The sequence below is a fragment of the Trichosurus vulpecula genome, chromosome 1 (assembly GCF_011100635.1).
Source record: "Trichosurus vulpecula isolate mTriVul1 chromosome 1, mTriVul1.pri, whole genome shotgun sequence".
In the NCBI taxonomy this organism is placed as follows: Eukaryota; Metazoa; Chordata; class Mammalia; order Diprotodontia; family Phalangeridae; genus Trichosurus; species Trichosurus vulpecula.
Window position 1 is genome coordinate 37,841,566 of NC_050573.1, and position 247,372 is coordinate 38,088,937.

The 247,372-nt window shown below is 44.4% G+C and overlaps 6 protein-coding genes and 1 pseudogene across 15 annotated transcripts; 3 read left to right on the forward strand and 4 right to left on the reverse strand.

Annotated features, from left to right (window-relative positions):
• Window positions 1–25,772: 25,772 nt before the first annotated feature.
• SBNO1 (strawberry notch homolog 1) lies at window positions 25,773–96,409 on the reverse strand. 4 transcript variants are annotated; one of them, XM_036742296.1, is made up of 32 exons: window positions 96,163–96,404; window positions 58,225–58,356; window positions 57,381–57,485; window positions 56,021–56,333; window positions 51,679–51,779; window positions 49,961–50,057; window positions 49,024–49,184; window positions 48,700–48,833; window positions 48,454–48,544; window positions 46,758–46,919; window positions 45,889–46,024; window positions 45,691–45,796; window positions 45,425–45,578; window positions 44,726–44,908; window positions 44,280–44,377; window positions 42,552–42,703; window positions 40,800–40,997; window positions 40,389–40,553; window positions 40,119–40,291; window positions 39,429–39,560; window positions 38,140–38,275; window positions 37,576–37,688; window positions 37,389–37,460; window positions 36,815–36,914; window positions 33,375–33,449; window positions 32,721–32,867; window positions 32,541–32,635; window positions 32,296–32,388; window positions 30,026–30,163; window positions 29,641–29,717; window positions 27,803–27,996; window positions 25,773–27,258 (listed from the first exon to the last, which is right to left on the reverse strand). In XM_036742296.1, the coding sequence occupies exons 2-32, from the start codon at window positions 58,354–58,356 to the stop codon at window positions 27,116–27,118; spliced, it is 4,176 nt and encodes a 1,391-aa protein (XP_036598191.1). In that variant the 5' UTR covers window positions 96,163–96,404; the 3' UTR covers window positions 25,773–27,115. The 4 variants fall into 4 exon arrangements, with proteins under 4 accessions (XP_036598191.1, XP_036598190.1, XP_036598192.1 ...); XM_036742295.1 differs by lacking the exon at window positions 96,163–96,404 and adding an exon at window positions 68,062–68,321; XM_036742297.1 differs by lacking the exon at window positions 57,381–57,485 and having other exon boundaries at window positions 96,163–96,409.
• LOC118854827 (translation initiation factor IF-2-like) lies at window positions 63,893–68,741 on the forward strand. Its single transcript, XM_036765063.1, has 4 exons — window positions 63,893–63,897; window positions 67,165–68,272; window positions 68,423–68,524; window positions 68,661–68,741. The coding sequence occupies exons 1-4, from the start codon at window positions 63,893–63,895 to the stop codon at window positions 68,739–68,741; spliced, it is 1,296 nt and encodes a 431-aa protein (XP_036620958.1).
• Window positions 96,410–96,724: 315 nt separating the features above from the next.
• KMT5A (lysine methyltransferase 5A) lies at window positions 96,725–121,357 on the forward strand. 4 transcript variants are annotated; one of them, XM_036760874.1, is made up of 8 exons: window positions 96,725–96,826; window positions 102,844–102,971; window positions 105,077–105,233; window positions 108,487–108,706; window positions 112,236–112,323; window positions 115,217–115,276; window positions 118,882–119,072; window positions 119,546–121,357. In XM_036760874.1, the coding sequence occupies exons 1-8, from the start codon at window positions 96,817–96,819 to the stop codon at window positions 119,754–119,756; spliced, it is 1,065 nt and encodes a 354-aa protein (XP_036616769.1). In that variant the 5' UTR covers window positions 96,725–96,816; the 3' UTR covers window positions 119,757–121,357. The 4 variants fall into 4 exon arrangements, with proteins under 4 accessions (XP_036616769.1, XP_036616776.1, XP_036616793.1 ...); XM_036760881.1 differs by lacking the exon at window positions 96,725–96,826 and adding an exon at window positions 102,217–102,318; XM_036760898.1 differs by lacking the exons at window positions 96,725–96,826; window positions 102,844–102,971 and adding an exon at window positions 103,176–103,482.
• Window positions 121,358–128,339: 6,982 nt separating this feature from the next.
• On the reverse strand, window positions 128,340–143,118 carry RILPL2 (Rab interacting lysosomal protein like 2). Its single transcript, XM_036742194.1, has 4 exons — window positions 142,270–143,118; window positions 136,613–136,764; window positions 131,219–131,332; window positions 128,340–129,642 (listed from the first exon to the last, which is right to left on the reverse strand). Exons 1-4 carry the CDS (start codon window positions 142,624–142,626, stop codon window positions 129,612–129,614), a joined length of 654 nt encoding a protein of 217 aa, XP_036598089.1. The 5' UTR covers window positions 142,627–143,118; the 3' UTR covers window positions 128,340–129,611.
• Window positions 143,119–160,048: 16,930 nt separating this feature from the next.
• Window positions 160,049–165,067, forward strand: SNRNP35 (small nuclear ribonucleoprotein U11/U12 subunit 35). Its single transcript, XM_036736755.1, has 2 exons — window positions 160,049–160,160; window positions 163,927–165,067. Exon 2 carries the CDS (start codon window positions 163,930–163,932, stop codon window positions 164,713–164,715), a length of 786 nt encoding a protein of 261 aa, XP_036592650.1. The 5' UTR covers window positions 160,049–160,160; window positions 163,927–163,929; the 3' UTR covers window positions 164,716–165,067.
• A 2,441-nt stretch (window positions 165,068–167,508) lies between these two features.
• RILPL1 (Rab interacting lysosomal protein like 1) lies at window positions 167,509–220,967 on the reverse strand. 4 transcript variants are annotated; one of them, XM_036742336.1, is made up of 9 exons: window positions 220,010–220,382; window positions 214,855–215,005; window positions 195,436–195,554; window positions 193,912–194,133; window positions 177,570–177,739; window positions 175,778–175,870; window positions 172,999–173,097; window positions 171,490–171,577; window positions 168,370–168,458 (listed from the first exon to the last, which is right to left on the reverse strand). In XM_036742336.1, the coding sequence occupies exons 1-9, from the start codon at window positions 220,313–220,315 to the stop codon at window positions 168,453–168,455; spliced, it is 1,254 nt and encodes a 417-aa protein (XP_036598231.1). In that variant the 5' UTR covers window positions 220,316–220,382; the 3' UTR covers window positions 168,370–168,452. The 4 variants fall into 4 exon arrangements, with proteins under 4 accessions (XP_036598233.1, XP_036598232.1, XP_036598231.1 ...); XM_036742337.1 differs by lacking the exons at window positions 171,490–171,577; window positions 172,999–173,097 and adding an exon at window positions 171,227–171,250 and having other exon boundaries at window positions 167,519–168,458; window positions 220,010–220,967; XM_036742339.1 differs by lacking the exon at window positions 172,999–173,097.
• Window positions 220,968–230,671: 9,704 nt separating this feature from the next.
• Window positions 230,672–230,965, reverse strand: LOC118843916 (annotated as a pseudogene).
• Between the last annotated feature and the right edge of the window lie 16,407 nt (window positions 230,966–247,372).

A 247,372-nucleotide genomic window follows, 5' to 3' on the forward strand; every position in this document is an offset into this window, starting at 1 on the left:
CCCCGTTCTCCCACTTTATTCTTCTACTGTGTTTTTCCAAGGGATGGGGACAGGAAGTAGAGAACTGTGGAGGCAGATGAGAAATGACTGAGTGAAATTTACAATTAAATTTTGTAAGCAGCCCCCTCCCCCCCTTCAAATCAACCTAATCACTCCCACCGAGTGCTTTTTCCCCTACTTAGGAACAGTGATTGGCACTGGCCCTTTGATTATGATCAAGGCAGGGAACTCCCAGTTGAAGAAACTCCCTCCACCACAGCAGGTGGGCACCTTCTCTATAACTTGCAGTCTTGGGTCCCTATAGCAATGAGAGGTTAAGGGACTTGCCCAGTAGGTGTCAGAGGTGGCCCTCCAACTGAGATCTTGATTCCAAGGCCGGCTCTCAATCCATTAGACCATATTGCCTAGTAATTAAAATGCCAAAACCATTGAAATCAATTTTAAGTGACTAATTTTCAGGCAACCTGCTCTAGTGGAAACAGCCACGACCTTGGAATAGAAAGACCCGGATTCAAATCCTGCTTCTGACGCTTACTAGCTCCCTTCATTTCTCTGAACCTCAGTCTCTTCTTCAGTAAGATTGGGATAATCGTCTTTGTAGCGCCTACTTCACAGAGTGGTTTTGTAGCTCAAATGAGACGATGCCAGTAACACTTGACAAACCTTAAACCACTGTATGAATGCCAGTTATTGTCCTATTCTTCTTCTTCTAGCTTCTCTGAGACAGAATTCCAGATACCACTTTGATCAATTTCATCTATACTCATTTGATCGATTTGGGCACTTGTTTCATCCCCTAGCCTCAACTAGACTATACGTTCTTTGACGAATACAGAAACTATCACATTTGTACCCACAATGCCTAGTACACATAGTAAGGGGTTAATAAATGTTGATTGAATTAAACACAACTACTTCCTTGGTTCTTCCTTGGTTCCCTTGGGCCTCAGCCTAAAGACCAGCTCTTACAAAAAAATAAAGCAATTTTAATTTTAAAATAGTCAAACCTTTCTCCTTCCTCTTCCAATGAATAAAACAAAGACACAAATCTCTAGGGGCTGGTCCTCAGGTGGCCTAAGGGCAGACTAACCCGGTGGATGCCTCTGGATTCCAGGCCTTACTTTCTCTACCCCTCTTTTCACTTTAAAAAAGAACAAAGTAGAATGGGAAAATACCGGTTTCCGGAGATTTCACCAAATCTGCCCATTTTCCCACCCAGGAACTTCAGGTACTGACCAATCTCTCCCTCGGAGTGAAGTTAGTTGAATACCCTCAATGCTAATGCTTTCTCTCTGTTGAGCAGCTCCACTTTATTTTGTCTCCATCTTGTTCGTCAGTAGCTGTTTGCACGTTCTCTCCCATCATGCTGTAAGTTTCTGGAGAGTAAGGATCGTCCTTGCCCCTCTTTGTAAGCCCACCACTTAACACAGTCCCTGGTACATTGTTGTGTTCAATCCTTTCTAATGCTTCCTGATCCTGTGGATCATTGCAAGCCGGTGCTGTCTGTGGGATTTTCTCAGCAAAGATAGCGATAGTGGTTTGCCATTTCCTTCTCTGGTGACTTGCCCAGGATCTTAAGGGTACATTCGAACTCGGGTCTTCCTGTCTCCAGGCACAGCACTCTATCCACTGACCCACCTAGCTGCTTCTCCCTGGTATATAGTATATACTTGAAACATGCTAGTTGACTCACTAATGCCAGGGATAGCCTCGTTTTTGAAAGGAGACTGGAGAGGGCAATGCTAAACCCAAACCCATAACTCTCTAATGGTGGGATTTCAAGCACTTTGGCACCAGAGTGGCTATTTTAGGGTAAGGAGCTTCCCAGTGAATTCTAATACAATCCGTAATTCAATAGCAGCCCTGAAGAACTGCCCTGATCATTTAATTGTTTATGTGAACCTGGGCAAATAATCTTTTAAATGACTTTCCTCTCAGTTTCCTTAACTGTCAAATGGGAATAATTCTTTTTTTTTCTGAGGGGGGGAGCGGAATACTTCTTTTGTTGTTGCTTTTGGAGGGGGGAAGGCAGGGCAATTGGGGTTAAGCGATTTGCCTAAGGTCACACAGCTAATAAATATCTCAAGTATCTGAGGTCGCACTTGAACTCAGGTCCTCCTGAATCCAGGGCCGGTGGTCTACTCACTGCGCCATCTAGCTGCCCAGGTGGAATAATTCAGAGGCAGCTGGGTGGTACAGTGGATAGTCTTAGTCATGTAGTCAAGAAGAGACCTGAGTTTTATTTTGGCTTTAGATCCCCTATAAACTGTGTGAGCCTGGACAAGTTGATTAACTTCTGACTCAGTTTTCTCCCAGCAAAATGAGGATGCTATAGCACTGATCTCCCGGGATTGCTGGGAGTATAAAATGAAAAGATATTTGTAAAGCACTTAGCACTTAGAGTTGTTTGTCCTTCATTCTCAGAGGACCATGACATCAGCAAGGTGATGTCCTGACTTGCAAGTGAACTGGATTTAAGTGAGGCAGGGCTGTGCAAAGTCACCAGCCTCACTCTCTCCTCCAGAGCCATTTGGATCTAGTGACAAGATATAGATCAGGATGACTAGAGATGATTCAGGATGCAATGGGAGACCTTGGACTTTTTTTTCCTGGCATATAGTAGGTGCTTAATAAATGCTCATTTCCTTCCTCCCCGGGTTGTAGTCAGAAAAGTGCCTTTTAAACCCAGAAGTATCAGAGATTTGTGTTATTACCTTCTCTCTCAATGGAACCAACGCTGGTTCTCTTCATTTGGAGGGTTTTGGATTTGTGAAAGCCAGAGAGTGGAATTGAGGGGGAGAAACTTGGGAAATTTCTGGGGAAGGTGGAAGAAGAGTTCAATCTGAAAGATGAAAGTGTTTGAGAATGACCTGAGAAAGAAATGAAGGAATGAATGAATGGAGGAGATGAAGGAAGGAAGGAAATGAATGAATGAATAAACATCTATTGCTTACCGAGTGCCAGGCACTTTGCTAAGAGCTGAGCATAGAAATAGAAGAAATGATACAGTCCCTGCCTTCAAAAAGCCTAATGCAACACATATTGAGGAGTGATTGCCATGGAGCATTTTGGACAGGGGAGTCCCAGGGCTGATGAGTTGATTCAATCAATCTATTCACCTGCCCTTTCCAGAAGCAATGGTTTTATTGGGTGACTATGCCCAAAAGGGAGAAGGAATGCTGGGCAGAGCAGATAACCACAGTAGGACATTTGAAAGGAATGTGGAAAAGGGAGAAGAGAAGAAAAAAGGGTATCAGGAAATCAAAGGTCAGGGGTTATGAGGAATGGGCAGGGGAGCTCAGGATGAGACTGCCAAAGGTTTAACAGGTGAGAAGGGGTTAGAGGATGACAGGAAAGGCTATGAAGATGCTCACAAATTGTAAACACCCACTCTGGAAGACAGGGACTGAGGCATGGAGTCCTGGGAGTATGGAGAACACGGTCAATTTTGTCCTGCTTTGGATGGCAGGCTGGATGTTTCCATATCTGCCACACCCAAGTGACTGATACCTAGGTTCCAAATTCAGACGGGTGTCTAACTCCCAGAAAAGACAGGGGAGCAACCCGTCTCCATAGCCTACCTCATTGGGGATTATAAAGGGATAATGTATGGATTGTTTTTTTTTTTTTTGGTTTGGTTTTTAAAAGTTAGACAAGGAAAAGAAGGGCTTTAACAAACATGGGAGAAAGTAAAAAAAAGAGTCTAAAAAGAGAGGAGAGAATCCTGACCTGGGTCAGGAGGTTGGAGGACGGAAGAGTGCCCCAGAGAAGAAGGGGAAACCAGAAACTACTGTACATTTGAAGCCAGAGATAAATGTTGAAGCTCTCCTTTTAAAAATTTTTGAAATTTTATTTACTTCCAATTACATGTAAAAACAATTTTTAACATCCATTTTTTGTTTAAATTTTGAGTTTCAAATTCTCTCCCTCCCTCTTCTCCCCTCTCCTCAAAAAGGCAAGCAATTTGATACAGGTTATACATGTGCATTCATGCAAAATGTATATCCATATTAGCTATGTTAAAAATAAAGATGCAGACCAAGAAAAAAAAAAACACAAGAAAAATAAAGAGGTTTTTTTTTTTTTTAAGTATGCCTCAATCTGCCCTCAGACTTCATCAGTTCTTTCTCTGGAGATGGATGGCATTTTTCATCATAAGTCCTTTAGAATTGTTCTTTATCATTGTATTGCTGAGAATAGCTAAGTCATTCACAGTTGCTCACACAACTGTATACAATGATCTCCTGGGGTTCTGCTCACTTCACTTTGCATCAGTTCATATAAGTCTTCCCAGGTTTTCCTGAAAACATCTTGCTCACCATTTCTTATAACACAATAATACTCCATTCCAATCATATACCACAACTTGTTCAGCCGTTCCCCAATTGATGGGCATCCCCTCAATTTCCAATTCTTTATCACCGCCAAAAGAGCTGCTGTCAATATTTTTGTACATACGGGTCCTTTTCCTTTTTTAATTATTATTCTTGCTACCCTTATTATTGTGGTTATTGTCTCTTTGGGATACAGACCTAATAGTGCTATTGTTGGGTCAGAGGGTATGATAGCCTTTTGGCATAGTTCTGAAGTGCTCTCCAGAATGGCTGGATCAGGAGAAATCCTTCTTGCAGAGCAGAGAGAGGGATGTTCTGTGGAAAGAGATGCTTATCCTCCCAGATATGGTAAAGGAACTGCGCAGGTGCTGTCAGGTGGGACATTAGAGAGGAAGAAAGACACAGTATTTGGTGACAGTTGGTGACTCCTTGCTTAGGGCTGTTGAGACTACTATTTGTCACCGTGATATCAGACCTCTCTATGAAGCTAGTCTGACTTTCTCCTCCTAACTTTCCTAAAGTTAGGAAAACTCATTTTCCTGAGTTCAAATCTGGTCTCAGACACTCACTAGCTGGGGGAGAGAGAGAGAGACAGAGACAGAGACAGAGACAGACAGAGACAGAGACAGAGAGAGGGACAGAGAGACAGAGACAGAGAGACAGAGAGAGACAGAGAGAGAGGAGAGAGACAGGAGGAGAGAGAGACGGAGAGAGAGGAGAAAGGAGGAGAGACAGAGACAGCAGGAGAGAGAGAGGAGAGAGGGACACAGAAAGACAGAGAGAGAGACTTCCAAGACTAGTTTTAAAGAATGATTCTTATATCCGCTTCTGATGATTCATTCATGTGGGTACAAATGATATTGCCAGAAGAAATTGCCAAATTTTATGAAATCTTAACCAAGAAATCGAGGATCATGGGGGCACAGAATGGTTTCTCTGTGACTTTCTATTGAAAGCAAGGGACACAGAAAGAGAAAAACAGACCTAGGAAGTAAATAGCTGGTTAAAATGAAATCTGAGCAGGGGATGTGTATTTCTGAAGCACATCTTAAAATATAGCAATGATAAACTCTTAGCCAGCAACGCAGTAAACCTACCAAAGATTAGTAAGAATGTATTTGCCCATTATCTTGCAAGAGATTATTACACAAGTCTAATCAAAAGGGCTTTAACCTAGAAAAGGGGAGGAAGAATACTTCCTATGTATATCTACCAAGCTGGACGCTGTAGAGAGTAGCTACAATGTAAGATTTGCCTTCAAAAGGGTTCATCAAGGAAGGATTTCTGTTCTGTATCTGATTCTCAAATATAGAGAATGGTTTGCTGGGGGTAGAAATGGTGGGAACCTTGGGATGAAAGGGACTCATCCTTTCTAGAGTTTGTAACAGAGAAGTACATGAAGGTCAGTATTGTCTGATACATATCCTAAATTTTGGTAGAGAAGATTTCAGTGGTTCAGAAGAACGGTAGGTAGGCTCTCAAAGTGCTCAAGATTGAAATTTGCAAAATGTAAAGAGACGCTCATCATTTCTTTTGCTTGTTTGTTTGTTTTTGAAAGGGGAAGGCAGGGCAATTGGGGTTAAGTGACTTGCCCAAGGTCACACAGCTAGTGTGTCAAATGTCTGAGGTTGGATTTGAATTCAGGTCCTCCTGACTCCAGAGCCAGTGCTGTACTCGCTGCGCCACCTAGCTGCCCAAAGCTAACCATTTCTTACCAGGCTACACTCAGGAATTCTCTGTCATGCCCCTTTGCTGGCTACCCTCCTCCACCGCCACCAGACTCCCACCTTTGCAGCTCCCTCTTACATGTTGTCTCCCCCATTAGACTGGAAACTCCTTGAGGGTGGGGACTATCCTTTTGCTTGCATTTTTATCACCAGCACTTAGCACAGTGCCTGGCACTGTTCAGTTTTGGATGCCAATGAAACATCCATTTCAAGATGCCTAATAGGCAGTTGACAATGTGAGAAGTTGGGATTGTGTAAGTAGATTTGAGAATCATCAATATAATTAAATCCATGAAAACTGATGAGATCATCAGAGACCAGTATTTGGCACAGTGGGGAGAGTACTGGACCCGGAGTCAGGAAGACCTAAGTTCAAATCCAGCCTCAGACACATATTAGCTGTATGGCCCTAGGCAAGTCACTTTACCTCTATCTGCCTCAGTTTCCTTACCTGTAAAGTGTGGACAATAATAGCGCCTACCACCTAGGGTTGTTGTGAGAATCAAATCAAAAAAATGCTTTGCAAACCTTATGGGTCAGTTTATTTATTATTCATCATTTATTTATTTATTTATAGTTTATATATATATAATTAATTATTATTTGTTAATATGTGCACATATTTATTAATGCGGGCAGCTAGGTGATACAGTGGATAGAGTGCCCTGCCTAAAGTTAGGAGTTCTTGACTTCAAATCTGGCCTCAGACGCTCACTAACTGGGCGCTCTTGGGCATGTCACTTCACCCAGTTTGCCTCAGTTTCCTCATCTGTAAAATAAGTTGGAGAAAGAAATGGCAAACCACCCCAGTATCTTTGCCAAAAAAACAAAACCAAACCCCAAACGGGGGTCACCGAGAGTCGCACATGACTGGAACGACTGAACAACAAGCACAGATAATCAAGTACAAAACCAATCAGCAAACATTTATTAAAGTGTTACAACAAAAGACACAAGATTGTCCCTGCCCTCGAGGAGCTTACAATCTATGCACAGGAAGTAGATAGGAAGTACTCGGACTAGGGACTGAAGGGAGCAGGACTGTCTTCCTGTAGGAGGCGGTGTTTGTTGTTGTTATCCTTTGTCCGTCATTCTCGAAGAGGACCATGGCTTCAGGACGGTGATGCCATAACTTGCAAGCTTTTAAGGAAGTTTGGGATTCTTAGAGCCAGGGGTAAAGAGGGAGAGTAATCTCAGAATGGGGGACAGCCAGGGCAAAGGCACAGAGACTGAGTGACCCTAGAGTGCATGGGCTGGAACAGTGCTCGCATACAGGAGAGTAGCATCTGATCATCACGGACCTAGAGTGGGAGTTGAATGTAAAGAAGGGGATGGATGCAGGAGAGAGTTATCACATAGCTATAGAGCTGGAAAGGACCAAAAAAGCCATCAACTCCCTCATGTTACAGATGATGAAACTGAGGCTCAGAGAAAGGTGGAGAGAGGTGCCCCGGGTCACACATCAACTAAGTGTTGCAGAAAGAAATTCAATTCAGGTCTCTCTGAGGGAAGAATCATGGAGGGTGATGCTGAGTTTGCAAACCTAGTGTACGATACCTTCAAAGATAGGGGAGCTTGGAGGAAGAGTGGGTTCAGATGTAAAAATGTAAAGTTCTCGGAGATGTTAAGTTTGGGATATACATAGCAAATCTAGTCAGCAGTGTTCAATAGGCAGCTGGTAATGATAACCTTATAGATTTAGAGTTAGAAGGAAGCTGTAATTTGAACCCAGTTCTTCCTGACTCCAAGGCCATCTACTCTAACCACTAGGCCGTTCTTTCTCAGAGTTCTGGAGGAAGACTTGGGCCACTCTTTCAAACAGTTCTAGAAAACACACCAGAACAAAACCTGATGGATAAATCCAAGAATAAAATCGCAGAGAGTCATTTTTCAAGCCCAGGTCAGCACTGAAAGATAGAGAGGTCTGCAGACATTGAGGGAACAGGGTCTGGCCAGGACAGAGCATTCCAATGCAAAGAGAGTCTATGCACCAAGGCAAGAAGAGGTCCGAGATCCAGTGCAGAGAGACCCAGACTTGTGTAGGATGTGAGAAAAGGTGACACCTGGCAACTCTTGTCCCTAACAAGGTTAGAGTTCTGGGTCACAGATCTGGAGTGAACCAAAGAGGGGACCTGTGCCTATAAGTGATGTTCTAGAGTAAGGAGAGTCAGGGGTCGTAACCTGGGCACCGAAAAAGAACCATGTTCAAAAGCAATGAGCAGGTGAGTGGGGTCTCGGTTCCAGCTTCTAGCCCAGTCTGAAGGCTGCAGAGGAATAATAACCAGGGCAGAAATCTCAGGGTCAGGTCATAGAGGGAGTCTAATTATATTAGAAAGCCTGGGAATTGTTCTATTAAGCCTTGATGATCTTAAAAGAAGAAAGATGAGAGGGAGGAAGGGAAAGGAAGGGGATAAGCATTTACTTAGCACCTACAATGTGCTAAGCGCTTTATAGACATTATCTCACTTGATCATCATAACAACCACACTGTGAGCTGCTACTGTTTATTGTCTCCATTTCACAACTTGTGTCTGAGGCCTGAGTTGAACCCAGGTCTTCCTGTTTTCAGATCATCTGGTTAATATCTGTAGCACATTCCTCAGTGGATCAACTGGTCAATCAGCATTTATTCAGCACTCATTTACTATGTGCCAGGCACTATAGTGTGTTATGGGGATAGAAACAAAGATGCGCAACAGGACCTGCCCTCAAGGAGCTTACATTCCGGGGGGGGGGGAGATATTATGTGTGTATATGTATGTATGCATGCATGCATGCATGTATGTATACACATGTGTATATATACATATATGTGTGTGCATGTGTGTGTGCATATACATGTGTGTATATATTATATATGTGTGTGTGTGTGTGTACTTATACACACACACACACACATGCACGGAATATGTGCAAAATGAATAGTCTTGTAGAAATCCTCTAGGCCTTCCCATTTGCCCTGCCTCTATGCCCTCCAGACCCCACTCTGTTATCTGATTGCACCCCAAGGACCCCTTCGCATTGCTATCACCCCCACCCCCGCACTCTTAGAACTGCTGGGTTTTTCCATCCATCCCATAGCCCATCTTTTTTTTCTATGTTGTCTCTCCAAATTAGTCTGAGCTCTAAGAACTCAGAGGCAGCTGGCTGGTGTCAGGAAGACCTGAGTTCAGGTTCAGTCTCAGATACTCACTAGTTGTGTGATCCTTGGCAAGTCATTTCACTTGTATTTGCCTCAGTTTTCTCAGCTTTAAAATGGGCACAATAATGGTATCTACCCCCGCCCAGGTTGTTGTAAGGATCAGATCAGCTATTTGTAAGAGCCGCTTACCACATAGTAGGTGCTTAATAAACGATTATTCCCTTTCCCTTATCCCCCCCACCCCCCTCCCTCCTGGTGAGCAGGCACGGCTCACTTTTTTTCTATTTAAATCTTCCACTTTAGTACAGTGCTTGGCACAAAGTGAGTACTTCATAAATGCCTCTTCATTCACTGATTCATTCATTCACTGATTCATTCATTCATTCATTCATTCATACATGTGAATGCAAAGCACTCAGTCATCCTTAAGGTGTTATGTAGGTGACGGCTATGAAAAATAGAATAACTGGGATATAAAGGAAAATATAAGAAAAGCATACTAGTAGCTGGTTTGTATCTAGCACCCTAAGGTTTGCAAAAACACTTATCTTACTTGATAACCAGTCTCTGGAGGCTCTAGGGAGTACGTGACTATTCCCACAGGGAGGAGGAGGAGGGAGAGAGGGGGCGGTGGGAATGGCTCAGGGGGAGCAAGGAGGGAAGGTCATGCCAGGCAGAGAGAACAGCAAGGCCAGAACAAAAGCTGTGGAGGTGTGTGGGGGCAAGGAACAGAAAGTGCCCTGCTCCCTCGGACTAGTACATGGAGGGGAGTGCCTGCAGATAATGGAGCCAAGACTTGCTCCTTCTGGGCAGGCGTAACTCAGGGTTGATACATGGAGGGATGAGGCTATTCCACCATCCCCACCCAAGTGGAAAGAAGAGACTCCAGGTTGCCCGGGGGGAAAGAAACGTGTTAAATAAGCATGTAGGACAAACAGTCAGCCTGTTAGTAAATGTTTATTTATCTCCTACTATGTGCCAGGCACTATTCTAAGCATTTGGGATACCAAGAAAAGCCAAATCGACCCTGGTTCTCCAGGATCTAACAATCCAATGGGGGAGAAAACATGCAAATAACTAGGCCCAGACCAGCTATTTACAGGATAATCGAAAAACCTGTTGGTATTTTAAAGACTATTTCCAGGGACCGCATAGCTTTGTCACTAAGGAAGGAGTACAAGAGAGGCACATGTTCCATTGAAGGCAGGATGATGGGTTCGAATTTCCTTTCGGCTGGCCTGGCCACTAGAGGTATGACCTTGGGTCACTCACCTAACTTCTCAGCACCCTCAGGAAACTCTCTAAGATCCTGCATCACTGACCAGTCTCCCTGGGCAGGGATTTCCATACCATACCAATGAAATCACAAGTCCAAACCACAATAAATCATGACTAATTTAGCGTTATTAGCAGCTGTGCTATAAATTACACAGATATGAGGTATCTATACTGTTTGAAAGTTTACAAACTGCTTCCCTATGAGGTTGTGGAAGTATTCTTATCCACATTTCACAGAGGAGGAAATTGGGGCTTTGTTGCAGTTAAGGTACTTGCCCACTGTCAAAGGATTTGAGATTTAGAACTCAAAAGCATCTTAGAGATCAACTGAGTCTAACCCCATCATTTTATAGATAAGGAATCTGAAGCCCAGAAAGGTTAGATGATTCACCTCCCTAGGTCACACATAGTGCTATTGAGTCCACCCTGGTAACTTGTGTTCCATATGTAGTGAGACCATCCCCCACATGTTGCATGAGGGTGTTGTGTGGCCCGAAGGGAGGCAGAATAGACACCTCTAGCCTCTTCTCTCTGCACCTTTTTCCAAGCGAGACTTTAATTCCTGCCAGGAGGAGAAGCAGGAGATTGGGGCTGGAAGCCTGGCCACCCTGCTCTCTTCAGAGAGAGGAGGTATCAGACCAGAATTATATCTATCTGCTCCTTTAAATACTGTTAAGTCTAGAGCATGTGATTCTCAGGTTCAAGCTGAACTTCTGATGGCTAATCATTCATGGACAGGGAAGGAAGGGTGGAGTCAAACTTTACACCCAATGCTTGGTTTCCCTCCCTCCAAACACCAGCTATACAATAAACACACATAGCAAGGAGCAAAGAAACAGGTTCCGCACACGATTAAATCTCCAAGCAGGAGGGGGGGCGGGACAAGGTGGGAAGTCATAGACCATAGAATTTCAGAGTTGGAAACCACTTCAGTAGGTGTCTGGTCTGACCTGTCACTGAACAATGATCCCCTTTGTTACAGGCATGACTAGTGGTCACCTAGTCTCTTCTTGAAGAACGACTTCAGTGAGGGGGAGGGGGCCCACTTCCTCCTGAGGCCGCCCAGGCCACGTGGGTCGGCCTCTCTCATTATGGGGAGGCTTTTCCTTATATCAAGTCTAAACCTTCCTCCATGCTACTCCTACCCAGTGCTCCTGGTGCTGACCTATGGGACCAAGCAGAACAAGATTAATCTGTCTTCCAAAGCCTTTCAGTTACTTGAATGGGACTCAATGTTGTTGGGGCTTAGTTGTTTCGTTGTGTGCAACTCTTCGTGACCCCATTTGGGGTTTTCTTGGCGGAGATGCTGGAATGGTCTGCCATTTCCTTCTCCAGCTCATTTTACAGATGAGGAAACTGAGATAAACTGGGTGAAATGAATTGCCCAGGGTCACACAGCTAGTAAGTGTCTGAGGCCAGATCTGAACGCCAAGCCATGGCACTCTGTTTACTTCTGTTTAGCTGTCCTCCCTAAGTTTTCTCCAGCTTAAAAATTCTTGGTTCTTGGTATGGGGAGGAGGACCTTTGCCATTCTGGTGTTGCCTGGACAGCATCCTTGTGGGGTATAGGAAAGAGAATGAGGATTTACATAGTGCACACGTGCCAGGCACTGTACTAAATGCTTTTTGCAAATATTATCTCATTTGATCCTCACAACAGTCTTTCAAGGTAGGTGCTATAATCATCCTCATTTAACAGTTGAGGAAACTGAGGCAGAGGTGAAGTGACTTGCCAAAAATCACACAGCTAGTAAGTGTCTAAAGCCAGATTTTAACTTAGGTCTTCCTGACTCCAGGCCCAGTCCTCTATCCACTGAGCCATGACAGATGACACAAAGCTTAACAATGTCCTTACTAAACTATGGCGTCTAGAACTGAACAAAATACCTCTGATGTGGTCCAACCAAGGTAGAATCTGGTGGGACCATCACTGCTTTATTCTTGGATCCTCTTAAAGAAGCCTAAGGCTGTGTTAATTTTCTTAATTCCCATATAGCCAACTTGTAGTTTGCTAAAGCCTTCTAAACCCCCCAGCTCTTTTTTAGGCTAAACTCAAGCTTTGCCATGTCTCCCTCCTTGATTATTTAATCCATGTGTAAGACGTCTATTAAATATTGTCTTATTAGATTTGACCCAGAGTTCTAGCTCTGTCACCCAATGTGTTAGCTATCCAATCCAATCCAAATCCAATCAATGTTTATTGAGTGCCTACTATGTGCCAGGCACTGAGCTAAGCATTATCTCTCTCCCACCAGCCTAGCATATTCTGATAATCTGCTAAGGATGCTGTCCATGCCTTCATTCAAGTTATCCCTAAAAATATGGAACAAACTGCACAGAGCCAAGTACAGATTCTTCAGGATCTGAAGAATTCCATCCAAATGGCCATGGAACCATTAATATGCTCTTTGGGCCAATTTTGAAAAAAGAGAAAATAAGATCGGCCTGTTCTTGATGATGCCATACTTTTCTATTCGTGATTCTTCCCTATATGTTCACTAATTATCTCCTTAATAATATATAGTGACCCTAAGAAATGATGACCAGGTTGACTTTGGAAAGACACAGAAAGACTTGCATGAAATAACGAAGAGTGAAATGAGCGGAATCGAGAGAACGTTGTGTACAATGACAGCAATATTATTTGGAGAAGAACTGTGAGTGACTGAGTTATTCTGAGTATTATATTCAAATCGACTACAAAGGACCTATGAAGAAAGGTGCTATTCACCTCCAGAAAAAGAAATGGTAAATAGAAGTACGCATAGCATGGCTTTAAACACACACACATGTGTATATGTATATCTGTGTCAAATGGTGGCTTTCTCTAGTGAAGGATAGGGAGGGAGGGAGATAGTTCAGAACTTAAAGTGTAATATAAAATAAAATAAAATAATAAATATCGTGTATATGCATATATAATATATACATACATATATACAGGGAGAGAGAGAGAGAGAGAGAGAGACAGAGAGAGAGAGAGAGAGAGAGAGAGAGAGAGAGAGAGAGAGAGAGAGAGAGAGAGAATATGCTTTGGTTTACTCTCTCAGAGCCAAGTCTGCAATATCTGCCCTCCAGAGTTCTAGGGTACTCTTTGAATGTGTCAGATCCCATTGGAAACATGTTCTAGAATTTTTCCAGGAATTGAGATCAAGCTCCTTTCCCTATAGATCCCAGATTGTATTTTCTTTCCTCTTTTAAAAATAAAGATATCTACTCTTTTGTCCAGTGCCACCTTCTATAGTTCTCCACATCTTATATCAACAGTCACTCAACAATCATGTCTGCCAGTTTTTTTCAGTACCCAAGGACTTGGTTGAATTCATTGAATGCAGCAAAATGGTCTATTATCCTTTTCTATATCTTGGTTTTCAATTCCTATTAGCTATTTTTTCCAGTCTTTTCCAGTCCAAAAGTCATTCCTCTTGGCAGAAAAGAATTTAATAGTCATCTTTTGTAGTACGTTACCATGGTCCTATTCCTTCTTTGAACTTCCCTTTTCTTCAATATAGGGGAAAACCCTTTTTTGGACTTGCTTTAGTTCGTTAGGAACTTAGCACTCCTGACATTATTCTTGTAAAACCAAGCAATGCTTTTCTTTCCATCCTGTTACTTTCTCTCATTACTGTCATCTGAGTGTGTGTATAAAATGTCTCTGATATGTCACCCCCCACCCCCAAAGCAAGTGCTATATGGCCAGGAGTAAGCACTTAATGCTTAATGAACATACTGGGCTACTTTATTTTAATTATCCTTTTATTTACTTTTAAACATGTTTTACTGATGTTTTGTTTTTATATCGGTCATCTCAATACGTATCTTCTCCCTTCTCTCAAAAAGACTCCAACAAAAAGTAATTTGAGCAAAACCAACAAACATAATGACCTTGTCTGATAATACGTATGTTCCACACACTTAGTTTCCCACCTCTCTACCAAAAGGGGGGAAGTGCTTCCTCATTTTTTTGGTAGGGGTGTGTGTAGGGGGAGGGGTCGACTGACCATCACAATTATTCAGTCTCCAGCTTCATTTTAATGTCCTTTTCATTTGAATTATTCTAGCCAATGTGTATGTTTTCTTGATGGTTTACTTCACTCAGTTCATAGAAGTCTTAAGTGCCTTAATTTTTCATAGTGACTCTTTCAAGTATTGGAATAATATTTCATTATTTCATACACTACACTTTTTTTCAGCCAACCACCAATCTATGGGTACTCATTTTAATATTCAGTTTTGAAGTACTGATATGAATATTTTAGTGAATGTGAATTCTCTCTTTGATAGATTGGGGTATATGCCCAGTAGGAGAATCAATGGGTAAAAAAAATTGAGGCACTTTTCTCCCATGACCTTCAATTATTTTCCAGAATGGTTGGACCACTTCATAGCTCCTTCAGTATATGTGTGCCTACTCTTCCATGCCCACAAAAGCATTGGGTATTTCATCTTTTGCCATCTTTGCAATTTGCTAAGTGACAGATGAAAGATATTTGAAGTTTTTCTTATTAGCGATTTGGAGCAATTATCTAAATGGTTGTTCATAGTTCTTTCAAGAACTATTTTTTCATATTCTTTGACCCTCGTTTAGTGAGGAGTCATTCCTGGTCTTGCATTTTTGCATTAATTCTTTGTAACCAGAATGGCCTTTGTTTTCTTTGAATGACTCAGCTTACCTCACTGAGCCTCTGGATGCTGTGGCTTGCTCTTCCCAGGGCAGGAAGCCCAGAGAGCATGCCAGGAAGCAGACAACTTCCTGTGTGATCAGTCATGGGGCTGGCTGAGGGGAGGTGTTAACGTCTGCCCTAGGGGGAGGGGCCAACTCAAGAACCAATCGGCCCTGGTCATTCAGGCGGCACTTGATGATGTCAAAAACCCTATAAGAGGGGAGAGGACAGCTTGAAGATCTCTCTTTCCTTTTCCGGTTGGTATGGGAGCAGCGGCAGGGAAGCGTGACTCTGGGCCAGCCCTTGCTCTCAGGCTGAGCCCAGATGTTGGTAACTATGAATTGTATTGGGTCTGTCTGTTATTTGTAATTTGTTTGTATTTTGGTTTTGAGGTACTGGTTTTTCCCCGAACTAAACGAATGTTTTGAACCTCAGGGTGCTGGTTTTTTCCCCTGAAGTAAGTCAATGAATCTGTATTTGGTCTGTTGATGCTTGTCTGTATGCTCCCCTGAACTAACTGAATGCTAACTGAATGCTGGCGTTTTCCCCTGAACTCAATGATTGTTGTCTGTATGCTAACTGAATGCTGGATTAAAGTAAGCTGGTCAACCCCTTCACCGTGCTTTCCTTGTTTAAGCAGATAAAAAGAACCTGTGCTTTCCCAGCAGCCCCCTGGGTCCCGGCAGCCCGGGAGGGATCTTATGCCCCCATCGAAGCTGCTAGCTGGGTTGTTAAAACATATGGCATAGTCTTGGTCAGGATCTGGCTTTAACAAGAGAGCATGGCGTTTTGGGGTGCTGGGTTGGTTGAATGTTTCCCTGTTTTTGGACTGCTCTTTGTACTCGAGGTGGCTATGATTCTGTGGAGCCTCAGGAGCAAGGAAAACAGGCGGGTACTTTGGAGCCTTAGGAGCAAGGAAGGCCTGAAGGAAAACAGGCGAGTGGAAGTGCTGGGCGAGGTTTCCCAGGGGCCCAGAGCAGGAGATAATCCCTTCCTCCCAGGGCTTAAGCTGATAAGCCTGGCCCTGGAGGACTGTGCTGAAAGGGCCAATGTCCTGAGATTGTATTGTACATGGAGTTTTGAAACAGGAGCAAAAGGGTCTTGCTCCATTGATAGAATAAAGTTGGGAGCTAAGGTATGGGTAAAACAGAAGCCAGATGAAGTCATACTGGGAGGGAAGGTGGCCTCGTGTGATAAACGGAGGAAAGCTTGTACATCTGGGGAAAGGCTGGGAGGACAATCCTAGTCTCCATCTAGGGTGGGATCCTCTTGGCTTAGTTTCCTCATTGTGTTCCGTTTAAAAAGAAACATTTCCCACCTGAGTTTGGCTTCTGATATTGGATGATTTTATTTGAAGGATAATAGCCCATACTTGCCTACTCTTTTTGTTCTTTGTTTTGGTTAACTTTGTTGCTAGTTCTGTCTCCTTTAGGCTTAAGTACCCTGCACTTTCTGGTGACTGCCTAAGCATGTAGCTTCTTGGAATTCCTGCCAGCTCGCTGAAAGAACTGACCTCTGGAATGGGACTCTTTGGGGCAGGCACAACTCTACGTCCAATTTCAGCATGAAGAAGCTATGGAAAATGAGACCTTCACCCCTTACCCCAAGATTTTGAGCCCCAGTTGTTTGAGGTGGGGGGGAATGATTGTAGTGTTCTGAGTACTTATTTTGTGTTATCCTTGCTACATTCTTTTATTGTTATATTATTGATCCTATGTAATGGATACAAAGATCTAGGGGTGGACATTTGAATTATTAATAATTATTTTGGGGATGATTGATTGAAGAGATTATATTGCTGTGATCCAGGGATGGATCGCATTTGAATCATAAACCAATGTTTGGGAATGTCACTGAATGATATGTTTTGCTTTATTGTGAATGATGTGTTTTAGTTTCCTGTGTAATTGGATCACAATGTTCTAGGATATATAATTTAATTTAAATTGTGATTGGATTGTGCATCCTAGAACATTGTGAGGGGTGGAGTGTAGCCAGAATGGCCTTTGTTTTCTTTGAATGACTCAGCTTACCTCACTGAGCCTCTGGATGCTGTGGCTTGCTCTTCCCAGGGCAGGAAGCCCAGAGAGCATGCCAGGAAGCAGACAACTTCCTGTGTGATCAGTCATGGGGCTGGCTGAGGGGAGGTGTTAACGTCTGCCCTAGGGGGAGGGGCCAACTCAAGAACCAATCGGCCCTGGTCATTCAGGCGGCACTTGATGATGTCAAAAACCCTATAAGAGGGGAGAGGACAGCTTGAAGATCTCTCTTTCCTTTTCCGGTTGGTATGGGAGCAGCGGCAGGGAAGCGTGACTCTGGGCCAGCCCTTGCTCTCAGGCTGAGCCCAGATGTTGGTAACTATGAATTGTATTGGGTCTGTCTGTTATTTGTAATTTGTTTGTATTTTGGTTTTGAGGTACTGGTTTTTCCCCGAACTAAACGAATGTTTTGAACCTCAGGGTGCTGGTTTTTTCCCCTGAAGTAAGTCAATGAATCTGTATTTGGTCTGTTGATGCTTGTCTGTATGCTCCCCTGAACTAACTGAATGCTAACTGAATGCTGGCGTTTTCCCCTGAACTCAATGATTGTTGTCTGTATGCTAACTGAATGCTGGATTAAAGTAAGCTGGTCAACCCCTTCACCGTGCTTTCCTTGTTTAAGCAGATAAAAAGAACCTGTGCTTTCCCAGCAGCCCCCTGGGTCCCGGCAGCCCGGGAGGGATCTTATGCCCCCATCGAAGCTGCTAGCTGGGTTGTTAAAACATTCTTTTTCTTGCATATTAATAAAAATAGTGCTTTACGTAGTGCTATGTGCCAGGCACTGTGCTAAGTGCTTTTACAATTATCTCATTTGTTCTCACACAACCCTGAAAGGTAGGTGCTATTACTACCCCCATTATACAGATGGGGAATCTGAGGCAGGCAGAGGTTAAGTGACTTGCCAAGAGTCACACAGCAGGTATCTGAGGCCAGATCTGAACTCAGGTCTTGCTGACTCTAGGCCCTCACTTAAATACATATCTTTCTCTGCACCTTGTCCCCCTTATCTCTGTCAGGAGGTAGGTAACATGCTTCATCCTAAGTCCTCTGAAGACATTGTTGGACATTGCATTTATCAGTTCTTTAGTCTTTCCAAATCAATTTTCTTCACAATATTGCTATACTTATAGAAATTATTGTTCCCCTGCTCACTTCACACAACCGTGACCACCTAAAATTATCACTTTGGTCATTTCTTATGGAGCAATAATATGCCATTATGTTCACGTGGCACAATTTGTCCAGCCATTCCCCAGTTGTCTAGGAGGCACCCCTTAGACTCCAATACTTTTTCTTTCTCCCCCTAGATCCTCCCTTCAGGGTCAGGAAGCTGGTTTGCTTGCATCTATCCCTTTCAGGTATCCTTCACACCCTTAACTACCCTCTCCCCATCCTTGCTTCCTTCCCTGTTGAGTATGATGATGCCCTCATTTGTTTGTTTCAGGTAGGAGTGAGGTTCATCTGATGCCCACTTGTCCCCTTCCTCCACGTTTGTATTCTTTTCACGTACCCCTATCATAAGAAATAGCAAGTTCCACTCCCTTCTTCCACCTTTCTACACTAAGGTATTCCTTTATTCAGCACAAGTATTGATCAATCGATTGCTTCCAATTTTTTTTTTGGGGGGGGGGAGTCCCATCTTTCAGGTAAAGTTTACCATTTTCTTTCCTAAGCTTATTTATTCTCCTTCAAATTCTTTCCTCCAAAGCTTCTACTTCATTTTATATCTTACATTATTTCTTCCAGGTTATTATAGCTTTATTTCTCATATAACCAAATTGAGGCTGAGACCTTCCCCATGGTTACATAGCTAGTAAACACCAATGTAAGACCTCTCTCTTTTCATATTGGTCTAACCAGTCTTCCAAACCTGCCTTCATTTTTATAAATCTGCACCAGGCAGTACTGGCCTGGCATATTAAGCATAATCAACATCTTATGCATTTCTGGCTACACTTTTGTGCACATCCTTCCCCCTACCTGAAACTGTTGTCTGTCCTCTCTACCAGATTCTTTTGAAGGCCCAAATCAGCTTCTAAGAAGTTTTTACTCCACACCCCAAGCTTTAGTCATCTCTGCCAATGATTTCATATCACTATGCCTGTTAAGAATTAGCTTTTTGTCTCCCCCATGAAAAGATAACCTATGGTGCCCTTAGGTAGATCTCTCTCATCTCCCCCACTGGACTGTTTGCTTGGTGGCTTGGAGCACTGAACCCATAAAGCATTCAGTTAATGTTTGTTGATTAGCCAAGTGTAGCCATGGCATTGACACTTCCTGGTTTGAGTCTCTAGGCAAGGTAGGCTGTCCCAGGCCTGCCTCGTCCTACCACGTAGGATACTGTCTTCAGTATGATTCAGTTGAACTGAGGACAACTCACAACCGCTCAGTAAAACCTCTGTAAAATGAGGAGTCACATCTAAGTTGCCTTCCCAAGCTACATCATTAACTTTGCCATCTATGATGAAGTCTCTTGCAGTTCCACAACTCTGCAAGGATGAAAGCAATGCAGTGTATTGAAATAGGCACATTTCAAGTCACGTACTATGGTCTTCCCCATCAGAACCCAGTGAGGCCAATGAACATTGACTTGCTTTTGCTTTTTATGCCCAGAACTTAATACCTAGCACATGGTAAGCAAGCTCTTAATAATATTTGATTATCAGGAGACAAAAGCAATTTCCCAATTCTAGTAAGTTTTTCCTATGGTTTTCTATTTCCAAGACTCATTTGGAAAAATATGGAATAAATTTTAGCGAATTGAATCAATAGTGTTACATGGCTGCCGAAACAAAGGCTAGGCTAAACTGCATTAAGAATGTAACATCTACTAGGGTGGTGAAAATATTCCCACCATACTTTATCCTGGTCAGATTCCACTCTGGAGTATTCTGTCCAGTTATAAGAACATTTGTGGGAATGCCTATTTTTATATATTAACAAGCCCTAAAATGGCCTTTCAAGCCATTTCAAGCTCCATCGTGGAAATGGAATTCCTGTTCTTTCACCAAGGCTGTACCATTAGCTAATTGCCACCTGTAGGCTCTCCTGCTCTAAGCTGATTTCTCAGGTTAGGTTTTCCTGAATTTTTGGAAATTCTGGAGCCAATCCTAGAATTCTCAAGTGTGACATTCATTGCAATCTTGAATTCAACTTTCCCGAATCTGAAGCAAATTGTCGTCATTACAACGAACTCATAGAACACCTTACATTTGCAAGGTTTTTGACAATAATTCCTAGTTAATTTTTCAAGTTATTTAATTATTGCTCTTAAGTCCCAAGAATGCATCTAACAAGAGCAGGCAGCTTTCAGAATTAGTTGCCACCTTGAGATCTGGAATCACTAGAATCACCACGATTCCTTCCAACACCGAAGGGCCTATGATTCCATGAACTTCCCTACAGTTCATCAAGCTTGGGCAGATACAAACTATAGCTGAGACAGCTGACCCCTTCCTAAGAAATGCTACGGATACTTTCAAATCTAAAAACAGGTTTCCTGCTGTATTATTCTCTCATAAAAGACACCAAAGACTCCAGAGTATTAGCCAGTTTAATTTAATAATTTTACAAAAAAAACCCAAAACAAAAAAAGCCCCCAACAAAAAACTAAATACAGATTTCCATAATGTCCCACTGTTGATCTTTTTCATTTTACAAGTAAAAACCCTGCTAAATGCATCCAGTACATTTTTTTTATTGCATGAGATTCCAATGTAGTCAAGTTAAAAATCAAAATGGTGCAAACAGCAGATTCTGGACACTCAGAGAACTGTTTCACCATGAGAAAGTTGCATGGAGCAGTGCAGCATCACCAAGACAGTGAGAATCTTTACATGACAGATTCCAAAAACAGAGTAGAAATATAAAAAGGGTGATTAAAAAAAAAAAAACCCAGTAACAACAAACCACCAAAACAACAAGTCAGCAAAATTTACAATCTGCCTCAGTTGGAAAGTCATCTTTGGAATCCATCCCGCCGTCTCAAGATGCACCACTTCGGAATCATAACGAGGCTCTGTGCCTACATGAAAAGGATCCTTTGCTCGGAGGTAGAACCACAGCAAGTCTTATTGCAGAGATACCATGTATCTCTTCCCACCTCTCGTGGCTGATGGTAGATCATTGGTCATTGACAAGCATCAGTAGTTTAGCCATTTTATTATGAACCAGTAAGATGGATGGTTTTTCTCACAACAGTTAGACTGTGACGTACGTACCTCATGAAAAGTTCTTTCAGCCCAGAAAAGCCAAGGTCAGAAAGACAAATTATAGATAGTTCAAGCTTCTTTATCTTCTTCAGTGCCAGAATACTATTGAAAGAAGTGCTGCCCAGCTCCTGCCTAGGGTGCATTTGGCTAGAAAGGCTGCCTCAGGGCACTTCACATCGGCACCAGAAGTTTAGGAGTGAAAAGCTCCCTAGGCTGCAGACACCCCTGAACTTGGGGGACCACCAGGAGTTTGGTTTCCTGCCCTTACCACTTTCCTCTATGACAACTCAAATGACGATGTCTTTTCTCACTCTCAAGTCTCCTCTTTGCTTGATTCTGCAATGAAGGCAGAGAGTGTGCTGTAGGTTGTGGTATCAGACATTGCCACAAATGTGATTTGTGATGCTACAAACACAAGATTTCAACCGTACTGTGAGTGGAAGGAAGCAGGAAGATGGGTTCAAACAAGGTCAGGCACTGGAGGTATTTGTAAAAGAATTTTAACAAAGAAAAGGAATAGCCCAAACTTGTTAAAACAGGTAGCTTTCCTAAATACCACAAAAATCAGGAAGTACTTGCAATATTTAGAAAAGCTACCTGTGATTCCAAGCTGTACTTCAAATCCAGCCATGAATGAAAGCCCTTGCTAGCTACACATCAACAATGGCTAAACTTATTTTCTTTCCAGGAAAAAATGTTGTGTAGGTAACTACGCTTGTTTCGCTTCCAAGGTGGTGATTTCTTTTGATCTCCTCCCAATTACCCCAGCACAAGATCTAGGTTAGCAGTTACACCAAGAGGGTTTCCTATTCCACACTGCCTGAAACCTCTGTTCAGCGGGAGACTTTGCTATGGAAGACCAAACAATACATTGCATTGCTTTTCTCTCTCTCTCTCCCTCTCTCTCCTCCTCTCCTCTCTCTCTCTCTCTCTCTCCTCTCTCTCTCTCTCTCTCTCGTGTGTGTGTGTGTGTGTGTGTGTGTGTGTGTGTGTGTGTGTGTGTGTGGACAAACTCTTAAGGATTCCAAAATGTCAAAAAACAAACACCCAATTTCAGATTTTTTTTTTGGTTGGTGATGCCAAATGCCTCCATTTCCGTTCTAAATAAAGTTATAAATTTGTTCCTAGGTCCATTAGGTGAAATGCCTAACACAGCCTCAAATGGCTTACTACTCCATTCATTACACCAATCCACTTAAAATCATGAATTTAAGGCTTGTCTCTAGTATATACAGCTGTACAGCACAATAATATGCTACTACATACAATAGGCCATGACCCTTGGCCTCTCAAAAAACTCAAACTTTATTGTCAGCTCAATTCTTTAAAAATTAACACATATGCCTACATACACAAGCAGATGAAAGGTGACCACAAATTTCTGCCCACTACTCACAGGGTTTAAAGTGTCGATTCTGGAGATTTCCTAAAGAAATAGAAGAGGATGGTGATGACAAAAGGACCATGCGTGGTTTTAGAATCAGCAACCTTTTCCTTCAATTGCTGCATACTGGGGATATAAAAACTGAATCAAGAGGCTGAAGTGGAAGGGCTGGAGGAATAAGCCTAATTTGCTTAGGAGTGAAATCTGAACACTCCAAAATGCACCAAAGAAGGTAGAGGAGCTTAAAATGAAGTCTGTGACAGAGTGAATCAAAGCTCATAATGGCGTCAAAAGATCAACATAAAGGAGCATAAATAGTCATACGATGACGGTTTCAGAAATTGCACGAGTCCACCCCCCCCACCCCCAATGCATTGCACAGTATAAATTTTGAAACAAAAAATGCAAAACAGGCATGTTTAAAAATATTAAGACACGAAAACAGCTGAAGTTCTATAGTAAGGATGCAGAACAGAAATCTTAAAGTATATGGAGTTCAGCTAAGACTATCTCACATTTTTCTAGATTAAAAAAAACTCCCATGCCCGGTAGTACAGCAAGTGAATAAATAGGACGAAAGGGGAAAGGAAAGAGGGAAATCAAAACTAGAAGGGAAAAAAGTCTCCATTTACAAAAAATATTTACATTCCTCAACTCAGTAACTTTCAACATGTCTATATACAGAGTTCTGTACACATCTAGTAGAGGGTAGGACTGAAGGGTGGGTACTCAGGAAAGGCATCGCTAACTTGAGCTGCATGTTTATAGATACAAGTTTCCTTCATTTATGTGCCCTTAAAAAACACTGTATTCTGACCAGAGGACTGGTAGCTTTTTCAAGTTTTAGCTATTATAGCAGTTGGCCTTGAGGGTCTCAGGTGACCATAGGGGAGAGGATCAAGACAGATATTTAACACTCCAGTAGCATAACAGCAATTGCTTTTCTACCGTGGGAACGCACAATCCCTTAATTCACAGAATCCCCCACTTTTTGCTCATATTTATACGATCTCTATCTTCCTAGCAAGACAGAAGAGAAGCAGAAACAAGGGGTTTATCTGTGAGGCCCTAGGGTTTCTGGGCTGTCTCCCTCCCAGGCTCTTTGCCTGGACTGTTCGCCTCTATAAGAATGGGCTCTGCCTCATACTAGGGTGGCAGCTCCCCAGCCTGCCTGCCCAAAGACCAAAGTAACAATCAAGGCTAGAGAACACTTGTCCTCTCACTGCCCCGAGCAGTGATATGTGCTCTGTCTGTTCTGGACCGGACCAGAGGATGGTTGGGGTGGGAAGCCTGTTTCTGTCTACTGGCAACTGCTTTCCAATCACCCCCTACTGTACAGTTTAAAGGCAGTGGCCTTCATTTGTCCTGAAGTTACTAGCCTCTAACAGTAGCTGGGAAGTAATGTTGAGTTTTGAGAGCTTATCCCTGGAGTTGGATAACTAGAAATTATTTGGAAAATTAAACAATTTATGATGGCTAAGGTTGTAAAGGGGAAAATGAAGCTGTGTTTTTGTTAGAGATATTTTCCTAATATCCTTTTAAATATGAATCAATGGTTGGCATATTTTGATATTCTAACTACTAAATTACAAAGAAGCCTCTAAAAATTATTTTTGCGCAGGACTATAGTCTGGAAGTCAAAAATGACTTTCCAACATATCCTGAACCATAATTCTTTTTTCTTTCTTTTAAAAAAACCCCACAAACACTTCAAAACTCAGTATTATGCTGGTAAAAAGGCCAATGAGATTAAACATCAAGTCTTTAGTTAAAAAATGTGAGACTAAAATGACTGATCTTAGGCTGAGCTTTTTTGGCTAAGGCCTCAAACAGATTAACTTCATGAGTTTGGAAATCAAATCTTCTTACCAAGGGGGCTTTTTTAACTCTAGGATCCTACCTCCTCACCTCTTAGAGGTTGACCTCCCTGAATAGGTTATCATTACAGTATAACAGAAAGGTTATCAGGTGCCCAAATCAAGGTTTTCTGTCTTGCATGCTTCCACACTGAGAAGGGTTCCCATACAGAACCTCCAGCATCACTCACTAATTGTCAGGCTATCTTTTACCTACTACTGTGACATTTTCAGGAACAATTTTGGTCATTTAAAATATGTGTGTGTATACACACATAAAGACACTATAAATACATATACACACATACATGTATATGTATATACATATGCCCCATTTTACAGAGAAATCAAAACACTATCACAAATCACGTCCCCTTTCAGCAACTAAGTACTCCAAGATCAAACTTAAAGACATCAATAATAGAGTCATTTAACTGCAGACTGAAGGACTTCTAGTGCTGCTTTAGAAGAAAGCACCATCTACTTACAAACCACCATCACAGAGCAAGCAAGTTGGGGAATTTGGCCAGAAGCCAGCAGAGACCTATTTTCTCACGTCTTTCCACAGGAAGGGGCTGTTTATTTCAGAATCTCTATCTCCAATCACCCTTTGGCGCTGTACTCACACCCTGTGGGGTGATCTTTCTCTCTGCTAACTGGAGGCAGAAGCACGTTCCTTGTGCTCTAAGAGAAGAACACTTGAGTGCAAAGACTCCTTCTATCAGATAAGTGAGCAAAAAAAGAGAGGGCAGATTCTTCTTCTCAATTTAATACCATTAGGAGGCATGTTAAGCAAACTCAAATGAAATGTCCAGGTAACCAAGTATGTGCTTAAAGAAAATACACCAGGCACCATAAGAGATGGCTGCACTCAGTTTCCACCAGGAAGCACCTAACTATAATGAGACAGAAATTCTCCACCTCCAGGTCAATGCCAGAAGACTAAAAGAAACAATGTGGAAACTGACCTTGTCAAAGCACGGGTCAGCGCTACCACCTATCACTGCCTTATGGCAGGAAGAGCTTACTTACAATGGAACAGAAAGTCATACGGAGTGCTGAGGCAACCCATTTCTGTAGGATGCCCAAAGTGAAACTGTTGCTAAAGGGGATGACTGCCTAAGCAAGAGTCCACTTCTTGTTAGTACAATAACTTTTATTTGACATCTACAAGATTTTGGTGTCTTGCAGCTTTCTGGACAGGTTTATACAATCTCGAAAGTTTTCAATAGTGCAACCTGTGCAAGCAAAAAAAAAAAAAATAGACAAACATTGTCCCTCACTTGTTATAAACATTTACTATTATAGGCAAAACAAAACTTACCCATATTATAGATAAGTGACTATTCACATTTGTACATTACCATTTTAAACAGCTCCAGATAAACTCTACAAATGTCTTACAACATATTAAACAGTATTCAAGTTACTGGGTAACAAAGAGCACATACAGCAGAAGCCTCAAGTGTTTTCCCCACTGCCTAGTTTACAGATCAAGTAAGGTTTCATCTTACAAGTGACAAATTAAATTACATTAATGAAGTAAAAAATAAGAGGATTGTTTTGCAAGGTAGAGGTCAATTTGCACTTAGTTTCCATAACCATCTCCAATTAAGGAAAAATGCCTTCTTGAGAGAAACAGGCTTTGAGCCGTTTTTTGCAGCACATTAGGAGTATTATTAATACATTAAAATGAACTAATTTTTAATTTAAGAATTTTATCACAAAGAAGGGCATACGTGTGGTGGACTCACTGCCTCAGAGAAGAGGGGAGAAAAGCAACAATTGGGTATAAACCCTATAAAAATGCATTGAGCAGAGCTGTCTGTACAGTTGTGTTCCTCTCCGCCCTCTGACTTTGGTGGGATCTTACTCACGGCGTGCTTTCAAAGACATGCACTGTCCGAACAAAAACTGGGAAAGAACCCGAACGCATGATGTGCAACCATTTCCATTTCATGCTTAGTTCTAAACCTGTTTTACATGTTGAAAAGAAAAATCAATATAGATTTTCTCTATTTATAGACTCAAAGACATGCATCCTGGGAGGTCTTGCCCAGCCATGGCATGGATGTCCTGCGTAAACCCTGAGTGCTGAAGGGCAAAATCAAGGTAAAGCCAGTTTGGGAAATTCCACACATTTTTGCACAAATTGTGGTCTTAGTTTAAGAAATAAAAACAAACAAAAAAAGCTCATGAATTTAAAAAAAAAAAAAAGACACCCCTGCTTGCCCAAAGTCAAAGCAAATGGGAAGTTAAGTACTAGAGGAAAAGCCTATGTAGGGAAGGACATTTGCACCACCATCAGCATCGCTGAGTCTCAGTTTGGCCATCTTTTCCAGGTACCTCCTCATTCCCAAAATATTACCAGAGAGAGCGCAACTGAAAAAATTCTTTGGAATCTGTCCCTGATTTTTATGCAAATGATATGCTTGGATAGCTTTTCCAGAAACACCCATGTCAAAACCTGCAGTCTGTCCTTTACAAGTTGTTCAAATTGGTGATGCTCTGTGGGTGATGCTGCTGCCATATTTGCTTTTGCTGGACAGCCAGTTGCTGGGACTGGTCGGATGTTGACAGAAGATTTACAAGGGGAGAGACACAATTTGCAGGAATGATCAAACCTGTAATTAGAAATAAACCAGAGGTTGGCTTTGAAAAATTCTTAGGGTTTGTCTAGTCATGCAAAAGCCATACTTTGGAACTGAAACAAGTTAGTGACTGAGATCAGATTTGAACTCAGCTTTTTGTGATTTCAAGTCCGTTGTTTCAAAACCTAGTTGGAAATAAAAAGTACATTTTGGGGGCCTTTTTTTTTTTTATAGTGGCTTGGATCTACAACTACACTGCTGTGAGAACTTGTTAACAGGGAATTCCTTCCACAACTCCTAGCAGTGAACAGGGGAGTGGGGAAAAAGACCAGGGAGAGGGGACTAGATGCAGAGAGAGGCTAGGTGACTTGCCCAGGGTCTTTGCTCAATCAGTATGTGTCAGAGTTGAGAAATGAAAGGAGACCTTTCTGACTCAGAGGCAAGTGCGCTCTCCAGTACCCCATGCTGACTCTAGAGAATAGAATTTATCTTTAGAAACAAAAGCCAGAAAGCAATGGGTTCTGTCTTATACCTTCTAGACTAGCACTGGTTACTAAGCAATATAAACAAAACGTACCCACAATCCGCTGCCCATCCTCTGTTCGTAGCCGAACTATCTGCATCTTCACATTTGTGCCACTGACAGATGCTAGAACTCCCTCAACTTTTGTCCAAACACTCAGTACCGAACCACATAAAACATAATAGGTGCGGCATCGAAGACCTATTTCACAAACTAATCCCAAGCTTGCTTTTTTGCAATTGCCTCTCCTGGGGGGAGGGGAAGAAGAAAGAGGGAAACAGATTAATACAATGTTCTGATTCTTCAATGTCAAAGACACATTCACAATCTCTACTTACCCCACAATCAGTTGGCTCCATTCTCCCTTTCTTATACTTCATACATATAACTTTATCTCAGGATCAGTAAATCTTTTTCTCATTAATATGTCTTTGTAATTTTAGATTCTCTATCCAAACTCAGCAAATAACCACTATTTTGTTTGTCTTGGTCCCTTGAAAAGGGGCTAACAAGTTTTTAGTTAACTACTTTAGTCATCTAGTCACTTCAATTTTACATTCATTACTCCAAATGTTAACACTGTCAGGAAATGCTGCTTCCCAATTTCAACTATTACTATAATAAGCCAGTGATATATTATTTAAAACATCAGTTATTGACAAGACTAAATCAGAAAGGCACAAGACAATTTCAGTCTCCAGTGGAAGATGACATATATTCCATCAAATTATCAAAGACAGAAACAGCAACAAGTTTAGAATTGAGTGCTTCTATGGCAAAACATTAATATGTCTTTAGAGGATCACATCAAGATGCTAAGATTGAAAGACTAATAAGGCATAATAAGCTTACGGATAGAAAGGGCATTCTTCTTAGAAAGTTCAACACTAGGGCTCTGAATATCATTTTAACAGCAAATAGTAGATTAAGAGGTTAGGCTTGTTCAAAGACCAGTATCTTCTAGCCCAAGGCACCAGAGATTAGAAAATGTTGATGTTTTATATTCACAATGACAAAGTTTCAGATCGCTAAAAGCACTGAAGTCAAACTACATATAGCATTCAGTTTATTCACAAATGCAGAAGTTATTACCAGAAGGCCTATTTTTAGGTTAGCTTCTTTAAATGTAAAATCTGGAGGCTTTTCCTAACACCCAACACAGTACCATTTTCCCAAAGAAATGTACTGCTCACTGCAAGTCAATGTTACCCATCTGCCCAGTAATGAGTAGATAAAAAAATTAGGCCTATTTTTTTCTATCACTTTTCACAAAATGGGCCACCTTCTACCAAGTGAGCAAGTAATCTTAGGGCATACAAGATGCCTAGATAGAAAAGGTATGCTAAGACAATTGGAATATTAGAAGCCACTGAATATTCATTCCAAATCATACATAGTAGCCAAGGAGTTACTAGGAGGAACTAGTAGTTCCTCACCTACGTTAGAAAACGCAACTCATCTAGCAGAATATAATCTAATATATAGTAGTTTAGGAACTTCTGGTGCTTTATTCCTATTGTAATTCAATTTGCTTACTCAAGCACTAAATAATAAAATTCAGATCTGGGAGGGTTGTATCTGAGAAGTTTTGGTTTAAATCCTAAGAGTGATCTAAACAAAAAGGAAATTTGGAAAATAGGATGATACGTTTACTCCCCATGAACAGAATAAGCTGAAATTTGAGCACTGGGTACAAAAATCCATGAGGACCACAGAGAATGTACAAACAGAAAAAAGTAAAAGTCTGCCTTTGTAAAAATCAATATTTAATACTTTAAACTATTTAACAAAACAAAGACACCAGTATTTGTTTTAAAAAAAAAATAAACGCAGCCACATTACTAAATTTTCATTACATGGTCAAATATTCTGCAAATCAAATAAATACTAACCAATATGCATGAGTACACGTATCTGCAGATGAATTATACTGATCTAGCCAGTGAGCCAGGGCATCATCAGAAGTGACCTGTAAAAATAAGGCAAAATCCTAGTTATGAGGTAATAGTACCATACTCTATTTTCCTTTAAAACAGCTCAAACACCTTCTACATGAAGCCTTTCCTAATTTCCCCATGTATTTGTGCCTTTTTCTCTCCCACCCAAAAATGAACATTCTTGGAGGGATTGGGTTGTCTATAACTCTAAAATCTCAATCATTTTGTGATAATCATCTTTTGCATTTTTAATAAAATCAGAATTGCCATTTAAAAAATAAATTACATAGGAAAGTTTACAAAGTCTATAAACACATGGACATACACATAAGAAAAGTACCTTCTTATACTTCTTTTTCAGATCAGCCAAAGTCTCTAATTTAAGCTGTTTCCCAGTATTTGGTCTATAAACTAAGAAAAGCTTCTTTTTGGGATTCACTTCTTTCACCAAGATGGAAGTTTTCTTATTATTTCTTATCTATAAAAAAGTCAAGAGATATCATTCTAATAAAATATTTTAATGAGATAACACAATTACTTGGGTCTACTATCATTGATCCTTGAAGGCAGCTTAAGCATGTGCAGCCAAATCTGAAGAGCCACTGTATTTAAACTTCATTGATATAAAACATGTGCATCTGCACATAACTTTCAAAAGAAATGTTACTTGTGCCTTTAGTTTCTTATACTGTAATCACCCCCAACTACCCAGATGCTCCAACACCCTGAGTAGATAAGTTAGTCCAAACCCAACTGTGCTGGATTGCACACTGGACCTGGGCCTCCTCTCCACTAAAAGGGAGTGGTGCTCCATCTGCTTTCTTTTCTAGGATCAGGACTGTTACTGTCATTAATCTAGAACAGGAAGCAGTTAATACTAAGGTATTGACTGTGCTTATGTATATTCCAGGCAACAAGTAGCAGACTATAGTCACAAAACATCCTCACACTGTGTTCTTCACAAGAGTCGCTGGGACATATGCAACAATGATCCTCTTGGTGATCTTTCTGCAAATACTCATCATTAGCATAGCATGAAGGGGTGACCTAACGGTCCATTTGATAATATTTCTGGAAGCTTTTGGACATACGATAAAACCAACTCCTTTCTTTACTTCTCCAAGGGAAACCTGTGAATCACCTTCCACCAAACTACAACTTCCCTCATTCTTCTGGTTTCACTTCTTTCAAGAATTACAAGGTTAATAGGATTTAGCTCCTCTAGCATTATGGCCACCAGGCTAGTCAACGGACAAAGAGGATCAAAAGCCCAATGAAATTCTTGTAGCCTAAAAATGGATTATGAACATTCACTGTCCCTATCCTGCAACTGTGACTACAAAAGTAAGTGGGCACAGACTAAGGTCAATTTCTTATATTTGTTTCAGGGGTTGCCACGGTCCCGAAGTTTCATCACCAGGTAGCCAGGCTCCTGGTGTCAACAAGTTCACGATATCTAACCTCAGTCTGTTCAGGTCTTAGCTTGGAGCAAAGACCATAGCTTTTGAGAACACAAGAACACTATACAGAGTATATACATAAAATGTTCTACTCTTTACATGTTAGCTGAGAACCTGAGATGGGAGCCTCTTGAAAGCAGGGACTGTTTTTGTCCTTTTTTGTATTTCCTGTACTTAGCACAGTGCTTGTCACATAAACTCTTACATAAATTCTTTCTGACTGACTAGATAAAGAGTTATACGCAAAATTAAAAGTATCAACTTGACTCCCTTTCATCATCATTTCTGGAAAGGGTCAAGACTGGATCCTTCCTCAGGCCCTCATCTCTGCCCTGGGGGGGGGGTGGGGGGGAGGGGAAGAGGAGGGGGAGGTTTCCTCACAGGTGTAATTAACCAGCCCTAGAATAATAAGCTCCCTTCTTAGCCTAGGGGCAATGGCCCCCCCCCCTCTGTTCTTTTAGAGGTGAAGCTCCAACCAATCAGCTTCCAGCCCTGTCACTGTCATCATTTTTATACCTCTTCAGCTTCTACAGAATAAAATCTTTTTTATAAGTTACTTTCAAGATGAAGAGAAAACAGAGGCATCTACAAAATGATGGGATCTTGTTTTCCATCTGATGATTCTGATGTGGTTAAGAGTACAGTGACCTTCTCTTCTGGGCCTCTTATCTGACATCCTTCTGCTCTACTGATCTCTTTTCCCATGGATGACACAGACTCTCTCTAGAGGAGCCCAGGGCTGCCAAAACCCTCTGCCTCCCCCCCTCTTCACCCCACAGCAGAGCTTCTTAGCTTCTAGACTTTGACACTCAAACCCAGGCACTGGGTCCTAACCCCACCCCCCAGGCCCTTCCAGCTCCTTTTTGTGTACTATCTTCCCCATTAGATTGGAAGTTCCTTGAGGGTAGAGACTCTCGTCTTGTTTGTATCCCTAGTACTCACTCAGTAAAGTGCTTACACAGTCATCACTTAATAAATATTTTGCCTTGTCACAGAATGTTAGCTAAATAAAGGAGTTAGAAGTTTCATAAAAGTATCGTACAATGTGTTTTAAAAAACATTAAAGAAACCAATAAAAACTACATTGCTGGAAAATAAATTGGTCCCATCTCAAATCTCAAAGTCGTTCACATTTATTAGAGGTTCCTACTTGCAACGATAAATAAAAGCCATCATCTGGTCCTGTCTGTTCGGCCCAAATCTTAGTTGCTTCTTCCCAAGACATTCCTCTCTCTACACTGATCTGTAAGAGAAACAAGGTAAAAACTAATGAAGGTATCACTGTGAGATACCTGACTTAATGTTTTAAATAAATTTAAAATAAATGGAATCTTCAATGGATATTCATCTAAGTATCATATTTGACCTTAACATGAACATGTATATTAAACTTACTGTATACAGTTCGACGTGGCCTGAGGTTGAATATCCTGGTGTTAGAAATTTCTTAGCATCTGTTTTCCTCACCTTCTCATCCCCAGAACCAAGATCTTTAAAGAATCACAAAATTAATGTAAGAAAAGATTAATAATAAATGACTATATTTAATTACTTCATTCTGAATTTACTACTTACCTAAAATACCCATATCATATCTACCATTCTTTTTGGCATTTTGTATGACTGCATTAAGTGTGTCTGAAAAATACTGAAACAAGGCATTCTGCTGGTGGACTTCCATACCCAAAATACGATTTAGGAATTTTCCTATGTTATTGTAATCTGAAAGGGAAGTCACAATAAATCCCCGATTAATTGAAGTGATAAGGAACAAAAATATACATTTAATCATCTTCTTTCAATGACCATCCCAAGCCTTGCTCCGTTCTCATATATAGTTTCCTGACTTCCACGATCTTTTTCTCATCTGAAATTGCCCAAATGAAAAGGACCATACAATTTCACACTTCAGCATTTTTTCCTGCTACTACTTCATATATACACATGCACTGTCTTCTTATGCTCCAATATATGGAGCATGCCAACCTTTGTTCACAGCCCATAGAAAAACAATGAATGAAATAATCCCCATTCACCAGAAAACTTACATTTTAACTAGGGATATGAGAACACCCCTAAGTGTATAGAGAATACAAAGAGAAGAGTTTGTTTTTGGATTCTCCCACAGCATTTGCCAAATGCACATTTTTCATTCCCAGAGATATTCATTAACTTAAAATACTGAATTCTAATTTACGAGTTAAATATAAACAAAGTCAAGAGGAATACCTTTATCAAGAGTCAAAATTCCAGAGCGGTCTTCCACATTTATAAGGCCCACACCTATTAATCCTTGTCGGACATCTACAATAAAATATATAAACATCTGTTGAGTGACCTTCTTGATAAGCCATTACCTAACCACCACAGTCATCCGTATTTACCACTGCTCTATTGTGTGCTTCAATTTCATGCAAGGAGCAAAGTGGTAGTGGTGGTGGGAAAAGGGTGAGAGGGGGGGGGGGGGGAAGAGCTGGCTTAATACACTTGATATTAAAGGCTAGATACCTAAGAGAAAAAATGATCACAGAATTTACAAAGGTCTGTTCTTCTGTACTCTGGTAGCTCTAGGGTAAACTCAGGATACAGAATGTCATCCACACAGGATCCTGTTTAAGTCTGTTAATATTTTAGTTTGAAAACATTAAAGCCACTGAAAGCAAGTATTCCTACATGCCAAAATCTTTATTGCAGCACTCACTGTTTGTGATAGTAAAGAACTGGAAACAAAGCAGATGACCACTGATTGGGGAATGGCTAAAGATACTGTGGTACAAGAATACAATGGAATATTAATTACTGTTTTGTAAGAAATAATGAATACAGAGAAGCATGAAAAGGGCTACATGAAATGATGCAGAGCTAAGAAAATATACACAGTGACTACAATAATGTAAAGTTATCAGAACATTCATAAAAAGTGAACGCTAAAAAATTCTGATCATGTATATTCCACATCTTTTCAGTTTTGCTGATTTTTTGGGACTTTTTTATTTAAAAATATTTTTTGCTACATGAGAATAAAAGATGGCTCTGTGGGAGAAGAAAGAATGGAGAAAATTTAAATGATTAACAAAAGTTTAACAAAAAAATCATCCGAAGAAACCTACACTTAACATCTGTGTTTTAAAACTGTCATTGATATTTTCTCAACATAATCTTCTATTCTCCACCTACTTGTTTGGTCAAAGCTTTACACTTCTGAAGTTATAATCTGATATGTTTGAGCAAAAATACTAAGATTCTTAATTGAGAAATATAATCACATTAGCTCCTATTTGGCCTCCTCCTGAAACTTGGGTTTTAATGTTGGTTCTCCAGCCTGGCATATACCCAGTTGTTCAGGAGTCTTTCCATGGGGTTTCTTCATTTGCAAATCATGGGATAGACTACAACTCCATTTACTCTGGGGATTAAAATGTGCCCATGTACTTAAGGAGGGGCAGTCTAGTGGGTACCCAGAGAATAGAGAATGGCTGAAAAAGAGGGTGGCACGAACCTAAGCAATTACTGTACCCTAAGAAAAGAACAATACGAGAAATTCAATGAAACTCATAAAGCTGAGTCTAAGTGATGCAGAGTAAGCAGAGACAGGAGTTCATTTTATATGAAGACCATGATAATGTAATGGCCACCGAAAGGCTTATTGTGGTCAATGCAGGGACCAGCAGTGGTGACTTCAGAGAGCTGGCAGCGAAGTAGGTTTCTTACCTTTCAGGAAGAAAGGATATTTGTGCAAAATGAGAAGATTTGCAGACAGAGCAATGTGTTGGTTTTGTTTTGATTATTCACTGGGATATCAGTGAAGTGGGAAAAAAAAACTACCAATGGCATCCAACAAAGTTTATTTAGGGAATTTCAAATATGCCTGCTTAGAAGAAGCAGCTTATAATAAAACAGTAAAATGAACTGAGAGGTGTTACAATTATTTGATTCATAACTGTACTATTTCAGAGTAAAAACATCATTGATTTTTTTTATTTTCATAATTATGTCAAAATAAAAGCATAATTTGGGCAAAGATCAACTAGCACTAACATTTGACAATTGCTAGGTATTCTGTAAAACACACAGAATCATAAATATACCTATTTAGAAAAGAGGTAATTCAGAAAAAATTCTTTTATAGAAAATATAAAATGTTACTAGGGTTGACCTTCACAAGTAGTGTTTATAGTACTGATGTCTAGCTTAAAATATGAGGCCCAGGATGGACTGTACGTAACAGAGGGCAGGAAGAAGTCAAAACGGCAGGTTTCAAAATGAAGAGAAAGGGGAAGAAAGAAAACCATTTTTGTATACTTACCCATCACCTGATATAAGAGGGGACACAATGAATATTAACAATGGACACCCAGTGGTTCAAAAGAGAAAAAATGTGCAAGAAAAGAGCTAATAAGAAAATCTATGGCCTCATATAACCATGCTTTCTACATCTGTATATGAAAAATAATCAAGAAGCCAGTGAAATGGAGGTAAACTTGACCTTACAGAGATCACTCAAAATTCATGGAATGAGACCTAATGACTGAAATTTTAAACACACACATACACACACACACACACAGTAGAGCAATGTTATAGATTAAAAAAACTATTTATGTATGGAAATTCAGGAATCAGAGGGAGATAACAGATACATGGGTGAAGATCAAGTAATGCAATGCTGACACCTTAGAGGCTTTTCCAATAAGAAAAGGGACAAAGCAGATGACCTTGTTAACTCTATTTTATCTGATATAAATCCTAGAATTGCCTGCTATACCAATGAGACAATAAAAAGTAATGGAGAAAATAAGCATTGTTAATCAAGGAAGAAAAGATTATTGTCTTTTACAAATGATGATGATTTAGAGAATCCTGGAAATTCAAGTAAAGATTAACTGAACTTAACTTCAGTAAGATACAAAATAAACCCACAAAAATCAAGGTTTCTGTATGTTACCGAAGAAACTTAGTGGAAGGATACAAAAATACATTCCTTTCATAATGGACGATATACAAAATATGAGAGACTTACCATTAAATATATAGGAATTATATTAATACAAGAATAAAACAGGCTTTCTATAGAGGAAGAGATATGTGCTGCTTGTGATTGGGCAGTGCTAATCTAATAAAAATTATGAATATCTAAATCAATTCATAAATTCAACAAGTGTCATACCAATATGCCAAAATTACTTTACCTGACAACAAAAGTGACTCAAGATAACAAGGAGAGTTCTTGAACAAGTATGATAGAGAAATGACCATAAAAGATCAAATGGACAATTCTGATTACAGACACTTGAAAGGTTTTTGTACAAACAAAATTGTTTCAGTTAGAATTCAAAGAGAACGGACTAACTAGGGAAAAATTTTTATTTGTTTTAATTTATTTGTTATTTTCACTTAAATAGTTTTCTTTATTTTGGGGAGAAGACAATTGGGGATACGTAACTTGCCCAGGGTCACACAGATGGCAAGTGTCTGAGGTCTGATCTGAACGAGTTTTCTTCATTTTAAGGCAGGGTAACGCTTTTTATTCAGGTATAATTTGAATGACATAGTATCAGAGAGCCTTTAACCTGGAATTTCTGTGCTAATACTTTAAAGAAATTTTATTCATTTGAACTTGAATAAAGTTATATTTTTGTATCTATATTTTGCTCTATCTAAAATTTTACCTTTGAAGAATTCTCCTGGATAGTCAGGAGGTGGTGAGACCATTGGGGAATCTAGGTTCACAATGGATTTCATAACAATTTCCAAAGCATTTCTACCATACTGGAGAGAAAAGAAATAAAGGAAAAACAACCTGTAAGTATTGACATCCTGTATAAAAAAATAGCATTTTGCTGTCTGACATACTGAGTCTCTCAATCAGATATATAGCATGTACAAACTGACTAATTTCCAAATGATTTTGAAAACAATGTTACTGTGGGCTCTCAATCAGAAATATTTGAGAATTTCAAGTCTATATGGCATAAATAAAGGACGGTTTTAATATATTTAGATTCTTACATTGCCCCAAGAACTACAACTGAATGAACACAAAATTCTTACCACTTATACTAGTTAAAATGTATGTTTATCAATGTGTTTTCTTAGTATACTTACTTTAAGAATTAAATATTCTTCTCACACTAAGTAGGCTTCACTAATTTTCTGTGAGAGGAAACTTTTGGGATTCACAACAATACTATTTCAAATTAGGGGCAAAAATATTTAAATACTGAGACTACGGGCAAGACATACCTTGTTATCAAAATTGAACCTGCTCAAATCTCGAGATTCCGTTGCTCTTCGGTCACCATGTGTGAGCGCCCCCTACCAAAAACACACAATTTCAAAATCATAGCACAGTAACTCCTAGTACTGAAGTCAGCCATATAGAAACCATATTCTTTAAATTACACCAAAAAGGAACTTCACAGCAACTTACCAAACTCTCCAGTCTTTTAGCAACTATAGATGCAAATCTTTGCTCTCCAGCCAATTCAGAAATTAGAAACACATATTCTGGAGCAGTAACTTGGTTCGATCTATGAGTTCTTCCTGCATTAAAAAAAAAAGTGATCTTGCTCACTAGGTAAGACGATTAGGTCTATTCTTAGCTTCTAGTAGAATTAGTATTCAGTAGGATATGTACTTGTTTCTGACCTAATCAGCACAGTGACGCGGGCCGGGCAACGGGGGTGTGCACTCTCCCAGTGTAACATAGGAACAGTACCAAACAGGAACCCATTACTCGAATAAATAAAAATGCAGCCTTTGGTTGCATCCCCTTTCTCACTGGGAATCTGAAATGAGCTGAAGAGGTAGGGATATGGTGGTGGTAGCAATCTGCTGGGAGACTGAGGGTCCAAAAGAAGATTCAGTCTACTGAATTATCGATCTACTAGGTAACCATAAACTAAAATTACATTCTTTCAAAATTAAGGGAACCAAGTTAATTGTGCAATTATTACCTTATTATGCTATCTGAAAGTAAACGACAGTAACTCACCAAACTGTTGAATTGCTCTATCGGCACTCCAAGGCAATTCCAAAGTCATATGTACTCTCCGCCTCTGATTTTTAGCTCGACGATCTGCTTGTAATGAAATACCTGAGCTGGCAGCTTCTGAGATAATGGCAATATTCTAGATCAAATGAACACAAAATATAAACAATCTGCAAATAAAAGGAGCATGGCAGCAATCTGAATACCTAATAAGGAAATACAAAATTCAAAATCTCCAAAAGAATTTTGGTTGTATTTATAAAACCTTTGCTTGAAATTACATTTAGCGACATACATCAGTCCCATATTCAGAAAAAGAATATTAAAATAACTGATAACTGCCATATCTACTTTAAACTAAAAATTAATATGTTTTAAAAGTAACAGCAAAGGAGTAGTTTTTCTTATCCAGGTTATACAAAAATATACAAATGTACCTCCCTGCCCCTGCAAAAAACCAAGTTATTATCATCTTTGTCCATATTATACATGTTACATAAACTCCTCTAATTTGGTGTGAGAAAGAGGAACTTTGGTATCACATTTTCTTGTAAGCAACCACGTCTAACAATTACAGGAGCAATCCACTGGAGAAGAAATCAGTTCTGAACGATCTTAAACCTTTAAAAAAGTCACCATGATTGAAGATCTTTCTAGGAACAGTCTAGTAGCCACCCAGTTACAACACTGTGAAAAGCACTTCATAGCAAATGGCATTTGGATATGATAATGTACCTATGTAAATAAATCAAACCAAAAAACCCGGTGCCATAAGGTTTGCAAAGCACTCCATATATTGTATGCCAAGTGACCTAAACAAAGTCTGTTTTAAAAAACCTTACTTTATATATAAAGAAACTGATTAAAGTGGCTTGCTTAGGATCATGGAGCTAGCACACATCTGAAGCAGGATCCAAACCCAAGTCCTTTTGATACGGACTCTAGCAGGCAGTTAAATCAGATCACCAATTTTAAGTGACAAAGGTGAACAGGGTTATATGTAACCTGCTTTTAGGTGGCTTGGGAGAAGTCAGTCCTGGATTCCATTTGGCTTAAAGGGCAAGTTCTAAGTTTTTAGTATAACAATGAAAATAGGCCAAAGGACATAAAAATGATTTTAAGGGATTATGTGAAAAATGTTCCATCACAGTATTATCTGAAAAACAAGTAACTACCAATGCTACTCAAGCCATATTTACAATGGCAAAATTTGTCCAGTTAAAATTATTCCGAGATTTAAAAGTAATTTGTTTTGTGCACACCAAGTACTTTAAACGTTCCTTGAAACTTGCCTTATTCCCATCCATGAATCTCTGCTTTTCGGTGATGTTTAGAATTTCCACAGGCACGTCAGCTTCAGACCTAGACTCATAAGAAATGCTTCCGTCATCGTTGCTCACTACTCTTCCCTTTCGGCCAGTCATCTGGAGAAGTACAAAGTGGTTACTTCTCAATTGAGGCATAGAACAAAGCAAAAGTTTCTTAACCACAGGGGAGAATACATTTAATTATCAACTTAGAGGGAGCTCATGGTGTATTTATCATATGACCAAGAGGTAAGATGGAAAGGAATTAGAGGTCACCCAGCTTATTTAAAAAAAGACAAGGGGGGGGGGAGGCAGCTAGGTGGCACAGTGAGTAGAGCACCAGCCTGGAATCAGGAGGACCTGAATTCAAATCCGACCTCAGACACTTGACACACTTTCTAGCTGTGTGACCTTGGGCAAGTCACTTAATCCCAATTGCCCTGCCTTCCCCCTGCAAAAAAAAAAAAAAAAAAAGAGGGGGAGAGAGGGGTCCTCAGATGATAGAAATCACCACTCGCCCAACATCACAGAAGCAGGAATCCTACCCACTTCACTCTAGACTCAGTGCTCTTGCTGCTACCCTACCAAAGGAGGGACAAAAATCTCCAAGTCTTTCAAAGCGAAAATTGTAACAGACAAAACAACAGAGGCTTCATTTGAGAGCGGTGTAATTACCTCAGCCACATTCTCCGGGCCACCCAGCTCATCAATAAGTTCATCCAGTGTATTAGGAGGAAGATCTTCAGCTAATTTTTCCAATTTGTCTAACAAATCTTTCTTCATCTGCTGGGCTCTTTCGACGGCATCCTGACTTGTTACAAGGCTGTTGCTGTTACTATTACTATTAGCTATATGAGAAAGTTAACAAAATCAGTGTTAAGCTTTTTAAAAAATTGTACTTAAAATACTATATATACTTCTTCTGTAGAGAAATCATAATCTTACCTTGTGTATTATTAGGAGTAGTGACAAGAGACGTAGAAGAAAAACTTGGTCGTTTTGATCCCAGTCCTGACGCTAATAAGGCACTTTGAATAGAATCTGGATCAATACTTTTTTTCTTTTTTTTCTCTTTGCTTTTCTTGTGGTCTTTTCTTATTAACCAAGGATCTGAATATAAGTGAAGAAATCAATTCAACATTAAATGAAATTAAATCTGTCTCCATCACATAAGCTATGCTGGGTGGTAAAGGGTTTACTTACACATTGCCACAGGTAAAAGCTCTATTTTTTTAGAGTCAACTTTTACTCCCTATTTCATCAATGTCTTGCACAAAGGAAATTATGTTTTAAAAAAAAGTTCAAACAACATGATTATTTTTAAATGTATTAAGGATTTAAGAAAACAAAACTTGCCATCTTCATCATCTTCACTAGATTCATCCCGAAATGGGTTGAAATCATCATCATCTCCAGAACTCATGTTTTTTGAGCTCTCATAGTCAGTTTCTTCATTATCAGAGGCATCGGATTCGCTTCCACTATCATCAGAACTGCTTCCAGTAAGGCCACCGACTTTCCGTGCTTTTTTGGCCTCTCTGCTAATTTCTTCCCCTGTATTACATAAAACAAAACGAGTTGGCAAAAATATTTCTTAAGTTCCCCAACACCAGATTCAGTATTTAATGCTAAGAAACTATTATTTTAAATATTTTTTCCATAACAAATAAAACGTTTGGGAGATTTACCCCAAATGAAGTCAGAATATAATAACCCACATTAAATATCTCCCATGTGCCTAGCTCTGCGTTGGGGACACAAAGACTGAAACAGGACAGCCTCTACCCTCACACAACTCCTATGTATTCCTGTACAGAAATGGAATCTTGATAATTTGCCTTACTGAAGTATTTTTTCAAAGAAGCCTCTAAAGTCAGCTACATTCAAATTTATGTGCCAACCAAACCACCTAGGTATATGGAAATTTCTCTCTGAAAAGCCCACTTAAGAGGCCAAGCACTTACTCATCTTAAGGGGAGGAACAGTAAATTCTAAATAATAACCTACGAGTGATTTTGAGAAGGACTAAACATCATTATCAATTGTCCAACAAACTAGACTGGTTTAAAATGATGAAAATTTAGAACTATATTTCAACAAAAGCAAGTTCTATAAAATAAAGTCATTTTCATTTCCCAGTGAACATGCAGAGGAATACAATGTTTGCTAACGCAGGTGGCAACAAGATCTGTTAGGAAAAATCTTGCATATCACCTGAGACCAATAATCAAGTACCTGTTAATGCAGGTAGGGAAGCGGGGAATAAAGAGCTATGTCATTTTACAGGTACAATAAACTCCCTCAAGGGATGGAGATTACATTATCTATAACCTAAAGAGTTGCTGGAAACAGTGAGGGGTTGTGATTTGTGTAAAGTCACATAAACTAGTACTCAGCAGAGAGAAAACCTGAACTCATATGTTCACGACTGCAAGGCTAGTAACACTCAGCAGTCACTACTGCCATGCTGCCTTACTAAAAGGAATAATGGTGGGTACGTGCGACTCAGAAATTGAGCACTTTGGGAGGACTTCCCATTGCTTTGGTGCTTGGTAAAGTTTGCTTCCTGGCTGTCTGGTGACTAGACTATCAGGATCTATCTATCAGGATCTATCTAGCATTATAGAAGCCCTGCCAAAAGTGATGCAATACAAGACAACAGAAAACAGTGGGGCACATGAATTCACTCCCCCCCACCCCCCCATGCGCTTCAGTTAGTTTGATCATTTAACCTCTGAAGGCTCTACCAGGACAGGGCAGGACTGTCAGGTTGTAGAGTTCCCACCAGCTTCTCTACCAAACAAATCAGAAAGCAAGGTTGGTCTCCTGGAATCTTGGAAAATGTCTTCAATAATCAATGTACAAAAAATCAGTAAGTAAATCTGGATTTTTTACTGGAAGGTGGATGACACTGGTTCAGGTCCAGTTTTAGCTAAGTTTTAAGAAGATGTAGTTGGTACATTATTAAGAGGTTTAGGAAGGATGTGAAAGATTGTGAAGGATGCTTTATGAATAGCTCCAATTTTAAGGACTATCTTGTTCTAAAGTTTATTTATTACTTCCCAATGCTCAAATTGCTATAAACATTAGAGAAGAGCACAAACCTACCTTTCCGTTTTTTTATTTTATTCTCCTTACAAGGACTATCTCTGGGTGAGCTGTTGTTACTCTGAGCAGTCAAATCAATTCCAAGCAAACTAAAGAGTTTCTTTCTGTCTGGAGCTGGAAAGTGTTTTTCAATGAGTGACTGTAATACCCCCCTGTTTAAAGAACAGAAAAAAAAAATTAAAAAACTGCACTCTACTCAGTATATCCTTTTTTTGGGGGGAAGGGGGGGAAGAAGGGCAATTGGGGTTAAGTGACTTGCCCACAGTCACACAGTGTGTCAAGTGTCTGAGACGGCATTTGAACTCAGGTCCTCCTGACTCCAGGGCTGGTGCTCTACTCACTGCACCATCTAGCTGCCCCCTCTACTTAGTATATCCTAATAACATGTCACTTACCAAGTAGGAAAAAACATGCCATTTAGGATTTTCTTATAAACTAAGAGTAAACCAATTATTCTGATCCTTTGTATTCAAATAGTTTAAACAAAGCTAAAGCGAAATATACCATGATAACCATTGAAAATAGGTAAAAATACAGCAGGGAAATTGTATTCTCTCCCAAAGGGATATTTCATGCATCAAGTAATGTTTTCCATTCAAAAAGCACACTAGTTTTAATAAATAAAATCAGTATCACCAAAAATACTTTTATGACATTTATCCAAGGTAAGAGAGGCTATGTACGGAAACCAGAAACGACTATTTTATTAATTTTGCTACTGGAGTTGCCAACCAGAAAAGACTATTTCATTAATTTTGATACCAGAACTGCTACCAGGAGAAATAAGAGTTGTGGTCAGTAAGTTTTTTTGTACTGAATTGTAAGGTTGAAAAAAATATTACTCTCAAGAGAAACAACAAGCATAGACTCAGCGTTAATACACCATTCCAATGAAATGAAACAGCATTCAAATGGCTATTTGTGTATTATACTATGGCGCTTTGTAGACTCTACCAGGACAGGGCAGGATTGTCAGGTTGTAGCGTTCCCACCAGCTTCTCTACCAAACAAATTAGAAAGCAAGGTTGGTCTCCTGGAATCTTGGAAAATGTCTTTGATAACCAATTTACAAAAAATCAGTAAGTAAAACTGGATAAAACTGGAAAACTGAGGCTATGCCGCAAACACTGTGTGTTTGCCCAGTGAGAGAGAGCACCTCTGTCCCTATAATCTTTCAGTATCCATACAGACTCTAACTACATGCAGCCTACTTGTTTTGTTAAGGATGGCTGTCCTGCAGCTCCAGAATCATTAGGCTGTGAACACTGCTGATACAATAATCTCAGACTGCAGGAAAACAAAGCAACTTATTTAATGGTCTCTACAGTGTAGAAGTCTAACATACTAAATCACAAAATAATACTAATATCTTGAGTTATGCTATCAAAAAGTCTGTAAGATTTCACATTTGAACATTATTATTGATCATTTGAACAAATATTAAATTAGAGAAAACCAATTTAATTACTGAAAAACTTCTATATTCTAGAGTAAAATATACAAGTATAGATTAAAAAGAAAAAAAAAATAAAAACAAAGGGGCAGCTAGGTGGTGCAGTGAGTAGAGCACTGGCCCTGGAGTCAGGAGGACCTGAGTTCAAATCTGCCCTCAGACACGTGACACACTTATTAGCTGTGTGACCTTGGGAAAGTCACTTAACCCCAATTGCCCTGCACCCCCCCTCCCAAAACACTCCCCCCCAAGTCCCCCAAAACCAAAAACATTACTTGGCTGTTGACACAAAGTCATTTAATTCTCCTCCACCCTCTTCCAAGGCTTCTAAAGTTCGAGCTTCTCCTGTTGACTGCAGACCAATGACAACACACTAGAAAGAGGAAGAAACAAGATTAAGTAAAACATAAAAAGCTAAAAAAGGTAGAAAATGCATGGTTAAACTTTTGATATAGACACGTTTTCTTACAAAAAACTATTATACAATAACAAGAAACTTATTTATAGTTTTAAAGAAAATTCCCAGAGCACAAATGAATCAAGTCCTACTATATGAAAAATCTCAGCACCACCCAGACACCCACAATCTTAGGAAACAAAAGGAATCCTTCCAGACTGTTCGGTCCTGGCCCTTCATTTCACAGATGATGAAAATGAAGCTTCACTACAAACTCTGCCATACAAATCAAGGTCTTTTAGTTGAAGTCTTTCAATAACTTACTTTTCCATTCTTGATTTCTTCTCGAGCTAGCTGCACGACTCTCTTGACTTTGGAAGCTATACACAGGTATTTGAAAAACCTCTGATGAGCAGACCAGAACTGCCCCCACATAGATTTCTTCATTCGTTGCTCTGCATCTATAAGATCAGCGGCTTGCTGAAATCTCTCTCTCGCACTGACCCACTAAATAAGAAGAAATGTCAACAGCTTACACACTGCACAGGAAAACAGAAATGGCTTTTCAAATAAAGATCCTTGAAGATTTCCAGGTTACATTTGAATGCATAACCAAAGAATCAATGACAAAGCAGAGTCAACTTTTCCTCTATAGTGTCCTTGTTTACATAGACTCTAAGCACATTTTATTTTATATAACATTTTGTCAGATGCATGTATTTCTGGCTGGGAAAAATACTCTAAACTGTGGACAATTATGGGGCTGAAGGGTGCGAATAGGTTTTTAAAATGTTAACTGAATAAGTGGAAACTTAAAAGCTTCTTTAAAAAAAAAAATCAGCTACTGGTTCAGTAACCAGTTATCCAACAAGCACTTTTCTTTATTTCATGTTTTTAAAAAAAGAAAAAAAAATCTACTTAATTTTAGGGATCATGTGGGCGAATAGACTTTTATCACACTAAGCAATATGACTAAAACAGCAAACATGAATTTTAAAAAATACTAGGAAAAGCCAAGCTTACCAGTTTTACTGCTTTATTATACATTCTAACGTAGCTCTGGGAAAGAAGAACTTCTTCAATTTTGAAGGTCACACCAGTAAAGCTCAACTGCCTGGCGATGTACATGCCTCTCAGCTTCATATCCATAGCAACTATTTCCATGGCACCGACACCTCTGAAAAACACCAATACAAAGTAACTCAGTAACATCATTAAAAGAGTACAAACTTAATAGAAAATGGTTTTCATTTCTAAAAGTGACAAAGTAGAACCTCTGTACTGTTTACCTTCGCTCTACAGCTTGAATGAAATCGCTGAATTCTCTAAACGGGGTTCCTTCACCCCATATTCCAAGCCGGTTCATATAGGCCATGTTCCTCGGTTCAGAAGCACCTTTAGGAAGGAGAAAAAACGAATGCCCAACCGTTAGTGTGCGGGCAAGAAGAAAGAACAGGCATACTGGGGGTAAGTTAATGCACCCATACCTGTAGCACTGGCGTAAACCACTCTGGCTCGTGGCAGCTTGTTCTGCAGTTCTAGTACAGCTAAGCCTGTCTTGGTTGGCTTGGAAGAACCAACAGGACATAAGTTCTTAGCTTTGTGGCATTCATCAAATACTATCTATAAGGAATGAGTCAAGAAGTGCACCTCATGAACATCGGATCCACAAGCTTGGCGGGGGAGGAGCTATACTTTCCAAACCTCTGAAACCTCTACGTTCTTGCCTAGGGAAGGAACATAAAGGCTGGGGAGGGACTTAAATGAAGGTTCTCTACTTGCCTTGGGGGCCTGGGCAAGAGTGACAATGGGGATTGTGTAGATGTCTTGGCAACATACCAAACCAATTAACTCTTCAAAATCTCAGAAGGTCTACAAGTACAAGTTGAAGACCTCTGAAATACAGCTTAGCAAATCTCATTTTACTTGTAGCATATACATGGGAGTCAAATTAATGACTTTTTTTTTTGGAAAAAGGGCCAGACAATTGGGGTTAAGTGACTTGCCCAAGGGTCACGTAGCTAGTAAGTGCGTCAAGTGTCTGAGGCCACATTTGAACTCAGATCCTCTCGACTCCAGGGCCGGTGCTCTATTCACTGCGCCACCTAGCTGTCCCTTAACTACTTTTCTTCACATGATCAGACTGTCCTAAAGATATGCTCATATTTACAGAATGCACACTTATATTTTCAGAGAATAATATGCCATTTCTTCAATTCTACAACCAATGGAAACTCTCCTTATATACACTCTCCTTTCCATCATTTTACTTGGGAATACTATTTTAAAGATTCCTCTTACATAAATAACCTCTCCATTTACACCACCCCTTTTTTCCCCAACATGTAAAGGATACCACTCCATCAAAGTCATCACTGCACCAATGCAGAAGCTGCTTTAATCTTGTTTTGTATTTGCCACCAGACTGACTTTCGCCAATGAGAGAAGAATAGGTGGCAAAAATAACACCCTTTTTTACACTCCCATTATGTTTGGAAGAAATTTTTCCATATTTAAACTAGAAGAGAAAGGATAATAATTATTCACAATTAGCTTTACAAACCAAGAAATCCTTTAACATTCAGCATCTCACTGGATTCTCAAAGCCAACTCAGAGATGAAGGTAGTGTAGATAATCAAGCCCCTTTTACACATCTTGCCTAAAGGCATACTGAGTGACTGGAGTAGAACTAGAACAGGGGCCTTGTGACTTTCAGCCTAGGCAACAGTTCACTTTATCTGAACCAGCACTTCACTACTTTTGTCTAGGAGGGGAATTTTCTTCAAATTTTATCTAAGTTCTGCAGGGTATAAGAGAACAAGAAGTACAAATAGTGTCTTCTTTTCTAATTATATGAGTTAAGCAGTCAAACAATACTTTTAGATGGTAGCTACACATTTGGGGCTTTTAAGAGATTTGTCTTCAAAGCTTTTGTTGACACTCACTGACCCTTTCAATATACCAACTAATCTAAAAGTATGTGAAAACACTGAAGTAAACGTTGCCAGAACTAGATTAAGATAATTATAGAATAAAAGTCTATTATTGTACTCTTTTCAAAATGTGCTTTCCCTTTGTAAAATTAATTTTTAAAATTAAGCTTAAAAATAAAAGTTACATGTTCAAAGGTCAATCACAACCAAATTTGCAAGACATCTTAATTGCTCATTATGGGAATTTCAGTATACTAGGGTTGATGCTATGAAGTCCAGTCCTGATAGTAAGAAAGTAAAACAATTTTAGTGTAACCCAATAGTGGGGCAAATGAGAGCCAGAACACATATTACAGCCCCAGCACTGCCATTTGATGCCGGATAAGGTACTTAACCTTAATGTGTCATAAGTTTCCTCACCTCTAAAAAGATAACACCTGTTTACTGGGTATGAAAATGGGAAAGGAGGGTAAAAGGTTCAAGCTTTATGTATAATGCATGTTTCTCCCCTCAAAGCAGCAGGATATTTATGTGGCTGTTTGGTCTGGGCTGTGGATATAGAGGGTTTTCTTGTGGTGACAGCGCGGTCAGAATAAGGAGAAGGGCTCAGCTGCAAAGAGCTCCCCTCATGTGATGCAGTTTTCATCTGCCACCTGCTAACCACTGCCTTAGCACAGACAGACTTTTAGGTACTTTTATCAGCGTAACTGTTACGGTATAGGGCAACAAGCAGCATGTGGGGCCAAGATGAAGAATTAATAGTCATCAGTTGCTTTGGGCTATATCGAGACATGAAAATTCTTCTGCTGTATGCAGTATGCAGTCACTACCATGAGATTAGACCTATAAGTAAAAGCTATTCTGTGGATACTGAAAATACACAATTTCTATCAAGACAAATCCACTGATCTTTGAGGCAAACAATAGTCAAAATTATACAAGTACTCTAAAGCAGTTAGTCTGTTTGAAATTTGAAATATTAAAATATTTTACAATAAATGAATTACTAATACTTGGTCAATAACAACACAAATATACACAGAGCATGCATTTTAGTCTCCTCACACAAGCATACCTAAAGTTTTGCCTCAATCGTACATAGTAAAAAGTTTCCACACCTTGTTTAATGAATGAACCGAAATGTTTTTTGCTCCAATGTCCCTCAAATCTCTTTCAGCATCATATTTTAAATCATTTGAGACGCTAAACCTGTCAAAGGGGGAGAAAAACACCAAGTTAAATAGAGATCACATTATTCTAAAAGAATTTTGAATGAAACACACCACACTTGAACTCCCCAACTCAAGCAAAGCCCATAGCTCAAACATTTCCTAATTACACATTTGCACAATCATTAAACTTACCATAATGCTCTTTTTCTACTCAACAGGTAATTCTCATAAATTATTCCAGCTATAGTTCTCCCTTTTCCTACACCTGCACCATCACCTATCAAGAATCCAGCTCGATCTCCATTAGGTAGAAATGTTTCATGTTGCTGAAAGAGAATAGGCATTTAATGGACCATTTCATTATTTAAAATGATACAAAAGTGAATATATCTTAAGACAACATGAGATCCACAATGATTTCCCTAAAGAAGTATCAATTATTTTTAGTTCAAAAAACCATGTTGTATAAAGTCTTATAAAAAGAAGACTTTAATTAGTACTAGTACTACACCATACCTGGGCTGCATATGTAATAGCTTCAAGTTGTAATGCTGATAACCAGCCATTATCAATACTTTCTTCAGATATAGATGTTTTATACCAAACATCAGGGGGTGTGACACTGGATAAAGAGCTGGTTTCCACTACTGCATCAGGATGCCTGAGGCCAATTTTTACTGTTAAAAAAAATAGTATTAACTTTAAGTACAACTGCAACCAATTCTATCAAAGGGCATTTCAGCTTATTAGCTGTTAAGAAACCTCTTCAGAAACAGAGCATAATCCATAAATGTTTGCTTCTTCTACTATGGAATGACATTTAAATATGACAAATCTCCTAAGATTAATGCAATAATAGAAAATTGTTGAAAAGACATCTTAGTTAATAAGGGGGATAAACTGGCAACAATCTACTAAACTGCTACAATGACATCAGTCGTGTCATGGACCAAGGACAAACAACAAGCTATTTTCCTCTTTCTGTTATAAACTAACTTAAGAAAGCTCTGGAAAATAAAGACCAGAATACTATTTGCTGTACAATGTTCTATTAGCCACGTAACTATCAGTTCCATGGCAAAACAAGGCAAAATTATCATCCAAACTGTATTAGCCTTAATTTTAAAAACTTCTAAGAGCCAAGCTTTAAAAACACTTACAATATACTTATCTTCAATTTAAAGTTTGACATAGTAAATATATGCGTAGATGCACAGGAATGATCTAAAACTTTCTGATATTTTATGGACTCATGCTTTAACCAATCTAGGTATTGATTTGATTTTAGCAAAAAGCTAAAAACAAAAACAAAGAAACCCCGCCCCCACCCCCCAAACCAAAAATATCAAGTGGCCAAGTTGAAATTTGATAGTTGATCACTGAAAAAAAAATTCAAACTAATTCTAATTCATTTGGTGAAAAACCAATTCTTTGGCAAACCAGAAAGACATACATTTTATTGGCATGTACTCTGCATAGGTTTCTGCATGGCCCATTTCTTCTTCATCTTCTTCTTCTGGTTCTTCTTCATCTTTAACCACTGGTACCTTCTACAATATAAAAAGTTTGCTAATCAAAGAGTGGTTTTCATTTCCTCGACCACTGATAATGTTCAAGGAATACAGGTTCTCATTCTTGGAGACATCAAGTCCCAACTTCAACAACACCAGAATCTTACCAGCATGATGAAACCTCTCATATCCTGTCCATTCTCCTCTTTCTCTCTGACAATCTAATTCATATCCCTGAACCTCATACTCTTTATATGGAGATTCCTTGCTGAATGATTCCAGGTATTCCTTACCTCCTCCCGTACTCCCTCCCATCACTTAACCCATTTAGTCCAGCAAGTTGACTTTCTCAAAGGTAGCAAAGAGAGGATTTCTCCACAATATCCAGCTGCCTCTTCTCTGCAATAGAGGGCTTTTGCCTGGGACCCCACCTACATTCCAGGTCCTTCACACTCACTCTCAGAGCAGGCCCAAGCCCACTCTTCCTCCACTTGGACCAGCTCACAGGCAATTCCTTCCATCCCACACAGACGAATGTTCCTACTCTTAGAAAACCGCTGTTATATGGGGTGATAAAATGACATTATGCTTTAGATACATCTTGAATTGAAATCCACAATAGGCTTTTTCCTGGCATCCTAATCATTTATCTGTTTTGAGAGGAAACTGCTTTACAAATTCTCAACCAGTTTACAAAATCAAATAGCTCCCCTTAAAAGATGATTGCTTTTGATAAACTAAAGAAGGGCAGCTAGGTGGCACAGTAAATAGAATACCAGGGCTAGAGTCAAGAAAACCCAAGTTCAAATCCAGCCTCAGACATTTTCTAGCTGCGTGACCCTAGTCTTCATTTGTAAAATGAGCTGGAGAAATAATTGGTAAACCATTCCAGTATTATGAACCAAGTGGGCTAACAAAGAGTCGAACATGACTGAAATGACTCAACAACAAAATAAAAGAAGTTGCTCCAATCCCTTTTTTCTCCTAATGTTTCCTTATCAAAACAACAGTTCTGGCCCATTACACATTATGTCTACATTACTGCAATAACCAAACCTCGTCCCTGTCTACGTCCACTAGTCTTTTCCCCCTTCAATTCCCTACACATACTACCAGTCTTATTTCACTAACATTCACAGTGGAGCCTTTGTCTTTGGTTAAGAGAGGCAGCAGCGCAATGAACAAAGCTCAGGCTTTAGGCAGCACATGCACTGGCTCTGTAAGACCTGGGCAAGTCATTGCTCCTTTCAGGCCCCCTTAGGGGGCTTTCTGTGACTAACAGTTGTAGAAATGCTCCTCTGCATTGGGAGGAGGTTCCTTATTGAAAGAGATGAAATCACAATCACAGGTTTGGTCAAAAACAGAAATTCCAATCATGTTCTCTTGCTCAAAATATGCCCAAGGTTCTCTACTCCTCAAAGCATCAAGTCCAAGCTCCCCCCAGCCTGCCAATCAAGATATTGAACAAACTGCTCACCTCCCTTTTCTCAATATCTGTCTATTCTAGTGAACCTTACCCGCCGCCCCCCCCCCATTAAATGGCTAAACAGCTCAAAATAATTTACTCTGTTCATTTTTGAAGTCTGCTGGGAACAAACGATGACTAAATATAGTTTCTTATCCCCAAGGAAATATAGCCAGACATTCCCTGAAAACTCACCATAGTGGGTGAAAAACTTCTCATTTTGATATCATTTATCCATATTCGTGCAACTTCTTTGTTAGAAGGTTCTTTCTTGACTGTTCCATTGCTGACATCAGCTTTAGAAAAAAAAAAGCCACTGCATGTTATAAAGAGCAATTTTTAATACCTGTCTCCTCCATGGTTTTACTCTAAAGTTTATTCACCCCTCCAAAGGCTTAAAATCGCATTACAACTACCAGTTTCTCAATCTTTATTTCTTAGAGAAATTACACCCTAGAATTTTAATACCATGACATACTGGACCAAGGAACACTTTGATGACAATTTTAACCTCAATTAATCAAAAGAAAAATGTGGACACAAGAGTTTATGAACCAAGGGGTAAAAAAACTACACAAAATCCTGTATTTAATACACATATAAAAAGCATTTTATTTTGAGACACCTAAGTGGTTGAAGAGAAACCCACAAACCCAGTGTTATCACCAAAGTGGAATCATTCTTACCTGAACTGATGGTACTTACTACCTTTGGAGGCAAAACAATTATTTCTGGAAGAAAAAAATAAATTTGGGAACTTTTTTCTTCCTCCTCTACTTCTCAGAGGTAAGACTCAAACAATTCTATCTGATGCTGAAGGGTGCTCTTTTTGCCCTTTTACTCTATAGTAAGAGTACCCTGACATAAATAGATGGGATGCAGAAATCAGATACAAACAATCATCAGTCTAAGGCAGAATGGCAGCATGGATACAGAGGTGGCCTTGAAGCCAGGAAGACCTGAAAACACACACACACACACACACACACACACACACACACACACACACACACACACACAAAATGTGTGTGACCCTGGGCAAGTCATTCAACTTGTCAGTATTCTACACCAGTAGTATCAAACTCAAGTAGAAACAGGGACCATACAGAATATAGAAGGAACCCTATGGGCTAAATGTTGACTTAATTTTACAATGTGTTACCTATGTTTTACTGTATTTTTAAAAATTCTGTCAAGTATTTCCCAATTATGTTTTAATCTGGTTTGGGTCGGTACTCCAGAGTGGCACAGGCATCATGTGGCCTGTGGGCAGCATGTTAGATACCTCTGTTCTACAAAGCCCTCTAAAATTCTCAGTCAGAGGTGACCTTCATTGGTAAAGGGAGTTGACATACAAAAAGTGCTTTGCAAACCTGAAAGCACAATGTAAATGCTAGCCGCTGTTATTACTATTCCTGTAACAATGAAACCACAGGTCTAACCCCTATCACTAGGCCAAAAGAAATATTAAGTTAGAACTAATGAGGATCGGGAGAACTGATTCTCCTCCCCTCCTCTCACAATTCCCCATGGAAACACCTGGGACCCCATTGAGGCCTAGAGACTCTGGCAGCAAGGAAGCCTTATTTATCCTTTGTACCAAGTCTCCAGGTCACTGTTCATAGAGTTTCTTTTACCAACCCCAGATCTTGAAATCAGTAGACCCATCAAAGGACAGTGTGGTTGTTTAGTTGTTGTTCAGTCATGTCTGACTCTTCATGACCCCATTTGGGGTTTTCTTGGCAGAGATAATGGAATGGTTTGTCATTTCCTCCTCCAGCTCATTTTATAGATGAGGTAACTGAGGAAAACAGGGTGAAGTGACTTGCCCAGGATCACACAGCTAGAAATGGTCTGAGGACAGATTTGCACTCAGGAAGATAAGTCTTCCTGACCTCAGGCCGAGCACACTATCCACCCCACCAAAGGGCAGTGTCATGACTTGTTTAACTGCTAAGAAAAAACAAAGGGAAAATGTTTAAACATCTCAAAGGCACATAAATTAATGCTGTTTGGGGTGGCTGATGGGGGTGCTGCTTAACATTCCAGTCATTTGCAAAGTGGATAGAAAATGAAGGGATACATAGCTTAGGGATGTTTTATTCAGTTAGAATTTATATTGGCTCTACTGGAAAGTTTGGAGCTGGTAACAACGTCCTATTAAAAGGATTACCTTCTTTATCTCTAATTTGATGTTAAAGTACATTATTTACCAATTAATCCAAACCAACAATTATACCAACATTCTACCCCTACTTTGGATTCTCACTATGCTAAGCACTTGGTGTTGGGAAGTAGGTATACAAAACATGGTTTCTGGCCCTATAGGGGCTTGCTATTGAGGACAAAAGAGACAAGTAGGAAACCTTTGATGCAGTTTCAAAAATGAGTCTTAAGCAATGTGATGGTAAATGTTAAACTTGAATTTAGAAGGCAGATACATCCATAGTCTCTGATATATCTATGGAAGGAAAAGGTAAAAACTGAACTATGTCCTGAAGAACAGGCAGAAGAACAGATGGAAAGGACAGAAGGGTACAGGGCATTCCTGGCCTAAAGAACAACTGAGACAGGGATAATAGACAAATATTGGGCAGAACAGCCTGACTGAAACTGAGGTTTTATGTCAGAGTAGTGACAGAGGCTGACACGTGAATCCTAGGTCTGTTACTTCTAACCTGTGTGTAACCTAGGACAAGTGCTGGAGTTACCCTGGGGCCTGCTTCATCATCTGTAAAACAAGGATATTGGACTAGATGGTCTCTAAATTCTCTCTGATCCTACGAACAAGCCTTGCTGAATGACAAAATATATAGAGTTGAGTAAGGGGCAGTCAAACATAACACCAAAGTTTTGAGCCTCAATGACTGAATGGTGGTATCTTAACAGAAAGTGAAAATTTGGAAGCTTTAATCTAGTTCTGTACATACTGACTTTGAGATGATATACATCTAAGTGGAGATGTCCTATCAGAAACTGACAGTATTACCAGCATAGAAAAGACAGGTGAAGTCATAGAACAGAAAAGCACTTCACTGAAAGAATATAGTGAGAAAAAGAAAAGAATCTGAGAATGCCCAGGTAGGAGTCAGCAGAATCACTGCTTTGTTCAATTTTTAACTTGTGATTCAGTGTTTTCCCACTTTTGTAAAAATAAGAACTCTTAGTACCTATGTGATTATACCACTTCCAATTTCTTCTTCTAGTCTTATTGCACTCCAATGGCTTTCTAGGCCCCTTTCTTACCAGTCTCTTCTCTTCCAAAACTGCTTCAGTGAGCCGGTAGCCAGTGACTTTTAGCATTCTATACTAGCACTCCAAAATTCAATGCCTTCAATCTGTGCTCTACTCTTCTCAACAGAGTCCAACAAGCAGAAAGCCTCTACTATCATTTTTAAATGAAAGAGTCTGCACACAGAGCCCCCTCCCACCCCCACCCCAGAATAGTTACAATCAATGCTGATTATCCACATACTTGAGGAACCATTCTCCCCTGCCTTGCTTCCTAGATCAGTCAGGCCCATGACCCTATCTCCATGGAAGAGAAGTTTACTACATAGTCAGCGGCAGTGACAGTCAGCATCCACTACAATGATTCCCAATGAAGTGTTCTAATTCTAAAAGGCAAGTGTCCCTAGCACAGAAGAGTTTCATTAGCGAGTTTCTGTAGAGCTTTTAAGATGAAATTAATGATTGGTGCTGTCCAAATAGGGAATGGATTACTTTGGAAGGTAACAAGTTCCTTCACAATAGGTCTTCAAGAAAAGGTGATATAGTGACCACTTGTTCTCAAGAGACTGGATTTAAGTAAATGATCTCGTGGTCCTTTTCAACTCAGGTTCCAGAAAACACTATCTTCCCCATGAACAGCAACTACTCACACTGACTTAGGAAACCATGTTTCAAGTAGTATTAGCTCCACTTGGCAGATAAGGAAACTGAGGTCCAAAAAAGTCAAGGGAGTTAAAAAAAGCTGGTCAGTTGCAGAGCTGGTATTAGAACATGGGTTCCTTGACTCCGAATGTTTGCTCTCCTTCCTGTTCCCATGCTGCTTCTCAAATGAAATGTTCCCCAATTTTCCCAGGCATGACTACTCTCTCCCTCCTGTGAATGATACTTTGTAGCTTTCTTACTGCATTTTTCATATTTTACCTTTTATCAGTTAAACATGTACCTCTCTCTCCACCAAAGAGTAAGCTCTCTGAGGACAGAGACCAGGTTGTTGGGATGTGGTTTTTGGTTTTTGAAATTCCTCAAAGCAAGTGTATACAGAGCCTCAATAAATGGCTGCTGAATGAATTTCCTGGTGATAAGTGAGGTATTTTAGAGCAAAACTTTAATCTTTCAATTATATATTCTGTATACAACATACCAATTTACATAGATAATACTTTCCCCACACCCAATTCTCTTAATATCTGGCCATAAAACAAAAAAAAAAAAAAAACCCAAAAAACCCCCCAAAACAAAAAGACATTCTTAATTTCTCTTTCTCCCGAGGTATCAGAAAGGAATTAGTGAACATGAGAAAACTTACTGGCTGCTGTTGCCACTGGCTGAGCAATGTTAGCAGGTGGCTTCAGTTTCATGAGTTCATTAAGACTATTATTTTTCAGCAGATCTTTCAGCTGGATCTGGTCCTTTGAAGGCGTGGTAGTCAAGGCATTACGGACTGCTGGTGCTGAAACCGAAGGCCGGGTATTTGTGCTAGTCTGGATAATTTTTGTTAAAGTTATGGTTTGCCTTGTAGTTGTTACTGGTGTAGTTTTAGTCATCACAATTGTGGTTCCCAAAGTCGGAAGCTGATTTATTTGATTTAGAACAAAAGTTGTAGTAGATGGCGGTTGTGGCTACGAAAAAACAATAACAACGTCAGGGACTACGGACGGCACAACTTAGTTCAATGTGTCGCTAAGATAAATGCCATGAAATGATTTGAAATTCTGCAGACTGTTTTAGCTGCCAGGTCCCCGACATCATCTGTTTTGTTTTCCTTAATTTCTCTAGATCCCAATTTGCTTTATAAAGTAATTTGCCTACAAAGTGAATTGAGACCAGACAACTCCCCACACCACCCACTTCCCCCAGCACCATCGGGGTCCCTTAAAGCGCTACAATTCTATTCCAACACTCAATTTGCTTCTATATACAACTGCTTGGTGTGCAGAACCCAGGAAACTGAAAACTACACACCCCAAGAATACGAAGTATTCTGGCAAGTAAATATACCTGATTAACAATTAAATTACTACTAACTACATCTGAGTTTTATTATGAAACCATGTGATTCTGGGGTTTGGAAAACAGAGTGAACAAAGAGTGGAGTTACAGATAAGGGTTAAGATTTTCCAACCTATCTCTCAAGTTTCTAGGATTCAATGAGCACTTTCATGCAAGTAATGGCAGCAACAACTTTTCTCCATTACCGTGTCTTTTACAACAAAATGACAGGAAGGTTCCTCAATGATTTACCAAGACAAATGACAATTCTGTATTTTCATTTGCCAGAACACCCGCCCCCCCAGTCCAATGAACATATACCTCTCACCTTTGGTTAATGCACACTCCAAGAGGTGTCAGAGGAAATGTAAAGCAAACTCCGGAGTGCTTCAAGTTTAACTAATGTAAGCAGTTTCTCTTTGTACATTGTCTTGACGTGGGCACTGCCCCAAGAAATGGAATTTCTGAATGGAACCACAGATGTGACATACACTGCTAAGCAGAGCTGCGGGGATCTCACCGTGGCTTTAGACAAAAACTGTGTTTCTGTGAGGGGATATGTATGACACTCGAAAAATGAGAGGGTATCTAAACCAACTGAATTTACCATTGGGCCCCCTTTCTTTCCGGAACCCTACACCCTGGTGCTACCACACACAATTCTAGATCGTTCTTACCCTAACATTTAACAGTGCTGGAGTAGACACAGTCTCTGGTTCTTGCTTAACAGGAACTGTTGCCTCAGTGTCCAAGCCTAGTTCTAACGCACTAAGTGGCACTGACTGGAGAGACAGAAAGAGAGAGAAGAGAGAGGAGAAAGCATGTGTGCAGCGGACAAAAGAGAGAGAAAGAATGAATGCAAGCAAGTTTTGGTATTTTTGAGGTTGCTTATAATTTTCCAAAATTAAAATACCTTATATTTAGGGGTTTGTTTTTTTGGGGGGCAGGGCAATTGGGGTTAAGTGACTTGCCCAAGGTCACACAGCTAGTACACGTGTCAACGTCTGAGGCCGTATTTGAACTCAGGTCCTCCTGACTCCAGGGCCGGTGCTCTACTCACTGAGCCACCTAGCTGCCCCAAAATACCTTATATTTAAACTGAAAACAAAGTCCTTCAATATATAGACATCATGAAGGAAATTCCAATTAGTTCCTTTGAATATCAATTTTGTAGTCTTGTTTTGCTTATAGAGAAGATGCACACATGAATCATAAATCTAATTTCTTAAAGAAGAGTACACATACAAAGATATTGTAGGGATCAACTATCCATTAGGTGGATATTACTAAAGTCTAAACAATTTCTCTTACTCATAAATATGCAGTAAAATAATCAACAGAAATATTAGGAGAATTCTAGAAAGAATGAGGATACTTAGAAATAAATTTCTACGCAGCTTTAAACTTTGATGTTCTAAATCTATGCATTCCTTCTGCATATAAATCTCCAAAATCATGTCTTAAACTAAGGAAAGGAAGTATTAACAACAAAATTTGTGAGGTTCTGGAGAATTTTCTTACCTGCTGAACAGGTGGAGTGGGTGTCGGAGTTGCAAGGCCTGGGTCTCCACTATCAATATCAAAAAGATCATTTGGACTAATTCCACTTTCACTCAAAGCAGCTAGCAACAAGTCTTGTCCTGGCTCCACCATCTTTAGAATGAAACAATGAAAACCATTAAAATGTCATTAACACTTCACTTTGATGTTATACTTTCCAATTCTCTTTAGCATAACAGATTTGTTTGAAGATGAATTTCTACAGGAATCATCAAAGTTGATGACCTTTACAATGTACTACAGAATATTGCACATGCTGGGGAGACAAGAAGGAACAGACCTGTTTGTGGTACTGAGTGGTCAGATAAAGATGTCTGTGGACCCAGGAGGGAGAAAGGACAAATAGGTCTAAGGGTTCCCTATCATTAGCAATAAGGGTCCCTAAAACACAAACAACAAACAAAACCACACACAATTTGGGGGGGAGGGTGAGAGAAGCCAAGAGTGAGGACCTCACTCTACTGCCCAAATTTTATTGAGAACCATCGGAACTCAATGTCCTCCCTCCACCCCAGTCTCTCTGCCTTCTCAGACCCAGCAGTGGCCACTGGGCTTCCTGACTCACATACCCCACTGGTGGGCCCAGAACCACCCAGTCATATTGGCATAGGTAATCATACTGAAATATCTGTCAGGGAGAAGAATTAGACTTGATACGCTTGGCCCCAGAGGGCAGAACCAGAACAACAGGAAGACAATGCGAAGAGGAAAATTTAGGCTAACTATAAAGAAAATTTCCAAAAATTAGAGCTGTTTAATAAAAGTAGACTGGGGTTTCCCTCTCAGTAGAGGTCATCAGGCCAACACTAAATGACCCATTGGTCAGTTCTGTCAATCAAACAAGCCTTCTTGCTATTCTTCACATATATCACTGACTATCCCAACTCATCTCCCCTACCTTTGTATAGGTGGTACTCTATGCCTGGGATAGGTTGCAATCTAAGCAGTAACTGGAAAATAACAGGCTTACTGTATGGGGGCCAAGGATTATGCAGTTTAACTTTAGGTTACAGCAAGCATATTCCTTAGGACAGAAGTACAGAGATCAAGAAATGGTAGTAAAGTCATTAAAGAAGATGGGGGAATATAAATTGTGAGAATTACCCGAGTTTCAAAGATCGAACTATGCACTGGCCTCTAAAGAAAAGGGCAGGAAGGATCCAAAAGAAAAGTATAGATACGCAGAAGGAAAAAAGAATGCACTCCACTTCTGAGAATCCTTGGACTCCTTCAAAACTTAACGCGATCACCTATAGGAGGGAGGCCTCCCCTGATCCAACCCAGCTGCTTGTGTCTTTTGTGCTCCCCCAATCTTATATTTTAAAAATCTTTAAGTACACTGCCTCCCCTGAAGACCAAGAAGCAAGGTTTGGTGTCCCTAAAGCCCAGCACAGTGCCTAACACATATAAAAGTCATGGCACGGAGGGGCTTTTTGTTCTGATGCATGTTGTCTGGATCGAGAATGTTAACCTGGGGCATAAATACATCTTTCACTAACCTCCAATGGAAATTTTAGCATTTCCTTTAATTCTAGGCTCCTAGCCTTTGGGAAGCTTGCCCATGCTCTTCCTTACATTAACCCAGGGAGTTCCCCCAATGAGGCAGAAAGACAACTCTCCTTTCTCCAAAACTTGCTTTCAATATGTAACCAGCCTACTACTTCTCCCACCAGTCACAGGTTTCTTGGAAGTCATTATTGGTAATAAGCTTCATCCTGTTTATATCTTCTTTTCCACTACTTAATAATTATCTAAATTCATGGGGGCAGCTAGGTGGCACAGGGAATAAAATGCCAGTCCTGGAGTCAAGAAGACTCATCTTCCTGAGTTCAAATATAGCCTCAGACACTTACCCAGCTAGGTGACCCTGGGCAAGTCATTTAACCCTTTTGGCCTCAGCTTCCTCATCTGTAAAAATGAGCTGGCAAAGGAAATGGCAAACCACTCCAGTATCTTTGGCAAAAAATCCCGAATGGGGTCACAAAGAGTCCAACACAACTGAAAAAACGACTGAACAACAACGCCTAAATTCACTACCTTTTACCTAATAATAATGCCTCAGAGACAATGGTATTCCGGTTTGTAGCCAATAGAGTGTGACCAGAAGAATGTAGGTCTCAAAAACCCATGGTCCCTTTCACTCTCAGATGTAAACTCATCAGCCAAGAAAAAAGTCCTTTGCCTTGACCCTCTTTTACCTTTGTAGACTTGTTTTCATTCCACAAATCTATTTCATTGCAATATATCTCTTCTCCTTGCCAATGTCCCCATGGAACACAAGCTTTCTACTTAGGTCATCCCCACCTTGAATCTTTCCTTCATCTTCTACCAACCTATGCTCATTATTTTAAGAAACAGCTTAATTTACCATTCCTTCAAGAAGTATTTCTATGACCTAAGATTATTTTTCTCATCTACATCCTCCTAGTAATTTTGTTTCCAAATATTATAGGTTGTGGGTAGGTCACGCAGGTCAAAAGCTCACAACTTATCAGGAAGGGACTTTAGAGACTTAATCCAATCCTCTTATTTACAGAAGAGGAAACTGATCTGGAGAAGGTGACTTGCCCATGGCTTCACAGCTGACAAGTGACAGCACCAGGTCTTCTGAATCATGTGGTTTTTCCATTGCATCAGAATGACACTCAGTAAATACTTATTGAGTGAAAGGAGATGCAGAGAGAGGCAGCTTGCTGTGTGTCCTAAACTTGTAATGTAAAGGGATCTGGCTCTGAATCCTGCTTTTGTCAATGACTAGTTCTGTGACCCTGGGCTAATCTCTAAACCTCAGTTTACTCATCCGTAAAACAGATGTACTTACCTCAGAGAGCTATTTTGGGAGGCTTGAATGAGAAATTTGCGTATAGAGCTAAACAGGCACTACTGTTACAAGGTAGTCAGCAGTATTTAGTAGTCTTTCTTTTAAGAATGTTTCACATATTGGTTACAGCTAGCTTGATGGAGGTGCTTTGTAAAATGTTCAAACCTGGGAAATACTTGATTATCAAAGTGAGGAAGGAGTGATGTGACAGGCAGCACAAGAGTGTCAATCTGACCAAAGAAAAGGCAAGAACATTGTGGTGTCTGTCTCTGGAATTCCAAGAGAACTGGAACAGTTTCAAAGGACATTTCTCATATGTCATTTTCTTGGTTGAGGGCAAAGCACACGAGTTGTTCATTTATGTTTTCACCTACGACAACATATTGTAATTCAAAGGCAAGCTGTATAGTGTGAATCTACATGTTTTTATATGTTGAATATGCACATATGCACCACTCTTTTTGGACCACACATCTTACAATTCTACATACATGCAGAAATAATCTGCAAGGTCTCCATTTATACAATCTCCATTTGTAATTCCCCTTTGAGATGGAAGTGGCAGCTTTCTTTGACAAATATAGGTCTGGGGGGTGGGGAGAAAAGATGTAAAGAATAGTCATACCTTATCGGAAGTGTAGGTGACTGACAGGAAAAAGAAAGACTGGAAAAAAGGGACTGAGTCGGAAATGCCAGTAGCTTGCTAACTATTCACTCTGGAATAGATGGATAAATCTGTACAGGAAGATCACATGTCTTAATTAAAATTGTCATGCACAGATATTAACTGCTCCTACAGAACTGAAAATGTGACAAGTACATTATGTTTGGCTTAATGGAATGTGTATATAATTCAAAGGAACAAATTTGTTTGTGTTATATTGTACCTCACGGAATCATTATCTGAGTTCGCAAAGAGATCACTTAGTTCAGAGGCTCTTATCCTTTTTTCATGTCATGGACACTGCAGCCCCACCCCCCTTTAGCAGTCTTGTGAAACTTGCGGACTCCTCCTCAGAATGTTTGTTTTAAAAATTATAACTGAAGGTGGAAAGGAAGAAAATCAGAATCTGCCCATGAGATGTTAGAAACCATTGGGATGGTTTCATTGGAGTGATGAGAAAATACAAAACTGAAGGGAGTGGGGGTAAGGAAATATGCTATAGAAAAGAGACCACCTATTTTGACTTTCTTAAAAAAGTGGGAGAAAAATATTATGGTTGTTGTAAAGCACACATCCAAGTGCTTTTATTTCCCTCAAGTACAAAGAAAATTTAATTATAATTGACAGATCCCCACATTCAGGTTTCCTGGCGATTTAAGTCAGAGGTTATTAGTCCAAAGAATTTGTTCAATACACAAACTACTTCATCAAGGCCAAGGACCACCATGGACCACAAACTACTCATTATGCCACCTCCATCCCAAAAACCTCACCAAAATTAATAGAAAAACATTGATGGCATTATAGCTGTTTTTTAAATTAGGTATTAGAAATTAAGAGATTTGGCAGAAACAAAAGTATAGACATTGTATTTTATACTTATTACTATACTAAGAGAGACACAGGCATGGATGGGGTTACAATTATCACTGGAGGAGTACCCACATTAATTAGATCCTAGATCCATTCATCTTGAAAGATGAGCTCAAAAACTACAGATGATTCTCAGACCCTACTCTCTGACAGCCACTGAGTTCATTCAGATCTTCAAATGTCAAGAAATATGCGAATTCTTCATTATATATATGATGAAATCTAGGCATTCTCTCCCTTCTAAAAATTCTTTTCAACTATGCTTTCTGCTTAAGCTATCTGTTCATACATTTGATACCAAATAATCAAGTGAAAAAAACCTGTATGAACAGTGTATAATACAAGTTATGCTAAGTGCATAAGAATACAAACTGTTAGGTCAGATGAGGCAGGAGCCCTCAGTCCAGCTCCTTGGTAGGAAGCTGCCAGTACTATGCCATAAAATTAAATCCTTGACGCTGAACTGATAGAAATATATTCCTACCTACTCAGAAACCATTTCAAAATCTATGGTTCAAAGTGGACCTTATTAAAGACGCAACCCCAATACTTTAAAGATCCAGCAAGTGAGGTTTTCCTAAGATGACATTAATATTTAATGAAACAAAAAAAAAATTGTTTCTTAGTCAAAGGTCCAGTCTTTTTTCAGTTATTATTTCTTATTCTTTTACAAATAAACCTATCAGAATAGGATACAGTTAAGAGAAGGCTGGGGAAAAAAAGGCTAGCAATTAAGTTTACAATTCAAATACTAGTCATTCACCTCTCCCTACTTATCCTCATGTGTAAAACAGGTAAAACTTAGAATCTATTTCTTCCAAATTGTGAATAAAACAAGTTTATGAATAGAAGCCACACAACACATCATTCAACATATATGCAATATGTGTGCTAAATAATGGCAAGCGAGAGAACTGTCCTAGTGTGTATGCAAAGGGAGATGTGGATTTTTATATTTCACGATTACGAGTGCTCTATAAAAAGGTGACCAAAACCATTCAGCTTTTAGTGCTATTTCCAACTCCTAACCCCAACCCTGAAAACTTACATTGTCTTTAGAACTAATTATATAATCTTATGTGTAGCAAACCAATACAATATAGTCACTTAAGATCCTGACTATTGATAATCTTGAAAAACCTAAAAAGTACACAGCCAGAAGGTAGACAATTTCACAGGTCCCTATTATTTTGCTACAAAACACAGTATTTATAAATTCTGGGTCTGACTGAGGTTCAGGCAGGGATATATGACAATGGGAAAGAGGCAAAATGACGTTAGTACACCTCTTTATGTCGATGTGCTAAGTTCAGAGCATTCCAACTGAATGAAGGCATTTTGATGCCCTCAAGTCTGTTTTAATTACAAAAGAATTTTTTTTTAATTTACAAAGTTGTTATTGCTTTGTTCACCACGGATATACCAAAACAGGAAACTTAATGTGTATAAGTGGTCTTAATTTACAAGCGAAATACCAAATATCTTAGATATCACTAACAATTTTTCACGAGAAAAGTTGTTAAATAATTTGATGATTACTGACCAAATTTGACCAACTGACCAATCAATGACCAATTTTCAATTCTCTATGGTTAGCAGGGCACAGGCAATGATTCACTATCCACAACGAATACAGCCACCTCACTCATATCAGTCACTAATTTCAGTCTCTTCCCTGTATCTACTACCAGAGTGAACATGTAGAAGAAACTGAGCAGCTTTTAGTTTTGCCTCCTCTCTTCACTGTCTTTATTTCCTTCAGTAAAGATGTTATAAAGCAGTAAAAGGAGCCTGAAAAAGACAAATAAAAGACTGATGGCCCACCACCTCTCTGTAACAAGTACTAAAGCCTTTCATTAGAAACAAACTAACAATGCTGCTCTGAAACAGCACAGAGGGACTGAAGGTGAGAGGAGGGAAGGAGGGAAAAGCTTAGGAACCACCCTCTGTAGGGAGCATCCAGCTAATCACCATGACTGAGAATGGAAAACCATCATTATACAAGAAGTGAAACATAATTCCTACTCTTAAAAAATGAGAAAACATAGGTAAAGTGCTTTGAAAACTTAGTTACATAAATATTAGCTATTACTATCATCTACACTGAAATGTGTTGAAAGAACAAGGTTAAGGTTCTCTTCTGTTTCTGGATAGCCTGTTATCTGTCTTATGATGATTGAAAATATCATGAGACCAAAAATTAAGATTTTTAATCTTCTCTCTTCTATATTACTGATGAAATTTAATCTCGCAGACTACAAATTGCAATGCATACCATCTGCTGGTAACCCAAAATAAACTTTAATCTACATTCTATACAATGTAGTCATTCACTTAATGTCTAAAAAGATTAATCAAGTGAGTTTCAAAGAAGTATCCTGTTTGTCATTAATCAATCATTAGGGCCCAAGGAAAATTGATGCAGAAATTCTTAAATATGCAGGAATCTTGTCACTTAATCAAGCACCAAGCAAAAACTTTTATAAGCAACAAAACCACACACTTAAAAACTTTAAAAGAACAATCATGTTTTCTTACACTGTACTGCTTTATAATCTTGCTCTGCACAGATACAGCATGGTTAAGAATCCCATGAAGGACTCATCAGGGTATATAATTTTATATGCTCATAATTTAGTTAATTAACCAAGTTATTAAACACCTACTGTGTACCAGGCAGCTCTTTAGAGGCAGAAGAAACTGAACAGATAAAAGTACTTATCTGTTCCTTTCCTAAAATGACACTCCGAGCAATCCTGTTAGTCTCTCAAGTTTTAACCACCTCAATGGAGTAGATATACTTATAAATTGTTCTCACACTTGAAATATGTGTCCTCGGCAAAAATTTATATGAAAAAGTGAACCCACGTTATATAGTTCCAGAATTTTAAGGATTATAATTACTAATGGAAAAAAACTTACCAATAGTGCAAACACCAATTACCCTAAAAAACGTAACAGGAATTAAACAAGGTTTAAGATATGCTTAAATATTGGGAACCTATGTCACTGATCTTTCTTTATCACACATTCAAATTCCATTGGCTCACTAAGCAAGACATTATACTGATAAGGACACGCAAGAACACTCTAATAAATGTTCACATTCTTTCAGCAGTATTGCCTCCCCACCCCCTTTTTCTCTTCCTACATAAAAACCAATGTATTAGTCAAAAAATGCACTCCAGGAACCAAATTAGCAGAGATGTTTAGAGAATTTTAATTGCAATCAACCAACATCTAAATAAAGGTTTTTTAAAGGGATCTAACTTAAGTTGCATATGTATATAATCATTACTTTTTAAGTTATTTTAAGTACAAGTAGTAGCAAAGAAATCAAACTTTTTAAAAGTGTTAAGTAGTAACAAAGCAACTCCCCTTGAAAAATCTGTGCTCATTTAGGGCTCCCCGCCCCCCCCCCCGCAAATTAATCCAGAGAGCCTTGGTTTAGAAACTCATGTAGGTTGATTTAATCATTTTCTTTCTTCACAAAGAACTACCGAGTAACAATTTTTGCATTAGTAAGAAAACCATAATAGAGTATAGCGATTAAGAGGAAAGGAATCCTAACTGCAGTTTACCAATTTCTATACAGTTCTTTCGGTTTAAAAAAAAAATCAGCATCAAGTCCTTAAACAGGGAGATAGCCTCTGTTTAAAGTCCCTCTGAACTCGGTCCCTTTCTACCTTTTCAGTCGACCTTACCTTATCTACCTTATTTAGTGACACTGGCCTTCTCATTGTTCCCTCGAATTAAAATAACTTTCTTCTCCACTCTAGGCATTTCCACTTATTTCCCACCTGGAACTTTCTCCCTCTCTGCTGGCTTCCTTCAAGTCCCAGATAAAATCCTACCTTCTTGGATGAGAAACCTCTTGATCCCCCTTAATTCTTCCCTTTGTTGATGATTTCCAATTCATGAGGTTTAAGCATCTTGTTTGTACATTGTCTAACCTATCAGATGCTGAGTTCCTCGAGATCAAGGACTTTTGTTTTTGACTTTCTCTGTATCCCTAGGGTTTTATATAGTTCCTGGTACACAGCAAGCCTTTAATACTTGTTGACATGACACGGCCTACAAGTATAGCTTCCAATTTAACTTCTGGTCACATACTTAAATAACTAAACCAGTGGGAATTTTCTTTGACAACCGAAGAAAAGCATCCATCAGCCCTTCTGCTCAGGTCCACGGCTAAAGGGTGTTGAGACACCGAGCTTTCTGGACCCCCCAGGCTCACTCTCCTGGGAACTCCATCTTCAACGCTAAATCGAGAATTTTTAAACACTTAGCTACTGAAAAAAGTTGCTAATAATCAACTTTTAAAGGTCAATGGGGCTAGGCTTCTAACCTTCCCCCATCAACACGTGTTCAGCACAAACTTCCGGGTGCAGTTACAATTGGCTGCAGAATTCAACGGCCAAAAACCTGGCTTCCTTTGACCCCGTTTTCTTTCCCTTTCATTCTACCGAGTTTTGTTTTTCTTAACAAGCACACCCCAAAATGAAAGGCTCCCCCCATTACAACAAGGTTCCTCCCCTCACAGGGACTTGGCAGAGGAGGACCTGCCTGGGCGCCCGCACAAAGCGGCGGTGCAAGGGGGAGGAGCCGCACGCCGGGGTCAGGAGAGAAACAATCGACAGGCTTCAGACACCCCGGGTCCGGGCCGTTCGGACGCGCCCAGGGCCACTCCCCCGGCCCGAAGGGCCCAGCATTTGGGGAAGTTTCGGGGTTCGGGAGAGCGGCATGTTCCCGTCCGCATGCCCCCGGCGGCCCGGTCTAGGCGGCCGGCGCAGCTGTTCCCCACACCTGGACCCTCGGGGTTGGGCAGAGGGGAGAAGAAAGAAGGGATGCCCCCGACCTGGCAAGCCCCTAGCCGGCGGGAGAGAGCCCCCCACGTGTCGAGGCTCCCCCTTTCTGACAGTCACGACAAGGAGGCAGAAAGGAGGCTCCGGCTCCAGGAGAGCCGTACAAACCTCCCTCCCGATCCCTCCGGGCCTTTCCCCGAGGCAAGAGGGAGTCTCCGACGACCCCCCCCCCCACCTTTCCCCCCACGCCCGGGCAGGGACAAGAAAACCGCAAAAGCCAGGGGTGAGCAGGAGGTCAAGCCCGTACCCTTCCTGCAGGCGTCAGGCCGGGGGCGCAGCGCGGGGGACCGGGGCCTGTGCTCCCCCGGGCTGTGCCTCAGTTTCCTCTTCTGCACGGCCGCTCCCTCGAGCCGCAGACCAGGCGCCTCTCGGCGTGGCCGGAAGGGGAACGGGGCCGCCGAGGGTCCTGGAAGGAGGAGGGGCGAGCGGCCGAAGTCGGGCCGTGCCTCGCCTCTCGGATCTCGGCGTCAGGCCCGGGGGCCCCCTCAAGAACCGCAGCCGCCGTCGAGGGCTGGGGGAGGGGAAGGCAGGGGAGGCTGCCTCAGGCAGGGAGCCGGAGCCTGTAAGGCACTCACCTTCTCCTCAGGACGGGGCGAGCCGGCGGCGTCGCGGAGGCTGCGAGGGCTTGGGGGCGGCGAGGCTGCAGGAGCGGAGGCGGCGGCGTCGGCGGCTGCGTCCGGGTCTGCCTACCTCCCCGCCGCCATCTTGACGCCCCTCCTCCTCCTCCTCCCCCTCCCCCCCGGCACCACCAGCCCCCCCCTTCCCGTCCCGCCCGCCCCGCGAGGGGTGGGGAGGTGCAGGAAGGGGGAGCGCGCGCGCCGACGCCGTTCCACGTGACTTCCGACTGGGCCTCCGCCCACCCTCCTCGCCCCGCCTTTCGCCGCTGGGAAAGGGGAAGATGCCCCCCCCACCTCCGAGAACCCTCACCCCCCCCAGTCCCCCAACCCCCAAATCCCACCGGCCTGGAACCAGTGGCTGGATCCGAGCGAACTCCGGAACCAGATGGGTCCATCTCTTCGGCCTAAGGGTGGGCGAACGGTAAGGGGGGGGCGCGTTTTTGAGAAGGGGGAGGGGGGGCAAGCGAAGGCCGCCTCGGATAGTCACGTGGCTTCCACTTCCGATGATGCAGCAGGAGATCTCGCGAGGATTCCCTACACCCACCTCGCCTTCCTAGTTTCACCACGTTCTTACCACCCACCGGCTCTCTCGAAAGTGTTGCCGGGAAGAAGGTCTCAAACAGCTCGTGGCGCCATGAGAAGGTCTGTCGGTGCGCAGGCGCACTCCTGCCTCAAGCTCCCGAATCAGCTGTTCTAGATCTATTCCACTTAAAAAACCGAGGAACTCGTCGTTCCGTTCCCACGCTTCCCGGGCCTATTGGCGGGAACTTGTGCCCTGCTGGGAGCAGACCCGTGGGCTGTGCTTCAGACGGGGCAGTTTATTTGGGGACCTATGCTTTGAGGTACCCCACCCCTCCTAGGCAGAAGAGACCGGGGTAAGGGGGTCGGATCCCACCACGACCGCCGGCTAGAATGAACGGAAGCTTCCCAAGGGCTGTGACCGTCCAGCCTTTGTGGCTAGCTAATGTCAAAAGTGGCACGGGACATGCCAACCCTAAGCTGGTGTTGGAAGATCTGCGTTTGAATCCTGGCTTTGCTACATCTTACCTGGGACACGGCTCCCCTTCATAGTTTCGGTTTCTTTATTCCAAAAATGAAACCAGACTAGAATCAAGTTGTTATGAGACCTCATCCAACTAGTGCCTAAAGAAAAATTTCCTCTACAACAGTCCGTGACCTTTAAAAATATATAGTATTCAATTTACAGTAATGCACCATAATTGATGTACTTTGTCATCCTATGTATTTTATGCATTTAAAATCATTCTGAGAAAAGGTCCCTGGCTTCCCGTGCAAGACATTATATAAATTCTAGCTTGCTATTATTAAATCGAATATTGCCTGTAAACAGATTGTGGCTTGGAGTGACCGGTGGAGAAAAGAGAGGCTCACCAGCCTATATAGCTGGGAGCCTTTTGAACAGCTGTGACTGTTGATCGAGCCCCTTTATCTAAAGGTGACTATTATAGGTTTATGAAGAGCAGAATGATAAAATTGGGTTCCGGAGGCAGACCTTCCAATTTGAGCAACAAGGGAGAGAGGAGAAGCTGGGAGGTGAAGGAAATGGGGACAGTTCTGTGCTGGGGAGAACAAAATGGAGAGGTGCTGAGGAAAAAAAAAAAGGAAAAGGATGGAGTCTCCCAACTAAATAGGCTGGTGAGTATAACCAATATTTGGAAAGAATTCTGTACTCTATTATCAAATGGATGCTTTGTGATTGTATAGAAAAAGTAACTGAACACCAAGAGCTACCATGATTTCAGAGTCATTTGATGGAGTTGGTGGTGGATCAGTAGAATGCTATCAGAATAACCAAGGGTATCAAGTCTTTTCATGAAGTCCACATATTATCTTTGAGGATGAGGTGGAGAGCTATACCTTGGATGAAGGCAAAAGGAATGCTTAGCAAATCTACAAAACAAACAAAGCTGGCAGAGGTGAAAGACAATAAAGATCCTAAGAGAGTTCAATACAGGGAATACAAGGACCCAGCCTAGTAGGATGAGATAACATAAGCTAGAAAACAGTTTATGTGAAAAAGATCTGGGGGGCTTTAGTGTACTGCAAGCTGAATGAGGCAATATTGTGGCATGCTAATCAAAACCTAAACGACTGTAAATCTTAGGGCTGCTTTTAGTCAAATAGTTTACAGAACAAGGGAGTCAGTCCCTACCCTAGGTCGGACATGTGGAGTACTGTATTTTCAGTTCTGGGTGCCCCATGTTGTGAAAGACATGGACAACACAGGGCCTCCGGAAGGGAGCAGCCAGAAGGAGGAAGACCAAGACTGTGAGAGAGCTGGAGACTTATATACAGGGGTTAGTTGGAAGAACTGGAGGTGTTCAGCCTGGGGAGGAAAAACTTGGGGGCAGGGGGCATAGAAAGCTTCTAGTCTTGAAAGTGGTAAGCTTGGCATTATCCTGTACTGCTGTAGAGGGAGCTGGTGGCACAGGGGCCTGGAGTCCGGAAGACCTGAGTTCCTATCTGACCTTGGACATTTACTAGCTGTGTGATCCTCGGCAAATCCCTTAACCTCTGTCTGCCTTGGTTTCTTCATCTGCAGAATGGAATTAATAATAGCATTTTACCTCCTAGAGTTGTGAGGATCAAGTAAGACATTTGTAAAGAGTTTAGCACATAGTAGGTGCTATACAAAATGTGTATTCCCCCACTCACTCTTCCTCACTCCGTATTTCCAAATCAGCCATCAAATCCTGGCGTTTCTACCACAGCATCTCTCCTATCCACAGTACCTTTGTCACTCTCAGTGCAGGCCCTCCTCTCTTGCCAGGACCTTTGTTATGGCCTCCTGATCCGTCTCTACACCTCTCTCATCTACTGTCCACATGGCTGCCCAAGATCTTCCTTAGGCACAAACTTCTGTGGCTTCCCGTTTCCCATATAGAAGGAATATATAAACTCTTCTCTTAGGTATTTTAAGCCTTTCCCAACCATCACCTCATCCACCTTGTAAGATGAAGCCAGCCCCACCCTTCTCACACCCAACACTTCGGCCAAACTGGCTTCTTCTCTTGCTCACCCACCCATGGAGGTGCTCGGTCTCCTGTCCCTGCCCCTTGGCACACTTGTCCCCCACGCTCGGCATGTACTTCTTCCTCACCTCTGCCTCCCAGCATCCCTCTCTTCCTTCAGAACTCAGCTTAAGCACCATCTTCTACAGAAAGCCTTTCTAGGTCCCATCTACTGCTAGCGTTCTTCCTCCTGCCTGGTATTTATTTTGTATGTGTGCTTTCTGTACCTCTTTTGAATAGACACACACTTTCACTCTCTCCTCTCTTTTTCCTCTTTCTCAATGGAATGAAAGTCTCGGCCCTCAAGGAGCTTACATTTTTGGCTTTGTATCTCTCAAATCTAGCATACAGTAGGCATTTAATAAATGCTTGCTAAAACTTTGAAAGACTTAAGAACACTGATCAACACAATGACCAGCCCACAATTTCTGAAGACTCATGATGAAACATGCTACCCACCTCCTGATAGAGAGAATGAGACATTTTTTGGATGTCGCCAAAAGTGGGAATTTGTTTGCTTGACTGTACTGGTTTGTAATAGGATTGGGTTTCTTCCCTTGCTTTCTCAGTGGAGGGAGGGAGAGGGTTATCATTTGGGAGAGTGAGAGAAGGCATCTCATCATGAAAATAAAATTTAATTGTAACAAATGTGTATTGATTAGTATCTGTGAGGCTCCCTTAGTTTTGTTCTATGTGGTATGAGGGCAAAACTGGGAACAATGAGAAATTTGCAAAACAACCAAAAACAAATCCAAGCTTGATGTCAGGAAAAGCCTTCCAATAGTTGGAGCCATCCAAACAAACATGGAAATGGACTGTCCCTGGAGGTCCCTTTGCTAGGGTTCAAGAAGAGGGAGGTGAGGTTGCCATTGGTCTGGCACATCATAGAGAGAACTCCTGCTCGGCTCCAGTTTGGATTGGATGGTATCGAGGATGGTATCCTTCTATCTTGGAATCTACAATAGTAAACTAAGTTGTGTTGGGGTTTTTTTTTGGGGGGGTGAACTTTACAATGTCATAGTTAATAAACATTTATTAAGCACCTACTACATGCCAGGCACTGTGCTAAGTGTTAGAGATACAAATAGGAAAAAAGATAGTTCTTTCCCCCAAGAAGCTTACAATAGAATGGGAGAAGACGAACAAAAGAAATCAAAAAAAGGAAGGGGAAGACACATATTATGAAGAAGCCAGAGAACTCCAAAATCAGTGCAGCCAGGTAGGAAATGAGATGTCTGTTCTGCCCCTCATCTTAAAGGGAAGTTGAGAAATACCACCCCACCAGTTAGAGGGGAAGAGAGCCCTGATGAGTAATCAGTACCAAGGCAGAATAAATCTTGCAAACTGATGAGCTTTCCTGATGATGGGTATACTGGGAGGCTTGGTAGAGAAAGAAGTCAAAGACGACCAAAATGAGTGGGAAAGAAGATTTCCTGTTGTTCCATAAACTCACCTCTGTAGCTGACTTGGGACCACAGCCCAACATCCTGCCCTATATGTGCCTCCTTCCTACTTCTGGGAAAGGGTAGGGTCCATTACTCCCTCCCCACACACTACTCCCAAATCTCACTGGCATTGAACTGGCACTAAGGAGGAATTCCCATTTACATAGCCTCTGCAAGGGCCTTTCCTCACCTTACTTGATCTGGGTCTCTTTGCTCCTCATCATTAATTGTGTGTTTTCACTTTACACAGCTAGGCTCAAGACTCCCCCAAAGGAGCAGAGTCATCTTTGTCTTTGAGTGAGAAGCATATTTGTATAGACTCAGCAGGTTCTCCTCTTGGAGTCTTGCTCTCAGAGAATGCCAAGTTTCCAAAGGTATGAGTAAATCAATGGTATATAATATAGGTGTGTGTATACATATTTTACCAAAAAGTTTGTTCCTGGGATTCTAAGCATAGTTGGCTTGAATTGTGGGCCTTGAGTCAGGCTTCAGAAGAAGCCCGGCTGAATGTTCCCACTGCCACCATCCCTCACACTTCTCCTTTGGTTGCCATTCTCTATAGCTCCTTTTCGCTTTGGCCGACGGTTTATTCAGAGCAGTCTGAGCCCAGTGTGATGGACTTCCACAGAAAGTCAAGACAATAGAGAATTCAGAATCATATAGCATCGAGCCTGTAAACTCCAAAAGTATCTGCAGAGACAGCAGCAGCACACAATGAGACAGCCAAAAGAATGCGCTTTCACTTAGGCTTGCCTTAAGGCTCCCTTAGCCTTTGGTAAGGAAGACTGAGAAGCAAGGGCATAAATAATATAATGAGACCCGTGATGATCAGTGGAAGCAGCGAGTCATGGAGCAAGGAGAAGGGCTAAAAGATGGGCAGGGCATAGCCTTGTAATGCCAACAGATCCAGAGAAAGCGCCCTGGCGCATTTATCCTGTCTACCTCACTGGTTGTCTCCACACTCTTCCGTTAGACTGTGAGTTCCTTGAGGGCAGGGATCCTGATTTTGCTTTTGCCTGCCACACAGTAGGCATCTAATAAATGCTTGTGGCCTTGATGAGTCCATCCCATCCCCCACCAGCCCACAAACTCTTCTGCAGTGAGAGCTGCACATTAGAAGAGATGGCTACAGCAAGGAAAGAGCTGGATGAGCAGGGTCTTAGTCCCACTTCCGTGCAAAGCTCATCGTGAATGAATGTCTTCAGTGTTCATCAATCAGCAAAAGAACTTTTCCCCCCTATGTTGGCTTAAATTTCTTGTCTACCTTTTAAGAAATAAAGTTCAATTACTCTTCTAATTCCATGAGGTTTTAATTAAATACTCTCTAGACATAAGTTCCCAAAAGTGGGCGATACCACCTCCTGGGAGGCACCGGAATGATGGGGGTGGGGTGGGGTAGTAGTTTGAAATGACAAAAATTTCCAGGGGGAAAAAAAACATTAAAGGGTTAAAGAAAGTAGATTTCTAGGGGGGGGGGGGTTAAACAGTTTTTTTTTTAAAGGGGGCTATAGGCCAAATAAATTTGGGAACCTCTGTTAGAAGCTTTCCTTCACATGATAATTAAGGCATAGAATCTTAAACTAGCCCATGGTAGTCTTTCACACAAGACTTGAAAATAATGAGTTGTTTTTCCTTAATGCTAACAGCCATAATAAGAATGGCTAACATTTGAAGTTACCAGAGTGCTTTACATATATTATGTCATTTGATCCTGATAAAAACCAAGTGAAGTAGGTGCTGTAATCATCCCTATTTTACAGATGAGTAAACTGAGGCTGTTAAGTGACTTGCTCACACTGATAGGAGTGGAGACAGGCTGGGACCCTGAGACCAAGAACCCTAAGAATAACAGTGAACCCCAGACTCCTGTTCCTGGATTCCAGCCTGGCCCTGGGAGTCAGCATCTCCTTGTGGAGATGTTACCTGGCAACCCTGCTGAGAACAGGAGAAGAAAGTTCTCAAAGTCCTCAGTACTGGCAAATGGCTCAACATCGTCAGTAATGAAGATGTTTTTATTAATGGAAATGATGGTAAAGAAGATGCATTACCATCTGCCTTGCCAATGCCCCCAAGACTAAGGGGCCCATCCATCAAGCGGGTACCTGAAACGGCCCATATGTGTCCTTCCTAATTAGGATGGGAGCTCTGGCTGCCTTGGCTTTTCTTTGTATTCCCAGGGCTCTGCACAGAGGAAGTACTTAATGTTCTTCCTTCTACCCATCCTTTCTTCCTCCTCTCCTTTCATCTGTCCATCCTTCCTTCTTTCCTTTCAAACCAGCACTCAATCCACTAGTCCAAGCTGCTCTGCTACTAACTGGTGCTTGAGATTATACATATAAAGGTACAGTTAAGTTTTTGGCACAATCTGTCACTTCTTCATAGCCCTCTGTCTTCCTGTGTCACCCCCAGACAGTGCTGGCCATTTATATTATTCATTCATTCATCTGGTAAACATGTATTTTGTGCCTACTGTGTGCCAGGCTGTGCTAAATGCTGGGGATACAAAAGGAGACAGTCCCTGTCCTCAAGGAGGGCATGCTAATTCTGGTTATATTCAAATATTCTTCTCTAGGGCTTTACAAGTATTTTACTGATACTAACTAACTCTTCCTCATGTCCCACAAAGCTGAGTCGATGGTTTCTAAAGGGACACTCTTCATTTAAAATCACACTGCTGCACTCAACATTTTCCATCAGATAACCTCTGCAAATAATGCTTGGTTTGGATTTTACTCAAATACCACTTTTACAATACTACAACAAAATAAAATTATCATACGGATGTTTGTGAAGATAATGATGCTGATTGTTGGTGGAGCTGTGAACTGATCCAACCATTCTGGAGAGCAGTTTCGAACTGTGCCCAAAGGGCTATAAAACTGTACCCTTTGACCCAGCAATACCACTTCTAGGTCTATATCCCAAAGAGATCATAAAAACAGGAAAAGGACCCATGTGTACAAAAATATTTATAGCAGCTCTTTTTGTGGGGCTGAAAATTGGAAATTGAGGGGATGTCCATTAATTGGGGAATAGCTGAACAAGTTGTGGTATATGAATATAATAGAATACTATTGTGCTGTAAGAAATGATGAGCAGGGAACTTCAGACTTATACAAACTGATGCTGAGTGAGGAGAGCAGAACCAGGAGAACATTGTACACAGTAACAACCACATTGTACAATGACTAACTTTGATAGACTTGGCTCTTCTCAGCAATGCAAGGACCTTAAGACAATCCCAAAAGACTCATGATGGAAAATGCCATCCACACCCAGAGGAAGAACTCTGAAGTCTGAACACAGATTGAAGCAGACAATTTTCTCTCCTTTTCTTTTGTTGTTTTGTTTCTTCTTCCTCATGGTTCTTCCCATTACATCTAATTCTTCTTTACATCATGACTGATATGAAAATGTTCAACATGAATGTATACGTAGAGCCCACATCAGATTGCACGCCGTCTTGGGGAGGAGGGGGAGAAAATTTAAAACTCAAAATCTTATGGAAGTGAATACTGAAAACTAAAAATAAATTATAAAAAAAGAAAAAAAAGAAAATGACGCTGAACAATTTCAGAGTGAGCCAGTTTTAAACAAAGGTTATGAATAGAAGTAAAACTCATGTTCCCTAGAGAGCTCTTTATTTATTCGTGTCCCAAACCCAACGCTTATTTTGATGTACTGTCACTAGACAAATCTATGAAACTAATCTCATTCCAATTCAGCCAGAACAAATGGATCACCCGTCTGGTTCCATAGCCATTCATATTTTAGAAGTAGCTGGTCTTTAAAATAAAAGCTTTCCATAACCTAGCCTCAAGTGCTTTATAACAAGCTCTTTACTTGTGTAAGGCAAGTGTCTTTTTTGGGGGGGGCAGGGCAATTGGGGTTAAGAGACTTGCCCAAGGTCACACAGCTAGTACATGTGTCAAGTGTCTGAGGCTGGATTTGAACTCAGGTCCTTCTTACTCCAGGGCCGGTGCTCTACACACTGTGCCACCTAGCTGCGCCACAAGTGTCTTTTAAAATCGGAAAATACTAAGTTGAAGACTCTGAATTAAGATCAATCAGATTTCCAAAATTATCCAATTAAAAAGGCAAGTTTCAGAAGGAAATTTATTATAAATTAATTTACTTCACCTTTGTTATCAATGAAAGGCAACATGGAATGAGGGCTGATCTTCAAGCCAAAAAGCCCGGGTCCCAGTCCCATCACACACACACACACACACACCCCTTTTTAACTAGTGCTTGAGGACCAGTATTTCATTCTGAAATCAATTTATCTCTGTCAGTTCAGAGTACAACATATTCCTCCCACACTATCACTTTTCGTTAATTTGTCAGCTATGTGACTATGAATATCTTCAACTGTATCTATGTTTTCATCTACTTATAAATACTCAGAGATCTTGGATTTTCTTTAGTTGTACCAATGTTAATCATATCAAGTTAGATTAAAAAATACTTCACAATTCTACAAAGCAAGCTTGTAAAAGAAACAATCCTTTTGACATCAGAGACCTGAGTTGTTTTTTTTTTTAAAGAAGTTTGTTTTTGCTTATTGAAATCATCTAATTTTCTCTAGAAATGTTCTGTCTTTCTACATGTATACTTTCAAGGTGTTTCCAGGTGACCCATTCAAATGCACTGAGTAGTGCTATGGTCAGCCACCTGTGCCATGAGCCCAGGGTGACTGATGGTGGTGGTGGCTGGGAATCACCATGGGCCATCATAGGTTGCTTCCAATTTGATCTTTCACATGACCTGTGTCAAACAAACTCTGGGCTGCATTTGCTGTCAAGTAGAGCAAACTTGTTGTGTTAGGCTCCTTTCTATTGACTTTGATTCGAAACTGTTTTATTTGAAAACAACAGATGTACTTATATAGGAGTTGTACTCAAAAATAGCCAATAACTTTGACCACTGCTTTGTGTTCTGCGTCCTTCTCTAATACCCTTCTCCCCTCACTGGGCAAGTCCCAATTTGGAAAGCAATGAACAAGATCAATGAGTTTAGTTGTCCGCAGGTGTTTATGGTTAAAACTGCAAACATTATCAGCCTTGAAGGGCAGGTAGAAAGCTACTGCTCTCCCAAACCCCAAGATCTGGGATCCAAGATCATCTACTCTTAATCTTTCTGGTGTCCTGGATCCCTTGGGCAGCCTGATGAATCCTATGGACCCCTTCTCAGAATTATCTTTAAATGCATAAAATAAAATACATAGTATTACAAAGGAAACCAATTATACTGAAAGACAGCTATCAAAAATATCCTCCTAAATATTTTTATAGCAAGTTTTTCTGATAAAGGTCTCATTTCTCAAATATATAGGGAACTGAGCCAAATTTATAAAAAAAAAAACACAAGAGCCATTCCCCAACTGATAAATGGTCAAAGGATATGAACAGGCAGTTTTCAGAAGAAATGAAAGCTATCAATAGTCATACGAAAAAAGGGCTCTAAATCAATGATAATTAGAGAAATGCAAATTAAACCAACTCTGAGGTATCACCGCATACCCATCAGATTGGCTAAGATGACAGAAAAGTCATAAATGACAAATGCTCGAAGGCATATGGAAATACAGGTACACTAACGTACTGCTGCTGGAGTTATGAACTAGTGCAACCATTCTGGAGAAAGTCTGGAATTATGCATACCATTTCAACTAGCAATACCACTAGGTTTGTATCCCAAGGAGATGAAAGAAAAAGAAAAAGGATCCACGTGCACAAACAAACAAACAAACAAACAAATAAATAAATAAATGGTGGCTCTTTTTGTGGTGGCAAAAAATTGGAAATGGAGGGAATGCCCATCAATTGGGTATGGCTGAACAAATTGTGATGGAATACTGTTGTGCTGTAAGAAATGACACAGGAGGGGCAGCTAGGTGGCACAGTGAATAGAGCACCAGCCCTAGAGTCAGGAGGACCTGAGTTCAAATCTGGCCTCAGACACTTGACATACTTACTAGCTGTGTGACCTTGGGCAAGTCACTTAACCTCAATTGCCCTGCCTTCCCCCCTCCAAAAAAAAAAAAAAAGACACCGGAGATGGTTTCAGAAGAATTTGGGGAAGGCTTATATGACCTGATGCAAAGTGAAGTGAGCAGAACCAGGAGAACGTTGTACACAGTAACAGCAACACTGCATGATGAGAGACCTAGGTACTTTGATCAATACAATGATCCACAATTCCAAAGGACTCAGGAGGAAAAATGCTGTCTACATCCAAAGAGAGAACTGATGAACTGAGTGTAGATTGAACTAGATTTTTTCCTCTTTATTTTTTTTTTTTCCGCAACATGGCTAATGTAGAAATATGTTCAGCATGACTTCATATGCATAACAGATATTGTATTTCTTGCCTTCCCTGTAAGGGAGGGAGAGCTTAGAACTCAAAATAAACATTTAAATGTTTTTTAGAAGTGTGGTGGAACCAGCTCCCAAGATAAGTGCACAACTTTCACTGGGAGTATTTACTCCTCAGAGATCAGCAAACGCTCCACATTAAGGCTTGATATTCTTGTTCTGTGGATTGTTTACACTAGACATTACACAAAAGGGAAAAATGTTAATAATACAGATTAAACTTAAAAGTGGGAAAAAGTGCTTTTTCTAAACCAAGTTCTAGATGCCAGGTTAAGGATCTCTGTTCGTCCAACCTGGTCTTTACACATTTTTGTATCTGTACAGATAAGGAAACAATTTGTCCAGGTGAAAAAAGCAGCCCTTCAGCCAAATGAATGAATCTTTTCCTTATTCTGCCCCCAAGGCTCCTCAGTTCCAGATCTCAGCTTTTTATTGGGTTTGTTTTCAGCCAAGCTAGAGCCAATGTTGGCTTCTGCTGCTTAGCCTGATGGGGTAGCCTGATCCTCTCCAAATGGACGAAGAATGACAGAGGCTGTTCTATTAGAAAAGCAATACCACAACATGATGAAAGAATGAGATGGACTGTAGGCAATTATATAGATTGAACACGTATCTTCTATCTGGGGTGGCAAAGGGATTATTTTAGTATTAGAGGCATCAAATAGGTAGCCCTGGATTTGAAATCACCCCTGGGTTCAAATTCAGCCTCAGATACTTATTAGCTGTGTGACCCTGGTCCAGTCACTTAACCTCTCTCAGGCTCAGGTTCCAAATCTATAAAATGTGGATCAATTAATAAGCTCCAAATACATGCCAGAAACCACACTAAGCTCTGGAAACACAAAAACAAAGATCAGTCTCTGCCCTTATATTTTTTTGAGTTCACAAAGAGAGACATACAACCTGTAAATAAATAAGTCTCCGTAGACTATTTACAAATAAATATTGGATAATTTGGGAAATAATAGTACCTCTAACGCGTACTTCAAAGGCAGGTGAGGTCAAGCTCAAATGAGAAAATGTATGCAAAGTAATTGTCAGTTACAGTAAGAATGCGTGTTATTATCATCATCATTATTCTGGCCTCCCAAAGCATTATAGATCTCACCTGTAGACTAGAGACAAGAAACATTAGGGGCCATTGTTTGAAAATTGGCATTGGTGGCAAACAATTCAAAGTTAGTAATTTACTTAACTGCTATCTGCCTCAGTTGAAGAAACTGTAAATTAGGGACAATAATACCACCTACCTCTCAGCATTGTTGTGAGACTCAAATGAGAAAGTATTTAACAAGCTGTCTGGCGCACAATAGGCAATTAATAAAGGCTCGTTCCCTTTCCTTTTTCCCCAACAAGAAATAACCATACCATCATAGTTCTACAGCTCTAGGACCACAGTGGTAATCTAGTTTGTCAAGGCCATACAAGTAGTAACTGATGGAGGTAGGATTTGAATTCTGCTTTTTCTGTTATACCACGATAGCTCCCAAGTGAGCATGGTATAGTAAGGAAAACACAGGATGACCTGTAACTACTGATGTTAAGTCAGTCAAGGAGAACCAGGTCGTTTACCCACTTTGCAAGACTTCCACACTCTGAAATGCAGTAACCATGCAGCACTCCAGAAGACTCAGGATGAATCCCACACACTTCCTAAGCCAAGAAGAGGGTCTGATGATGCAGAATGAGACCAGCCAACCGGGGGTATTGTTTTGCTTGGCTAAACTTATTGGTTACAAAGGAGGGCATGCTAGTGGTTAATAAAAGTAATATTTTTTAAAAAAGAAAAAGATGAAACATGAACTGGTCCCAGGCCATGGAAGAACTCAAAAAGGAGTTGGAAAAGCAAGTTAGAGAAGTAGAGGAAAAATTGGGAAGAGAAATGAGAAGGATGCAAGAAAACCATGAAAAACAAGTCAATGACTTGCTAAAGGAGACCCAAAAAAATACTGAAAAATACACTGAAGAAAACAACACCTTAAAAAACAGACTAACTCAAATGGCAAAAGAGCTCCAAAAAGCCAATGAGGAGAAGAATGCCTTGAAAGGCAGAATTAGCCAAATGGAAAAGGAGGTCCAAAAGACCACTGAAGAAAATAGTACCTTAAAAATTAGATTGGAGCAAGTGGAAGCTAGTGACTTTATGAGAAATCAAGATATTATAAAACAGAACCAAAGGAATGAAAAAATGGAAGACAATGTGAAATATCTCATTGGAAAAACCACTGACCTGGAAAATAGATCCAGGAGAGAGAATTTAAAAATTATTGGACTACCTGAAAACCATGATCAAAAAAAGAGCTTAGATATCATCTTTCAAGAAATTATCAAGGAGAACTGCCCTGATATTCTAGAGCCACAGGGCAAAACAGAAATTGAAAGAATCCATTGATCGCCTCCTCAAATAGATCCCCAAAAGAAATCTCCCAGGAATATTGTCGCCAAATTCCAGAGCTCCCAGATCAAGGAGAAAATACTGCAAGCAGCCAGAAAGAAACAATTTGAGTATTGTGGAAACACAATCAGAATAATCCAAGATCTGGCAGCCTCTACATTAAGAGATCGAAGGGCTTGGAATACGATATTCCGGAGGTCAATGGAGCTAGGATTAAAACCTAGAATCACCTACCCAGCAAAACTGAGTATCATGCTCCAAGGCAAAATATGGATTTTCAATAAAATAGAGGACTTTCAAGCTTTCTCACTGAAAAGACCAGAACTGAATAGAAAATTTGACTTTCAAACACAAGAATCAAGAGAAGCATGAAAAGGTAATCAAGAAAAAGAACAAGAAAAAGAAATTGCAAGGAACTTACTAAAGGTGAACTGTTTTGTTGACATTCCTACATGGAACGATGACGAGTATGATTCATGAGACCTCAGTATTAGGGTAGGTGAAGGGAATATGCATACATATATGTTTATGTATATATATGGGTGAATGTGTATGTATGTATGTGTCTATGTATGTATATATATATATATATATATATATATATAGCGAGAGAGAGAGAGAGAGAGAGAGAGAGAGAGAGAGAGAGAGAACACAGGGTGAGTTGAAGACGAAGGGAAGATATCTAAAAGAAATAAAATCAAATTAAGGGATGAGAGAGGAACATACTGAGAGAGGGAGATAAGGAAAGATAGAATGGGGTGGATTATCTCGCATAAAGGAGGCAAGAGCAAGCAGTTCTGTGGGAGGAGGGGAGAGGGTGGATGAGGGGGGAATGAGTGAACATTGCTCTCATCAGATTTGGCCTAAGGAGGGAATACCATACATACCCAATGGGGAATCGTACCCCACAGGAAAGAAGAGGGAAGAAGATAAAAATTAAGGGGGGGGATGATGGAGGGGAGGGCAGATGGGGGTGGAGGTAATCAAAACCAAACACTTTGGAAAGGGGACAGGGTCAAGGGAGAAAATTCAATAAAGGGGGATGGGTTGGGAAGGAGCAAAATATAGCTAGTATTTCACAACATGAGTATTGTGGAAGGGTTATACATAATGATACACATGTGGCCTATGTTGAATTGCTTGACTTCTTAGGGAGGGTGGGTGGGAAGGGAAGAGGGGAGAGAATTTAGAACTCAAAGTTTTAAAAACAGATGTTGAAAAACAAAAAAAAAGTTTTTGCATGCAACTAAAAAATAAGATACACAGGCAATGGGGCGTAAAAATTTATCTTGCCCTACGCCGTCTTGGAGTGGGGGGGAGGGTAGAAATGGGGAGAAAATTTGTAATTCAAACTCTCGTGAAAATCAATGCTGAAAACTAAAAATATTAAATAAATTACAAAAAAAAAGATGAAACATCAACAGCAACATTAAAAAAGAAAAGTTCAGAAGGGATACAAGTTGGATATTTTTGTTCCTACTTTGCTAAACTTAACGTAAAGGTTAAAAAACTAACAAGTTCACAGTCTCATAAAATTCTCTTTTCTGTTCTTATATGCATATTCATAGGGTTACAGATCTAAAGCTAGACCAGAGGCCCCAGGGGAAACTGAGGCTCACAGAGGTTATGTGACTTGCCTAAGGTCACACAGCTAGCATAATAAATGGCAGGGTTGGGATTTGAACTCCAAATATATTGCACCATATTGAAATGTTGGATGTCTTGCTAAGGGTTAAGTTCTGATAAAGAAGAAAATTAAAAATAATAATTTAGAATATAGCAGGAACAAAGCACTGTGCTCCTCAAAGTCCTTTCCCAAAAGAGGCATTCCCTAAATACTTGAGGATGATAAAGAAACTGAAAGCCCATGTTAACTCCAATCGTTTAGAAGTGATCCAGACACAAATCCCTGGCTGCCAGCTGTTTTTCGGATGGTCTGTGTGCTCTAGGGAAGGAAAAGCAGCACTCAAGGAGGAGCAGCCCAAGGTTCTGAGCTAGAATGCCAATTTTGGTGCTTGTTACCACTGTGACCTTGACCATTCATTCAGTGAGCATTTCAGTGACTGTGCTGTGCTAGGTACTAGGAAGTCAGAGAAAAAAAGGCAACAGTCCCTTTCCCTCAAAGAGATTACATTGTATAGAGAAAAGCAGTATGTGCCCTAGTACAAATACAAAATATACAAAGTAAATACAAAACAATGGGGAGAGGGCCCTATCAAATGTGAGGATGGCTCAAATCATTTGTTATTGAGCTGAGCTTTGAAGAAAGCAAGGGATTCTACTGGGTGGAGGTTGAGAAGGAAGGCGTACTTTACAGGTATGGGGATCAGACTATGTGAAGTCATGGAGATGGAAGATGTAATGTCATGGATGGGAAACTGGAGTGAGAAGGTCCTAACAGGTGGGAACATAAGAATGGTGAAATGAAGTCATGTGGAGAGAGGTAAGACCAAAGATGTGAATGGGAAAGTAGGGGGAGCCTTAAACACCAGACAAAGGAACTTGTCTTTTATCCACCTAGAGGAAAGTGGGAACCAACCACTGGTGCCATTTCAACAAGGAAGTCAGATCTGAGGCTGGAGGAAGGTTCCTTTGGCAGCCACTGAGAGGATGGACTGGAGAGGGGAAGAGAGAGACCAGAGGCACGACCACAGATTAACTAATTAGGAGAGCCCCAAACTAGGGTGGCCACTGGATGAGTGGAAAGACACAGATGCAAGAGTTAATGCAGAAGGAGTTTTACCGGGACTTGGCAACTGCCCAGTTTTAGTCGAGGGAGAAAAGGAAGCCAGACCTCCGTGACTGGAAAGATGGTGGTGCCCTGGCCAAAAACAATGAAGTTCAGAAGCAGGGTGGGCTTGGTGGGCAGATGACAATTTCTGCTTTGGACATGATGAGCCTGAAATGTCTATAGGGCACACAACTGAAAGTGTTCAATAGGAGAAAAGACTAAATATATAGATCTTGGAGTCATCTGGATAAAGAAGATTCGAGGAGATGAAGTTGCCATGGGAATTGTGAGAGAAGAGACAAGAGCCCTGTAGGACTGAGCCTTAGAACCTGTCATTGGACCTCCCTAGGCCTTGGCTTCTTCATCTGGAAAATGATAGAGGCCCCTAGTCCTAAAATTTTAGCTCTAGAGTTAGAGTCCAAGATGCTAGGCATATCAACGAAGCTATAGCTCCCTCAATTAGGAAGTACATTAGAGCTTTCCATGTGCCCAGTACCTTGCAAGGGCGGGGGTAGGGGAGGGGAGATAAGAAAAAACAAAAGGTATACAGAGTCTCTGAGCAATCAGCATTTATTAAGCTCCTGCAATGTGCTAGACGCTGTGCTAAGTTTAGTTGGGAAGACAAAAGTATGATTCTTAAAAAGTATTAAGTAATACACTATGAGTACAGTATTTCACCACTACACTCTCCCCTTTTTTTAAGGCTACACATGTATGATCATATTAAACATATTTCCACATTAGTCATGTTGTGAAAGAAGAATCAGAACAAAAGGGAAAAACCACGAGAAAGAAAAAATTAAAAACAACAAAAGAGAAAAAATAGTCTGCTTCAATCTGCATTCAGGCTCCATAGTTCTTTCTCTGGATGTGGCTAGGATTTTCCATCATGAGTCTTTTGAAACTGTCTTAGATCACTGCATTGCTCAGAAGAGCTAAGTCTAACAAAATCAGTCATCGCGCAATGTAGCTGTTACACTCTCTTTTCTAAGGCAGTAAAAAATAGTGGTGGGTCCTTAAACTGAGAAGTGGAGCATGGCAGAAACTTGGAGAATTAGAAGAATCACTGATTTAGAGCTGCAGCAAATATAGTTAAGAGGCCACTCTTTCATTTTACAGATAAGGAAGCTAAGGTGCAAAAACATTAAAATTTGCCCAGAGTCACACAGCTGGTAGTGTAGGGAGGCAGAATTCAATCAATCAACATTTATTAAGCACCTAAAATGGGGGCAATATGCTAAGTACTGTAGATACAAAAAGGGGCCCGTTTCTGCCCTCACGGGGCTTACAGTCTACAACAGGCAGACAAAGCTATAGGAAGCAAGCTATATACAGGATAAAGAGGAAATAATTAAAAGAAGGAAGGCACTGGAATTAGGAGGGAATGGAGAAGGCTCTCTGTATTAGGTAGGATTTTAGTTGGGACCTAAAGGAAGCTGGGGAATTTAGGTCAGTAGTCCAAGCAGGGGACGGAGAGCACTGCAGGCATGGGGGACACTCAGAATGCCTGGAGTTGAGAGATGGAATATCTTGTTCAGGGAGCAGCCAGGAAGCCAGTGTCACAGTGTTGCTGAGGGCAATGGTAGAGAAACTATACTAAGAACTTAAAAAGACTCATCTCCCACTTCTCACGCCTGTCCCAAATATCATTCTACACTCCAATACTTAGTGACTTCAATCCAAAGGTGGGGAAGGCGATGATGGGGAGAAATATATGCGACAGCAGAGTTTAGGGGAAAGGGATGAAAGAGATCAAAGACTTGTAGATTATAGAAAAGCCTCATATCTCCATATGGTAAACACTGTCCTCCAAAGAAGACATGGTAGGTGCTACACACAGCAAATACCAAATTACAAAGACTGACCGTCTACATTTGAATATAGGAAAATATTTATTACAGATATGCTCCCAAGTCTGTCAACTTGTCGGAGTTAAGATTTCAACTTATGAAGAAGAAGAGAAAATAGTAATGAGAAAAAGAGATGGTGTGTATTTAAGAAGATTTATCAGAAATGGGAAATGGACAACTGAAGTGACATCTATACCAACCATATTAATTTCGTCCAGAAGTCAAACCAATGCAGATTAATTACTACAACAAGGAGACCAAAAGGGGGCCAGAAAGCACCTTAGTCAATAAGTATCTGACTCAACTCGCTGAATGCATGCTACATGACACTTTCTAGCAGTCACCTGACCTTTTAGGAGACCAAGAGAATCACCTGCCACTAATACTGGAAGAGCAGCCCCCAACAGCCTGCTGGGCCCTCCCTGCTCCTTAGCCAACAGGTGGCTCAGCTAAATGCTGAATGCCCAAGGCAACACTGGGTTAAACTATAAACTACTCTGTAAAATCTTACAAAGGATGAAGAATTATGAGCAATATGGGCTCAAAACAGGGAGAAGCACTGGAGGGTAAAATCAGTCCAAAGAAAGCTTTGCTAAGATCTCTAAGCAAAGTCACCCCAAGTTCATTCAAAAATGAAAACAGAAAAAGCACTCCAAACAGAAGAAAAATGCAAAAGACTTGCAAAAAACAATTATCACAAATTATTTTTTCCATCAAGTTTCGTGGACCCTAACATCACAGCCTCTGGGATGCTGCTAGATGAGGTAGAAATGCCACCAAAGAAAGTTGGGAAAAGCAGCCAAACTGGATCAAGCATCTATAGAGGAGACATGGGAGAGGTAAGACAACTGAGAAGGCATGGAGAGAATAAACTACAAGGCGTCTGAAGGAAAGGAAGCTCCCAAAGGGCAGAAAATAGTGTAAGCCTTGATTAAAAAAAGGCAACCATGCAAATAGAACCAACCACCTATAATCCTTCACTCTCTTCTGGACTGTTCCACAAACAAGACAGTCTATCTCCCAGCTCCAGACATTTTCTCTGGCCATCCACCATGCTGGAATGCTCTCCCCCTGCTTGGGACTACTGACAGCTCTGACTTAAGTTCCAACTAAAATCCCACCTTCTACAGGAAGCCTTCCCCAGCCCCTCTTAATTCTAGAGCTTTCCCTCTGTTAATTATCTCCAGTTTATCCAGTATATAGTTTGTTTGTGCATATTTGTTTGCTTATGGTCTGACACATTAGATTGTGAACTCCTTGAGGGCAAGGGCTGTTTTTTGCCTTTTTTTATATCCCCATAGCTTAGCACAGTGCCTAGCACATAGCAGATGCATAATAAGTATTTATTAACTATTAACAATCATTTAAGATTAGCTATACACAAATTGAAGGCGTGTTCATTGAGGGTATTAGCAGGAAACAAGCAGGTTTTTCCAGGTGATAACACAATGGACCATATCTTTACCATCTCACAACTGCCTAAAGATGTAGAGAATAGAGGTTCGCATTTGTTAATTGTTTATTGATTTTTTTTTTACAACCAGTGTCTCTTGTCCTATTTCAAGTTCATTCAAGATTTCTTAGAAGGTCTAACAACTAAAAACAACCATGTTCAATGACCATTGGATAACAGTCGTCGGATAACAGTCGGGTAAGGCATGCAACAGAGAAATGCATGGTCACCAAGTGTTGGCCTCTGGGCCAGAGTCCAACTTGAGGAGAGATCCCCTGCGGATGGAGAGGTCTTTCAGACGCTCAATCCCTCCAAGACACTCCTAGAAGGGAGCCATAAGCATTCAAACCAGTGGTGGCAAACGCAAGTAGAAACAGATCCCTGGGGCACATGTTGCTTGTTATCTACATTGAACACATTTCTTTTGTAAAACTTTTCCCAATTACATTTTAATCAGGTTCCTCAGTACTCAGGAGTTTTGCAGGCCAAGGCTGGGGGATGAGATTGACACCTCTGATTCTAAGTAAAGACCAAAAGGACTTCACCCTGATCTGCAGGTACCCCCACAGAGATTGTCCAACAGCATATCCATCCAGTACACATTATACAAATGGACCTAGAGTTGAAAAGTAAGAGAAGAGCAAGATGAACGGCCTTTGGGAAATTTTAAAGCACTTTTTACCAACCCTGAGGTTCCTAAAACAGCAAAAGCCCATCTTTTAACTCCCAACATTTTGTGGGCATAACTATATAATAGCAAGATCTGGAATACCAGAACTAAGAACTAAAGATGAAGGTCGGTGTGAAGGATGTCATTAAAGACAGAAAAAGAAGATGGGCTGGGCATGGGACAAGAGCCAGGGTGCTCCCCTGGTGTCCTGGGTGTGGGGAGTCTGGAGATTCCCTGGGATGACCTCTGGGGAGGGCTTGACCAAGAGTCACAGAGGATAGGCAGACAGGGCTTGATGACTTCCTGAGGGGAGCTGAGAGTTCCGCCATGAGCAGTACTGGGCAAACCAATGCAAGGGTGTGCGGGGATCTGCCAGTGCCTGGCTCACCTTTGCTTGGCATCCATTCCTAGCACTTGGCACAAGAAAGTGCTTGCTAAATGCTAACTGACGAACTGCTTGCTCTGTAACTTGTTGCAACCTATGGTATTGACCAGGGCCAAGGACTTGCCCAGGGTCACACTTACAGCATGTTTCAAAAAAAGAAGTTGACCCCTGGTCCTCCAGACCGAGGGGCTGGTACCTGAAATTTACCTAGCACGTCAGTGTTTTATAAAGCACTTTACAGGAGTTTGTGGTGGTTGTTTTTCACTGGAAGAGATAAAAATACTTATAGGACTTCATTTTATAGAGTTATAAGTGAAGTAAGACTTGTTCAGGGGTGGAATTACAACCCCAGTCTTACTGAGTGCAAAATGAAAACTCTTTTCTCCTGGACCAAACCAATACTCAACATTCGGGACAGAAGACAGAGTTTAATGTGTATACCATCTAGTAATAAGTAAGGTATCCATAGTCTGTGTCTTGGGCCACAGTAGGAGCTTGATAAATATTTGGTGACCTGAATCCTTTAAAGGCAAAGGATAAGGAGGCTGCATGGGAGGGTGGCCAGAATGCAGGTTTGGGGCTTTGAAGAAGACCTGGATTTAAGTCAGACCTCTGACACTAGCAGTGTGACCATGGGTAAGTCTCTTAACACCTCTGGGCCTCAGGCAACTCCCCACTATGGGCTGTGATCAGTAAGTTCAACCAAAAAAACCAGAAATTGATGAAAGGGTAAACTGACCCCAGGCATCTTTCACATTCATTTTTCCTTACTGGAGGGTGGCCAACTCCCTCCACTGGTTATCCTTATCCTTCACACCTGCCTAAGGCTCTAGAAACCTCCCTAACCTTGCTTTTGGTATAACAGCTGAGATCAAGTATTTATTCCTGGACAGGGCCAAGCTTCCTGTTGGCTCAGGAGCAGCGCCGCCTGGCTGTGGGGGTGGCTCTCATGACAGCTGCCTGGGTGGAAAGGTGCTCCTGTTAGCCCCTGAGGTCGGGTGACCTTCCTTTGCAGTTCAGTAGGCTATAGCTGAGAAAAGGCCTGGCCTTGGCTCCGAAAGCGCTGAGTTCAAATCTAATCTTCACCCCAAAGCTCCTCAGTTAACTTACCTGTAAAATGGGGACAACAACATGCACAGTGCTCATGGCACAGCGTTGTCGTGACGCTCAGATGAAATGCTACGATCACAAATCTGAGCCAAAAGGGATCGTAAGAAGCCAATACGTTCATTTTATAAATGTGGAAACTGAGGCTGAGGGATGTGGAGTGACTTGGCCTGGTCACGCAGTGAAATCTGAACCTGGGTCCTCTCACTCCACAGCTCTTTCTGTTGTGCCCGGGCTGTTCCAAAACTCTTTAAGCCTTTAGTTAGCACTAATGTTGTCATAAAAGGACCTAGATGATAACATGTAGTTTTTCTTAGGAGGCCAAGAAGTACCAAGCAGAGTCAAAGATCTGGTTTAGACCAGATGATGTTGCCGTGTATTTCTGTAATAATAGTTTGCTTTTTACAGAAGGCTTTAAGGCTTGCAAAGGGTTTCACATTATTTGATTCTTCTTAAAAAAGTTAGTTTTTTTTTTTAGTTTACAGCACTCAGTTCCACAAGTTTTTGAGTTCCAAGTTTTCTATCCCCTCTTGTCTCTCCCACTCCTCATTATTTGATTCTTTTAAAAAAAAAAAAGCCTAGGAAATAGGTGCTATTATGATCCCCATTTTACAGATGAGAAAATCAAGGCAGCCAAAGGTAAAGTGACTTGCCCAGGATCCCACAGCTAGCAGGTCTTCTGACTCCAGGCCCAGGGGTCTAAGACACCAACACCTGACTGCCTCATATACCTTTTGGGCAGCCAAACGTGGCCTGCCTCAGGAAAGCTGACCTGGGAATTCCTTTAGGTGTCTCCCTACCACTGCTTACTGGCCAGCAGGCTTCCTACCTTGTCTAATCTTACTATGGGATCCCTTACCAGACATTACATTTGCTAGAGTTCTAGAAGTACTAGCTTGGGCAATGACAGAAAGAAAATCGAGGGAATGAGTGAAGGCAGAGAGAGGAGAGAAATGGTCGCTTTCTGCAGAGGTGATCATCTACTTCAAGAATTCTAGAGAGTCAACTAAAAATGAATTCAAATAATCGGTAACTTCTGCAGAGCTGCAGAATATTAAATAAATCCACCTATATCTTCGGCATGTCTGCGTATGATTAACAGTGAGTGTCCAGCAGGAGGAGAGACAGAGAGGGGAGAAGGGGGGTCCGTTACCTTCCGGGTTATCTGTGACTCCAGACTGTAATTCAAACAGAATTTGTCAAGGGTGAGGCAGAGAAATGTAGTAGTTTATTTGTAAGCAACAAATGATAAAATGTTCTCTTTTTTTGGCTGGGGTGGGGCTCAACCTGTAACTTTGTTGGTACAGAGAATGCCCAGGGAGGAAGCTCCCAAAGGCAAAGAAAATCAGCAACTTTTAATCTTAGCCCGGGGAGGAGGTACCGAAACGTTGGGTCCCTTTCCCAGGGTCCCAGGGCCAAGATGGAGCAGAGGCAGGTGGGGAGTGGAACCATAGAAAAAATGACTGCTAATGCACAGTCTGAACTGTCAGCTGTTCCCAGAGTTAGGGGAAGGGACAGGACCAAGCAGTCATTAAGCTCCTACTGCATGCCAGGCACCACTAATCAATTTATAAACATGACCTTGTTTGACGATGGAAGGGTGAGAGGCAGCAGAGTGGATGTAGCACAGGAAGGCACTGAGAATCCTGCCTCAGATACTTACCAGCTGCGTAAATCTGCTTCCTCAGCTGTACGATGGGCATAATACTGGCATCTACCTGCCCATGGAGAAAGCCCTTGGCCAACCTTAAAGCACTGTAGAAATGCCAGCTACCACTACCATTATTATTATAGTTGTTCCATAGGTGGCAGCAGAGGTGTGGTGGGCCCCTTCCATCAGAGCCCAGGGTCACATCTCAAGGACTCCGAACCCAGAGCGAGGTGAAGGCTGCAGAGTAGGCCTTCAGGGCTCCATTAACCAAGGCCTCAGTTGGCATTTCAAGGCCCTCTGACCCTATCCAGCTCAGCCTTTACACCCTTATCTCGAATTAGTTCTCTTTATGCACTCCCTGTTCTAGTCCAACCCAACCACCCAACCACTGGCCGGCACCCAAACTGGCCATTCCATTCCTCATCTCAGCACATGCTGTCTCCCCCTCAGATCTCCATGTTCTCCCTCCTCACCTCACCCCAGAGACTCTTAAGAGTCCCGGCTCCCTTCCAGGGCCTCCCCCTCCAACTTAAAGTCTTCCAAAGGGCTTCCTCCCCTCCTCCTAGATGTCTCTTTCTTTTCTCTCCCCCAAATTCTGCTTTTATTTGTGCATCATTCCATCTCCCCCAAGGGCAGAGAAGGTTCTTATTTTAGGGCCTGTTGTGCCACACAGCACACAGTAGGTGTGCAGAATCTTTTTTCAGCTCTTTAACATCAGGAAAGAATTTTTTAGACTGATCTTTTTTAGGTTACTTCAAAGTTAAGCTTCTACCTACACAAGGCCTCTCTGATGAAGCTAGTGCCTCCCCCTACCCAACTCTAACTACTAAGCCATGTTGCTTCTCCCAAGAGATTTGAAGAGCAGGATCCGTTTAAAGAACAAACAATTTTCCATGCTCAACAGACTGATTTGTTCCCCGAAATGGTAAACAACAGCAGTCTTCTCAAAACTTGTCTGTACCCTGCGATGTGGCAAGAACAGCAGCAACCAAAACCCTCTCTAGGTTTCCATGTTTAGAAGGATGGAGACCTGTTTTTCAGCTCAACACAAGCCAGACTGAGCAAGGGAGTTCCTCAGAAGAGCAGTCTGAATCACAAAAAAGTTTACAATAAGAATTTTCTAAGAAGTAACATTTTTATTAACAGAATCACCCTGTCATATTTCAGAAACCTGACTTCATAGGACTGAGAACTATCTTGGAGGAAAGTGAAGTTTTCCCCAAGAGGCACCTTCTTCTCAAGTCACCTAGGTAGCTTATCTGGTCCTTCCAAAATTCTTACTGCTTTAGCCTATAAAGTGATTAACTGCCCTCTGATTCTAGGGCTAGGGCATCAAGGTCAGAGATTCTGAACACTGCGTTTGCTTTTCTTCTGTCACTGAAATAAATGGATGGCTCAAGCTCCCTGCAAGGCTCAAGTGGCACGTCCAACTCTGGAATACTACCGGTGTAACCTGTAGTAATTTACACCCTCCCCTGACTTTGGTTTCCTCACCTGTCAAATTCGGAGAGGTGGGCCAGATGACCTCTAAACCCCTTCCAGCTCCAGAGCTAGGTTCATGACACAAGAGGCCTTTCTCGATTCCCTCTAGCGTCACACATTCTTACACAGACACACACACACACACACACACTCACACACTCTCTCTCTCCCACCCCCACCCCACCCCCTGCACCTGTAATGGGCCTTAGAGGTCCTTGGGTCTGACACTCTCATTTTACAGATGAGGAGAGGAAGGCCCATAGAAGTGACTTGCCCAGGGTCACATGGCTGTTCATGGTCTGAGGCTGAAAGGAACCTAGCTCTGCTCCATTCACTCCAAGGAGGTTTAGTCCTATTTGTTTATGTATCCCTAGGGCCTGACACATAGTAGGTTTAAACTCGGTTTGGTTTAAATTATTTCCCTGCCTTGAGGGCAGACAATCATGGCCAACACCTACTCAAAAAGTATAGCTGCGTGAGCTAAGCCAGGCCCACAAGTCCTTGTGGTCATTCAGCACGGACAGTGTCTCCCCCCGGGGAATGCCGGCCCAGACCTCGTTCTGGTGATGTGTCTCAGGGAGATCTTTTCTTCTGTGCTCCCCGCTTTGAGGGCACCAAAGAGAGAAAGGGAAAGGAGTAAGCAATTATCGATTCTAGCCCTAAGTCAGGAAGTAGCTTTGAGAACTAGGATATATGGTTCCTGGTAAGACAGTCATTTTCCTCCAAAGGAGAACTAAGCCATATGTCTTTCAAGAGAGGCAGTGCACTTGTTAGGACTCTACATGCAGAGTGCACTCCCTACTCTCCCTGGGATGGTGGACCTGGACTCCAGCCTGGTAAGGTCCAGGTACCTGAAATGCTCCCATTCAGGACTCAGTCTATTAGCATTTATTAAGCTCCGACTGTGTACCAGGCACTGTGCCAGGCATTGGGGATACTAAAAAAGAAATACTCCTTGCCCTCCCCTCAAGGAGCTTACATGTCAATGGCTGATTAGCATTTATTAAGCTCCTACTGTGTGCCAGGCATATAAAGAAAGAGAAGCTCTGCCCTCAAGGAGCTCACTGTCTGAAGGGGGAGACGACATGCAAACGATTATGTACAAACAAGATAGAGACAAGGGAAATTGGAAGTAATGAATAGAAGGAACCGGAGCATCCAAGGGCCTGATGCAGTTTCTTCCCAGCTCCTTCCCAGCCCTCAAAGGTGGGGGTAGAATTTTACCCAGTGGTATTTCTGAGCTGAGATTACTAGCGTGCCAATGAGCAGACACTCCCCTCCTCTAGCACAGAGAAGGGAGGCTCGGTAGAGTGCCATGGACATGGCTGTGACGCTGTATTTTGAGGGTGGGACAGACCAGTCTTCCCACTCCTATGATACACTGGTCACAGATCCCACAGATCCCTGGGTGTTGGCCCTCCCTTCCAAGACCAAGGCTACAGGTAATGAAGGGTTAACTGAGACAACAAATAAGCGCCTTCTGTGAGCAGATACCACCTATAACAAGAGGAAAGGCTGTCATTGCCCTGGGGAACAGAGAGCCTAGGAATAGATGGGGTCATAGGCAGATAGCATGACAGCAGGGTGTGGAATGAACCTGGAGGGATTCAGCAGATGAAAGCTTTGGACTTGTCAACAGAGGGTTCTGTGATTAAGGACAAACCATTTCACCACTCTGAGCCTCGCTTTTCTCATCTGTAAGATGGGAATAATAATGCCAAGAGACATTAACTCACAAGGCCGTATGAGCATCAAACATGGGAGGGAACATACTGTATGTGAGTTTTGCAAACCTCTCCCTGCCAATTTTCTGTCATTATTTGGGGGGGAAAGAAACTCAAGATAGGGAGATGACTTTGGCAGCTATTTCTATAGTTCACAGGACAGGAAAGGAAAGAAGGCTTGAACTTTAGATGGGTATGACAGAAGCCCTCAAGTCCAAGCCTCTCGTTTTACAGAAGAAACAGATTTCTCTCTGGTCTTCCTTCACCTCCTTCTTCCCCCCAGCAGTGGAAAGTGAGCAGAGTCTACAGACACACTGTAACACCTCCTGAGTGCAGAGCACAGATCCTGGGAAACTGACAAGTTTCGACTGAAAACACCATCCCAGGGAAGACAACCCCAGGACAGGGGCATCAGGATGGCTACTTATTCCACTGTACCAGCAAGGGGGCACCACAGTGCACAGAGTGCCAGGCCTGGAGTTCAAATCCAGCCTCAGACAGTTCCAAGCTGTGTGACCAGGAACACTTGGTTTGCCTCAGTTTCCTCAAATGTAAAATGGGGGTCCTAATAGCACCTACTCTGCAGGGTTGTTGTGAGGCTCATATGAGATAACATTTATACAGCACTTAGTGTTTGGCATACAGAAGATGCTTAATAAGTGCTTGTTCCTTTCCTTCCTACCAATGCCAAACCAGACCAGCTGGGCATTGGGCTGGAGACACAAAGAAAACTGAGACAGTCCCTGGCCTCAAGGACTTTACACTCTAAAGAGAAACACCCTCTACCAATGCAGACCAGCACTGGCATGAGCCAAAGACAGGCTTAGTTGCCTAGAGCAGAGAGAAGGTGAGGGACTTGGCCAAAGTGACATGGCCAGTCTATATGTCACAGGTTACCAGACATATATAGACATAAGGTGTCCCGAATATTTAAGTTTAAAACTACACCCAGACTTTTGGGACACCCTGTGTGTACCAAATAAAGATAGTTTGAGGAGCTGGTAGTATGTGGGGTGGAAGAGAAATCAGGTAGTTATGAGAAGGTTAAGGTTGTTGAGCGGAGTGCCGAAGAAAACCAGGAGAGTCCAAGGAGAGGTAAGAAAGGAGAGCATTTGGGGGCTTGGGAGGCAGCCACGGGAGACTTCCTCGGCACCTGGGCAAGACTGGGTAAAAGGGACTAACGTATAAGATCAGAAAGTTAGGAATGGGGGGAAAGGGATTTAAATGTCTGAGGAGTATGTAATTTTTTTCTGGAATTAATAAGGAGCCTTTGGAGTTTCTGGAAGGTACCTAATGGGTGGCAGAAACCAAATCACACACGAAAAGGAATCCTCTCTCCAACACATTAAGAAAAAAAGCACCGAGTGTTCCAGAGTCGGAAAACGTGGGTTCAAATCCCACTATAGGCATTATCTGGCTTGGTAGAACTTGGACAAGTCACATGACCATCCTTTGCCTCTTCCAGCTCTAGATCTCTGACCCTCTCAGTATGATTAGGGGCAGTCCAGAGGCAATCCCCTATCCACTTTCGGGGCAAGCCCAATAACTTTTTCTCCTTACACGTACCCCAAATCCACCTCGATGCAACTTCTACGTTTCGCTCTGGGTGATTCCCTCTAGACCTACTCATACGGTCCAGTTTTCAATTGAAGTCTCTAGTGAGAGGAGGGCGGGGGGAGAGGAACTGCCCCAAACACTCCCCACATCAGACGCTCCATCCAGTGGTGCTTAGGAATTGCTAATTAATGCGTGCTTACCTTGCACAAGACCCCGGAGGAACAACAAAAAACGAACCAGGCTTCAGGTCGCGAAGATAGACCGGCCAAGAGTCAAGGGATCAAAGGGCAGCCTCCGGCCAGAAGTGCAAAGACCCTGCAGGAGCTCCCACGTTCATTCGCTAGCCCCGCGGCGGAGGCGGGGGCGGGGGCGGGGGCGGAGGCGGAGGCGGAGACGACCCCGCGCTCACGAGCTCCTAACTGCACTCACTCCAGCGCCGTCTGGGTCGGCTGCTGCTGCAGCAGAGCTTCTATAAACATCCCCACAGCGAGCAACTTGTCACGGGGATGGGCGGAGCCTAAGTTCTTCCAATCGTAGCTCGCGCTTCCCTCCTCCCAAGCCAATCAGCGCGCGGGGAAGGTAAATTTAAACCCCCCTCCCCCCCCCCTCAACTGGGATAGGAAGCGATTGTAAGAAAGTGCCGTCCCTCCGGGAGGCTGGGGGCGGGATCTTACTCCAGCTGCAGCCTATCATAGTGCAGCCTCTCCAGAGAGACAGCCACAGGCTCCAATTAGGAGCAACTTATGTTTCGCTTTCGGGGAGCAGTTGGCTACAGCGTTGTTGCAAACTTTTTTTTTTTCCCGAAAGCTTCGGTTTCCCGGGAGATCCCAGGCGGTGCCGTCGAGTCTCGGGCCATGGCCAGAGGTAGTTTCCCAGGTGTCCGGCCAGCTGGCCCGGCGACTGGGGCGTCGGGAGCAGGGGCCTGGGGGTGGAGAGGAGGAGGGGGCGCTTCGCGTGGTCGTTCTTGCAGAACAAAGTTCCCTTACCCCACCCCACCTCGTCCCTTCCTCACGCTTCTTCCCCACGCCTGAAACTTAGGGTGGGGGATCGGCTATGGGCCCCCTCTTAAAAGTTTTTTTTTCCTTTTACAGTATCCTTCAGGTCCAGGAAGAGATCTGTGTCCCCTTCCCCCAGCTGGGGGGCCAGGGATGAGTTTTGGCGACGGGGGCATTGGGCGGGAATAATTAACGTTTTGGGGGTGCTTTTCTGACAGTTACCCTTAGAGTTGAGGGTGGGAAGCGTTGTTATCGCCATGGTACAAGTGAGGAGACTGAGGCTGGAGGAGCAAGGAGGGACCTGAGAGAGTTCTTTAGTTACAGCCCTCCCCACTTTGACAGAGGAAACTGACCCTGAAAGAGAGGAAAGTGACTTGTTTGACCCGGATCGTCAGGCTCTCAGGCGGAGGAGGGAATCCTTGGGTTCTCCATTTCAAAGGCAGATGCTGTTTCCGCCACAAAACTCAGAGCTTCTCCCCTTCCCCCCTTTCACTTCTCTTCCATAAAAACACCCAACTTAGCCCAGGAGGTCAGTTGGAGCACAGTTCTGAGTTGAATGGAGTTGTTGGGGATATTTTATATACATACTTGTGTGTAAGTGGTAGTCTTGATGGAGCAAAACTAGCAGTCCTGTATCAGAGGTCTGTCTTCTTCCCTCCTGCTTGTTGGGGAATGGCCGTAAGTAAGTTCCTTTTTATTAGAGACACTGTAGGATTTCTCCAGTCTTTTTGTGAGGTGTCTTCACAAATATTTCAGAGTTGGAAGGGATCTTAAGAGATCATTTATACCAAATCACTCATTTTAGAGAAAGGTAAACCGAGGTAACCATGGGCAACTAGGTGGCTGAATAGAGTGCAGGGCCTGAAATCAGGAAGACTCATTTTCCTGAGCTCAAATCCCAACAAAGTAATGACTAGCTGTGTGACCCTGGGCAAGTCACTTAACCCTGCTTGCCTCAGATTCCTCATCTGTAAAATGAGCTGGAAAAGGAAATGGCAAACCACACCATTATATCTGCCAAGAAAACCCCAAATGGGATCATGGATAGTCAGACATGACTGAAACTAATGAACAACAACAAAAAGAAAAAAAACCACCTGAGGTCCAGGGAAGTCCAATTCAGTCCTACTTGCCATGCTTCTGTAGTCCACCCCCTACTCATAAACTTGTTGAAAGAATAAATGAATGAATGTATGAGCTGTCCAAAGTCATTCAGCCAGTAACCAACAGAGTCAGGTCAAGAATGGGAGATTGATCCAACTCAAAGAGTGTTTCCCACCTACTATGTGCAGAGCACTGTGATGGGAGGATTGTCAGATTATTATGGCAGCTTACAGCCACACTGGAGTCCTGAGAAGTGACTTCGTTAGTACTGTTTGTGTTGTCATAACATCCAAACTCAAATCAGGAAGTACACTACAACTGAGGGCAGACTTACAGCATCTGAGACAGTTGGGAATGGACACCTTCTCAAGCTGTTCAGTTGTGGCATTCTTCTAAACATTCTAAAACACCATGTTACTGTTAGTTTAATAATTTATAGTCCTGTGGTACTCATCCTGGTACAGTGGAAAAAGCTCTGGACCTGGACTCTGAAGACCTCGGTTTGAATCTCAACTCTGTTGCTTACTATCTACATGACCTTGGGAAATTTATATAATCTCTGTGCCTCAGTTTCCCCATCTGTAAATTGAACAAACTGGACTAGATGGCCTCTGAGGTCCTTTCCAGCTCCAAATCTGTGATCCCTCTTGAAGTACTCAAGAGGAAATCATCCCTGTTCTGCTCCCAAGGAAGCAGTACAGTCTCATGGAAAGAGCTTAGGTCTTGGAGTCAGGAGACTTCTGTCAAATCTTAGCATTTAGTTGTGGTGTTTGAGACTATGTGAGTCATGGAACTGCTAGGAAGCTGTTTTCTTTCTTGAACTGGAACAATTACATTTGATTCGTCAGTTTCATAGAGTAATGTCGTGAGCAGGGTACTCTGTAAATGCTAAGGAACAAGATCGGCACACAAGTTGTTTTGTAAATATCTTTTGGCCTTGTTATTCTGCCAGATTTACCTTAGAAGGATATGTTCCAGTGAGACATACCTACTTTGCAGATGGAAAAATGAGGCATAAAATATTTGAAATTATGGGACTTTATGACAAAATACTCAGAGAAAATTGTGGTTAAAATATCCTCAAATGTTCAGTATTTTAAAGTATTTAAAGTAAACTATTTAAAAGGTTTAGTCGGCTTAGATCTTCATGTAATACTACCCTTTTTTATTTTTGCAGTGGAGGGGGGTCAAATGAATAATTGAAATTAATTTAATCACACAGAAAAGTCGCCTTGCCATTTACAAATGTTTGTAAGTACTCAAAGAGATGCCAAATATGTGTTTCCACTATAAACTTGTCTCTCCTGTATGTGGTACTGACTCTCTCTCTTAATTCAATAATTAGGATAATTCTGGCCCCAAGGTCTAAGATGAGGCATAGTGAACTAGAGAGAGCACGGGACCAACTAGAAGAGAGACTGTCCTCTTTTCTGGCTGTGACACTCTGTGACCATGGGCTAGTCACTATACCTCTGTGAACAACTAAGTGGCTCAGAGGATCGAGGGCTGGGCCTGGAGTCATGGAGACCTGGATTTGTATCTGGCCTCAGACTTAGTAACTTACTTATCAGCTGTATATAATACATGGCAAATCATTTAACCTGTCTGCCTTGATTTCCTCATCTGTAAAATGGGAATAAATAATAGTATGCCCCTGCCAGGGTTTTTTTGAGGAACAAATAAGATATTTGTAAGGGATAATAATAAATGAGATAATATTTGTAACATTAGCACAGTGTCCAGTACATAGTAAGTGCTTAATAAATGCTTGTCTCCTCCCTTTCTTAAAGCTGTTTCCTCCTCTGTAAAGTGGGAGCAGTTTTAGGACCACTGACTTCACAGGGTTATTTTGAGGAAAATGCTCTGTAAATGCAGACTGTAAATGGAAAAACCATAGAAGTCACTTAACTTCATTCTTTCCACCAATGAGAATCTTATGCGGATGTACCAGGCTTGAACTGGGATTACAATATGAATTATTATTACTGATCATGGAGATTTCTGAGGTCCTTTCTAGGACCCATGATCTCATGAATTTTTCTGATGATATAATTTTCTGATGATAAAATTGACACCTGCTTCTTAGAGTGAAGTCATTGTATGGGTTTTTTCAAATAGATTGGATTGATACCTTATTTTTATATCGCCTAGAATTCCCTTTGTATCCCTCCTGCTTCATCTCCCAGAGATCCAACCTTTCGAACAAAGAATTAAAAAAAGAAAAAGCAGAAAGAGAAAAAATTCCCATAGACCTCTCACTTTTACAAAGGGGAGGTGGGGGCGAGGTATCTTCTTATATCTTTTCTTACATCTTATATTTTTTCACACAAGTTTGTTCTTTTTAATTTCACAAGACAGAAGTCATTTTTTAAACACATCCCAGGAAAGGCTCTAAGCTCCCCCCCAACCCCATAGTTTATATTTATACCTGCCCTGTTAGTATACTATGGCCAACTTTAGTACAGAATTCTTATATGTTAATTCAACAAATGTTTATTAAAGTAAGTGCCTTCTGTGTTGTGCTAGGAATAAGGTGGTAAGAAGAGGAGACACGTGAAAAAGCCCCTTGCCCTCATATAGTCTAGCTGGGGGGAAGAAACCCTGTAGTGGGTAGATAAAAGTTATCCCACTTGGTGATTTGGATTGACTTGTGATTGCATCACGGTAGAAAACCCCCTCTCACAATGCAGATCCTCACTTGCTCTAACATTTTTTGTCCTTATAGGTTAAAAGGACCCACCCAGAGTCACACTGTCACTGTGTCCAATCCTTCTAACTCTGATGGGGCTCTTTGTATCCACTAGCCACCCACAGTGAAACTTAGTGCATAAATTGCACACTGTGTACTGAATACTGAATACAAAGTGACAAAAAATGGGGAGGGGGGAGGAGAAAACCTGTGTGCCCAGCATCATATATGCAGTTTCGGCTCCTTGGCCCTGTGCCATGAACCTTCTATCACTGAAGCACAGTATGTCCGTCCCTTGCTAGATAGGCTGACATATCTAACCAGTGACCGTAAGAATACTTGAATTTTTCAGCTGCAGCTATCAAAAAACATGCTGCTACCCAAATAACCAGAGGCCCTCCTTTGTGACTGGGGGTGAGGCCTTTGACCTTAGCAGGGGTGGAAAACCTACAACCTGGAGGCCACATGTGGCCCTGGAGGACCTCAAGTGCAGCCCTTTCACTGAATCCAAACTTCACATAACAAATGGCCTCAATAAAAGGACGTGTTCTATAAAACTTCGACTCAGTCAAAAGGCTGCACTCAGGGACCTAGAAAGCCACATATGGCCTCGAGGCTTCAGGTTCCCCACCCCTGCTAGTTCCTCAGTACCCTAATTGAAAATATGGGAGTTAATGACAGCCTGAGACAGCTAGGTGGCGCAGTGGGCTTGGAATCAGGAAGAATCCTCTTTCTAGGTTCAAATCCAGCCTCAGACACTTACTAGCAAGCAAGTCACTTCAACCTGTTTGCCTCAGTTTCCTTATCTGTAAAATGAGATGGAGAAGGAAATGGCAAACCACTCCAGTATCTCTGCCAAGAAAACTGCAAATGGGGTCTGGAAGAGTTGAGCTTGACTGAATGACAGCCTCCCCTAGAGCAGTGGGTCTCTAAGCCAAGCTTTCAGTCTCCTTTTCCTCCCTCAGCCTGTGGATTCAGTAAAAGTTAGGAAGGACGGGCTGCTGGGGAAAGCCCCCAAGACGTGAAAAAGATCCCTCCATAGTTCTTGTGTTTGTGATCCTTTACCCTCACCACCATTCTCTTGTCCTTTTCTGATGGGTTCAAGGACCGTTGTCTGAGAAAAACTGCCATAGAGTAGGCGTGCCATTTCGCTGATGGTACCAGGCTTGCAGCTTATCTTGGTTTTGGCATTTGTAATGTCAACAATGCTCTTTCCCTCTCTCCTCCTTCCTTCTTTCGCTAATTTCGTTTCCCCTTTGGAAAGATTTAAGGATGATCCAAAGGTATTTAACTGCCTCTCCCCCGCCACCCCCCTTTCATGGGCTAGATTGGGAGGAGCTGATGCTGCTTTTCCCTGCCCTAATAGCACGGGCTAGAGCCAGGCTGGGGTCGGTCCCCGATTCTCCGCTCTGCCCCAGGCCACAAGAGAATACCCTGGAATGTCAGAGCTGGAAGGATCCCTCCGAGATCGTCTGGTTCAACCTTCTCATTTTGGAGATGATGAAACTGAGTCCGGGGGAGTGTTAACGACTTACCCAGGGTCACGCATAGCTGGGTCTAGAACCCCGGTTAGTTCGGCTGCGCTCTTTCCAAAGACCCCCTCCCCTCCTTGTGTCTCTCCACCCCTTCGGGTGGGATGGGTGTGGAGGGGGATGGATAGGATGAAGGGTTTCCTCCCAGGTGCCCGCCCAAGGGCCCAGCTTAGCGGGAGGAGGTGGGCGGCCCAGGCCAGGCTTGGGGAGGGGACAGAGATGGGGGGGGTGCCGGGGGTCGGCGTGTGTTGGGGGCCCGGCCCGGCGGGCTGGGGCGGTGCGCCGAAGCGGGCGCGCGCGGAGCCACGGGGGCGCAGCGCGGCATGCCCAGGGGGCGGGCTGGCGGTGCGCCCGGGCGCACGGCTCCGCGCCCGCCCTCGTTCGCCGCGGCCGGCCGGCTTTGGTGGCCCCGTCTTGGCCGCTTGCTCTCTCTTTCACTTGCTGGCGGGGCCGGCGCTGGGGCCCTTTAAACATGGCTGCGGTGGGAGGCGCCGCGCCGGGCCCGCTTGGCCCCGCAGCCCGCCCCGCCGCGCCCTGAGCCTGAGCGGTCCCTCTCCCCAGGCAAGAAGATGTCCAAGACGCGCGCGGAGGAGGCGGCGGCGGCGACCCCAGCCGGAGGAGCAGCGGCCCCCGCTCCGGGGCCGGATACGGTGGACAGAAGGGCCCCGGCGCGGCCCAGGACCAACGGGGTAAGCCGAACCCCGGGGCTGCGGCCAAGGAAGGGTTAACTGGGGACCCCCGCACCCGAGGAGGTCGGCCGGGGGCGGTGGGACCGTGGGCTGCGAGGGGTTAATGGGGACGGTCTGCAGGCACGAAGGGGTTAACGGAGGGCAGCCGCCCAGACCCGGGGGAACTCGGCCCGTCTCCGTACGCCTGCGCAGGATGGCACCCCCACCCCCACCCCCGAGAAAGTCCACTCGGAACAACGCCCCGCTGCCCCAGGCCGGGGGAGCCGGCACCCCCGGCTCCCAGCTGGGCCCGCGGTGACCACGTGGGCGCCCCCGCCCCTGCTCCCCGCCCTCCGCTAGGACGTGCAGAGCCGGCTACCCTATCCCGGCTGACCTTTCATCCCCTGCTTCCCGCACCCCCTCCGGGAAGCCTCCAGCCCCTCCGGGAGTTTCTCGTGGGGTCTGTGGTTGCTGTTTATTGGCCGGCCGAAGGGGCTGCCTAGTTCTTTCTGAACAAACCCACTCTGTGCTGGTAAGCCCACGGCAGCACCCAGAAAGACCAACTCTGGAGCCCCCTCTGCTCGTTGGCCCTGGGTGGGGGGTGGGGGAGCGGATCGTTCGCTGAAAGAGGTCCACGGACCGGGGAACCTGTTTTATGGTCAAACTTGTTCTTTCTCTTCCTCCCGGAAGAGCTGACTAAGCGCCTGGGCTGGTGACTTCTAACCCTCTGTCACTTGCCTTTAGCATTTCGCAGGTAAAAGTTAAGGACGGTCTTTGTGTCACTCCCCTGCCCCCATACTCTCTTCCTACTTCTCTCCCCTCCCCCCCACCAAGAGAAAAAGCTGTTTGGAAGAGGCAGAAGTATAAAATGTCCCTTTTTAAAAGGCCCAGATTGACTTCCTGCCTGGCAATCATTGCCCTATTATCATCCATATAAATTCCTCCTATTGTTCATGGCCTAGAAAAGTATTCTTATCTTTCATCGTTCTGACTTAACTCCTTACACACTGAAAATTTCTGCACACTGGAATTTTTTGCTTTACTGTCAGTATTTCTCAGCTCCGCCAACAGTAGAGTCTGTTCAGCCTCCTCAGCTACACCCCACCCTTTTTTCTATGATGGCAGAGAATGGGGTGCCCATGTTTCACCAAGTTCTCAAGTCCTCCTCCCAAGGTTGGCTTAAAGAAATTTTCCCCACAATGGTCAGTTTTGCCCTCCCAATGTAAGAAATTGTTAGTGGGTCAGAGCTGCTTTAATGCTTATCATGCCAGGGGCTCTCGGTAAATATTGACTCACCAGCTGGACCAGATCAGTTGGCCTTTTTCACCAAGGCCTTACTCAGTACCATGGAAATCAGGCACAGGGAGTCCACGTCCAGCTCCCAGGTAAACAGCCCAAGCTGGTTCTCCAGTCTTGGAGCTTCATCTTTATTTCTGTCAGATGTATGACATGTAATGACCCCCAAGTGTGTGGTCCAGGTACTGTGCTCGGCAGCCTGTTCTATTTAGGACCATCTACAATGACCTTCCTTCATGTCAGTCCTCCTCCAAGACTTGGAAGTGACTGACCTCAGGTCCCCGAAGCTGGTAGCAGTAGAAAGCTAGCCCTGGAATAAATGGATCTTTTACTAAGGCCCACACCTGAAGTAGCCCATCGACTGTGGACCAACCTGGAGAATAGGGGAGAAAGTTCATCACCAAAAGGCTGACCACTAAGTAATGATTTTTTTTCAATCACAGCAACTGTGGAAAAACATTTATTAAGGATTTGGGAAGAAGTTGTTATCTGTGTAAGTGAAGGGAATTTTCCTACCAATTAAAGCATAGGTCTTTGAAGTCCATAGACTTTGTTATTCTGCTGTTCAGATATACTTTTAATCCATCCCACTTAGTCCAGTTACTTGAAAGTCTTCAAAGAGTCTGCATGCTCTGAAACTGCATAATTCTGAGCAACTAACAATGGAAAGAGTTGAAGTCTTTCTTCCTTGGGAGTGCTCACTATAACATGCCATGCTCCCCCTCCCCCAAACCCCTTGAGTGGTATGTTGGCTTTTGTAAAGTATCCCAGATGTTACTGACTCTGATCCTTGGGGTTTACTTTTTGACTATGGATTTGTGTCTTTTTAGGAGAATGTATTTATGGGCCAGTCAAAGATCTATTCCTACATGAGCCCCCACAGATCCTCTGGAACTCGTCCTCCACTCCAGGAGGAAAACTCTGTTGCACATCATGATGTCAAATGCCAGGGGAAAGCCTTAACTGAATTGCACAAGAAAGGAGAGGGTAAGACTCTGAAGGTGTTCCTGGTCTGATACCCAGCTGGACATCACACCAGCTGCAGTTATGAGAAAGCTCTTACTGCTACTTACAACCCAGTCCTCGGGCTGGTCTGTCTACCACCCTGCAGTTCCATGTTGATGATGTAATGGGCCACCTGCTTTTTAATGGCCATTCTGTTTTGATAAACTTCATTTGGCTGTTTTGGGTAGCACTGTTTGGGATCTTAGGTAATATTAATGGAGGGACATGACGATCTCTAGCTTGGTCATAGCCAGAGTATGGGGTTCAAAGCCGGGTGCTGTGGTTTAGGAGAGACATTGATGGATGTCTTCTGGAGCACGTCCAGGAGAAATAAATAGGATAGTAAGAAGATTCAAACAAGGCCACCTGAGAATTAGACATAATTGAAGAGCTGTTTTGTAGAAAGAAGAATTAGACTTACTGACCTAGAGAACCGTTAGGTTCAAACACCACTAGGTCGATTTGTGAGAAGAACTTCTGAAGAGTCAGAACCAGTCAGATTTAGAATGGGCTGCCTCAGAATGTAGTGAGCTCCCCATCACTGGGAGGGAGGTTAGAGTAGTACTTGCCGTAGGATTAGTGTCCACACTTTGGGCAGAGGGAGGATTAAATGGCCACTAGGGTCCTGTAGTTCTCTATGGCCTCCCTTTTCGGTCTCAGAAATCTGCAACACAGTGGGGCTGATGTGCAATTAAAAGTCCAAAAGTATGGAAGTAGCAGTTCCAAGTTAGAGAAATCTGTTTGTAATAACATCAGAGATTTGGACATACAGTCTGAGCAGGAGGCATCACTTAAAATGTTGTCTGAGCCCCGAAAGGGAGGTAAAAGCCTCCCAGAAATTTTAGTCCATTACAAAGACTCTTGACATTTACACACACATCTATAGGGATGGAAAGCAGGCCTAGGCCTCAGACAGATCCACCTCTTAGAGAGGGAATGGCCCTGTTTCCTTCTTCCTAGGAGATGGCCAGCCAGCAGCCACCACCATTGCAGACGGACCATAGGGCTTGGAGCTCGAAGGTTTGGGGATCTAATCCAAACGCCTTCTTTTACGAAAGAGGAAACTGAGGACTCTTGGGATTGTTCACAAGTAGGATTCAAACTGACTCCCAAATCCAGTGCTTTTCCTTGGGCTTCTGAAGGATTGGCAAACAGCACAATTTCAGGGCAATTTAATCATAAGAAACACGTTCTCTAAAGGGCACACACACACCAAGCTTGGCTAAGTTGTGGTTAAGAATGCAGACATTTTCTTTCTTCTGAGTTTCAAGGGCTCAATGAGAATATTGATAGTAGGTTTTCCATGTAGGGGAACCCTGTCCCCTCAGAAGCCAGGCATTCCCATTTATTGCTCCTCATTTATAATTCAAACAAGTGCCACAGCACAGCAGTGAGTTAGTTCCTAGGGCCAGTGCTGTTCGGTTCTGAGAACAGTTTCAAGCCATCGTCATCCAGAACTAATAGGTCTGTAGTCTGGAATGTTAGCTATCATTTCAGCATGACAGGAGTAACAGTCACATGGGAAAGTAGCTACTAGAACAAAGTTTCTTACCAGTTTCGAAGAATGTCAGAGCTGGGAGGGGCCCAAAGACCCCAGAATGGCAGAGCTGGGAGGACCACAGAACAGAGTTACCAGACTGGGTCTAGGGGCCCAAAGACCCCAGAATGGCAGGGCTGGGAGGGCCTCAGAACAGACAGTGACCAGACTGGGCCTAGGGGCCTAAGGACCCCAGAATAGCAGAGCTGAGAGGGCCTCAGAACAGAGTTACCAGGCTGGGCCTACGGACCCAAAGACCCCAGAATGGCAGGGCTGGGAGAGCCTCAGCACAGTTTCCAGGCTGGGCCTAGGGGCCCAAGAACCCCAGAATGGCAGAGCTGAGAGAGCCTCAGAACAGAGAGTGACCAGACTTGGCCTGGGGGCCTAAAGACTCCAGAATGGCAGAGCTGGGAGCCCACTTAGGATATAGGATGTCAGAGCTAGGTAAGGTCACTGAGACCCTTTTAGGGCATCTGGCAGGTCAAAACCGTTTTCATAATATTTAGATGTTTTAATTTCTAACACTGTAAATATTGAGAGATATAACCCATATAAACAAAAGCTCCGTGAGGCAAAGGTCTTCAGTTTTTAAGAGTGTAACGGGGTCCTGAGACCAAAAGGTTGAGAACCATTGGTCTAGTCTACAGAATTCATTTTACCAATGAAAAAACCAAGGGGGGAGAGTAACCTCCTTGAGGGGGAGGGAGTAACTTGCCTTCATTCCCAAAGAAAGCTAAAGGACTCCCCTCCTGCCATATTCCCTTTTCTTTTCCCCATAGAAACGACAAGGGTGGTGGTCAGGTTCACAGACCTGTTCACAAAAGCCTAGTTGACTCATAATGGAGCAGGAACAGTAATGTTAGTATTATGGGGGAATGGAGGTACTTGAGGGAGAGGCTGTGGGGGGTGGGGTCTCCAAATGACCATTTAACCTGACTTTTATAGGAAAAACATGTTTAGCCTTCCAAACGAACTGGCTTGTAAAGGAGCTTTTGAGTCATAGCTTGTTTATAAATTGGAGACATCCTATTGTCTGCAAGTAGACATGCTCTTCAGCTGTGGCAAAGGGGAGGGGGCAGTTCCTGTTGTCTGCCTACCCTGGGTCCCATCCCTACTTCCCCGCCCCCCCACCCCTACCATCTTCTCTGCTCCACCCTCTGAGGCCCTGAGCTTTGTTCTAAGCCACAGCCCTCAGATGGGTCCAAGGCAGCTATGTGTATAGGACAGAATGTTGACTTCCAGTCCTGGCTCAGTCATTTCTGAACTGTGTGACCCTGAGCGAGTAACTAGGCTTACCTGAGCTTCTGTTTCCTCACCTGTAAGATGGAGGTTATGGCTCTGGCCCAGCTGCATCTTCCCTAGGTGCAGGTCAGAGACTTTTGTGATTGTGAGATGGCAGTTTGCTGAAGAGTGTGCCCTGACCACCGGTGACTCTTGGTCTGATGCCTGTGCCAGCAGCCCAGAGCCTGAGCTGTGCCCTGACTGGCACAGTCCCCTCTCCTACATTGGTGTAGACCCTGTGGCATCTTGTGGCTCACTTGTAGTGGGCTTATGTGGCTGCCACAGAGGGCAGGTGCCCTGCTTCCTGTGCCCTCTTTTTCAAGTTAGTCTGAAGCAGAGGGCTTCTCCAGAAGGTGAAAGGTTCTCCAGAAGGACACTGGGGGTAAGTCAGTGTCTTTGTCCTCCCTTCGTCTACAGAGAAAAGAATTGGCGGCAATGCCCCGGCGAGCTCTATGAAGTCAGAAGAGCAGAAAGGCAAAGAGCTGAGGAGGGATTCTCTGGAGCCCCTTCCAAACCACAAATCCATAGCTGCAGGAAACCCCAAAGCCATGGCGCTGCCCGCCAACGCTGCTGATGCCGCCAGCGCGAAGCACGCCCCGAAGAAACCCCCCAAAACCAAGCAGGCCTCCAGGAGAAAGTAAGTGATGCCACCTCCCTTGGGAAGACCCTTGGGCTCAAGGGGCCCTCAACAAGTTGCTGTCCCAGAGGATCACTGGCTAAAAATGTGACTGTGTGCAGTTCATGGGCAGTGGGGGCAGCCAGGGACTCGAGGGATCTCCAGGTCCATCTGTTCTTAGCCTTCCCCAGGACAACAACCCTTTTTGATCATCAGAAATGTTCACAGGCCTCCGATATGATGATGGTTGTGCTCCTCAGTGTCTGGTTAGGAAACCCATGATGGCAGTAACTGCTGTGCAGGTGGAGTCATAAGCCCTTACAATAATTTGGCGGCACCACCCTCCATCCTCAGGCTGGGAACCGTTGATCTAGGCCACCTTGCTCATTTTGTGAACGAAAAAAGTGGCCCGGAAAGTCGAGGGGCCTTGGCCAAGGTCACATAGGAAGTTATAGGGCAGACAGAATTCGAACCCAGGCCCTTGGACTCCAGAACTATTGCTCTTTTAACCGTATTACTTTGTTGCAGCAGTTGGTTTTCCTGTAATCCCTGGTACTTTTAGGTGGCAAGCAGTTGACCCTTAGAGGCTAGGGGGCAGGAGAATCTGTGGTTCTTTGCTTGGTACCACCAACAAATGGTTTCTCACATCTGTGAGATTTATAGATTGCCACTGCTGTACTGGCAGGGCTTTCCAGCCCCAGCAGCTGGGCATGGGGGCAGCTTTTTCTCATAAACAGTCTTCTTTCTTAATCTATTTTTCATGGTTCTCTGCATGGCAAACTCTTCCATTTATTTCCTATTGGATGGTAGTGCCAGAACATTTACTGAAAGCCAAGGGAGTGAGGGGAATAAAGAGTCAAGACCCTGGCATGTAGGTCCCTCGGCCCATTTCACCTTTGAGGAACCCGGTGGCCAGAGTGGTAGGTGGAGCTTCGTGTGCCAGACACTATCCTGGAAGCTTGGGATCCAAAGGGGAATTCACCCCTTGCCTTCCAGGAGACCACAGCTCTGTAGGCTGGGGAGACGGACACAGATAACCGTACTGCGCACTATAACGTGGCGCGGTGCGGGGAGAGCTGGAGCAGACCACAGCTCTGTAGGCTGGGGAGACGGACACAGATAACCGTACTGCGCACTAGAACATGGCATGGTGCAGGGAGAGCCAAAACAGCGGTCTGAGCCACATGAGGAGGCAGGGGATCAGGAAGGACTTCCTGGACAAAGTCTTTATTCCAGGCATGCATGTAAAGACCCGGGGGACCCTGGACAAATCGTCATCTCGTCCTGTCTCCTCATCAAATGGCACCTCCCATATAGGGTTGTAAGATAAGTCAGTCCATGAGCATTTATTAAGTTCCTACTGTATACGAGGCACTGTGCTATGTGCTGGGGATACAAAGAAAGACAAAAACAGTCTCTGCTGTCAAGGGGCTTACAGGCTAATGGGGGAGACGGCATGCAAATGACCGAATATAGAGAAGATACAGGGTCAGCGAGGGCTGATCTGCATACAGAAGCCACAAGGGAGGGGGCCCAGAAAGACTTGTGGGAGAAGGTGAGGTTTTGGCTGACGTTGGAAGGAAGCCAGGAGGAGGATATGAGGAGGGAGAGCATTCCAGGTGTGGGGGACGACCAGGGCAAGTATGTGGAGTCTGGAGATGAAAGACCACCAAGGAAGCCTGTGTCACTAGAGGGGAAATGAGTGTAAGAAGCAGATGTGGGCCAGGGCTGTTTGTTAGGAAGGCCCGCAAGTGCAAAGGGCACGGGAAACGTTCCAGGTTTGCTTGCGTGAGGGAGAGAACCGTGGACTAGAAATGCTTGCAGGGACTTTGCCAGGACAGGACTGTGCTCAGCAGCCGGAGGTGTAGGGGCACAATTTAGGAGAAACCTGCATAGCAGGTACAGGTGTTGTACCTACTATGTGCCAGGTGCCTCAGTACTAGGGGTACAAGTACAAAAAGAAGACGGTTCTTGGATTCAAGGGACTGTTCTAACAGGAAGCAGCAGGTACGCGTCTAGGATTATAGAAGGTCTGTGTAAAGCAGATTCGAGGTAACCTTAGAAGAGGCAGCCCCAGCAGCTAGGAGACCCGGGGAAGGCCTCTCATGGGTGACGGCTTTGGGACTGAGGCTTGAAAGGAGCCAGGGATTCCAAGAGCCAGCTTGAAGAGCATAGAGACAGTAGCAGTGTGTACAGGAAGCTGCAAGGAGGGTAGGGAGGGCAGGAATGTGGAGCCAAACCAGAATGGCAGAAAGGGGGGCCTGGCCACAAATGGGAGAAGGGACAAAGCAAGATTTGGGGGCTGGGGATGCAGGGAGGGTAGCATGGAGTCCAGCTTAGGGCCGGTATAGGGCCCTCAAATGAATTCATTGAATGCGAAAGCATTTATTAAACCCTTACTGCATGCCAAGCATTGGGATTACACGTAGATAAAACAAAACGATCCCTGTTGGACAGCAACAGCAGCAGAAAAATGCATGTTTATTGCAAGAAATGTGTTTTGGTTTTGTTTTGTTTGTTTTTCTAGTGGGGTAGGGACTGGAAAGGAGAGAAAAGGAATTTCACTTCATTTCTTAAAATTGAGAGGTGAGGGGTGCTGCAGATGTGAGTGTTGCTGCATTTTTAGATGAATTCACTATATTATTGGTTTTACTTAACTTTTATTTCATTACAAGAGACCTCTCACAGAGTGGAAATAAGCTGTAAATATTTTTGATGCAAGAACAAAGCACATCAACAAGGCTTTTTTAAAAAATATTTGTTGAATTTAATTAAATGCCAGTCCATTTCTTTTTGCATCACAATTGTTATCAATAGTTAAACCAAAGGAAGAAAATCATTTGCTAGTTATACCACCTCTAAAGAGTGCTAAGAATTATTTGGAGACAAAGATTTTCCAAAACAAGCCTCTTTTTAAAGGAAGGATACTAGGGATCAGATGTGGTGGCCCCCACCTGTGATCCCTGCTCTGGGCAGCGTTAGGGGCTCTAGCTGCCACAGAGCTGAAGCCAGTGGGGTGCCTGCATTAAGGTTAACACTAATATGATGAGCCCCTGAGAGCATGAAGCTGTCAGGCTACCTAAGGAGGGGTGATCTGCCCACTTCAAAACCTCTCTGCTGCTCAGGAGTGCGATTGGACCTGGGAGTGCCCTTCTAGCCTGGGGAAGACCCTGTCTCCAAAAAAGAGAGAGAATGATCTAGTTAGCTCACATTTACCTAAACATTAAGATGCACAAAGCTCTTCTAACATCATCTCACAACAGCTCTGTGAGGTGGACACTATAAGGATCATCCCCATTATACAGATAAAGAGACTGAGGCTCAGAAAGGTTCACTTAGCCCCAGGTATGGAGTACTGTCTCCTAACTCACAAGTCTAGTGCTAAGCATGAGCTGCATTCCCCTGCCACTCCGATAAGGAGGTTGCCCCTTTGGGACCTCATTTTCAAAAGGCGCTTGTGTCTGCTTTCTCTGATTAAGATGACTTTGGCCAGTTGCGTTGCCACCTTGGAGTTCATGTACTGACCCCAACATCCTCTTCTTCCCCACAGAGCTCAGGGAAAAACTCAACAGAATCGCAAAGTCACTGACTATTATCCCGTGAGGCGGAGCTCCCGCAAAAGCAAAGCTGAGCTACAGGTAAGGGATAGGCGGGCATACAGAAATGGGACCTCCTTCCAGGGCTAGGGGGCAGCCAAAAGCCACCCAGGGCCTGCCTGATCTGAGCATACTGGGCCAGCCTAGCTCAGAGCTCCAAGGCCATATCATCCAGCCCAGGGCAAACCTGCCTGCCTGCCAGCTTCCATCACTGATTTTTCTTTTCTTTTTTCCTTTTTTTAAATTAATTTATTTTTGGTTTTCAGCATTCACTTCCACAAGATTTTGAATTCCAGATTTCCTTCCCACATCTCCCCCTACCCCAAGACAGCATGCATTCTGATTACCCCTTCCCCCAATCTGTCCTCACCTCTATCACCCAGCCCCCTTCTCTTATCATCCCCTTCCCTTCTATTTTCCTGTAGGGAAAGATAGATTTCTATACCCCATTGCCTGTGTATCTTATTTCCCAGTAGCATGTAAAAACAATTTTTAACCTTTGTTTTTAAAACTTTGAGTTCCACATTCTCTCTCTTCCTCCCTCCCCACCCACCCGCATTGAGAAGGCAAGCAGTTCAGTATCGGTTATACATGTGTAGTCATGCGAAACACTTCCATAATAACCATGTTGTGAAACATCACTGATTTTTCATAGAGAAGTTTTCCTAATAATGCTGGATTTCACCAGGTCTCAGGGAGGGAAGGCATCTCAACAGTCCTGTTGTGCCTCTAGTACCTGGCCAAGAACACCCTCCATCATATCCCAGAGGAGCAAGGATCCAGCCTCTGCCTGAAGCCCCCAGTGGAATGGGGGGGGGGGGTCCCTGTGGCCTACAGGCTGGGTCTCTGAAATGGGAACAAGAGCAGACATTCTGTGTATGTCCTTGTGCTTCTGTGATGTCCTTGGTCTGGCTCCAACAAGCAGCCTTTCCAACATTCTCTCGCTAGTATGTGCCAGGCACCGATCTAAGCAGTGGGATCAATACAGCAGATGTTTAGCGCCTACTTAGTGCAGGGCACAGTTTGGATGAGTTCCCTGAGGACCAAGGCTGTGGGCGTCCTGCCTAGTAAGGTGAGGACGCTCAGACCCGGATAGCCTGAGGCCCAGGAGCATGGGTCCAGCATGCCAGGTTCAGTCCTGATCAGCTAGAGGGGAACTTGGAAGACTTCCCTGGAAAAGGCAGCATCCTGACTGAACACAAGGATACATAGCAATCCAGCAAGCACAGAAAAGGAGGGAGGGCCCAGAGCAAAGGAAGGCACCGAGGTGGGAAAGCACCATCCACGTGGAGGGGCAAAGAATGGTCCAGTTTGGCGAGGGCAGGAGTTCGTAACGTGGAGTATGGGAGTTGGGTTGGGTTTTTTTTTCATATTTTGATATGACTTCAGTATAACTGGTTGCTGTTGTCATCCCGTGTGTTTTGTTGTTTGCATTTAAAAACAGCCTAAGAAGGCTTCCAGGGCCTTCACCAGAGTGAAGCCCAAGGGTCCAGGACAAAAGAAAGGCCCAGAGCATAGAGCACTGGGGAGGGGAGTTGGGCGAGATGGAGCCAGCCTAGAGCAAGCTTTCAATGCCAGGTGAAGAAACTTGAACTGTATTGACGTGCTGGGAAACCACAGAAGATACCCTATGTATGCTGTAGGCAAACTGGATTCTTCCCTGTGTCTGAAGCCAGCCTCTGCTTCCCACCTCTCCTCCTTCTCGGAAGGGACCTCTCCCCCAAATCCGAATGCTCCAGGCTGGCAGGCAGGCCTTTCTCTGTGGCATGGTGGCTGAAAGTGTTCAGCAGCCTTGAAGAAGATTTTAAAGCCAAGACCTGTATGGAAAGGACAGCCAGGTAGGGAGCAGCCTGGACAGGATGGGAACCTTCAGCCACCAAAGAGGAAGGCTGACCCTTGTAAATGTAAAGGAACGAGAGGAGAACACGGCCCTTGATTGTATGTCGGGGAGCCCAGGAGGCTCCCCTATCCCTGCACTTAGGGCCTCAGAAGAGTGATCCCATGGAATGGGAGCATGCCCATTTTATGGAGGAGAAAGCTGGAGGCCAGACCTGCCCAGGGGCAGTTAGAAGGTGTCAACAGCAGAATTGGAACCCCATTGATTTCTCCATCAGGCCACCTTCCTGAAGGATGATTTTACAGGACGGGCAGGGTGCTCACAGTGCCTAGCCCGTAGGAAGTGCTGAATGAAAAAGCTTGCCGTGGGCCAACAAGCAGAAAGTAACTCAGTCTAAAAACCTCAGTAATCACACTGCCAAGGGCTCTGACAGACTCTGGGAGAAGGCATTGAGGGATGGCAGGCGTGGCTGGGGTCATCCCTGGCCTCCCCCAAACCATCTCTGCTGTCTCCATCAGGGGCGTCATGGGAGGAGCCGTGTGGTCCAGGAGGTGCTTAGACCAAGTGCTGGCTTGACGGGGTTTAGAGCCCTGCTCCTCCATCACTGCCTGGGTGACCTGGAACACTTGACCCCATAGACCCAAGCTTCCTCCTCCAAAGAAAGGAGAGGGTTAGATGAGATGGTGAACCAGATCCATGTACTGCCGTAGAGGCAGGTAGGTGGCCTAGTGGATAGAGCACCAGGCCTAGGAATCAGGAATGCCTGAGTTTAAATCCAGCCTCAGACGCTTACTGGCAGTATGACCTTGGATGGGTCACTTGACTTCTGCTTGCCTCAATTTCCTCAGCTGTAGAATGGGGATAATGATAGCACCTGCCTCCTAAGGTTGTTGTGAGGCTCAAACGAGATGATAATTTGTTAGCATGGTGCCTGGCACACAGTAGGTGCTTAATAAATGCTTGTTCCCTTTCACCTTCCCCTTCCAGGAAGACTCCTTTATACAGTGGGCTCAGCTCAGGAAACTTTGGCTTCCTTTCACCATGCACTAGGGAGTGGTCAGGAAATACTCACGTGGTTTTCCTTCTGTCTCTGTCTAGTCAGAAGAAAAGAGAAAATTAGACGAATTAATTGAAAGCGGGAAGGAAGAAGGCATGAAGGTAAGGCAGACGCTAACCACTGGGAGACAGCAGATGCTGTCTGGGTGGGCTGCCAGGTCTCCCTGCAGGGCACATTATCTGGGCCCCTTTCCTCTTGTCCCGTCAGGTCCCAGGTTTTTTTTTGTAAGAGACCGGCTACCAAAATTTTTTCCCATAGACGTGGCTTTACTCCCAGACCAGAAAGTAGCAATGGATTCTAAATATCTGACTGGATCCTGTAGGAAGACCTTTTTGTGGAGGCCATACCTGCAGAATTCTGTAATTGTCACTTAGGATGTCGGCCCAGCGGGTGCTCAAGAAAGAGGCGATATGAATTCTGCCATCTTGGTCAACGAGTAACTTCCAGCGCCTCCCCATTCCTGCTAAGATCCCATAGAAGGTCCAGCCCTTCCTACTCTGGTCCCTTCCCACCATCCCTAGTGCCTTTTCTTCCCCCCGTGACACTATCCGTCTTGCTAACCCTCTCAGCACACAGTGCCCTGCCTGCCCTTAGCGGGCTTTCTCCCTCACCTTCTCCCAGGCTGGGTCTGCTCCTCTTCCCTCCCTCCCCTTCTGGATTCCTATAAGACCCGGCTGAGATCCCCAAATCTGCAGGATGCTTTTCTGCATCCACCTCACCCCACCTTAGTGCCCTCCTACCAAGATTACTTCTGATTGTGTAGAACATTTGGGTATGTTCTGTGCACACAGTGGTTTACAGATGTCTCCCCTCCCAGAGCATGAGCTCCTTGTGCACAGGAACCATTTCTTGTGTGTTTGGCTGGGTTTTTTTGGAGTGGGCGGAGGTTACCTTTCTTGGTATCACAAATACTGAACACAGTGCCTGGAATAGAATAAGACTTTAATAAATGCTTGTTGACTGACTGGCCAAGGAGGGGACAGCACCAAGGGCTGCATTAGTACCATCAAGCTTTCAGCCCAACTCTTGGGCTGCCTGGGTATAACTTCATTATGTCCAAAGTGAACTTTAAACTGCCAGTAAACAGGTTGCTCAGAAAATGCAGAGGAACCTATTTGGGGACCAAAGTGAGGAAAGCAATCAGGAGCCACCCCTGTGTCTTCCTCAGAGCAAGACCCTGGCCTGTTGTGCATAGGCCTGCATAGACTGTACAGAATCTCAGAATGGGGAGTGACCTCAGAGACCACTGGATGCAGCCCTGACCACAGTAGTTATTCTGCCACTTGGAGACATCCAGCAAGGGGGTTGGAGGGTTGGCGGGTGCGGGGGGTGGGGGAGTTAGGTAGAGTGTGGACTAGGCCTAGAGTCCAGAGACCAGAGTGCAAATCCTGCCCCAGATGCTTAGTAGCTGTCCAATAGCCTTGGACAAGTCACTTAGCCTTCCATAGCCCAGGGATAATCAGAGTACCTTCCTCCACAGGTTTATGAGACCCAAATAAGATCATGGATCAAAGCACTTTTCAAAGCATCCTAGAAATATGAGCTAGTCTTCACAGTGCTTGTGTGACCAGGGATAAGTTATTTTCCTGTTTGGCCCCCAGACACCTTTCTCAAACTCTTGACTTGCGGATTGGGTGCAGCTCCACATGAGTACAGGGAGTTTGACCCTGAGAGTTCCCCGGACCAATGAAGTGATAATGTTGAGGTTTTTAAAAAGCTCTCACCTCCCAATACAATCTCTGTATTCCTTCCATGAAGCCTCAGTGGACCTCTTGGCCACTTTTGTTCATTCATCAAGAACTTACTGAGCTCTTAGGATAAGAAAGAAGGAGTCTATCTTGGTGGATGAAGAGTTGGCCTCCAAGGCAGGAATGGGAGCAACTTGGGGCAGAGGCTATTTCTGCCTTTCTTGTATGCGGGGTGCATCAGCGATCTGGGTTCAAGTCTCACCCCAGGGCGCACTAACCTTGGTCAAGTCACTTGACTTTCTAGGGCTCTAGGAAGCACTAAAAGACTGTTAGGTGCAGAAGAGGTGCCAGCCTCCTCCAGGAGAGTGAGTTATCATCCGGGAACACTCTCTGCTAATGGAATCCATGCCTATATGTCAAATACTAGTCCTATTGGGGAAGTACAACCCATACATAGACAATTAAATGAAAACTATACACAGACACAGTTTATTTTTTTTCTGGGAGAGAGGAGGTGCCAGTAACCAGGAGGGTGAGGAGAGGCCTCACGTAGGAAGTGGCTGTAGAGCTAGGCTGTAAAGCAATCTAGGTCTTCTGCTGGGGAAAGTAAGAAGGTGACTTCATTCCAGGCATCAGGAACAGACTGTGCTAAGGGAAGGGGAGAGTAAGTAGAAAGTCATCCGGTGGCAGATCTTTAGCCAGGGAGCCAACCTGGCGGATAGCCAGAGTACATGAAAGCGAGAAATGTGCCTCAGGCCTGGCAGTTCCTAGAGCCAGCCAGTGGAGGGCTTTGAATGGAACACTAGTGTTCAGAAAGGAAGTCACTGAGCTTTGGGAGTAGGGAGAAGACATAGTCTGACCTCTGCTATTGGAATCAGCAGAGGGACTGGAGGCTTTTAGGCAGTGATGAGGGGGCCGTGCGAGTGGAGAGAAGGGGACAGATGTGAGGAGGACAAGCCACCAATACTTGGCAGCTCTTTAAGATATGAGGGTATGAGGGAGAGAGAAAAGTTAGGGATGGCCCGAAGTTTTCAGACCTGGGTGAGGCGTAGAAATAGAGACGCTGGGAAGAGGAGAATTTGGTGGGAAATGGAACGAGTTCTGTTTTGGACAAGTTGAGTTTAAAATAGCCTTTGGAATAACTCATTAGAAACATTCAGTGGACCTTCAGTGGTGTCCGACCCTGCTCTAGAGAGAGCCTAGGGCTGTGCACACACAGACCTGGGAATCATTTGCATACAAACCTCTGCCCTTTGCTCCTCAGTTTCATCACTTGAAGGTTTACTAAATACTTTACGTTCAGCATTTCTGTCTCTGGAGCACAGGGAGCAAGCTCTTTTAGGACGCAGCCCCTTAGCTACTTGAATACAGCTTTCTCTTCTCCTGGGTGAACAAGCTAGTCTGAGGGTGGTGTGATTTCTAGGCCCTTCTTCAAGCTTGCTCACCTGTCCCCAGGTGCTCCCCAGCTTATATTTGCAACATGTCCTTCCTAAAACTACACACCATGTTCTAGATGTGGTCTGAGGACCCAGGACTCCCATCTCCCTGGCTGCAGACACTCTGCCTCCCTCGATGGTATTAGCTGTTATCCTGCAGTCCACTAAAATCCTCAGGCTGTTTAGAGTAAGGACTCTGGTCACATGACCACCATCACCCCTCATCTTGCCCTCATGAAGCTGGTTGTTTGAAAGCCAGATATAAGACTGAACATAGATCCCTGTGGGCTATCTTTCATTAGATTAATACATAAGATGATGAGACATGTGAATTGTTAGGAAGCCCCTTTGCCTAGGAGAGTCATCATCCTCTTCCCCAACACCAGCCCCATGGTGGGACTCTCAGTAACACTCGGACTTGTCTGCAGATGGAGCACATATCAGAAGGCTCTGCTCTCATTCAGCTCATTCCAAATGCCAGCCATTGTCTTGTGTCTTTGGTGGTTCTGTTTTTTCCTGGGGAAGGACAGACTTTTTAACTTGTCTTGACAATATCCCCTTTTTCCCATCACTTCCCGGCAGATCGATATCATTGATGGCAAAGGCAGAGGAGTAATCGCCACCAAACAGTTTACAAGAGGAGAGTTTGTGGTAGAGTATCACGGGGACCTCATTGAGATCACTGATGCCAAGAAGCGAGAGGCCCTCTACGCTCAGGATCCTTCAACAGGCTGCTACATGTACTATTTTCAGTACCTGAGCAAAACCTACTGGTAAGTCAGTCCTTGGAGCGCCTCAGGTCATTTCCTATTAGACCAAGGCACTGCCAGCCACCAGCAGCATCCTCGTCACAGGCGAAGACTCCTCCTTGTGGAATGAGGAGGTAGAGGTGCCCTTTCTCTTTTCTTTAGGATGCAGACTGTTCCAGACAGATCTCATCTCTCTTGTGGAACAACTGGCTTTGGACTAGTCGAATAGAAACAGCTTAGCCAATTGACCTTGCCTTTCAACAGGGCCACCTCAACGAGGAATTCTTCTGAAGCCCACTGGACCTACCTGGGGCAATCTTTTATTTTTCGGTTGTTTCTAAAACAAATCCCACATTTGTTTTCCGAGCCTGTGTTAAAAGCGAGAAAAGATTCCTACTTGGCTGAAAAAAAAAAACCCTCCCTTTTTAAAAAAAAAAATCATTTTAATTTAATCCTCTATTCTTTCCTCTTTCCCCTTGCCCTCACTGCCATGCCAGTGTGGATGCCACTCGAGAAACAGATCGTCTCGGGAGACTGATCAATCACAGCAAGTGTGGTAACTGCCAAACCAAACTCCATGACATTGACGGCGTGCCTCACCTCATCCTCATCGCCTCGAGGGACATCAAAGCTGGCGAAGAGCTGCTGTATGACTATGGTGACCGTAGCAAAGCTTCCCTGGAAGCCCACCCGTGGCTCAAACACTGACCTGCGCTTCACTGGACAAAGTCCCCTCGAAGGGAATTCATTTTTGGGGGGGGTTTTTTACACCTAATCTTAGTGGATTACTTCTGACGTTTTTAAATCTATTAAAATGCCTTTTCACTGTAGTATTTAAAAAAAAATCTGCTGCAAGTTCCCTCCCTGGCAGGCTTGCGCAGATGGCCTTAGGTTACCAAAACCTTTTCTATTTCTAGTTATTTTGTACGTTTTTGCAAACAGACAAATCTGGGCTTCCCATGCATGCAGTCAAAGACTCGGTGCAGGTTTTATAGGGAGATGAAAATCTGAATTGTGGACTTAAGTAGTCCCACTGCCTCTGGCTACATAGCAGTGACTTTCCACATCCCACTTTAGGGAGCAGGTCGGGACGGAACATGCCTAACTTCTCTCCTGTTCTCCAACTTCTTGTCCTAATAATGACTTGACAGGTGTACATATATATATAATATATATTTTTAATGTTTCATAACAGGCCAGTCCCTTCCCTTTCCCCAGCTTTTGCTTTTCAAAGCTTCCTGTCCCCACACCACTACCACCATTCATCACACTCATCACTGCTCTTCTCTCAGGCTGCCCCATTTGGGGTACCAATACCCGCCCTCCCATATGCACCAGCTGCTCACCCAACCAGATACGGGCAGGAAAAAGTCTCTGAATTTCTTCCCCACTTCCCCTCCCAGAGCAGGGCTTCCTATACCGGGGCTTAATCCTCTCTAGAAATGTGAACACTGAATTTATTCAACAATAACTACTTAGATGTATATAAGTTATTAAGTGAATCCAGTTGCTGAGTTCTTGTAGAAGAAATTCAAGATGGTACTTTATTCTGTTTGAAAACAGAGTTCTCTAGCGGGACCAGAAATCTTCCCATCTTTCTCTTCTCCATCACCCCCTACATACCTGGTTTTTTGTTTGTTGGGTTTTGGTTTTTGATTTTTTGGTTTGGGTTGTTTTTTTTTTTTAATTTGCTGGTTAGAATCAGCAAGATTTGCTTCCACATAATATCAGGCAACCTGGTGGTTTTCCTGAATATACAGCTATGAACTAAAACAGGAGTCTCTTTGAAAGAGCAAAGTAGGAGCCCAGCCTCTGATGGTCACAGGTGTCCTAGGCACTCGAGCAAGGGGGCAAGGGCTTCAGGCTCAGGGCCGAAAGAGGAGATGGAATTTTTGGCTTCAGCTGAAATGGAGGAGGTGGCTTATCCCTCTCACAGAACAGAACTGATCAGTCATTTCAGTCGACAGCCAGGGGACTGGAGTGAGCAGAATGATGACCTTGGCAAGTATGCCCCCCTGGCTGCAGGGAAACCTGAAATGGGGAGGATGCATATAGGGCTCTCCCCTCCTCCTTTCTGTTTCCCTGGGGTTTGTCATGGTGCTACCTAAGAAAGTCTTCCCCTCACCTTCCCTGGTCGTCAGGGAGTTGGAGAATCAATCAGATGGGCGTGTGTCAATGTGAGCTTATATGTCTTGGTTGTACCTGTTTGTGGTTTAGCCTTGAATTTTAAAAGCAGACTTGAAGAGTATTTGTCTCTGTAAAAAACAAAACAAAAAAAAGGATAAAAAATTAAAAATATTTATTGCCAACTGCCTCCTATATTTTGTTTTGTTTTTCCAACTCTTATAAGACCATGGGTAGGGATGACTGAAACTCTGAAGTGTGATTATCTTTTTTTCTCTAGCTTTCATAGAAACTTGGGGAATGGTATCTATTGAAAATGAATTGACTCGGTGTTTAGAAAGTTTTCTTACACCTGTTTGTTCTTTAACCAAACCTAGCAAGCTTTAGGATTCACAAGATCATAGAATGTTAGAGCTGGCAGCGGGGAAAATTAGGAAGAGATCTGGTTTGTCATTTTATCCATCCTACCACCTCCCTATTTTCAGGTGATGAAAGTGAGACTCGCAGGAAAATGACCTGTACCAGGTGAGTAGCCAAGGTGGTTCTCACACTTGGGTCCTTGGATTCGGAACCTGATGATGTCTTTCTATGCCTTTCTCTTTTTAGTTTTATGTCACAGTTACTTGTGGCTATACCATACTCCCCTCTCCTACACCCTTCCTATTACTAAACTCTTGTATAAAAGCAATATGTGGTCAGCATTAAACTAGCACTCAGTTTGGAGCCAGAAGTTCTTAAATTTAAATCATGGCTCTTAGGACACATTTCCTCGGTTTCCTCAAATTGCCTCCAAAGTTCCTTCCAGCTAGGATCCTATGAAAATGGACAGTATTTTCCCAGCACCCTGCCCTCTTGTATCCCCTTCCCTCCACTGAGAGGAGATGGATTTGTTTTGTTTTTCTCCAGGACTAATAGTGGTTTAGGTTTGGTTATTGGTGTTTTTCCCCCCACAATTACCCAGAATTCAACTGCCTTTTAGTTGTTGTTTTTTTTTAACTTTATCATTGATGTGTACATTCTGGTGGTTCTGCTTCTTTTTTTGTTTTTTTGGACTCTGCTATTTTATAGAAGTTTTCCCAAGTTTCTCTATCTCAATTTTTATATTTTTGGGGAAGGGGAAGGGTGTTTGGACTTGGCCATAGACTGCAGCTGTTACATGGCTATGATACGGGCTCCCTGGGAATAGGGAGTGTCTTGCTTTATTTGTACCCCCAGCACCTAACACTGATCTTGGCACATAGTATAGGCACTTTTAAAAATGCCCTTTTTTTTTTTTGGGTCATTCATTCCCAGATGATATTCTGCTTTGGAGATGATATCACAGTTTCCCCGATTTCTGGCCCTACTTGTAACCCACAGGACCTGCAGCCCAGGTGTGGCGCCTGCATCACAGCCCCTGACCTATAACAGCCCTTGCAGCTATTGCTTTCATAAGGGCTCAGCACCCACTTGTGTTTGCTGTCACCCTGGAGGAGCCATTTTTTAACTTTCTCAATATGAGAAATTCCTAGTCCTTCCCTAATGAAACAGAAACATGTTTGTGCCTTTGGAAGACCACAGGTGTCTCTCAGAACTTTTGCCTGGGGCTGTGTAGCTATGTGCCAGTCTTACCTTTTTATACCATTGCTGTTTTCCTCAAGTCTCCAGCTCTCAGTGAGGATAGATGACATAGTTGTGTATGACCATCATTGTCATAACGTGCTCCCCAGCACGGTGAATAGACAATTGGCCTTGGTTCCATGAAGATTTAAGCTTGAGTCTGGCCCCTGGGTGACCTGGCTAACTTCCCAATTCTCCAGGCACCTCTCTAGGACCATAAGCTGCAGAAAAAGGGCTGACCTGCATTGTAGAAGGATTGCCCTTTGCCAGTAAAATCACAGGTCTCGGTCACATCTTCATCCCTATTTCTACCCCTGATGACTCCTTTAAGGAGTTACATCATCCCCGGGCACTTACCCCAGGGACATCAGCGTGGATGGAAAGGACTCAAGTATACAAAATTATTCATAATAGGGCGTTCTGTGGTAGCCAAGAACTAGACACAACAAGGGTACCCCTCTACTGGGAAATGACCAAACAAATTGTCGTAGATGAATGTAATACAATGTTGTTGCACTATTAGAGGTGACAAACACAAGGAACTAGAAACTTGGCAAAATGTAGGTGAAGTGATACAGAAGGAGGAAAATTGAAGCCAGAGATCCACATACCAAACAACTGCAGTGATATGAATGCTATCAAACAGAATGATGGCAATGATCAATCTTGTTCCAGAGAAAAGAGGAACTCGCTATCAGGAAAATGCCCCAGGGCAGGAATTCCAAAAATCAATTCGAATATCCAAGAACCATGATAGGGCTGGCCCAGACGATCTCTTTTTCTAGGTATTTATCAGGGATTTGTTGTTAATAATTGTCCTAATTTACATAGTCATTATGCACATTTTTTAAAATAAGCGTTTCTCCCTCTGGCTGATACCTCTTCCCCACCCCCAACCCCCAATGGACAATTTTAAAATGTCTCTTGGTAGACAGAGGAGTGACTGAGGGTAGAATGTCGCATATGCTACCAGTTGTTGCTTTGTTGACTGGGTTTGGTTCAGTTTTTTTTTTAGTTTGTTACCAGGGAGGCTTCAATGTGGGGCAAGCTATATTGGGAAATGATTCTGATGTTTTAAAAAAAAGCATAAATAAAAGTCAGTGATTGGTAATGTTATGTTACTGTGCTATGTGAAACGATGAGTATGAAGAGTTCAGAGAATCGTTGGAAGACGTATATCAACTGATGTTGTTTGTCCTTTGTTTTCAAAGAGGACCATGACATCGAGGAGGTGATGCCATCCAGTGAATTGGATTTAAGAGAGGGAGGGCTGATAATGATACTGAGTGAAGTAAAGAGAACCAAGGAGACAATGTACACGATGATGCATGTGGTGTAATTTTAATGACCTGGAGGAGGGTGAGAAAAAGTATCTCCTTTCTTTCTTGCAAAGGTGGGGGGCTCTCAGTGTGGGACGCTGCATATATTATATAGCATCAGATTTGGTCGATGTGTTCGTCAGTTTTGTCAAACTGCTTTTTCCCTTTATTTCAAGGAATATGGATGTATTTGAAAACAAGAGTGATGGCAAAACAAAAGATATCAGTGAATTTTGAAAGATCAAATAAAAGTGAGTGGGGGGGAGGGAAATTCTGGAAAGGCAGGTAAAAGATAGATTGTATAAGGTTAACTGCCAGCCTGCAATGTTTGTATTTTATCTTAGAGATGACAGGAAAAGTATTGAAGTTTTTTAAGCAGGGTTATGACATTCTCAGTAACTGTGGAATGATTGAGCAGATTATGGTATATGAAAGCTATAAGAAATGAAAAAAACAGAAAGAAATATGAAAAGACTAATAAATGTGCAGATGAGAACAACTTTGAAAGACTTTAGAACTTTGATTAGTGCAACCAGAGTCCAGAGGATTGTACATTAGTCATGCCAACTCACCTCCTGCAATGATGAACCTAAAATGTAGACTGAGTCATGTGTTTTTGGCTATGGTCAATGTGGGGATTTGTTTTGATAGACTATGGATATTTGTTATGAGGGGTTTTTTAATTGTTCATTTAAGAATGTACATAATGACTTTGTCATTTAGGAGCCATTAGGAGCCAAGCCATTTACACATCCTTTCAGCCATCTGGGTTTGACATCTTGCCATCCACACATGGTACCTTCCCCTTTCCCCCCCTCACTATTTTCTACTCCTTGCTTTGGGAATAGCTTCTGTTGATGCAAGTGTTTACAGATAAAATTTTTCTACTAAGGACTGCTTTGCATCCCAAGAATTTTCGTATGTTGTATCATAATTGTCATTTTCTCTGATTAAATTATTTATTGTTGATATAACTTCTTTGACCTACACAGTTTTTTTTAAAGATTCTAATATTTAGTCTCCACTTGGGGCTGAATTCCTTCTTCATATTCTTCTTATTGATTATAATTTATATTGCATTGTGTTCAGTAGAGAATGTGTTTAATATTTATGCTTTTCTGTATTTCTATGAATTCTTTCTGTTCTAGCACGTGGTTAGTTTCTTAAAAGTATGGCGCAAGACCAAGTACTATGTATGCTCCTATTGATTCCCATTCTCTAGTGGCCAGAGGTCTATCTAACTTTTCTAAAATTCTATTCAGATCTTTAGCCTCATTCTTATTTATACTTTTATTGGATTTGTCCAGGTTTTCTATTGTTTCTGTAAAGGATCTGTCAACCAGTTGCTCTATGGATCCATTCACCATGCTTCCTAAACCAAAACAGGCTTCCTTGGCCACTTAGATGTGTTTTCTCCTATTATTAGAATATATTGTTAGAATACTATTAGAATATAAACTCCTTGAGGGTAGGGACTTGTCTTCATTGTGTATTTGTATCCTCAGTGCTTAGTACATAATAAGTACTTAATAAATGCTTTTTTTATTCATTCATTCATCTCCCTGGTGTGGGTACAGCTTCTAATGACTCGTATTAGAACCCCTCCCTACCTTCTTATCCTGGGTAATTCTTGTACTGTTCACCTCTTGTTCATGTCCTCTTGTAAATCTTTGCTGGAATCTGCCTGACATGCTAGGGGATTTCCGCTAGCTCTGTGGATGTTACATGTATACTAGTGGGAAATGTGTGCTCTGTCATCCCTAAGGTGGGACATAGGAAGGAAGATGAGGGGTGGGGAGGAAGGAAGATGAGGGGTGGGGAGGAAGGATGCTGGATCCAATCAACCAATCAACCAATTATCCCTGATCCTAATGAAATAATTAACAAAATGCTCTAGGATCACCTTTATGGGGAGAGATCATCTCTACTGAATTGATTACCTTGAACTAACTCAGAACAATCAAGTTGGGAAAGAGAAGAATGCTGAATGAGATGCTCATGAAAGAGGAGGAACTAGGTAGAAATTATGGGAACTTGTGGGAAAATGACCATCGTCCGCAGTAGAAGAAAGGAAAGCCCAGAATAGTCTGACACACAATCTAAATTTGAGGAGAGCAGATGTCAGAGGATTCAGAGAAGACACAGATAGGATCCCACGGACTAAAATGGTAAAAAGGAAGTCAGCCCTGGCAGAAGAGGAAGCATGCAAGAATGAAATCCTCAAAACACAAAAAGAAAAATTCTGATAAAGAGAAATAGGGGGAGTTTGTCTAAAGAGATTGAGGTAAATTTAAAAATGATTCACCATCCAAACTAGATTTTTAAAAAAGAAGATAAATAATAAATTAGAAAAAAAATTTTATAGAAGATGGAAGCAAAGGCAGATAGCAGAGGAAGGCTATAAAAACATGGCATGGCCCCCTAAAAATGGCACCAGGAGGTGGATTCAAATGCTTCCTCTCTGTCCTCCGGAGACATGGTTGGTCATTCCTTTGATCAGAATTCCTAAGACTTTCAGAGTTGTTTTTCTTGTATTACAATGTTGTTGTCCTTGTATAAATTATTCTCCTGGTTCTGCTCGCATCACATCAATTTTTACTTCCCACCCTTCTCCAAGGTCATCTCTTTCATCTGTCAGGATGAAGTTGGCTCTGTGTGTTGACCGGGAGAACACTTTTCAATTGAATCAGTCAGAACTAAATAGGGAGGACCTGTATTCGTGCTAGGATCAATCAGAGGGTAATTTGTATAAATGGAAGAAGCCATCTCAGAACTGGGGGGCAAGATCATGGATGGATTCAAGAGGTTGGGAGAAGTATGGTGATTACCAGCACACCTTTGAGAGACAAATTGAGTACTGAGCTTTTTGGCAAAGAAGGGTCTTATCAAGAACAATCTCTGGCTCCGAGAAAAGAACCCAGGCTGAGGGAATGCTCAGGAGCTCATTCTCAGAAAAACGTTTTTCAGTTTAGAAAATAAAATTCACAGGATTTCAAAGGAAACCAATTATATTGAAATACAGTGATCAAAATATTTGTTAAAAAATAAGCTCACAGACTCCCCAGGTTCAGAATCCCTGCAACAGACAGTCTTCGAAAGTTAAAAAATTCACCATGCTGTGGTCTGCCCAGGGGATGACCCTCTCTGGCCTCAGCTAGGCTAGTCACTGTGACAGTTTGGTAGGCCACAAGCATTTATTAAGCTCCACTCTGTTAACTGCTGGGGATACAGATGCAGCCAGAAAGAGACCCCCAGCCTTCAAGAAACTTCTGTTCTAATGGGGAAGACAGGACATAAACAAGGGAGCTGGAAAGGGTCAGGGAGGGGAGAGATGGAGAAGGTACCAGCCAGGAAGGGGGATACCACTCAGCCTGCCTGGACCCCATCGCCAAAATAGTGACCCTGGAGGGAACTCACCAATGGCAGAAGTGGGTAGTCAGCATTGTGGAGGGACATTTGAGGGTTGGAAGGCTCAGGAGCAGAAGGCCACCCAGATGGGCCACAAACGCACAGTCAGTCCATCATCAGGCCTGTACACTAGGCTTGGCAGGACCTGGCGTAGCCTCCACTCTGCTGGCAGAGCCTCTGACAAACAGGGTAATCACCATGCCACAGGGAGGCATCATCATCATCATCATCATTTTCAAATGAAGATTTTGATGAGAATTGTATAATACATATGGGGACTGAAGGAAGGGAATACAAGCCCTAGCTGGGGATGCCCTCAGGATTCTGGAGCAAGATATAAAAAAGAAAAAAGTCCCCCTTTGTGAGGATTTATAAATAATGATGGCATCTCCCATTTCCATACTATCGCTTTCAGAACACTTCTGAGCACTGACAGCTTTTCGGTGAGGTCGTTAGTACAAATATGGTCACGCCCATTTCAAAGATGGAGAAACTTGAGGCTTGGAGCACTCCGCCAGCTTGCCCTGGCTCCCCCAGCCAGCACAGGACTGAGCTATGACCTGAGCTGTGGTCTCTCAACTCTGATTGGGGCTCATGCTCTTCCTCCCCCCTGCCCCTTTATGGAGGAGAGGACTTCTTCAGTCTCATCAAGGAGAGGTTAGGTAAATTGTGGAAGAGCCGTATCAGGCCTGGAGAAGAGATATCTGTGCCTAATGCAGGTGTCACCTAGAGTCTAGGAGAGGAGACCCTCCCTCCTGAAGCCACCGGACAGGCAGCTTACCATACTCACTTATTCACCCACCTTCCACCCTCTGATTCAACACAAATGCCACCTTTAAAATGAGTTACAGAAGGTAGAAAAGTCATTTTATTTATCTCAGTACAAAACCTTAGAAAGAAAGTTATTAAAATAGTCAATACCATGGTGGTAAAGAGGAAAAGAGCACAGATTCTCAAGTCCAAGGACCTGGGTTCGAATCCTTGCTCTAATACTTAACGCCTGTGTAACCTTGGGTAAGTCAATTTAACATTTTGGGCTTCAGTTTCCTTGTCTATAAAAATCAGTGGGATAGACAAGGTAACTTCTGCGGTTCTTTCCAGCCCAAAGTCCTATGAGGCTATAACCAGTAAAATGCGTAGGAAAACATTTATTTATACTTTTCATATGGACTTTTCCTGTTCTCCTTTTAGCTGATGATTTTCACTGCTGGCACCACAAGGGCACGGCTCATTGTCTTTTCCAGTTTTTCTTTCCCCTAATGCCTACCATAGGCCTCTGTACACTCTAGGAATTTAATCAGAATATGCTGATTTTAATTAGCTTCTATATTAAAAGTGGAAGCAAATGGTCAGTTCTGGGGCGATGTCATTGGGCCATGATCTACCCCCTAATGGAACCTCTGAAGACTTGGTCAGAGCACCCAAAAACCTATCGGCAGCACTTCAGCACGCCTCTAGAGACAAAGGAGCCCGGGCCCTAGGGTACTGGCCCATCATTCGACAGGGGAGGAAATTGAGACCTAAGTGACCCACCCAAGGTCAAGCAGGTTGGAAGCATCAGTGGGCAGGGTTTCAACCCAGCTCCTCAGACTCCGCAAGGTGTGATCCGAATCCAGCTTCTCCAGTTCCAGAGCTAGATCTCATTCCATCATTCTAGACTGCCTTCTCATGCCTGTGGGTTCCATGGGACAATTTTATCTGCTCTGACCCCACCTTCTGCGTGTGGGGTCTCCAGAGTCTGACAACAGAGAGGGTTTGAGGACTTTAAAGTGGAAAGAGAGGTAGGGATCACTTAGCTCAAGTACCTCCCCCTACAGTTGGAGAAACTCAGATCCAGGCAGGGGAACTGCCTCGCCACAGCCACTGAGGTGAAATTCAAACCCAGGTCCTCTGACTCAAAATCTAGTGTTCTTTCTTCCCACTAGTCTCTCTTAACAGAGAGCCAAGGGGAAATTAAGCAGAGGGGGGGAAAACAACATCATATATTTCCTTCTCAATGTTTTTTTTAGGGGAAAATAAATCAGTAAATCTTATTATCTACACATGGCACAATAAAGGCATTCCAGGTCTTCAGAGCTGGCCACAGCACCTGCACAGGCCTAGGGGCTCAGGATCAGGTCCGCTTCCCTGCCCTGAAAGAGAAGCTGGGACAAAAGAACAGGGGTCAGGGCAGCCATGCCCAAAGTGGGGCCCTGGGGCAAAGGGCCTCCAAATACTGAGCCAATTGTGCCCTGCCTGAATTTTCCCAGAAATGCTCCCCACCCCAAGGCCTCTCTCCTTCACCAGGAGGTCCAGGTGACTTTTCTCCATGCATTTGCCCTCAGGTCCTTCACTGAATGTGGCTACTCTGTTTGCCAAGCTGAAGGGGCTCCCTCCCTGAGCTGCTCTCCTAGGGAGAGGGGCAGGACCAAGCATCTCATGGGCATACAGCGCTCCAAGAGATGTCAGAGGTAGGAACTGAACCAGGTCTCGTGGCTCTGAGGCCAGCTCTCCATCCACTGCACCACACTGCCTGCCTCCTCTTTCCCCTTTCCTTCATATCTCTCTTCTTCTCTCTGTCTCTGTCTCTGTCTCTCTCTCTCTCCCTCTCTCCTCTCTCTCCTCTCCCTCCCTCCCTCTCTCATCACTCCCCTCTCTCTTCTCTCTCATTCCTCTTCTCTCTCTCTCACTTTCCCCTCTCTCTGACTCTCTCATAGCATTTTACATTCTTTTCATGTATGTGTCACAACATTTATTGTATTTCTTTGTATACATCAATCAACAGCATTTATGAAGCACCTACTATGTTGCAGATGCTATACATGTCTTATTAACCCTACTGGTCAGTCAGTCACCAAGAACTGATTAAACACCTACTATGTTCCAGGCATTCTGCTAAGTGCTGGCCATATAAAGAAAGGTCAGAGCACTGTTCCTACCCTCAAGGGGCTCGCTTTCTAATGGAGGAGGAGACAATGCGCAAGAAACCATATACACCCAGGATCTAATCAGTGTAAGGGTTAGGCGAACTCAGAGGAAGGCATTAGCCCAGGGTAGGACTGAGCAGAATCTTAAAGAAAGCCAGGAGGAGCGGAGGGAGCCAGGGGGAGCCTGGGGGGAGCCAGGGGGAGCCATGGTGAAGAGGGAGAGAGGTCCCATATACGAGGGCAGCAAAAAGGACCATACTGGGGGGTCACAGTGCACAGAGGAGAGAAAAGTATAAGAAGCCCAGACAACTCCCCAGCTCTGAGACTACGAAATCCTTCCCATCCTATTGCCCTTTGACCCTTTGGAATGAGCTCTTTCTTTAGGGAGGCTGTGGGGTGTCGTGGATGAAAGCTGAGAGACCTGGGTTTAAGCCCTTCCTCGGCCCCACCTGGGCAGCTGGCTGAGGGCTCAGACCCCCTCCCCCTCCATCTTTCTAAGCCTGTAAGCTGCACATGACCGGCTGCTGATCTGCTCGGTGAAGGAAGCTTGCACCCTGATGCATCACAGGGCCAGCCCCCAAAGAGGCTTCCATCCAGTGGGGGAGCCTCTGTTACCTGGATTCAGCTCTGAATCTGGAGGAACAGGAAATCTCTCCCTGGCCCAAACACCCCTTGTCAGGGTGGATGGTCCCTGCCAAGCTTCCCTGTGCAGGCAGGAAGTGGCTGGTCATTTTCCTGGTTCTCTGCTGGTTGGCCCTTGGGCCTTTGCTTCCCCACAGTGCCCCAGGGGTCAGGTGGTCAGTGGGTCACTCACAGCTTCCTGATGATTGTTTTCTCCTGTTTGCCTCCTTTTGAGTTCGGGGTGCTGGTGATGACAGCTTGGGGGTCTCTTCTTGCCACCTGGCTGTTATTCGGTGTGATGAGCCCACTAGATGAAGGGAAGAAAAGAAATGGGTGACTTCTCATTTGGTCTCTCAACTCTAATGAGGCATCTGGGTGACAGAATGTTAGCGTTAGATTGGGGAAGACCCGAGTTCAAATCCTGCCTCAGATACTTATTAGACATGTGACTGGGAACTCTCAGCATTCCAGGGAAATCACCCAACCCCCTCCACACACACACACACACACACACACACACACACACACACACACACACACTCAACAGAGCTATTTATTACTCAGTAACCCAACTTCAAAGGCAGTTCAAAGCCAGTGTCCAGCCCCACCCCCAGCCATGAATTGAGGACACTTCTCTGTGAAGAATGTTCACTTCAACAAACCAAACCCAGCTTAAAAATGTGGGTGGTGTAGAGGAAAATATTTTTCCCATCTCTTCTCCCGCCCCTTCTACACTCTCCATCCTCTCCACAGTTTTGTCCAGGCACCCAGCAGCCCTCTCAGGCCTGGCCTGGCCACCTGCCTTCTCATTCTCTCACAGCCACACAGAAGTTAATGTCCCTCTCTCAAGGGTTTAGTCTCCAAAGTGATAAGAATTTGGGGCCTGAATCCTGTGGGTAACTGGCTTGGCTGGGTGCAAGCTTCTCTGTCTGAGAAGACCCAGCCCCATTCCCACCAAACACATTTTTCTATATCATGACAAACTTGAATAACTAATTGATCTTCAAAATTGATATGTCATCTCCCACCTCTGGTTGTTTGCCCATTCCCTCTTCATTTCCATCTTTCAGAATCTTTTTTTATCCCTTCAAGGCTCAGCTCAGGTGAAGGTGTGAAGCCTTCAGTGACCCAGATGACACTACTCTCTTCTCAAATTTTTCAAGAGTACTTTGTGTTGATTTCTCCACTGCTCCCACCATGTACCCCTTTCCCCAACCCTGGCAGTCAAGTTGAGGCCCTTTTCTTATCTCAAATCCCTCAGATGCTCGCTCTACTATCTCCTCCTTCACCCCCATCTCATGAGATGTGCCCCGTCTCCTCACCAAGGCAAACCCCTATATATGCACAAGTGATCTCATCCCCTTATAACCTCTCTGGCAGACTGTCCCTCTCTCATCCTCACCCTCTCACTTATCTTCAGCCTCTCCCCAAACATATATTTTCCCCCATCCTTAAAAAGCTTGATTTGACCATTCCCACCGGCTATTTTCCTAGATCTCTCCTTTCCTTCATGGCTAAACTCCTTGAGAAAGCCAGCTATAATCACTGCTTCTGCTTCCTCTCCTATCCCTTGCTTTGCCCTGTAAAGCCTCTGCTCAGCCATCTGGCTCATGGTTTCACCCATTCGATGGAAACTTGGCTCTCCGGTCACCCATGATCTGGTAATGGCCAAACCCAGTGGCCTTTTCTCCACCCTCATCATCCGTGACCTTTCTGCAGCTTTGGCATCTTTGATCACCATTTCCACCTGGAGACGCTGCTTCCTCCTGGTCTTCCTCCTGTCTGACCCGTCCTGTTCCTTTCGCTGGTTCTTTCGGACTGATACTTTTACTGACCTTGTCTAGTCTGACCTTGGGTGTTCCCTGAGACTCTGCGGGCTCTTCTCCCTTTAAACTTCCTCATTTGGTGATCTCATTAACTCTCATGAGTTCCATTATTATCCCTATTCAGATGCTTGCTAGAGCTCTAGATCTAGTCCTAGTCCTAGTCCCTGAGTGTCTCTGCTGGGTTACAGTCATACCCAACTGCTTCTTGGATGCATCCACATGTCCAAAATCGGCTAATTTGGGGGTTTTGTTATGTAAATAGTATTTTACTTTTCCAATTACGTATAAAGATAGTTTTCAACACTCACTTTTATAAGACAGCAAGAAATCTGATATAGGTTATACATGTGCAACCATGTTAAACATATTTCCACATTAGCCATCAACATGTCCAAAACAGAACTCATTATCTTTCCCCAAAACTACCCCCATCCTATCCCTTTCCCTTTTATCCTTCCAAACTCTCCTATTACTGTTGAGGGTACCACCATCTTACAAGTAACCCAAGCCTGAAATGTTTTTTTTTTTTGAGGTTATTTGCCCAGGGTCACACAGCTAGTGTCTGAGGCTGGATTTGAACTTTGGTCCATCCTGATTCCAGAGATGGTGCTCTAACCATTATGCCACCTAGCTGTCCCACGGGCCTGAAATCTTCATGTCATCCTTAATTCCTCATTCTCTCTCATTTCACATCTGGATCCATGGCCAAATCTTAGCATTTCCACCTTTACAATGCCTTTCCCCCCACTCAGTCACTGCCCTAGCTCAGACCCTTCTCACAAAGCCTCCTAACTCCCCTCCCTGCCTCTAGGTCATCTTCCACTCAGCTGCCAGGGTCGTTTCTTATGGCACAGATCTGATCGTGCCATGCCTCCATTGTAATGAACCCCAATGGTTGTCACCTCCAGGATCAAATATAAACTCCTCTTTGGCATTTAAAACTTCATAACCCAGCCCCTTCCTGGCTTTCTATCCCTCTCACCCTTACTCCGCTCCATTAACTCTATGATCCAGAGTCCAGTCAAACTGGCTTCCTTGTGGTTCAAGGCTCAGCTTAAATTGGACCTTCTGTAGGAGGCCATCCCCAGTCCTTCCAGTTGCTAATGCCTTCCCTTATGTAAGCAGCAAGGCAGTGGTGTGTTAGATAGAGGGCATGGGGGCAGGGCCCTGGAGTCAGAGAGGCCTGAGTTTGAATCCTGCCTCAGATACCTACTAAATGTGTGACCCTGGTCAGGCATCTAAATGTCTCCCACCCTTGGTTTCCCCATGGTGGGAGATACTACCAGCCACCTCCCAGTGTGCTTGTGAGGCTCAAATAAGGTAACACATAAAAAGTGCTTTACAAACCTTAAAGCATTAACGAAATGCTAGATATTATTACTTCAGATTGTCTTTATCTATTCTATACTGGATCGTCACCCCCATTAGAATGTATATTCTTTGAGGGCAGGGGCTGGTTTTTGGCTTTCTTTGTATCTCCAGAACTTAACACCCTACCTTAATCAATGCAGCCAGGTGTCACCATAGTGCATAGAGTGTCCAACCTGGAGTCAGGAAAACTCATCTCCCTTAGTTCAAATCCGGCCTCAGAGACTTACTACCCTTTGTGACCTTGGGCAAGTCACTTCACCCTGTTTGCCTTAGTTTCCTCATCTGTAAAATGACCTGGAGAAGGAGATGGCAAACCACTCCAGTATCTCTGCCAAGAAAAACCCCAAAAGGGGTCACAAAGAGTCAGACACAACTGAAAAAAGACTGAACAACAAACAATTGATTGACTCTTGAGTCACAGACTTATAGCTGAAAGGCACTTTAAAGGTCATCCAATCCAATCCCCTCCATTTACAGATAAAAGAAACTAAGACCCAGAAAGGTTACTGACTACCCAAAGTCACTTAGCCAATTCCTGCCGAGTTTGGATTCAAGTCAATGCCCTTTGACTGTAAATGTAGCTCTCTTCCCATCTAGGTGCTATGGAGGCAAAGGGAAGGGGCCCAGCCCCTTCCTGCTCCATGCATGAGTGACTCCATTTAATTCGTCAGAAGATGGGCAGTTCTGCCCACCCAGTTACCTGGCTATGCCTGTCCTACAGTAAAACAAAGCCACCTTGCCCTGCTTGCCCAAGGTCAACTAGAGGTCAGTAAGCCCCCACCTCTAAGACCCACTATCCTCCATTTTGGGGGTTTCCAACACAAGATTTACGGATAGGAGAGTGTTTGTATTCAGCGTTTGCTCAGCGGGCAGAATAAAGCAACTGTCAATCAACTGGCCTCTCTCTGTCATGGTTTATAACAACAATCAGGATTCTCTCTGCTGATATGAACCCCAGATTTGCGAACTGTGGTCTTGTTACCTCAACAATACTTGGGAGATCACAAAACCTTAGAGTTGGAAGGCAGCTCTGTGATCATCTGGCCCAAACTACAGTTATCCCTTCCATATCATGGAGGTTAGGGGCATGGTGCCCGCCCCCCCAATCTGGAAAATCCACATAAAATTCTTACCAAAGAAGAAGTCTGATTTTTTTTTCTTTTTTCCATTATGGGGTATTTACAGTACCTTATTGTCAAATTTGGGTTAAGTATTTAATCACAGGCTTTATGTTATCTGTTGGTCTTCGTATGTCATCTGTGGCTTCCTCAAAACTCCCCCAAAATTCCCATTTAATTTCTTATGCCGGCCCGTGATATATTGAAACCACAATGGGGGAAGTCTCAGTGTGGAAGGGATAACTGTACCTAAACAGAAAACCCCTCTATTCCATCCCCAACAAGTAATGGGAAACTCACTACCTGTAAAGCCAATACATTTTCCTTCCTAACTTCATTAGCAAACTTTTCCTGACTTGGAAACTGACTCTGCCTCTCCTTAACTTCCACTCACTGTTTCCTGGGGAAGGACCCTGGCTGGCCAGTCATGCCTCCCTTCCCAGTCGGGCTTCTGACTCTCTGGACTTCAATACCATATTCCCCCATGGGCACCTTCTTCTCTCCCTTTCCTCCCCAGCTTTTCAGCTCCCCTTTTGTGTGTTGTTTTCCTCCATTAGAATGTAAGCTCCTTAAGGGCAGGGACTGTCCTTTTTGCTTTGTAGTTGTATCTCTAATGCTTAGCACAGCAAATGGCACACGGTAAGGGTTTAATAAATGCTTATAATAACTGCTTGTTACTAGTTCTGGAGCTGAACAGATCAAATCTAGTCCCTCTTCCTTCCACATGACAGTCCTTCAGGTATTTTAAGACATACTTGTGTCTGTGGTTAGTGGCACTAAATGTGCCTGCAATTCATTCTGGGGTGGAGTCAGAGGACAGCAGAATTAGGAAGGCGAGGGCCTTGGAGACAACTGTTAGAGGTGGGCATGAAGGCGGCAGGGAGACAGCTAGCATCTCATAGTTTCCTATTTTAACTAATAATTCTTGCTAAGTACTATAGTTATTCTTATACTGCTGAAAGACTGAAGCTGCCATCAGTACCCCCTCTAAATTCAGGTGCCCTAGGGCTTAGCCTCAGTCACAATACCCTAGTATAAGGGTATGGTCGATTCTACTGTATCAAATGCAGAGAATGTTTTGTTCTGGTATCAAAGTATAGTTAAAATAATACTCTGAAGAGCCTTTTACCCTTCATTTCTATAAAGATTGCAGATTTAGGGCTCCTAGCTGTGTAAGGGTATGGGAGTAGTTCCCAGTCCAGGAGGAGGAGGGATCCCTGGACACAGGCTGAACCTTGGCCCCTGACCCCACCCTCTCTGGACTACCCCTACCTCTTGTAGCACTGGAGCTCTTCCTGAGCCACCAGCAGCTGGGATTTGAGCTTATTCCTCTCATGCAGCACATCTCGGAGTTCCTGCATCGTAAATCGGGGGCGATTGGGATCTGTCAGATCCACCACCACTTTGTTGGGCCCTGGGTTCACCTGTAAAACAAGATACAAATGGTTTGGCTTCCCTTACTGGAGAAGGTAGAAGAGGGAAGGGGGAAGGGAAGAAGGGGAGGAGGAGGAGAGCAAGGAAGGAACCCTGTTTTTTTGAGAGCCCAAAAGATATCTTCATTCATTCTGTGGGTTGAGGGATTCTAGGAGCCCTAAATCCGCAATCTTTATAGAAATGAAGGGTGAAAGGCTCTTCAGAGTATTATTTTAACTATACTTTGACACCAGAACAAAACATTCTCTGCATTTGACACAGTAGAATCGACCAGTCTACAAGCATTTATTAGGCACCAAGATGTTAGGCCCTGGGGATATAAAGACAAAAATGAAACAAGGCCTTTCTTCAAGGAGACCACATTCTAATGGAAGTAATAACGCTTGTTGGACTGCCAGGTGGCACCATAGTGCATAGAGTGCCCAACCTGGAGTCAGGAAGACACATTCCTGAGCTCAAATTCGGCCTTAGATGCTTACTAGCTGGTGAGACCCTGGGCAAGTCACTTCACCCTGTTTGCCTCAGTTTCTTCATCTGTCAAAAAAAGTTTGATTCTAAAAATGTTTGTCTGTATCAGGAAAGCCTGAATAATCCACAAGTTTAATGACTCTCTGAGAACTAGGGAAGGTCTAAAAAGGCAGTGAAGTACAGTGACTAGCCTGCTAGACTTAAAGAGTCACAAGAATCAAGTTCAAATCCTGCCTCTTAGACATATTAGGTGGGTACTCTGGACAGTTAAGGTATTTAACATCATCTATAAAATGGGAATAAAATTGACACAGAAAATGACAATGAGCAAGCTTGGCTCCAAAGAAGAGCCATGAGAAGGCTCCCCTCCCCACTTCATTGTTGAGGTGGGGGGACAATGAATATAGAATACAGAATATAAACATCAGAATTTTTTGATATGTTAGTTGTGCTGAAAAATTTCCCCCTCTTTTTGATTCTTTATTATAGGGCATGGTTCTTTGGGAAGAAAAGGGTATGCTGAAGCCAGCTTGGATGGCTCCTGAGAGCTGATTGTTAAATTTTCACTGTTACAAACCAGGGCTTGATTTATTGTTTTTGTGGGTTATCTGGAATCAGAAGGTGAAAATGTTTAATAAAGGAGATTACATTTTTTCTTTTGGGCGGGGGCAATCGGGGTTAAGTGACTTGCCCAAAGTCACACAGCTAGTAAGTCTCTGAGGTCGGATTTGAACTCAGGTCCTCTGGACTCCAGGGATGGTGCTCTATTGACCGTACTACCTAGCTGCCCCACAGATTAAATGTGTGTCCTGTATACTTTTTTTTTCCCCATGAAAGCTGATTGTTAAACATTTACCAGCACACTACTAGAAGAGGGTAATCTTGGGAAATGTAAATGGTTTCAAACAAAAATATTAATAAAAATGTAGACAGACTATCCTAAGGTACCTAGTAAGACTACTGTGAAGATCGAATCAGGTCATGTGTGTAAAATATTCCAAGTCTTAAGGAGCCATGAGAATGTGAGCTGTGATTAAATGATTGTGTTTTCTCCTGTGTGACCAATTTATTGTCTCCTAAATGTAACTCGAAACCCATGGAATAGATTTCACCTTCCAAGGGAAGCAAGAAGGCAGTGTGGGATGGTGCCAAGGGGGCTGACCTTGGCTTCATTGGACCTGAGTCAAATCTTGATTTATGGGACCTTAGGCAAGTCCCTAAAGTACACTACAGTTAGGAAGGAAGGGAAAGGAACAAGCATTTATTAAGCACCTACTGCATGCCAGGCACTTTACTGATATTATCTCATTTGATCTTTACAACAACCCTGTGAAGTCATTGCTATTTTTGCCTCTTATTTTACAATTGAAGGAACTGAGGCAAACAGGGTTAAGTGACTTGCTAGGGCCACACAACTAGTAAATGTATGAGGCTAGATTTGAACTCAGGTCTTCCTGACTCCAGGCCCACTGCTCCAAAAGTGAAGGACATTGGAGACCCACCTACAAGAGGGCAATGAGAATGGCAAAGGCCTCAAGTCTATACCATAAGAAGATCTGTTAATATCTGCCTTGGTACCCTACATGCACAAAAATATTTATAGCAGCTCTTTTTGTGGTGGCAAAGAATTGGAAATTGAGGGGATGCCTATCATTTGGTGAATAGCTGAACAAGCTGTGGTATATAAATGTAATGGAATACTAGTATGCTATGAGAAACAATGAGACATTATTTTTGCTTGTCTCCTCAGTGGGTGTGGGAGAGTCTCAGAGGGAGGGAGATAATTTGGAACTAAAAATTTAAAAAGAAAAGAATGTTAAAAATAAATAATAAATTAAATGTTAAAAAAGAAAGAAAGAAAGAAGAGGCGGATTTTAGGAAAACCTGGAAAGACACGGACTGATGCAAAATTAAATAAGCAGAACCAGGAGAACACTGTACACAGTACACAGCAACATTGTACGATGATCAGCTGTGAATGAAGTCGCTCCTCTCAGCAACACAATGATCCAAGGAAACTCCAAAGGACTCATGATGGAAAATGCCATCCCCATTCAGAAAAAGAACTGATGTACCCACAACACCTAGGACAGTGCCTGGAACATAGTGGACACAATAAATCCTTGTAAATTGATCAGTTGAAAAGACTGGACATGTTTAACTTGGAATGAATGACTGAAGAATTTCTTAAGCGCTTACTGTATGCAAAGTACTGTGCTAAATACTGGGGATACAAACAGAAAAGCTGGACAGTCCCTCTTTTCAAAGAGCTCACATTCTTTTTTTTTTAATTTAGTATTTTATTTTCCCCAGTTACATGTAAAAACAATTTTTAACATTTATTTTTAAACCTTTGAGTTCCAAATTCTCTCCCTTCCTCCCTCCCCATGCCCCCTCACTGAGAAAGCAAGCAACTCGATAGAGGTTATACACATATAGTCATGCAAAACATTCCCACAACAGTCATGTTGTGAAAGAAAACACAGACCCAAAAACTCAATAAAAATAGAGTTTAAAAAAGTACGCTTCCATCTGTATTCGGACACCATCGGTTCTTTGGGGATGGACGGCATTTTTCATCCTGAGTCCTTCAGAGTTGTCTTGGATCACTGTATCGCTGAGAATAGCTAAGTCACTCACAGCTGATCATCCTACAAGATTACTAATACTTTGTACACAGCACATTCAGCTCATGAAAGTCTTTCCAGGTTTTTCTGAGCGCATCCTAAGAGCTCACATTCTAACTGGGGAGACTTGGAGACAGGATAGCTGCTTTCAAGTCTCTGAAAGGCTGTCCTGTCTAAAATGGATTAGATTTGCTCTGCTTGACCCCACAGAGCAGAAGGAGGAACTACAGGCTATAGTGAATTTAGGTTTGATGTTAGGAAAAGTCTTTCTAAGAACTGGAGCTCCCCTAAAATGGAATGGGCTGATCATGGCAGGGAGGTGGTGGGTCCCCCTTCCTTAAGGGACTTTGGGCAGATGACCATTGGTTAGATGTTTGAGTGAAGATTCTAGATCAAGTATGGGTGGTTGTTGAGGTCCCTTCTAACTCTGAGGGATTTGGACCCTCTCCAAGTCAGCACCTTAACAAGGTGCCATGTAAAAAGTGTAATTAGCAGTATGTTTTACAAATCTGTCCAAGCCAAGAGGGTCTGTGACCCTAAATCCTGGTATAGCGTAGGGCTGAACACTTTTCCCTAACCCTAGGAGAGACATTTCCCCTGTCTTTTCAGCTTTGAGAGGTAGGGGAGTGAAGAGCCAAGCTCTGAGCTCTGGGAATCTGCCCAGCAGCTTGACATTGGGCGAATCTGTCTAGCTCAGGTACTTTCAGCAGTTACAAGCCTGCCCATGCAGGCTCTAGTGGCTTCACCTTAAGACTCTTCCAGGCAAAGATGACCAAGGGCCTCTTTGATGAGCTGGCCAGAAAGCCCAGATAAACAGAGCTGCTCTCTCTGACCCTAATTTCCTGCCAGTGCCTGACAGGCAGCCTCAGATGTACATTCTATAATATAGAACATGCATCTCATCTGCTGTATCATGGGGGTGCCCAGCTTTGCCCACACAGGAAATAGATAGTTAAGGCCCTATTATTGTGTTGCCACATAGCTAACACAGCTCTCCTTCCCAGATAAACTGCCCGGACTCAGGACTTCCCCCACAGAGACCTGACTAGGGTAGGGCTCAATGAGGGCTTTCTTTCAAGGCTCTGAAATTAAGAGGTTGCTAATAGCAGGTCCTTCAGCTCAGGGAAACAACTGAGTTTAGCACCTAATTAGCAATGAATGGATGAATGGAAAAGCATTTATTAAGTGTTTACTATGTGCCAGGCACTATGCATGACCTTGAGGATACAGATACAAAAGCCAGACAGTACTTGCCTGAATGAAAAATTTTAATAAAAGAATAACCGCCAAAGCTTAAGTGGGCTCCTTCCCTTCCTAGCAGTGTTGGAGGGAAGCCTGGGCCTTCCTGCCCTGGACACAAAAATCCCTAGTTAGAAGTTTGCTTAGAAGAACACACCCTTCAAGGTCACAGGTGTTTCTTGACAGAAGCTGGCTAGGGCTGGATAAGACCTACTATCACACATACAATCAGAACACCTATGGGGTGCTGGGCTCAGTTCTGGACACCATATTTTGGGAAGGACACTGGCAAATCTGGAGGGGCTACTGAATGTGGTTAGGGGCCTGCTAAGCAAAGAGGAGTGAAAGGAATGGGGGAGAGGTGCTGGCCTTGAGAAGAGAAGATTCAGAAGGAGCATGATGGCTAACCAAGTAGCCCAACACTTTCATTTTACAGATGAAGGTACTGCGATCCTGGAGAGGGAAGTGAACTGCCCAAGACCACACAGTGGTTGTCTAAGGTCATTTGAGGAGCTCCAGCACATCAGATGATACATCACCCTTCTAAATACCTCTAAAGAAGCTCTCCCTCGTGTTAAATCAAAATCTCCCTCACTGTAATTTCCCCCAAAACTGCTAGCTCTGCCCTCTGGGGCCAAGCAGAAAAAGTCCTCTTCCCATCATACACTTGAGGACAACTATGCTTCTCATCCCATGCATCCATCCATCTATCCATCCATCCATCCATCCATCCATCCATCCATCCAGGCATCAGCCCTGAATGATCCTTGTGGTACTTTATCCCCTATGAACAGTAGATACATCCATACTAACGTTGCTTCTGGAAAGGGGATGCTAACAGACTGCCCTGTGTCCACTCACCCATCTCTAAGTTTTCTCCAGGCTGAGCATGCTCAGTTTCTTCAACAGATCCTTCTCTGATCTGGTCTCCAGTCCCCATGCCAGTCACCCTACTTGAGCCTTGAACACAGAACATGTTGAATCCAATGGGATGGGGGCAGCTAGGTGATGCAGTGGATAGAGCACAGGCCCTGGAGTCGGGAGGAGCTGAGTTCAAATTCGACCTCAGATACGTACTAGCTGTGTGACCCTGGGCAAGTCACTTAACTCAGCTGCCTCCCAAAAATAAACAAACAGGATAATTCAAAGGTACCTACATACCTCTTCCGTGTTTGGGGGCTGCCCCTCACTCCTGAGCCCCTCCACCTCCTTTCGAAGGCTGTCTCTTTCCATCCTGAGCTCCTCTACTGTCAAGTTGCAATCATTCACCAAGGCCTCCAGCATCTCCAGGATCCTCACGATTTTAAACTGGAGCTGGGTCACCCTGGTGGCCACATCCCTGGAGTCGCCAGTGATGGCCATCAGGTCCCTCCCCACCACATAGGAGATGTCATAGACATCCTCTGCTGTCAGCTGGAATGGATTCTTCCCCAGAGCTCCTTCGGGACCAGTCTCCTCTTCTTCCTCTTCTTCTCCTTCTTCTCCTTCCTCTTTCCCTGGAGAAGGCTTTTTTTCCATGGCTGTCCAGTTGTTGGTTCGCCGGGTCCTCCAGGCCTACGGACCTGGGCCTCCCGGAGAAAGACTTTGCTAGTGACAACCCCTTCCTTCTAGTCAATTACACCCAACTTCCTTCCTCTGGTTTTAGAATCTCGCAACAAAGCACGAGTTGGGGGGGGGGGCGGGGAGTGGGATGTCTGAGGAGTGACCAATCAGGGCAGGCCGGAGAGGTGGGACTAGAGGCGGAGAGGAGCAAAGTTAAACTGGCTAAAGTAACTGACCGAGCTGGCCAAGTCCGAGCCCCGGGGTTAGAGAGATAAGACCCGTGCGAATGGTACCAGGCAGATGGAGGGGATTCTGAGCCAGCCCCACCCCCACCCCCTCCTCCCCATCTGGAAAGGAAGTTTGGCCTATGCGGGTCCTAAAAATGCGGCTGGCCGATGGCTGATGCAGAGGCCTAAAAGAAATGAGACCCGGGCTGAGGACGCCTCTGCCAGCCCCGGAGCCCTCTGCAAGGGGTGGTGGGTTGCTACAGACTAAGCAGGGACGGGGAGGAGCTACTCCTCGCCTAGTAACAAGGACGCGGGCCCGGAGTTCCCATGGTGAGGGGGTGGAGGAAGACGCAAATTTTTTTTCTTCCCAGACTCGACCTGACCAGCTACTGAATTATTATTTTCAAATAGGCGTGGAGATCTGGGTTTCTGCGGGGGAGAGGAGGTTATTTTCGTCACCAGGGGCACCAGGTGCAGTGGAAAAATGTGCCGTGTTTGGAAAATGACAGCTTTATTCTGTTTTTCACTAAATGTGTGACTGAGCAAGTAAGGCTATCTCTGGACCTCAGTTTTCTCATCCGTCAGCCAGGAGGGTTAGGCTAGATGGCCCCTAAGATTCTTTCCTGCTCTGGATCTTGCCACCAAGTCCTCCCTTCAGGCCTCCTTGACCAGGAATTCTGGTCTCCCCTTCTCTGATGGGAAGCCAGTCCTGCAGGTACTTCTCAGCATCTGAAGAGCTGGAGTCAGTGAGTGAAAAAACTTTAATTAAGGCTTTACCGTGTAATAAGTCTGACCAGACAAAGAAACGCAAAACAGCCTGGACCCCTTGGTCCAGGTGAAGCCCATGGGCCCCTTCTCAGAATCATATTTTTGTTTTTATTTGAAGGAAAGGCTAAATTCCGGTTAGAAGTTAATGAAAATAAAGATGACTTTTTTTCCCCACCCAAGTTCACAGATGCCCTTTGAAATATGTCACTAGGTCCCTTGAAGGTTGATGGGTTACAGGGTAAGTACCCCTGGTCTAGACTAAAGCTCTCATTTTATAAACAAGATGCCTGGATAGGTGGGGTCTGTTGCCCAGAATCTCTGAATTGTAAGGGCTCTCACAGGCCGTGGAGTCCAACCCATACTGGACAGAGGGATTCTCTGATATGTCAAAGGGCAGATGCTTTGGGGGCAAAGCTTGGACTAGAGACAGGGAATGTCTGAAGAGTGATCAATCAAGGCAGGCTCATCTTTAAAGCAAGACAGTTGGATCAGACAATCTTTAGGCTCTTTTCCAATTTTAGAATGAATGAAAGAAAAAAAAATTATTAAAGGCCTACTGTGTGCCAAGCAATGTGCTAAGTGCTGGGGATGTAAACACAGGTGGGAAATAGTCCTTGCTCTCAAGAAGCTTACATTCTAATGGAGAGACAATACAAAAATGGAATTATGTCAGAGTTTGGTGTTTTGGTTTGGAAAGACACGGCCATGAGTAGGATCATAACTGCCTCGGCTTTATTAATGGATATGACTTTAAAGAAAAGGCAATGCCATCTGCTCTGCTGCTGCATGTGTGGTCTAAAGACCATGGGATCTTTCCATCTGATGTGGAGCTGAAACCTCCTATATGGTCATCTCCCCATTAAAATGTGAGCTCCTTGAGAGCAAGAACTGTTTGTTTCTTTTTGTATCCCCAACACTTAATGCTTTGCACATAGCACTTAATAAATGCTTTTTGCATTCATTCATTCATTAGTTCATTCATTCAGCAGCCTAGCACACAGCAAAGCAAGCTCTTAACAAATACTCTATTTTCCTACCTATCTATCCATAAAGGAAATTGACACATTCTTTTCTGCTGGAGAGGAGTACAAGGTCCACATAGAAGGACTGATGAGGGGCGTGGCCAGAGGATGAGGGGCGTGGCCAGAGGACGAGGGAGACATTCCCTAATCAGAGAAACTTGGGCTCAGGGGAATAGAGATCCGGAGCCGAAAGTGTGAAGTCCCGCAGGGCGTGGTCTGGATCTAATAATAATTAACAATCATAATAACAATTAGCATTTATGTAGCACTTTAAGGTTTTCAAAATGCTTTGCAAATCATCTCATTTGATCCTCTCACCAACCCTGCTATTATCACCCCCTTTTTACTCATGAGGAAACCGAGGCAGACAGGTTCAGTGGCCAGTAAGCTTCTGAAGATGGATTTCACTTCATGTCTTCCCGACTCCAAGTCCAGCGTTCTATCCCAAGCCCCCACGATGCCCTAGAAGCCGCCCGGATCCTTCTATTACATCTCCAATTAAGGTGCTCCTCTAGCCTGCATGTGAAGACTGCTTGCAGCCTCGGTTTCCTTATCTGTAAAATGGAGGTAATGAGGGCTACCTGGAGTAGCTACCTGACAGAGTTGTTGAGAGGATCAAGGAGGTAACAAATATGGGAACCTTTGGAATGTATGAAGCTGCTGGAGACATTCTGCTTGGCCCTGGGGAAGAGTGGAAAGAGCTCTTCAGAAGACCTGGGTTCACGCGTGCCACCTCCTGTCCACTGTGGCACCTAGCTACCCAGGCGCTATTATAATTATTTGTTTTACAGATGAGGAAACTGAGGCTGAGAGAGGGTGAGTGATTTGCCTAGGGTCAAAGAACTAGCAAGTATCTTAGGTAAGATTCACACTCAGGTCTTCCTGACCCTAAGTCTAGTGCTCTGGACATAGAGCAGTGGACCTAACAATTAGCAGTTTCTAAATACCCAAAAGTACCTTCTTAGGCTGAATAAATAGAGGCAACTCGGTGGTTAGAACACTGGCCTGGAGTCATGAAGACATGAGTTCAAATCTGGCCTCAGATACTTAATAGCTGTGTGACCCTGGGCAAGTCACTTAACCCTGTTCACCTCAGTTTCTTCACCTGGAAAATGAGCTGGAAAAGGAAATGCAAACCACTCCAGTATCTTTTCCAAGAAAACCCCATGGACAGCATTGTTGTGCTACAGTCCATGGGATTGTAGCTGATCTACTCAGCCTTGGCACTCTGCCTTGAGGAGTTTGATATAAATTCCTTGATGACTGAGATTAATTTTTCTTTTCTCTTCTGTTTCTCCCAGTTCTTAGCATAGTGCCTAGCACATATGAGGGGCTTAATAAATGCTTATTGATTGATTGATTGATTGGGACTTTGATCAGGATTAGTGGAGGAGTACCTGACATATTGTAGTTGTTTAATAAATGCTTTTTCTGTCTATCCATCCAGCCATCCATTCTCACACATTTGTGTGCAACTAGATAACACAGTTAATAGAGTGGGAGACATAGAGTCAGGAAGTCCTCAGTTCAAATCCTGCCACAGAAAATCACTAACTGTGTGACCCTGGGCAAGTCACCTAACCCACCTGTGCCCCGCTTTCCACCTCTAAATCAGTAATATCACAGAATATCAGGGCTTGAAGCACACTATGGACCATCTTGTCCAGCTCTAATATTTTCTGGTGGAGGAAGAAGCCGATATCCACAGCAAGTACTAGCTTGTCCAATTCCCCCAAAACAAATTTGTGACAGGCATTTTTTAACCCTTCTTCTATGAGTCCAGTTTGATTCAATTTAGCAAGCATTTATTAAGTACCTACTGGGTTAGGTGCTAGGGACACCAAAATAAAAATAAAAGGAGCTTATATTTTATAGGTTTGGGACAGTATATATGAGTAAAATTCAGAGGTGTGACTTAATGGAAAATATATTTGTGTTTTGCCCTTCAGTCAAGTTATATTCTTATGAAATCAGAATCTGAATCACCTAAAATTAAGGAGGCTGGAGGCATTTAGGAGACAGATTGACAGGAGACACAGATTTTTGATTGTTAAGACTAATGAAACTTCAGTCGAGTGACAAATGGAATAAGGATTCATTCATCAACCCACTAAGCTTCGCTACTTCCCTTTTAATATGAAGGGTAGCATGTTTCACATACTTTGACCACACCTCTGGTCCTGATTTATCAAATTCCAGTGGTTTTCAGACCTCATCATTCAACCAAAACTGCTCTCTGCAAAGTAAGAAATGACTCTTAATGACAAGATATGACCAGCCTTCTTTTCTCAATCCCTCATTCTTCTTGACCAGCCTCTCCTTGACACTCTCTCCTCTCTAGTTTTTATGATTTCTCTCTGTCTCTCCCTCCCTCCTCCTCCTCCTCCTCCTCCTCCTCCTCCTCCTCTTCCTCCTCCTCCTCCTCTTCCTCCTCCTCCTTCTTCTTCTTCTTCTTCTTCTTCTTCTTCTTCTTCTTCTTCTTCTTCTTCTTCTTCTTCTTCTTCTTCTTCTTCTTCTTCTTCTTCTTCTCTCTCTCTCTCTCTCTCTCTCTCTCTCTCCCCTTCCCTCCCTCTCTCTCTTCCTCCCCCCTCTTTCTCTTTCTCTCTTCTCTGTCTTTCCACCTCTCTCCTCTCTCTTTCCTTTGCTCTCTCTCCTCTTTCTTTCTCTCCTCTATTTCCTTTCCTCTCCTTCTCTTTTTATCTCTTCTTTCTATTTCTTCCTTCTCTCTCTCCTGTCTTCTCTCTCCATCTCTTTCTCTCCTCTATCTCTTTCTTCTGTCTCCTACCTTCTCCTCTCCCTCTCCTACCTTCTCCTCTCTCTCCTTGTTCTCTCTCTCTGCTTCCTCTCCCCTCCTCTCCCTCTCCCTCACTCTCTCTTCCCCCTCTCCTCCCCTCTCCCTGCCCCAAGTCTCCTTCCTAGATCATTATCCATGTCATGCTCCTTAACTCTAGGTTGCTCCAAGTTTCTCTTTTCTCTACGGTCTCTCTTTTGCTGATCTCATCAGCTCTCACTCAGAGGTTTCAGTGGCAGCTCCATGAAGATGATTCTGGAAACCTGGCACCATTCTCTCTTGAGCTTCAGTCCCATGTCACCACCTGCCTATCGCCATCTCAAGCTCCACATTTCCAAAATTGAAGGACTGTGCAGCCCTTTACAAACATCTCATTTGATCCTCTCGGTAACCTTGAGGGGGATCCAATTATCATCCCCATTTTTATTGATGAGGAAACTGAGGCTGGGAAAAGTCAAGTAATTTGTTCAAGGTCACAGAACTAGTCATTGTCTAAGGCAGGATTTGAGCTCGTGTCCTCCTGACTCCAAGTCCGAAACACTGTCCACTGCTCTGCACTGTCCTCCCACCCCAAACCCAGCCTTCTTTCAAGTTCCCCAATTCTGATGAAGGCACTACCATTGTTCCAGTCACCCAGGGTTGAAATGTCACTGTTAGCCCTGACCCCTGGCTCTTCCTCATCTCCCATATCCAATCAGTCATCAAATCTCGCCCAGTCTATCTCCATATCTGCTCTCCATTGACCCAGCCAGCGCCTGGTTCTAGTCCTCATTACTTCTAGCCTGGTCTACTGCAATCACCTAGCTAGCTTCACGTTTCTCCCCTCTGAACACCCTACTCAGCTGCGAAATTAATTTTCATAAAGCACAGGCATGCTCCATAAACTCCAGTGGCTTCCTGTCACCTCTAAGATCACATATAACCTCCATGGTTTGGCATTTAAAATCCAAACAAAGTGGTACAGTGGATAGGTCAGGAGGCCCAGGGTTCAAATCTTGCCTGGGACACAAGGCAAATCACTTAACCTCTCAGGGCTTTAGTTTATGGTGTGTGTGTGTGTGTGTGTGTGTGTGTGTGTGTGTGTGTGGATGTGGGTGTGTGGGTGGGTGGGTGGGGGAAGGGTCGAATTCAGTGTCTGAATGTCCTTTCTTGGTCTAAAGCTATGATCCTATGATCCTTTCATAGCCTGGCTCCAACTCACCTTTGCAGCCTAATGAAAAATCAGTCACACCACAATCCCTTGACTCTCTACTCACCACCATTCCTTTGCCCAGGCTGTTTGCCTTGCCTGGAATGCCCTTCCTCCTGGCCTTGAGCTTCTTAGAATCCTAAGATTCCTTCAAAATACCTCAAGCATCACCTTCTATATGAAGTCTTTCTTCATTTCCTCCACCTCTCCATGTCTTCCCACACAAAATTACCTTTTATTTATTTTTACATCTTTATTTAAAAGGGGAGAGGAGTCTCAGAGGAACTGTGTCAATCAGTCTTTTTTAAAAAATTTTTATTCATTTTGAACTTAAATACAAAAAGACAAAGTTTCCATGTACACAGCACAACATAAAAAGAGGATTCAATATAAAACCATGAATTTCTATTTCACTCTGTTTACTTTTATTAATGCATCAATCACTCTTAACTTTTCATCTAGAATAAAGCTAAATTAAATTTACTTTTTCATCTAAAATAAACCCCCTAAAACCAAAGAGGAGGGAGCGATGTGGAACTCTGGGGCCATTATGTTGTCTCACTGAACTTATATAATCTAATTGTTGTTAAATGTGGGGGGGGGGAGGGTGTTGTTACCGTAACTGAATGTAGCCTCCTTGAATGTAGAGACAGCTTCATTTCTGACTTTGCTCATCTAGGGCCTTAACTCCTGGCACAGAGTTGGAGCCTAATAAATGCTGGTAGTTTAATTGACAAGAGCCCACTTGCATTTGGCCTTGTTGGGTCTGGAAGAGATTACCCAGTTTAACTCTCTTATTTTACAAATGGGGTTTAGAGATGGGTTTACAGAGGTAGAAAGTGATCACGTGATTTCCTCACGCTCACCAAGGTATAAATGAATGAATGAATGAGCATTTACTAAGTTAATGGCATATACTAAGGGTCTGTGTATCCCTCATTCCAGTGCTGAGTTAGGGATACACACAGCAAGAGGGTCCCTGCTTTCACATAGCTAACACTGCATGGTAAGTGGGGGAGATAAGAATGCAGGTATAGGAAGGTTCAGCTCCAGGGAGAATGGAAAGGCCCAGAAGGGTCACTATGATTGAACTGGCATTTAAAAACAAGCCCTCTCTTTTTGTTTTCCCATGACACCAGACACTAATTCTGATTGCTCCATTCATCATGGCACGTTCCACGGTTTTGGAGCAGCTTCAGTGCCCTGCTAAGCCAGGCATACAGAAGTATTTGACCATGCACATCTCCACGCCTTCTGTGTAGAAACCTCTGAATGACGGTGATCACCTAACAGAAAAAGGGGAAGTCTTAGTGACCGAGGCAGGACTGTGCCAGTGAATCCATGAGGACATCAGAAGGCAGCAAAGCACAAGCTGCCACCAAAACTGCCCCGGGGTGGGGGCCTGAGAGGGGGCCAGGTCAGCTGCCTGAGGTGGGATCAGAAGCCAGGTCCTGCTGATTTTGAGTACAACACTGCCGTGCTACATTGTTTCTCAAGAGAATGACCCAAGTTCACAGACCTAGTTAGTTTCAGGGTCAAGATTTTTAAGGAGCTTCCTTCTACGGTCCTAATTTTAGAAGTATAAGGAACCTGACTTGTCACTAGTTCCTCTTCCTCTTTTTATGGATAAACAGTGACTGGGTACATTATAAATTCATGTTATCTCACTTCAGCAAGGCCTGCTGGACCCAAATCCATGTACTCAGCCCTGATCAGTTCACTCTCTCTCTCTCCATAACTACTATTTCAACCTTCTCTTTCCTCTTCAAATCTCCCATGACATTCCCTACAATTCTCCCTTCTCTGCTGATGACCTTCATTTGGACCTTCACTTTTGTCTCACAGGAAGAGGTGGCTCTTCTCCCTGCCAAGGAGACCCCTCTACATGCACCTACGATCCCTCCCTCAATGCTCTCCAGAAGATAGTGCCCAATATCACCTCCACTTCCTCTCTAATCTTCAATCTTTCGATGTCTACTGGTTGCTTCCTAGATGTTGCCTTCAAATGCACCAATGTTTCTACCACCTTTAAAAGACCCTCTCTTGACCTAACCATCCCTGTGGGCTGTTGTCCTACATCTCTCTTCCCCTTCTAGAGCATCTAGACAGAACTGTGGTTAAGAGGGTTGGATTTGGAGTCAGGAAGATCTGAATTCAAATCCTGCCTCAGGCACATTAATTGTGTGACCCCCGGCAAGTCATTTAACTGCCTCAGTTTCTTCATCTGTAAAATGGGGGATGATAATAGCATTTACCTCCCAAGGTTGTTGTCAGGACCAAATAAGAGCATACACAGTACTATGCAAACCTTCAAGCACTATATGTAAGTGCCAACGACTCCTTTTTGATAAACTTTAAAAGGCTGTTGCTGTTGTTTGTCCTTCATTCTCAAAGAGGACCATGGCATCAAGGAGGTGATGCCATGACATGTAAGTGAATTGCATTGAAGTGAGTCCGTGAATGCTGGGTGTCCTCCAGGGCTCTCTCCTGAGCCCTCGTCTCTTCTTCCTCTGTACTGTTGTGCTTGTGGATCCCATCAGATTCACTGATTATCTCTCTATGAAGAAGATGCTCAGATCTATTTATCCAGCCCTAATCTTCCTGACTTCCAGTGTCACATCTCTAACTTCTTACTGGACATCTTAAACTGGAAGACACCTCAGACTCATGTCCAAAACTGAGCTCATTATCCTTTCCCCTAAACCCTTCCCTCTTCCTAATCCCTGTTACTGCTGAGGGCTCTCAGGTTCACAGCCTAGGTGTCATCCTGGATTCCTCCCACTCTCACCCCTCCCCCCATTTCCAATCTATTGCCAAGTCCTGTCAAATTCAGAACATCTGTTGTATAGATCTCCTTTCCTTCCCAGACCCACCCTGCTCTCCCCCTGCAGGCTCTTATCCCCAAACACCTGGATTATTGCCACAGCTGGTTTATCAGCCTGCCTCAGGCCTCTCCCGGCTCCTGTCCATCCTTCATTCGGCTGCCAAAGTGGTCTTCCTAAAGCGTAGGCCTGGCCAGATCACCTTCCTACACACTCAGCCAACTCCAGGGGCTCCCTATAACTCCCAGGATCAAATATGAAATCCTATGTTTGGCTCTTTAAAGCCCTACATAGTACATGCCCCTTCCTGTCTTTTCAGTTTTCTTAAGCTTTCCTCCAATAAGACACTCTGCCTCCCAATGGTATTTTCTTTTTTATTTATTTATTTTTTGCGGGGGGGAGGCAGGGCAATTGGGGATAAGTGACTTGCCCAAGGTCACACAGCTAGTGCGTCAAGTGTCTGAGGCTAGATTTGAACTCAGATCCTCCTGACTCCAGGGCCAGTGCTCTACTCACTGTGCCACCTAGCTGCCCCCCGTCCTGATGGCATTTTTAATGTGGTCCCTCATCCCAGGAATTCTCTCCCTCCTTGTCTCTATCTGCTGGCTTAAGCAAGAAGGCTTTTCCCTTAAAAACTCGTGCCTTCCTTCTGAGATTACATCCAATTTCCTTGTGCAGATCTTGTTTGTATGTTATCTCCCCATCAGAATGAGAGCCCCTTGAAGGCAGGGACTGTTTTTTGCCTTTTTGTGTCCCCAGAGCTTAGCTGAGGGCCTGGCATTAGAAAGTGCTTAATAAACACTTTTTCATTGACCCTTGCATTTGAGTATCTGATTTCTTTGACAACTCTCTCCAAAGTCAGCTGTGAAATCCAAGGACATTTTCTCAATCCTGATCCTCCTTGTCCTCTCTGCAGCCTCTGACGCTGTCCATCACCCTGTTCTCTGGATGCTTGCGTCACTGCTAGTTTTCTGATTCCTGCTTTGCTGAATCTCCAGCAGTGTTACACCCACAGCCCTGTGCATCCTCTTTTCTTTTCTCTTAGATGATGGCAACCTCATCAGTTCCTATGGGTTCAATTATCTTCTCCATGGAGATGATTCCCAGATCAACTTATCTAGTCTTTTCCCTGCATCCCAGTATTGCATCACTGACCACCTACTGGCCATCTTAAACTGGGCATCTTGGAGGCAGCTCAAATTCAACGTGTCTGAAACACAACTCACATCCTCTTCAATTGAGAACTTCCCTGTTACTGCTAAGGACTCCACTATCCTCCCTGTCATCCAGGTACACAACCTCACTCAGCATCTTCTTCCACTCTCACTCCTGTTGGCAAATCTTATCATTTCTGCCTTCAAATATCTCCTATGCATCCTCTTCTCTCCTTTCACACAGCTATCACTCTGGTTCAGGCAGATTCAGCCCTCACCACCTCTCTCCTGGACTAAGCAACAGCTAATCCTGTGTAAAGGTTGGAGAAACATTTTTCTTTTGATCCTGCAAAAATCTAACCTGTTTGTCAAATTTAAGTGTTTCCCTCAGTCTCCTTGCCTCAAATCTCTTCCCACTCCAAACCATCCTCCACTCAGCTTTCAAAGTGGTTTTTCTAAAGCACAGGTCTGACCGTGTCATTTTCCTGAGTGGCCCCTCCTTATCCCCACTCAGTGAACTCCGTGGCTCTCTGTTTCTTCCGGGAAGAAATGTGAAGCCCTTTGTCATTTAAAGCTTCATAACCTGGCCCCTCCCTACTTTCCTCATGTATATTGTAACCAGGCATGTTGCCCTGTACCCTTTGCCTTGAAGGGTCTTCCTCTTTAGCTCTCCCTCATTGAAATCCTCTCTTTTTTTGAGGCTCTTCTAGGCTGTCACCTAATATAGGAAGATTTTCCCGGTTGCTCCCTGCTCTTCTCCCCAGAGGGTTAGCTTTGGCAGGTCCTGCCTTCCCAGGGGGAAAGATTTTAAGCCCCCAGCAGCATCAGACTGTGCCTGCTGCTGGAGGACCAGCCTTCCTAAGTATGGAGAAACTTACCACTAGTAAGCAGACCACAAAGAGATGAAGTCTTTGGCAACCCTTGAAGAAAACCTCCCTCCTCACCTCCTAATAAAAAAGGACATCTATCAAGCATTGTAAAGTTTACAAAGTACTTCCCATCTGTTATCTCACTTGTATTTGGGAACAACAATCCTTTAAGTTAGGTGCACTAGGCATTATGGATTTACTCATAGGTTGGAAGCAGTACCTAGTATAGTGTCCCATACCCAGTAGACATTGAGATAAAAGCTTGTGGAATGAACTCAGATCTGCCTGATTCCAAATATCTCTCCTTTACCTTGGAAAACACCAACACAAACATACAAGGATCTCCTTAAACCAGGGGTCTTTAATTTGGGGTCCATGGATGAACAGATTTCAGGGGGTCTGTGAGTTTGGACCGGGAAAATGGCACCTTTATTTTCACTCAACTCTAACGGAAATTTAGTATTTCCTTCAATTATTTAAAAACATGATTGTGAGAAGGGGTCCCTAGGCTTCAGTAGACTGACTGTACAAGGGGTCCATGACACAAAAAGAAATAAGGATTCCTGCTTTAAACGGAAAAAAAGTTAGACTTCTTTGGGTGAATCTCTAGATACAAGAAACTTTTACTCCAAAACCATATAATAGCTGACATCCAGCCTCAGACATTTCCTAGCTGAATGACCCTGGGCAAGTCACTTAACCTCTGGTTGCCTCAGATTTGTCACCTGTAAAGTGGGGATAATAATAACAGCTACCTCCCAGGGCTGCTGTGAGGATCCAATGAGATAATATCAATTCAGTCTTCAAAGCCTCCCTTCGAACCAAGAGGAAAATCACCCTGTGAGGTACCTCCCTCAGCACCTTGGGCTTCGCCTCTCCAATGCTTTGGCCCTAGAGTAATATGTATTGCGTCTCCGGTGTTTAGCACAGTGCCTGGCACACAGTGAATGCCACATAAATGTTGATTATTATTCCTATGGGTCTTTAAAGTTTGTGAGCCACCTTAATCTTCACAACAAGCGTGGGAAGTAAGACTATCATTTACCCCCATTTTGCAGATGGGGTAATGGGGCTGGAGCAAAGTTAGGTGACCTGCCCACAGTCACACAATAAATATCTGATTCACAAGCAGGATTAGAACTCGGGTCTTGCTGACTCCAAACGTCTCCCTCTCTTTCCACTACACTTTGTGGCCTGTGGTCCTGTTTGTTGATGTCATGGGTTGGAGAATCATTTGTTTGTCTCAGTGAGAGCCTGGATTTCTGTATGTCTGTGTATTTCACTCACTATTTGCTGTTTGTCTATTGTGATTACTATCTACGATGTGTATTTAGTGGTGCTTTGTTCTCAAATTGTTTAATGTGCCTCTGTTTAGTGTTCTTGAAGATTATGAGCTATTTACCTGAGCCCCTCCACAAGTCAAAGATCGAAGCTGTGAATCTCTCTATTCTAGTCCACCCTTCAGGCAGCTGCCTAAATAAGCTTCCTAAACAGTAGGTCTTAGCAGGTTTCTCACCTGCTCCAGAATTCTCAGTAGCTCCCTAGTACCTCTAAGACCGAAAAAATATAAACTTCTTAACCTGGCATTGAGCAACCCTTCCCAATCTGGTTTTATCTATCTTCTTCAGGCTTTCCCCCGCCACCCCCCACACACACATTTGGTGTTCCAGCCAGCTTGGGCTGTTCCCTGACACTCTATCAAGGACTCTTTATTCTTGGTTTCATGCTTTCCACTGTACTAAGGACAGGATCTTTCCTCAACTCCACCTGTCAGAATCCCTGCCTTCTCTCAGTGTGGGTGCTGCCCATAGGCAAATGCATAACAGATCCCGAGCATTCATTTCCTCCTGAAATTGTCTTGCATTTATCTATCTGTTCTAACAGAGGCAGTGTGGTGCAGTGGGAAGAGTGCTGGCCCCAAGGTCAAGAAGACCCGGATTCATATCCTGTCTCTGACACTTAGGGGCCGGATGACACAGTGCAATCGACTTTGAGTGCCTCAGGCAATCTCCTAGCCCATAATATCCTAAATTATAGACCGTTGGTAGAGAGATCATGTCAGAAAACAAGTTTTTCACTCCAGTAAGTTCAAGGGTAAGGAATCTTTTCATTTTTGTCTTTGTCTGCCCAGTGCCTAGAAGACAGTTTGGCACGTTGTAGGTAAATGTTAGTAAATGAGAAATATTGTGTTTTTTGCAACCCTGCCTGAAATTCTAGATCTTTGGGGAGATCTACAACCATCATATATGAAATGCCTACTCATGCAAAATATTGAGGCATATGGCACATTCAGAACTAGCGTCTCTGTTGTGAGGGCCTTCGAGCCCCTTCAAAGCTGCTCACCCACCTTTGGTGTCCACGTGATTCACCCAACTCCCACCTGTGGCTTCAAAAAGCCGTAGCATGCTCATCGGCCACACCCCGATAAAACTGTCTTTCAAGCTGAGGGTAATTGACAGGACTCAAACCCATGTGAGAGTTAGGGGATATCTACCTGCAAACCTGTGAAGACTTTCCTGGGAGGATGGGCGGATGAGAATAAATTGTTCCAACAGTCATGAAGGCAGCTGAAGCAGGCGCTGTGGAGCACTTACAGCTTGGTCAGGCACTGAAGATGCCAAGGTCACCCACTGCATCCTAGATCATCGCCAGTTGTCCTGACTTTTGTCCTGCCACTGGACCTCGATGACTTTGGAAGAGAAAGTGAGGCTGATGACTTTGTGCAGCTCTGCCTCGATTAAATCTAATTCATGCAGGAGTCAAGACATCATCTGTGATGTCACTGGTCCTCTTGGAAAATGAAGGACAAACAACTGTTGATGACATCGGGGTAGAGAGATGATTATTAAAACGTTCCCTTCCCTCAAGGAACAGGGACATTTTTTGCCTTCTGTTTTATCACCAGCATTTAGCAAGATTTCTGGCACAAAATAAGTGCTCACTGATTGGCCTTCAGTCTGGCTGGGCGCACAATACACATTAATAGGGCAAAAGCATTAGAGAAGCAAAGGCCAAGAGGCTAAGTGAGGTCCCTAGCAGGATAATTTCCCTTTTGGTGTGGAGAGAGGCTTTGTAGACTGAAAAGCTAAAGAGGAGCTAAAGAGGTGAGAACAAAGGTTAACCAGTTAATTAGTATTTCAAAAGGAAACAATGGAGTGATTATGGGGTGTGAAAAGAGTAGTTTAACTTTTAGAGATTTAGGTTCATTTTAAGCCAGAGGACATTTGAGACCCAAGATGAAGAGATTCGCCCGTCACATTGCTAGGAAATTTGGGACCTCTGACTCCAGATCTAAGGGTTCCCCACTGCTCAGAGCCCACTCAGGTTTCTCTCAAATTATGTGCTAAATTCACTGATTGAAAGTGAATGTGGTTTCATGTTATTGAGTTTAAAAATAGGTGCTAAATTTCCTCCGACTTCAGGCCAGGCATTTTCCTTTTCTGGGCTTTTGTTTTTCCTATCTGTGAGAGGAGGGAGGCGGACTAGACGTGTTTGGTGATCATAACAAAATCACAGAAGCTTTCCCCATCTGATTAGTAAACACTCGCTTGCAAATCTTAAAGCATACTTTGGAGACACTGTGTTTTCGGTTCCAGACCACCGCAATAAAGTGAATATCGCAATAAAGCACGTTACATTTTTGTTTCCGAGTGTATATAAAAGTTACATTTACACTATAATGTAGTCTATTAAGTGAGCTATAGTATGTCTGAAGAAATAATGTATACATCTTAATTAAAATACTTTGTTGCTAAAAAAAAAACAACTAACCATCATCTGAGCTCTCAGAGAGTTGTAATCTTTTTGCTGGTGGAGGGTATTGCCTTGATGTCAATGGCTGCCGACTGACAGGGGTGGTGCTTACTGAAGGCAGGGGTGGCTGTGGCAATTTCTTAAAATAAGATGACAATGAAGTTTGCAGCATTGATTGACCCTTTCGTGAAAGATTTCTCTGTAGTATGTGATGCCGTTTGATGGCATTTTCACCCACAGTAGCACTTCTTTCAAAATTGGAGTCAATCCTCTCAAACCCCGCCGCTGCTTCATTAACTAAATTTATGTAATATTCTTCAGTATTGTTGTGTCTTGGGGAACAGGCGAGAGAGAGAGAGAGAGAGAAAGAGAGAGAGAGAGAGACAGAGACAGAGAGAGACAGAGAGAGAGAGGGAGACAGGGACAGAGAGAGACACAGAGAGAGACAGAGATAGAGAGAGAGAGACAGAGAAAGAGAGGGAGACAGGGACAGAGAGAGACACATACAGAGGGAGAGAGAGGGAGAGAGAGAGAGAGAGAGGGAGAGGGAGAGAGAGAGAGAGAGGGAGAGAGAGAGAGAGAGAGAGAGAGAGAGAGAGAGAGGGAGAGAGAGAGGGAGACAGAAAGACAGAGACACAGACAGAGAGACAGAGACACAGACAGAGACACAGACAGAGACACAGAGAGAGACAGAGATAGAGAGAGACAGAGAGAGACAGAGAGAGAGAGGGAGACAGGGACAGAGAGAGACACATACGGGGGGGAGAGAGAGAGAGAGAGAGAGAGAGAGAGAGAGAGAGAGAGAGAGAGAGAGAGAGAGAGAGAAAGGGGGGGGGAACTGTCAGTCCCTTCAGAAGTCAGATCACACACACACAACATTTAATGATTAGTTTGCAGTCTTATTTGAGCACTGACCGTGGCGCCCCCAAAACAATTACAATACCAACATCAAAGATCACTGATCACAGATCACCATAACACCATATAATAATAAAAATTTTAGAAATATTGCAGGAATTATCCAAATATGACACAGAGACACAGTGTGAGTAATGCTGTTGGAAAATGGTGCCAATAGATTTGCTTCAAGCAAGGGTTGCCACAAACCGTCAATTTGCAAAAAACTGAATACCTGAGAAGTGCAATGAAATGAGGTATGCCATGAGGTATAGTAGCTAATGTTTACTACTACTACTGCTACTGCTGCTGCTGCTGCTTGTTCAGTCATTCAGTCATGTCCAATTGACACAACAAGACTCCAGGGTGTTTTGGTTTTTTTTGGCAAAGATACTAGAGGTGGTTTGCCATTTCCTCCTCCAGCTCATTTGACAGATGAAGAAACTGAGGCAAACAGTTAAGTGACCTGCCCAGGGTCACACAGCTAGTAAGCATCTGAGACTGGATTTGAACCCAGGTCTTCCTGACTCGAGGCCCAGCACTATCCACTTTGCCATCTAACCTGCCTTACATTATCTCAATTTTTCCTTATCACAACTGTTGGGTTATAATAATCCCATCACACTGAAAATTACTGATTTTCAGAAAACTCCCAAATCACCAATGTGCTACTGCTCTTTCCACAGCACTGATTCACTTTGTCAAGTTAGATGATTCTTTTGGTAATTCAATAATTTATGGTTCTCACAGGTTCAAGGACTACCCCCTCCCCCACCCCGATCACAGTCCTTCTGTTATTTGTCCATATCTTTCTAACAATTTTTTCAGAGATTTCAGCCAATGTTCACTGCTGGAAGCCTTTCTCTGGTTCTTTTACCGTCATTTCAGGTTTCACTCCAGGTTTTTTGAAAGGTACTACTGTAATTCCAAAATTGTCCCGTTTGCCTATTTCTGGACATTCTTCTGCTCTCTTCTGTGTATTTTTAAAATGTTTCATTTACCCTTTGTGAAGAGAGAAGGTCTATTTATCGGTTACTTTATTACCTAAAGGGTTCAAATGCTGTCATCTCTTGTACTAATCCGCTGCAGATCAGACAATTGCTGTTCCTTGATTTTTGTGTGTGTGTTGAAGCATCAAGAACTGCTGCACAGTTATATGAGCTTATTTCTTGTCGAAGGCCTGTTTGCTCCCAACCCTTAACACCAGAGGTCCTTTGGTGGAAATGGTGATGGTCAGTGAGCTGGGCTAGATGACCCTCTGCACACTGGAATGACCATTTGGGATTGGACTAGATGCCGCTAAGGTACCTCTCTTTTAGATTTGATTCTACGATCTTAAAACCTAGAGTTTGAATCTTGGCTCTGACACCGCTTCGTTAACCACTGGACAAGTCGCTTTGCCTCCCTGGAACTCAATTTCCTCACCCGTAAAATGGCTTGGTCTAGCGGACTGCTAAGGTCCTTTCCATGTCCAAAACTACATGACCCAAGCTTCCTTCCAGCTCTACCTTCTCCATCCCTTACATCCCGCTCCCCTCCCAGCAAGGGAGGAGCCTGGGGCGTGGACTAACGGGTCCAGCCACAGCTTGGTCCACACACTCCTCCACGTGTTCACCGTTCTCCCGGGGGGAGGGACCGGCGGGAGGAAACCTAACTGCGCTTTCGAATCGGCACATTCCAGCGCACGCTATGTCGAAAACCAACTTTGACCAAAAAAAGGACATTATTTCGTTGCTTAAAAGATAGAAAAATTACACATCCTCTTCTTTTCAGGTGTATCACAATTCATCTACTAACCTGGCACAATACACATAACTTTTTTTTTGGGGGGGGGAGGAGGAGGGAAGCCGTAACTTATGGCAAATCGGCTGCGGCCAACATCAAGTCTCGCACGCGGCCTCCCGGAAGTTGGAGGCTCGCCTAGTTCTCCGGTAAAGAGCGAACCTGGCCAGCACAGAGTAAGTGGTGGCAGCTGCTTTCAGGCAGCAGGGGCCCGGCTGTGTGAGGAAGGAGGAGAGGTAGGTGCGCGTCCAGCCCCAGCTCCATTCAGCCCCATCCCCGAAGCCGTTTCCGTACGGCCGCGGACTCTGTGGTCACTGGCCGCCATGTTGGAGATGGGCAAAGGCGGCGGCCCTATTTGAGCCCGGGTGCGGGGGCTGGGGTGGTTCTGAGGCACAGCCGGCTCGAGAGCCTCTTAGGGACTTGGCGAGGCTGAGACCCCGGATAAACGAGGTAAGGAGATTGTCTGGGAGCGGGCTTGCGAAAGGAAGCCGGGCTTCTACTAGTGATCCGCTGGCTAGTGGCTCTCCCGCCTTGGCTTCATGGTGGTCTACTGCGCATGCTCCACCATGGAGTTCCGGCATCAACGGTGGCCCTCCCTTACCTGGGTTGGCCTAGGGGAGCCCTAGAGGGGATGAAGTGCGCACGCGTTGCTGACCCGGAGGGCGTGGCGGGAGCAGCCTGCGGGAAACGCACGTGGTTTCACGCTGGGGTTTCCGTAGCCGAGGAGGCTTAAGGACAAACGGGAAGAACTCCAGCGGGTCACAAAAGGTCGCTTGTTGCATTGTGGAGGACATTTAAAGAGCCAGACTTTTATTTGCCTTTCTTTGCGGGTGCACAGCCACCCGCATGCCTTGGCCGTCATCACCTCTCACCTGGATCATTGCAATAGCCTGCTAATTGGTGTTCCAGCCTTAAGTCGGCCTGCCCTCCACGCAGCTGCCCAAGGCATCAGCCCATCTGCAGATATTTGTTAAGTTCTGCTGCTCTTGGGTGTTGGGTACTGCGATATTTCCAAAAAGCAAACGTATTATGCTGTTGGTTATCCCTAGCTAGAAAAGCCCCAGTGTTGCCTCTAGGACCAAATACAAACTTTTCTTTTCGGGGGGGTGGGGGGGGTTGAGGGGGACGGTATTAACACCCTACACAACCCGGCTTCAGCCAGGCATTCTAGACGTTGCACGGTGCTTCATGTGCCGTGTTCCAGCCAAATGGAGCTTTGCTTGCTGGCCGCCCCCCCCCCCCCAACATTGCATCCGCCCTCTTCCATCTCGATTTTTCACAGCCTGCCCCCACCTCCTGGATTTTGTTCTGTCCATCAGTAAAAATTTATTGGGCTCTTAATGTATTCCAGGCACTGTGCTAGACATTGGGGGATATAAAGACAGGTAAAAGATGTCCCCGGCCCTCAAGGAGCGCCTTGTTAGTGGGAGTTAAATAAATGCTCGTTTGGTTGACAGATGATCTCCTAGACCCCTTCATTTTAGGAACTTAAGAAGTCATCTGGGCCATCCACCTGACTGAGTGGGAATCCTTCCTACAGCGTGCTGAACATAGGACCTGGGGGTAGAGCTAGGAATGGCAGAGGGAAAGTAGTGTTAACAGTAGGAGCCCTCGATTTTGGGTCAGTGTACCTGGGTTCCAGTTCTGGCTTTATTATTTAAGAAAAAGGGCAGCTAGATGGTGCAGTGGACAGAGTTCGAGGCCTGGAGTCAGAGAGACTTATCTTTTTGAGCTCAAATCTGGCCACCCTGGGCAAGGCACTTAAGCCTGTTTGCTTCAGTTTCTCATCTGTAAAAAGAGCTGCAGAAGGAAATGGGAAACCATTTTGATATCTTTGCCAAGAAAACTTCAAATGGGGTCACAGAAAGTTGGACATGACTCAAACTTGGAAAAAAAAATTAGGCAAGGCTCATTTTTTTTAGGTCTAAGTTTCTTCATATGTAAAAGAAAGGTTTTGGACTAAATAATCTGAGGGTCTGTCTAGCCCTGATTCCACAGAAACTTTCTGTGGTAGCTCATTCTCTTTTTCAACAATTATTTTCCTTTGCCATCCTGCTGACCAGAAGAGATGGTAATGACTTTCTGCAGTATATTTACTTTCTTTTTAAAGTTTGAGCAACAGCTCAGAAACATTGCAGGTTAAGGCAGTTCATTCTGTTTCCTGGAACTTTGCTATGGGTCTCTGGCTCTCCCCAGCCCCAGCTACACTCAAAGGCACCAAGACACTTAGGGACCCCCTCTGCCAAGCCTGAATACTGGGAGCATGCCATCATCTTGCTGCCAGGCCTTTGTACAGAATCTAGTCCAATTTTACAATTTAATCTTTATAATTTAATCATTTTATAAAGGAGGAAACCAAGGTCTTGAGAACCTGTCCATGCTGCCCTGCCTCCTCTCCCCCCGCCCCATCACAGAGTGGGTACAGGGAATCAGGAGTCCAATCTGTACTTGAAGACTTTGTTCTCTTTAATTCCAGACAAATGGTGGTCAGTCTTTGCTTGGAATCCTCCAAAGAGTGGGAGCCCTTTGCTTCCCAAGGTGGCAGAAACCTACCTATCAGCATTTGCTGAGGTTATGCCCTCCAGGGCCGAGCAAAATCAGTCTGCCTTCTGTCCAGGCAGCAGAACTCCAGATCTCTTCTGCTTTTATTGGATCCTCATACGGCTGAGGCCTATTGCTCTCTCTGGAGGCCCTCCAGCCTCTCCACCTTCCCTGAATTTTGCCTAAGACTTCCCCAGGCCAGAGTTCGAACCCATGCCTCCTAACTCCAGCGTTCTTTCTCCTCCACCACTACCTCATTGGGTGTATGTGACAGATGAACTCTTTTGCCATCAAATGTAAATAGATTTTATTAAGTGGCTTTCAGGCTCCTGAGGATTTCATTTACAGACATTGATTTATCAGTCAACCCAGTCAGTATTTTAAATTTGTTCATAACTGCCTTGTAGTATTGTATTGTAGCATTAGGTTACTTCTTTTAAACCAATATTGTACCCCCCCCCCCAATAAATACCCTCAACAAAGTAGTATCTCCTGTACCCTTTAAGTCTATACGGGCAGAATTGTTTTATCTTATACTAGAGTAGAGAGCTGGAAAAAGAAAAGGCCATGTGTTTGATTGGGGTGAAAGGAGGACAGGCCATAGAGGCTTTTTTGGAGAAACAGCCCTAGAGAAAGTGAGGTTTGAGGACGTACTAGGGAGAGCTGCTGGTGGAATGGTAAGATCAGAGACCTGTCATGCTTGCTTTGGAGAGGGCCCCGCCACCCGTTTTAAAGCTATTTCACTTTTGGCTGTGGAGTTGCTAGGGGGTTACATAAGCATTGGCGGTTCTTAAATGTTGGCAGGCACTTTATTATTCCAATAAGGATTCCTATGAATTAATTACCATGTATCTGAAAGAATGTCATCTGCAGCGCAGGCTTGCTGGGGTGAAATTGTCATAGCGATTAATTCTCCTGCTCCGAGGCAGAAAGCAGTCCCCAGCTTCAGGGAGTCGACTAGCCCCCCCAAACCCCCCTCCCAGGACTGCTGCTGGCCTAAGCCTGCTCTCTTCTAGAAGCAGCATACCAAGCTGGAATGGCCTTCTGGCATCACAGCAGCATTGTAGGCTTGTCCAGCTGAAGTGGGAAGCAGTGACATGATGTGGAAGGAGGGTTAGACTCAGTCAGGAGGAACCAGGGTTTCAATCTCACCTTGGACAAGTCATGTAACTGCTGTGAGCCTCAGTTTCCCCGTCTGCAGAGTAGATCAGTATCCTGTTATCCCTGCAGTTCCTGCCCCTTGGGACTATGATGAGAATCACAGGTGAAAGTACTTGAAGTAACTTGCAAATCCTACTATTATTATTACTTGTAGTAGCAGAATTGTTCCTGGGGACCCCAAGACAGGGGACCCAGATTTTTGCTGGTTGGCCCAACAAAATGGTGTGGGTAAATTTCTGGCCTTCTCCGATGCTGCTGTGCATCAAAGCCGAGTACACTCACTGTCTCCTGCTTTTCTAGAGAATGAATGAGTGGATGCCCATCGCCAAAGAGTATGATCCTCTCAAGGCTGGGAGCATCGATGGTACCGATGAAGAGCCTCATGACCGGGCCGTCTGGAGGGCGATGCTGGCGCGCTACGTGCCCAACAAAGGGGTGTCTGGAGACCCCCACCTCACCCTCTTTGTGGGCAGGCTGAGCCTGCAGACGACAGAAGAGAAGCTGAAAGAGGTCTTCAGCAGATATGGCGACATCAGGAAGCTGCGGCTGGTCCGGGATGTGGTCACAGGCTTTTCAAAGCACTATGCTTTTATCGAGTACAGAGAGGAACGGTCTCTGTTAAAAGCCTACAGGGATGCCAACGGACTGGTTATTGATCAGCATGAGATCTTTGTCGACTACGAGCTGGAAAGAATCCTGAAAGGGTGGATCCCTCGCAGACTCGGAGGAGGATTTGGTGGAAAAAAAGAATCTGGACAACTGAGATTTGGTGGACGGGACCGGCCTTTTAGAAAACCCATTAACTTGCCAGTTTTCAAAAGTGACTTCTATGGAGAGGGCCAGAGGGAAAGGAGGGAGTGGTCCCGAGACAGGACCTGGGACTGGAGGACCAGAGACCATGACAGGAGCAGAGAGAAGAGGCGGCAGGAAAGGGAGGCCAGCAGGGCCTGGGACGATAATGAGAGGGAGCGAGAGAGGGACTTCCGAGAGGAGAGGGGCAGGGGCCGAGAGAGAAAAGACCGGGAGAGAAGAGACCGAAGCAAGGAAAGAGACTCTAGAAAGCAGAGAGAGGATGACAAACACAAGTAGAGACACTTTTTAACTCTTGGCATCTCTGTGCGGGCAGAGCAGGTGGGCTTGGCGGTTGGTGAGTGCCCAGTGCCCAGGTGCACGTTGTCTCTTCCTCTTTTCTACCAGGCTCAGCCCTCACCTCCATGGAGTCTTCCCTTATGTGCCCAGCTAAGAGGGGGCTTGCTCGCCTCAGATTTCCTAGGGCTCTCCCCTGAGCTCTCCATTGCCATGTTCCTGGTCTAACCTGTGTTATCTTTATTAGGGGACACACCATTGTAGTCTTTGGCCCACCCATGTCCAAACTTCTCATCTTTGTATCACTAGAACCCTGCACACAGTCAGCTGATGAATAAAGATTTGTTTCAAATCAGTCCAGACATTTCAGCAGCCTGCGTTAACCTGATTGTCTCAAAGGGGGTTAACTACAAAAGGAAGCCAAGAGGAAGAAAGTCTTCATTGGCCTCAGGCTGACAGCCTGCCCCTTCTGAGCTGAATGTGGATTCTTGTGGGATCCTAGATTTACAGCTGGAAGGTACCTTTTACACATGGGGAGAGTGAGGAAGAGGCAGGTGAGTGGCAAACTGGATAGAGCCCTAGCATTGGAATCTTGCCTCAGACCCTGGGCCAGACATTTAGCCTCTGTTTCTTGTCACATGGGGATGATAATAGCACCTATGTATTTCCCTGGGTTGTTGTGAGGGTTAAATTAGATAATTGTAAAGTGCTTAGTAGAGTACCTGGCATATACATAGTAGGGGCTTAATAAATGCTTGTTAAATCTAAATTTAAGTCTAAAAAGCAACTTATCCTAGTATAGGGCCTGACACATGGTAGACCCATAGAAGTGCTTGTTTCCTTCCTTCCTAAGGATGCACAAATAAAGTAGTAGAATCAGGCCCTGTCTTCAGGCCAACACCCTCCTCATCAGTGTCATATTCCTTCCACTGAAGGGCTTACCCAGGAGGACGAGATACCTGATGTCTTTTTAATAAAAAAACATTTCATAGAATTTCAGAGGCTCACTAGACCAACTTGAACCTTAATGAGAATGTCCTAACAAGGTTATCCAGTCTTGGCTTGTAGACCTCTAGTAGTGGGGACCTCTCTACCACCAAGACAGCCTATTACATTCTTTTCTTTTTTTTGAGGCAGTTGGGGTTAAGTGACTTGCCCAGGGTCACACAGCTAGTGTCTGAGGCTGGATTTGAACTCAGGTCCTCCTAACTCCAGGGCTGGTTCTTTATCTAATGCACCACCCAGCTGCCCCCCCCCCCAGTTGCACTTTCACACATCTCTAGCAGTGATGAAGTATTCCCTTATTTCGAGCCTCCTTATAGTTCTGCAAAATGAGTCAGGAGTGTGCAGAACCAAGCCGATGAAATGCTAACACACTGTGACCTGTGCAGCAAACTGCTGCCAAGCCTTCCTCTTTCCTATCCTTCCTCCCTCCGGGCTTGACCATCAGCAAACTGGGTGAACTGACCTTCCCTTCCCACTTGTGAGACACACATTGAAAGTAAGCTACTATAACAGCTAACATTATATCGTACTTTAAGATTTGTAAAACACTTCACAAATATCTCATTTGAGTTTCACCACAACCCTGGGAGGTAGGGGCCATTTTTATCTCCATTTTACAGATGTGGAAACTGAGGCAGATGGAGGGTAAGTCACTTACCCAGGGTCACACAGCCAGGAAGTATGTGAGACCTAATTTGAACTTGAGTCTTCCTGACCCCGGACCTAGTCCTCTGTCCACTGTGCCACCGAGCTGCCTCTAACATACCAGACATACTTAGATGCTTTTCAAAAAGAAAGACCATGATAAGCATCTTATTGTCCATAACTGTAACTCTGAAAATTCAAGTTTTTAAAATTAATGTTTCAGGTAGTGTGTCTGATTTGTTTCCAAGGCCTTACACAATGTCGGTGCTTAATAAATGTCACTTGAATCACAGCTATCTATTCTATGCTGGTTTAAAAACCAGCACCATTATTAGGTTTTACCCTAACAGCACCAACCTCCTCCTCCAGCTTTACTTTGCACAAAGAACAGTACCGCCCTGCTGTGTTAAAATAGACACCAGCTGTTAGAAACCATTTTAGAAAATGAACATGCTATTTTCCTAGTAAATTACCAGTGTAGGATTTCTCTGTTCTCCAAGGGTTTCAATAGAAATTCGTTCCTTTATATTAAAAATAGGAACGGGGTGGCCAAGGTCCCATTTCTCTACCTCTGAAATCACCTTGTGTAACAGCCCATAGTTTTAGAGCTGGAAGGGGCCAGGGAAGTCATTCTGTCCATCCCTCCATCCTTTCCCAGAAAATGAAAGTAAGGGAACTCTCCGGTGGTCCCCCAGCCCATTAGGGGCAGGACAGGCCTAGATCCCTGGTCTCCCTAGTGGGTGTTTTCCCTACCCCAGCATACTGCTTTCACTGTGCTGGTTTCAGCAGTGATTCTTTTATCAATTTTAATTGTGGTACTAAAATACATAGTTTATGAGCCTTGGGAGAAAAGAAAGGAAGTTGGTGAGTCCGATGGTTTGCTCTTTATCCGGCTTCCAGAGATCCAAGGCACCCCCTTGGGTCTGGCGGCCACACAATGCCATGGGACGTCTTTGCTTCCCCACAGCTCAAACCTCCCAGAGAAGGCAGGAGGAGCCTTGCCAATCTTGTGTCAAGGTTACCCTTTCCCTACAAGGTTCCCAGTACCCTGTACGCCTTCAGTGAGGGCTCTGCAGGATAAGGAGTAGTTTCCTATCTCCCATGCATGAAGAAAAAGATGACAAGAAAAAATGCCCAAACCACATGTTAAAATTGATCATTTTTAGCAAGTCTTTTGTTTGGTTAATACTGCATATAACTCAGCAAAACCCAAGGCACACTCACCTCGTACACAGTATCTACATGCTTTAGGCACTATAAACCCAGGGTATAATGGCCATACCCTGGCTTCTTGCACGGCTGCCTCCAGGTGTGAGGTTGAAGGGTCCTGTTGTCCACTGGTGAATGCTGCCCTGAGACAGAGCTCCCAGAGTCTGTGCTAAAAGGTGCCCCGGGGGAACCTGATCAAATGTTAGAGTTCTGCCTGGGCCACTTTGAAAATGGCCTCAATAGAACTAAGGAGCCGCCATCACTTCCCCATCCCCCCCACCCCCCACCCCTCTGTATTACAGAAACATGACGGGTCAGAGAGTACCCACAGACCAAGCTGCACACAGTGCCAGCGTGCTGGCCACTGTCAGGGTGCCATACACTGTGTTTTTGGTTTAGAGAAGCCTGTGTTACCGGAGTGAGTGCAAAAGTCAGACCAGAGACTAGCCGGGCATTAAATCCATGACCTACGTATGTCTACGTGAGGGTCACACAGTCACGCAATCTAAACCATGATTCCCACCCCCAGGTACAAATGATTTGGAATCTGGAGTCTGTTTTTAGAGGTCTGGTGTCCGAAGCACACAGCATGTGTCTCAGTGTCCCTGGGTGGAAAGTACATCTGAAAATATTCACGACCACGAGGTGCAGAGGTCTGAGCTGCCAGGGGCCGTGAGGTCTGGTCCTTGACCGTCTGGGTCAGACGTAGCCAAGCCGGTCACGAGCCCAGGCAGAGTGAAAGTCACAGGTGCTGCAACGCTTCCTGTCCCTGTTCAGTGTAGCCGTCGTCTCTGTGGGAGTCTGCCCACTGGCCAAACGATTCCTGGAAGTGGACGTTTCTCTGCGTGCTGGCCAGGCGCTTTTTGTCTCGAGAGAAGAAACTAAACCTTTTTGGGAAAGAAGAAGGGGGTGGGGAGCGAGGGAGGAAAAGAAAATTCAGTACCTACCCAATGCCTCCTTCAGATGCTGTGCAGAGGTGTGCACATCACAACCAAGCCAAAGCAACCAAGTCAGTTTCAACTGGTGGGAGAAAGACTTGGAGCTTGGAAGGTGCATCTCAAAGCCAGGGGGATGGTGGGTGGTGACATCACAGTGAGACACACCCCAACACAGCATGAATCTTCAGCATCTAGCTGACCATCACTCTTCCCATTCATGGCATTCTTAGAATTGGGTAAATGAGCCTTCCACACAGAAAGGGCAGAAGACACAGCACTGGACAGCAAGGGCTGGGTTGACTTTTTTTTTAAAGGCTGAAGAATTCATGGTTGTTAATAAGCCCCCTAAGAGGAGCTCATGGGCAAGGGTGTGGGCAGTCACACAGAAGGGAGTGGGGACTCCAGCTGGCAGTGCCCGTTTAGAGGGGGGACGGTGGGGAGAGCTGTTAGGGAGAAGCACTAAGGATGAGTCATTCAAGCTGCACTGTAGGAAGGGGACCTTTTTTACTGCAATGGAAACTAGGAGAAGCTTGTTCACAAAATGGCAAAACTTAGTTTAATTAAAATAATCTTATAGGATCATAGATCCAGGGCCGGAAGGGACCTCAGGAGACATTTAGTCCAACACCCTTATTTCAGACATGAGGAAGCTGAGTTATGTCAGGTGACCTGTCCAAGGTCTCAGGGAGTTAGGAACAGAGCTCCGAATTTACCTAGGTTCCTTTCACCCATTGCCTTTATCTCTAGGAGCTGGAATTTCCACTGAAGCCATGCACAGGCTGCAGCCCTATGACATGAAGCTGGCCTCGCAGTCAAGAAGCCCTGGGATTGAAATCCACTTACGGTCTTAGGGGCCATCAGTTACAGAGGAAGTGACGAGCTACATCCATTCAATAATGGAGGTGCCCCACCTTTGGACCCACCTGCCCCCCAGTTAGCAGAACCATGGCTTTAGGGCCATCTATTCCAACCTTTTACAGATGAAGACCCAGAGGCCCAGAAAGGTTAAGGGACCTTCCTATGATCACTTGGGGATGATGGAACAGATAGTCACTGAATATTACGGGACTCATAAGACCACAGACTGCCACCTGGAAGGGACCTTAATAAGCCACTTAGTCTGGCTCATTTTACAGATGAGAAAACCGAGTCCCACAGAAGTGGCCTGCCCAAGGTCACACAGGTACCAAGTCTATGGAATTGAAACCCAGTTCTCTGACTCCAGAACCAGCACTCTTGCTACTGCTCACTCCATGCTCCCTCAGAAAGTCCAAACCTCCTCTGCCCATTTTGCAGATGAGAAAACCAAGGCCTGAAGAGTTGAAATGACTTGATCTCAAGTCACAGTTTTGCAAATAAACCTGAAACAACCTGTATTACTGTTGTCCAAGCTGACCCCAGGGATGAGGATTTGTTGTTAGGGCTTTTTCTCCCTCCCTGTCTCTCTACTCCCCCCCTCCCCCACACTGTTCTCAAAAGTCTCTAGAAAATTAGGGCAGGTTCAGCTCAGGCCTTGACATCTCCTTAAAAGACTTCCTCAGGCGATGTTTCCCACCCTGTTGTGATATGTCAGTACTAAAGATGGATTACAAAAACATTTGAAATTTTGAAAACTGCCTTGAAAAAAAAAAAACGGTGCTCCTATGCTGCTAGGCACCCATTTACTAAAATGAAAACCAATTGCCTTTGTTTACAGAAAGTTATGACCGCTGTGTAGCACCAATATTAGGCCAGCCCAGGCCCCAGGCAGCCAGTCTGGACTAATGTGGAAAACCAGTGCCTGGAGGTCAGAAATGGGGAGCTGATTCTGGGCTTCAGCACTCACAAGAAACCAGAAATACAAGTTAAAACACTAACTTTAAAAAAAAGAGTGGCTTGGATAGGGTTTGGGCTTTGATTCTGTTGATGAGAGAATGAGATGAACGTGCTTTGAAAGCCTCTAGACCTTACTTTCTTCTAGTGACAGTTTCTTTTGAACCTCAAACCAGGGCTCTTGAAGTTTGTCTACTAACACCTGGTTTTTCAAGGGCAGCCCCATGCCTACTAGCCCAGAAAGGAGTGATTTGGATGATGCTCTGGTCAAGCTTTTCTATATCAACACGGGCATCACCAACTACAGCTGGGAGAGGCTGCTGAGGACATCTAAGCTCTTCAACACCTTCATTTTACAGTAAAGGGAACTAAGGCGAGAAAAGTGATTTGTTCAAGGTCACAACAGACACTAATTTAGACAGAGCTGGTGGGATCTGAACCCCAAAGGGCTATAAAAATGTGCATGCCCTTTGACCCAGCAATACCACTTCTAGGGCTATATCCCAAAGAGATCATACAAGCGGTAAAAGGACCCATGTGTACAAAAATATTTACGGCAGCTCTTTTTGTGGTGGCAAAGAACTGGAACCCAGGCCCTCTGACTCTAAATCCAGCACGCTTGCCTAAGCGTATCTGTCCAAACACACTCGTGTTTCATTATTACACATAAGCAGTGCCAGTAAGCATGAGGGGGCACTTCACATCCAAATGGAGAGACGCTGTCCACAAATGGGAGCCCTTTCTCTACCCCCATGGCCCTTTCTTATTCTTTTTTTTTTTGAAGGACTGAGTAGCTTCAGTGGCAGAAAACAAAAGCATTTTAAGAGAGCAGCCCTGGCTGAGTGAACAGACGTGCAGTGTTAGTGACACTCGGTGAACCGTGGTGGGCATTGGTAATTACTGACCCGTGGCTTAAAGGCCCTTCTTGACTGGAACATGGATAAGGTGGTTTTAAAATGGAAACAGAAGAGACAAAGAGAATTATTTGTGATGCAGCAGAGGATTTTCTGAGGAATCGTGCTGACTGCGCACTGTGACAGGCACACGAGAGATCACATCACAGCCGCCAGGATGCAGGGGCAGCCCAGGCCAAAGAAAACAGCAGAGTGCAGCCCCTCAGCCCCAGCAGGCATTCCCAAGACAAAACCGAGAAACCAGATGTGCCTACAAGGGAAACAAGTCTTCGGACAGGCTGCAGGGTGGGGTCATCTAGGATCAGTCCAGCTGCTACCATAGGCATTACGGCTGTAAAGATCCTGGTCAGAGAGGCAGAGAGAAGGTCAAAAGGTGGGCAGAAGAAGGCACCTCCGTGCTCCACACAGACAGACATGGGAGAGCCCCCAGGGATAGTCTGGGTGTCCTCAGTGATGGTTATAGAGAGAAGACAGGTGGGGGATTGATTCCCAAAGAGCTGAGGGGTGGGGAAGAGGAGGGAAGGAAGGAGGCTGAGGCTCTCCCTCGGTCAGAGCCAGGCAGGTGTCTGTCTCACATGGGCTGCCCCAAGCCTGGGATTTCTGTATCTGTGCCTTGGGTTCCAAAGGCAGCCTGACAACTTCTTGGTTACAGACCTAGGACGGAAAGGGACCTCAAAGGCCACCCAGTCCAACCTTCTCATTTGACAGATGAGGAGGAACCTATGGCTCATTCAAAGCCACACAGGCAGTAAATAGCAGAGGCAGGAGTTGAACCCAGGTTACCTGGCTCCAGGAAGGAGCCAGGGCTCCTTCCATTTGTACCATATGCAGACCTGCTCTATAAAAACCCAAACTTTCAAAAATGGTGAAAAAAGATTCACCTCAAATAGCATTTTACATACCCAAATTTAGCTTACACGAAACTGTCAGAAACCTATCTATGGAATGTTAAGAATATCTGTTGACTTGAACAAAACCAGGCACATTTATGTAGAATCTTAGGCTTCTGAACTGGAAGGGAACTTCCTTAGAGGTCATCCAAGCCTGACCTCCTCATTTTTACAAATGAGGCTCAGGAAGGCAATTGGGCCTAAGGAGCTAGGCCAGAGGTGGGGAACCTGTCATCTTCTAGGTCCTTGGGTATGGCCTTTTGACTGAGTCCAAGTTTTATAGAGCAAATCCTTTTATTAAGGAGATTTGTTCCGTGAAGTCTGGATTCAGTCAAAGGGCTGTGCTTGAGGACCTAGAGGGCCACATGTGGCCTCGAGGTAGGAGGTTCTCCACCCCTGGTCTAGAGGGTCCAAAGGGGAAGTTCAAGGTGAAACTCAAATCAGTTTTGCTCACCAAAAGTGTCTCATTTTTTTTAAACTGGGTTAGATAAAATAAGAGTTTTGGATTCTCTTCGGACTTTGGATTATACTTGCTATCCTCCTTTTCAGTTACATGCATGATTTATCTGTAAGCTAGGGCTTAAAGGGTCTCCTTGGGTGATGGGGAAAGTCACAGGCCGACCCTGGAATGCCCAAAGGCGCAGGCCCCTCTTGAGGAAGGGGCACAAACTTTCCATTGGAACTACCCGCCCTTCCCCCCGGAAAGGATGTGGGAGGCACCAGGATGCAGAAGAAAGATTGCTGCTGGATTCCCATCAAGAGAACCTGGGTTTGAATCTCAGCTCTGCCATCTACTCACTGTGTGGCCTTGGGTCCCAGATTCCTCATCTGGAAAGTAATTCTAATGTCTTTTCCATCCCTCAATCTACAAACCTTGAACCTGATTCCTTCCTCATGACTTCTCCATGACTATCCAGGTATACACAGCTCCATTTAAAGGTCTCCAGAAGCAGGGCAAATATTGGAAAATGTCTGCACAGTAGGAAACACAAGGCCTTTTAAGCTACCTCTGTGAATTCATTAGGTACCATGTTGCCCAGGAGCAATGGATGAAAGATTTTGGTTGTCAACACTAAAGCCTTGGGTACTGTCATATGGTCGCACATCAGAAATGGATGTGGTCTCAATGGAAATTAACATTAAGGAAGATGTATGACCATGTGCCTGGCAACGCACCCTGAAGACCGCAAGGCCTTTCAATCTGCCCTGCAGCTGAGTCCACCCTCTTGGAATGTGGGCTTCTACAATCTGCACTTCTGTGAAAGGGCTGGCTCATTTTCCTGCGTGTACTCCCAGGGACTAGCATGGTGCTTTTCACATAGCAAACCCTTGATAAAATGTCTTTTCATTCATCCACCTTTGGTAGAATTAATGGCAGGTGCAGCAGTACAAACCGTGAGAGGGAGCACAGATTCCCCGAGCTCCCTGCTGCCCTGGCTTTGTGCAGTCTCACCAAGGGAGAGGCTAGACTCTACCCTTTTGAATACCCTCTGCTCTCCTTTTCCAAAGGGACCTCTAGCCAGGAGGGCTTTGCCGTCACCCAAACAATCATTTATTTCCACCTATGCTTTAGTGGACAACTTACATTATTACCAGATCAGGAAGACCCAGATAAATGAAGCCCTAATGGTAGGATTTCAGGATCATGGCAAATAAGGGAGAGGGAAGGGAAGATCATTTTTGCTTGGGGTGGTAGGAGGTTTTCCAAAGGTTGGACCTGCCTGAAAGGCACAAGACTGGCTACCCAGTGTTTTTGAATCACTATGCTCTCCAATTTTTCCTACAATCCCTCTGTCACTTGCCCCTTCTTTATCCCTTACTCAGGCAAACACCAGCTGTGTGTGGAAGGGAGAGAAGACAAGGAGAGGGAGCAGGATGTTTGATGTGTAGTAAGAATTAAGTTGGGGTCAACTAGTCTTTCCATTCTTGACCTTCTCTGGGTGACCCCAAATCTTTCCTCCTGGGAGCTTAGCAGTGCTGTTATTCTTAGATTTTTTTCCTCTGGGTGCCACTGTTATGCTCTGTGGTCAGCTTTTCTTTTTTCTTTTAATAATATTTTCTCCAAAATTACATGTAAAGACAATCTTTAACATTCCGTTTTTTAAAATTTAGAACGCAAAATTTTAAAAAAATGAATATTAAAAAGTGTCACCAGCCTTGCTAACAGCAGTTTGGAGTGAGATTTCCCTGGCTCTCAGAGAGCTGGGTAGATGGGGAACTAGCTACCACTGAGACCAGCAGCTAGAGACCAAGGGAAGGGAGGGCAGGAAAGGCAGCTAGAAGGACAGAAGTGGAGAGCCTGGAAGAAGAAGAAAGAGTTTGGGGCTGTTTGGCTGGAGAGGTCTGACTAACAGCACAGAGCTGGGACGGGGCCCAGCAGGCCCATCCTCCAGTAAGTAGGATTAGCGGATGGGAGGCCTCTCTACTCACGTGTGACTAATGTTCCCCACGAGCCCCTGAGCTTAGCAGTGCCTGGGGAAATCAGACACAAGCAGAGGGAAGCAGGAAGATGGGCCGAGGCAGACCTGCTTGTAACTAATCTTAAGTCCTGTTCATTCGTCCTCAAGTTTCCTTCCATGAGGCTGCTTTGTCCCCCTCTTCCTGTCCCAAGGATGGGGGTGGGGAGAGGCCCCCCCACTTGCGTGGTGGCACAAACACAGCTGTCAGTCAGCAGCAGAGGTGGACACAAAGGCCAGCAGTGTCCTGCCTTGGGCCCCATCAAAAGCCCTTCTGTGGCAGCTCATTCTCACAGTTATCTCATGGAAAACCAGCACTGCCACAAGGATGGTGCCAACCGCAGCACTCTGGGAAAGGAGAGTGGGCGTTTCTGGCCACTTCCCTCCCTTCTCCCTGGCCTCCTCTCTATCCTGGGGGTTAGGGAAGCTTCCAGGTCACTGTAGGGGCTTGATGTGGAGGGAGCTGGCCAAGGGATGGAGCCTGGGGACAGGGAGGACCTGGTGGACATGACCAAGCCTCGAGCCAGGCAACATCAAGAGACAACAGACACCTCCTGAGGCAGGGACCCACAGTACCCATGCCAAAGGGGCTGGCTAAGTCTATATGGAGTGAATGAGTCTGATAGACTGTAAACTCCCTGAGGATGGGGGCAATTCCATTTTTATCTTTCTATCCAGAAGTGGTTAATAAATGCTTTTTGACTGATGAATGAATGTGCACAGAGGGCCTGTACCCACTCTACAGGTTTCATTTCTGAACAGGGCATTCTTATTTTCAGGATGAATGAAAAAACCCTCACGCTTACTAATGGTCCTTACAGGCAGTTGCTCTCAGACAAGCCCTCCCCTAATCCAAGCTCAAGCTCCCCCATGCTTGGCCAACAGGCATCCAGCAATGCCCATGCAGGTCAGAAGAACATCAGTCTCCAATCCTCGCCTCCCTTCCCCCGTTCCCATTCACTGACCGTAGCCAGGTGCCCAGGCAAGGAGGGAAACCAGGGACAGATGGACACAAACCACTGGTCAGGGCAAGGCCAACCATCTCCCCCCGCCCCCTGCTTGGGTTATGTTTCAGCTTTCTGGGGTTAGTAAAAAGGCTGAATCCCAGCCTCAGATGGAGTAGGAGGGCAGAGGCTGACTACTTGTTAGAACCCCAGAACAGCATGCTAAGCTGTCTATCACAAAGGTTCACTTACAGTCTCTTGATCCCAGACTCAGGCTGGGGCGATGTTTTGGAGTGGATGATGGGGGTGGGATGGGGTGTTCGACTCTCTTCTTCATCTTCCTCGCTGAAAAAATGTGAACAAACATTTGGTGAATGACCTGAGCCTGGATCCCGCCGAGGTTGGTCCATCTCACAGGCCACACGTCTGACAGCTTTTGGAGTAGGGGGAGGGGGAGGCTATCAGGGCAGGGAGCGCCAGTGTCCTCAGCCCAGGTCTGGACAGTTTAAGGAAGGAGAGAACATACATAAAACTCTTTATTTCAGGCCTTTGCTCAAATGTGAGAAACTAAAAGGATCAGTATTTCTTTTTTCAATTTAAATTTAAAAAACATCTCAATGAATGAATGAAAATTTGAAAGTTAAATGCTACTCTTCGTATTTCATTCAATTCCACATTTATTAATCATCTGTTGGCTTTCTGGAGACAAGGGAGATATGACATGTGTCCTGCTCCCAGGGAGTTTACAATCTAATGAAATAGGAAAACAAGTATACAAACAGCAGAGATGAGGGAAAGTGAAGTGGGTCCAAAGGAGTGGTCCAGGACAAAGGGCTTATGGGAAATCTGAGAAGGGATCATGTTTGTCAGGGGCGGGTGAGGGCAAGGTACACGGTCAGGCCTAGGTCAAAGAGAAGGTGATATTTGAGTAGGGCCTTGGAAGAAGGGAAGAGCCGGACCCAGAGAGATGGAGGTGGAGCTATTCCAAGCATGGGGGAGGGGAGAGGGACCAAGACAAGAAAGGGAAAAAAGAATTAAGGTGGGCTGGAATGGGAATTAGTGTGAAAAGGTGGGTTTGTAAAAGGCCTTGAATGCCAAAGTAGGCAAGGGGAGGAGGGACATGATTTCAGCAGAACTCTTGGGAAGGTTATTTATGGGGCAGCGTGGAGGACAGGTAAGGGAAGAGACTAGACACAGAAGGAACATCAGGAGACAAGAGGAACAGAGGATTTAGACCTGGAAGCGTCCTTAGTGTTCATTAACTCCACCCCCCTTCATTTTACAAAGCAAGAGACAGGGACCCATTTAGGCATTAGGGTGAATTGCTTTGCCCAAGGTCAGAGCTGAAATCTGAACCCAGGTCTCCTGGCTCCAAATTCTGTGTTCTTTCCCCTAAACTCAGTTTAGGTCAGAAGGGAGAGGGTCTGAACTGATGTACTTGCCATGGGAGAGGAGATAAGGGGTCAGGCATCCAGAGGGTACATTAAGTCGCTCACTGTCTAAGAGGGGAAACCAGATGTACACCCAGGAAGCCGTCAGAAACTAGAACACATGTCCTACTGCCAAGGTTAACAGTGTGTAACTATTTAGTTCAGTAGAAGTTGAGATGTTGGGGGAACAGGGAAAGCTTTTAAAAAAATATTCTAATTGATGTTAGGAGGACCTGCATTCAAATTCTGCCTCAGACTAGCCAGGGCAAGTCTATTAGCTACTCTGTTTCTTCATCTAAAAACTTATGGGAGTCTAAGGTTCCTTTCAGCTCTGAATCTGTGATCTGGGCTGGGCCGTGGAAGATGAGTGGTATGTGCAGGGACCATACCTTAGTTAATAAAGCATCTCTGTCTGTACCATACCACAGTGCCCTGCAGACAGCAGGTGCTTATTTAGCATTCTTGGCATTGTCAGGGAGCCCTCTCTCCCTGCCTGCCAGACACAGAGAAGCCACCTCAGCACCGCACCCTGTATACAGCAGGTGCTTAATCAACGTTCTTGGCATTGTCAGGGAGCCCTCTCTTGGCCTCAGCCACTTTGTAGGGATGCTCACCTCTTATAGTAAGCAAGCTCTTCTTGCAAGAAGAACACCTTGGATTTCAGCTCGTTCCTCTCATGCAGCACGTCTCGAAGCTCCTGCAGCGTGAAGCGGGGGCGGTTCGGGTCCTTCTCCATCGCTGCTTTCTCTGACTCTGGGATGTACTCCTCACCCCCCACCTCCGTCTGCAGGATGCAAAACACACACGGATGACATCCCTCGGTGCCTGTAAAAGCTCGGAGACTTTGCATGCTGACAGAGCCTCGGCTTCAAAGCTCTGCTGCTGCGGGATATTAGCAGCTTTTAGGGAGAGAGCTATTTTAAGAACCAGGGGTGCCACCTACCTGCTCAAGGGCTCAGCTCTGTTTCTCCCGGAAGATCAAAATCAACAGAGCCTGGGCCTATCGTTTGCCTTCTAAGTGGGGATACAGGCAGGTGCGACTCCTTCCTACCGGAGATATCACTTGTGTGTATGTATACATATACACACACATGATGTATATGTAATATGATATATGTGTACACATATACACACATATATGTAGAAATATGTGCATGTATGTATATGTGGGTACATATATATATATATAGACATGTGTGCATATGTATACACATATACATATCCCCCTCAGAGGCGCATGGTGTAGTGGATAGAGAGCCAACACTAGAGTCTGGAAGATACGGGTTCAGATCTAGAAAGGGAGTGTCTATTGACTGCCCCGTTTTCCCATTCACCATCTGTGAGTGACTTGGACCGAGGACTGTCTTTTGTTATTTGTATCCTCAGTGTTTAGCACAGTGCCTGGCACACAGGAAACACCTGGAAGCTCTTTCATTCATTCATTACTCATTCATTCCTATCTATTTTCCTTGCCTTGTCTCCCACCACACAAGGTCAGTCTCCTCACTCTTTCTTGAATAAACCACGGTCATTCTCATTTCTATGCATTTATGTTGTTTCTTCTACCTAAAATGTCCTCTCTCCTATCCTCTCCACTTATTCCAATCCTTTGAGGCCTGTCCTAAGAATCTCTGAATTAGGAGAGCCCTCACTTGAGAAATAAAGCCTTCTACAACACCTCTCTATAATTCTAGAAAGGTTAGGCGGATATCTAGGTGAGTCCTTATCTCCCCGAACAAATGTCCCCCATCTCAGACTGAAGACCTCCTGGAATAGTGCCCCCTGTACCTCTTCAAACAGCCTAGTCCACTTTTGGATGGTTCTGATTGTTAGGAAGTGGAATCTAAATATGCCCCTCTTCAGCTTCTAACCTCCTTTTGCCTTTTGAGGCCAAGAAAAGAAAATATCTTTGATCTCTCTTAAATATGACAGATCTTCAAAGATCTGAAGACAGCCAGCCCATCCACCCTCTCTCTCAAGTCTTTGATTTCCTAACTAAAGCTTCCCAGTTCTTGCAAATGATTCTCATTAGGTATGGTCACCAGTGCTCATCCTGGTCATCTGCCTTTTGACCTGCTCAGTGAGTCAGGGTCCTTCTTAAAAGGTGGCACCCAGGGGCAGCTAGGTGGTACAGTAAATAGCAAACTGGCCCTGGAGTCAGGAGAACCTGAGTTCAAATCCGGCCTCAGACACTTGACACTTACTAGCTGTGTGACCTTGGGCAAGTCACTTAACCCCAATTACCTTGTCTTCCCCACTCCAAAAAAAAAAAAAAGATGGCACCCAGAACACAATAGTCCAGATGTGATATGATTAGGGCAGAGTATAGCTGTGCTATCTTACCCACCCTTACTCTGAATACTAGAGTACTCTATAAGCTTTTTTTCTTAAGAGATTTACCACTCTGCCTCTGTTAATGTAACCCACATTCAAATTCATTTCTGGGCTGCCATTTCACACTGTTCGCTCATACTGAGCTTGCAGTACCCTACTCCCAGAGCTTATATACACAAACTACTCTCTTGCCATACAGCATTCCCATCCAATACTTCTGATTTCTTGAACCAATATATAACTTTCCCTTTATTCCTGTTCTATTTCATCTCAGCATATTTAGCCAGTCATTTAAATCCAATGAGGTCTTTTGGACCCTCTCCTTCCTAGGTTTGTGAAAACTGTGCATTTGAAAACCCTGGATTCCATGCCTTCATCCAAGTCATTATTAAAAATTTACATGCCCCATGTACAAAAATACTTATAGCAGCTTTTTTTGTGGTGGCCAAGAACAGGAAATGGAAGGGATGCCCATCAGTTGGGGAATGGCTGAACAAGCTGTGGTATATGATTGTGATGGAATACTACTGTGCTACAAGAAATGGTGAGCAGGTGGATTTCAGAAAACCTGGAAAGACTTACATGAACTGATGCTGAGTGAAGTGAGCAGAACCAGGAGAACACTGTATACAGTAATAGCCACATTATGTGATAACTAACTTTCACAGACTTGGCTCTTCTCAGCAATGCAAGGATCTAAGACAACTCCAAAAGACTCATGATGGCAAATGCTATCCACGTCCAGAGAAAGAACTATGGAGTCTGAATGCAGATCGAAGCACACTATTTCTCCTTTTTTTGTTTTTGTTTTTTCTTTCTTGTGGTTTTTCCCTTTCGTTCTGTTTCTTCTTTCACAACATGACTAATGTGGAAATGTTTAACATGATTGTACACGTATAATCTATATCAGATTGCTTGCTGTCTTGGGGAGGAGGATTGGAAGGGAGAGAGAAAAATTTGGAACTCAAAATCTTAGTAAAAATGAATGTTGAAAACTACCTTAAAATGTAATTGGAAAAAAATAAAATACTATTAAGTGGAAAAAAAATTTATGTAACCTTGGGCAAATCAGAGTCCCTCTGCGACTCATTCTTCTCATATGTAAAATGGGGGTGTTGGGCCGAGCCTTTCCACCTCTAACAGCCATGGCTATGATCCAGTTGAACAACAAAGGGAAAACCAAAGATGCCTAGGACACTCAACTAGATACTTTCTGAGTTAACACTATCAGTGACTACTCTTTGAACTCAGCCATTCAGCTGGGTCTAAACTCACTTACCTTTACCATCCCCTAACTTCTATATCTCCATCTTGTCCATGAGAGTAAAATGAAAAATCTTATCAAATTCTGCGCTAAAACCCATGAATGTGATATCTGCAGCAGTCTTTCAATCTGTCAGGCTAGTAAACCACTCATAAAAGACAATGAGGTTAGTTTGGCATGAACTGTTCTCGATGAAGCCATACTGGCTCTCAGTGATGACTGCCTCCATTTCTAAATGTCTGCAAACAAATTTTAGGTTCTAGAATTTTCCAGGAACTGAATTCAAATTTACCATATTTGTTTTGTTTTTTTTTCTTTTTGGCAATCCAGGTTAAGTGACTTGCCCAAGGTCACACACCTAGTAAGTGTCTGAAGCTGGATTTGGTCCTGCCTCCAGGACGAGTGCTCTATCCACTGCACCTAGCAGTGCCCCCAAATCCTAGCTGCTCCCAAATTTCCAGTATCTAGTATATAGACTGTTTTCACTTCCTTTTTATGAAAACCTAAAAAAGACACGTCCAATTCCTATCCTGTGGCACATCTTCTCTACTCCATGAGCTTTCCAAAGTCACTGGCAGTTGCTCACCCCACCAGTTCCCCCCACCCCAATATCTCAGCATATTCTTTGTTTGAACTTGCTGACTTATACTCATCAGGCCCCTCTTACCATCTCACTTATCTTGTATTTCAGCTTCACAAAGCCCTTCTATAACCAAATAAACCCACACTGATCTCTGAATCTACAGATTTTTAGCATTTAACTACAGCTCTGCCTTTGATCATGCCATTTTTCCTACGTGGGTTCTTTCTATTCTATTACAGAATCGCCGAGTCACCAAGTTGGAAGGGACCCCAGAGACAATCTAGTCTAACCTGTAGCTGACACAGAATCCCTTCTTTTATGCACTAAATCACCTAGCTGGTGGCAGGTCAACCCCAGCAATGACAAGTGGCCATCCAAGCCTTTGTGTGAAGACCTCTAGCAAGGGGAAATCCACCGTCTCCTGAGGCAACCAACCGATGGCACTTTGGGACACCTCTTGCTGTTAGGAAGTTCCTACTGATGCCACGCCTAAATGTGGCATGATCCTGAGATTCTTCTATTCATACAGTGGAAGAGCAGCACAATTATTTCCATCTTCCCTATTATATTCACCAAGTTTTCTATTATTTATTATCGTTATTTTATTATTAAGGAAGTTATGGACAGGCTCACAGAGAGGGAGTATTTGTCTTCCTAAGCCCAGTTAGAGTCTATCTTCCATGAGACCAGCCCAGCCTAGCCCTGCCAGGGAGTTATCTCTCCTTGGAACTGTAGCACTTAAGAATCTACCTCAATGGGCCCTTCTATTGGCTGGTATTGTTTCATGTCTGTGACACAGTCAGAGGGACAATATGGCATTGAATGTCAGCACATGTGGGAGAAGGCCCATTTCATTTTCGTCTTTGTATACTCAGCACCTAACAGATTGCAGGACACATAGTAGGCACTTAATAATTGCCTACTGCTGACTGATTGATTGGCAGTGGGATGACGGTTGACTTTACAGTCTGGAAGACCTGGGTTCAAATCCTTCCTCTTAGACAAACTAGCTTATATCACCCTGGGTATATAAGATTCAGATAGAAAGAACCCAAGAAGGTATTCATGTAGGAAAAATGGTCGTCACAATGTCTCAGTGCCCTAAGAACTGTCTTTAAAATGCCAAGTTGTGGATGGGCTGCTGATATACATCAGTGGAGAGACTTACCACCCTAGGAGTTCTGCACATTAATAAAATCACATGTGAAAACAAAACAACCCCATACAGAATTGTAGAATGTTAGACACAGAAGAGACCTTAGAATGTTATCTCCTCAGCTGGAATAAAAGCTCTCTGAAGGCAGGAGTCAGAGCAGCTGATAAATGTTCGTTGCCTTTGGTATTCAATCAGTCAGTCAATGAATATGCTTTATCAAGCACTTATTACTATTTGCCAGGCACTGCGCTAAGCACTGGAACACAAAGAAAGGCAGTAGATGGTCCCTGACCTCGAGGAGTTCCTATTTTACAGGAGCAGACAACATCTGGAGAGTTATCTACACGTATAAGGTATATTCAAACGAGTTGTCTTTACATACAAGGTATACACAGAAAATACATACAAGGTCCTGGGCAGGTCACTTCACCCTGCTTGCCTCAGTTTCCTCATCTGTCAAATGAGCTGGAGAAGGAAATGTCAAACCACTCCAGTATCTTGGCCAAGAAAACCCCAAATAAGGTCAAGGAGAGTCAGACATGACCGAACAACAACGGAGACTGAAAAGATGTGTACGCACAGTAGAAGAACCAAGAGGAAGAAGGCTGAAGGTTACCAAGAGTGTCAAAGGCTGCAAAGAGGTCAAGACAGACGAGGACTGAGGAAGGGCCATTGGATCTGGCATTTTAGAGACCCATGTTTGGGGCAGCTAGGTGGCGGTGAGTAGAGCACCGGCCCTGGAGTCAGGAGGACCTGACCTCAGACACTTGACACATGTACTAGCTGTGTGACCTTGGGCAAGTCACTTAACCCCAATTGCCGGGCCCCCCAAAAAAAACCAATAAAAAAATCTTTGGAGAAAGCCATTTCGGATGGATGCATTTGGGAGCCAGGATGTAGCAGGATGTATAGGGTGCAGAAGAGAAAAGAGAGAAAGTGAAGACAGTAAGTACAGGCAGCTCTCTCAAAGAACTTAGCCCAGAAGAGAAGAAATAGAAATCAGTAGGAGGAGCTCAAAATGGGAGAAGGAGGCTACAGGGTAGAAGGTCTGAAAGTTTGAGTCTCAGTAGCAAAGTCTAGAGGGACAGAAGCTAAGCCAGGAGAGACAAAGGAGGGTTTTTAAAGAATGGGGGGGGGGCGTGGGAGGGCTTGAAGGCATCGGGGAAGGAGCTGGCAGATAGGGAGAGACCAAACTTGAGAGACCTGGGGTGACAGAGGGGGTGATCTACTGGAGAAGGCAGGATTAAAGATGCACGTAGCGGGGTTTGCATGTGCAAGGGGGAAGGTCCACCTCTTCATAGGAGATAGTGGAGGAGGATGTCTGAGTTATGTGAGATGAAGAGGAGGTGAGGCTGGGGAACTCACAGCAAAGAGCCTCCATTTTTCCAGTGATGTATTGGGCGAGATCCTTAACTGAGGGGGTGGGGTGGGGAAGGGGAGCCACAGGAGGCTTGAGGAGCCAACTTGCCACAGTGAGGGCCCAGCTAGGAATACAGAACACTACCTTGGAGTGGACTTAGTCAACACAGTTTTGTTACTTCCTCAAGGTTTGCCCTATGGCACATGAATGGCAGGGAAGGAGGTAGGTGGTGGGGCTTGAGAAGCCAAAAGCAGCAATAGGCCAAGGGTGACAGGCAAGAGATCTGAGATAGGGTGGGTTTGAGTTGGCTCCCCAAGGGGTTGAGATTGTGGCCAGGGCAGAGTAACAGCCTGGCAAAGAACTGGGGGGCAGGGATAATAGAGGTCACGGTGAGGTTGGAGAACAGGGGGAGGGATTGTTAGGTATATGGAAAGATGGAATGACTCAAGATTGTGGGTGATGGCTGAGGTGGCTGCATGCTGGCCACAGGAATGGAGCAGACCGAGGACCTGGGCAGCTGGGGTGTCTAAGGAAGCATCAATAGGTATGTTCAAGTCTCTGAGGGAAGGAGTGGGGAAGGAGAGGTAAACTGTGAGCCAAGAACCCTCCTGCCTTCAGGAGAAGGTACAAACTCCTCACTGTGACATTTCAGTCTGACTCAAACCCACCTAGCCTGTCTTATGCCAACACTCAGTACCATCTGTTCCCTGAACTTCCAAAAACAAGCATTTATTATTCATCATGCATTTATTTAAGCACCTACAGCATGAAAGCATTATGCTGGGGTAGGGGGGGGATACAGATACAAGGAGGAAACTAGCCTCTGCTTTCAAGATGCCTGACTGCCTCTGTACCCAAGCCAAGGATGGACATCCTTTTCACCTTCCTCCAAAGTTCAGCCCAACTAGCCTCTCCCTGGAGAAACCTTCCCTGATTATCCCAGGGCTTAGTCGTATATCCCTCCTCAAATTACCATGGACCTAATTCTCTGTGTATATATACCAGGGTCCCAGACTTTAAGAGGGATTTCAGAGACTCTCTAGCCTAGACTATACAGGAACAAGAATGCTTTCTATCATATATCAGGGGCTGTGATCTTTTTTGTTTGTTTTCTTTTCTGTGCCCTTAGCACAATGCCTGGCACACAGCAGGTGCTTAATAAATGCTTTCAGACTGACAGCCTTTCTCTGGATGCTTACAAGCTTATCAAGATTCTTCCTAAAACCCAAAATGTGATATTCTAAACTGAAAACCATACTCCAGATGCATTCTAACCAGAACCTATCATGGTACCTTGCACACAGCTGACATCTAATAAGTGTTTATTGAAATGACGCTTACCCCAATAGTGCCTTGAACATAGGAGGCGCTCATCAACATTTGATGAATGGATGAATGAATAGGTGGCTACTGGATAAATTTTCCTAGTTTCTCTGAATAGGTATTTCATAAATGTTGATCGGATTGTATTAAATCGTCACCTGGTTTGTGGTGGGTCATGTCTGGCCATGCCATCTGATTTCCTATGACTCACTCACATTCTTGCCATAGGTCGCTAGGTCCCAGCCCACACTCAGATCATTCTTATGAATCACAGTAGGCACTGCCCTTCCTTTTCCCCGCCATTTTTATTTTGGTGAATAAACAGAATTCAGTATAATGGTGATTCTGAGTGTCAGTCTGAGGATGTGCTTCCTTCCTACAAACAGGCTGGACACATCTCCAGAAAGCCACAAGACCAAGGGGTCAGGGGCCCAAGTCACTCCTATTCCATCTGCACCATCCAAAAGGCAAATATGGCAAGTGTGGTCACCGTCCTTGGCCAACAGGCAAATGTCTCATTGCCATGTGGGAGGGGTTTCTGTCCTCCTCTGGCTCGGAAATGAAGAGATTCAGACTTAGAAGGGAGGAACAAACTGATTTCGAGCAAGAAGGGATACCAGAGGCCATCTAGTCCAACTCCCTTATTTTACAGACAAGGAAACTGAGGCCCAGAGAAGTTAATGACTTGCCCAAAGTCACAAGGTAGTTGGTAACAGAGCTCCTCTGGCTCCCAACTGCCCAAGACTTCCTCTGTGTGTTAGCAGGGGTGTGAGGAAGATTTGACATTTACAGGGTTCAGCTCCAAGAGGGAGAGATGAGTCCAGAATGGGAAAAAAAATGGGAGACTATCAAGTTACGAGGCAAAAATGCCAGGAGTGGCAGGAATTTGAGTGGAGATGGGGCTGAAGAACTAGGGTTTTGGCTGGGGATGGGGCTGGGACACTGTTCTTCCCATTTCAGACTGAGATCAAGGACAGACTGTTCCAAGGAAGGATGATGGGAAGAGGCTCCCTTTACGGGGACAGATAAATCAGCAGTGGGCAAAGAGCAGGGCTCTGCTGGAGAAGAGGCAGACTTGGCCTTGAACTTCAGGTCTGTCTTTCCTGATGTCAGCTAAGCCAAACAAAGCCATCCACTAGCCAGGGGTGGGGAACCTGCGGCCTTGAGGCCATATATGGCCTTCTAGGTCCCTGGGTGCGGCCTTTTGACTGAGTCCAAGTTTTACCATCCTTTTAAGGGGATTTGTCCTGTGAAGTTCGGATTCAGTCAAAGGACTGCACTTGAGGACCTAAAGGGCCATATGTGGCCTCAAAGCCATAGGTTTCCCCCACCCCTGCAGACCATCTACTTAAATCCAAATTATTTTGTGTCTATTTCATATTGACTTATCTTTTCCCCCTCTATGTAAGCTCCTTGAGGGCAGGGATGGTTTAGTTGTATTTGCTTTCATGTGCCCAGCACCTGGCACCCTTTCCTCACCTGGACATTTTGTTTTCACTGGTGTAGGGAACAGCTCTGTTACTTAGGGTTTAAAGTTTCAGAGACTTGCCCAGAATCACACAGCCATCATGGGACTTGAACCCATGCTTTCCTGAGTTGGAGGCCAGTTTTCAGATCCACAAGACCCAGAGGAGGACAAACCCCTAGAAACGTGCCCTTACAAGATACGGGAGGAAGAGAGAGGGGAGAGACAGAAACAAGACAAATAGAGAGAGACTGAAAGAGGAGAGAAACAGAGGAAGAGAGAGAGGTAGAAGGGAGGGAGAGAGAAGAAAGAGACAGAGACAGAAAGAGAGGAAGAGGGAGAGAGAGAGAGAGAAAGACAGAGAGACAGCAGACTGTCTTGGGGCTGGTCAAGAAAAGGCATTATTAGAGCCCAGAGGACAGCTGCCTCCCATCTCATACCTGAAGAACGTATCTGGGGTTAAAGGTATTTCCAAGCAGGCCTGCCGTCGCCAGGGCTAATGCCATGCCAGACCATGCACAGGTATCCAAGGGGCTGAGTTCATCACTGCTCCCTCTTGCCAACTGATCCACCCCCTGACAAGGGCAAACTGGTTTTCCTTGGGGGTTAAGAGGGCTTGAAGGGGGGCCTAACCCCCAGCACTTCCTCCAGCCATGACCTGGGATCTGAGGGACATTTCTAGTCTTCTCTAAAGAGGTTGAGGGAGCGTGTTCTCACATTCTGGCTTATAAACGCACAGACAATATAGGTCATGGGTCCAACTCACTACCTCTATCTTTTTGCAGATGAGGAAACTAAGTCACGGAAAGGTGAAGTGATTTGTTCAGGGTCACAGAGCTAGTATAGAGGAGGAATTTGAACCCAGGACTTTCTGACTCAGTAAGACACCCTATCTCTTCTTCTAAGATTACCTAAGGCTCTCTGAGGGGTACTCCTGGAGAAGGAGAAGGAAGGCCCGGGCACTAGGACACTTCCTAAAGGCAGGAGTGAAGGGCTCTGTTATGGAGAGAAAGGACTTTAGAGGTTACCAGATTCAGTCCTCTCATTTCCCAGAAAAGTGAGTCTCAGAAAGAAGTGACTGGTCCAAGGTCACGGAGCAGCGGGGCTGAGGCTACAGGAGCATGCCTCTTGACTCCAGGTCCAACACCGTCTGTTACGCTGAGCTACAATACCAGCCTGACAGAGGATGGGGCTCTGAGCCTGATACGAACCGAGATTGGGAAAGTGTGATGACCAAGATGGGAATCAGGCCTCGTTAGCAGCAGTCTGGGGCAGAGCTCTCCGGTTACACCCCATTAGAGTGGTAGAAAGGTGGCTCAGGTTATCAACCCCACCGGGGGAGGCCTCCCATTCCTGTCCCACAAGGCTTTTCTTACCCAGGTACAGGTGATAACAGGAGAAACAGCCTTCCCAGGAGTCACTCCAAGGGCTGTCCTTCTCTGGACACAGTGAAGGAACAGCTCTCATCCTCCTTATGGGAAAATCAGGATCGAGTGTAAAGGCCTGGAGGCCATAACTGAACAGAGAAGAGGGGAAGACAGGAAGAGGGGCACAGGCCGTTGGAAGGGCTCTCTCTAACTGATATGGAGTGACGCTAAGTGAATGAAGCAGAACCAAGAGGACACATTCCAATTAAAGTAATGACCAATCTTGATTTCAGAGGACTCCTCCCTATAAAAATGTGTTGGACTACCAGGGCAGAATGCTGCATACTCAGGGTGTCAGCATATTTTGCTTAAGTGTTTCTCTTTGTTACAAGGGAGGGTGCGTGCGTGCGTGCGTACGTGAGTGTGTGTGTGCGTGTGTGACAGACAGACAGAGACAGAGAGAGAGACAGGGATAAGGGAGGCAGAGAGAGGGGGGAGACAGAAACAAGAGAGGTGAAGAGAGACAGAGAGAGGAGAGAAACAGAGAAAGAGAGAAAGTGAAAAGGGAGGGAGGGGAGAAAGAGAGAGATAGAGAGACACACAGAGAGATGGATTCAGAGGGAGAGATGAGGGAGAGGAAAGGCAGAGAGAGAAAGAGAGGAAGAAGGGAGGGAAGGGAGAAAAAGAGACAGACAGAGAGAGAGACACAGAGAAGACAGAGAGAGGGGAGGGGGGGAGGGGGAGAGAGGGAGAGAGAGAGAGAGAGAGAGAGAGAGAGAGAGAGAGAGAGAGAGAGCTGCCCAGGATTAACTAAAGTCACCAGGAGCAGATGAACTACATCCCAAGTCTTGAAAGAGCTAGCATGGTGGCCTAACAGCCACAGTCAGGGACCTTTGAAGGCTAAGGAGAAGGGGACAATTCCTGATTTTCAAATGGAGATAGAATGGGGCCTGTAAACTACAGACCTTGACCTCCATTCCTGGCAAAATTCTAAACTATATTTTTAAAGTGATAGGAGTAAACAGTGAGAAAGGAGACCAGCGCTCACCAAAATCCAGCATGGCGTCATTTGTCTGGGCCATCCCAGACAAACATCATTTCCTTTTTTGACAGGGTTACTAGATCAGGGAAATGCTGTATACACAGTTGACCTAGATTTTATTGAAACGTTTGACAGAGTCTCTCATGTTATTCTTGTGGAAAACATGGAGGGCCGGGAGCTAGATAATACACTTGGGTGGATTTGGCCCTGGTTAAATGGCCCGAACCAAAGAGGAATCTTTAATGGCTCTGTGCTAGCTTGGCAGGAGGTCTCCAGTGAAGTGCCCCGGGGACCTGTGCTATTTAACATTTTTAGCGATGATCTGGATGAAGGCATGAATTCTGTCAGATTCACAGGTGACATAGGGATATGGGAGGAAGCTAAAGCACTGGGCCAAATCTAATCAGATGAAACTAACAAGAGACAAATGTAAAGTCTTACAACTGGGTTAAAAAAATTAACTTCCCAAGTCCAAGATGGGGAGGCCTCGTTAGCTATTCATCTGCAAAAATCCTGGGGGTTTTAGTGGCCTTGTACCACAATATAAGTCAACAATATAATATGGCTTTAAAAAAAAGAACGTGAAGTTAGATGGCGTTAGGAGAGGGGCCAGGAAGGGGATGATCCAACAGGACTCCACCTAGGTCAGGTCATATTCCTGGAGGGTTGGGGTCTGTTCTAGGGGTCATTACTCTGGGATGGGACACTTTGGAAAGGACACTTTTAAGCTGGAGAGGATTCGCAGAAGACAGCCAGGATGGGGAAGGGCCCCTCTTTCATGCCAGAAGAGGAAAGGCTGAAGGAATAGGGGGATGCTTAGCTTGGAGAAGAGGAGACTTAGGAGGGTCATGGTAGCTGCTCTGGGTGTCCGAAGGGCTAGCTCATGGAAAAGGGATCCCAACTGTTCTGCTGGGCATTAGAAGGCAGAAATGGTAGCTGTGGGTGGGAGCTGCAGAGAGACAAAACGAGGCTTGATGTCAGAAAAAACTTGCTGATAATCAGAACCGGGCAAAAGTGGGATGGATAGGCTGGCTTGGAGGTAATGGGTTCTCCCTCCCTGGAGGGTTTCTAGCCAAGGCTAAAGAAGGATATTGTTAGGGATGAGACAGAGAGAACTCCTGTTCAGGTATGGGCTGGACTAAATGATCTTGGACATGCCTTCTGCAAGATTATGCAAAACAGGGGCAGTGAGGTGGTATGTGGATAGGGCATTGGCTATGGAGTCAGAAGGACCCAAGTTTAAGTCCAGCCAAAGATACTCACTGTGGGACACTGGGAAAGTCACTTAACCCCAACTGCCTCAAAAAAAAGTTTTTAAAAAATGGCAAAAAAAAAAAAGATTATGCGAAACAGAGAATTTGAGGGAGGAGGGGGCCAATCATTCCCTTGGCAAAAGGACTTTTTTAAACTTTCCCAACCTGCATTGGTGGAGGGAGGTTCCTATCCTGATGGAATCGCAGGTCCAGCCTCTAGTGCTGCCGTATTGTAGCAGAGAGTGCTGGCCCAGACATGGCTTTGAATCCTGACTCTGACATTTCCTAGCTATGTGGCTCTAAGCAAGTCATCTGATTCCATGAACCTAATGATGATGATCAAAATAAAAGCTAACATTTGTGCAGTACTTTAAGGTTTACAGAATATTTTAAGTTATCTCATTTAATCCTCATAATAACCCTGTTATGCCCATTTTACTGAAGAGGAAACTGAGGCTGAGAGCAGTTAAGTGCCTTGCTCAGGGTCTCCCAGCTATCTGAGGCAGGATTCAAACACAGATCTTCCTGACTCCAAGGCCGACGCTCTACCCACTGCACCACCAAGCTGCCTGTTTCATCGTCTAAAAATGGGAGTCTTAATATCTGTACTGTCTAGCTCATGTGATTTCAGTGAGGAAAATGGTTTTTAAAAACCTAAAGGGAGGGCAGCTAGGTGGGGCAGTGGGTAGAGCGCTGGCCCTGGAGTCAGGAGGACTTGTGTTCAAATCTGGTCTCAGATGCTTACCTAGCTGTGTGACCCTGGGCAAGTCACTTAACCTCAACTGCCTCCAGAAAACCAAAACCAAACCACAAATAAAACCAATCTAAAGTTATTACTGCTATGGCCACCTGGTCTATGGTAATGACCTAAGTCCCCTCCCTGCCTCCTCTCCTCCCTCTCTAATCCATCCTCCCTCCAGACATGTGCAGGCAGGTGTTCCTATAGGACAGGTCTAACCACGTCCTTGTCCTCCTCAAGAAACTTCAGCAGCTCCTTGTCACCACTAGGATACAAGCTTCCCCGTCTAGCTTATAAACTGCTTCACAATCTGGATCCAACTTGTCTTTCTAGACTGATTTCACATGACTCCTGGTCAGCTCCTCCGTGTTACAGTCCAAGGGGCTTTATTCTTGCCCTCCCGCATGCACACTGTCCTCTGATGCTCCTGATATGCTTGACCTCCCTCCACCTCTTAAAGCTCCCAGACTCCCTTCAAGGCCCAACTCAAGGGAGGCCTTTTTGGATTGTCCCAGATGCTGATGTTCTCCCACCCCTGAAATTCCTCTGTACACATTTCATGTCTCCTTATAACCACTGAGGGCTGCCTCATTTCCCCCTGGTGTAATGGAGGCTTCTGGAGAGTAGAGACTGGTCAGTAAAAGGTGGTCAGTCCTCAGAGCATCTGAGATCTAAGGACCAAAGGGCCCCCAGCAGCCTGTCCTTGGCTACATTTGCAAACTCAATACTCAACACACATGGGGACTTAATATATGCTCGCTGAATTAAATTGAGAATCTGAGGAACTCCTGTTCAAAGACCAATAAAAGATGAACATCAAGTCTCCTTGGAATGATATTGAGACTCAAGGGGAAAAGAGGGACATAGAATGTCTTTGAACCTAGAATGTCAGAGCTGGGAGGGGCCTTAGAACAGGGGATGTCAGAGCTGGGAGGAGCCTCAGAACAGGAGATGTCAAGGCTGGGAAGGCCTTAGAACAGGAAATGCTTAGAATATGGAATATCAGAGCTGGGAGGGACCTTAGAACAGGGCATGTTAGGCTGGGAGGGGCCTTAGAACATGCAATGTCAGAGCTGGGAAGGGCCTCAGAACAGGGATGTCAGGGCTGAAAGAGACCACTGGTAGATCATCCCAGTCCACATCTTCATTATACAAATGAGGAAAATGAGGGAAGGAGAGGGGAAGGAAGCACTGACTTTGGAGTCAGATGGCCTGGGTACAAATGCCACCTCTGAGGCTGTGGGACCTTGGGAAAACCACTTGAGCCTCTGTTTCCTGTTAAGACCAGATGGCCTCTGAGGTCCCTCCCAGCTTTAGCTCTGGGGTCCCATGACTTGTGTTGCCTGTTAGCAGTCAGGACTAGACCCTGGAATCAATGCTTATTCATGGAGATCTCTTCTTCCTGGTCTCCTCCTCATTTGCTTTTCTAAACACATGCAGGCCTGCACAACCCTACAGGGATGCACTTCTTGCCCCATGTGACAGACAGGTTTGTTTCAAGGTGCTAAGAAGCCAAAAGACCATTCCTGGCAGCAGGGAAAAGAAGCCTGAGCATCCTGACACCCCCCCCCCAAAGTAATGCAAGCCCCCTTGCCATACCCCATGCTTCGGGGGCCAGAGTGAGCCCTATCCCAGGTGCTAATGTGTCAGTCACATGCCAGGGGAGGAAAGTGTCCTGTAACCCCCGGACCCTGCCAAGGGCTGGCCACCTGTGCCAGCGCCCGAGCTGACCCAAAGCAGCCTGCCTCAGCCCGGCCTGGGGACTGGGGATGACCACGCTAAGCCTTCGGGGCAGGGAGGGACAGGGAGGATAGCCAAGGATTGAGGGGAAAGTGGAATGATGTAAAAGCCATCAGCCTCTCCAGGGATAAAGGAGAAAACGCTTCTCACCTTCTCACCTCTCAGCTTGGGAGGAGTGTGAATGCCAGATATTAGATGTCATCGCAGGGCTGCGGTGTTGGTCAATTTTGCTTAACTTTCTTTTCTTTTTTTGAATGTCTTATTGATGATCTTTTAAAAATGTATCATTTTTACTTCTCACCAACTCTCCCCATCTTCAGTAGAACTCAGAGGGTCACAGACTTAAAGCTGGGGTTGGGGCCCACTGGGGCCATCGAGGCCAAACCCCTAAGCCTTACTGTTGGGGAAACTGAGGCCTCAGGAGCTGAAATGGCTCATCCAGAGCCCCAAGGCTAGTGAGTATCTGAGGTGAGACCTGGTCCTTCTCAGACATCATCTCACCCAACCTGCTCATTTTACTGAGCGGCGATATGCGGTCCAGAAAGTGCCTGCCCAGAGTCACGTGACTAGGAAGCCTCTGAGACAGGATTAGAACCCAAGTCTTCCTGACTCCCCCTGTCCCAGTTATAGAAGGGACCTAGGAAACCATTTAGTCTAAACTCTTCACTTTACAGACTGGGAAACTGAGGCCCAGGGGGGTGGTGAATGAATGCCTTGCCCTCCCTGGAATTCAAATCCCTTCACTCCCTATCTGGAGTTCTCCAGACCATCACCCTATCCATGACACCCTATGAGTATATTCAAACAAAAGCAATCATTTCATCGGCCATGCCTGATAATGCATGCCCCATTCCACACCAGGAGGCCACCACCTACTTTTGAGAAGGTAGAGGCAGCCTCACTATCGGTGTTCTGATGTTTTTCTTTATTAAAATGGAGCTTCAGCGGGGGAAGAAGGTGTACGGGGAAATATCTACGGTACAAATATCAAAACATGTTGATAAAACTTTTTGGGGAAAAAATACACAAAAGAGCCAGAAAAAAACAGAACAACCCAAAGTTCTTCATCTAAGACAGGGAAAAAAAAACCGAAAAGTGATTTGAAACAATGTGGGGATTTGAGGTCCTGTGCCTTGAACTCATGGTGTGATACTGGGCAAGTTATTCCAGCCACTTTTCCTCAGCTTTCTCATCTGTAACATTGGGAGAATAATCCCTGCCCTGCTCACCTCATGGTATCCTGGCATCCCGGCAGAGTGAAGCCTTTTTGAGCAGGCCCCTCGCCTACCCACAGCCCGCCCAGCTTCCATCCAGGCCCACCGCGGCTCACCTCGCTCTCCTCCTCTCCGTTCTGGCTGGGTTCCCCCTTCAGCTTCTCCCGGAGCTTGCCGATCTCAGCCCGCATGCTGCCCATCTCCTGCTCCTTGGTCTGCAGGTAGGCCTCCAGCTCCACCTTCTGCTCGATCAGGGCCTTGCCCTGAGCCTCCACCACGGTGATGCGGTGCCGCAGATCATGGTTGATCTTCATCAGTCGGCTCTGCTGCTGCTGCAGCTGTCGTGGGGTGGAAAAGGAAAGCGTTGGCCGCCGGAGGACAGGCTGGCACCGTCTGCTAAGCGGCAGAAAGCTTGGCCCCGGCTCAGCTATACACCCTAGACTGGACACACCTGGACCCCACTCTTCTCTCTCTCTTCAGGAAAAAATAATGAAGCAACAGATATTTCCTGAGCACCTACTATGTGCGGCTAGGTGGTGCAGTGGATAGAGCACCAGGCTTGGAGTCAGGAAGTTTTTTTGTTGTTCAGTCATGTCTGACTCTTCATGACTCCCCTTGGGGTTTTCTTGACAGAGATACTGGAGCGGTTTGCCATTTCCTTCTCTGGCTCATTTTACAGATGAAGAAACTGAGGCAAACAAGGTTAAGTGACTAAGGTCACACAGATAGTAAGTGTCGGAGGCTGGATTTGAACTCAGGTCTTCCTGACCCTAAGGATGGTGCTCTATCCACTGCACCACCTAGCTGAAGAATGCACAAGCATTTATTAAGCTCTGTGTATCAGGCACTATGCCAGGAACTGAGAGATACAAAGACAAAAATCAATCAGCAGGTATTTATTAAGGATTGACTAAATGCCAGGCAGTTGGGATACAAAAAGAAAAATCAAACATTGAGTAAGCATTAAATGCCTACTATGTGTTAGACTTATGTCTGGTGCTAGGGATACAAAAATCAGACAATCAGCAAGCATTTACGAAGTGCTTACTGTTTGCCAGGCAGTGGGGATACAATCATTGAGTAAGCATTTATTAAATGCCTACTATGTGTTAGACGTCTGCTAGGCACTAGAGATACAAAAACCAGGTGGTCAATCAGCAAGTATTTATTAAGTGCCTATTATGCGATGGGCACTAGGAATGCAACAAAAATCAATAAATTAAGCAAATATTTATTATACACCTACTATGTGCCAGGCCCTGTCCTAGACACTGGTGCTACAAAAACCAAAACAAAGGAAGCCCTGCCCTCAAGGGCTTATATTCTACATGGGCAGACAACATACACACGTCCAAGTATATAGAAAACCAGGTAATTTAGGGACAACCTGGACGCTCAGGAAAGGCCGGTGGTGGTGGGGTCTGCTGCCCTGTTGCCCTTTACTGAAGATCAGCTAACACACTGTTTCCCCATTGTACCTTAGACACAGTGGGGTCTCTGACCCCAAGGAAGCCAAGCAAGGTGGTGCAGGGGTGCCCAGATGTGGAGCAAGCCTCGAGGATGCCTTCCCCGGTGTGCATCACTCCCCACCTCTTTGCTGAGACCTCCTCCTCCAGGATCGTGGGCACCTTGCTACTTACCGCTTCCACATCCTCGTTCTTCAGGCCGAGCTCTCGGTCCTTGGCTCGGATCTCATCCCTCTGCTTGTCCACCACCTCCTTCAGCTTCTTCATCACTTGCCGCTCCCGCTCAGACATACCTGGTACAGGAAGGATAAATCCGATAGAACAATCACTGATGGTGGCAGGGACCAGCTTGAGCATGGTGTCTTTTCCCCCTGGTGTATCCCTTCTCTCCTCTGACACTGCCCCCACCCTGGTGCTGACCTTCATCACCTCACACTGCACTATCACAATAGCTGCTGGGGGATCTGCCTGCCTCCTGGCTCTCCCCACTCCAATCCACTCTCCCTTCAGACCCCAAAGTGATTTTCCTGAAGTGCGAATCTGATTGTCCAATCAACTCCAGCAGCTCCCTGATGCCTAATGAATCAAATGTAAAATCCTCTGGGCTATGGAGGGCTTTTAAAAGTCCTCCATAATCTGCCCTTTCCTACATTAAACCTTACCCCCCTTAGCCCATGTACTCGGTGATCCAGTGACATTGGCCTCCCTGCTGTTCCTCAAATGGCAAATTCCATCTCCCAACTCCAGGCATTTTCACCTCTCAGGCTGTCTCCTGGCTCTCCTCATTTCTACCTCCTGGCTTCGTCCAAATCCTACTTAAAATCCCACCTTCTACAGGAAGCCTTTCCTGATGTCCCTTAATGCTAGTTCCATTCCTCTGTTGATTATCTCCAATTTCTCCCAACTATTTCTTGTTTGAATGTACTCGTTTGCATGGTGTCTCCTCCATTAGCCTGGGAGCTTCATGAGGGCAGGGACTGTCTTTTGCCTTTCTTTGTAGCCTAGCACGCACTTAGCATAGTGCCTAGAATACAGCAAATGCTTAATAAATGCTAATTAACTACTTAATAAATGCTAATTGACCACATGACTGACGGGACTTCTTATTTTTACCCAGGCATATTCCATTTTTTCCCACCTCCCTGTTTTTGCATATGATAATATCTGCCTGGAATGGCTTCCAGCCTACAGACACCTACTGAAATGTTTTAAAGAAGAACTCAGACTCCTCCCACTCCCTTATCACCAAATGACTGGGATTCTTCCCTCCTCTAAGCCCCCACAGGACTTTGGTTCTCTCTTTCAATATAAATTATCTTGCCTATTATACTTGCTTTGGCAGCTAGGTGGCACAGTAGAGAGTCAGGAAGACTCCTCTACCTGAGTTCAAATCCGGCCTCAGACACTTACTGGCTGTGTGACCCTGGGCAAGTCACTTCACCCTGGTTGCCTCGGTTTCCTCATGTGTAAAATGAACTAGAGAAGGAAATGGCAAACCACTCTAGTGTCTCTGCCAAGAAAATCCCAAAATGGGGTCACAAAGAGTTGACATGACTGAAATGACCCAACAATAACATCAGTGGAGGGAGGATATACAATGGGACTTCCTTTCCCTGATGAAAAAAAAAGACAAATCTGGTGGAAAAAAGCATCACTTACTAAAACCTCTTGATTTGAATTGAGTTATAGTCAGAAGCGCCACCAGATAGCGAGTGAGGCTGGAGTGAGGCTCTCTTACCTCCCAATGGCAGATATGAAGAAGACTTGATCAATCCCCTGAGGAAATTGGCCTTTTCTCTCTCCTGTATCTCTGGGGATGTTGCCCTATGAGAAGCCTGCCCCCTTAAAGCATCTAGAAATCTAGGGGAGACCCAAGCCCTAAAACACAACCAATGTGAAGAGAAAAGCAAATTTCTAATGAGAAGTTGGCCCATGTCACTCCTTTGCTCAAGAAGCCTCAGTGACTCCCACTCCCTTCAGGATAAGATACAAACTTCTTTGGCGTTTGTTGTTCAGTCATTTCAGTCGTGTCCAACTCCCTGTGATCCCATTTTGGGGTTTTCTTGCCAAAGACAACAGAGTGGTTTCCCATTTCCTTCTCCAGCTAGTTAGACAGATGAGGAAACTGAGGCAAACAGGGTGATTTGCCCAGGGTCACACAGCTAGTAAGTATCTGAGCTGGATTTGAATTCAGGTCTTCCTGACTCCAGGCTCAGCTCTATCCATGGCACCACTCAGCCGCCCTATGTCTGATATTTAAAGCCATTCAGAGTCTGGCCACAGCCTGTCTTTCCAGGAAGATCACAGGTAACGTCCCATCAGGAACACTGTGCTGTGGCCAAACTGGACTACTCAGTGTTTCTTCTCTATTCCTTTGCAGGAGGCCTGGAATTCTCTGCCTCTATGAACCAACCCCCAATTCCCTTCAAGTATCAGCTCAAGCTTCAACCACTTCTAGAGGCTCTTTTAGATCCCTTCTTATTAGTGGGGCGGGGGAGAAGGGGAGATGCCCGCAACCCCAATCACTATAAGATCCAAGTAGACCTTTATCCCCGAACACTTATCCTATTCTCCCATTAGAATGTAAGCTCCTTGAGGGGGGTGCTGTTTGGCTTTTGCATTAGTGTCTTCCACACCTGGCACAGTGCCTGGAATATAATAGCTGGTCCTTAATGCTTGTTGATTGATTAAAATAAGAGCTCAAGATTCCCAGGACCCCAGCTTTTCCTTCAACTGGGGATCTGTGGCCAATTCATCAAACCTTCATTAAGCACCTACTGTATACACAGTATTGTGCTCAGGACAAAGTTTAGCCAAGATATGGCCCTTGTTCTCACATCCCCATGGAAATTATAAGATATGGTCCCTGACCTCAAGTCCCCATGGAAATTATAATATATGATCCCTCACCTTGAGTTCCTATGGAACTTAAAGTCTCGTAGGAGGCTAGAACAGATATTTGAATAACCATATGTAAAGCTGTTTGCTGCTAACCACACTCCACATTGTAAAAGGCAGAAATATGGCTGGGGGGAATAAGACAATGACATTCCCTGATGAGCGTAGCTTTTGTGCTTCATCAGATGTATTTTCAAAGCAGACCTAAAGGAATTTCCTTTTGGAGAGGAAATGTCCATTATTTTGAGGATGAGCAGTCCTTATGGGAGAAGTTACTATCCCCCCTTTCTGCTAATCTGACTAAAAGAGCAGAATGAGAAGCCTCTGGGTTTAAAACCAAAAAGTGATGGGAGAGCTGACTCTTTCTGTACAGTACTGAGAGTCTTTCAGCTGAAAACTCCAGCTGAAGGTAGAAAGTTGGGAGATGAGAGAAAGGTCCACAGCCCAATGGAGCTACCCCAATAATGACTAGCAGTGACCACAGGACCATCGTAGCGCCATCAAGCAGGAACCGCACTAAGCAAAGACACACTCAAGAGAGACTGTGGTCCATACAGGACCAGTGGGATGTCATGCCTAGTAGAACACACTGGCACTGATGTAATATCAGAGGTATAAATTGTCCTACCATAAATGCGCCTTGGCCACATGTCTTCCTTCCAGGTATGTTCCCTATGTTTTCCTACTCCTCCCACTGATGGCATGTGTATTTTTTTAATTAGATTTTTTATTTTTAGTTTGCAACACTCAGTTCTACATGTTCTTGAGTTTCAAATTTTCTTCCCTCCCCTCCCCCTCAAGATGGCATGTAGTCTGATATAGATTCTATATATACCTTCACATTAAACTTACTCACACAATAGTCAAGTTGTAAAGAAGAATTATAGCCAATGGAATGAATCATGAGAGAGAAGAAACAAAACCAAAAAAGAAGAGAAAAAAAAGAAGAGCAAACAGTTTGCCTCAATCTGCATTCAGACTCCATAATTCTTTCTCTCGATGTAGATAGCTCTTTCCATCATGAGTCCTTTGGAGCTGTCTTTGAGCCTTGTATTGCTGAGAGGAGCCAAGTCTATCAAGGTTAATGATCACAGAATCAATATATCTGTGGTTGTGTACAATGTTCTCCTGGTTCTGCTCCTCTCACTCAGCATCATATCATGTAGGTCCTTCTGGGTTATTCTGAAGTCCATATCTTCCCCATTTCTTATAGCACAATAGTATTCCATTACATTCATATACCACAACTTGTTCAGCCATTCCCCAATTGATAGGCATCCCCTTGATTTCCAATTCTTTGTTACCACAAAAAGAGCTGCTATAAATATTTTTGTACATACAGGTCCCTTTCCCACTTGTGTGATCTCTTTGGGATACAGCCCTAAGAGTGGTATTGCTGGGTCAAAGGGTATGTACATTTTTATAGGCCTTTGTGCATAGTTCCAAATTGCTCTCTAGAATGGTTGGATCTGGTCACAACTCCACCAACAATGTATTAATGTTCCAATTGTCCCACATCCACTCCAGCATTTATGATTTTCCTGTTTTGTCATGTTAGCCAATCTGACAGGAGAGATGTGGTACCTAAGAGTTGTTTTGATTTGCATTTGTCTAATCAATAGTGATTTACAGCATTTTTCCATATGCCTATAGATATCTTTAATTTCTTCCTCTGAAAACTGCCTGTTCATATCCTTTGACCATTTCTCATTTGGGGAATGGCTTTTACTCCTATAAATTTGGCCCAGTTCCCTGTATATTTTAGATATGAGACCTTTATCAGAAACACTGGTTGTAAAGATTTTCTCCCAATTTTCTGCTTCCCTCCTAATCTTTGTTGCATTGGCTTTGTTTATACAAAAACTTTTTAATTTAACATAATCAAAATTATCCATTTTGCATTTTGTAATGCTCTCTATCTCTTGTTGTTATCTTCCCTTTCCCATAAATCTGATAGGTAAACTATTCCCTGCTCTCCCAAACTGCTTATAGTATCAGCCTTTATTTCTAAATCATGAACCCATCTTGACTTTATTTTGGTATATGGTGTAAGATATTGGTCTATGTCTAGTTTCTGCCATACCAGTTTCCAATTTTCCCAGCAGTTTTTGTGGAATAGTGAATTCTTAGCCCAAAACTGGATTCTTTCGGTTTACCAAAGAGTAGATTGCTGTAGTCATTGACTACTGTGTCTTATGTACCTAACCTATTCCGCTAATCCACCACTCTGTTTCTTAGCCAGTACTAGGTAGTTTTGATGACTGCTGCCTTATAGTACAATTTGATATCTGGTATGGCTGGCTAGGCTACCTTCCCTAGCATTTCTTTTCTTTAATTCCCTTGATATTCTAGACCTCTTGTTCTCCCAGATGAATTTTGTTATTATTTTATCCAGCTCTGTAAAATAATTTTCTGGTAGTTCGATTGGTATGGCACTTAATAAGTAAATTAATTTAGGTAAAATTTTCATTTTTATTATATTAGCTTGGCCTAACCACAAGCAACTGACGTTATTCCATTTATTTAGATCAGACTTTATTTGCATGAGAAGTGTTTCGTAATTGTGTTCATATAGGTCCTGGGTCTGTCTTGGCAGACAGACTCCCAAATATTTTATAGGGTATACAGTAACTTTATATGGAATTTCTCTCTCTATCTCTTGCAGTTGGGCTTTGTTAGTAATGCCAAGGATTTATGTGGGTTTATTTTATATCCTGCAACTTTACTAAAGTTTTTTATTATTTCAAGTAGTTTTTATTTGATTCTCTAAGAAAATGTGTATTTTTAGGAGACTGTGACCCATTTTTATGGAAAAAATGTTTTATTGCTACTTTAATTACTACATTATTTCATTAAATCCTTTTTATTTTTTAACTAATTGTATCCTGGCTGGCTAGCAAAAGTAAACACATCGATGGGGGCTCCTGTTATGACCTGGTATGCCTTGCAGATAGTTAGGCTAGCCTTTTTTGTGGAAACTCACATTCGAGTTGAGAGATGCCCCCAGTTGCCACATCTAATAAAAACAATACACAGAATGTACTTAAGCAAAAAGTGTAAGCAAAGTGCTAGATTCCTGACACATAGTAGGTGCTTAATAAATATTTACTGATTATCACTGACTTGGAGGGGAGGCATATATAGGAAGCAGCATGAGTAGATTGGGTGTCAGAGGTCCTGGATCCAAATCCTGGCTGTGCTACTATTTGGGTGACATTGGGCAAGTCTCTTACCTGCTTTAGTCCTCAGTTTCCTCATCTGTAAAATAAGGCTCCTTCCACCTCTCATTCTATGAGTTTCAGGAAGGTTTCCTGGAAGAGATATCTGACTGCGACAAACAGGAAGGAGATCCCATCTCCCCAGAAGCACTCTAGGGAGGCAAGCTGTTTCTTGTGTTCCGATGACTGAGAACAGGTGGTCTCACCTGCACACATGGATGAGGGGGCTGCTGGGGGGAGGGCCTCTAGTGTTCTTTAGAACTTGAGCAGCTTCTACCTTTGCCGTAGGTGAGCCGATTTTCTGTTTGTTTTTCTTAAGTGCATAATAATAAGCTTATTAAATGGGAGACTGCCACTCTCAGGCTCATCAAGTGGGTTATTTCTCAAAAGATGTGGGCTCTTCTCTCCTCTCGTCCTGCCACAGCAACTTCCTTCTCGATGCCTTGCTTTCCTCGGAGGAACAGCTCACCCAGATCGCTTTTTTTTTTCTGAAGTGGATGGAGAGGACTTGCTTCTTTTCAGAGCCTGACCTTTTGGGGTCCCCCTCCCCCACTCAGAGGCCCTTGGAGGAGCTCAGTTCCAAGGAGGAAGGGCTGTAAACAATGAACAAGGATGCCGGCAATCGGAGATGTGAGGCTCTCGGGCATACTGGGCTCTTTCCTTCATCCAAACAAACGCTTCCTTTTCCAGTCGGTATTGCAAGAGAGGGAATAGTCAAGCTGCTGAGGAACACTATAGCTGTCTATGTGTGGCACACATACAGAGTTGGGGAGTGCGTGTATGTCTGTGTGCGTGTGAGTATCAGATGGCAGTCAATTTTCTTTTTTTGGCTCACTCCCTGGGGAACAATTTCTATCTATTTCAGCTTGTGAAGAAAACACTTGGGGCTGGGAGAGTATAAGCCCCTGAGGGCAGGCACTGTTTCATTTCTGTCTCCCATCTTTGCGCCTTTGCTCTGGCTTTTTTATCCTTTGCCTGTCATGCATTTCCTCCTCACCTCATCCCTCCAAAACCCTGAGTGCCTTCAAGATTCAGCTCAAGTATACCTTCCGAAAAGAATCTTTCCTGCTTCTCCCCATCACTGGGACCTTCTCCCTACAGATTACTTTGTATGTGTTTTGTATATAGCTTGTATATCTATGTACGTACATGTTGGGCCCTGTACTCCCAACCCCCATAAGTTTGCTGAAGGCAGAATCAGTTCCATGTTTAGAAATGTGTATGCCCAGTGCCTGGCACACAGTATGGGCTTAGTAAATGGCTACTGATTTTCTATTTCCTCCAAGGACTCCACGCATGTTGCACACCTCGAACCCTGCTTGGGAAGATTAAATGTGGTCTCAGTGGCTTCACCAGAAGCCACAAGTTGATGATAACCTTTCTATATGAATTGTTTTAATTTTTTTCAGCATGAAGATAAAACATGGACTCTATTTTAATAAGTAAATTAACAAAAATCTGGACCTTTGCCAGTTAAAAACAATTTCCTTAGCACCTATGAAGCAACATGGTACAGTGAGTGCAGAGAGGGCCAACCAGGAGTCAAGAAGACTTAGGTTCCAGTCTTCCCTCTGGCACTGACAGTTTGGTGATCCTGGACAAATCCCTCAACCTCTCAATACCCCAGGCGACTAAGAATGGAAGTGACAGACATATGTATGTGTGTGTGCATATACATACATATGTATGTGTGTACATATATACACACATACACACACACACATATTTGTCAAATTGCATCAATGGAGGGAGTTTCCAGTCTGGGAGTTCCTCTAACTGATGAAATGCCAGGTCTGCACCATCCCCACCTCCCAGCACAACCCCCCAAACGAGGAAATTGCCAGCACCTAGCCTAGTGCCTCGCATACAGCAGGCATTTTAATATGTTTCCTGAATTGAGATGAATTGATTTGGAAGGGGCAGGCATTTTCTAATAGAAAGAATACTGATCTTTGCTGCTTGTGTGACCCAAGACAAGTGGCTTAGGCCATCCGAGCCTCAGTTTCCTCACAGGTAAGCTGTGAATAAAAATACTCTCCTGAATTACCTTGTAGGGTCACTGTGGCTAAAGGGCTTTGTAAACCTTGAAGCACCGATGAAATGAGCTTTTATTAGGGTTTCCAAGAGCTAAGGCAAATTGCTTTCTCAGCCTCCATTTCTTTATCTATAAAACGGGAAAAATACCCCATTTCCTCTCTATCTCCCACAAAGTTGCTGTGAGGATAAAATGACATAAATGCCACAAAATGAAATAACATATAAAGTTCAAAGGACTCTTCTGGCCTCAGATACTTACTAGCGGTGAGACCCTGGGCAAGTCACTTATCCCTGTTCACCTCAGTTTCCTCATCTGTAAAGTGGGCTAGAGAAAGAAATGGCAAACCACTCCAGTGTCTCTGCCAAGGAAACCCCAAATGCGGTCACAAAGAGTCAGACCCGACTGAAATGACTGAACAACAGCAAAACAAGTGGAAACCATTAGTCAGAGAATTCCAGCAGAGGAACTTGAATAAAGGCTCAATAAATATTTGTTGTGTTGAACAGAATCATGATGTTGGAGCTAGGAAGAGAGTTAGGCATCACCTATCACTCTCATTTTACAGAAAAAGAAACTGAGGCCACAGAGCGATAGGGCTGGGACCAGAACTCAGGGCTCCTGACTTCTAGTCCTCTACATGTCCAGATGAACCACACAGCTGGCTCCTCCCTTGCCTTGGTAGTAAGGAGAGTGATAATCCATCAGTCTACAAGGGGGTGATTAGAGCCCTTCTTCTGAGATTATACTCTATGATCCAGCCAAACCTGCCTGTTTGCTCCTATCACACCTCTGCACATGGCTGAAAGGACTTCCTTCTTCTCCTCCGACTCTTACAATGCCTTGCGTCTTTCAAAGCTGGCTAAAGTACCCCCTTTCTTCTTTTTTTTAAAACATATGTATTTTTTTCCTATCAGCAAAAATCTGGTTTCTCTCCCTCCTACCTTGCCTTTCCCCTCCAATTGAGAATGAAATATACATAGTCAAACAAAACAAAATTCCATATTGGCCACATATATGTCTCATTCCATACCGTGATTCCTTCACCTCCGTTAGGAGAAGGGGTGGCGTGTTTCATTATTAATGCTTTGGAATCCTGGTTGGTTGTAATGCTGATCAGAATTCCTAATTCTTTCATAGCTGTCTGTCTTCATAATGTTGTTATTGTATAAATTGTTTTCCTGGTTCTGCACATTTCACTTTGCGTCAGTTCATATAAGTCTTAGGTTTCTCTGAAACCATTCTTTTCATCATGTCTTACACGATGACAGTGTTCCTTCACAGTTATATACCATGACTTGTTCACCCAATTGAAGGGCACCCCTTCAAATTCTTATGCTTTTCCACCTCCAAAGGAGTTACAGATATTTTTGTATCTCCTTGGTTAAAGAGTTTGTTTTACTTAGGACTGATCCCACCCTTAAGCTAGCCTCCTAGGAGAACCCTTTCCCTCCTATTTCCCTGTGGAGTAAAATGTATTTCTATCCTCAATGGGGTGTGTGTGTGTCAAACAAACTTTCTACTTGATGTCTCCCTAGATGCTAGGATACCTCCCAAAGTACTTTATATTGACTTTGTACATGTCTTGCAATTACTTCTATGCATACATTGCCTCTTCCCCACCCCAATCTAAGCTTCTTGAAGGCAGGGACTATTTCCCATTTTGTTTATGCATCCCCAGAGCCTGAGACATAGCAGGCACCTAATAAGAACTCGCTGATTGCTTGTGACCTATCTCTTGGGCCTCACTACAATCTCAAGCTTAGGCAGGGCAGGGATTACTTTGTGTAAAATGGAAAGGGAGACTCAGTGACTTATTTAAGATCACATGGCTAGCCTTAGAAACTTACCAGGAGGGGCAGAGACCACAGCCTAAGTAAACTCTTAAAAATTACCACCAGTACCTAGCCCGGCACTCTGCATACAGTAGGTGCTTAATAAATGAACTGGGGAAAACAGGAGTAGTAAGTGGCAAAACCAAGACCAGAATCTATTTTTTTTTGACTTGGGATCAGTCTTTTCTCCACACGAGACCTACTGATAAAAATGTAATGCCTGTAATAGAAGTACTGGAGATACTATTATTCCCATTTGACACATGGGGAAACTGAGGGTCAGAGAGATTAAGCCATTTACCCATGACCCCATGTCAGAGGCAGGATTCTAACCCAGGTCTCTGCAGACTTCAGGTGTGATGTTCTTTTTCACTACCCCAGACTGCTTCTTAGAATACAATCATCTGTCCTGACTCTAATCATCTGCACACCAGCCAAAGGGTGCTTTTGGTCCGCTTGTCATCCTGAGGACCAGATGGATTCTGAAGGAGGGGTAGTAGTAATGGCTTTTTGTTCATTTATTATTATATTAATTTATTAATGTTTATTACATTCTGAAAAGTTTAGGGAACAACTCCAAGGCACCCATAACTGGGACAGCTCATGCTCCCCCTCTGGAACTCTGCTCTGGAACACTGCTCTGGGTCTCAGGCTCCTTGGCTTTCCCCCAGCCCTGGATAACCTCAAAGCCCCATAGCACACAGGCTGCCCTCTGCCAAGCCTGAAGTCCTGGGAGCACATGATCATTTGCTTCCAGGCCTGGGTCCAGAGACTGGCCCCTTGGGCCTGACCCAGCCACCTGCAGAGAAATGCCAGACATTTTCACCTCTTGATGTCTTTCACCATCTATCTCTTCCTCAAGGCCTCTGTTCAGAACTACCCAAAATTGACACCAGGCACTGTCATTTGCTCTCTGGTTCTAGCCTCTCCCAGGGTGCCCATCTGCCTGCCTGTCTGTTCCTGTAAACAGGCTGTGTGTGTGTGTGTGTGTGTGTGTGTGTGTGTGTGTGTGTGTATGGGGGGTTGTTCGAGGAGGAGGTTGTTTTTGTCCTTGCTGTGTTCTCATAGTCTGCTGTGCAAAATAAAAATAACCTGGAAAGGCATGCATGGCATCTGCTCGGGCATCTCCATTTGAGAGCTGCTGCGAGATGGAGAGCCAGAAGTAGCCCAGGCAGGCTGCTTCCCGCAGGGGCTAGACCGCAGAACACTGTACCCAGTGACATTTCCCTCTCTCTCGGCAACTTGCTGCATGCTCCGTTTGCAGATACAGCCTAGCACAACTCTGTAACCCTGGGACCAGAAGCCAAGGCCTCTCCTACAGAGTGATACCATAGGCCAGTAGCTAGTGGTGGCAGAACTCAGTATCTGAAAGGTTGCCATGGCCACATCCAACCCCTTTGGGTCAGATGTCCTGATGATGACCTTGGGTCCCCTGGGGGGGGTGGCAGATCACCCTAAGAAGTCTCTGTGGGAGAACAGGGAATGCAACCAGTTGAAAGATTGACTTCAGAAGGCAATTAACTCCATAGGGGTTTAGGGACCAGGATCTGTGATTTCACTGGTCTCCCCAATGAGGAAGCTTGCTCTAACAATGCAGGTTGGCACTTAAGTTGCCTAGAGGCACTGGTGGGTTAAGTAATTTGCCCTCCAATGCCAAAGGCAATACATGAACCCAAACCTTCTTGACTTTGAGGCTCTCTATCTACCACACAGTGATGCTGTTTAGTCTCCATAAAGTAGGTGGGAAAATGCCCGTGATGCTAGCTCATCAGGCAAAACTTCCAAAGGCTCTCAGTATGACCATGGAGAAGTACAGATTTCCCAGAAGACACCGGGCAAGTGTTTGTCTCCTGGTTAGGGACGGGGGTGTCTCCCCTTGGAGATCTGGATACACTCGTTCCTGCTCAAGGCCACAGATCGACAGCTAGAAGGGACTTTAGAGTTCATCTAGTCCAACTGGCTCATTTTACAGAGAAGAAAACTGAGTCCCAGAGAGTGGGTAACTTCTTACACAGGTAGCAAATTGCCAAGTTGATATTAGAACTCAGGTCCTCCAGCTTCAGATCTAGCCCTCTTTCCATTAAGTGATGCCATAGAAATCATCCTGGACAGGCAGTTAGGGAACCTGGGAGATCCTTCTGGCTCTGCTGTTAATTGGCTATGTAATTTCTTTTCCTGGTACCTCAGTTTCCCCATCAGGAAAATAAAGGACTGGATTAGATGGTCTCTAAGAATCCTTCCATCTCTGTCTTTAACCTATACTGAAGAGAGCTGAGCTTTGGGGATGGGCTAAAGCAGGCAGAGAAGAGGGCTCTAAGCAGTTAGCTTCCTGGGTCACCTCTACTATGTAACACAGCCATGGAAGTCTCCTGAGTTATGTGCCTAACAATTTACTAGGGTGACCATAGGCAGAGACTACTGCACAGTAGACAGAGTCAGAAAGACTTGTCTGTCTGAGATTAAATCCGGCCCCAGACACTTACTAACTGTGTGAACCTGGGCAAGTCACTTCACCCTGTGTGTCTCAGGTTCCTCATCTGTACAATGAGCTGGACGAGGAAATGGCAAACCACTCCGGTATCTCTGCCAAGAAAACCCCAGCTGGAGTCGTGAAGAATCAGACATGACTGAAATGACTGAACAACAAAAATAAAAGCCTCCCGAGTTGTGTCCCAGCAATTAACTAGTGTGACCACAGGAGGGACTATTACTTTCCACCAAAAATGATCCCCCTTGTCTTACTGAGCCCTATCTGGTGTTTATATTCCACTGTCTCCAGGAAGCTTTCTCTTGATTAGCCCCAGGCCACTATGATCTGTGTCTCCTCTGATTTCCTAAAGCACCTACAGACCATATCATACACAATCTCCCACAATTATTTACTGTCATCTGATCATTTGGTGGTCATCTGACTTAACTGCCCCTCTGGAGTATATGCTCCCAGGGGAAAGGATCTTGTTTCTTTTTCTCTTGTATCCCTCACAGTGAGAGACAACATGGAAAAATAGGTGAAAAGTCATTATGGAAGAAAATCCTGTTGTCTGTGGTTTAGGCATGAGTCTGTCTGAACCATTAAAAAAATTAATTTAGATCATTCGGATCTAAGCATTGTGCTTGGGGTGGGGAGGGTGGAGGTTAGGAGAGAGAGGGGTCAAAGACAGACAGAGCCACCCCACAACTCCCCAAATCTCTTTTTATCCAAGCCCTTTTAGAGTTATAATTTATGGCTCTCTTGACAAAAATCCCACAGTCAAGATTGAGCAAAGCTTCACAATTTAGGCAACAGTTCAGTTAACAATTTGCTTCATCAGAAAGAATAACAGTCACTGACCTTTCAGCACACCCCAGAGAATCATGTTCCTAAAATTATTCAATCTCTCTTTGATCACTCCTTTGAAGGATTCTCCTTTCTATGCGGTTAAAGGCGAACTTGAGAGATGCTTCTATTAATTGAAGTCATCAAAAACTTCTTCCTTCCCTTGAGCATCACCCTAATTTGGTCAAGGTCGATCAACCGGAATCCTTCCTGGGCTGATCAGAAGAGAAGGGGCCGGGAGTGTTTGGGGAATTGAGCCTATAAAAAAGACTGACAGGTTCTCTTTCAGATTAGTCCAAAGGCTTTGGAATATGTAAATGCTTTCTTAGTTTTTATAAAAGAGGCACTGGTTCGGGCCTAACAGAGGCCCAAGTAAGGGCCACCCAAAAGTGGAGTGGATTGCCTTGGGGGTCAGTCTAGCCGTGACCAGAACTAGGGTGCCCTAAGTCCTAGGGTAGGGGTGGGGAACCTGTGGTCTTCAGGCCGCTATGGTCCTTTGACTGAATCCAAACTTTGTTGAGGTCACATGTGGCCCTCTAGGTCCTCAAGGGAGGACCTCTGAATCCAAAGGATTCAGAAAAAGGGCCACACTTGAGGCCCTGTACCTAGGGCCTTAGTCTTAGTTTTCATACTACAAAAACCTGGATTCAAGGTGTCCCTCTGACATATACCAGTTTTGTGACCCTGAGCAAATCATTTAACCTCTCAATGATCTTGGCCAGAGTTATCAAACACTCAGGCCACGTTGCAGAATGCAGTTAAACCAGATTAAAATGAAATAGTAATAAAAATAGTTATTAATAATAACAAAATGAAAATACAGTAGAACATAGGTAACGTTAACATGTGGTTTTCTAAGTCAGTAGGCTGCCCTCATGTATGGTTTCTATATGAGTTTGACACCACTGATCTAGGCATCTCCCTAAGATTATAAATTGCAGAGAAAGTGCCAACCTGCATTGGTAGGGAGGGTTCTTTTTTTACCTGGTAGTTCCTTTTACTAACGAAATCCCAAATCTGGACCCTACCTTCACAGTGCCTAACAGCCATGCTGGGAACTTTTCAGTTCCCTTTTAGGTATTTTCTTCCCCCATTAGAATGTAAACTCCTTGAGGGCAGGGGCCGTGTTTCTGTTTGTATCCCCAGAATTTAGCACAGTGCCTAGAACATGTTGTTCAGCCATTTTCAGTCGAGTCCAACTTCCCCATTTGGGATTTTCTTGGCAAAGATACTGGAGTGATTTGCCATTTCCTTTTTTAGCTCATTTTACAGAGAAGGAAAATGAGGCAAAGAGGCTTAAGGGTCACACAGTTAGGAGGTATCTGAGGCCAGATTTAAACTCAGGAAGAGGAGTCGTCTTGATGCCAGACCCAGCACTGTATTCACTATGCCACCTGGCTGCCGCCTAGCACATAGTGGTGTTTAATAGATGTTTGCTTAACTGTTGGTGGCGTTGTGAACTGATCTAACCATTCTGGAAAGCAATTTGAAGCTATGCCCAAAGGACTATAAGGCTGTGCATATACCCTTTGATCCAGGAATACCACGGCTAGGCCTGTACCCCAAAGGCATTAAAAAAAAAAGGAAAAAGGGACCTATTTGTACAAAAACATTTAAAGCAGTTCTTTTTGTGGTAGCAAAGAATTGCAAATTGAGAGGATGCCCATCACCTGGGGAATGGTTGAACAAGTTGTGGTATATGATTTTAATGGAATACCATTGTGCTGTAAGAAATGATGAGCAGGATGATTTCAGAAAAACCTGAAAAGACTTAGATGAACTGATGCAAAGTGAAATGAGCAGAACCAGAACATTGTACACAGTTGGGTGTTGTCCTTTGTTCTCAAAGAAGAACAAAATGACTTCATATGTTAGAGCCAAGTTACAGTGTGTCCCACTGCAGATGATCAGACCAATAGGAGCTTAGAAGGCTCTACCACAGGTTGGGCACAAATAGTCCACATGAACATTTGGGGTGGATTCTCTAAATTTGTGCATCTCATGTTTCTTTGTATGATGAGTAACTATGAATAACTTAGCTCTTCTCAGAAATACAATGATCCAAGACAATTCCAAAGGACTCATGAGAGAAAATGCCAAACACCTCAAGAGAAAGAACTGATGGAGTCTGAATGTAGATTCCTTATTTTTAGGCATTTTTTTTCTTTCATTCTGTTTCTTCTTTCATAACATGACTAAGGTGGAAATGTGTTTTATATGATTGGACATATTTAACCTATATCAAATTGCTTACTGTCTCAGGGAGGAGTGAGATGCAGGAAAGGGGGAGAAAATCTGGAACTCAAAAAAATTTTTAAAAATAAATGTTAAAAATAGTTCTTATATGTAACTTGGAAAAATATTTATAAAAAGTGCTTGCTAGTAGGTAGCTGATAAATAGTAATGGGTGTGAATTTGGGGGAGGGTGGTGCTTTTATATAATAATATAAGGAAAAAAACTAAATAACTTAAGGGTTTCTTTAAGGTCCTAAGGACTTTGAGTGAATGCAATTTGAAATAACCTTTCATTTGGCCTGAAGGAGAATGGAGTGATAAGCTGGAGAGTGTCCAGAGGAGGATGCCCGGGACAGCGAGGGGCCTGCAGACCATGCTTGCTACATGTGGACTGGTGGAAGGAGCTGGGGATATTTACACTGCAGATCACTGGCCTGCCTGAAGTTCTTCGACCAGAACAGTCCTTTTCCAATCGCTATTCCTTCCCTTGCCAGGCCTTGCCTGAAAGGCTCTTACCTCCACCACTAAGCTTTCCTGACTTCCTTCCAGACTCAGCCCAAGGTGCATCTTCTCCAACAGGCCTTTCCCGTCCCCTCGGATGCTGCTGGCTTCTTTCAGAACAATCCTGTTCTGAATGTATTTTGTATGCACCTGTTTGTATGTGGGCTCCCTGGTTAGACTGTAAGCACCTTGTGGCAGGGACTGTTTTTTGCCTTTCTTTGCACCTCCAGCACTTAGTACAATGCCTGGCACACAATATGGGATCAGTAAATGCTTGTTGACTGAGCAGTAAGAACTTAGGAAGAGGCCATGTCAAATACTTGAATGGGTCTCACTGGGAAGTGGGACTGGACTAGTCAGAACTAGGGAGGCAGAGCCATATCTTTATTCCCTACAGGTCCCCCCTCCTGACTCTCCACCTTTTCTCCCAAGTCACACAATCCTCCTGCCCTGGAAGCTCACTTCTCCCCCCAGAGCCCCTTCCTTTGATTAGCTGCTTCCTCCCAGGACCTCCTTTTTGGAAGCCCCCCCAGCCAGGTCTGCCATGTATTTATTCTTCTCCAGCCTCCATGCCTGACTTTCTGAATGTCCTCTACCTACCATGCCCCCGCCAGGGCACCTTCCTTCTCCCCATTCCCCTTTTCAGCTGCCTGGTTTTCTCCCATTAGACTGTAAGCTCCTTGAGGGCAGGGACTGGCTTCCTTTTGGTTCGCATTTGTACCCCCAGAACTTAGCACCTGGCAAACCTGGCATGTAGTAAGTGCTTAATAAATGCTTGGTGACTTGACTTGATTTCTTTGTTTTTTTTAATAATGCTTTATTTTCCCAATTACATGTAAAGACAGTTCTTGACGTTTGGTTTTTTTAATAAGATTTTGAGTTCCAATTTTTTTTCCTCCTCTCCCCCCCACCAAGATGGCAAGCAATCTGATATAGGTTATACATGTGCAATCATGTTAAACATATTTCTACATTAGTCATGTTGTGAAAGAAGAATCAGAATAAAAAGAAAAACCATGAAAAACAAAACAAAAAAAAAGTGAAAATAGTCTGCTTGGCTCAGCATTCAGATCCACAGTTCTTCCTCTGGATACGGATGGCATTTTCCATCATGAGTCCCTTGGAATTGTCTCAGTTAGATCATTGCATTGCTGAGAAGCGCTAAGTCTCTCAAACTCAGTCGTCACACACTGTGGTTGTTACTGTGTACACTGTTCTCCTGGTTCTGCTCGGCATCAGGTCATGTAAGTCTTCACTTGACTTGATTTCACAGAAAACTGTAGTGGAGAGATCTCTGAGTCTGGGGTCAGGAAGCTCTAGGTATGAATTCTATCTCAGACTCTTACTAGGTGTTTGGCTCTACTGGTGGCCCTGGAGTCAGGAGGAACTGGCCTCAGACACTTCCTCGCTGGGTGACCCTGGGCAAATCCCTTCACCCTGTTTGCCTCAGTTTCCTCATCTGTAAAATGAGCTGCAGAAGAAAACAGCAAAGCAGTCTAGTATCTTTGCCAAGAAAATCCAAATGGGGTCACGAAGAGCTGGAGACGACTGAAACAAGTGAACAACAACAGGAAACATGTCCTCGAAAGGAAGGGTGAGCTATCCCAAAGTAGGTGGGCTGCCTTAGGAGTTCTCGAGTGGACACTGATCTCCTCTTGTTGGAAATGGTGCAGAGGGGACTCCAGCTCAGGAAGAGGCTAGACTAGATGGCCACTGAGGTCCGTCGTAAATGTGAGATTCTGAGTGTGTGTGTCTGTGTCTGTGTATGTGTGTAAGTGTGTGTGTCTATGCTAGAGGCAGGTCAGCCAGCACTCAGTGAGAGGGAGAATTCAGCCCTGCCACAGCCTTACAGAATACCCCAGCACAGAGCTTGGCCTGGATTATGGAAGCCAATCATCGCCTTGGTCCATTTTCTGCTTTGGCCCAGCCTGCTGCTCTGTGCCCACACCCTCGGGGGAATGGAAAGGAGCTCGAAGGCTCCCAGCTGTGTCCAGGTTTCTCTAGGACCTGTAGGCCTGTATGGCCTCATATGCTGGGCTGCCAGTCCCGTTGGTTTGCTTGGCTGGGCTGTTAAGTTGGCAGCCCCTTTCCTGGGGATGTGGGAGGGGCATTTGTGCCCTAACCAGGGTTAGCACGCCAATGTAGACAATAACGTGGGGTCTGCTCTCTTCCTCTGACCATCTCTGAGTCTCTTAGTCCTGCTGATGTTTTAATTGTGAGTAATAAAGCTCCCAGCCTCCTCAGGGCCCTCCAGGATCCAGGATTGTGTCCCACGTTCCTTCTGAGTCACCTGGCTCCCTCCTGCATAACCCTTGACAAGACTTACTCAAGGTCACCAAAGACACTTGGCAGTATCTTCCAGGACATGCAGAGGGCTAGGGGGAATGGGGAGGGGAATGGCAAGGAGACCCTCCTACCTGCCCCTAATCCAGACCAGAAAAAAGGACTCCTGGGCAGAGCTCTGACAGCTCCAAAATCTCCACAACGGTCAACCTGAAGAGAAATCTACTTTATCTTTGGTAGGTATGTAAATGACTTTAGCCAAGAGACCTCTCTGTGCCTCAGTTTCCTTATCTGTACACTCAACCAAATCTCCTTCTCCCACAAGTCTCAACAAGGTCAAATCGGCCTCTCCTGTGGGAGCTAAAGCTTATTTTGCCGAGACTGGGGGGGGGGGTCTGAAATGAACCTGAGGGGTGGGGGTGGGAGGGAAGGTCCCCTCTGTGAGGAAGTGGAAAACCACCTAGAGAAAGCTAAGGGCCCAGCAGAAAGAACATTAGATTTGTAGGACCCAGGTTCGAATCCATTTCTGCCTCTCATTTTCTATGTGACATCATTTCCTCTGTCTGAGCCTCAGTTTCTTCACCTGCAAAACGAGAGACTGGACTAGATGTTCTCTAAGCTCCCTTTCAGCCCTAAATCTAGTATGTTTTTTGTTTGTTTGGTCTTCCTCAGTTGTATCTGACTCTTCATGACCCCATTTTGAGTTTTTCTTGGCAGCGATACTGGTGTGGTTTGCCATTTCTTTCTCCAACTCATTTGACAGATGAGGAAACTGAGGCAAACAGGGTGAAGTGACTTGCTCAGGGTCACACAGCTACTACAAGTGTCTGAGGCCAGATTTGACCTCAGGTCTTTCTGACTCCAGGCCCAGCACTCTACCCACTGAACCACCCAGCTGCCCCTAAATCTAGTATGCCACCAGCTGTAGCTTCCTAGTTCAGGAAATTAGTAGCTAGGTGACCTTGGGTTAATTATACCACTTCTTCAAGCCTCAGTTTTCTCTTCTTGTACCTACAGCAAATGAGGAAAGTGCTCCATAAACCTTCACATTCTAGAGAAACAGTATTTAGGGTTATTATTCTGATTAGATTCAATTCAGCAAGTATTTCATAAGCACATACTGTGTGCCAAGAACTTTCCAAGATGCTGGCGATACTGAGACAAAAATGAAGCCATCCCTGCCCTCAAGGAACTTACATTCTATGGAGAAAGACAACATGTAGCGAGAGAAAGAAACCCAACAGAGCTCTCAATTCTGTCGCTTCCTCTTACCTTCCTGCTTCTGGAAGTCCTCTTCAGTGAAACTAACATCCTTATGGGACAGGTTGGTCATCAGCTGCTTGTTCTCCTCCTGCAACTGGGCGATCTGCGTGAGAAGGTCTTGGGCTTCCCCTCGCCAGACGTCCTCCACAAGCTCTAGCTCCTAGAGATAGGGTCCAGAGGGGCAGAGGGTAAATGCTGCTGCTCAGGCCCAGCACCGACAGAGGCCCCCAGGGCTCCCTAGGCAGCTGGCAGCCCTGTCCCCTTCCCCAGCCAGCACTGAGCTTTGCTCCTCTCCTTCCCCATTGGCTCCAGGATAGAGGCACCTTGTAGCTCTGCTTTGACTTGGGCAGACTAGAGGATCACAGAACCAGAGCTGGAAAGGACCTCAGAGTCCAGCTAATTCATTTTACAGATGAAGAAACTGAGGCCCACAAACATAACTTGCCCAAGGTCACTAGAGCTACGATTTGACTGAAGTTGAAAGCAATCTCAAAGGTCATCTAGTCCAGCTTCCTTATTTTATAGGTGAGTCCCCAGAAGGGTTAAGTGACTTGCCCAAGGTCACGGAGGTGGAAGGGGAGGGAGAGGACAGCCACTGGGGGAGAAGGAGGTATCTGCACCAAAGGGGAAATGGACCTTTCCCAAGTGAAGCTACTGTCTTTGTCTGGGTCCATCCTGGCAGCCTTTCCATGCTGGTAAGCTTGTCAGAGCTTAGGCTGCACTTGGCATAGCCTGGGAGAACTCCAGGGCACCCCCTGCCAAGCAAGGTTTCAGTGGAAGAACCTGATTTCAGGCCCATGAAGATGTTGAGAGGAAGGACGGGCAGTAGCGCTTCTGACAAAGCCTCACCTTTATCTTTGCCTTCCCCTTACCTGAGAGATACTTTTTGGAAGGACAGGGATCAGGGCCAGTGGCTGCAGGACCTGGGATGCTGTTCAGTGAACACTCATCTTTGGTTGGGCCTAGGCTGCCTTAACAGAGCGCTGAAGGTCTGAGTTCAAACCCTACCTCACATATTGACTAGCTGTGTGACGATGGCCAAGTAACTTAACCTCTCCCTGCCTCAGTTTCCTCATCTGTAAAATAAGAATATTGATACCACTTACTTCACAGGGTTGCTGTGAGCATCAAATGAGATAACGCATGAAAACCTCCCGGAATATGTTAATTCACTGTATGGATGCTATCTGTTATCATCACTGTTCTTATTACTATTGTTATGGGGGGGAAGAGGGGGGAGGGGGAGAGAGAGTGAGGGGGGGAAGGAGAAAAAGAGGGGAAGGAGAGACAGAGAGACAGAGAGAAAGAGGAGAGAGGAGAGAAGAGAGAGAAAGAGAGAGGAGGAAGAGAGAGAAAGAGAGACACAGAGAGAGAGAGAGAAAGAGAGAGAGAGGGAGAGGAAGGGGAGAAGGGAGGGAGAGAGACAGAGACAGAGACAGAGAGACAGAGAGAGAGAGAGAGAGAGAGAGAGAGAGAGAGAGAGAGAGAGAGGAGGAAGGAGAGAAAGAGAGAGGAGACAGAGAGAGAAAGACAGAGACAGAGAGAGACATACTGAAGGAGAGATACACACCTCATTATAAGGTCTCCCCAACTCAGTCTTTAACTAACAGCCATGGCAGCCTCTCTCTCCAGGGAGGAAACAGGCTGGGATGATACCCGGGAGTTTACACTGATCAGACAGAGAGGTACCCGAGAGGCCCAAGGCTGACTGAGCTTTCAAACCCTTCTCTGGGTGTATCTTGAATATTCATTTATAGACGTGTTGTTTCCCAGTTAGGTTATAAGCACCCTGAGGGTAGGACTGTTTGGGCTTTCATATACCCAGTACTTAGCACAGCGTGCGGCACAGTGTAAGGGTTTAATAAATGCTTGTTGATTTTCCAGTCGTATTGTCTCATTCCCCTCCCTGTTTTCTTCCCTCAGTCTCTGGTCCTTTATCTACCCCTCCTTCCTTCCTCCTCCTCATCACCTGCTGCTTCCCTTTTAACCTCCCTCCAAGCCATCTCCCAAGGCTTGTTATATATTTGTGACAGACTCCCCAAATTCTCTCCCTTCCTTCCTTCCTCCAGCTCACTGGAGAGAGGGGAAATACTGGGAGAAGCTGGGAAAGAATTAGAAGGAAAAGCAAGACCTTTGGTTGGCGACCACTCATAGGCCTACCCCTTGTTTGGGCAGAGAAGGAGGGCCAAAAAGCAGAGAGGCCAGGATGCCAGCTATTCCATGGAATAACAGAAAGAGCATTAGTCTGGGATCAGAGCATCTTGGACCCTAGAAGGCCCTTTGAAGGTCCTGGAGGGCTCTCTCATTTTACAGATGAAAGAGAACTGAGAATCAGAGAAGTTAATAAACTACCCTGGGTCAGGTAAGTGTGAGCTGGTATTCACAGCCAGGTCTGCCAGCCCAGTGCTCTCCGCCACCCTCAACTTCCTCAGGAAGTCTTCTCTGTTTAACTGGAGGACAGGCAGGTAGAGGCCTGGCACCAACTCAGTGACTAATCAGCCACACCTCGTTGGGCAAGTCATCTGGTCTCCTCCCATCTCAGCTGGGTGGCCCAGTGGATAGAGCACTGGGCTTGGCATCAGGAAGCCTCATTTTCAGGAATTCAAATCCAGCCTCAGACTCTTTCTAGCTGTGTGACCCTGGGCAAGGCACTTCACCCTGTTTGCCTCAGTTTTCTTATCTGTAAAATGAGCTGGACAAGGAAATGGCAAACCACTCCATTGTCTCTGCTAAGAAAACCCCAAGTGGGGTCATGAAGAGTCTGACAGCGACTGAACAACGTCTCAGTAATCCATTATGCAATTCTATTCAAAAACAGTCATTAAGCACAATACTAAATATACAAAGGGGGGGGGGGAAACGACCCAGTTAGGGAAGGAAAGATTCCATACAAGGCTACATATGACATAGATGGGGGTTGGGGTCAAAGGAGAATTAAGACAGAGATCAAGGAAAATCTGAAGGGGGAGGGCACACTTGAAATGAAGGCCTCTGAAAGGCAAAGACAAGGAGGGGGCCCTCAGAAGATGGCCTGCATGAGGGCACAGGGCAGGAGAGACAGCACATTAAGTCGGGTGAACACGGGTCAATGGAAAGCCTTTCTCTGTACCCTGGTGCTTAGCACACTGCCTAGCACAAATGCTTGTTGACTGACTAATTAACCTGAAAGGCAGGTTTTAGCAAGCTTGTGATTAGCCTTAGAGACCCGACTGAGAAGTGTGAGTTCTATCTATCTATCTATCTAGGCAGCTGGCGGCCCCTGGGGATTCTGGAGCAAGGGGACAAAACTGTGGAATTTGGATTAGAAGGTCCCCTAGATGTCTGGGGCCCGTCATGGGGCCATGTCAAGCATATGACAGTCATGCCAGAGGATGGCCACCCCTGTCCTTTAGACATCCCTGCCCCAGTCTTCTCAGAGTTTCCATGGATAACTTTTCAGTGATTCTCCACTTCAGCCCTGCTTCTAACTTGAGGGGTGACCTTGGTCAACGAAGTTGGTCTCTTCTTTGGGATCCAGTTTCCTTCCTGGGAATAACAAGCCTGACTTAGCTTGCCAGGGAGCAGAGCCATAAGGCGCTTCATGGGGAACAAGGGCCCTAAAGTTCTAAGGGAAGAGCCAGAGCTCTCTGATAAACCCAACAACAAGCAAGGAAAAAGATCCAAGCAGAGAAACACATGACCCGCTCTGCTATGAAAACAGCTTTTAAAAATACTGCAAGAAACCAGCCCAGCAGATTTCCCAAGAGCTGGAGACCCTCCTATTCAGATGAGCCAAGTGACCTTCCCAAAGTCACACAGCAAATCAGGGGCAGGCCTGCTAACCCAAGTACTCAGAGCTCTTCTCCAAAAGGAGTTTCCTCTGATTTTCTCCCTGCTCCCCCAGGAAAGGTGTAGGGCTGAAAGGGCCTGTCTGAAGTGCCACTGGCCTCAAGCCATGGCAGGAAACCACATGTCTCCCCACTTCCTTCTTCCCTGGCTCCCAGGCTGCACTCCTATCTCTGCTGGGGGACTACCCTGGTCTGTCTGTCTCTGGTTCTGATCCGAAAAACCCAATGGATTGGAGGAGGACACAGTGAGCAAGGGGGTATGGGAAGTCTTCCACAGATAACCTCCTCTTTCTTGTCAAATTCATAAAAAGGAAACTATCCCAAAAGATTAGCCCTGAGTCATAGGGGCTGTCTCTCTGGCTACCCTTTGGTTGGGACAGGGAAAGGTCCTGGGGATGCAAGTTCTCTGAACGGGTCAGGAAGTTTGAGTTGGAGCTGAGAGATGGAAAGGAGATAGAGGAATGGGTGGACCTTGCCCCAGAGCCATGCCCTGGTGGAACTGCTGGACTCCATCTGGCTAGGGATCCCCCAAGAGTTTTCTGTTTTAATTACATCACTGGCTTACATGTGATAAACTCCACAGGAAAAAGATGATTTTTTTCCTTCCACTCCCTCTTTTGGCTCCTCCTTTCCTCATTCCTCACTTTCCAAGTTCTCACTCCCCTGAGTTCTCTAGGTCTCTGTCCCCAAAACCACCTGACACCCTCCCCAAACTGCTGACTCCCCTTTCTCCAAGCCCTCCTTCCTTCCCTCCCCTCCAGGCTCCTATGCCTTCTAGAGTAAGGAGACATGCCAGGGTCTTAAGAGATCATCTAATCCAACTCCATTTGGCAGACAAGTAAACTGAGGCCCAGAAGGGAGAAAGGACTCTTGCCCAAGGTCATCAAGTAAGTACAATTTGAACCCGGGTCTCCTTGACTCCAAGTCCAGCACTCCATCAAGTATAGATCATCTAATCTAACTCCTTGTTTCAGAAATGAGTAAACTGAGGCTCAGAGGGAAGGACTTGCCCAAAATCGCAGGGCTGTTAAGCGTGATTGGCATCCAAGGTCTCCCTGATTGCAGGTCCAGCATTCTACCACCTACTGACCACCTTATTCAACTTCTGAACTTCGGGAAGGAAAAAGACTCGCCCAAGGTCACGGGGCCAGTGGGCTCTGAACCAGGGCTTCCCATTCCGAGCCGGGTTTTTCTTCTCCACCTACTTCGAGCCTCGCTTTCCCCCCAGGATTTCCTTCCTTTTCCCCAGCTTGCTCTCCTCCAGCCTCCTCCTCTCTGCTCCGTCTCCGCCTCCGCCCCCGGCGCCCCCACCCTTCCCCTCCCCTCCCCTGGGGCACCTTTTGATGCTTTCTCTCCTTCTCGATCCGGTCCATCCTCTCGAGGCGGAGCCGGTCCAGCTCCAGGCGCAGCTCGTCCAGCTCCGGGCTGACGTGGTGTCGGCTCACCAGCACCTCGAGGATCTCCAGCACCCGAACCACCTTGGGCATGAGGCGCCCGATGGCCTCGCAGCCGTGCTGATCAATGACCCGCTCGAACTCGTGGCCCACCAGCGAGGCGATGTCGTACACGTCCATCACGGTCAGCTCGGCCACGTTCTTCTCCAGCACGGACGCCGCCTCGGGGCCCCCGCCGCCGTCCTCCATGGCCGGAGAGTCGGGGGATCTGGGCCGGGGGCTGGGGATCTCGGGCTAGAGGAGCCGGGGCCGGGGGCTCCCCCTCCCCTCCTAGGCGGCGCGCGCAGCCCACCCCCTCCCCCAGCCCTGAACTAGCCCAACTTGCAAACTTGCGGCCACTCCGCGGGGAGCCAAGCGGGGAGCGTCGCTGCTCGCGGTCCTCCCCGACCCCGGCCCCGGCCCGTAGGCTCCTCCGGGCAGCTCACCCGGGCATCCGAGGCCGGAGCCAGGCCCGGAGGTGGTAGCGGCAGTAGCAGGAGGAGGAGGAAAAGGAGGAGGAGGACGATGGCTGGGGCTGCTGCAGCCCCCCTCCGATGCGCTCCTTCCCTCTCCTCTCTCCTTTGCCTTCCCTTTCTCTCTCTCTCTCTCTCTCCCTTTCCCCTCCTCCCTCTTTCTCTGGGTCTCTCCCTCTCTCTCCCGGCTCCGCCGTTCCTATCACTGGAGGCTGTCACAAAGCTGGGAAGAGGAGGAGGAGGAGGAGGAGGGGGAGCAGGAGGAGGGAGGGGTGCGTGCGTGCGCAGGCCTGCAGAGGCTCCCAAGTTGGGAATGCGTGCGGGCCGGAGTGGACGGGATAGCCGAGCCGCGGTCAGGGCTGCCCTCGGAAACACTTCTGCGCGAGGGTCGCTCCCAGCCAGCCCTCGGCCCACACCCCTTTCCCGAGGGGAGGGGCCTCAGCTGCTCCGGGGAACTTTGAGAGGGGGGGATAGGCGGCGAGGCGGCGGAGTGGACGCCTGGATGCAGGGGCGGGGGGGGGGGGGCGGAGAGGAAGGAGAGGGGCGCGGCCCGGGGTGGGGCGGGGTGGTAGGGGGTATGGATGCTGCCCCTCGAGAGGGCGCGGGAGGCGGTGCTAGGGCCGGCTGTCTTAGCTTAGCCCGGCCCAGCCCTACCCTATTGGGGGCGGGGAGAGTCTTCCCCCCGAGAGAGAAGGCTAAAGGAGATGCATTCCCCACCCACTCTTTCCGGACCTTTCTCCCCCATCCCTCCCCTTCAAACAAACGAGAGCCCGAAAAGAAGCATGATTTCACCAGGCCCTTTAAATGTAGAAAGTGTCTGAGATCCACACCCCCGTCTCCTTACACATCCCGGGTTCCTCCAGATGCCGTATCCCACAGCTTCCTCCCCGCCCCCAAACAAGTTCTTACTGGGCGGCTCTCTGGCGCCGTCTCCGAAATGAGCTCACTGCACCTCGAGGGACTTCGGCTCCTTATAAGTACGGCCCCGGGACAGGTGGAGGAGGAACGCTTGTTCTGGGGATTCTAAAGTCAGCACAGGAGAGTCATATTCTCCAGGAATCAAGTCCATTCAACAGGAAATAGTCCATTCTGTGGTGGGCAGAGGGGCAGGATACACAAAGAAGAAATGTTGACCCCTACCCTCATGGAGATCCCTGTCTGTGCGGAGGGCATAGAGACAAATATTGTGACTGTAATGTGAGTGATCGGTGGGTGCTGCGTAGTATTCGAAGGAGCGAGCTTGGCTTTGCAGTCAGGGCCGGTGCTTAATCATTGGTGATAGAGCCCCGTTGATGTGGCAGGTACTTTACGAGTATCTCGTTTAAGCCTCACAACAACTCTGAGAGGGAGGCGCTGCATGATTCCCATATTGCACATGAGGAAACTGAAGCAAATAAGTGATTTACCCAAGGTTACACAGTGTCTGAGGCTACATTTGAACTCGGGTCTTTCTGACTCCAGACCCAGCTCATAAGTATTTCTTAAGTTCCTGCTATATGCAAAGTACCATGGCAGGTGCTCTGATACATAAAGGAAAAGATTGCCTGTCCTTAAAGAGCTTACAGTCAAGAGGGGGCGGGGCCTAGGTTTTACAATTTGTAATAGACAAATCGACACAAAGTACATTTACAGTAAATACAAAGTAATGAGTGGAGGGCATTCATTAATCACTAAGGGAGTACTGGAGAGTCCTGATGTAGGAAGGAAGAGGTGCCTGAGCTGAGCCCTGAAGGAGCCGGAGATCCTCAGAGGTGAAAGTGAGGAGGGAGCTGAGAATTCCAGGCATGTGCTGAACTCTCCTCCGTGTTGTCTCTCCCAATTAGTAATATGGTGCGGTGGACCGAGCACTGGACCTGGTCAGGAAGAATAGAGTTCAAATCTAGTCTCAAATACTAGCTATATGACCCCAGGCAAATCGCTTAACCCTCATCTGCCTCAGTTTCCCCATCTGTAAAATGGGGATAATACTGCCTCTCAGGGTTGTTGTGAAGATCAAATGAGAGAATATTTGTAAGGCATGTCAACCAGGCAAAGCCCACCCCTCAAAATGCAGAGGAGTCCAAGCTGAGTTGAAATTAGAGAAGTTTTATTAGGAGGAAAATCAGACACTAGTGCCGACGCCCCCAGTACAAAGAACAAAAGAGCCCACAACCCAGAAGAGGCTGGAGCAATTAATGCTTGAAAACCACAAAGGAGAGGTTTAGGGAGGGGGAGGGTAAAGGATGGATGGTGTTTCCCAGGAACAGGCAGGACAGGGAAGCAGGATGTTTTGCAAGAAGACTGACTGCAAGACTGGATTGGGCCAGTTGGGGTTTTTTTTGGGGGGGGGGGGCAGGGGAGACCAGCATAGCTCATGAAGGTCAGCCAGTGAACACCAGCAAAAAGCATCTGGGAGTGAGCAAGACTTTGGCTCACTGCAGGCTTCTGAGTGGCTTCTTTCAGCCACCAGGCTTATTCTGTGTCCAGTGCACCTGCTTGGCAAGGTAACTCAGAGAAAGCAGACGTGTTGATCTCAGGGGAACTCTCACAAGCTCTTTGCGAGCTTTAATGCGCTATATAAATGGGAGTTATGATTAGTAATTAGCGTTTGGAGTCAAGTGCTGCTCATGTGATCTCATTTGATCCAACTATAAAGTGAGTCCCTCGGTGACAGGGACTGGTCTTGTTTTTCTGTTCGTATCTCCCGTGCTTGGCACAGAGTAAACTCTTTGTAATTTCTTTTTCATTCACTCATTCATAGTAGGTGCTTAATTAATTTTGATTGAGTCACTGATTCATTGGTTGAATCACAATCCCAAGAAGCTGGTCAGGGGTGTGGAGCCTGCAGCCTCGAGGCCATATGTGGTCCTCAAGTGCGACCCTTTGACTGAATCCAAACTTCATAGAACAAATCTCCTTAATAAAAGGATTTGTTCTGTAAAACTTGGACTCAGTCAAAAGGCCACACCCAAGGACCTAGAAGGCCAGAGTGGCCTTGAGGCCTCAGGCTCCCCACCCCTGTGGTAGATTTAGTGGGACCTCCATTTTATAGGTTAAAAAAGGAAGACCAGAGTCGTGCTTGCCCAGGGTTGAATAGGACTGGACCCCTAGTTTAAGGGACTAGAGAAGATTAGTATGGCTGTTGTTCTTTGTGCTTGAAGAGGGCCAAAATGATATCACCATGTTGGGGTCAAGGTACCACGAGTCTGACTGGGGCTGATCAGATCACTGTGAGCTCAGAAGGCTCTACCACAGGTTAGACACAAATATTCCATGTGAACATTTGGAGTGGAGATGTCTCTTCATTTCTACATCTCACGTTTCTTTTGAGCTACTGCAATTCTGCTTTGCTCATGGAACACGGCGCCATCTTTGATGTTGGCACATAATGCTGGGTGGTCCTGTGCCAGTGTCCTCCTTGTCTCACAATCGATTCCACAGTTCTTCAGAGAGACCTTGAGAGTGTCCCAATCCCTCCTTTTCCAACAGGTATCTTTTGCCTGTACAGATCCCCACCCCAAGGATGACATAAGTTCATGTCTCATATTTCTGCTTCTCCACAGGTGACTTGCAAAGGATTGTCCCAAATCATATCATGGAGGTATCATTGCAACTTTTCCATCCAGACTTTCTTTGGGGAAGGGTTCCTTTGGAAGAGGCTCTGGGCTGAGGGTCTACGCATCACAGCCATGTGCATTTGATGTCATTGAGGTCCTAGAGGGGCCTCTAAGGGAAGGCCACTGAAGGCACAGAGCCAGCTATGCTCTATGAAGCTCTACCACTTCAGAGCTATCAGAAAAGGCCCAGGCCTAATGACTTCCACCTGAACCTGGCTATTTATCATTCAGCAAACAGCTCAGATTTGGTTAAGCCTCCCTTGTCTCCCATGGTCCCTAGGTGGTGCGGTGGAGAGAGTGTGGGACTTAAGAGTCAAGAACACCTGAATCCGAATCCTGCCTTAGGCTCTTAATAGCTTTATGACCCTGGGCAAGTCACTTAATTGCTCCATGCCTCAGTTTCCTCCTTGGTTTTATAATACCTGTTTCACAGGTTTGTTTGTTGTGAGAATCAAATGAGACTGCATAAAGTGCTTTGCAAATTGTAAAGGGTCAGATAAATGATATTATTATATGTCATTCACTTCGAGCAGCAAGCATCTATTAAGTGCTTACTGTATGTCAGGCACTGTGCTGAGGGCCGGGGATACAAAAAGGGAAAAAGCCGTCTCTGTCTTCAAGGAGCTGACAGTCTAATGAGAGAGATAACATGTAAATGACTAGGTACATAGAATGTATGGGAGGAGTGGAAGGAGGGGGGAAGGCAAGGCAGGAGCACCACGAAAGGCTCCAGCAGGATGTGGGGTTTGAACTGAGTCTTGAAGGAAGCCAGGAAAATTAAGTGTTGCATGTGAGGAGGGAGAGCATTCCAGGCATGGGGGGCAGCCCAAGCATAGCGAAGCCTCATATTCTAGAAACAGCAAGGGGGCCAGGGTAGCTGGGTGTGAGGTGTTAAGAAGAGCACAATGGCAAGAAGAGGCAACATCAAAAAGAGATTTAAATGCCAGACAGGGGATTTATGTTTGATCCTGGAGATAGCAGGGGGCCTCTGGAGCTCACTGAACGAGGGGAGTGCCGTGGTGAAACCTATATTTTAGAAAAATCACCTTGGCAGCTGAGGATGGATAGGAGCAGGGCACCTTGTAATTTGAACCTGAACACTGGTCAGCTGGTCCAGCAGGTTCACATGCCATGTCTCCAGGGAATCTAGGGGGAAGGAAGCAATGGGGAGCCATAGTTTGGTGGATAGTGGAGTCAGCAAGATCAGAGTTCAAATCCCACTTCAGACACTTGCTGGCTGTGTGATTCTGGGCCAGTCTCTCAACCTCTCTGGGCCTCATTTCCCAATCTATATCTAAAAAGAAAGGAGATTGTACTCAATGTATTCTAAGGTCCTATCCACCTCTAAATCTCTAAGCCTATGATTCCAATAGACTGTAAGTTCTCTGAGGGTGTAGACTTTCATTTTTTCCCCTTTGTATCACCAGTGTCTTACATAGTACCTAGTGCATGCATGCATGAATGAATGAATGAAAATGCATTTATTAAGTACCTACTGCATATTAGGCATCAAAGATGCAAATGTAAAAGTGAATAGATTGCTTACATGTTAAGTGGGGGAAATGATCCATGTTGGGGACTCCCCGATTTGGTGTGGGTAGTTGTAGGAAGGTGAGTGGAGCCAGAGGCTACTGTCATCCTTTTTTCAGTAGAATAAGAGGAGGGAGGTATATGGAGAGGCACTCAGCAGGACAGATGATATGACCTGATTTCTTGTGGCTGGATGGGAAGTGAAGCAAGCTAGACTGTAGAACTAGGTCATTCAATAGAGCATTTATTAAGTACCTGCTATGTGCCAGGAACTGTGCAAAGCATTGGGGTTATAAATATATGCTACCTAGAAAGTCCCTGCCCTCAGGAAGCTTATTTTCAATTGAAGAATGAAAACACATGGAGGCACATTGGAAAGTTGGGGCGGGGAAGATGGATGATTGGGAAGGGTAAGGGCACCTTGGCCCTAGCAAGGCGGGGCAATAGCTGACCTATCATTCTGTATATGAGATGTCAGATGAGTTTGGACTCAGTTACAAATCAGGATAGCTCAGCCTCAGGACAGAGGCAGAGAGTGTGGACTCCGGAGGCCAGAGGCAGTGTCAGGTAGGGGGAAGGGGCAGAGGCAGCACGCATGATGAGAAGTCTCTGGTTTCCTGTGGTGGTTGTTCAGTCATTCAGTTGTGTCTGACTCTTCATAACCATAGTGTCTGGTAATATTTTTTAACAATAGGGAATGATAACGCATCAATACTGTCCATGGGGATTTCTTGGTAAAGATATTAGAGTGGTTGGCCATTTCCTTCTCCAGTTTTTTCCCCTGCTATGATTAGGTAGCGCTTAATAGTAGGCACTTAATGCTTGTTCAATGAGTGAATGGATACTGGGCCAGTCTCTTAACGTCTTGGACCTCGGTTTCCTCATCTATATGATAAGGAGATTGGACTCAATGTATCCTAAAGTCATAGCTGTAATTATAACATGACAGGCCTGGCCTAGGGTGGCAGCAATGGACATGGAGAGGAAACACGTAGGAATCCTATATCAAGAGAAATGACAGACAGACAGTGGCTGACTGTATATGGGGGAGGAAGAGGGGATTATTAGAGGATCATAGAGCCAGAGTTAGAAGAGACCTTAAAGATCATTTAATCCAGTGACTTCATTTGACAGATGGGGAAACTGAGGCCCAGGAGAGGTGAAATGATTTTCCCAGCATCACTCGGCCAGAATGTGTGGTGACCAGGAGAATGACAGCACCATTAACAAAGGCTGGGAAGGTGTGAAGAGACTTAAGTTGGAGATAACGGTAGAATATCCAGGTATAAATGTCCAGCAGAATGTTCAAGAGCAATCTGGGCCCATCCTTCATCCTTCATCCCACATTTCTGTCCATCTGCACCCATCCATGCACTATACACTCTAGCCAAACTGGATTCCATCTTAGTTTCACCCTCCTTGAACTGCCATACACACACACACACACACACACACACACACACACACACACACACACCAGGTGGTATTCTGCCTCATTCTTTCCACTCTTCCTACATGTGGAATGTCCCCCTGTGCCCGCTCTCTTCCTGCCCACCCTTTGAAGCCCAATCCAAAGTGGCCTGTCACCCTCCTACTCCAGGAAGCCTGTCCTGATCCCTGAGGCTGTCATGACCTCCTCCCACCTCCCCACGCCCCAGATCTCACCTGGGAATTTGAACTTAAGTCTTCCTGACTTGGGACAGCTAGGTAAGGCAGTGGATAGGGCACTGGAGCTGGAGTCAGGAGGACCCAAGTCCAAACCTGGCCTTAGACACTTGCTAGCTGGCCCACTCTGGCCCAATCACTTAACCCTGTTTTCTTCCATTTCCTCAAGTGTAAAATGAGCTGGAGAAGGAAATGGCAAAAGTACTCCAGTATGTTTGCCGAGAAAACCCCAAATGGGGTCACAAAGAATCAGACACAACTGAGACAAATGAGCAATAAACTTCCTGATTCCAAAGTCTAGCATGCTATCCACTGCTGTGACTAGTTAACTTTTGTGAAGCACAGAATGTATGTGGGTCACCTTGGGAGGTAAAAGAGGAAAGACACAAAGCATAGAGAAGGCAGCATGGCATAGGGTAAGAGCTCCGGACTTGGAGTCAGGAAGATCTGGGTAGTCCTGCATATGAAACATCCTGGCTGGGTCACCCTGGGAAAGACCACCACGCCACTCTGGGCCTAAGTGAAGGAGTTGGACTTGGTGAACTCTGAAGTCTCCTCAGCTCTAAATCTATGGCCCTGTCATGCTGGGACTACCCTGGCCTCTACCAAACTTACAATCCTTCCATTTGGGGAACAGGACATACACACAGATGACTCACCCAGTACAAAATAATGTGGCTTCCAGTATGAAAAAGCAGAGTCCCAGGTGAGATAAATGAGAAAGACAACATAGAAAATTTTAGCTATAGAGAGGATGGAAAAGCCTGGAAATCCTAATAGTGTACTAGCAGGTCGCATAATAGTTCCGAGGATCTGGAGGGCATATTGTCAGGGCAGCGGATGAGACCTGGAGGTCTTTAGGATGCGTTAGAAGGTAGGGTAGAAGCTTGTAATTGGTGACTTCCCAGCTCATCCAAGCCCTTTGAGCAGCCATGTTGCTCTGTCCACTGGGCAGTTGGAGGAAAGAAGAGGAGGAAGAACAAATGCTCCTTTTGTTAAGGCAAGTTGGGCTGAAAGCTGTGATTGTGAATAATAGAGAAGTCCCTACTTCCTGAAAGACAGACCACAGGGTCCTGAAAAGCCACATGTGGCCCCAGAAAGGCCACTGTCGGTTGTTCGGTGTGTATGTCATACAAACAGATCCTGGACGGGCCCAGGAACCTCACTTCCTATGGTTAGTTTTAACTTCTTGTTTTTGTTTTCTGTCTTTTAATTTCCATTTTTAAAAAATGGTCTATTTTATGTGGTCAAAGACCTGTCATTTCATTGGTGTGGTACTCATGGAATCATCTGATTTAGAATTGGAAGGGACCTCTGAGCCATTTACTACAATCTATACATGAAAAGAATCTCCATTCCAGAACAGGTGGTGATCTGCATTGGCAGAGGCAGTTTCCTTACTAGAAGTCCCCTATACCAGTGAAATCATAGGTCTGGCATGAAAAAAGAAAAGAAACAATGAATGTGAATTCAGAGAAACATAGAAAGAGTTCTATGAACTGATGCAAAATGAAGGAAAGGAAACAAGGAAAACCAAATACGTAATGACTATAACAATGTGAATGGAAAGAACAAAACAAAACTGAACACACTGTTTAATTATGACCAAGATTGTCCCTGAAGAAGAGACATTCATTACAGAAGTGGGGGACTGCAAGTAAGGAATGTTGCATACATTGTCAATGCAGTAGACATGTTAGTTTTGCTGAACTGCTTTTTGTTTTGTTTTGTTATAAGGAACGACTTGTTGGGTAGAAGAGGGGGATGGGATTCAGAATAATAGATATCAATAACAATTTTTAAAAATTCTTGTTGAATTGATACAGACCAGGATTTGTTAACTCGCTAGATGGTCTTCAAGATTTGATGTCTCCAAAACCGCAACCCCCACCATGGCTAACCTGATGATGAACTTCTTCCAATTTACCTTAGCTGGTCCTGCAGTCTCTGGCCATTCAGTACTCTGAACCTTTCTGTCTTTGCAGGACTTGCCAAAACTTTTTCCTCTGATGGCATAGCCTCTGTGAAACAGCTTGGTATGGTCAGTCAGTTAACAAGCATTTAGTGGAATTTAGAGTCCAAAGATTTGTGTTTGAATCCTGGATCTGCTGCTTACTATTTATGGGACAAGTTGCTGGATCTGTACAACCTCTTCAGTTTCCTTGTCTCTAAAATGAGGGATTGATCATATGATCTCAAAATTCCCTTCTAACTCCAACGTTTACACAGATCTTATGAACCCAGAGTTATCAGAAGGCATTACCAATACTTTAGTGGAGCATTGGAATATTAGACCAACATTGGGAATGCTACATAGTGTCAGATAATAGCTGACATTTACACAAGATTTTCTAGTTTACCAACCCCAACAACAACCTTTTGAGGCAAGTAATGAATAAAATGAATGCATTTGTGAATGAAAAAGCATTTATTAAACGCTTTCTAATCCCTTGTGACACAGAGAGAAGTCCCAGCTATATATCTTAAAATGGTACCAATTTTCAGAGTTCAGCAGACCCCTAAATGATTCTACAAAGAGAGAAAAAGACTTCTAGAAGCTGGGAGCTATGAGATATCCAGAATGGATGGTGCTACACACATTTTGTATACATGTTCCTCATTGTCCTTTTACTATAAGTTTGAGCAGTGTTCCTAGGAACCTTTTGTGTGCAAGGGAGAGTGTGTTTACAATTTGAAGGGAATATTTTTATAACTGCTGTTCTTACTGTGTCTTTTCTAAAGACTAATTGAAGTCACTGGCTGATAATGGGAAGCACACCAGTGGGGGCTCATGAGCAGCAGTACTAGAAAGCCATAATCCCTCACAATTTTTCCTAGACCCCTTAAGGGGAAAGTAGTCTTCCATCCTCTGGGGACCCCAACCTGCTATCATGGATTGGATCAGTGGCCCCAGACAGCATGCTACAAACAAAATGAAAAATAGTCCCTATCCCCTTCCCATCTTGGAACTTATATATTACTTTGGGGCAGGGGATAGGGAGTAGAGGAAAGGGAATGTAACATTTACAGATAAATAAGTGCAATATAATTTGAGGAGGGAAGGAAGGCAGAAATACCAAAAACCTAGAGGAGTAGGAATGTCTTCCTAAGCTGAGTCTTGATTAACCTAAGAATTCTTTTTCTTTTCTTTTTTTTTTTAGCATCATAGCAGCTTTATTGGGTACAGAAAGTACCAGGGGATGAGGAGTTGGCATTGGGGCCCTCCTTCTTTCCAAAGGTGGGCACTACATTGACAAAGTGTCGGTTGTACTGTGTCCTCCTCTTAGCATGCCCAGTCTTCTTCTTCTCCCGCTTGGCCACCTTGGGAGTCTGACCCCTCACTTTTCCAACTCAGGCCAGAGAGCCATGGACTTTACCTCCTAGCATGCGGCCAGCCACTTCCAGGGTGGACAGGGGCTCCACCCCACACTGCCCCAAGACAGCTTCGTCCTCCAGTGGGGAGCCCCCTAGAAGCAGGACCTGATCCTCGGGGTGATGCCCTCCAGAGATGCCACATGGGCCTTGATCTGGGCTACGGTCTCCTGCCTGGTCACCTTGAGGGTATGCAGAGCCTGCGGGCAGACAAACAGCTGCATGGTGGCACGCTAGTCCTGCTTCCGCCGCGGAGAAGATGGGGACCAGAAAAGCTAACGTAAGAATTCTAAGAGGCACCTGTGAGGAGAAAATCCCTTTACATATTCACTATTGCAGCTTTTATTTTGTCCCTGATAATGACTTGGGAGTGATGAACCTCTTAAAATCCACCCACATTGAAACAAGATGAAGCCTTACTGGTCAGCTTCTCTCAATTTCACCAAGCCCGTAATTAGAATGTCCCTGTCTTTATAGATGATGAAGTCCAAAGAGGAGAGATAATGTGCCCAAAGTCGCAAGCTAGTAAAGAAAACTACAAATAGACCCTGCTTATGAATTGTCTAGGGAGTTTTTGTCCATTTGTTCATTTGTCCATTTTCACAGAATCACAGAATTTGAGAATTGGAAGGAACCTCAGTGGCCATCTAATTACACAAGCTTCCTGCAGTATGTTATCCTTGACTCTCTGTCGTTGGTTGTGAACTTGGCAGTTGTTCAGGTGACGGGTGTGTAGGGTCCAGGTGGCGAAACATTGCCAAGTGGAGAATCAAGAATACATTTAATAATACTTGAAAAGAATCTCCACTATAACTTACCAACAAATGGCTGTCCAGCCACCACCTGTAGACCCTGTTATTGTAGTCCATTTTACTTTAGGATGGTCCCTATTGTTAGGAAGTCTTTCCTGAAATAGAGCTTACTTTTGTCTCTTTAAACCTCCACCAATTGCTCCTGGTTCTGTCCTATGGGGCCAAGCACAACAGGGCTCTTTCTTCCACATGACCCAGTATAAGTCAGATTAATCCACTATCCTGGCTAGCTCTTCCAATTCCATTTCATTCCATTCCACTAAAAAAAATCATCTATGAAGTGCCTACTATGTGCCAGGTGTTCTGCTAGGTTCTGGACAAAAATAGGCTCTACCTTCAAGGAGCTTACGTTCTAAGCTAATTGGAAGGTTACAGTATAGTAAGACATAAATGTAATACTCTGTTAGAAAAATTATCCTGCTTTAAGCCTAGGGGTAATAAAATGGCCCCTAAACTCCATGTTGCTGTTGTTGAGTTGTTTTCAGCTGTGTCTGACTCATCGTGACCCCATTTGGGATTTTCTTGGCAAAGACATTGATTTGTCATTTCATCTCCAGCTCATCTTACAGATGAGGAAACTGAGACAAACAGGATTAAGTGACTTGCCTAGGGTCACACAGCTGGTAAGTATCTGAGACTGGATTGGAACTCAGGTGTTCCTGCCTCCAGGCGTGGCACTCTATCCACAGCACCACCTAGCTGCCCTAAGTGCCACATGGCTCCCTCCTTTTTGGCTTTACAATGTTCATTTTAGATGAAAAGCTGTAAGTTCAATCACAATGACTCCGAGCCCCCACTCAGGAGAATTCCTAATGTTTATTAGGCACAGTTTAGGCTCTCTGCCTAACTTCATATTTATGTCTCTAGTTAAGCCCTGGCCATTTTTTGGTTAAAACAAACTAATTTATTTTACTAGAAATGTTTGGATAATGAAACATCAGATTATATTATGGTACCTGAGGATAGCAAGCCCTGGGAGGGGAAATTGGGAGAAGGTAGACTTTTTCTTAAGAGGTTCTTCAGCCCAGATCTCTGCTCTGAGTTGCCTGTAGGTCAAGGCAGCCTCCCTGGTATCTTCTTTTCCACAGCTTAGTCCTATTTTTACTCCTCCAGGGTATACTGGAACACTCTCACTGTCACTCTCTGATTCCAGATAAAACTCAAAGCCTTTACATAGGACTCAAAGGGAGTAACGAAATCTCTCAGCCATTTGAAACAGACGTCCTGCCTGGCATAATTTCATTCTATCAAATGGCTTTGAAAGACTCTCTACACTTGGTCTAAGGAGTCTGAGTGAGATCAGTGGATTGGGCACCTTGTCCCTTACATGAAGTAGGGTGGGGGTCCCAATTACACAAGCTTCCTGTAGCATGTCATCCTTGACTCTCTGTCGTTGGTTGTGAACTTGGCAATTGTTCAGGTGACGGGTGTGTGGGGTCCAGGTAGTGAAACATTGCCAAATAGAGAATCGATAATACATTTAATAATAAGAATGAATAAGATCATAGATTTAAACTGAAAGAGACCTTAGATGTCGTTGTGTCCAACCCTCTTGTTTTACTGATGGGGAAACTGAGACCCAGAAAGGTTAAGTGAATTGCCCAGGGGCATACAGAGGCTGAGATGAAAGCTCTTCCTGACTTGAGGGCCAGTGCTCTATCCACTGCACTACACTGCCTCTCAAGAGAATGATCTTGTAAAGGGGAGATACCTTGGAAATCATTTCATAACAGGGAAGAATAATGTAGGATTTAAAGGACTTCAGAGATTTTCAAATCCAACCTCTTTATTGTACAGATGAAGAAACTGAGGCCCAGAGAGGGGCAGTGACTTGCCCATGGTTACACAGGTAATGTTAGAGCTGGGGCTCAAGCCCCTCTGAGCCTCTGAGTCCAAATCAGGTTTCTTTCCACTGCATCTCGTGGAAGATCATTCTGATCAGTGCAGCAGAAATGTGCCTGCCTGGTCACCAGACAGAGGAGTTCCCTCAAGCAATGGTGGGTCTGGGTCCCAAGAGCACCATGTGCCCTAGCAAGCCATTTTCTCCACGGTGTGCCATCTTGGGGTCTCTGCATTTTCTCATTCAACTCCCTTGGCCACCAAAGAGGAGAGTCAGGATGAGGGGCCAGTGTCTGTAATCAGGAACGAGAACCAGTGTTTCAGTGGAAAGAGGGCAGAATCTGGAGCCAGAAGGCCCGAGTTCAAATGTTGACTCTGCTATTTACTTGGGCAGGCTCCTTCAGCTCTAGGTCTCAGATTCCTCATCTATAAAATGAGGGGTTTGGACTAGATCATTTTTGAGGTTCCTTCTAGCTTTAAATCCTATGAACCAGAGCTAGCTGACTATTCCAATCCCCTGACTTGGGCCTCCTTAGGTACCTAATTTTAATCAAATGAGCCACTGGGACCAGGTGGGGAGATGAAAGATTCTATATAATTCAACAGACACTTAGTAAGCACCTACTGGTGCCAGATACTGGGGATACAATAGCAAAAGGAAAACCCTGCCCTAGGGAGTAACCATTCCCTACACCCTTTGCTGAAGCCCTAGCTCTCCAGATCCCCTTTATGTGCTATCTTCCCAAGTAGACTGTAAGTTACTTGATAGTAGAGATAATCTTATTTTCTTCTACTTATATCCCCAGTACTTAGCACAGTGCCTGGCCAAAGTGTGCATTTAATATGTGCTCTAACCATCCATCTATGTATTCATCCTTCTACCTATGTGGTCATCCCTCTTTATTTCTACCAACTACCCACCTACCTATCCATCCATCTATCTATCCATTCATCCAACTACCTATCCATCCATCTATCTATCCATCCATCCCTCCATCTACCCATCCATCTCTATTTCTATCAACTATCCATCTACCTATGTCTATCTACTTCTTTCTTAGCAACTATCCATCTACCTATCTATTCACTTGTCTGTCTATCTATCTAGCTCTATTTATATCAACTACCCACCTACCTATTTGCCTGTCTGTCTATCTGTCTGTCTGTCTCTCTATCCATTCATCCAACTACCTATCCATCCATCTATCCAACCATCCATCCGTCTATATGCTATCTATCAATCTATATATCTATTTATCTGTCTGTCTGTCTAGCTATTTGCCTATCTGCTTATCTATCTGTCTGTCTATCTATCTATTCATCCATCCATCCACCTGTCTACTTATCTGGTGACTCTCACTTTCCTACTAGATCATACGATCCTGTGTGTGTCTGTGATGGAGTTGTAGGTGTAGGGAGAGGTAGGAAAGAGAATTAAGCCTAGTAAAACATTTTCATTTAATTTTCTCTTCCAAAAAATTAGAGTTAGCTTGGTTTATTTGAGAGTGTGCTAGACTTGGAATCAGGAAGGCATGAGTTCACGCCTGGCCTCTGATGCTGACTAGCTAGCTACGTGACCCTTGAAAACTCAACCCACATCTCTTTGACTCAGTTATCTCCCTTGGACTCTTATCTATCAATCAGTCAGTCAACTGACAGGTATTTATTAAATGTCAAGTATGTGCCAGGCACTGGACTAGGGCTGGGGATACAGCTACAAGAAATAATGATGATGATGACAATGATTGTCATTTATATAGTGCTTTAGGTACAGGTAGGTGCAGTGGATAGAGCTCCAGCCCTGGAGTCTGGAAGACCTGGGTTCAAATCTAATCTCAGATACTTATTAGCTGTGTGATCCAAGGCAAGTCACTTAACCTCTGTTTGCCTCAGTTTGCTCAACTGTAAAATGGGGATAATCATAGAACCACTTCCCAGAGTGGCTGTGAGGTTCAAATAAGATGATATTTATAAAGCACTTAGTTAGCATAGTGCCTTGCACATAGTAGGCATTGTATAAATGTTTATTCCTCTTCTTCCCCTTGACTTACTTTGGGGTTAAAATAAGAGATGTCCTTGGCAATTCATGACACGTCTGGCACTTGTACTCTGAAAGGTTAATTTGTCTTAGAAAAACTCTGACAGGTTCTGGAATGTGATTAAGTCTGAAAATAACCTCTGCTCTCGCCATTTCTCCCTGTTGTCTAATCCCAGCGTTGCTCTTCTGTTTATTTAGCAGCTAAGCAACAGATGGATGAAACTGTTCACATTCATTTTACAAGTCATGATAAGGACTCAGCTCACACTTCCGTAGGGTTTCCAGTTTTCAGAACCCTTTCTTCCCAATAACCCAGGAAGATCAGGAGTGGGAGGCTTATCACCTCCATTTTGCAGATGAAAAGACTAGTGACTGGCCCATAGTCACAAAGCTAGTAAGTATGAGGGGTGGCATTCCAACTGAGGGCCCTTGATTCCAGGTCTGGAATACCTTCTACTACCCTATGCTGCTCCCTTTCGTGCTTCAGTAGACATCTTATGATGCTGCACTGGGGCATGGAGATGTCTTGGGGTCAGGCTTTGTTTGATTTGTCTGATTCATTTGTTTTTTTCAGTCATATCCAACTCTTCATTACCCAATTTGGTGTTTTCTTAGTAAAGATACTGGAGTTGTTTGCCATTTTCTTCTGCAGCTCATTTTACAGATAAGGAAACTGAGGCCAACAGGGTGAAGTGACTTGCCCAGGGTCACACAGCTAGGAAGTGCCTGAGGCAAACTGAGGAAGATAAGTCAGACTGCAGGTCTGGTGCTCTATGCCCTATGGTACCAACTAGCTGCCACTCAGTTGATTAACAAGCTCCAAATCTACTCTAGCAAAACACAAGTCTGCTGGATCCTCCTGAGCTCTGCTCATCTGTTATCTAAGGACCATTTTAGCCAGGCCCAGAGACACTCATCACCAGAAAGTCAGCCACCAGGTGATGAGATTTATGGGCCACAGAAACTCCCCAAAGCCCATCTTATGAAGGTGGAGAGGGTTGGTCATTTGTTCCTTTATCAATGTCAGGGGAGGGAATGTCTCCACTGATGGATAGAGGCAGTGAGGTGGTGCAGCAGATAGAGTGATGGGCCTGGAGACTGGAAGACTTGAATTCAAATTCAGTATCAGACACTTATTAGCTGGGTGACCCTGGGCAAGTCATTTAACCTTTTAGCTTTGTCACCTGTATAATTGGAAATAATTGTAATTCACAGCGTTTTAAGAATCAAATGAGATAATATTGCCTGGCACATAGGAGGCACTTAAGAAATGCTTGTTCCCTCCTTCCCCTTCCTACCTCACTGGGTAGTTGTGAGGACAAAATGAGGTAACACATGTAAACTGTTTTGTAAACCTCAAAGCACTTTATCAGTGTTAGCTACAATGGAGTCACAGCTTCTTGAAGTGTGCTTATTCCCCAGGAACTCAAAGCACTTTCGAGATTCTGTTTAATCTTGGTAATTCTTCTCATCCACTAAAACATATATGGGGGACTTTTTTTTATCAGAGGCAAAAAATAGTTCATAGGGTCATAGATATTGGGCTGAAAGGGACCTCAGAGGTCATCTTGTCTGATGCTTTCATTTTAGAGATGAGGAAATTGAGGCCCAATATTAGAGGGGGAATTTGAACCTAGGTTCTCTTACTATAGAGCTAGTCCTCCTACTGTACCAAGACACCCGTGGAAGAGGTACAGAAGATATTTCCATAATGGATGAAGTTTAGCTGGGAGAGGGGGGGTCACCTGGCCCCTATAGAGTCTGACTGGGTCCTTATAGGGATTGTGGAGGAGAGAAGATGGGCCTGAGGGCTGGGATGAAGCAAAGCCCAAGCTTACGGAGAGCTGGGGGATACGTGGATTTCTGTGGACAGGAAGCGTGCCCCACCGGGAAATAGATGTCATAGATGGCCTCAATTACCCTACCCGTCTCTCCTCACCTCTTCTTCATAGAACCTCCAACTTCCCCTCAACTTAAACACAACCGTCTACTTGAGCCTTTTCTTGATCGCCACCCCTGCCCCAACTGCTAGTGCTTCCCCCTCAATTGACTTGTGTTTATCGGCCTCATATTTGTATTTACTTTGCATATACTTATATTTGGACGTATTGTCTCTCCTCATAGAATGTAAACTTTTTGAGGGCAGGGACTGCTTACTGTGTGACTCTGGGTGAGATATTTAACCTCTGTGTGCCTCAGTTTCCTCAGCTGTAGAATGGGGATAATTATAGGACCTACCTCCCAAGGTTGTTGGGACGATCAAATTGCAGTTAACAATGTGTTTAGCGCAGTGCCTGGCATGTTGTAAGCACCATACAAACGTTAGCTGTATCATTATCTTCATCCTCATCCTCATCCTCATATTTCCAGCACCTAACACAATGCCTAGCACATAATAGGCATTTAATAAATACTTGCTGGTTGACTCTGGGGCTAGACATATGGTGGAACAGGGGAAAGTTATTCATAGCACAATGTGAATATTATAAGTAGGAAGCAGCTTGTACTAGGGAAGGGGAGGGGAAGTAAGTATTTATATAGCACCTACTGTGTGCCGGGCACCGTGGTAAGCACTTTTACAAATATCATTTGATCCCTAAAACAACCCTGGAATGTAGTTGCTATTATTATCCCCATTTTACAGTTGGGGAGACTGAGGCAAACAGAGGTTCAGTGACTTGCCTAGGGTCATGAAGCCAGTAAGTGTCTGAGTTGAAGTTGAACCCAGATTCCAGGTCCAGCGCTTTGTGCACTGTAGGGCCACCTAGTGGCCAGACAAGTCAAACCACCACTTACCGCCTCAACCAGCACTTCCTTGGGACCTGGATGGAGAGAGAACCGGGATCCTACACCCAATAGCCTTGAAGATAGCAGCAGCCACCTCTAGACCACCAGTTCTGCTCTAGCCCAGTCCCCAACACCATCATCTAGGCAAGCAACTTCTGTGGAGAAGGGGGCGGCCATTCCCATCAACTGCCAAACAACTGCCCCCAACATGGCAGGCAAGCCAGCCTCGCTGAAGCAACAGGTCACTCGGAGGGAGAGACAGGAGGCAACGTGGGTCATGGAAGTCAAACCATCACCTCCCTTCAGGCCCTGATGGGGATATGTCAGGACTCTGAACTCAAGAGCCTTTGGAATAGCAGTGTCCTCCAGACCACTGTCTCTGCTTCTAGCCCAGGCCCTGCAGCCATCATTGCAAGGGGAAATCACTGTGGAGAAGGAGAAATCACCCTCCATACCACTACCAACACTGACTGCTGACCATTTGCCACCGATGGACAAGCAAGCCCAAGAATTCTAAGAGTGGCAGCATCCCTTGGACAAGTAGCATCAACCTTAAATAGAAACTGAAGCTGCTAAACTCTACATAAGGATCCATATTGACTTAGAAAACCACATATTAGCATTATCTTTGTTATACTGTATTTTTATGTATTTTGTTAAATATTTCAAAATACATTTGAATCTGGTTTGCCAGCAGTCTAATGATAGGTCTTGCTTCCAAACCAGCTCCTACGGCCATTAACTTTTTTTTTTTTTTTTTTTTTTGCAGATTAGTATATATTCTTTTTTTTCGCATTGAATTTAATTTATACACTAGTCAAGTTGCGGAGAAGAATTATGACCAATGGAATGAATCATGAGAAAGAAGAAACAGAACCAAAAAAAAAACCAACCCAAAAACAAAAATAAAAGAGAAGAGAAAAAGGCGAGCATGAAGTGTGCCTCAATCTGCATTCAAACTTCATAGTTCTTTTTCTGGATGTAGATAGCATTCTCCATCGTGAGTCCCCTGGAGTTGTCCTTGCACCTTGTGTTACTGAGAAGAGCGAAGTATGTCAGGGTTGGTCCTCACGGAATCCATATGTCTGTGGTTGTGTACAATGTTCTCCTGGCTCTGCTCCGCTCACTCAGCATTATGTCGTGTAGGTTTTTCCAGGTTGTTACGAAGTCCGTATCATCCCCATTTCTTATGGCACAATAGTATTCCATTACCTTCATATACCACAGCTTGTTCAGCCATTTCCCAATTGATGGGCATCCCTTTGATTTCCAATTCTTGGCTACCACAAAAAGAGCCGCTATAAATATCCTTGTACATATGGGTCCTTTTCCCGCTTGTGTGATTTCTTTGGGATACAACCCTAGAAGTGGTACTGCTGGGTCAAAGGGTATGAACATTCCTGTGACGGCCATTAACTTTTAAAAGGCAGTGACTCCATTCATTTGGTCTCTTTTCTTTCTATCCACAGATCATGACAAGACTATTCAAGTCTCCCCCTGAAGGGGTGAGAGCAAGAGAACTAGTGCCTTTCCCCCATCCCCGGAGACATTCTATTGAATTATGAATGCATGGTAATAAAGCTCAGCTAGGTGAGCTGGGGCCCCTCGCTCGCTCCTCCCCCTTTGTTTTCCTTCTCTGAATATATAAGATTGAACCACAAACCCAAGATGACTTCAAATCCCAGCTCCGCTGCCTGTGTGACTTTGGCCCTGTCTCTTCACTTTTCTAGACTTGTTTCCTCAGCGGTAAAATGCAGGTGTTGGATGAGAATGAATGAGCTTCAAGCTGCCTTCCGGCCCTGCGTCTAATGATTCCGCAAAGCCAGGCCAGCAGAGCACAAGCTATGGAAGGCCCTGCCAATGGGCTGAGCCCCAGCCTGGCTAAGTTCCTTCAGGCTCATTGCTACATTTGGTCCCCAGCAGATGATTTTTTAATTGTTTTTTTTTTCTTTGCCACAGAAACTCATCAAAGTGATCCAACTAAGGCCCAGAGGGGTTTCCCAGGATCCTAGATTTGGGGCTGGAAGAGGACCTTAGCGATCTTTGAGTCTACAGATGAGAAAACTGAGGCCCAGAGAGGTCCGGGACTTGCCCAGGGTCACACAGCCGGTCTGTGGTGGGATTTGAATTTGGGGCTTCCCGACTCCAAACAAGCCCTGTAGCGACATTGCCTCTCAGTTTTGATTTTCGTGGGTGGAAGAGGTCCTTGCCCTGACAGAATCATGGGTCACTGAGTATTGAAAGTATTGGTGGGGATTGCGGTGTTCCATCAGTGTGCTCTGATCAAATGGGAAAATATTTATAAAGGCACACAGCACAGCGCCTGGCAGATTGATCCAGTTGTTCAGTCCGGTCTGATTCTTCATCACCCCACAATACTGGAGTGGTTTGCCATTTCCTTCTCCAGCTCATTTTCCAGATGAGGTACATAGTAGGCAATCTACAAATGCTTACTCCCTTCCCTTCCCCTCCCTCCCCTGTGAGTAAGCCCAGCTACCCATCCAACATTGGGCCAAAATCCCCACTAACACCCAGTCCTCCACCATCACAGCCGGCTCCCCCCTAACCAGTATAACTACATTTGCCCAAAGCCATAGAGTTAGTGATAAAAAAGCAGGATTTGAACCCAGGTCTTCCGGAATCCAAATCCAACACTCTTTCCCCTATGCTGTGCTTTGAAAAGTAGCCGTAGTCACATTTTGTTTCAGTGTAAACATGTGTAGTGCAGAAATCGTGTTAGGTTTGGAATCTAAGGACCTGGGTTTGAATCTCTGCTTTACCTTTCCTCGTCCTCAATTTTCACGGCTTCTCTCTGAGATTGTGTCCAGTTCTTACTGTCTCCGTGTTGTTTGTACACAGCTCTTTGCAGGTTGTCTCCCCCCTCCCATTGCAGGACGCTGTGAGAGCAGGGACTGTTTCTTGCCTTTCTTTGTATGCCCGGCGCTTAGTAGGTGCTTAATAAATGACTGTTGACTTGACTTAACCCATGTCATTTAAACCATTTTGGTTCTGAATTTTCTTATCTAGAAAATAAAGTTGTTGGACTGCGTGCTGTTGAAGGTTCCTTCCAGCTCCAGAGCCTCGGACTGGGTGATCTGCACAGTTTATATAAGCTCCAGCAGCAATGTCTCCCAAAATGGAGAATTCGGTTCAACTGGCCTATGATACCTACTATGTGTCAAGTGCCTTGCTATGCGGTGAGGATGCAAAGAAGGGCAAAAAAAGTAAAAAACTATCCCTGCCCTCAATGAGCTTACATCCTAACAAAGGAAGACAACACTGAACGGGGAGAGGGGCAGGGAGGAGCCCTAGGGACAGAGACCGGGGACGGGAGCCAGAGAACAAGTGTTGGACAGGTCCTGTCCAAGAACGCTTGTAATGTTATTTCTGCTTTCAGACCTGGAGTGGAAGGGGTGCGAAGGAAGGGGTAAATGGGCATGGTGCAGCTGCTGAGCATGAAGTGGGCAGGGAAGGAACATGGCAGGTCTGGGTCTGGGCAGGATTACCTTGAAGGCAGGAACTATGTTTCTGGAGCGGGGGGAGGGAGAGAGGAGACATGAGAGACAGAGAGACAGGAGAGACAAAAAGAGAGAGGAGAGAAGAAGAGAGGAAGGGGGGGTGGAGGGAGACAGACAGAGAGAGGAAGACACAGAGACAGAGACAGAGAGAGAGGAGAGAGAGAGAAGAGAGGAGAGGATAGAGGAGAGAGAGAGGGGAGAGAGAGTCAGAGTCAGAGAGGAAGAGAGAGACAGAGAGGGGACAGACAGAGTGAGAGAGAGAGAGAGAGAGAGAGACGAGAGAGAGAGAGACGAGAGAGAGAGAGACAGAGAGAGAGATCTGACACAGAAACAGAGATGACAGTATAAAGCTCTTACTAAATATCTGGTGCTGCAGTCAGCCCTTGGAATACAAGTAAAAGCATGCTGTACAATCTCTCCCCTCCGGGGGCTTTCATTCTAATGGGGAAGAGCACCCGTAGGGGAGATAGAGGGGATGAGAAGGACTGCACTTTCATTGATTTGCTGGAGATGTCCTGGAGGTGCTGAGGAGTTTTAGAATTAAGCACAATATGATGGAAGTTGGTCTATCAAAGGAACAATTTTCTGGTGGGGAGTGATAGGAGGTGACGGACTAAGTGGAAATCTCCAGTACTCTGCACGGCGCCTAGTACGTAGTAAGTATTTAAGAAATGCTGTTGACCGGTTGATGGACCCTTTACCCGCCTCTCTAATGAGAGGAGGGAGGTATATTTTCTCATATTTCTGAGGCTAAGTTTATTATAAAGAAAGGCTCTCTGGAAAGGATTGATGTTTTGGTTGGTTTTCCCAACGTGCTTTCTTCATTTTTATATATCTTTGTTACAAGAGAAGGTTCATGGAGTAGGGAAGGATAGGAGCAGTATGTCAGGAAATTAATATGATATAGGCTGGCTATGTGGTGATTTGTTTTGGCAATGGCACCCTCTCCCCCCACAGAAAATGGTCCTCAGCCTGCAGCAGTCCCTTCCCACTCCTGCAGTGATGGTGGAAGAGTGGTGGGAAAGGTTAGAGGGTCCTAACAATCACAGAGATCATCAATAAAGCTGACTGTTAGTACTCAAAATGTAAGGTCCTTGTCCAGTGAACAATGACTAGATGTATGGCTGGAGGAAGTAGTCATGTCAGTCTTTAAATTCTTTCAGTAAGTTAAACTGGTGGAAAGAAGGAAGGTGCCACTGAAGGGAAGTACGGCTCACCAGAGCTCCTTAGAGAGGTGAAAAAAAAGGAGTTGGCAGAGTGAGTTTTATCATATGCCCAGAAGCAACAAGAAGCATCATTTTGTGGTATTTTTGATCATCATAGGGGCAGCTAGGTAGTGCAGTGAGGAGAGTACCAGCCCTGGAGTCAGGAGGACCTGAGTTCAAATCTGGCCTCAGACACTTGACACACTTACTAGCTGTGTGACCTTGGGCAAGTCACTTAACCCCAACTGCCCTGTCTTCCCCACTCAAAAAAAATTAAAAAAAATTTGATCATCAAATTGCAGCATTAAAGAGAATTATTTAAAAAAAGACCACCAGGAAAATAATTGTAGCTTCTTTGCCAATACCGATTGCTGAGGATGGAAGTGGTAGGGAAATTCTACCCAACACCTGGATAATATCGTCTATATTGAATCAACACATAATCTGATACCTGAGGGACTTCAAAGTCAAAGTGGGGAATGGTGAGGATGGGGAGAAATATATGGGAAAGCATGATTCAGGAGGGAGGAAGGAAGGAGAGAGGCCTAAGACTGGCAGATTAAACAGAAGTTTTGAGCCACTGTATCATGAATCCTTTCTTAGAAAAACGATTTGCTAGACAAGGTTAGCACCAGGTATCACTTTAAATAATGAAACAAAATACTTTTCAATAACCAGGAAAAGACTTTTGTTATTCCTGAGTCACCTTTCTGGGTATAATCACCATTTACTCATAAGAAGTAAGATTAGAATTACTGAAGGAGGAGGAGGAGGAAAAGGAGGAGGAAGTGGAGGTGAAGAAGAAGAAGAGGAGGAGGAGAAGAAGAAGAAGAGGAGGAAAAGGAGGAAGAGGAAGAAAGGAAGAATAGGAGGAGAAAAAGAAGATAGAATGATAGAAGAAAGATGATAGAAGAAAGAATGATAATGAGGAAACATATAGCATACAATTGCAACAACTTAATTCTGAACTATTTTAAATAAGTAATTGAAAGACAAAAAATGGGTATTAGATAATAGAAATGACATTAACAGCAACTATAATAATTTCATTCATAAGTTCAACTGCCAATTAACTGACTGTCACAACAAGAAGACCAACAAAGACTGAAAGTGTCTTAGTCAACAAATATCTAACTTACCTTGCCAAACAGAGAGAGATGGCTGCCAAAGGTGTTACAATATTAAGTCACTTGCAAAACCTTACAGGGAGGGATGATGGACAGTTATGAGCAATATTGTCTCATAAAGTAAAGAAAAATTGAGGCTAAAACAGATTTAAAGACAGCAGAGCAAGACATCCGACTAAACAAAGTTATTCCAAGGGCATTCAAGGATGAAAATGTAAAGAGGATTACAAACAGGAAAAAAAATGGAAAAGATTTGCAAAAATCCCCATTTTTATCAAATTATTTTTTCCATCAAGGGCAGTGGAATCATCACACATGGACCTTAAGATCACAGTCTCCAATGTGCATATAAAGTAATTAGAAATGGGACTATGGAGAAAAAAAAATGGGAAACCAGCCAGATTAGACCAAGTAAATATAGAGATCTTTGCTGGAAATGGCATGTGTGAGGGCTTTGAAAGACCAATATTCAGAAGGGAATGACACAAAAGGCATGGGGAAAAAATACTGGACTTTATTAATGTCCCCCAAAAGAGACCAAGAAAACAATAACAGCTGTCTACCTACGTGCCTACAAAATCTTTACGACCATCATCTATATACAAATCAAAGACATCCTTAATGAGATTGTTAATGGGCAGCAACTCAACTTTCACAAGTGAGAGTCAAAAATGCACCATGTTTTTACCAATACATATATCAGAATCATTCAAGACATTCCTTATAAAGTATAACAACAGCAGGGTATATGTGATACAGAGAGGTAAACATTTGCCCAACTTGCACTTCCATTCTTGGGTTGAATCCTCAAAGGGTGGCTGCTACTTCAGATTCTAGGGTGCCCTGTAGGTAATTTCTTCTACTATGGTGGCACATGCACCCCCACCCATGTGCTTCCCATTAACAATCAGCCAGCAGACACAATTAACTCTTAGGAAAGGTTTTTACTATGATGGCATAGTAAAGAGAGTAGCTACAAAACATTCCCTCCATAAACTTGGGTTGCATTCTCCCATGAATACACATAACATTCATTGAAAGAGTGGCAACAGAGTATGATGGTAGTGAGGTACGCATGTAGGGAACACATGTGGCCAAAGCACTCTTAACTCTGGAACTGTAGGGCCTCAGCATCCTGGTAATAATAATGATAGCTAACATTTATATGGTGCCTGCTATGCGCCAGATACTGTGCTAAAGTCTTTGCAATCATTATCTCACTTGATCCTCACAACAACAATCCTCACAACAGCTATCATTATCTCCATTTTACTGATGAGCAAATTGAAGGGTAAGTGACTTGCCCAGGGTCACACGGTTAATGTCTGAGGCAGGATTTGAATTCAGGTCTTCCTGAGTCCAGGCTCAGCACTTTATCCATTGTGTCACCTAGCTGCCCCATGGACTGGTAGAGTCCTCATGGCATTCTCCCCTCTGTGCAGTGTCTCTGCTGGGTGGGTTGGGCAGCTGGGCTCCCAGGATCTGCTCCTCTCCACAGCTGGACTTTTGATTGCTAGTATTAATTCTCTCATGAGTCCAGAGCTGGCTCTCTTCTCTGCTGCAATGGGTCATGCTCCCTGAAGTTGTTTCCTTCCTTGAATGACTGTCTCTCTGTATCTATGTTTGTCTGGAATGTTCCTCCTTACTGATACCTTACACCACCTTTTACGCTACCTTTGAGCACTTCTTCAAAGACAAGCAGACGAGATCACACAATCTCAGAGCTGGATAGGATCTCAGGGGCCATCTAGTCCAAACGATAATTGAAAAGTAATCTCTTCTAAATGTTCTCTACCAATAGTCATTCAACTTCTCTTCTCGAAGATCACAGTGATGGTGAACATGCCACCTTTTCCTTTTGGCTAGCCCCGTTGGGAAGTTTTTCCTCATGTGAAGACAAAATTTACTTCTAGTATACTTATCTACCATTTTTACTTGCTGTTTCTAGTTTTGTCCTGTGGGACCAAGCAAAGCAAATGCCACCTCTCCTCTATGTGACAGGCCTTTAAATATTTCACTATATGTATTATATCATAATATCGGTCTTCTCTTTTTTCTCTGAGCTTGCTGCTATGATCACACTCTCTCTCCATAATCTTCACTCTCTCCTTATCCGCAGGCTCCCTCGCTACAGCCTATAAATATGCCTAGATATCCTCATTATTCAAAGAGAAAAAAATCTCTCTCTGGGTATGGCATAGACTTGTAACCCCTGCTGCCAGGGAGGCTGAATCTCATAGATATGGCATAGACTTGTAACCCCTGCTGCCAGGGAGGCTGAATCTGTTGGATCACATGAGTTTGGGAGTTCTGAGCTGCAGTGGACTAAGCTGATGAGGTGTCTGTGCTGTCTGGCACCAGAATGGTGAGCTCCTGGGAGCAGGGTCCACTAGGCTTCTTAAAGAGGGGAAGTCTGGCCCAGGTAAGAAGTACAGGAGGTCAAAGTTCCCATACAGATCATTAGTGGGACCAGGCCTGTGAGTGGCTGCTGCCCTTCCAGCCTGGGTGAGATAGGGAGACCCAATCTCGAAAACAAAAAACTTTCACTTGACTTTTACTGTTCGCTGAAGCTGTAGTTCTTCCTTTAGCCAAACTCCTAGAAAAAGCTGCCTAGGCTCAGTACATCTACATTTTTAGCTTGAACTCACTTTTCAGTTCCTCGCCACTGGACTCTGAGGGTACCACACCACTGAAATCCCTGTCTCCAAGGTTACCGATGATCTCCTAACTGGTAAATTCAATGACTTTTTCAGGGTTCTTACTCTTGAACTCCCAGCAGCATTTTATACTATTGACCATACTCTCCTTCTAGACACTCTCTCCTCCCTGGCTTTTTGTGATTGTTCTCTCTCCTCTTCCCACCTTGTCTGTTTCTTTTAAGTTGTCTTCCATTAGAGTTTAAACTTTTCAAGGGCATGGACTTTTTTTTTTTTTGGTCTTTCTCTGTGTCCCCAACATTAGCACTGTGCCTGGTGCACAGTAGGTGCTTAATAAATGCTTATTGACCAGATCTTCCTGGATTTTTGCTTAAGGGCCTTTACAACCTCCCCCTTCCCCCTAATCTTTCCAGTCCTCTTATGCCTTACTCCCCTTCACCTACTCTGTGATCCAGTGACACTGGCCTCCTGGCTGTTCTTTGTACAACACTGCAAAACACAATACCTGCTTCTGTGTGGCCATCTCTCAGGTCTGGACTGCTCTTTCCACCTCACCTCTGCCTCCTGGCTTCACTGCCTTCTTTCAAGTCCCCACTAAAATTCCACCTTGAGAACAAGGACTTTTTATTTTGGCCTTTCTTTGTATCC

Excerpts from the sequence above, each read along its gene's own strand:
- SNRNP35 (XM_036736755.1), top strand. The coding sequence starts at position 163,930 with ATGAATGAGTGGATGCCCATCGCCAAAGAGTATGATCCTCTCAAGGCT.
- RILPL2 (XM_036742194.1), bottom strand. The coding sequence starts at position 142,626 with ATGGAAAAAAAGCCTTCTCCAGGGAAAGAGGAAGGAGAAGAAGGAGAA. Across the intron at positions 131,333-136,612 it reads GAGCTCCAGTGCTACAAGAG|TGGGCTCATCACACCGAATA; the intron begins GTAGGGGTAGTC and ends CCCTTCATCTAG. Across the intron at positions 129,643-131,218 it reads AAAACAATCATCAGGAAGCT|CTTCTCTTTCAGGGCAGGGA; the intron begins GTGAGTGACCCA and ends CTTTTGTCCCAG.
- LOC118854827 (XM_036765063.1), top strand. Across the intron at positions 68,273-68,422 it reads TCCCGCCCGCCCCGCGAGGG|TCCCCCAACCCCCAAATCCC; the intron begins GTGGGGAGGTGC and ends CACCCCCCCCAG. Across the intron at positions 68,525-68,660 it reads GGCCTAAGGGTGGGCGAACG|TTTCACCACGTTCTTACCAC; the intron begins GTAAGGGGGGGG and ends TCGCCTTCCTAG.
- SBNO1 (XM_036742296.1), bottom strand. The coding sequence starts at position 58,356 with ATGGTGGAGCCAGGACAAGACTTGTTGCTAGCTGCTTTGAGTGAAAGT. Across the intron at positions 51,780-56,020 it reads GCCAGTGGCAACAGCAGCCA|CTGATGTCAGCAATGGAACA; the intron begins GTAAGTTTTCTC and ends TTTTTTCTAAAG. Across the intron at positions 44,909-45,424 it reads ATAATAAAGCAGTAAAACTG|TGGGTCAGTGCGAGAGAGAG; the intron begins GTAAGCTTGGCT and ends CTTCTTATTTAG.
- RILPL1 (XM_036742336.1), bottom strand. The coding sequence starts at position 220,315 with ATGGAGGACGGCGGCGGGGGCCCCGAGGCGGCGTCCGTGCTGGAGAAG. Across the intron at positions 194,134-195,435 it reads AGAACGAGGATGTGGAAGCG|CTGCAGCAGCAGCAGAGCCG; the intron begins GTAAGTAGCAAG and ends ACCCCACGACAG. Across the intron at positions 175,871-177,569 it reads GAGCTTGCTTACTATAAGAG|CGAGGAAGATGAAGAAGAGA; the intron begins GTGAGCATCCCT and ends ACATTTTTTCAG.
- KMT5A (XM_036760874.1), top strand. Across the intron at positions 102,972-105,076 it reads CGCGGCCCAGGACCAACGGG|GAGAATGTATTTATGGGCCA; the intron begins GTAAGCCGAACC and ends GTGTCTTTTTAG. Across the intron at positions 108,707-112,235 it reads AAGCAGGCCTCCAGGAGAAA|AGCTCAGGGAAAAACTCAAC; the intron begins GTAAGTGATGCC and ends TCTTCCCCACAG.